The following is a 267,808-nucleotide window of genomic DNA, read 5'->3' as shown; positions in this document are numbered from 1 at the left end:
AGGATTTGATTATTTTAATTTTCTGTCTTGTTAGTGCGCCGTCCGTTCCGCCGCGTCCGCTTGGAGGCTGAGGGGAACGGTTTGCCGCGCTTGCGGCTCGGCGCGCGCGCGCGTGGCTCCCACGGGAGGGGATCTGCTCCGCTTGCGTCCCGGGCGGGAGGGACCGTCCGGGACAGACAGGGGGGACCGACCCCGGTCGGCGCGGTCGCAGTCGCGCGTTTTTCGCCGCTTCGGTCATGCCGGCTGACCCCTTCCCGCTCAGCGCGGGAGCGGCGGCCATCTTGGGGTCAGCTCGCGAACTTGTGCGCGAACCGGCAGGGAATCCCGGCATGCCTCCCGCGTTGTCTCCTCAGTGAAGGCCTTCGGGGGGGGTCCCCCGGGGGGGGGGCTGAGTCCTCGGATGAGGCTAGCGTGGATGGGAAGTCCTCGTTTCGGGGTCCTCGTGTTTTTCGGACGTTTTCGCGCTTCTACTGCGCACGGTACTCAAGTACGGGCCGCAGGCGCATAGAGACACATGGCCACCCTAAGGGGGATGGCCCACGGAAGAAGGAACCCGGGTCCTCGTTTTCGGCCGTTTTTCACGCTCCTATTGCGCGAGGTGCTCCAGTACAAAGGCCGCAGGCGCACAGAGAAGCATGGCCACCCTAAGGGGGATGGCCCACGGCAGAAGAAATCCCGGGAGGGCCCAGTTTTCTCCCCGGCTCCAGCCACGGGAAAGTGATCACCGTGAAGGGTCCCGCAGGATACGGAGTCTGAGTCCACCTCACAAGATGAGGTGAATCCGCCCGGAGAGCCCCTGGGGGGGGCCGATGCAGCGTCCGGGGACAGTTCTGCCCTGACTGGTCCGGGCGAACCATCACAAACCGGTGATGGGGAGGACCCTAAGGTGGTTCGGCTTTACGCAGAGATGAACTGTCCCCGCTTAGCCCGGCTATCCTCGACGACCTAGGGGTAGAAGCCCCACCGACAGTTTCGCGCCCTGGAGCGAACATGGACCCAGTCCTGCTGGGGCTCACTGGCCCAGCGGTGGCCTTCACATTCCATTTCTCAGCGGCAGACATATTGTTTCAGGAATGGGATACTCCGGAGCTGGGTCTGAAGGGGACCAAGGCACTGGACAAGATTATCCACTGCCAGAGGACGCACTGGAGCTTCTACGGCTTCCGGCTTCCGAAGGTAGATTCGGCGGTGTCAGCAGTACCAAAGAGGTCCATCTTCGAAGTTTTCAGCGTTGACGGGTCCGAGCTGCCATCTGTAGTATCTACGCCATGCGGGCTAGTTTGCGCTCGGCCCATGTTCTACAGGCGAATGCAGGTCGTTCGGGTCAAGAGGCCATGCAGGCGGATCGACTGGAGGCTGCCATCGATTATAGTGCGGATGCTCTCTATGATCTACTGCGTACTTCAGCTAGTTCCATGGTCACTGCTGTTTCGGCTCGCCAATTGCTTTGCCTTCACAACTGGGCAGCGGATGGATCCTACAAGGTTCACCTTGGGCACTGCTTTCAGGGGAAAGCTGTGATTGGTGAGAACTGGGATTTTCAAGCTCCCAGAAGACAGGTCCAGAACTCGGTCCTCCTAATCTGGCGAGAGATCTCGTCCCCAGAGGTCCTCTGGGCCTTCTTATCGCTCGACGTCTTCACTAGCTGCTTCGTGGCCGGAGTCCTTCCGGGGGAAGCATTACGGCAGTCAGGGGGGAACCCCGTCCGGCACAGAGCCCAAGCCCTCGCAAAGAGATTCTACTGGTCCATTCCTTAATGCAGCCGCAGCCCTTCGTTTCAAACGTAGGGGCGAGGTTGACTTTGTTTTTTTTTTTTTTCAAGGAATGGGCCACAATAACGTCTGACCATTGGGTCCTCAACGTATTAATGAGCTGTTTCCAATTAGATTTTGCACGAGCTCCACCGGACCAATTCCTGATGTCGCCCTGCAATTGTCCAAGGAAAACGGTGGCGGTGCACCGCACCCTCCAGCGCCTAGAGGCCTTAGGAGCAGTCCTCCTCGTACCTCCCAATTGGCGAGACACAGGCCGTTATTCCTTTTACTTCATCGTCCCGAAGAAGGAAGGCACGTCCCGGCCCATCTAGGTTCTCCAGGGGATAAACAAATGGCAACGACCCTCGGACTTGGCCCGAATCAGCCAATCGTCCAAGTAGGGGTAGTCCAAGTAGGGGTGTACCAGGAACCCTTCCAGGCGCAGTTGTGCCGCCACGACTACCATTACCTTCGTAGACGTGCAAGGAGCCGTGGCGAGTCCGAAGGCGTGAACCCGGAATTGGTAGGCCCTGCCTAAGATGCACAATCTGAGGATCCGATGGAATCTGAGGATCCGCTGGAGAAACGGTGGGATGCCGACATGGAGGTACGCCTCTGTGAGATCCAAGGAGGCCAGGAATTCACCTGGACGCACCGAGGCACTCCCTGACCGAATCGTTTCCATCTTAAAGGGTGGAAAGCGCAGGCAGCGTGCACGCAAGCTTCAGTCTACAGTGCGTCGAGTCCGCTTCCACTGGTGTGTGATTGTCTGACAGTTCTGGAGTCTATGGCGTCCACCCTGGCGTTGGTTGCTTGGGCCTTTATTCATCTACGACCAGAAGACTTTCACCTACCGCTTCCGCTCACGGCCCAGGCAAGGGCCAGTCTTCACTGGCGGCTCGAGGTGGACCATCTCGCTTGTGGTATAGCCCTGCTGGTTCCCGACCACTCAGTGGTGACGACGTATGCCAGTCTCTCTGGTTGGGCAGCGGTCTGCTTATGCAAGTCAGTGCAGGGCCGGTGGTTCCCCGTCCGCTCGCAGTAGTCCATCAACCGTCTGGATACTAGAGCAATACGCTGGGCTCTGCAGGCCTTTCTCCCTGTGGTCCGGGGGAAGGCGGTCCGCCTGTTGTCGGACAATGCAACCGCGGTATCGTACATCAATCGCCAACGGGGGACAAGGAGTCCATTAGGGGCGGAGGAGGCGCAATGGCTGATGAGCTGGATAGAGCACCATCTCGGTCCCATCGCAGCGTCCCATTGCCGGGGTCGACATTGATCAACCGGACTTCGTCAGCCGACACCATCTAGATCCCGGGGAATGGGAATTGGCAGACGATGCGCTTCCGCCTCGTTTACGAAAGGTGGGGGGCTGCCCCACATGGATCTGATGGCCACATGGAACAACGCGAAAGCTCCTCATTTCTACAGTCGACGTCGAGAACGGGGAGCAGAAGGCGTCGGCTCGCTAGTACTTCCTTGGCCGACGGATGTGCTCCTTTACGTGTTTTTCCCCCGTGGTCGACGATAGGCACAATTCTGTGGCGCATAGAATTGCACCCGTTCAGGTCTCATCCCGTTGTCGATGACATCTCCCATTCGTCTCCAGGGGTCCGCAGGGCTCCTACATCAGGGCCCGTCTGTCTGGAGGATGCGGATCATTTCTGTCTCGCGGCATGGTTTTGCGAGGAATCGCCTGCGGAGAAAACAGCTTACTCAGATGCAGTGATAGCCACGTTGCTAAGGTCTAGGAAGCGGTCTACGTCTCTGGCTTATGTCCGGGTCTGGCCGGTTTTTGAGGATTGGTGCGTGCAGCGGGGGTGGCTCCCTCGCAGATATTCTAACGTTGCTTCAATTCGGTCTGGCCAAGGGCTTGGCATGCAGTTCGCTGCGGGTCCAGGTGGCGGCGCTTGGCTGTTTGCGGGGTAAGGTCCGGGGACCCTCTCTGGCTCTTCCTCCGGATATCTTCCGCTTCTTCGGGGGGCTTAACGTCTCAGTCTTCCGTTGCATTCCCCTTGTCCGGCTTGGAACCTCAACTGCGGTTTGGCTCGGCTCCGTTTTGAGCCTTTAAAGTGGGCAACTACTATGGACCTTCTTTGCAGGCGGTGTTTTTTGCTTGGCGTATCTCGGAGTTGCGGGCGCTGACCTATGGGGAACCGTTCTTGCGGATTTCTGATTCCGGAGTCTTCTTGCGCACGGTCCCGTCTTCCTTCCCCGACTGGTGTCGTCTGTTCACGTGAATCGGTCAGTGGAGTTACCCGCGTTTCGGGTCGGGGAGTCCACTGATCCCCAGTTCAGGGAACTGCGGAAACTGGACGTGCGGAGGTCTTTTCTTCCTTATTTGGAGGTTACTAATCCGTTCCGGGTAGCCGACCATCTGTTTGTTTTTGTTCTCGGGGCCATAGAAAGGGGCGGTTGCGTCCCGCCCGACGGTCGCGCGTTGACTTAAGGGAGCCATTGGCTCCGCGTACTTGATAACGGGTAAGCCGCCTCCGGTGGGTCTTCGGGCTCATGCGACTCGTTCCCGGGCCGCATCCTGGGAGGAAGCTCAGGTATCGCCTCAAGAGATTGGCAGGGCGGCTACCTGGAAGTCGATGCATACCTTTATCCGGCATTACCGGTTGGATGCCCGGGCTCCCGATTCCGGGGGATTTGGAGAGGGGCTACTCCGAGCGGGCCTCCCTGCTTCCCACCCTCGGTAAGTTTTGCTCTGGTACATCCCAGGTGTCCTGGACTGATCCTGGTACGTACAGGGAAAGGAAAATTAGTTTCTTACCTGATAATTTTCGTTCCTGTAGTACCAAGGATCAGTCCAGGATCCCGCCCGCAGGGCTTCGCTACAGTAACGGAGAGCCCGCTCATCATTATTCTTAGTCCTGCTGATCGCTTGTTTGGCTCCCGGTTGGGGAGGCCGGTTAGGAGTTTGGTGCTAAGTTTTGGGTTGGAAGTGAATTCTCTAGCCAGTTTTGTTGCATTGCTACTTTGACATTACGTATGACTGAGGGGCTGTGACTGGCACAGGGGCATATATGGCTCCGCCCACACATTTTGCTCTGTCTCCACCTACTGGTGCGGAGTCACAACCCAGGTGTCCTGGACTGATCCTTGGTACTACAGGAACGAAAATTATCAGGTAAGAAACTAATTTTCCTTTTCAGATCCTAGTGCAGAAAGTGTTTCTTCTTTCACAGCTGTTCAAGCACTGAGATGAGAGAGGGGGATGGGGTAGAGAAAGCGCAAGCCTGCTCATACTGTCTCCAATTTCCTCCTGGTGCACATTTATTTTATTGACTTACATGCTTATGTCATGAAAAATAAACTTCAAAGTGGGGTACAAGTGTAAGATTTTATAACTTGAACTGTTTGGTCCTGTGTATAAGTTTCTAGCACTACAGTGATTCCCCACTCTTCCCTTGCCAACATCCGGTCATCACAGTGATCTATAGGAGGGACATGAGACTCATAACCTGCAGCTGTGAAAGTCCCACTGTTTCTTGCTGGGTTTGCTGAAGATCTATTCTCAGGGAGGAAACAAAGCAAAGCCTCTGCTCTCCTAAAAGTTGTTTTTACAGCTACAATGAGACTAGCAGCCTAGCGCAAGGAGGAATGTCACAAACTTAAGACCAATAAAGCCCAGCATTCTGATAGTGGTCAATCTGGTCACAAATGCGCAGCAGCTCTCACAGTGTATATCCTTTTCTTGTTGCTCATGGCCAGAGATAAGCAGTGGCTTTCCCAAAATTTACATAGTGAATAATGCTTTATGGACTTTCCAAACTCTTTTTAATTTAAATTCAGCTATGTTAGATGCTTTTGACCACATCCTCCAGCAACGCATGCCACAGCTTGATTGTGCATCGAGTGAAAAAATAGTTTCCTGTACGTACCCAGATCAGTCCAGACAAGTGGGTTTATGCATCCCTTCCAGCAGTTGGAGGCAGAGAACAAAACTTTGGAACATTGCTACATAACATCGAAGGTATGAAAGGCTTCCTGTGATTCAACAACTGCTATTGTAGTAGGGGGGGGAGCTCCCCCCCCCCCCCCCACACACACACACACAGAGGATCGTGTTCTGGGGGCTGACCCGAGCCGGGACACCAGCTCCTCCCATCCTCCTCTTTCTCCTGCGATGCAGGTTGCTGAGGCTGACCATGAGGGAGTGGATTCTGGGGATAGCCTTCTCTCGCGGGGATGATCCGGAGGATTTCTCCCCAGAACTTATCCTGCTTCTCCACAGGGCCTTCCTGGCTAGGAAGGGAGGAGTTAAGAGAGGCAGAGGCTGCACACTGTCTCGCCCAAAAGACTGAGGATGGCTTTGGTGGGTGGTTTGGGGGAAGTCTTGCAGCGCCCGAACTTGCCAGGGACATAGATGCGTCAGATGAGTTGCCGGATCTGGGGTCGCCGCAGGGCTCAGATCCGGATGAAGAGCCTGAGGAAGGTCAACTGCCGGATTCTGATTTGCATGAGGAAGATCTGGATCTCAATGAGGCCGTTCTGGAAGGAGAAGACCTTTGGGTGGTCTGACTGTTTAAGAAGAACTGTGGCCTCTCATTCCCCAGGTGTTGGAGGAATTGGGGTGAAACGGACCCAGGAGTCTGCCAAGGAAGGGGTCAATCCAGTTCTGGATGGAGTGCGGGGCCCACCTACGGCCTTTCCTTTGCCTAAGAAGATACAGAAGCTGATCAGCTGGGAATGATATTCCCCAGCAGCAGGCTTAAAGGTTGGTAGGGCCACGGCGAAGCTCTGTCCTTGGATGGAGGAGTATCTGGAGCGCTTAAAGACTCCCAAGGTAGATGCGGCAGTATTGGCGGTGACCAAGAAAACCACGATTCCAGTCGCAAGTTTGGGTGCACTTAAGGATGTGCAGGACCACAAGTTGGAAGTCCAGCTGAAGCGCATGCTTGAAGTGTCTGCCCGGAGTCTTCGGGCCGCAGTATGTGCCAGCATGATATAGCGAGCCTGTTTTTGCTGGATTCAGAAGTCTGGTGGGATGTCTAGCCCCATGCAGGTGGCTCAGCTGGAAACTGGTGTGGCTTAAGTATTGTACAATTTGGTGCATACCTATGCCAGAAGTATGGTCTCGGTGTCTGAGCACCGGCTTCTTTGGTTGCGCAATTGGTTGTTGGATCTGTCGTCCAAGGCCTAACTGTATAATCTTTCCTTTAAGGGGGAAGTTGCTGGATCAGCTGATGAAGTCTGATGGGAATGTAAGGGACACCGGTTGCCGGAGGATAAGAAGAGTTCTAAGAAGTATTACCACCCTGATCTCGGTTTCAGGATTTAAGGAGGTTTCGTCCTGGAAGGGGACTGCATCCTCAGGGTCGAAGCAGTCAAGTTGGCAGCAGCCCTTTTGGGGCACCAACAGATCCTCCAGAGGAGTCTCCGATCAGGTGTCCAAAGGTGGTAAGACCTCACAATAAGAACATAAGAAATTGCCATGCTGGGTCAGACCAAGGGTCCATCAAGCCCAGCATCCTGTTTCCAACAGAGGCCAAACCAGGCCACAAGACCCTGCAATTACCCAAACACTAAGAAGATCCCATGCTACTGATGCAATTAATAGCAGTGGCTATTCCCTAAGTAAACTTGATTAATAGCCGTTAATGGACTTCTCCTCCAAGAACCTATCCAAACCTTTTTTGAACCCAGCAACAAATTCCAGAGCTTTATTGTGCGTTGAGTGAAAGAATTTTCTCAGATTAGTCTTAAATGTGCTACTTACTAATTTCATGGAATGCCCCCTAGTCCGTCTATTATTCGAAAGTGTAAATAACCGAGTCACATCTACTCGTTCAAGGCTTCTCATGATCGTAAAGACCTCTATCATATCCCCCCTCAGCTGTCTCTTCTCCCAAGCTGAACATCCCTAACCTCTTCAGCCTTTTCTCATAGGGGAGCTGTTCCATCCGTTTATCAGTTTGGTTGCCCTTCTCTGTATCTTCTCCATCGCAACTATATCTTTTTTGAGATGCGGCGACCAGAATTGTACACAGTATTCAAAGTGCGGTCTCACCATGGAGCGACATAGAGGCATTATGACATTTTCCTTTTATTAACCATCCCCTTCCTAATTCCTAACATTGTTTGCTTTTTTGACTGCTGCAGCACACTGAGCCGACGATATTAAAGTATTATCCACTGTGATGCCTAGATTTTTTTCCTGGGAGGTAGCTCCTAATATGGAACCTAACAGTGTAACTACAGCTAGGGTTATTTTTCCCTATATGCAACACCTTGCACTTGTCTACATTAAATTTCATCTGCCATTTGGATGCCCAATCTTCCAGTCTTGCAAGGTCCTCCTGTAATGTATATCAATCCACCTGTGATTTAACTACTCTGAATAATTTTGTATCATCTGCAAATTTGATAACCTCACTTGTCATATTCCTTTCCAGATCATATATAAGCAAGCACTGGTCCAAGTACAGATCCCTGAGGCACTCCACTGTTTATCCTTTTCCACTGAGAAAATTTACCATTTAATCCTACTCTCTGTTTCCTATCTTTTAACCAATTTGTAATCCACGAAAGGACAACGCCTCTTATCCCATGACTTTTTTTAGTTTTCTTAGAAGCCTCTCATGTGGGACTTTGTCAAACGCCTTCTGAAAATCCAAGTACACTACATCTACCGGTTAACCTTTATCCACATGTTTATTAACCCCTTCAAAAAAAAATGAAGCAGATTTGTTAGGCAAGACTTCCTTTGGGAAATCCATGTTGACTGTATTCCATTAAACCATATCTTTCTATATGCTCTATGATTTTGATCTTGAGAATAGTTTCCACTGTTTTTCCCAGCAATGAATTCAGGCTCACTGGTCTATAGTTACCCGGATCACCCCTGGAGCCTTTTTTAAATATTGGGGTTACATTGGCCACCCTCAAGTCTTTAGGTACAATGGATGATTTTAATGATAGTTTACACATTTTAACTAATACATCAGAAATTTCATTTCCGAGTTCCTTCAGTACCCTAGGATGCATGCCATGTGGTCCAGGTGATTGACAAGCTAATCTGGCCTACTACATCTTCCAGGTTCACAGTGATTTTGTTCAGTTCGTCTGACTCATCGCCTCTGAAAACCATCTTTGGAACTGGTATCTCCCCAACATCCACATTAGTAAACACGGAAGCAAAGAATTAATTTAACCTTTCTGCAATGGCCTTATCTTCCCTAAGCCAGGCCCATCCACTCCTCGCTGCAAGCAATAGGGGGCAGGTTGTCCTGTTTTTTAAGAGATAAGGACCAGACTCACGATGGACTGGTGAATGCTGGAGGTCATAAAGCAGGGTTATGCCTTAGAATTTTCGCACCAGGTCAGAAAGACCTTTCTGGAGCCCCACAGTTTGTCTCGCAGCAAGAGAGCCGCCATGGAACAGACTCTGCGAAGGTTGCTCAGCCTAGAGGGCATCACTCCAGTTCCGCTGAGCGAGCAGGTATGGGGAAGGTACTCCCTTTACTTCGTGGTGCTGAAGAAGGAAGGCACTTCCTTCCCATTTTGGATTTACAAAAGGTAAATGTCATCTTGTGAGTACCACGTTTCCAAATGGAGACGTTTCGTTCGGTAATAGCAGCAGTCTGAAAAGAATAATTCCTTGCGTCCCTGGATCTGACAGAGGCCTATCTGCACATTCCCATTTGGGAAGACTGTCAGAAGTTTCTCCATTTTATGGTGCTGGAACGACACTTCCAGTTTTGGGCTCTGCCCTTCGGTTTGACTAAGGCTTCTTGAACCTTCACAAAGGTGATGGTAGTTATGGCGATGGCCCTGAGATGGGAAGGGGTTTTAGTACACCCATATCTGGACAATTGGCTTATTCGTGCACGGACAGACGAAGAGTGTGGCCGGTTAGTACAACACGTAATGCACACCCTCAGTTCTCTAGGGTGGGTGATCAATAGAGTGAAGTCACCTGATTCCGTCCCAGTCTTTGGAGTATCTAGGTGCTCATTTCGATACCCATCAAGGCAGGTTGTTCCTGATGAAGGACAGGTTGATAAAGTTGCAAGCGCATGTACAGTGGATCTTGAGTCTGTGCCAAAGGTTTGGGAGTACCTACAGGTGCTGGGCTCCATGGCCTCCACATTGGATTTGGCTCCTTGGGCCTTTGCTCACATGTGGCCGTTACACAGAGTACTGTTGTCCAGGTGGAGTCCCTTGTTGTCGGAGTATCACCTGCTGTTGCCTCTGCAAAGAGAATCCACATCTAGTCTTTCGTGGTGGCTATCGTGGAGCAATCTGGAGAAAGGAATGGACCTGAAGCCTCCAAAGTGGGTGGTGGTCACCACGGACGCCAGTCTCAAGGTCTGTGGAACAGTATGCCTGGGTCAGTCTGCCTAGGGGCTTTGGTCAATGGCAGAAGTGTCCTGGTCGATCAATCGTCTGGAAACTAGGGCAGTATGCAGAGCGCTGGAGGCATTCTTGCTGGTAGTCCAGGGACGGCTAGTGCGAGTGTTCTCCGACAATGCGACGATAGTGGCTTATATCGGTCGGCAAGGAGGAACAAAGAGTCGCACTGTTGCTCAGGAGACTCAACTTTTCTTTCAGTGGGTGGAGCGGCATCTCGCGGGAATTGCAGCCTCATGTGGCGGGAGTGGACAACGTGCGGGTGGATTTCCTCAGCAGACAACAACTGGATCCCGGGGAGTGGGAATTGTCCCCAGAAGCCTGGAATCACATTTGCACCAGGTGGGGGTGCCCTCTGTTTGCTCTCATGGCAAAATGAACCAATGTAAAGGCAAGATTCTTCGGTCATCGAAGGGAGCCTGGGTCGGTAGGTCTCAATGCCCTAGTATGCCTGTGGCCAACTGGGATTCTGCTGTATGTGTTCCCTCTGTGGCCGCTCATCAGTTGAGTGCTAAGGTCCATAGAGTTGCACCCGAGGACCGTGGTGCTAGTGGCACTGGAGTGGCCTTGTTATCCTTGGTTCACAGACCCTGGTGTATCTAACGATAGACGGGCCTCTGCGATTGGCTCATCTGCTGGCTCAACTGCCGGACCTGCTGCGCCAAGGACCCATATTTTTGAATTGGGAGGATCACTTTTGCCTCTGAGCTTGGCTTTTGAGAGGCGGCAGTTGTGCCTGAAGGGATATTTGGAATCTGTGATCTCCACTATGCTTCAGGCTAGGAGGCCCTCTAAGTCTTTTTGGTGTGTGGAAGATTTTTGAGTCCTGGTGTCTTCAACAGAATCTGGACCCATTGACTGTGGGAGTTCCCCACATTCTCTCCTTTCTTCAGCGAGGCTTGGATTGTCTTCGGGGCAAATTCCGGGGTCTGTCGCTGGTCACTCATCATGATGTTGTGCATTTTTTCTGAAGGGGGCTAAGCATTTGCAGCCTCCGGTTCAGAAGGTGTGTCTGAACTGGAATCTCAGTATGGTTTTGCGGGTTCTCTGCGGCGCACCCTTTAAGCCCTTAAAATGGTCCTCAGTGAAGGATTTGATGTTGACTGTTTTCATAGTGACTATTTGCTTGGCCTGGCGCATTTCCGAAATTCAGGCGCTTTCTTGTCAGGATCCATTTCTGGGTATTGTGGAGGAGAGGGTAATCTTGTGTATGGTGTCTTCCTTGCATGTGCATCAGTCAGTTGAGCTACCGGTTTTTCCAGATTGGTCGCGTGGATTGCCCCAGGATCTGGATATGTGCAGGAAAGGAAAATTGGTTCTTACCTGCTAATTTTTGTTTCTGTATTACAGCAGATCAGGCCAGCGACCCACCCATTGTTGCAGCCGACGGACTACATTTCCTGGTGAAGGTTAGCCAGGGTATATCAAGGCTCTTTTATTGCCACAAGATTTAAAAAAAACATTTTTTTTGATATTTCCTTTTTGGAGTAAGCAGTTTACAGGCATTTGCCTGGTTCTGCTTGGCTTTCAGTTCAGGGGCTTCCAACCCTAGGTTAGACTTTTTTCCCATTTGCCCTGGGGGGGGGGGGGGGGGGGGGGGAATGTGGGCCATTCTTGGCTTGAGTACGGGTGAAGACTGTGAGGAAGTAATGTTCCAAAGTTTTGTTCTTTGCCTCCATCTGCTGGTAGGGATACATAAATCCACGTGTCTGGATTGAGTTGTGGTATTACAGGAACAAAAACTAGTAAGTAAAAACCAATTTTCCTTTCTCCAATTTGTTTTAAATCTGCTGTTAATTTCATAGAGTACCCCCCCTATTTCTTAAGTCTTAATACTATTTGAAAGTTTAAATAACTGTTCTTCTCCACTTATGATTTTATAAACTCATGTTCCCTCTCTCACCTCTTCTCTGCCTGAAGAGGGCAAACTTGTTTAAACAGCTCCCTTTGTGTTACTGTCTTAGTTGTTTTTGGTTGCCCTTATTTTTTTTGGTTAGGTCCACTCTGTCTTAAGATGGAGGAACCAGAACTGCATGTAATGCTTGAGGTGAAATCGTACTATGGAATAATATATATACTGTTCCTCTGCAGTTAGGCAGGCTAAGCCACACCAGTGGGTCATGCACTCCTACCCGCAGCTGGAGAAATCTATCTCCCCTAAGGTCAGCCTGCCAGTATTCTCCAATCTCCTGAAGATGGTGGACAGGCATTGCCCTAATAGAGATTGCTCATGTTAAATAGAATTAAAAAAAAAAAAAAAAAAAAAAAGGAAGAGAATGAAGAGGTGTAAAGGGTGTGAAGAGACAGGGGCCTGCTCCCTCCTGCAGTTGAGCAGTTTAAAGGTTGAGGCCTGGCCAGGTTTAGGCTTAAGAAGAATGAGGGAGTGCTTGAAGGTGAAGATCTGTGCCCTCTTCCTGCTGAAGACAGTGCCCCAACAGTGCTCTGTCTGCAGAGGGGCTGAGTTCAGGTAAAAAAAAAAAAAAAAAGAAGAGGCAGGGTTGGGGGGGCCCCCCCCCCACCTTTTTTCCTTACCAGGTCATGTCTCCCTCTGTTTACTACCCTAACCCCCCCCATATATATCTCTGGGGGAGTTAGTAGAGAGTAGAGGCAGCCTTGTATCGCAGGATGCCAATCGGCTATGGTGAGTGTTTTTATTTCCCACATGTATGAGTGTGTACATAGTACAGTGGTGGCTTAAATAGAGGCATGCAAGCCAGCAGCCTAGGTTAAGGGGCATAATTATACAGGTACACATAAAGGGCTTGCCTGGAAAGTGTGTGATCTTTTTGAAGTAATGGTGCCAGGGACAAAAAAGGTCTAAGCACTTTGCTATTTCTGCAGCTTGCTATATAAGGGCAATTCAGACAGTCACTCTCACTTTGTGTGTGCTAGTGCTGTCTGAAGGTGCAAGATTTACCTCCTAAAAATGTTGCTGTGTTTGGGGCATCCCTTCCACTGATGGAGGAATTGGTGGGAGGATGTATAGGAGCTGATACAATGGATAGTTCCTCTCTGCCCTTGTCCCTGCTGGGAGGGAGAGCCCCTGAGGAGGGATCGGAGAGTACCATGTTCAGTTGTATGGATTCATCATCCTTCTGGGTGGAGTTTTTGCAGGGGTTACAGGCCTTTCTGAAAGGGGGTCCAGCAGAAGCAAAGCAACCCAGTACGCTGAGGGTGAAGGAGGTGGAACCAAGATGGCTGCCTGAAGAGTTAATTGACCTTGAGTGGAGCACCTCAGAAGTGAGCTTTAAAGGGAAGCATTCTTTGGTGAGGTTATGGGTTCAGTATCCTGTCCAGGGGCTCATCCCATATAAAAAACACACAATTACTGGGCTTATCTCCCTACACAAATGGCCACACACAATGACTGGGATTATACCTGGCGGCTTGAACCCAGGAGCTAATTCTCAACACAAAGAGCCATGCACAAACTTTGAGTACATCACGGTTCCAGGTCAGAAAGTATGTTTATTTGAGCAATAGGAGGATAGAACAAATAAAATCAGATCATATAGAAGTAATGGTAGATAACAACAATTGCTACAGCGATGTAAAACGCTTACATTTCCAAAGGATCAGCATACCATCATAGCCAGGGTGCTTTCTCCCCTCTCTTTCTCGCTGTCTCTCCTTCTATACTACAAATTCTTGTGAAAGCAGTGGTGTTCCCTCAGGGTTCTTATCAGATTTCAGACACAGCTGTGTGGCCTTCACTTTCTCTCTCAGGCTTTAGGATAAGTTAATTGCTAATTTTCACATCAGACTCGGTGGAATAACTAAATAAACAGTCTCTTGCCTGTTTGTAATCATTTCAGAGTGCACGATAATAAACAGTTCACTCAGAGGTTGGCCTGTGGCCTTCAAACTAATTTGTGTGTGGGTAAAAACGCTGAATCTATATCACCTATCCTCTATCTATATCCTCAGCAAAAGTAACAAAAACTGACTCCAACAGGTGGCTCTCTACCTCTTGTATTCAAAGGCAAGGCAGTTGAAATTCCTGAAGATTGATGCCATGGTGTGTGATGTTATTGAGCAAATCATCCCAGTCAAAGGGAGAAAAGCTCTAAAGCATACGCAGGATAAGGAGGATTGAGGCCATCCTCAAGTAGGCATTTGAAGCCATGCCAATAGCTTCTTGCGGCTGCTTGGTGGCTCAAGCAGGTTTCTGTCTCTCGGGCGACACAAGGAGTGGGAGCCAATAGTGAGCCACCACTGGAACCAAGAGAACATTTCTAACTTATGCAGGTTGCGACTTGGTGTGTACAGCCACTAGAGGTGTAGCTTCCATAATAGCAGCAAGATGCCTGTTGTGGCTGCAGAACTAGTTGACATACTATTTCTAAGTCAAATTTGACAAGGTTTTTCTTTAAGGGTTCTCTCTTGTTCAGGATTGAGTTGGAGAAGATAGTGAATAGATGGGGTGAATCCAAAATCCCGTGATTGCCAGATAAGAAAGCAGAGTCACGTTCTTTGTGGCAAAAGCCCGCTCCGGGGATTCCTGTCTTTCGTTCTTAGAGAGGGGCAGCAACTCAAAGGTTGCTTGCTTTTGGAAGATCAGTTCTTTCAGCCTAAGAAGCCCAATAAGGATGCAAGCTGTGGGCCCAGAGCATCTTGATCTTAGCAATAAAGGTATTGGGGCCCACGTACCAGATCTGGAGATAGTCTAATTTTTATCAAAGGTGGGCCCAGTATATGATGGACCAGTGGGTCCAGGAGAGTGATGAGACTGCTATGCTCTAGAATTTCTCCAAATTCCTCCAGATGCCTTTATGGTCTCTCCCTGCAATTTGCTAGTGAAGAGAGTGGCAGTGGAGGCTACGTTGAGAAGGCTGCTAGATCTTTAGACTGTAATTCCAGTTCTCAGATCACAAGAAAAAACTGAGTGCTATTCGACTTGTCAGTCCCAAGAAGGAAAAGGGTTCCTTCCAATTGATCCTGGATCTGAAGGGGAGTCGCTCAGCATTTGTGTGCGACTCACTTCAGGATTTAAAGTTTATTCTCCATAATTATGACAGTACAGAGGGGAATTTCTGTCTCGATTTGACAGAAGCCTATCTCCATCTCCCTATTTGACAGGAGCATCAATATTTCCTTTAATTTTGCCATTCTATAGCACCATTATCAGTTTCAAACCCTATCGTTTGGTCTGGCTAGGGTGCCCAGGACCTTTTCCAAGGTCATGCTGGTGGTAGCGGCATCTCTGCACAAGGAGGGCATTCTAGACTATCCATATCTGGACTGGTTGATTCGAGCCAAGAGTGTGAACTTGTAAAGTGATCTGTTTGCTTCAGGAGCTAGGCTAGGTGGTGAACTTGGCCAAGAGCAGTCTACAGCCGACACAGACCCTGGTCTGAGACTTGATACGGAGCGGGGCAGTGTTTCAGCCAGAGAAATGCATCCAGAAATTGGTGACTCAAGTCCAGTACTTGAGAAGAGCTATTCTTCCAATAGTGTGGTCTTACCTGCAAGTCCAGGGGTCTATAGCAGCAACGTTGGAGGTAGTATCCTGGGTGCGGGAACATATGCGGCCCCTTCAGCGTGCGTTGCTCTCGCAGTGGGATCTGCAGTTGTAGGAATACACAGTGAGGCTCCAATTGCCGATGGTAGTGAGTGAGCAGTTGCAGTGGTGGTTAGAAGTGGACCACCTCAGGAAGGAAGTGCCTCGGAGACACTGGACTGGTTGGTGCTCATGACTGATGTGAGTCTTCTGGGTTGGGGGTCTGTCAAGACTTGATTAAACAAGGTCAGAATGCCGAGAAACGAAAGTGGACCATCAATCATTTGGAAACACATGCAGTTCTCTTGGCATGCCTACTGTTCACCAAGTGGTTGACAGGTCAAGCGGTGAGAATGGCAAACAATGCCGCGATGGTTGCCTACATAAATCATCAAGGCAGAACCAGAAGCCATCAGGTATCTGTGGAGCTAGATGCTGTCATGGTGCGAGCAGAGCAACAACTTCAGGAAATATCCACTTTTCACATTGCAGGGAAGGAAAATGTGTGTGCCAACTTCCACAGCAGACAGGCCTTGGATCCAGGAGAGTGGGAGCTGACAGACTATGCCATTCAGCTCAGTGTCTCGCTGGGGTCAGCTGTATCTGGACTTAATGGTGAGCTCTATCAACATGAAGGTGCCACAGTTCTACAGTCGCAGAAGGGATCCAAGAGCACTGGGAAGTGGTGCTTTCATCCAGATGTGGCCATGCCACGGGGTGTTGTGTTTTCCTGCCCTGGCCAATGATTGGCAGGGAAATTTGGAAGATCGCAAGAAATACGGAGACTGTGCTTCTGGGGCTCCAGATTGGCCATAGAGACCGTGATATGCTGATCTTCAGTGACTCCTAGTGGACAGTCTTCTCAGGCTGCCAGTCAGGCAGAATCTTCCTCATAAGGGACCAAAAGTGCACAACAATCCGGGTCAGTTTTGTCTTACGCTTTGGCCCTTGAGAGGGCTCAGCTGCTGAAGCATGGTTATTCTTTAGCAGCGATTTCCGTATTGCTTCACACTAGAAAGTTTTCTACCTCTTTGGCTTGAAGAGTATTGGAGAGTTGGTGCAGGATGAGAAGTTCTCATCCTCTTAAAGTAGAAATTCCACTAATTTTGGAATTTTTACAGGAAAGTTTGGTTAAGAGCTTGGCCTTAAACACTCTGTATGTGCAGGTGGCAACTCTTGCATGTTATAGGGGGTGAATCAATGGTAGACCCTTGTCTTCCCATCCAGCTGAGTCCAAATTCTTGAAGGGAGTCCAGCATCAATTGTCCTCCCTTGCGTCTACAGGTGCCCCTTTGGGACCTTAATGTGGTAATGGGTTTCTTAGAGGGTCCTACATTTTGGCCACTAAGTGATCTTTCCATGTGAGTACTGAACTTGAAAATCTTTTTTCTGGTGGCAATCTATTCTGTGAGGCACATTTGCAAGCCACAGGCTCTTTCTTGCCATGAACCATTTCACAAATAATTCCGGGGATGGTACAGCTTCAGAGTGTACCTTCCTTTTTACCAAAAGTGGTAGCAGAGTTTCATCTGAACCAGTCTATTTTCCTACCCACACTGGACAGGGATAGAGATGAGCGGGATTAGAGATGCCTTGGATGTGATGGATCTGATGTGGTACTTGAAGGTTACACGCTCCTTGAGAAAGACTGATAAGACTGTTTGCTCTCTATGGTGGAGGTAAACAAGGAGAACCCGTGTCACGGGTTAGAGTAGCTGGTTGGCTTAAAGAGGTCATCATGGCTGCTTATGTGGATGCAGAAATCCCACTGCCTAGACAGGTCAGGGTGCATTCTACTAGAGCTCAGATGGTCTCATGGGAGGAGATTCAGTTGCCTTCTGTCAAGATTTGCCAGGCAGCAATATGGTCCTCCTTACATACATTCTCCAAGCATTACTTCTTGGACATTAAGGCTCAAGACGACGTGGCATTCGCGCATGTGATGTTGAGGGGCGCGCAAGCAGCCTCCCACCCATTTTGGGAGTAGTATTGGTACATACCACCGATGTGGCTGGGCCTACCTGAGTGCACAGAAAGGCAAAATTGCTTCTTACATAATGATTTCCTTTTCTCTAAGGAAGTCAGGCCAATCCACAACTCACCCTGGGCTGCCTACTTGGTTTTGGTTTGTTTGTCCTTTATTAGGGAACAATGCATAATGTTCCTGGAAAAGGGTCATTTGAAGGATTAGTAAGTGGAAAAACCAGCCCTAAGGTTGGTTGATAAATTATTAAGCTCGATGGTTCCCAGTTGGCTGGAAGTAAGTCATATTTCAAGTATGAGAACTTTGTCCACAGTTTGGCTTTTCTAGATAGTGGCAGGCTGATGTTGGGGCAGAGCTCTATGTCAGCAAGTCAGTTTTCTCTGTCTCTATCCACTGGTACGAGTGCATAACCACTGGCGTGGATTAGCCTGCCTTCCTTAGAGGAAAGGAAATTATCAGGTAAGAAGTAATTTCACCTTTTATGCTCCCCGCTTTTCAGATCATTCATAACATTCTATTTGCTTTTTGGCTGCTACCCCACTGAGCTGAGGATTTTAAATGTATTCACGCCAACACAAAGATCCTTTTCCGGGGTAGTGACTGAATATGGTTAAGATTTTTTTCCCCATTTGCATCATTTTACACTTTTCCATATTAAATTTCCTCTGTCATGCATATGCCCAGTTCCTGTTCATACCTTAGATCCAGGGCTAGAGAGAGCAGGAATTAGGCCCGTGCCAGCTACGAAAAGTAGGCCATGGAAGGTTCTGATGTGATACTTAATAAGAGAAATCGTTTTCTAAATTTCCCACATAAATTGTATTTATTTAAGAAGGTCTTATGAGCTTATTGTTAGCAAATTCTTCAATTACAATTTAAATTTTTATTTATACATGTTAGAAATAGATATTTAGTTTTGTTTTTTTTAAATTTTGCCCAACAAAAGTAGGCCCCAGCCAAATGGCCATGCTGGCAACCCTTCTCTCCTGGAGTGCTTAGATCAGTCCAGACACATGAGTTTTGCCTCCCTACCATCAGCTGGAGACGGAAGAAAAGCTTTACTGACACTGCTACTTAGCCTAGTATGGCACCTGCTGTCCCTCAGTATTTATGTCTCCAGCAGATGGTAGGAGGTGCAAAACCTGTAGGCTGGAGAAAGAAGAGTTGCAGACTCTTTACTCCCTGGGGCGTGAGGCTCGGCAAAGAGCCATCCCCCCAGGGCCCTTGCTTGATTCAGCCCAAAGAAAATGGAGATGGATACAGCCAGTGGTGTGGCTCTCTTTCTGGTCTGCCACATGGCCTGCGCGCCAAAGGGAAGGATTGGCTTGTGTGTCCTTTTGTTTTATTCTCCAAAACTGGAAAAAAATAAAAAAAACAGTAGTCTATAACAGCACAGGGGGACCAGAGGATTTACCCAGGGAGCGCAGCAAAGGTATGTTCAGCAGCCTGTGGAGAAGATGGGGGATCGGCTCCGTAGCACCGTGGGGGGAGGACCAGCATGTGAATGCAGGAAGAGTGGTATGGCACTTGCGGGGGGAGCATGGTGAGTGCTGCTGTGTCTGTGGTGAGAAAACCTCTCTGTGGCCCAGTGTGGCATGTGTCAGTCAGGTGGCTAGGGTGGATCACTGAGGGTAAGACATTTGATCAGAGCAGTGGCAGCTGGCAAGGTACCCCTTACCTGGAGGCTGCAGGGGAGGGCCTGTTTTTGTTTTACCCCATCCTCTGAGGAGACCCCCCTGCAGGTGGATTCCAGGTGCGAGGATGAGTTACCAGAAGGGGACTAAGCCTGAGGAGATGTTGCCTGTCGAGTGGTGCTTTTATTGCACAAGGTTGTGTTTTAGGAAGAGGGTGCTTCTGGTAAGCAGACCTGGTCTTACAGTCCTCTGAAGTGGGCTAACGCCAAGAGGTTGGATTTTCAGGAAAGGCCTGAGCAGCAGAGTTGGGCTACAGTCAGGGACTGTCTCTTTTAGGCTTGATGGACAACTACAATGGTTCTGAGGTGGACAGGAGTCCACTGTCAATAATCCAGGGTGGGGGGAAACAGGGTGTTGGCATTTCTGGAAGGAGGATCTCTTCCCTTAATCCTCCATTTTTTAAGGAGCTGGGGATTGAGCTGGCATCAGGAGTCTGAGCTGGTAGGGTTGCATCCCTTTCTTGGAAGGTTTCAGTGGCCCTGCTAAAGCATGCCTTTTCTACAGTCAAGAAGTCTGTTGCAGGATGGTTTACAGAGCCAGTTATGGAAGGGCCATGGGATCCTGTGAAGGTTTTTCCTTTTCATAGATTGTGCTTATCCAGGTCTTAGGGGACTGTGGTCACAGAGAGGCTCTAGTAGGAGAATCAGCATCTGAAGGAGCAGATATCTTATTAGAGGAAGTGCAAGGATCCTTTTATTTTCACAATGCAACTATGACATTGGTCACTGTGGAACAGGTTACTCTGACCACACACCAGAAATGGGGAGCGAGCTATGGTGGAGCTGGATTCCCTGCCTAAAGCGGTATCACAGCCTTTTTCAAAATGGTTGCACAGAGAGTCCTTGGTGTCCATGTCTGAAAACAGCATGGCTCTTGTGGATACCCAGTACAAAGTTTGAGGCCCTTCTCCAGAAGGTTTCTGGTGTTGCGGCCTGAGACTGCCTGGTGTTATGACATACACAGGAAGAGAGAGTAGATCTTCTAAAGATGCTTTGCGGCCTTAGGGCACAGGCACTTGTGGGCAGAATGCTTGGTATGGCTTTCTGGGTATTCGCTGCCCAGAAATGAGGTCCACTGTTTCAGCCACAGATTTCTCAAGAGTCCAAGTTGCAGTTTGGTTGTTTCCCTTCAAGAGAAAGCCTTTATTTGGTGAAGTCCTGGAACAGCTGGGTGTTCAGGCACCAGAAGCAGCAGGTAGTGGAGTGGGTGTGTGTGCAGTGAGCGGGTTTTTCAGATTCCGGCCCAGTTTAAGGGAGCTTGGGTACATCCCATCTTTCTGGCCTGCTCGGGGGTAGGAACAGGAAAGGAAAATTGGTTCGTACCTGCTAACCTTTGTTCCTGGAATACTACAGGTCAGTCCAGAATCACACCCTCTAGAAAGACTGCGCTGTAAGGCTGGGTCTAGATGGTAAAGACAGTGGGTTTTCAGTTGGGAAGCTTTCAATCTCTTGTAGACAGGCTCCAGTTTGGGGGTCTCTGCCTTTCCCCAGTGCTGTTTGGGGGGGGGGGGGGGGATGAAGCTGGTTTGCATTTCTCATCTTGGCTTGGGTACAGGTCAATCCTGAGGAACTGCAGTTAAGCAGCAGCATCAGTAAAGCTTTTTGTCTGTCTCCATTTGCTAGTAGGAAGGCAAAACCCATGTATCTTGACTGATCTGTGGTATTCCAGGCATGGAAATTAGCAGGTAAAGAACCAATTTTCCTTCCTCAGTTCTAGCAAGGTCTTCCTGCAGTTCCTCAGAAGCAGCTTTTGTTTTAATAGTTTTGAATAATGTAGCTTCTGCCTATTTGATTATGGCACTTGTTGCTCCCTTTCCATATCATTAACGAATGTTTAACATTCATTATTGGATCTGTTTAACACACCACTACCAGTACAGATCTTTGGGGTACTCTACTATTTACATTTCTCCAATGGGGAAAACGTACCCATTAAGTCTGTTTCCTCTTTTTACCAGTGACCACTCCACAATCGCATACTACCTTCTATCACAAGACTTTTTAATTTCCTGAGGAATTGTTTTGCGAGCAACTTTGTTCAATGGTTTCTGACAAGTCACACTATATCAAGCAGCTGACCAGTCATCCAAACTATCAAAAAATGCTAGTAGCTTGGTAAGGAAAGAGATTTCCCTATGCTAAATTGATGTTGCCTCTTTCTAAATAGGTTACGTCTTAAAAAAAAAAAAAATAGCATCTACCATTTAACCTGGCACAGATATCAGCTCACCAGATTATACTGGAGCCTTTTTTTTTTTTTTAATTGGTGTCACCGTTAAGGACTATGGCTGTTTTAAAAGATCGGTCACAGAGGATTAGTAACAGGTATGTAATTTAATATGAGTTTTCAGAATTCTGGGGTGAATATAAGTTATTCCTAGTGATTTGTTTCTCTTTATTTCGTCAATTTACTCTTTTAACTCTTCCAATTCAGTTCCTCTGAATCAAAGAATATTTCTAGTGTGGGTATCTTCCCAATAGAGGGAAGCCAACAGTTGAAATGACTGGGGTTGCTGAACTCAACCCAAATGACCCCTCCCTGGAGAGTATGAAGGAGTTTACTCAAGATTGGGCTGCTCAAGTACCCACAGAGCTGGCACTTACACCTCAACAGCTTGCTCACTAATGAATGAAGCAAAGGATTCATACAGGTTTTCTGCTAGGGCCTTGTCACCCCTGTGTGCCCCTTTATTGACCCCCAGACCAGTCCAGCTGATTGGGTTTCTCTCGCCTACCAGCAGCTGACAGAAGACAAGTTTTACTGGATTGTTGGTACATAACGCAGTGTAACCCCCCCCTGCAGTTGCTCAGTAGGTACTGGCTCCAGCAAATGGTGGAGTTGAAAAACCTGCAGACTGATTGGGAGATCAAATTGTTCAAGGGGTTATTAGGTTCTGTATTAGGACAACCCCCTACTAGAGTGGGGGGAGGGGGCAGTGACCCTCAGTTGGTAGCAGGTAGTCTGCCTCCCTCATCTCTCTTTGGCTCTCTGTGGCTTCCTTGCAAGACTACTGACAGGGAAGTATTCGCTGCTGGGGTCTTGTATTTTTTTTTGTTTTGGGACAGGATTTGGGGGACTGAAGGAGTCTGTCGAGGGTCTTGGATCCTGTGGAGGAGTCAGCTGTGAACAGGGGGGTCCTGTGCATGTAGCAGACTGCTGGTGGACGGGTGCCTTTCAGTGTAGCTGTGGTAAGAGGAAATCGGACTTGCTGAGGCATCTGGCAGCCAAGCTTGGTTTTGGCATGCTGCTGAGGAAATGGCTACTCCCACTGAGTGCAGGAAGTGGTGTCTTGCTTGCAGGGCAAAGGTTCTTGCCTCAGAGCTGGGTGGGGCCTGTATGAGCAGCAGGGAAGGTGGTTCAGTAACCTGTGGTACCACCCTGGAGGGGAGAAAGTCAGCTGCGAAGCAGCAGCAGCCACATGGTGCAGAAACCAGCAGTGCATGGGAGATCCACAGCACAGAACCCACAGCCCTTTTGGCCTCTTCTCTCTCCGTGCAGGAGATCATAGGGGAAGGAGCTGCCACTCATTTCTGATAATACCTGGGAAGGATCAGGACAGACAGTTTCTTGATGGGGATTCAGATTCTGATGAGTCTTTCTCTGGATTGCATTGATGCATAAAGCATTCTTAGGTAGGAAAGGTGTTTCTCAGAGACCAGTGCAAAGAGTCTTACCCTGAGAGACCCAAAAAGGAAGGCATGTACTGGCCCATTCTGTACCTTAAGGTGAAATGTGTCCTCACGGTGCCTCATTTTTAGATAGAAATGCCACAGTGATTGCTGTAGTCAGAAAAGGATAATTTCTGGCATCTTGAGATCTGATAGAGGTTTATCTTCACATCCACATTTGGAAGGTTCATCAAAGGATCCTCATGTTTGCAATTCTGGGGCTATTTTCAATTTCAGGTACTTCCATTTGGGCTGGCAATGGCACCTCACACATTTTCCCAAGGTAGTGGTGGTAGTGGCAGTAACCTTGCATAAAAGATTATCCTGGTACACCACTATTTGGATGGCTGACTTATTGAGCCAAAGCTGAGGGACATTTGCCAACAATCAGTTCACAGGGTGCTGCAGATGTTGTGGACCTTGGGTTGGGTATTATATTTTTCCAAAAGCAAGCTACTTTAAATTGCAGAGTTTAGAGGACTTGGCATGTTTCTAAGCAAGGTGTTTCTTACAGTGGACAGGATACTGAAATTGCAGAGTTACGCCTAAGGAATCCCAGGGTCTGGGATTATCTTCAGGACCTGGGTTCCATGGTGTCCATGTTCTCGAGTCCTCATTCCTTGGCCATTTGCTCACATGAGACTGTTACAGAGTTCCATCCTGTAGTGGTGAAGTCCACAGTTAGTGACAACCTAATCTCAAAATCTTCTATCTGAGAAACCAGATCGAGTCTTTCCTGGTGGCAATCGCAGGACAATTTACCCAAAGGAATGGAGGTGGAAAAATTCTGGATTGGGGCGAAGTAACTGAAAGGCTGCAGTCATTTGTCAAGGACAGAAAGAGCAGGGCATGTGATTAGTACGAATGATCTGGCAATCAGAGCAATCAGGAAAGCGGTGGTGGTCTTCCGTCCGGTAGTAGGAAGAAGGCAGTGAAAATCTTGTCACAAAATGCGATGGTGGTAGCCCAGCAGTTTCCTTGGAGGTTGGGATATTGTTCCATTGGGCAAAGAGGTATCTGAAGGTCTTGTTGGTGTCTCATGTGGCCAGGCTGGAAAATATGCAAGCAGATTTCATGAACAGGCACACACTGGACCCCAGAGAGTGCGACTTGCTGCACGATGTGCTATTGCTAATCAAGGACAAATCGGGGAGTTCCCCAGTTGGATCTGATGGCAACCAGACTGAATGCCAAGGCTCTATGGTTCTTCAGACGCAGAAGGGTCGCAGGGGGTCAGAATCTGAAGGCCTTAATGTACTGTCCCAGCTGTGGACTTCCAAGATCCTGTTTTTCCTCCTTGGCCTCTGATAGGCAGGATAATCACACACAAAAAAACATCGAGGCAGGGAGCTCTAGATGGCTCCAGAGTGACCCAGGCAACTGTGGTTTGTGAACTTGGTGAATCTCAAGGTAGAGGGTCCCCTAAAGCTCAGTCAGATTCCTGGACTGCTACATCATGGTCCAATTTTCTTGGAGCAGGTGAATCACTTTTGTCTGGTGGCCTGGCTTTTGAAAAGGTTGAGAGTTAAGGGTTATTCGGATAAAGCTGTCACAACCTTACTTCAAGCTAGGAAGCCCTCGACTTCCTTGCCATACGTGCGAGATTGGAAGGTGTTAAGAGTCCTGGTGTCAGGCGGCAGGAATTGCCCCGTTTCAAGCCTCGGGGCCCATGGATCCTTTCCTTTCCGCAGAAGTGTTTGCAGAATGGCCTAGCCCTTAGCTCTCAAGGTACGAGTGACGACACTGGCTGTTACAGAGGGGAAGAAGTGCATAAGGCTTTGCTGGTCTTACATCCACGGGTACTGAGATTTCTCAAGAGTGTGCAGAATTTACATCCTCCAAATTGGTGGATTGTTCTGCCGTGGAATCTTAATTTGGTTTTGATGGCATTGTGTAACCCCCTTTTGAACTGTCGAGAAGGGCATCGTTGAAGGATCTTAACTACCAAAAAGATCTTCAGGGTATTTGCTCAGCAAGGTGTATGCTGGAACTACAGGCCTTATCATGCCCTCCCTCAATTTTCAGAAGATGGAGTTTCCTTTAGAACAGTACCATCCTCCCCCCCATCCTCCCATCCCATCCCACCCCCACCCTCCATTTAAGCTATTTGGTGGAGTTCTTGCTTTTCAGAGGTTGGACTCTTCCTCATTTCATGCCAGGGAGCTTCATGTTTTGGATGTGCATAGGGCTCTCCTGAGATATTTGAAGGTCACAAATGGCTTTCGCAAGTTGTATCATCTATTTGTGTTATTCAGTGATTGCAATGAGGGAGAAGACATTGAAGGTATATGTTGCCAGATGGATTAAGGAGGCAGTCGCCTCTGACTATGTTTGCAAGAGGCAAAGGTTCTGGTGAGCCTTCAGACTCATTCTACTAGGACACAAGCTGCATCTTGGGCTGAAGGGGTCGATGTCTCTGCAGGAGATCTGCAGGGTGGCCACTTGGTATGCAAAGACCACTTTAACCAAGCATTATAAACTGGATGATAAGAGCTCCAGCCACAGCAGTGTTGATGAAAGTGTGCTGCAAGCAGGTCTTTCAGGTTAGTCTGAACTGGTCTGGGGACAATATGGAAGGAAAAAATTAGTTCTTATCTTCTAATTTTCTAAAGAGTCCCACAGCCCAATCCCAGCTACAATTTTTAAAGGCTGCTCTTATGTGTATATATGTTAGGAGATTGAACGCCAGAAGTAAAACAAATTCCTTTTGGTGGAGGGGGATTTCCAGTTCAAATTGAGGTTACCTTTGCACCTGCTCAAGGATAAGAGGGCTAATTTGTTGTTAGCTTGACTACAGATTACACTGAGCCAATGCAGGTGACACCCTTGCGTTATATACCAACAATACAGTAAAGCTTTTCTTCTTTGTCTCTATCTGCTGGTAGGGGAGAAAAAACACAATCATCTGGATTGGTCAGTAGAACTAAAGGAGGGGAGGGGGGGGGGGGGGGAGGTCAGCTAAAAAATGTTTTTGGGTTTTTTTCTTTCTGGTTAATCTAGTGGTTCAACTCCCTCACAGTCTTCTTGCTTCAAATGTACTAGAAAAAGTTATTTAGTTTTTACCACTATGGCAAGTTTCTTTTCAAATTCTCTCTTGGCTTGCCTTATTACTGTTCTACAGCCGACTCACCTGTATTGTTGCTCTTGCCTATTTTATTCTTTTTTTTTTCATTTCAGTCTGCTTTCCATTTTTTGGAAGATGCCATTTTGGTTTTAACTGCCTCTTCCAGCTCATCATTAAACACTACTGACAGTTGTTTGGTCTTCCTTTAATGCCCAGATCACATTTTAGCTGGGCTTCCAACACTGGTACTTTTAAACAAGTGTCTAGCCTCATGCAAACAACTTTTGTAATTACTACTTTTAGGGGGGGATTTCCTTCTTAAGTTCCTCATTTCATTATAGTCTTCCATTTAAAGTTGATTGCTTGATATACCAGTAGTTGTACCTCATCATATCCTTCCTCGAGTGATTACATTATGATCACTGTGGGCCCGTTGGCTCACCACCATTACCCCCTGCCTGAGGTTCTGTGTTTAGCTAACGTTTCTTCCACTTTAGTTCTTGCCAGGACCAGCTGCTCCATGGAACAGCCAAACTCCACCACCCTAGCATGCCCTGATGAGATGTTTATCCAATCATTAGTTGGGGGTATTTGAAATCTCCCATGATTAGTTTGGTGAAATACTAACATAAAATTAGCAACAATGTGTCGTGCTGGCCATACACCCATGCTTCTACTCTTTCCCCATCACAGATGGAATTTGTATTTTGTTTTCTACAGGATTTATCCTGCATGATCAGATGCTGTCTTTAGCATATAATCTTGATCCTTCACAAATTTGATCTACACTATCCTGTTGATATCATTTGTATTCTGCCATCACCGTGTCCCATTGTTTATCCTTCCACCAGGTTTCTGAGATGACCATTATGTCTATATTTTCATTAAGTACCATATGTTCCAACGCTCTAGTCATTTTTTTAGACTTAAGAACATAAGTTGCCATAATGGATCAGACCAAGATTCCATTAAGCAAAGCATCCTGTTTCCAACAGTGGCCAAAGTTACAAGTAGCTGACAGTACCCAAATCCTGCGTTCCACTAAAAATTAGATCTAAAATACCTCCCTCTCTCGAGTTCTTGAACCAATTGCTCCAACTTTTAAACATTCACAATTTACCCCAAATTGTAAAACCCAGTGATGCAAAGCTTTTCCACCAGCTTCTCCCTTTTCACCCCCTTCCATGGCTTATTTACACATCTCATGAATTGGATAGCCCTGGGCTTGCGCCATAATCTTTTTAGAGGCAGTTTCAGTGCTCAGCTCCCTCTGCAGTCCTACAGTCAAATAAAAACAAGTTTGCTTACTGTAAAAGGTGTTTTTCGTAGATAGGATGATTTAGCCATGCTGGCTGGGCGATGTCATCCGGGCTTCACGGGGCAGAGCTGTCTCTAAGCTTACAGAGCTTTGGATAGTACACTTGCACAACTCTTCCCCACATACTGCCCTGCGGTTTACTTCAGTTGATGATTAAGCTTCCTCATGTGGAACAAATAGATGGCTGACCAGGGAGGAGGACGACAGGTTCGCATGGCTAAATCATCCTAAGGAAAACACCATTTTCAGTAAGCAAACTTGCTTTTTTTTTTCTGGTCGATAAGCAGGCTTATTTAGCCATGCTGTCTAGGAGCCCCAAGTTGAGGGTTGCTTGAAAAACAAAACAAGTGATTTGATCCTAATGGGATTTTGTCCTGTATTTGATTTTTTTTTTTTTTTGCATCCAGTCCCTTACATGGACAGCCATTAGTTTTTATTGACACTATGTAACACTGCTGATCCCAATGTTCTGTCAGCCATGATTGTTGGTTGAGACAGTAGTGGGACATGAAAAGTATTAATCAATTACCTTGTCACTGCTTTACAATATCTTGAAATGGAATATTTATATAAGTGCGCTAATGAAGCAGCTGTTGCTCTAACTTGATGCACCCTGATGGGATTCTTTAGCTTGTCAGAGTGGTGTACATAGAATTGTATACTTTAAGTTTTTCAATTCTACAAAAGAAAATTATTATTTACCTGCTAATTTTCGTTCCTGTAGTACCATGGATCAGTCCAGACAGTGGGTTATGTCCCCAATCCAGCAGATGGAGTCAGCACAAGCTTTGAGGGGGCGTATCCATATATACTACTACCCCCTCTGCAGGAGTTCAGTATCGAGTATATCAAAGCCCGAGTAGAAACCCCCGAAGGATCAAGTTTGTGGAAACAGATAATGAAAACAATTGTAACCGCAACAAGTAACTGCAAACATCCTACCAACTTGTAGGGAGCTGTGAAAAACAGCGAAAAGAAACAACTGTGAAGACACAGAACACTGCGAGCAAGAAGCAGCGCAGAGCTGAGCAGGATCAAGAACCCAAACGCGGTGGGCGTCTGGACTGATCCATGGTACTACAGGAACGAAAATTAGCAGGTAAATAATAATTTTCTTTTCCCTGTACGTACCTGGATCAGTCCAGACAGTGGGATGTACCCAAGCTTCCCTAAATCGGGTGGGGTCCTGCGAGGCCTGCTCGGAGAACCTGCTCGCCAAAGTGTCCAGAGACCGAAGAGGCGAGGTGCAGACGATAGTGCCTCGAGAACGTGTGTAACGATTTCCAGGTGGCTGCCCTACAAATTTCCTGCGAGGATACCGAGCGAACCTCCGCCCAGGAAGCCGCCTGAGAACGTGTAGAATGCGCTACGATTCCGGGTGGGGGAGTCCGACCCGCCCCAATGTAAGAAGCAGCAATGCCGGCCTTCAGCCATCTGGCAATGGTAGTCTTCGAGGCCTGAGACCCCTTCTTAGGACCGGCCCAGATTACAAAGAGATGGTCAGAGGTTCGGAACTCATTTGTAGCCTCCAGATAGAGGCGCAGAGTGCGCTTGACATTCAAGAGACGGAGAGACTTCGGCTCTGAAGAAGAGAAGGACGGCAACTCCACCGTCTGGTTCACATGGAATGCAGAAACCACCTTCGGAAGGAAGGAGGGAACGGTGCGAAGCGAGACTCCAGAGTCGGAGAAACGGAGATAGGGCTCTCTACACGACAGAGCCTGCAGCTCCGAGATGCGCCGAGCGGAACAGATGGTCACAAGAAATACAGTCTTGAGAGTGAGATCCTTTATCGTTGCGCTGCGCAGCGGCTCGAACAGTGGTCCCGACAGGGAGCAAAGCACAAGGTTAAGACTCCAGGAGGGACAAGGGTCCCGCAACGGAGGACGCATATGCTTGACACCCTTGAGAAAACGAGCAATGTCAGGATACTGTAGAAGAGAGCCCCCATCGCTCCACAGCGAACCAAGGGCGGCCACCTGAACCCGTAGTGAATTATAGGCGAGCCCTTTTTCCACCCCCGCCTGTAGAAACTGAAGGATCTGAGGTACAGAAGCCTTAGCGGGTCTCGTGGCCTGGCTGGTACACCACAGCTCGAACACAGGTCGCCGACGTCGATGTCTTTCGTGCCCGCAATAGCGTGGATACTACCGCCTCCAGGTAGCCCCGACGCCGGAGGCGGCGCCTCTCAAAAGCCAGGCCGCAAGACAGAAGAGTTTTGTCTGCTCGAAAAATACCGGGCCCTGATGTAGGAGCTGGGGGAGGTGCCCCAGCCTGATTGGCCTGTCGATCACCAGCTGTAGCAGGTCCGCAAACCAGGGTCGCCTGGGCCATTCTGGGGTGACGAAAACCACGATCCCCTGATGGCTTTCTATTCTGCGGAGCATCCTGCCCACCAGGGGCCATGGTGGAAAAGAAAGATATGGCGGCCACGGGAGGACCAGGGCATCCACTCCCTCCGCGCTCTCTCCGGCGACTGAAGAAGCGTGGAGCCTTGGCGTTGAGAGCGGACGCCATCAGATCCAAGTGGGGGGCCCCCCACCGATGAACGAGAAGTTGCATTGCTTTGTCGGAGAGAGACCACTCTCCGGGTCCAGCAGTTGACGACTGAGGAAGTCCGCCTGGACGTTGTCCACACCGGCGACGTGCGAGGCCGCTAGCCGGACGAGATGACGCTCCACCCATTGCATCAGCAGCGCCGCCTCGAGCGCGACCTGCAGGCTGCGCGTGCCTCCTTGTCGGTTGATGTAGACCACGGTGGTAGCGTTGTCCGATAGGATTCTGACTTCTCGGTTCCGAAGAAGCGGGAGGAAATGTCGCAGAGCTAGCCGGACCGCTCTGGTTTCCAGACGGTTGATTGACCACTTCGCCTCCACCGTGGACCACGTCCCCTGCGTGGCGCTTCGATCGCAGACTGCACCCCAGCCTGCTAGACTGGCATAGGTGGTCACCACCACCCAATTTGGCAGATCGAGGGACATGCCACGGGCCAGGTTCGGCGGATCCAACCACCAGCCCAGACTGTCCCTGGCATTCTGTGGGGAGCGGGAGAATCATCTGATAGTCCTGCAATACTGGTTTCCAACGGGAGAAGAGCGCCCACTGTAAGGTCCTGAGGTGCGCGACAGCCCAAGGTACAAGGTCGATGGTGGACCCCATCACTCCCAGGAGTTGCAGGTAGTCCCAGGAGGTGGGCTCTGGTAACGCAGAGAACCGTCGTGTGTGATCCCGCAAGGATTGAGCTTTGTCCTGGCGCAGAAAAACTTTGCCCAGTAGGGTGTCGAAAGTTGCCCCCAAAAAAAAAACCCAAGCGTTGCGAGGGCATGAGGGAGCTCTTGGAGAAGTTCACTACCCATCCCAGGGAATGTAGAAACCGTCCTACTCGAGTCACCGCTGAGCGTCCATGATCGAATGACTTCGCCCGGAGGAGCCAATCGTCCAGATAAGGATGAACCAGGATGCCCTCCTTCCGGAGAGCTGCCACCACAACTACCATGATCTTGGTGAAGGTGTGCAGCGCCGGCGCCAATCCAAACGCGAGAGCCGTGAACTGAAAATGCTGGTCCAGAATTTTGAAACGAAGGAAACTGTGGTGGTCCGGGCGGATGGGAATGTGCAGGTAGGCCTCCGTTAAGTCCAGGGAGGCGAGGAACTCCCCCCGATGCACCGCCGCAATCACTGACCGGAGCGTTTCCATGCGGAACCGAACGACTCGAAGGGATTTGTTGACTTCCTTGAGGACTAGGATAGGCCGGAAGGAACCGTCCTTCTTTGGTACGACGAAATAGATGGAATAGTGGCCCGAGCCCACCTCTCCGAAGGGCACGGGCGCAGTAGCGCCTATCTCCCGGAGTCTGTCCAGAGTCAGCTGCACCGCTCCTCTCTTGAGGTCCGAGCCACAGGGGGAAAAGATGAACCTTCCCTGCGGGGGGCGGACAAATTCCAATGCGTAGCCGTGTTTTATGGTATCCAGGACCCACTGGTCCGAGGTGATCCGTGCCCACTCCGCTTAGAAATACGTTAGTCGGTCCCCAATCCTGGGGACAGGGGAGTGGGCGAGACTGGCATCATTGTGAAGACTTGGTATAGGGGTTCCCGGTTCCGGGAGTAGTGAGTGCGGGCCGATGCCCGCGGAAGGCGCGCAACCAGGGCTGAGACCTGGGGGCGGATGGCCGGGAGCCCGTCTGTCTGTAGCCCCTGTAGCGCCGTTGCGCTCTGGCTCTGGTCCGAGAAGAAGAAAACGCTCTGGATGGTCGAAACCTATCCTCCGGCAGCCGATGAACAGCGTTCTCCCCCAGGGACTTGATGATCTGGTCCAAATCCTCCCCGAAGAGGAACTTGCCCCTGAAGGGAAGAGAGCCCAGACTGGACTTAGAGGACGTATCAGACGCCCAATTGCGTAGCCACAGTAGTCGTCGTGCTGCCACTACCGAAACCATGGATCTTGTGAGGACCCGAAAAAGGTCGTACGAGGCGTCCGCCCCATACGCCACTGCGGCTTCTAGCCGATCTGCCTGGGCAGCCTCATCGGACGGCAGGTTCTGAGACGTGAGGAGTTGTTGCACCCAAAGGAGACTAGCCCGCTGGGCAAGCGAACTGCACATCACCGCCCGCATACCCAGAGCGGAGACCTCGAAAACCCGCTTAAGGAAAACTTCCAACTTACGATCCTGTGTGTCCCGCAACGCCGCACCTCCCGTCACTGGGATAGTCGTCCTCTTCGTGACCGCCGACACTGCGGAGTCCACCTTTGGGACCTTGATGAGGTCCAGAAAATCTTCGGGGAGCGGGTACAGCTTTTCCATAGCCCGGCTGCTCTTCAGGGAGGCCTCCGGGGTGTCCCATTCCCTGGTGAGAAGTTGTAAAAACGAGTCATGAATGGGAAAAGCCCGAGCCCTCGGCCGGAGTGCCGCCAGGACAGGATCTCCCTTCCTTGAAGAAGTGATGACAGCGGGAGCTACTGGGGCAGGCGGGTCTGGTGGCGGATCCAAATCTAATTCCTGGATGATCTGCGGGATGAGGTCGTCCAGCTCTTCCCTCTGGAAGAGGCGTAGGGTATGCGGATCATCCCCCTCCTGTGTGCCGTCCCCTTGTCCCCCGTCCGGGAGGTCAAGTCCATGTCCCGCTGGGTCTGGCACCGCCCCCACTGCCGCGGGCGTGGATCGGACCCGGGTAGGAAGGCGGGAGGCCCCCACTCCCGGAGGGTCGGGGGGGGCCCCACAGGTGCTTCCAGCCCCTGCAGATAAGCGGTATGCATGAGCAGGATAAACTCCGGAGAGAACCCCGGCCTGCTCGGGTGCGCTTCGGGGGCGGCGTGGTTCCTGCTCCCTGGCTCTGGGTGCTTGGTTCCTGCACCAAAATCGGGGGAACACCCCCGCTGGTAGAGTCCTCCAGGGATCCGTTCTCCCTCGTGGCCTCCAGGGATCCGTTCACCCTCGTGGCCTGCGCCTCAGGGCGCTCAGAATGTAAAATGGCCGCCGTTCCCGCCAAAAATGGCGGAAGTGGCCGGCCCGCACCGCCCGGGCAAAAAAGAGAAATCAGTCAGGGACTGTGAGGTACCTTCCCCCCCGGGAAGGCATCGTGCACAGATGCCCTCCCGGGAAATCCGGGACCCCGGGTCTCCGCAGGCCGCACAGCGGGACGGCCGCGGCATCGGGATCGCTGCAGGAGAAAAGAAAAAGCCACGGGGGGGGGGGGGGGGGCCACGCGCACAAAGGCGCCGCTGCGGGGGGGCCCGGTCGGCCCGCACTGCCCGCTGTCTGAAAATAGAGGAGGGTGCCGCGGGGGGGCCTTCCTGGCCACACGACCCGCCCCAGACATCTTTCCCTAAATGGCTCAGCAGCCCATGAGGAGCTGTAAAATGGCCGCGGGTGAGGGAGTAAAGAGCGAAGAGGCCGGCTCCACCGGCTTTCGCGGGCACCGGGGGCTGAGCTGTAAAGGAAAAAACTACAAAGGAAAAACAAACTTACCCCTGGCTGCAACGAGAAATAAACAGCAAGGCCGCAGAGAAGAGACAAGGAAGATAAGCCACTCCCCAGGAGTTGAAAGAACTCTGCCTTTTTTTTTTTTTTTTTTTTTTTTTTTTTTTAAACTTAATACAAACTTGATACAAACTTGATCCACAGAAAAAGACAACAACAAGCCATAATCAAGCAAGAAAGTGAAGGAAAAGGAGGGGAAGCCTGATTCCCCTACTCGCATCTGCTGGAGTCAGAAGATACAGAACTCCTGCAGAGGGGGTAGTAGTATATATGGATACGCCCCCTCAAAGCTTGTGCTGACTCCATCTGCTGGATTGGGGACATAACCCACTGTCTGGACTGATCCAGGTACGTACAGGGAATGGCCTTTTGGCTACTGCCTTTCCTGGCACATTTGGATCAAAAGACTTAATATTGAGAAGTCCGTCTAATTGACAGTTATTTTCTTGTAGTAGGCTAATGCTCTTGCAGTCCAAAGAGTGACATGCTGTCTCTTGTTCCCATGAGGTTTTGGAAAAAATATGGATAGAGAAATGGACTGATTTAAATGGAATGCGGAGACTACTTTTGGTAAGAAGGATGGACACATACGTAGTAAGACCTTATTGTGGAATTGCAAGTATAGGGAATCATCAACTAGTGCTTGAAGTTCACTTACTCGCCTCACAGAGGTCACAGCAATAAGGAAGACCACTTTCCACGTCATGTATTTTAAAGAAGCTGACGCCAGAGGCTCAAATGGAGGACACAGTCTCTAAGACTACATTTCTATCCCATGGAACAGAAGACTTTTGTACTGACAGGCAAAGACTTACCAGGCCCCTCCTGAAGCGAGATACCACCCCGTGAGTCTATATGGAAGGTCCCTCTAACGTGGAATGGTAAGCCGCTATTGTGCTTAAGTACATTCTATTGGATGTTATCACCAACCCTGATCAGAAGAATGCATGTAGATACTGTAATAAAAATTCTGGTGTGCAAGTAAAAAGGATCAATGTTTCTAGCATCGCATCACTTTGAATATCTTTTCCATTTAAAGGCATAGTTTTTTCTGGTTGAAGATTTTCTCACCAATACTAAAACTTCCTCAATGTGAGAAGGTAAATGGAAATATTCTAGGACCTTCCATTCAATCGCCACACCATAAGCTGAAGAAAGGAGTGCACTGGGTGGATGAAGGTCCCATCTTCCTGGATCAACAGCTGCGAACTGTCCCCCAGGAGTATAGGTGGCTGACTGGACAGCTGTACCAGGTAGGCATACCAGGGTTGTCTTGGCCACACTGGGGCAATGAGAATCATACGCGCTTGATCTGCGATGCACTTCTGTACCGTTCGGGATATTAGTGGAATGGGCGGGTATGCATATAGGAGGCCCATAGATCAAGAGATCAGGAATGCATCCTGGGAAACTTTTTTGTTCGGAAGAACAGAGCAAAGTGTTCAGCCTTGCATTGTGTTCTGATACAAACAAGTCTATCCATAGAAGACCCCAGCAGGTGAAAAGATAGTGCCCTACTGTTTAGCTCAGAGACCATTTGTGTGGGTGAAAAAGATTCTGCTGAGGCTGCCAGCCTCCATGTTTGCCAGACCCAGTAGATACGATGCCTGTAGGGTAAATGCATGGTTCTCTGCCCATTCCCAAATCTGCACTGCTTTCTTGCACAGGATTCTGGAACTAGACCCTCCTTCCATGTTTATGTAAAACATGGCTGTTTGGGATGATCATTACACATTTTCCTTGTAGTATCTAAGCAAGGTATGAATCGTATTTTTTTTTTTTTACTCTCTGTTCCAAGATCTGGAAATTGCTTTCTTCCAGGGTACACAGGCTCTGTCTTTTTAAGTTGAGTAGATGCACCCCTCAACTTTGTGTTGAGGCATCCATCATGAGAATTAGCTAATGCGTGAGCCTTCTGAAAGGGGCACCTAGCAACACTACTGAAGGAGACAACACCAATTTATGTCCCTCTTTATGGAAACAGTGATTCGAATCCTCTGCCATGGGTTGCTTGCGTTAATGCCATCATGACTTCAAGTCCTATTATAATAGTCTCATGTGTAAACGGGTGTGAAGGACTACATGTATCTCTGCGGCCATGACCCAGCAGCACCAGAACTCAGTGTACTGTCATCCAAGACTGCTGAGAAAATCATAGGCAAAAGGGAGCATAGCACCTACCCCCGGTCATCAGACAAGTATGCTTTGCAGAGGGGTGTATGGATCCTTGCTTCAATGAATTGAAGAATTTGGCAAGGGTAGAGTTGGTACTTCCCATCGTTTGAGAAATCCCAAGTTCTCTAGGCAGCAAATTGTTTTGATTAGATGCTGTCCTAGTTTCCCCAGACTCGGGGAGACAATGAGCCCATCGTCCAGGAAGGGGAATATTTGAATTCACTTTTTCCACAAATGAGCCACAGCAAGACATCTTGTGAAGACACTGGGCAGAAGAGAATACAAAAGAGAGAACCTTGTATTGATAGTGATATTGGCCTACCTAAAAGCAAAGGTAGCACCAATAGGAATCATGGATAGGAATGAGAGTATAAGCAACCTTCAAGTCCAGGGAACACATCGAATCGTTGGGTTGTAGGAATAAAAGAAATGATTTCAGGCAAATCCTTTTGAATTTCTGCCTCTTTATGCACTTGACAGTACACAGGTCCAAAATGGGGCAAAGTCCACCCGACATTTTCAGAATGAGAAAGTTGAGATGAGCATACGGCAGGATGTAAATAGCTTGTTGCCGGAGAAGGACCTGCACTTCCGGCTGCAACAAGGGAATTTGGGAGGAGTCCTTTGTGAGCACTACTAGGTGAGAAATCCTGAGATATGATGCTGAGAACCCACCGATCTGATATGAATGTGGACCAGGCTTTGGAGAAAAAGATTAGTCTGCCCCCAAACATGAGATGGGTGCTGTGGCTGTGCATCACTCAAAAACCTTGTGGTGGTTGTTGAGGTGGCAGTTGTTGTGGCCTTTATAACCTTGATCCCTTTGCTGAGGTGGTTGAGATTGAGGCCTCAGTGGTTGATATGTAAGAGCTCTGCACAGCCGGTACTAGCAGTAGGGTCTCCTCTGATAGAAAGATCTTTTATATGGAGAAAAGTATTTATTAGTAGACTATTGATCCCCTGAAGAGGTCAGATATTAAACTGCCACATTCTGCTCCATTATTTGTGAGAGTTTCAATTTCACGTCGAAAAAAAAAAGTTCTTGCCTTACAAAAGCGACTTGGCCAGTTTATCATTGACATCCTTACCAATTATACTAGAACGTAGCCATGCTATTCTTCTCGCTATAGTTGAAGCTGTAGAGGTTCTAGGGGACATAGCGAAGACTTCATAAACTGTTTGAGCAAATGCCTCAGACCCTCTTCTAGGCTAAGGGTTGGGGTGTGTGATCTCCACCTCCCGTTGACAGGAAGGGCCTCAAGGACTGGAGACACTCAGATACTGCGTGATATAAAATTGGTGTTGCTGGATTTGAGCATTTAGGATGGATCCCTGGAACACCCTGTATCCAAAATCATCTAGGATCTTGTCTCTTCCGGATCGCATATTCGAGTGGAATCTAGATTTTTGTTTACTTCTTCATAACAGATTTCACAACTGAGGCATGAGGGATCTGAACCATGCTGTAGACTTTCACATTTGAAATTTGAGATCAAATTTCCTGAAATCTATGGATCCAGAATAAGGGGACCTCCCATACTTTATCCATAAGAGTCTACAGCAGGGGAGATGGCAGGGCCATTGGTTGAACCTGCAGCTCTAAGATCTTCAAGATACCTAATGCCTCAGCTCTAGGATCAGAAATCTTGCAAGTTTCTACATTTAGAAGCATTCACATTGGATGTTTGTTTTTCATTTTAGAAAAAGCAACAGATTTACCATAGAAGCATTCACATTTTTCCTACAAAAACTTAAGAATAAATGAGGGATTCCAGTGGTGAAGAAAGCTCTGGGGACTCTTCAGGGATACCTGTTTCCTGGCAAAATTGGTGGTGACTCATATGGATAGTTACCTGGTTTGGGGAGGGGGGGAAAGGGAGCAATCATAGAATCATAGGCAACGGTTGCTCCCGTTTTTCATCTGGGGATGAGGGATGTTCACTGAATGGAATATGACCCCCTTCAGATGGGCTAGGTGAGTGATGAGGTCATGGCTGCCATTTAGTGGGAAGGTTTGCGCAAAAAAGCCTTCAATATGGACAATTTGATCTATTGTGTGAGCAGCAAAGGTGGTGTGAGACGAAGGTAGTTTCCTTTTAACTTGAGTCAACTCATCCCTGAAATGCTTCAAGAGAAGAGGGATCTTCCACAGAGACTGCTACATGAAGGCAGTGCTGCTCTCAGAATGGCTGAATCTGGGGCTCTAAGATTGGTGGATAATGGCTCCTTGACTGGAGGCCTGGCTTTTTATGCAGTGGCTCCTGTAAAACAGGAGAGCGGCAACATTGTGTGCATTGGAGGTGAGACCAGAATGAATTTCTTGCTCCCACTTCAAGGAGACAGAAGAGGTGGATAAGCCTATTTATACTAGTGATCCCTCTTCTTCATCCAGACAGGGAAATTGGTTCTTACCTGTTAATTTTCATTCCTATGGTACCACGGATCAGTCCAGACAGTGGGTTGAGCCTCCTGTCCAGCAGATGGAGACAGAAAAACTGAAAAGGTATCCTATATCAGGACAGTGCTCACCCTGCGTCCCTTCAGTATAAGTGTTATCAAAGCAGAAAAAGTGAACTAGTATGAGATCAAGCAAGTAACGAAAAACCTTATCAACTGGTAATTTGAAATACAAAACACTGTCAATGAACACTCTTACATATATATCTATCTAGTAGATACTTCTGGTGCCTTAAAGTTCGAATATGCAGGAAATATTTCCCAAAACACTGTAAATGAAGAAAGACTTCGAGCAGACTTATGAAAAACAAACACAGACAGGGTGGGAGTCTGGATTGATCCGTGGTACTACAGGAATGAAAATTAGCAGGTAAGAACCAATTTTCCTTTCCTTGTACGTACCCGGATCAGGGGTGGGCAGAACTGCTGCAGGAGAAGCAAGTTCGCCTGTGCGCGGAAAAGGGGGGGGGGGGGGGAAATCAACTAACCGCTCCTTCCCCCGAACCAGCAGTTTGAGCGCTGTAGGCTTCTGAATCCACTTTAGCCTTTTTTTTTTTTTTTTTTTTAACACAATAGCAGAGGCATTAAAACGTCGGACCCTAGGCATTTTACATCTCCAGGGTCAAACAAGGTGAGGGGGAGTGACTGGACCACCAGTTTCACCCCAAGCCAGGCAAGGTCACCAGGGATAGGAATCCTAGGCTGAATACTCAAGGGGCAAGCCCCTCTAGGACCCTGTAAGAGCAAGGAGACAGAATTGTCTCCCTTAAGAAAAGACAGGTTTTGAAATCTGGTAATTACCTTTTTTTTTTTAATAGATAAATACTTGCTTGATCCTGAAACAGTAGAGGAGTGAGGTAAAAAAAAACCCACAGAAGAAATAAATTTCTAAAGAGAGGGAACCAAGGTTCAACTGCCTGCATCTGCTGGAGACAGAAAAATACTGAAGGGACGCAGGGTGAGCACTGTCTTGATATAGGATACCTTTTCAGTTTTTCTCTGTCTCCATCTGCTGGACAGGAGGCTCAACCCACTGCCTGGACTGATCCGGGTACGTACAGGGAACAGACAGATGCTGTCAACTGGTGGTTAAGCTGACGAAAGTTGTTGCCTCTTTGGGAGTAGCATGTCTAACTTTGATGCATCATATGCTAATTGGGGAAAATGTTGGCTCTTTGTGCCCCGTGACTCCATGGTGTGTCAATTCCAAGGAGAAGCTTGTGCTGAGCCGTTGGTGTGTCTCACTGTGGTCTGGATCTGTCGATGGCTTCTGACGTATCGATGACTAGATGTTTTGTGCATTTGTCATCCCGATGCTTCACGCTGTGAACGCTTCGACTCCTTTGGCCTCGATCATTCCAACTCTTCCACTTGCAGCAATGCTTTATGGCACACCAATGCTTGAGAGTAAATTGAGGAATCCACTGTTTTAACTTGCACCAGGTGCTTCGGGAACCACTCCTGGGATGGCTGCGTCTCAACATATTCTTTGGCATTCTAGGCTTATAGGCCTTTGTCTGCAATGGGAGCACTGTGGGGATATTACCCATCTAGCTACCCTTCAAAGTGCCCGTGGGCCCCATGAAAGAGGACCTCCTTACCGGGGCTGGATGCCAAGTATTCAGTCCTGGAAATGAATGAGTTGAATGACTGAGGGCAAAGGAACATAGCTGCCTGTCGCTGACTAAGTTTCAAGATTTTTGCAGCCCTTTTGTCGTTGGGCCCAGGGGGACATTCCCTACAGTTGGCTTGATCATGTTCGGGACAGAGGCAAAGATAACAAGTTATAGCCAGTCACAGACATGATCTTGATACATTAGCAATAGTGTTTTCGGCATTCTTCAGCACTTAAAAGTGCTCTTTGGGGGTTCACGAAAGTGAGGAAGAATTTCTGAGGAAGAGAATAAAACGCACGGGACACGTGCCCACGTCATGAAGAACTTGGAAAAAAAAAAAAAAGCAAGTGAGGTAAACCACAGGAAGAGCCATGCAAGCATATTATTCCAAAGCTCTGCGAGCTTAGAGAGACAGCTCCACCCTGTGACGCCTGGATGGCATCATCCAGACAGCACAGCTTAATAAGCCTACTTATTGAAAGAAAAAAGCTTTTCCAATATAGTGAAAAATAGATACTATTAGATAAAGGAAATTCAAGTAAAAATAAATTGGTAATATTTTTTCAAGAAGTGCTCCAGTGCAGGTGCCCCTTTACTAGGATTACTTGCTTTACTGTCTTCAGTATACTGCACTTAAGATTCGGATAACATTTTGGTCAGACACACGAGTATGGAGTTTGCAGAACAGCTGAAAAATCCTGTTTATTCTAGACTCTGTGTGAGCGGGTGTACAAGATGGATGGAGTTTTCTTTATATGAGGCCACTACAGTACTTATATGCACAGAGTCATCCCCCTCCACCTATCACCTTCAGCGATCCTCACTTGGTAAGGTCCTTCATGTACTTCCAGCCCTCCTGGGAGTATTCACAGATCTTGGTAGGAGCTTCTCCCAGTGCTGATACAGTCTTCTTTACTCCTGCAAGAAAGGACAGGGGTTGGAGAGGAATCATCAATGCCATGCTGCAGTGGGGCAGAAAGACAGGAAATCAGGTCATGCTAACAGAGCACAACAAACAACAACTTACAAAGATATTCTACCTAGTAGCAGAAATGAGTATCACAACGACCCCTCATGTTAGGAACACCAGCAATACAATAACCCTACTGCTTCAGTTTGGAAACTTGCCTGTGGGTTCTAATAGCTCGGCAGGCATTCATTCACTTTTCCCAACTGCATTATTCTGCAGACCCAATTCTACAAAGAGAGAAGTTACTTACCCAAGTTCCAGGATTCACAGACAGAGAAGTCAATTGGTGGAATGGCTGGGAGCTGAAAAAGGCAAAGGAAAACAAATGTGAAGGGTTTATGGCTAATTGAATACACCCTATTTTGATTTTTATGAATCCAGAAATTTAAACAAGAAGAAAGGGAGAATGAGTCACACTCTGAGGTCTCTATAGGATCATTTGTAATATGGCAGGAGACTATCACAAAAGAGATTAGTAAAATGGGAACTTGAAAGTTTTTAAAAGCTAAAAATCTATGTACTTCAGTGTTACTTTTTTTTTTTAACCTAGCATATCTTGTTTATTGTAACTTTTTTGGCAGTTTTTTTAAGATCCTTTTAATGGTAGCTTGAAGGTAATGGGATAGCATAATGCCATGGCTGGCTATGTGTAGAGATTTAAAGCAGAAAATCTGTGCCCTCAGCGCCCATGGCTCGGCTTTCTTCCCTACCTGCCAACCAAGACTGTCCGCCCATTCCTGCACTACTGGTGGCAGAGCAGCCTTGGCTCTCTGGAGGGCATCTTCTGACTGGTTGCTGGTCCCTAGGAGCCCTTGGTCGTAAGCTACATACACCGCACCTCCAGCCAGACCCACTTTGCCGAAAAATCTAAAGAAGGGAAAAAAACGATTAAACAACTCTTAAAAAGTCATTTAGAACGTATTGTAAATAAATCTGCGCCATGCTTGAACATGGAACGAGGGCAATCACAACAGTTCCCTAACTTCATTTACTGACGGTGGGCTTGGGGGTCAGAAAATGTCACGATTCCTCCAAAACACCCCCAAAGTGCCGTGAAGGGACATAAAGGTCCATTGCGGATTCTAAACCTTACACTACGTAAGCTCTAAACCGTCGTACGCTGTTCGGAATTTACGAACAACAGCCCTTTCTTTAATATCGGGACCGTGGTACCAACACGGAGAGGCGGGGATGCCACGATAGCAGCTGACCAAGACCACGGAGAGCTTGGGAGCGGCATAACTCACTTCAGCAGTTGTAATGCCCCGAAACCCATGGCGGAGAAGGACGGTTCGTTTGCAGCGCCAGCTCTGCCTCTCTTGAAAGGACGCACATTCCACCTTCCGGTTTCGCCAGGCTCTCTGGGAGTTGTAGTGTTCGGCGCCTACCGCCACTTCCGGTCTCTCACCTGTCTCCCCTCCCCCCACTGTTCAGGACCCCCTCTGGCTCAAAATCTCCGGTCTCTACCGGGCCCGATAGTTGCACCGTTTAGTGCCTGTTGTTGCTTGCCTCTAGCAGCTCCAGACACCTTCACTAATTAGTTGAAATAGGTCTGTTCTCGCTTGGTCCTCTGGGAGCTGTAGTTCATTAGAACACAAAACATGCCATATTGGGTTAGTCATTATCCAAGCGTATAATTGTGAAATTCTTTGATACACTTTTGGAACTTAACTTTTAACTGGCTACTTCAGCCTTAAATATAGCCATATTGGGTTAGATCATAAGAGCACAAGATTTGCCATTCTGGGTCAGACCAAGGATCCATCAAGCTCAATATCCTGTCTCCAACAGTGGCCAATCCAAGTCACAAGTACCTGGCAAATACCCAAACATTAAATAGACCCTTTGCTACAAATGCTGGCAACAAGCATTGGCTATTCCCTAGTAATAATAGCAGTTTATGGATTTCTCTAGGAACTTATTGTACCCCACTACTTTTGGGTAGTGACTCTCCCTCTACAGTGGCTGAAGTGGTTATTAGGATATGGGGTTTCTGGTGTTACTCTGGGAGCCACTAAGACCACCGATTCTTGTGAGTTTACAAAAGAAACATTTAAGGCAGAAAGTACTATTTTACAATAGAAAATTGTACCAGATAAGAGTTCCCTATTACCAGGTACTGGTACCAGATAGGGAATAAGAAATCCTAAGTGGAAAGGTAAACAAAACCATTAAAGAAACTATTTTCTTTAAGTTTATATTTTCCTCTCATAGCCCCCTCTTTTGTGGTCTTAGTGGCTCCCAGAGTAACACCAGAAACCCCATATCCTAATAGCCACTTTAGCCACCGTAGCAGGAGAGTCACTACCCAAAAGTATATGTGTGTCTGTGTGCGTGTGTGACTCTTTCCAAAGATAGCTATAAAAGAAAATGATCCTTTCGAAACTTTCTTTCCTCAGGTGTTCAAGCTGATCCTCAGGTGTGACGCAACAAAGAAGGTAAATGTTTGTTACCAGCAGCAGCACAGTTTCCTTATTTTCACTCCTATGCAGTGTATATATGTAGCTTTCTCAAATTATTACTATATTGTGTTGGCCAACAATTTTATGGTGCACAATGTTTTCACTTAGCTGTCCTGTAATCCTTTCAGACCGATTCCTATTTTCCTCGCTGCAGCTCTCCCTTTGTCTTTTCTAGGTGCTGGTGTTATGGGAGTCTCTGTTTAGTGGACCCTTGGGCCGACCTGCTGGAGACTGGGAAAGGTGGTCAATGTCTCTAGTGAATAGCAGGCCGGGAGGCAGATGTTCAGGCGGGACGTAGATGCTCTTCACCCTGGAAGCTGGTGCTCCCCCGGGAGGAGCCCGTAGGAGCCCAACCGCTGGGACTTAGTGGCTTCACCCTTGGAAGCCGAAGCCCCCCCCGGGAGGAGCCTGTAGGGACCCGGCCGCTGGGACTTAGGCGGGTCGTGGATCAGGACAGGTAACTGGAACCAGACTAGGACAGTAGCAATACTGTAAGTGGGTTCGGGTTCTGGAACCAGGTAGGAACTGTAGCAGGAACGGAGCGATGAAGCAAAGCGAGTCACTCCGGGGCACACCGCAACAGGAAACCAGGAGGCTAACCCCTTGCAAGGCAAAGACTGGATGGCCGCGGCTGGCTTATCAAGGCCGCGGCGTCTGACGTCAAGAATTGGGCGGAGTCACCACTGGCGGGAAACGGCCTAGAAAAGCGCCCAAGTGGCGCGCGTGCGCACCTAGGAGCCGGGCGTCCATGGGAGGGCTCGCAGCGGCGCGGCCCCAGCGGGAACACCACCAACCAGGCTGCAAACCAGGCGGGAGCAGGTCCAGGAGCCCGGAGGTAATGGCCTGGCCGCGGTGCTCGCAGCCAGAACCGCAACAGCTGGAAGCAGATGGCTGAAGGTGGTCTGTCTCTTCTCCTCTTCTCTCTGTCTCCTGCTGCAGGTATTTGAAGTCCTATCTATCTTTAAATAAATCAAAGCACGTGTTCCCTGAATATACTATCCGCAACCCCCTCTTCCGAAGATGTATTTAATTAATGTTTCTAAATGTGGTGTCTTCAACGTCTTATTGAACTGGTCTAACTTGGTGTCTAAAATAAAGGAAAATCAGTGCCACCCTAAACTCACTGAAAGAAGGGAATGGTTTGGTTCAGGTTGGTTCAACAATCTTTTCACACACACACACACTGGCACACCCAGAGCTCTTAAGTGAAAAACAGCTTAAACTTACTTATAGTTCCTCTCCTCTGATATATTACTGTCCTCAGAGATTTTGAAGTAAAGCTGACCCAGAAATATCTAGTTCTGTTTCATATGAAACACTGAATAGTCATTTAAATTGCACAGTCACGTTCAGACCAGAATCTGAGATAAGTACTTGCGCTGTAGAAATTCAGCAGTCCATTGACTCTCAGGTTCTATCAATTTATGTAGCAAAAGCTCACAGTGAGGTCAGTCTGAAAAGTTTATTTACACTTTTCAGTTAACAAGTAAAAAGAATATTAACACAGCATTTTTATAGACATCAACTTCTCATAGAAACATAGAAATGACGGCAGAAGAAGACCAACCGGTCCATCCAGTCTGCCCAGCAAGCCTTACACTTATTTTTTCTCATACTTAACTGTTTCTCTTGGCTCTTAGTAACCTTATGTTCTAATTCCCTTTTCACCCCCACTATTAATGTAGAGAGCAGTGATGGAGCTGCTTCCAAGTGAAATATTAAGTTTGATTAGTTGGGTAAGCGGCAGCATAGCTCTCTGCCATGAAGCAGAGGGCAATGCTGGAAATGTGTGAAGTATCAGTTTTTCTTTTCCCCTGTCATTGAAGCAGGGAGTCATGCCGGACATGCACCGAAAGTGAAGCATGCCTTGAAAGTCACATTAACTATCATCAAATATTGAAAAGCCTAATAATTGGTAATACCTATAGCCCATGAACCCATCCCTGTTTTTTTCTTTTTTTCTTTTTTTTTTTTAATTGGGAGATGGATGCCCTTCGTCCTTCTACTCTGTGAAGGTGGACACCTACCACTGGCATCCCGCTCCGTTAATGCCTCTGTGGCTACTGCCGCTCCATGCAGTGTTTTACTACCTGCTCTTTATATGCGTCCTCTAGAACTGATGGATCCCATCCCTGTTTTTTTTTTTATTATTTATTTAATTGGGAGATGACAGCCCTCCATCCTTCCGCTCCGTGAAGGTGGACACCTATCACTGGCCACCGGCATCCCGCTCCGTGAATGCCTCTGTGGCTACTGCCGCTCTGTGCAGTATTTTACTACCTGCTCTTTATATGGACACCTACCACTGGCCACTGGCATCCCGCTCCGTGAATGCCTCTGTGGCTACTGCCGCTCCGTGCAGTATTTTACTACCTGCTCTTTATATGTGTCCTCTAGACCTGATGGATCCCATCCCTGTTTTGTTTTCTGTTTTTTTTTATTTAATTGGGAGATGACAGCCCTACATCCTTCCACTCCATGAAGGTGGACACCTACCACTGGCCACTGGCATCATATTCAGTAAACTTTCTCACTACAGAAACAGGAACACAAATGCTATTTTTTGAAGGGTGCCAGCAAGCCGAGAAACCAGGGTAAGACCACCTCTCGGGTGGTTGCCCGGACCTCTCAATCATCTACCCAGGAAAAATGAAGAATTGTTCCAAATAACAGAAAATATTTTTCTGTAATTTTAAATTGCAAGTACCATCACCCCGTGTAAATCAACCTAACATAAAAATAACTAAAAATAACATAAAAATAATTTTAATCTCTGAATCAACATTCTAAGTAAATCTGCTCAGATAAAGCAACACTGTTGGGCCGATACAGTAAAGTCCGCGGGACCGGCAGAGTCCGCGGACTTTACAGTAAGTTCGCGGGACCAGCGTAGCGCACTGTTAACCCGCAATTGGACGCGTGTTTTCGACACGCTAGCGTTACCCCTTATTCAGTAAGGGGTCGAAAACGCACATCCAATCCCCCTGAACCTAATAGCGCCCGCAACATGCAAATGCATGTTGATGGCCCTATTAGGTATTCCCGCGCGATTCAGAAAGGAAAATGTGCAGCCAAGCTGCACATTTTACTTTAAGAAATTAGCACCTACCCAAAGTTAGGTGATAATTTCTCCGGGCACCAGGAAAGTGCACAGAAAAGCAGTCTTTACTGCTTTTCTGTGTACCCTCCGACTTAATATCATGGCGATATTAAGTCGGAGGTCCCGAAAGTTACAAAAAGTAAAAAAAAAAAAAATTTGAAGTCGGCCCGTGGCTCACGTGTTGAAAACCGGACGCTCAATTTTGCCGGCGTCCGGTTTCCGAACCCATGGCTGTCAGCGGGTTTGAGAACCGACGCCGGCAAAATTGAGCGTCGGCTGTCAAACCCACTGACAGCCGCCGCTCCTGTCCAAAAAGACTGTTTTGTTGCTCTCCCCAGGGACTAAAAGCAACCAAAGTCTATCTGACTCATTATTTATGATCCTGTCCTCTAGAACAGTGAGAGTTACATACACTGGGTCTCAATGTATGAAAATCTATCTCATGCATATTCATTCTGGCAATCCTGAAAAACTGCCTTGGTAGGCGTGCCTCAGAGGGATGGTGGGGAAAAACTGCTCTAGGAACTTCATACTTGGCTGCTTCAGTCTTTGGCACTGGGACCCAGCAGGTTAGGGTTTGGGGGCATTTCTTGTTTTGGGGGCAGGGACTCACACCCTGCCAATGAACGTTGGCTAGCACAGCAAGTTCTGTGTGGTGCCTTAGTGCAGAGGCTTTCGGATGTACATCTGCTTCTCCCTCTCAGGGCCAGGGCAAGGGTATTAGGTGCCCTAGGTGAACCTTCTGCCTTGCCCCCCCCCCCTCCCCGGTCCAAGCTCCGGCTCTGGCCCCCGACCTCATTCACTCAGACAGGCCCCCTCTCTCTCACTCTCACACACATACACCACACACACACACACACTTACACAGGCTCCTTCCCTCTCTCTCACTAACACCATTGCTCTCTCGTACACACACAATCCCTCTCACTCTCACACACATACACCACACACACACACACACACTTACACAGGCTCCTTCCCTCTCTCTCACTAACACCATTGCTCTCTCGTACACACACAATCCCTCTCACTCTCACACACATACACCACACACACACACACACTTACACAGGCTCCTTCCCTCTCTCTCACTAACACCATTGCTCTCTCGTACACACACAATCCCTCTCACTCTCACACACACACCCTTACACAGGCTCCCCTCCCCTCTCTCTCTCACTGACACCATTTCTTTCTCGTACACAACCAAACCCTCTCTCACACACAGAGGTGCTCCGCTCATGGCCCGCCGAGTCTCTGCTACTCTCGACGGTGAGTGGGATGGGCTCCGCTCGCGGCCCCCACGTGGCTGCTCCTTGCCGCTTCCTACTGGCTGGCGCCCTAGGCGACCGCCTAGTTTGCCTATTGGGACTCACCAGCCCTGCCCCCTCTACATGAAACGAACTGTGCAAGGCCTAGGCAGAGCTGTGAGCCTCTAAACGACGGCATGCAGGACAAAACGTTTCCCTGAAAACTGAGAGCTAATAACCCCCCCCCCCCCCCCAAAAAAAAACCCCAATATCTTAAGGTAGGGAATCTAAGGCTGGTTGCGCCTTTCTGCTGCCCCCTCCAAAATATCCTGGGGGCGATCTCAGGGAAAATTCAGGCTTTGTGTTCCCAGAAGCTAGAAGCCCTCCAACAAGGGGAATTCAAGTAAACTCCCAGGCTGAGTGCTCCTCTCTGCCCCCCCCCCCCCCCCCAAAATCCTGCAGGTCGAGCATTCTTAGTGTGATCCCCTCCCCCTTGTGCATTTGGATGTCATCTTCTATGAAGTTTATGGTTTGTGGTTCTTAATCTTATAAAAAAAACCTCCCTCCACACGGCAGCTGATGCTTTGGAAAACTGTTTGATTGCAACATAGTGAAAAAGACTGGAAAGGTGGAAGCCATGGGGTAAACAACATTTCCAAAGGTGATCTTTATCCAGTACTTGCACTTGCCAGACACCTCTGCCTCTGCTCACCCTGCACCCCCTCCTCCCTAATAATGACCTCCGAGGAGTACATAACGAGTCCATTTCTTCCTTGGTGAGTGCACACCTCTCACCCCCAACCCCATGCATTCCTCTCTCACTCCCCTACCACTCCCCATCCTCCATCCCAGCCTGGTTCGGGTCTCTCTCCACACACTCGCCCCCTTATTCTCTGCTTCTCCACCCGCCCCCTCTCTCTCTTACTCTCTCCTTTCCCTGCCCGCTCAGTCTCCTTTACTCACGCTCTCCAAGCCCCAGTGGCAGCTCTGATGGCAACCGAAGACAAGAGGCTGTCTTAGGCCCCTGTGGTAGCATTGGGAAGCGGGGTAATCTGAACAGAGTCTGCCTTCCTCGGCAGCACTGGGAAGCCATTACTATCCAGGCGGTGATAAGTCTTCAGCCCCTGAGGTGGTTCGGAGGGGAGCATTTGTCTTCAGCTCGCATAGCATGGGGAGCCCCACTGCTCTGGTCTCTGTCTCCTCCAGTTCTGGTGGGGTCTGGGGAACCCTGCCAGTCCAACTCTTCCATTCCCTGGCTTCTGTATTTTGTGTTGCTTTTTCTACTTATGTGTGTATCTGTCACGTTAGATATGTAAATTTGTGTTTCATGTAGAATAAATTACGCATAAGATGTTCCTACAGTCCTTAGTATATCGCATGCCCCATACAGTTCTGCTGATAACAAGTGATTTCTAATGGCTCCCACCCCCATGGAGGCTGTTACTGAGGGACTTTGCTCTCTTATACTGCAGGATCTCAGAGGCCGATGGGCAGGGAGTGCCCGACCGTTGATGAGCTGGATTCTTGTCCTCTGTTAATGTGTTCATCTGAAGTGGCACCAATCTCTATGTCAGTTTTCCTGCTGCATTGCTGCTCACGTCCACATCTCATTCCCACTGAGGAAAATGAGGCGACTTACCCAAGCTCTCTGTCTCGCTGGCCTGATCGGAATCCTAGCCTTTTACTGGAGAGATCCTTTTGACTCAGGTACGTTGGAAGGCTTGATACCAAGTGGAGTATGAAAGGATTGGGAATGAACCAAGGAAAGGGTCTGAGAGCTGTAAGAGACTCTCAGAACACCTGAAGCGTGGCGGGGGTGAGGCGAGGAGCATCAGAGCATGGCAGAGGGGGCTCAGGTGGTACAGAATTAAGACAGGTTCAGGGATACCGCCTGCCAAACAAGAAGCAGTTGGCTGTTCTCTCTCTCTCTCTTCCTCCCACTCCCTGAGGTTCAGATTCAAGAAACTAACGGGCCGATACAGGAAAGTCCCCGGGAGAGCAGGCGAACAGGCCACTCTCCTGTGCGCGCGTTCAGTATTCAAATTAGGGCCCGCGGTAAAAAGAGGTGCTAGGGACATTAGCGCGTCCCTAGCGCCTCCTTTTGGACCAGAGCGGTGGCTGTCAGCGAGTTTGACAGCCGACGCTCCATTTTGCCGGCGTCGGTTCTCAAACCCGCTGACAGCCAAGGGTTCGGAAACCGGACACCGGCAAAATTGAGCGTCCGCTTTGCAAGCCGCAGACTGACTTCAAATTTTTTTTTTTTTTAACTTTTTGTAACTTTCGGGACCTCCGACTTAATATCGCCATGATATTAAGTCGGAGGGTGCACAGAAAAGCAGTTTTTACTGCTTTTCTGTGCACTTTCCCGGTGCCCGGAGAAATTAGCGCCGACCTTTCTGAAAGTAAAATGTGCGGCTTGGCTGCACATTTTCCTTTTTGAATCGCGCAGGAATACCTAATATGGCCTTCAACATGCATTTGCATGTTGCGGGCGCTATTAGGTTCGGGGGGGTGGGGGTTGGACGCGCGTTTTCGACCCCTTACTGAATAAGGGGTAACGCTAGTGCGTCGAAAATGGCGGAGCGCCCTGTACTGTATCGGCCTGATTGTTAGCACGACAATTCACATAAGTTTTCATGTATTTATTTATTTATATTCCAGCTTTTATAACTGGTCAACCCCTTCACAGAGATTATATTCAAGTCTCTCCCTCCCTCTCTTCCAGGGTTTTACCTAAAATCCTGGTTGCCCCTAGGTCCTCCCCCCAATGACCCCCTTCCTGGGTTCTTTCCTTTCTGCCTCTCTTCCCTCCCCCCCCCCCCCCCCCCCCCCCCCCCCCACTCACACATGTCTCCAACCCTCCCCTCACTGCTGATGGCTGGGCCAGGGCCCAGGATTGGCAGCAACAGAAGGAAAATTTAGCTTGGGACCAGGCCTGGATTTAGGCACAGGGAACATAGGCAATTGCCTAGGGTGCCAAAGTTTGAAGGTGCCAAATACCCAGACCAAAAAGTAGTGCAACTGTGCCAAGGAGGAGTCTGTTCCAATCATCTGCTTCAAAGAGGCACTGCTATTGCACTCTGGGGCTCTGGAGAAGGGGAGTGGTAGAGGAACTTTACTATCTGATTTCCAGGGTCTCCTACCGCCCACCCCTCCCATTCCCCTCACTATTCAGTTCTGCCTATGGAAGCCCAAATCCTAAATCTGGCCTTGCTTGGGACCTGTCGGGCGATCATGAGCTCACAGGCACTGCAGCGGCCTCCCCGTTCACATAGGTTCCCATGGGAGAAGGAGACAGGCCCTGTGCTTACGTTCTCTCCTGTTGCTGCGGCAGGTGATGAGTCGGGTCCCCTTCCTTCTTGGGCCTCTTGCATTGTCTGCTCGGGATGAGCCGGGTCCCCTTCCTTCTTGGGCCTCTTGCATTGTCTGCTCGGGAAGAAATTCACTGTTGTCAGCACGCGCACTGTATTCATTTCCTTTTCGAACCCTCTCTCTGTGTGGGTCTGGCACTGTTCTCGTCTCCGTTCTCTTTCTCTCCTCCCCTCTCCTGCAGGCCGTTTGGCTGGTGCTAGAGTGCTCCTGACAGGAGCCAGTGGCGGCATCGGGGAGGAGATGGCTTACCATTACTCCAGTTTGCATGCTGAGCTTGTTATCACAGCCAGGAAGGAGGCGGCATTACAGAAGGTAAGGAGAGGGTCAGGCAGGGCTTAGCCCTCTGCTTTTCTCTGTCAGACAGGCTCTAGTAGTGCCTTGAGGCCTGAGCAAGTTCCAAAGTATGGGAGTCCCGAATGAATGAAAATATAGTTTACAAATTCAAATCATTAACACTAATAAATACCAGAGTAACCGGGAACCTTTGTTATAGTGAATTTCCTGATACAGCCATCTCTTTTATAAGGCTGTTGTGAAACTGCTGGGTAGCACCACAGCCATATGTTCTGGAGACAGATAAAACTGAGGTTCTGGCGTCTTCTCACTGTTGATACAGGAACCCTCCTGATAAAAGTCGGTGCTTGCTATGAAGTGATCCATTGTCCAGTGCTAATGTGATTTATGTTAATACTAATCCACCACTACAGTTGATTTTTTATTTTAAAGTAATTGGCAGTTCTGTTGTTGATTTCTCTGTGGGGTCTTGGCTGCCTTTATCCCATGTGTCTTGACATCGCTTTGGTGAGAAAGGTAAGTTGGCGAGGGGGGGGGGGGGGCGGACTTTCCCTAAATCCTGTACATACCTGCGGCGCTGATCCTGTTTTTCGCTCCATCATGTCCTCATGCGACTGGTACCTTTGTCGACACAAAGGATTTCTTGCTCTTTCTGTCTTCCCCAGGTGATGGAGAAATGTTTGGAGCTAGGGGCCAGGAAAGTTTTATATATCCCTGCCGATATGTCTCTCCCCCAGGATCCGGAAAGGGTGATGCAGTTTGCTGTGCAGGAACTAGGTAACTAGAGAAGGCAGGATCAAACCTCTGGGGAAGGAGGAACAAGGATGCTCAGTAGGAGGAGGAGGAGAGACATGAACTTTGCTGACGAAGGTTTTTTTTTGACTTACATGAGATGAGCCCATAGCTCTCAAATGCTGTTCACTGTGGCCTCCTCCGTAAGAGAACTGGTCTTCAGATAGCCACAGTGCATAATGTATGAGATGTATTAGCCTACACTTAGGGACTAATTCATCAAGGTCTTTTCCCAGAGACATGGAACGTGGGAAAATGTCTGTGATTCAGTCACTTGGTCAAAGAAGCAAGTCCTGGCTCCCCTGAAAACCAGACCTGTTTGCAGTCTCTGAGAACAAAGTGTTGCAAGACACTGCAATGGTGCCACCAAAGAGTGACCACCAGCCTCCCCACCCTAGTCACAGCCCTCCTGCTCTCTCTTAGCTCAGAAAGGCAGATACTGCCCTGACACTCACTCTCTGGGCACTATGTGCATCCCTCAGAGCTAAGCAAAGAGGTTAGGAGGCAGCGAGCCTTACTTTGGAGGAGGTGCTGTGTTGAAGAGCTGGGGCTCTATAGTCCTGGGATTTTCAGCTACTGTCTATTAATTGTAAAGCACCTTAGAAGAAAAGGAATAGGCTCATCTCCCAAGAAACTAAAAAGTACAGTGACACCAAACTTCCATCACTTATGGAGCCCTTTTAGTAGAGGACAAGACTCTAAGTGTCATCTGCACTTAACCATAGAGTAGACATATTTGTTCCATTTTATTTGGTGCTGAGCTACACTGACGGCCTTGGCTCCAGTGTCATTGGCTGATGGCTGCCTGTGAGCTGATGTCATTGGCTGATGGCTGCCTGTGAGCAGATGCCATTGGCGGAGAGCTGCCTGTGAGCTGTCACCATTGGCTTATTTATTGCTTATATCCCTTAGGTGGCTTGGATTATGTTGTCCTGAATCACATTGGGGAGACCCCTTACAGAATGTGGGAGGGAGATGTGGACCATATGCGATGGCTGATGCAGGTTTGTGCTCCAACCATGGACACTTTAGACGTATACTTTTTTTTTCATTAAATTTTGTATTCAGTTCCAAAGCAGCAATGGTAAATATACAAACCATGTTAAACTGAAACATACAACACAATATATACCAATACCTTCAAGCAAACATTCTACAATTTTCCATGTTTTTCCCAACAAGACAATCAGAGGAGTTCCTACATAAAATAATAATAAATTGCTTATAACTTACCTTTTGCTTATTACTCTCTCTCAAACGGAGCCCATACAGATTGAAATATTGAAATCCTATTTCTACACAATACTGTTAAATATTCCATACAACAGACATTCCAAAAACATTTATATAGAGATTCATGCTTTTACAAGGAAATCAAACTATCTTTACAGTCTGGATGGTTGAAAGGACTATAGCAGGCACCCCATTGGAAGGTGATCAAACACAAATCTGAAACTCTGCTTTTTATGAGTGTTTTTGCTTTTTTTGAATACTGTGACATGCCCCGCCCTGTACTGTGGAAGTGTGGGTAATAAATCTGAGCAGATGAATTAATGAAAAAATACATAAATTAAACAAATGACACCTCAGTCCCTTAAGATGCAGGTCACCGAAACATTCATGGCAGCTCATGTTCCTGTTAAACATGCACCCTGTGGAACTGACCCAGTGACTTAGTGGCAGTGCAGGGTTTGATTCCTTCTCGTTGGGTGGATGAGATTGGGGGATGCTGTGGATATTGGGCCTTCAGAGGTCAGAGGGGGTTAGTCTCAGCCATTATTCAGCAACACCTTTTGGCTGAATCAGGAACACATCTGTACTGGATTCTGCAGGGGCTCAGAGTCCATAGCTCACACTGCCATGGGGAAAACCCTAAGTATCTGTGAATGATAGCTCTTGGCAGGGGCTGGTTGTGATTAAGATGCAAGCCCAAAAGGAGAAGGAGCTGGAGAAAGCTGACGGGCCAAAAGCAAAAAACCCAATGGAGCCTGTGCTTTTAGCTACAAATTTTGAGTTTTGCTGTTTGCCCGGCACTTTCTTCTTGTAGCCAGATCCTGTCTTTGATTGCAGGTGAATTTCCTGAGTTACGTTGCACTGGCATCGGCCACACTGCCGGCTCTGGCCAAGAGCAAGGGCTCACTCCTTGTGGTTTCCTCTCTCACAGGTCAGTGCTGTGGCTCTGCTATAACTCTCCCCCCAGTCTGCTCTTGCTTAGGTTACTCATTTCAGAGAGATCCTGCTGGCTTGTAGCCCTCTGGCTTGTCAGTCAAGTATCCTGCTGGCTTACAAAAGAACATTCAACCTATTGTGCAGTCCAGTGGGACGTGCTTTATTCTAGAGATTTCATAGTGTTGGGATATTACAGTGGGGTACTGCAGGGTGGGGTGACAGCCACTGTCCAGCACTTCACTCTCCACCTCTCCTTCCTAGGGAAAATCCCCACGCCATACACCACTTCCTACTCGGCCACCAAATTTGCACTGGAAGGATTCTTTGGATCCCTGCGCCACGAGCTGATTATGCGCGGGGTGGACGTCTCCATCACCCTGTGCATTCTGGGACTGGTGGACACCAAGTCTGCCATGGAGAAAATCAAGTGAGTTTGCCAAGTAGGGGGTCAGGCCAGCACCAGAGGCCTGGCACCGACTTGCAGCAGGAGCTTTACTTGCCCCATTTCTCTCTTTCTTGCCTGTTGGTTTTCATTCCCTGAGCAATCCTCCATGAAAGGTCAGTAGGAGGAACAGGTAGAAGGGGCAGGGACCAGGGACCAGTTCCACTGTTCAGGCTTCTCAGTCTGCTGCAGTTTGATCCATGACTGCTGTTCGGGTTGGATGGTGATGATGTAATGCAGATCTCTTGGTATGAACCCAGCTGCAAAACCTGCAGACTCTGCCTGCGATCCCACTACTGCCACCATCTCAGCATATGCTCTTCAGCATATGCAAGCTCTTTGGGGAAGGGACTCAGTAACTATGTTTCTATGTGTTCTGCATGTGGTCAGCCCTATCATAGTCATTTATATTCCTGACACAATGTAATAACTAATTTGGGGCCTGATTTACTAAGGCTTTTCTCCCATTCTGTGTCTATGGGAAACATGCTTAGTAAATGAGGCCCTTGATTAGATTTCAGACATAATCCGGCAAACATTTTACCGCTTCCCTTCTAGCAAAAAAAAAAAAAATCAGTCAAATAACCCTGAAATGTTGCTATGCAAATCACAGATGTTACACACATGTTACAATTATGAAGTTTAGTGCAGAAGGTTTTCTGGCCGCTGAAGAACATGAGATGCATTATTAGTAACGCTCACAGGTACCCAAACCTTCCTTGGCAGAATATGCAAGAGAGCATATTTTGCTACCAGAAGATGGAGACTGCCAGAAGCCACACATGCAGTCTTTGAAATCAGCTACTACGTATAGCCTCTTGTTTGTGAAGCCCTGAGTTAGAAAGTGAGATCAGAGAAGAGGAATGCAGTAAGTGGCATTGTGGTTCCCATTTACTCCATGATTTCATCTCTCTGCCCTGTCTCTCTCTCTCTCTCTCCCTACAGGGGGGTGGTCCTGTCTATGCCCGTCGCCTCTGCCAATGAAGCTGCTCTCACTATTATTAAAGGGGGTGTCTCCAGAGCCCGGGAAATTTATTATCCTTGGTGGGTGAAGCCGCTGTGCCATTTGAAGGACTGGTTCCCGGATCAGCAGGACTGGGTGCTACGCAGTTTTTACAACTACAGCAGAGCCTAGTGGGCCTCGCTCCCAGCCACAACAGGATAGGGGGCTGGGAAGAGGGAGTTTTGGAGTTTAGTGAGTATATATAAAATGTGTTTAATCTGGCATCTCGGGGCTAATCTCATCTCTGATTACACCTGCAGGGTAAAGGAACCAAATGAGTCCTTTGACTTGTTCTCACTCCCTTGTTCCTTTCCAGATCTGGAAGGGGGTTCTTACCCTGTTTACAGGTGTGTTATAGATAAGTAATGCTGGCAGGTTACAGGGATGTGAGCTGAGCTTGGATTTGGAAGTAAAGTACATATTTTTTTTTTTTAGACCTATTGCATAGGTGGACCAGATTACTAAGATGTAGGAAGCAGCAACATAAGGAAATCATGAGGTGAAAAAGTGAGTGGAAATACTCATGAAGAAATTATGTATTTTATCAACAGAAATATTAAACTGATCATGTTCAGAAGGACTATGATGGCTTTCTTTGGGAACCTAAGCCTTAGGGGACATAGGTGACATTGTAGAAGTACCTAACAGGCCGATGCAATAAGGCACATTCGGCAGAATACCCAATTTAACCCTTAGTTGTGTGCACATTTCTTGTGGGCAAACTTTACTACCAATGCAGCAAGACGTTTTGAGCACAGCAGTGTGCATGTAAGTTAGCGCCCTCGCATGGAAATTCCATGCTAATGAGGGCATTAACTATTACCTCCCAACGCAGAGAGGGGCGCTGGCTTACCTCATTCTTTTCCTAGTGCATGAAACTTAACTCTTAGTCTGAGGTGAAGTAAAGTTTCCATGGCCAATGTGAGGCTACAGGAAGAAGCTGGAGTTCTGGTGCCGGGATCTGTTTTCCATGCATAAAATCAGTTTTTAACTCACAATGAAGTAAGCTAATGCATCAGGAATTGAAAAATATGCACAAACCAGAAAATGCGTGCAAAGAAAAGGCTTACGCCTGAATTTTAAATCCCCCGCGCACGTTAAAAAACGGGGGTTACGTGCGTGGCCGGGCCTTGGTCGCACCGCACGCATCTTCAAAGGGGCCCAGCCACGCTCGTAACCCGCATTACGCGCCAAAGTGCCGGGCCCAGATAAAGGGGAGGGGCGGGGCTGGAGGCAGCCGGCAAGCGCAAATTTCTACTGCTCCAGAGGAGCAGCAACATCAAAAATAAAAAAAAAGGTAAGGTAGGGTAGATTTAGGGGGTGGGGAGGAGAGGGGAAGGGTGAGGGAGATTAGGCAGGGGGTTAGGGAGGTTCCCTCCCAGTCCGCTCCTTAATTGGAGCGGACTGGGAGGGAACTGGGTAAGTGCCGATTGTGTTGCCGCATGGGCTGGCAAAAGTACAACCCCCTTGGGCGCGCCGCACACACATGCATGCACTCAGCCACCCAATTTTATAACATGCGCGCACCAGCACACTCATGTTATAAAATTGGCGCGCCCATACCTTTAAAAATCTGCCCATATGTGCGCAGCAAAACATGAGTTATGTGCATAACTCGTATTTTATGTGCAGAAACCACATGTGCACACGTTTTCCACATATAAAGTATGGTTTATTCGCACAAAAAATGCTTTATAAGAACATAAGAACATGCCATACTGGGTCAGACCAAGGGTCCATCAAGCCCAGCATCCTCTTTCCAACAGTGGCCAATCCAGGCCATAAGAACCTGGCAAGTACCCAAAAACTAAGTCTATTCCATGTAACCATTGCTAATGGCAGTGGTTATTATCTAAGTCAACTTAATAGCAGGTAATGGACTTCTCCTCCAAGAACTTCTTCGGTGTCTGCCTGCTGACCTCTCCGGCGCCCCCGGTCCGGCTTGGGCGCTGCATCCCGCCATGTTGTTCAGCTGCCATAGGGCGCGCGCGCTGCGCGGCCCTGCTTCTTATTCCTTCTTTGGCACGAACCTCAGGGGCGTCCCCCTGTGATAACATCACGCATCCCGGATGCATAAGCCTACTCTTTTGCTAGCTAATCGAGTTAGCAAGGGACTCCTTATGCCCTGAACGCCTCCGTCTTCGCAGGCTTCCCTACGGAGCTCCCGCAGGGGCTCCGCGTCCTCGGCCCCTCCCCTAGGCGTGCACGCGGCCTGCGCCCCCTCTTTTAAAAGGCCCAGGGCAGAAACCTCGGGCCGGACGCCTCCCGATGACATCACCTAAGCATCATATTTAAGGCGAGGGCCTTCCCCCAGTTCCTCACCATGGCAAACAGGTCGTCACCTTGCGTGAAGCTATTTGCCATGCTGTGTTCTTGCGTCCCTGTGTTCCCGTGGTCCTTCCTGTGTTCTAGTGTCTGTTCCTGTTCCACATTCCTGTTGCAACCGTTGCTGCCCGACGGCTTCACTTCGCCTACCTTTCCTTTTCTGCGACTCCTCCTGCTCCTCATGGACGTCTGGCTGCCGCGGCGTCTGCCTGCCGTCCTCTCCGGCGTCCCCGGATCGGCTTGTGCGCTGCCTCCCGCCATTCTCCTCAGGTACCTTAGGGAGCGCGCGCCGCGCAGCCCTCATTCTTATTTCCTCATTGGCGCGTTCCTCTGGGGCGTCCCCCTGTGATGATGTCACTCTGCCCGGATATTTAAGCCTACTGTTTATTGCTAGCCATTGAGTTAGCAAGGGTGATCTTACGGATGGGATTCGCTCTCCGTACCCAGCTACTCTGCCTTTCAACTTACATTGGACTCTTTCTGCTAACGGGGTACCCACTCCTCGGGGGCCTCTTTGCTTCTTTCAGGTCGCTGTCAGGTAACCAGTACTCGCTCCTCAAGGGCCCATGTTCCCTGACCCGCTGCCTGCATCTATCTCCTTTTCTACTTGGAGGAATTCGCTACAGACACCATCAGTGAGTACTACTATCATCCACTCCTCAGAGCTGTCTCCCTGGAACCAGGTACTCGCTCCTCGAGGGCCTGCCCCCGTTCCAGTGCCAGTGCCATCTCTTACGTGGAACTGCTGTGTGAGTACCTTGCCAACGAGTCTCTCTACCTCCAGGGATCTGGTACTCGCTCCTCGAGGGCCAGCTCTCCCTATCTCGGGGCTTCTCCATACTTGGGACTCTGTGAATGTTCTATTGTACTCACTTTCTCAGTTCTCTCCACTACAGCACTGCTACCGGAGAAAACCGCTGTTCCAGCGCCTGGGGAATACTAGCCCAGCCGGGCTACATCTTCTACTCACTACTGCCACCCTGGTGGCTTCTCAAACTGTCTAAATAAAGAACTGTCAGGCCGATACAGTAAAAATCGCAGGCGAGCACCCGCTCTCCCGGCGCGCACACAGGCCACTCTCCTGTGCGCGCGATTCAGTAAATAAAATTATTCAAATTAGGGCCCACGGTAAAAAGAGGCGCTAGGGACACTAGTGCGTCCCTAGTGCCTCTTTTTGGACAGGAGTGCGGCTGTCAGTGGGTTTGACAGCCGACGCTCCATTTTGCTGGCGTCAGTTCTCAAACCAGCTGACAGCCACGGGTTCAGAAACCGGACGCTGGCAAAATTGAGCGTCCGGTTTTCAATTCGCGAGCAGCGGGCCGATTTTAAATTTTATTTTTTATTTTTTTTTTACTTATTTTTAACTTTTGGGACCTCAGGCTTAATATCGCCATGATATTAAGTTGGAGGGTGCACAGAAAAACAGTTTTTACTGCTTTTCTGTGCACTTTCCCGGTGCCGGCAGAAATTAACGCCTACCACTGGGTAGGCGCTAATTTCTGAAAGTAAAATGTGCGGCTTGGCTGCACATTTTACTTAGTGAATCTCGCGGGAATAACTAATGTTGCATGTTGCGGGCGCTATTAGATCGGGGGGGGGGGGGGTTTGGATGCGCGTTTTCGACGTGCTATTACCCCTTACTGAATAAGGGGTAAAGCTAGCGCGTCGAAAACATGCATCCAAACGTGGAATAACAGTACGCTCCGCCAGAGTGCACTGTACTGTATCAGCCTGTGTGTTTGTGTGTCCAGATCTGAGCCTGACCTGTGGCCACTCACGGGACTTCCCCCCGTGGGTGTGGTCAACTGCCAGTGTCCAAGGGTCCACCCAAAACCTCACTAACTATAACAGATTGCTAACTCCATGGATCCAGCACAGCTCAATGCCTTGCAGGCCATTCCTGGCCTGGCTCTGCGCATTGCTGAACAACAAGACGCATTGGAGAAACTCACTTCTGCGTTTCATCAGCTGCACACACAGAAGGATCAAAGCGCTGCTTCCAGTAATGAAGGTCAGTTACCTGAAGTAACTATAAAGACTATGGTACCTCTGGCTGCTCCGGTTCGTTTCTCTGGAGAGATTCAAAGAACTAGAGGTTTCCTAAACCAGTGCTGCATGTATTTTGCATTACAGCCTTCTCACTTCCCCACAGCCTACGCCAAGACTACTTATATTCTATCTTATGTTGATGGAAGGGCTTTGCCTTGGGCCTCAATGCTGTGGGAACGTAAGGATCCAATTCTGCAGGACATTGACGGCTTTCTGGATTTGTTTACATCCGTTTTTGATGATCCTGCTCAAGTGATTTGTATATTATACAAGAATGTCGGTATATAAAAATTAAAAATAAATAAATAAATAAGTGACTGTTGCTGGTTCTGCTCTGGTGGACCTGAAGCAAGGCAACTGACCACTGGCTGATTTTGCAATAGAGTTTAAGACTCTTGCTACAGAACTCTGCTGGGACCCCAAATGCCTGAAAACTCTCTTCTTCAGAGGCCTGGATACTCGCTTGAAAGACGAGCTGGCCGCTCGTGAAACACCTGACTCGCTGGATGAACTAGTGGCTTTGGCTACTAGGATCGACCACCGGCTTCGTGATAAGTTGAAAGAACTCCGGCCTAATAGAGGACCAGGTCAGAAGGAGGCTAGTACTAAACCTGCACCTCGGATGTTCCAGTAATTCCTGCTGCCTGTGGAGATGAACCGATGCAACTTGGTCGCAGTCATTTGACTTCCAAAGAGAGAAGACTTCGGAAGAGGCATGGTCAGTGTATGTACGGTGGACAAGCTGGTCATGATGTCCCAACATGCCCAATTCGTCCGGGAAACGGATGGGCCTAAGTCCTGCAAGAGGACTGTTCTTAGGCCTTACTACGCCCTCTCCTCCGCTCTCTCTCCCAGTCTCCTTGATCTGCGGACCGTCTGAGTTTCAAACTCTTGCCTTCATGGATTCAGGGGCAGGAGGCAACTTTATTCTTTGAAGCCTAGTTGAACATTTGAGGATCCCCCTCATCACTTTGAAGGTTCCACTTCTATCTTCCATCCATGGGGAGCCCTTACCGGGTGATGTGACTTGCCACACTGTACTGGTAACTTTTCGCACCGGAGCTCTCCATACCGAGTCAATTTCCTTCTTTGTGTTAGAGAAGGCCATGCACCCTGGGATTACCCTGGTTGCAGTCGCACCAACCCCAATTTAACTGGGCATCCTTGGAACTCTCCCGCTGGGGTACAGGTTGTCATGGAAAGTGCCTTAAGGAGATTGCTCCTGTCATCTGCATGCCTACAACTCCAGGGTTGCCGGGACTGCCGCCCCAATATGCATCTTTTAGTGATGTGTTTTCCAAAGAAGCTGCGACATTCTTCCTCCGCATAGGTCCTATGACTGTGCCATAAGACTGAAACCCAATACTGAACATCCTAAAGGACGTGTTTATCCACTCTCAGCGATTGAGAACAAGGCGATGTCCGAATACATTGAGGAGAATTTACAGAAGGGGTTTATTAGACCATTGAAGTCTCCAGCCGGCGCAGGCTTCTTCTTTGTGGGGAAGAAGGACGGTACCTTTCGTCCTTGTATTGATTACCGAGGCCTACTAACTCCATCTCCTTCTGGAGCTAGTATACAACAGATTGCTACTCTTACCGGTAGCTCTAACACAGAGCTTTCCTTACAAGATTGCTAACTCCTTCTCTTCATAGGAGTTTAACCATAACAGAGTGCTAGCTCCTCCCTCCAGAGGAGCCCGCACATAAGAGATTGCTACACTCTAGCAGATCCATTACAGATTGCTAACTCCTCCCCTCTGGAGGAGCAGAACAATAACAGATTGCTAACTCCTCCTTCCACAGGAGCCGTTTTATAATGGAATGTTAACTCCCATCTGATGTCTCCGCCCATCCGGCATCAGATCCATAACAGATTGCTAACTCGACTGGATCTGGCTTTTTTGGAGAAGCAGTACTCCTGGGAATCCAGCTTAAGGTATGAGATGTCAGTACCTTATGGACCCAGCACACCTCACCGCTTTGCAGGCTATACCGGGCCTGGCTCAACGCATCTCAGAACAGCAAGAAAACTTGGAGAAACTTACTGCAGCATTCCATCAGCTTCACACACAGAAGATACAAGGCACAGCTTCTACCCAAGAAGGTCAGTTATAGGAGGTAACTTTAAAGACTGCTGTTCCACTGGCTGCTCCTATTCACTTCTCTGGAGAACTCCAGCAGACTCGGGGCTTTTTGAACCAGTGCAGCTTGCATTTCACCTTACAGCCTTCATTGTTTCCCACGGGCCTCTCTAAGACCACTTACATCCTGTCATACTTGGATGAGAGAGCCTTGTCATGGGCATCTACCTTGTGGGAATGCAAGGACCCTACTTTGCAGGACATAGAAGGATTTATGGACTTGTTTAAATCCGTTTTTGATGACCCTGCTCGTATGTCTGTGGCCGGGTATGCTTTAGTGGACTTGAAGCAAGACAACAGATCATTGGCTGAATTTGCTATAGAATTCAAGACTCTTGCAGCAGAACTTCGCTGGGACCCCAGATGTCTCAAGACTCTCTTCTGCAGAGGCCTGGATACCCGCTTGAAAGACAAGCTAGCCACTCGCCAAACACCAGACTCGCTGGAAGAATTGATAGCCTTAGCTACTTGGATTGATTGCCAGCTCCGAGACAAGGTGAAGGAACTCCGGCCTAATGTGTTAACTGGGTTGAAACAGGCCAGTACCCCTGCACCTCGGATGGGTCCAGCAATTCCTGCTGTTGATACAGATGAACCGATGTAACTTGGTCATGGTCACTTGACCTCTAAGGAGAGAAGATTTCGGAAGAAACGTGGTCTGTGCATGTACTGTGGTCAGTCCGGCCATGATGTCTCTACATGCCCCGTTCGTCCGGGAAATGGACGGGCCTAAGTTCCCCGGGAGGACTGTTCTTGGGCTATACTGTATTATTTCCTCCGCTCTCTCGTTCAGTCTCTGTGACCTCTGAACCAGCAACGGTTCGGACCCCTGCCCTGGTGGACTCAGGGGCAGGAGGCAACCTTATTCTCAGATGTCTTGTGGAAGACCTGAGGAGTCCCTTCATCAAATTAGAAGATCCACTATTGCCTCACAACTTGAAGTGGGCTTTGGACGTTCCTTTACATCGCCACTTCTCTTGAGGATCTTGATGACGTCCACAGCATTTTTACTCCTGGCTGCTATTCATAGAGGTTGCTTTGTTTGCCATGGCTAGATGGCGCTCTACATCTTTACCGTCTTCACAGACTATAACTTAGAGATATCTGCTACGATTTTTCACTCGGAAGTCATGTCTGAAGCATTACAGCTCTTTAGATCTGAGGAAGATATCTCTAGCTACCAGCCTGTTTGATTTGCTGGTGCTGCCACCATCTCTCTTCCAGCTTCATCTACGGAAGAGTTATCCAGAAGTGGGTTTTGGACATACACCAACATTGCCACTTCTGTTGAAGTTTCTGTGACGTCCATAGCAGCTAGATTGCTGCTGAATTCAACATCTCATCCAGTTACATACTGAAGAAGTTACCCTTAGAAGTGGGGTTGGACGTACCCTAACATCGCCACTTCCACTGAAGGTTCAGTGATGTCATAGCAGCTAAGCTATTGTTGCTGAAGTCAACATCTCATCCAGTTAAGAAGTTACCTTTAGAAGTGGGGTTGGACGTACACTAACATCGCCACTTCCGTTGTAGTCTCAGTGGCGTCTATAGCAGTTAGCTATTGCTGCTAAATACTACCATCTCTCATTCAGCATCTTCTACTGGAGAGTCATCTTTAGAAGTGGATTTTGGACATTCTTCAACATCACCACTTCCACTGAATTCCTCAGTAACGTTCACAGCAGCGCTACTCATTGCTGCTGATAACACCAATAACACTCTGAAAGATTCTTCCAAATCTCAAGATCCATCTGTCACCTTTGCAGAAGACGAATTAGAAATCAAGATCAAAGAGATTCTGGATGTTCGCATCAGAGGCAAGATTTTGAATACCTTCTGATTTGGGAAGGCTTCGACCCTGATTTTATCACTTGGGAGCCTCAGACCAATATCTTGGACAAAGAGATGCTTCATCAGTTTCACCTCGCACATCCTTTGAAACCTAAGCCTGGTACCCGAAGAGGAGATCGCCCTTTGAAGAGGGGTACTGTTGCGTCCGTCGCTGCTCGTCACCCTCACTCCGCCCTCTTTATCTCTTTGGCAACTCCCTCTGGGTCTGATGGATGGTTAGCTGCCACGGCATCTTCTTCCCATCTCTCTCGGGCATCCCCGGACTGGCACGACGCTGCGGATCCGCCATGTTCCTGATGATGTAGGGCGCGCGCTCCGATTGATGTACCGGCAAGGGCGCGAACCTCGGGGGTGTCCCTCTGAGCTGACGTCATCCGCTTCCAATATAAAAGGTCTCAGTATTTGCTAACACTTCGAGTTAGCAAGGATTCGTCCAAGCTACTCTGCCTCCTCGGACTTACCAGGGGTATCCGCTCCTAGGGGGCCTTGCTCTCTTTTCTTTATTTCAGATTATAGATAGGACCCGGTACTCGCTCCTCGAGGGCTCATGTTCCTGAACACTCTGAAGATCCCTACTGCCTGGAAGCTATCGCAGATACAGACATTTGTGAGTAACCACCGCTCTCTCAGAGCTTTCCCTGGAACCAGGTACTCGCTCCTCAAGGGCCTAACCCTTTCCAGCTACTGAGCTCCCTAAAGACCTTATGTGAGTTTTGTCATCTAGTTCTGGCTATGAACACAGCATACCCTGTCTACTCACTATCTATAGTTTCTCTACAGCTCAGCAACCCTGGGATTGCTGTTCCAGTACCTGAGGGACTTCAGCCTACCGGGCATATCAGCTCACTACTGCCACCTCTGGTGGTTCTACTAACCTGTCTAATAAAAATTATCTGTGTCTGTCTTCGTACTCAAGCCTAGCCGGTGGTCCCTCTCAGGATATCCTCTGGGGGCGCAGTCATCTGCCATTGGCCCAAGGATCCACCTTTCTACATTCCTCTACAGCTGAGTGCCCTCTCTAAGCACTCCGCTGGTAATAGATTGCTACTCTTCTCCATCAGGAGCCTTCAGCAACAGATTCATAATACTTTGCTACTCCGCAATCTAAACCCTAACAGATTGTTTACTATTTATTTATTTATTTAAACGCTTTTATATACCGAAGTTCGTATGGACATCACTTCGGTTTACATAATAACAAAGGGTACATAGAGAAAGAGGAATGGAAATAAAAGTTACAATAAAACAGTTGGTTGGACCCTCTACAGGAGCTGAGCATATCAGATTGTTTACTCCTCCTTCCACAGGAGCAGATTCATTACAGATTGTTAACTCCTCCCTTCTTGAGGAGTAGTTCATAACAGTTTGCTAACTCCTCCTCCCACAGGAACCGAAGCATAACAAGATTGGTAACTCCTCCCTTCCTGAGGAGTGAAACCTAACACCTTAATGGGAATGCTTCTCTGAATTTGGTGACATGTAGCTGGACATTATGCGATTATACTGTGTCAGAGAGATGGATTTACAGAGATAATGCTTTCTGATAAAAACCCGAGGCTAGGTGCTGTGTTTGTGCACAGATATGGTATGAGTATGTGTTTGTGTGTAAGAAGAGATTGTTCCTTTTTTGGGAGCAAGAGGCTGCTTTTTGCAGATTGCCCCTGAAGAATCAGGATTTGTCAGGCTGGCCCACTCTCCAGGATGGGCTGTGACCTGTTCAGGGAGCTGTGCTGCTGAGGACAATACGGTAGCATCTGTTCAGGACTTGCGGGAAGAAAATCAAAACTTTCATAGAACAAACCAAGAAAAAAGGTAGCAGCAACCTTTCCCCACATTAGCACCCTGCAGGTTTAGAAACTTAAAGGGACTTTGTAAAAAAAAAAACCAAAAACCAAAAAAACAAGAGGCTTTTGTTGTAGAAGTTCAATCTCCAGATGAATGCTTTCTGAAGTGAGAATTAATCCGTCTGTGTCAGGAACAGGGGATCCAAAGACTGACAGGCCCAGGGATCACAAGAACAAAAGTAGTCTTTGGGAAGGCAATTTCAGCTAGCCTCTCCTTGCAGGCCCTGGACAACCTCTCTGGGATATAAAACGATCCCCACAGAACAGATTAGGGACATCCTTCAGCACATCCGAGGAGCTATGCTCAGTCTTGTCACCTTCCCAGAGAAGGAGAGAGATCTGGAAAGCATAAGTTCTACTGATGGGCTATCGCTGGATGTCCTGAGCTGCAGGACTTAAATTGGAAAGCAAAAGAAGTGGACACGATTTTGTTGCTGGTCATCAGGGTATGGGGGTTCTCCTTCAGTTTAATCACAGCTTAAGCAAAGTCCTTTCACAATTAACAAGAAGCAGTGACTCCTGCACATCGCTTTGGAATAACTTTGTTATCCTGAGTTATGTAGCCGCCCCTCCCTTTATCGCTGTCATACCGTTACAGTCTGAGGGTAGCGCGGCGGCACAGTGCTATCACCAGAGTTGCTGCTGCGCATATCTGTGTAGTCGTTATATGCACCAGCACCAACCCAGTCTGTGAATCACATCAAATGCTTTTGCATCTTTGTTATTATTTTAAAATGTCATATCCTGCCTAGTTGGGCAGACTCTAACTGCATTTAAATAATATCACATGTTCATTCATAAATAGCTTCAGAAATCAAAGACTCCCCTGAACTCTTCCTTCCTGCTCAGGGAGGGACACAGTGCTTTCTTTGTATATTGCATGTCATCATTGCTACACCAAGGGTTCTCAACCCAACCCTGGGGTGGGGGACGGACGGACACCTAGCCAGTCAGACTTTCTGGATATCCACAATGAATATGCATGAGGTAGATCTGCATGCACTGCCTCCATTGTACGCAAATCCCTCTTGTGCATATTCATCATGGAGGTCTTGAAAACTTGACTGGCTAGGTGTGTCCTGAAGATTGGGTTGAGAACCACTGCATTAGGGTATGTGAATGGGCTTTTTTTTTTCTCGCATGAAGCTATGACTGAGATGCTGAAGGGAGAAAAGCCCATTTATAGTGGCACAGATTCTGAGAATTCCAGGCCCTGACAAGTCTCTTCTTCCCAGTCATGTCACCATAGGGTAGGTGTTGCCAACTCTAGTCCTCATGAACCACAAACAGGCTTGCTTTTCAGGTTATCCATATGAATATGCATGAGATGGATTTGGATGCACTGCCTCCATTATATGCAGATCTATCTCGTGCGTATTCATTGTGCTTACCCTGAAAACCTGGCCTGTTTGTGGCGCTTGAGGACTGGAGTTGGCCGCCCCTGTCATAAGGTTAAAGGGCTGAAAGGGTCCACCCCAGCCTGTAGAACAGCCCCACAGGAGACTTTAGGCCAATCCTGTTTCCTTTTCGTCCCTCCTCCGGGTGCATTTTGACCCTGCCCTGTATAAGAGAACGGATTGATCTGAAGTGGAAAAAGGGGACCTACAAATCCCACAATGCAATGTGATCTATAGTCAAAACCCTCGGACTGGCCAAAGGTTTCCTTACAGAGCACGTGTCAGGTTCAGCTAACTTTATTCGCATGACAATTTTTACATGTGCTGCCAAAGTAATACATAAGGTAATAATTAACATAAACCTGGGGTCAAAAAAGGATCTACCCCTGCCTTAGTCCGTATAAAGCCACAGTCACAAGCCCAACCCATGTTGCGGGGCATCTGCGGAGAAAGGCACAAGAAGGGGCACTGTACCTTTAATGATTCCAACAGGGCACAGGCGTTCCGGTCAGTGTATTGGCTAAAAACAATATGAATGTGTAAATAGTTACGTTTATTGATGAAGCAGTTGATCGCTCTGGTTGGAGAATGCAGCATGCCCTGCAGACTGTGATTGGTGGCGAACGTGCAAATGGCAGCAGGCTATGATTGAATGGGTGGCGGGTGCAGCGAGGACGGACTGTAAGCGGTGAAAGGAGGAGCGAAGGCAGGCTAAGAATGGCGGTGGATGGAGGGAGGCTGCCCGCAATTGGTGGCAAGGGTAGCAGGACGGGCTTTGATTGGCAGTGAGCGGGGTTGTGATTTTGTCAAGCGGAATGGGAAGGGCTGTGAATGGCAGGGTAACTGACGGAGCTCTCTGGGGTTCCTGGCCGGCCGTTGCGTGAGTGTTTGGCTTCGCCGAGGATGGCGCATGGGAAGCGGAAAGGTGCAGTGGCTGCAGGCCTGATGGATGAGGGAAAGAAGCCGTCTCCTGCTGGTTATAGTGTTGGAGGGCCTGGGGCAAGGGCTCGGTGCGGTGTTTTTGCTACCGTTCAGCGCCTGCGGCCTGCCACCGGGTACCGAGAGCAAGGGGGGAGAACAAGGGGTTGAGTGATGCAGGAGAACCAGAGAGAGAAAACAGTTGATGGAGCTGGGAACAAGCAAAAAAAAGCACAACTACAAGTCACAACATGCAGTGGGGTTAAAGCCAGGACAGGGTCATCCTGTTACTGGCACAGCCCTTGGCATGAGCGTCTCCAGGTCAGAACTGTAGCATGGGGTGAAGGTCTCGGTGGGGCTTTGCAGGTGATTTGAGGTGAGGGGCTCCGTATTAGTCTTACGATAGGGAGCGAGGGTCTCTATGGGGCTGTGGTTTAGGGTTTCTCCTGGGGTGCCTAGGTGCTGTTGCTAATTCACAGATGCCTTTGATAACACCCAGTGCTTTGTGGGCTATGGTAGCCCTGCCTTGGTGCTAATCACTGCGTAATGTGGATTTGATGATTGTTGCTTTTCCCAGATCTTGAGCGTTATTGCTCATTGCGGAGTGAAATATCTTTTTTTTTTTAATTTCTGCACCATTTTTGTTTCTTCTAATTTAATCCATAAGCACTGGATCAGTAACTCCTGCCAAAGAAATCATGGTACACGCCTTCAGCACAGAGGAGCCTTTCTCCTGCCAGCTGTGGTATCTTCGTGGATGGCCAGTGACCGGCTGAGGCTACGCCACACTCTCTATCCCCCCCCCCTGAGCAGCCAGGGGACCCTCTCCCCTGCTCCCTAGGCATGAAAATAAATCCCACATAGTTAGAATTTGGGAGTGCTGGAGAAGTATTTTCTGTTCTCTGAATTCAGTCTTTTACTTTGCAAAGATGTGAAAATTTTGGCAGACCTTAGGAGTCCTTCATCCCACTGACTCTGCTGCCATGTGGGAGATCAGAATCCCTGACCTTTCCTCTGCTTTTGAGGATGGAGGGAGGAAATCCCAACCAATAGACAGCAGCGCCACCTGGAGGTGCGCCTCGGAGTACACAGAGAGTGGATTCCAAAGGGAGTTGCACGCTCTGGTTTCCATGCTAGGACTGCAGTGATTGAGTTAGAAGTTGTGTGTGTGTGTGTGTGTGGGGGGGGGGGGGGGGGGGGGGTATTTATTTTTTTAGATTTATATTCTGCTTTTCGGCACTTTAAATCCAGGCCACAAGAACCTGGCAAGTACCCAAAAACTAAGTCTATCCCATGCTACTAATGCTAGAAATAGCAGTGGCTATTCTCTAAGTCAACTTGATTAATAGCAGGTAATGGACTTCTCCTCCAAGACACTTCCCTGTCCCCAGAGGGCTTGAATGAAGTCTCCTGGTGTTGTTGCCCAATAAGGGCCTGTTCCAATTTAGCTGGAAAGGCTATAGGAGCAGGCAGAAATTGCTGGGCCAGAAAATAATAGTCTCATGGTAGATGTGACTCTGTCCCTGACTGCCCGGGATGGGCACCTGTTGGCATCAGTGACTTCAGAGTGTCAGCAGAGTACAGAGATGGGTGGGGATCCAGCTGGGTAAGTAAAGAATGCCTTAATCAAGCTGCTTAATTTCACCAGTAAAATAGATTAAGCCCTGATGAAAATGGATTGCCCTGAGGTTAGAGGTAGTAACAATAACATAGTAGTGACGGCAGAAAAGGACCAAATGGTCCAGCAAGCTTCTTCTAGTAGTTTCCACCGTGCCCATGCAGGTTACCCCATGATTCTCTTAGGGGTAGTAACTGCCTTACGCTAAAATTCATGCCTAAATTTGCTTTTCAGGCAACCTTTGTCCATCCGTGGCACCAAGAGCAAAGGCAGCAGTTTGGTGTCGGGTGGGCAGGAAGGAAGCGCGCCAGGCAGGTTTGGTGGTCGCTTTTATCAGGGCAGACACTGGACAAACGGCGCCGTGGTCAAGGGTTGCTTCTGTGCCCCTGTTCCTTTTAGGCTCGCATGCTAGCAGACTGACCCAAAAGGGTGGTGCGGTGCCTCCCTATCCCTGGCCTGACATACTAGCTGGTTGCCCTGTTTCCCATCTGTATGATTATATTGGGCGTCTGCCTCACAGGTTGGCATGTGACAGGCGAGGACATTAACGGAAGGAAAGTATTCTGCAATACCTGCAAGATCTTTAATCTGCCTGCTCTTTGGGATATTAATCCCACATGCAGCTGGTGAAGTGTTTCCCAGACAGGCGGAATTGGGTGTTGTAATCTGAAAACGGGGGGAAATAGTTTGACAGCTATTTACATGGAGAACTTGAGCTGTTTGTGAATCTGCAGTTGTGAGTTTTGTTGATTTAAATTTGTATTTTAAATATAAGGAAATATGCCCAGTAATAGGGTAGAAAAATCACTTTCCTTTGCCAGAATTTGATTATTACTGGTTGGTGCAATCACTGTTGGGTTTTTACTGGTTCTGCCCCCCTTAGATTTTGCAGTACTGATGCACTACACTTTTCTAGGCTACATGTAACCCTGAAGTGTGAGCCTGGCCTGTGGCTTTCAGGACTTCAGTTGTATTAGCCTTTTATCTCCGTGTTTTATTACTTTAAAAACACTAGAAATATAAACAAGAAACGGATGTAATGAAAGGCCTGGGCCTCCTGTCCTCCCCACAGAGCTTGCTACATGGACATAGGGAGAAGCTGGGCATGTTGTGTTCCTAAGGATTTTGGAAACTGAGCAGGTAGCCATGAACTGATTTAAAATCACGTTCTCCCCGCCCTTGCTGCAGCACGTTGCCAGCTCTGCCGGATCCAGCGTTGTAATGCGGGACTAGTGTCGGCCACATCCCACAAGCCACAGGCTCCTTGAGGAAGCACTGCCAGACGTAGATTACTGCATCGCTCTGCGAACCTTCTTGCTCTGCACCAAAAGGTCAGCCAAAGCCTGGCGGGGCTGATTTACCGCTCCGCTGTCTTTCGCATCAAAGAGCTTTTCTGACAGCACGACTGCTCTAGTACTAAGATACTGGATGCTGTCGGGCCCTTTGCGTCGGAGCCCTGCAAGTACAAGAGCAAGGTGGGAACTGGCCAGAAATGTGTGCATTGTGGACTCGGGGCTTTTAAGGATGAATTTCAGATATGTAAGGTGGAAGGCCCTTCACGGACAATCGGTATCTGTCTCTCCAAGTCACCAATGTACCTGTGATTCTTGGATCAAGTGTTACTGCCACCAGCGAGGTAACTAAACTTCGTCTAGCATCTTTCTGTGGGTTCGTGGCTATCTGTTGCCCTCTAGTGGTGATACGGAGAACATTTAATCCCATTGAGCTACTATTCCCTGGGGCTGTGACATCATGCAGTGGGTTATTATTACTCCTGGGGAAATTCTGCACAAAAAAATTGAAAATGCTGCACAAAAAAATTGAAAATTCTTCAGAATTCTGCATATTTTTATATTGGTCAAAATAACACAGTATACATGACAGTCTTTAAGTAATTAATTTAAAATGTAATACAGAAAAAAGTTATTACTTAAAGATGCAGAGTTTTAAATATTTTGAGCAGAATTTCCCTAGAAATTGTAAGAGTGTCCCTTCCACCCACTCTTTCAGATCCCTTTTACTTTGCCTTCTCAGGCCTCACAACTCTTCCACCCTCCACTAGCTCTCTTTCCCCGCTAGGCTCAACCCCTTCCACTCTTTCTCCACTGCCAGAGTTTGACCCCTCTCTCAGTACTGCCCCTCACACAGGCTCCCTCTGTCCCTCTCTCTCACACACACATGCACATGTTCCCTCTCTCTCGTGCACATACACATCCCCTCAGACAAGCTCTCTTTCTGCCTCTCACATACACATATTCCCTCATACAGGCTCCCTTTCTCTCACTGGCACACACATACACCTTCACACAGGCTCCCTCTCTCTTTTGCACACACACCCACACAGGCTCCCTTTCTCTCTCATGCATACACCTATCTCTCTCACACCTCTGAACATTGGCTCCCTCTCTCACACACACAGATACCTTCACACAGGCTCCCTCTCTCACAAACAAGCTTCCTCACATACCACAATCCCTTTTTCATGCACACCAGCTCACAATATCTCACACATATACACACTCCTTCACAGTCTCCCTCTCTCTGGCACCAACACACACCCTCACACATGTTCTCTCTCTCGTAAACACACACACACATCCCTACACACAGCTTCTCAGACAAACAACCTCTACACATAGACTCACTCTTACCAGGATCTACTGTATTTTTGCCGTTCACAGCCACTAAGACCTGCACACTCTTCGCTGCAATGCAGCACATCGGGACCTGCTCCTTCTTCACCCCGAGTGGAATGGGCTCACCGGGGCCTGCTCCAAATTCTATCGAGAAAATAGAAATTCTGCACAGGAGGGGAATTTTGCGCAAATTCTGCGCTCCGCAGTAACGCAGAATTCCCCAAGAAATGTATTATGCATGTCCTGAGGATTCTCCCCAGTGCTGTAACCTTGAGGAAATGGAGAGAAACTAAACAGGTCTGGCCTTCACATTAAAAGCAGCACCCCTTAGAGCAGTCCCAAATTATCTGGAATATTTTGTATTCCAACGACCGGCAGAAATAAGAAGTAAATTTGGGAATCAGGAGGGGAAAATATAGAGAGATAGCAGGTGTTCTGCTCCTCAAAGCGAGTGTGAACGGCACTGTAGCATGAAAAGAAGGCAACCCATTTTTATATGGGTCCTGTTGAGTTCATCGTGGGTATCGGAAGCAGCACAAGAACCCAGTAAGTTTATTGTGATTCTGCATTTATATGGTATTGACGAACACAAACAACCCGTTATCACCTGAAACCAACTTTCCTCATCCACCTGTCAGACAACATTGAGGGCAGATCCTTTTTCCTTTCAGCTGCACTGACTCCCTCACCTTGGTGGTGTCCCCGTGTTGCTGCAGGTGCCACCGTTCAAATGCTTGACCAAAGCCCTGTGTGTTGTGAGGAGATGAAAGATTCCAGGGCGCCTTTTGCAAGAGGGATACAAATTCTGGTATCTGGCCTGACCTTCCTCCCAGAGAAAGAACCCAGCTAGAATCAGTAAAAGCTCCCGTTTGCCTTCAGAAAAGCAGTATTTCCAGGCAATGTTTCCTCTGAGCTGTGCACATAGTGAGAGGAGAGCGCATTGCTTCAGACAGGCTGCTGGATGCTTTTCTAGGCTGTTAAATGCTCGATTTTAAGCATCCAAGCTCATTTACGTATGTTTGTTTGTGAGCCGCTTAGTGTCCTCAGCGTTAGTGGCGTAGAAATAAGGAACACCTGGTGTGGCGAAGTTGTGGGGTGTCTGCATGTGGTGGGGCCAGGTTCCTTGAGAGTTATCTGTTTTAGGACAGCCTGGCGGCTGATGTAGTTCCTGGGCCCCTGCTGCTTCCTGGGTTTTTGGTTTGGTTTTCCGCTGGGCTCAGCCCAGATTCACAGCTCCATCTCTAGTGCTGTTCCCTGTTGCCAGTGGAGCACCTCTCGCTTGAGAAATGTTCTGCCATGTTAGCACCTGGATCCTGCAGATAAGCACCTTTTTTTTTTAAAAAGTTACCACAACGAGGAAAGTTTAGAGGCTCCAATCACTGTGTCAATGCAATGAGGCACAGAAGCGTTAATGGGATAGTTAACGAAGTGCACCTCTGGCAAATTCCTGTGTTAACAGCCGTAATCGGTAGCAAGGGCTCAAACACTATATTGTTGGCCTCCTTCCAAAGGTTAGGAGGCTTTTGGGAACACCGTGTTCCTGTGTCCCCCACAATAATGTTTGAGTCCTCTGCAGATCTGCAGCACATGGCAGCGGGTGAAAGGGAGGCCTGATGGTGCTTTTTTTTTTTTTTTTTTGAGATCCCTGGATACAGGCGCATTTGTGTTCTGGAAAGTGGGTTCCATTAGTTATGCTTGGAACATATTTGGTTTTCTTTTTTGGGAGAGAGAGAAAGGGGTTGCAGCTCAATAAGAACCGGCCTTCTGTTGGGAACAGTACGACTAGTAAAATAAGGCATCATTTGCAGCTACTGAGGGATTTTTTTTTTTTTCTTATTTGCTATTCCCGCCTGGCTTACTTTGAGTTCATTCATTGCAGTGAGTTGTCAGCCAGTTGTCCTTCCAAAACTCTGCAGCCATTGGCCCTAAAGCCAGTCACTAGGTGTCGCTAGTGCACAATGACTGGGCATAGGCTACGAGTGTGTTGCCTCTGCAGCATCCCCAACCCAAAACCTAAATCAGGACACAAGCTTGGGTTCCTCCTCATGGCAGTGTGCAGCAGTGCGACAAGCCCAGCCCAATTTTAAAGAGTAAAAAATGGTTAACCCTCCCCACCACCAAAGTGGAGTTAGCTTTAACAATTCTTTATCATGGAACAGTGAAGCAGGAAATGGTCCCTGGAGGCACAGCTCTTCGGATTTTTGTGGCTGGAGTTCCCAGCCTTGTTTGGGGACCCACTTTTTTATGCTGGGCGGGAGGTAAGGGGACACTAAAGCCCCAGTTTTAAGGTTGATTTCTTGCTTCATTCCTAGCAGATCACAGTGATCTTAAGAGTTTCCAGGGACGCCCTGCACAGCGAGTTTACCGGGCCTCGATGGAAGACCTGCCGCTAGCCTTCAGCAATGGTTCCAGGAACGGGAGGGGGGGGGGCAGCCTGCACATCCTGGAGAGAGCCACTTACCGGCTGGGTGGAGCTTCAGGCCACCTACATCGGAACCACCATCATCATAATTCGCCAGGTGGGGCACTGCCTCACCTTCGCCATCCGTGCTTCTGAGGAGATGCTGAGCCCAGAGGAGAGCAGTGGCCTGCAGCTCTGCTTGCATGGCTGCCCCAAGAGCAAGCTCATCCGGGAGCCAAGGCTGAGCGTGGAGAGCTATGTCTCACTCCAGCCTAGTCTTCTCAGAGCCTACACTGCTGAAACAGGCACCGAGCAGTGCTGGCTCCTCCTGCAGGTGAAAGACGTTTACTTTCTGATGTGCTGGAGGTGGACCCTTGGACCGAGGTGGGGTTGATGCAACCCGTAGGTAGGGACCTACGGGTTCCCACCGTCGGCAGGCGGAGTGGGCTGGAGGACAGAGGCTGCTGGAGCTTCACCTATACCAGCCTTCGTTCACCATGGGTTGAGCCTTTGGGTGCCGGGGCCAGCAGGACTTAGGTGGGCCTCTGTGCGACATCGTTTATGAAGAGATCAGGAAGGTCAGCCCTAAGGCAGCAATGGTGGAAAGAAGAAGTACAGATGGACAGAGGGCGCCCACGCAGAAACAGGCCAAAGCTTGAGTGGGCCAAGTCCAGGACGTAGACTGTAGAGGCATAGTCAGGCAATGCAGAGGTCATGACTCGGAGAGGGTCAGCGGCGTAGTCAGGCAATGCAGAGGTCGTGGCTCAGAGAGGGTCAGCGGCGTAGTCAGGCAATGCAGAGGTCGTGGCTCGGAGAGGGTCAGCGGCGTAGTCAGGCAATGCAGAGGTCGTGGCTTGGAGAGGGACAGCGGCGTAGTCAGGTAATGCAGAGGTCGTGGCTCGGAGAGGGTCAGAGGCGTAGTCAGGCAATGCAGAGGTCGTGGTTCGGAGAGGGTCAGACGCAGACAAGGCAGGAAATCCAGAAACGGAAGCCCAAGGCAATGAGTGGCTAGGAGACCAGTTGCGAAGGCAACTAGTGAGGACTAGGCCCGGCCTTAAATACCAGGCCACGTGACGTCACTGCGAGTAGGGCCGGCAGCCTTAGCGTGCTGCGGGCCCTTTAAATGTTCCAGTGAGGCGCGCTCCTGGGAAGCCGGCCTGGCCAAGGAAGTGGTGGCGGCCTTTCTGCCACGCTGCGAAGGTGCCGACCGCTGACAAGGCCACCGTAAGGGGGGCAGCGCTGGAAGCGCTCTCCCCGTGCCAGAAAGGGACCAGAGCCTGTCTGCGGGAACGCCGGAGGTGAGGAAGGTAGGCCATGGGTACCGTGGCCGGCCGACGTAACACTTTCAGTCTTGCATCTTTGACTTGTTGACCACAGGAGACCCAGACTTCTCTCTGGCAGCCTATGGAACCCTGAAAGACCTGAAGGTACTGTATCCTAACTGGCTAAAGTTAAGAGTGTCTCTAAAACAGGCACTGTGCCAGACGCCACCCCAGTGGTGGTGCAAGCAGACACACCTTTGGTATACCGGGCTCTCACACTTCTGGCTGTGCTTCTTTGAAAACTCCTTAATACCATTTCTTCAAAGAAGCAGTAAGACACAATGAGGAGACAGGTTGCACTTATGCTGGTTAAATGCAGCTGGATTGTTGTGTTGGCAGCCTCGAAAGGCCTTGCATTCTGTTGAGAGCGGGTGATTTGTGTGCCCTTGAGCCTCAGCCCGACTCCAGACAGATCCAGGACCGAACCAAGGGCTGGCGACGTGTCCCAGGATGGCAGAGACACGGTCATACCCCCTGCCGGGCCTGCAAGCTCCCAGCGCCAACAACATGATGATGTTGGTAGGAGAACGGTCCTCCGACCGTTCCGAGCCCTTTCGGACCTGCCGCTTGGATCGGCATGGAGCAGCAGGCCGGCCTGAGGATGAGGGCAGACGGAGGCCTTGACACGAAGACATGACACCAAGGTTGATGCGACGGCATTACCGACGAGGGTTGATGTGAAGACATGACACCAGGGCTGTTGAAGACATGACACCAGGGCTGATGCAACGGCATCAGGGACGAGACAAGGAACTTGACAACGTCCAGACGAGACGAGAAGCTGGGCAGGTAGACATTGGTACTGTCTCTCAGGGCACCCTACTCAGCCCACCTTCACGGGTGGACCCAATGGGCTGGTCGCGGACCACCCTGTCCCACTACGCGCCCTACACAGCCCAAGGAGGCTGGTCACGGACCATGAGGAGAGCGGGTCGAGCGCAGGGAAGAATCCAGCTGAAGTTGGACTCCGACGACGAAGCCAGATGTCATCCGAAGCACCACGAAGGTGGGCAGGACAAGTCGGCTCAGGGGAACAGGACACCAGTCCACTGTCGGCATCTCCCATGATGAAGCTGCATCACCCGGAGATCCACGGCCGGCAGAACAGAAGACTCTGGAGCAAGAACGAACATCAAGGAGGGCTGGAACACCAGGAAGCGAAACACCAGGAGTTGAGACACCTGGACGGGGACCTCAGGCAATGAAGACATGACACGAAGACTTGGTACGAAGCAGTTGAGACGAGGAGCTCCACGAAGAAGATAGAAGACCCAACGGAGCTCTGGCAGGCAGGAGCCTCCAGACTGAAGTCACTCCGATGCAAGGCAACGAACAATGGCAAGACCAGCCCTTTTATAGGGCTGAGCAGGAAATAGTCACAAAGGTGGGGCCCAGGGCATATCCGGCCGTGGGCCCTTTAAATATTGAAGAGAGGTGCGGCTGCGCGCCTAGGAGGGAGGAAGCAGGGCTGTGCAGGACCGCGGACAGCAGTCCTGCACCGACGCCGACGACTCAGATGCAGGGCTGGGCCTGGACGCAAGCCCTGAAGACGGCAGCGGCTCCAGCCGCTGCAGGAGGCCCCGAGGGCAGATCCAGCCGCCAATTGAGCTCGGGGATGCGGTCTTCTGCCGCGAAGATGATGACGGCGGCGGCTTCCAGTTGCGTAGAGAAGGTCAGAAGTCCGCAGCTCCAGCCGTGGTGAAGAGCGACCCGATGGGCGGCCTCCAGAGGAAATAGAGTCTGCGGCTCCGGCCGTGCGGGAAGGCCCGACTTCGGCGGCGTCCATGCCGCGTTGGGTGAAGAAGGCAGCAGCACAGGGTAAGCAAGGCCTGCTCGCGGGGATTAGCTCCGCGGCAGGGTTCATAACATGGATTGTCTGTGAGACAAATCTGAGGTATGTCTCACTTGAAGGGGCTGACTCCTGGTAGTTCGAAAGATTTGGGAACCATGAAACTGCCTCCGGCTATAAACAGTACAAAGCTGTGGCATATTTCCCTGCTGTGCACGCTACCGGGCAACACTGCATTCTGACATGTTCCCTCTGTGCACACTACCGGGCAAGGCCATCCTTCTCGAGGCAGTGTCTCCAAATGGATTTGTTTTGCACATATGTTGACAGCAATAAATTTCATTCATAAGCCAGGGTTTGTTGGGAATGATCTCAGCCTCTCAAATGTACTGCTAATGTCCTTCTTAATATTTGCATTTTACCAAAACAGAGTCTATTGCTGGAATTCATAGGATGTAATCTGTAGAGGCAACATATCTTCTTAATCAGGCCAGTGGCATCCAATATAATTATTTCTGTATCTTTCTGCTGGATACTGTAGTGACACTGTGTGATTCCCCCCCCCCTCCCCCATGAGCAAACCCAGAATGCTTCATAGACTGATCATTTAAGCAGTTTGTATGTGCTGGATTCAGAAAGACTCATTTCTGTTCTCGCTGCCATCCTCGTGTGAGCAGAGAAATCCTGGAAGGGGTTAGCTGCCTTCTGAGCAGTAACATAAATGTTGTTGGCTTGTGATCTGGTGCTGTCTGTGAGAAGCAGCCGCAGCTACTGAACAGCGATCATGTGATCATAGTTGGAGCCGACCAGCTCCTGCCTCTTTCTCAGATTGTCTGTCTAAGAAGAGCCAAAGTGTCAGTGGTTGTGGAAGTGAAGAGTGAAGTTCTGTGCACAGCTCCGAGTGTGACTACAGGGGACTGGATTAGGTTACATGAAATCATGGGCGTAGCGTCCATAGTGCACAGGCACCACCAACTTTAAAATGGGGTGTGCCGTGCACCACCAGCTGTGAGAGGAAGAGACCCGCAAGGCCACCAGCGGACCCCATCTCACCAGCGGCCGAGAAGAGGAACAGGCCCAGGAGGCTGCCGGCAGACCCCATCTCGCCGGCGGTCAAGAAGAGAAAGAGGCCCGTTCTCCCGCTTGTCTGTGTGCCAGCCTTCAAACCACAAGTAGCCAGTATGTGTGCTATGCTGATCTTGTGCACTGCAAGATCAGCAAAGAGGAAGTGCTAGCCCCACGAGTTTTGAAAAGCACGGGGCAGGCACACTTGGAGCAGCGGGACTACGGGTTTCTTCTTCTTCTCGGCCTCAGGTGGGATTGGTCTGCCGGCAGTCTTGCAGACTTGATGGGAAAACTGCCTATGTTTTCTCTTTGGGGTAGATTTTAAGAGGCGCGCGAACAGCCTACTTTTGCTTGCGCATCAGACTCAAGCAAAAGTACGCTGGATTTTAGTAGATACGCGCGGAGCCGCGCGTATCCACTAAAATCCTGGATCGGCGCGCGCAAGGCTATCGATTTTGTATAGCCTGCGCGCGCCGAGCCGCGCTGCCTCCCCCCGATCCCTCCAAGGCCGCTCCGAAATCGGAGCGGCCTTGGAGGGAACTTTCCTTTGCCCTCCCCTCACCTTCCCCTCCCTTCCCCTACCTAACCCACCCGCCCGGCCCTGTCTACACCCCCCCCTTACCTTTGTCGGGGGATTTACGCCTCCCGGAGGGAGACGTAAATCCCCGCGCGCCAGCGGGCCTGCTGCGCGCCGGGCCGCGACCTGGGGGCGGGTACGGAGGGCGCGGCCACGCCCCCGGGCCGTAGCCACGCCCCGTACCCGCCCCCAAAACGCTGCCGACACGCCCCCGGAACGCCGCGACGACCGGGCCCGCCCCCGACACGCCCCCCCTCCGAGAACCCCGGGACTTACGCGAGTCCCGGGGCTCTGCGCGCGCCGGGAGGCCTATGTAAAATAGGCTTCCCGGCGCGCAGGGCCCTGCTCGCCTAAATCCGCCCGGTTTTGGGCGGATTTAGGCGAGCAGGGCTCTGAAAATCTACCCCTTTGTGTATGTGAGTGAATGATAGCCTGCCTGGGTGTGGGTGTGTCTGCAGTGTGAATGGTATCCTACCTGGTATGTGTGTGTATGAATGGGAGACTGCTTGGGGGGGGGATATGAATGGGAGCCTAAGTGTGTGTGTGTGTGTGTGTGTGTGTGTGAGAGAGAGAGAGCATGTGGGAGTGAGATCTTGTGTGTGGGTGGGAGTGAGTCTATGGGTGTGTGGGAGCGGGAGCCTGCATGTGAGAATGAGAGACTGTGTATGCGTACAAATGATGGGAATGGGAGCCTATCTGTGAGAGAGAGCATGTGAGTACGTGTGGCAATATGAAGCTGTGTGTTAGGGTTGAGAACCCAGCTTGGCTGGGGAATCCGCATGGTAACTGTCCAGGACTCCAGGGGCAGACTAGACTAGGGGATCTTCAGCCTATACCAGCCACCTTCCCCGCAGGTTGAGCCCTTGGGTTCTGGTGGGCCGGCAGGACTTGAACAAGAGAGGAGACCTAAGGCTAAAGATGGACTGGAATCCGGAGTGGAGAGGAACAAACTCAGGGGAAGCTGAACAGGCCTGGGGACTCAGGCTACAGGGCTGGAGACAGAAGTCAGGCAGGACTGAAATGGCAGGCTGCAGGGCTGGAGCCTGATGTAAGACAGGACTGGAGACAGAAGCCAGAGTAGACTTAGGATGCAGACTGCTTGGCTGGAGGCTGATGTCTGGTAGGTCTGCAGGTCCGGCAGGAAGCAAGGTCAGGGATGGTACACTGGAACAAAACAGAGGTTACTAATACTGGCAAGCTTGAGACAGGAGGCTTGAGAGCCAGGGAACAAGGCTTGAGACAGGAGACTTGGCAGCCACAAGGCAAGCTTGGAAACAGGAAGGCTTAAGCCACAAGGCAGAAGGCTACAGAGAGCCACAAGGGATACAGAAACAAGAAGGCTTTGGGAAGCCACAAGGCAGAAGGCTACAGAGAGACACAAGGTATACAAGAGATAAGGGGCCAAGCAAGGAACCGACCAGACTCAATGACAAGGTTTAGCGTGTAGACTGAAACAGAGTTAAATATGCAGAGAACTGCAGAGTCATGAGGTCACTGAGACTAAAGCTGAAAAGAGGGTAGGCGCAGCTCCTGGAGGACCTCTGGTGGTTGGAAGGCTGCATGACCATCAGAATCACAACAGCGAGAATGCGTGTCTGGAAGGGGAATGGGAGCTTGCATGTGAGAGACAGCATGTAAGAGTACGAGCTTGTGTGTGTGAGAAAGTGGCAGCCTGCATGTGAGAGAGAGAGCTTGAGTGTGTATATATGTATGGGAATGGGAGCATGTATGTGAGAGCCTGTGTGTCTGTGTGCGAGAGAGCATGTAAGAGTGAGAGCCTGTGTGTGACACAGCATAAGAGTGAGAGCCTGTGTGCAGCGGCGGATTCCCGATGAAGACCGGCCCGGGGATTCGCCGCCCAGGCCGGCCCAGGAGATACCACGTGGTCTGCCAAGCGCGGCTCTGTCACGGCCTCGCTCGGCAGACCACGTGACTAGCGCGACCGGCCCACCAGGGGATGCCCGATCCCCCGATAGGCCAATCCGCCCCTGCCTGTGTGTATATGTGTGTGTGTGGGGGGGGGGGGGGCATGAGAGCCTGTGTGTGAATGAGAACATGTAAGAGTGAGTGTTGCGATGCCGCCCACGGGACAAGCCCATGAGCAGCCACTCACCTCCAGCCTGACGCCGCCGCAGGCCTTGTCCTATCTTCATGGCTTGGAGGTGCCGCTGTCGCCCCTCCTATACGGTTGTGTACTGCTCTGCCATTGCCCCAGGCCTTCCCGTGAGGCAGGGAGCCACGGTTAAGACCTCCCTTGGTGGCTGGGAAGCCACCGCCAACAATCTTCTCTTTCCTGCCTGGGTGCCACCGACACCACTGCCAGCTTCACAGCATAGGGCCACCAATGTTGCTGTTCTTCACGGCAGGGAGTCGCTGCTGCTTTTTCTCTCTTTGCGGCAGGCACGTCGCCAACATTGCTGCTCCTGCACTACCACACTGACTACTCCTCTAGGCGCACATGCACGCGCCTCTGCACTTCATTTAAAAGGCCAGCGACGGAAAAAGCCCCGCGGCCCCAATGAATGATGCCATCACTCTGTTCCTTCACCAGCCCTATAAAAGGGCTCCACTTCCTCGGGGCCTTCGCATCGGATCTTCACAGTTGCCTGTGGTCCTGTTGCCTGTGGTCACTGTGCAAGGTCCTCCATGGTCTTCTTGTGTCTAGATGGTTCTACGTTGGATGTTCCTGATATTCATGTTCTTGGTCTTGTTCCTCATCGGAGCTCCTTTATTGCCTGTTTCATGTTCCTGATGTTCCATGTTCCTGATGTTCCAGTCCTTGTTTTGATGTTCCAGCCTCTGGCTCTTCGTCCTGCTTCCAGGTTTCCTTCTCTCCACCTTTCCTGGCATGCCTCTGTCATGGTCCGTGACCAACCCAGGGGGGGCTTCGTGACACAAGGCCTGCCTTACTGCCGGGGGAAAGTATCTTCTTTGCCAGTAGACTTGTCTCTTGGAGTCTCTCCTAAAAGATCTTTTGGAAGAGGAAGAGAGATCAGAAGGCAGTAAGGAGAGCTGGCGCAGAGTCTCTTGGTGGTCCTTGAGCTGCGCCACTGCTTCTTGAATCTTTTCTCCAAAAAGATTATCCCCCGCACAGGGCAAGTCAGCTAACCTGTCCTGTACCTCTGGTCTGAGGTCTGAAGACTTTAGCCAGGCCCATCTCCTCGCACTAATTCCTGCCGCCGATACACTGGAGGTGGTGTCGAAGATATCATATGCCGACCGTACTTCATGTTTGCCAGCATCTAGGCCTTTTTTGTGCTAGAGCATGAAGCTGGTCCTGGAATTGCAGAGGTAAGGCTTCAGCAAATTCCTGAATCTTCGTGAACAGAGCCAGGGTCATGTACAATTGGTAGGAAGCAATGTGAGAGATGAGCATTGAGGCATGGAATGGAAGAATGAGGTTTGGAGCGTCGTGCCTTCTTCTGGGCTGACTCCACAACCACTGAGTGATGATCTAATTGAGTTTTCTGGAAGCCAGGGGCTGACTGAAGTAGGTAGGTGGCATCTGCCTTACGGTTGACAGGTGCCACAGAGCCAGGGTGCTCCCAATTTCTCTTTAAAAGGTCCAAGAGGATTTCATGAATAGGGATAGACATTATTTCCTTAGGAAAATCGAGAAACTGGAGAAGCTCCAGCATCTGATGTCTAGAGGCCTCTTCAGTCTGAAGCTGGAATGAAACCGTTTCAGACATTTCCTTTACAAAGTTGATAAAGGACAAGTCCTCTGGAGGAGAGCGCTTCCTTTCATCAGGAGGAGAGGGCTGTGAAGGCAGATCATCAGTGTCCTGCGACGAATCATCGGACCGAGGATCGCAAGGCTCATCACCAGCTCCCAAATGTTCATCAGAAGGAGCAACGGTGTTATTCCGGAAGGCCTGGGCCTAGGCATCGATGGCCTCAGAGGTGGAATTGAAGGCATCGATGGAGGCATCAGAGGCATCGATGGAGGCACCGATGGAATCAACGACATCAATGGTTGTGATGGTGGCAACACTCTGGAGGGTGGAATGGAGATCGGTGTTTCTTCTTCTTCTTCCAATGACAAGGGTATCGGTGAGGAAGGAATCGGGGCCATCGGTTCCCTTGGATCCACCAGTGGAAGGGCACCAATTAATGCATCCATTTTTGCCAATAGCGGTGCAAGCACCATGGGTATCGGATCGGTGGCCGGATCAGGAACCGGCACCAGCATCGATGGAGGTTTGAACCCTTGGAGTGCTTTTCCGATGGCCTCTTGGATCATCCGATCCAATTCCTCACGGAAACCTGGGGCATGGATACCCAGTTCCGGAGTAGGAGGCAGCACTGGCGTAGCCGGAGGGTCCACCGGTGAAAGTGGAATTGCGGCTCCCAGCACCTGTCCAGGTGGGGAACACCTCGGTGACCCAGAGACAGAAGAGGATGGGGCCTTTTCTGTATGGGTCTTCTTTGTTGGTGGCTCAGACGACGTCGATGCCAAGGGCTTGCCTGTATCAGTGGCCTGAGCTTTACGATGGCGGTGTCGATGTTTTCTCGATGTCCTCCTCTGTCTTTTTCCTGAGGAGGAACAGAGGGGGTCGACACCCGCGGAGTCGTTGAAGCTGGTCGGGCAGCAGCGGTTTCCCGGTGTTGGCACGAAGTAGATAGCACTCGTTCAGACGATGTCGAAGCTATCGATGGAGTCGGGGTTTTTGACTGAAAGAGAAGTCCCATCTTCTCCAGCCGAGCCTTGCGACCTTTTGGTGTCATTTGGGCACATTTGGTGCAAGTAAGGACATCATGGTTGGACCCCAAACACATCACACAGACCGTGTGAGGGTCAGTGATGGACATTAGGGATGTGAATCCTTTTTCTGACGATTGAAAATATCGGAAGATATTTTCAAACTTGTCAGAATTCAGGGGGCCCCCGAACCCGATAGAAAAACCTTTCGTGGGGTTCTCTTATCGATTTGGGGGGGCTGGAAGAAAGGTCACTTAAAAATAACCCCCAAACCCACCCCGACCCTTTAAATTTAATTCTTTCTAATCCCCCACCCTCCCAAACCCCCCCCCCCCCCAATTTTTAAAGTACCTGGTGGTCCAGCGGGGGTCCCGGGAGCGATCTCCTGCTCTCGGGCCTTTGGCTGCCACTAATCAAAATGGCGCAGATGACCCTTTGCCATTACCATGTGACAGGGGCTATTGGTGCCATTGGCCGACCCCTGTCACATGGTAGGAGTAATGGACGGCCGGCGCCATCTTTAAAAATGGCGTGGACCATTCAGTGCTCCTACCATGTGATAGGGGCTGGCCAATGGCACGGATACCCTGTCACATGCTAAGGGCAAAGGGCCATTGGCACCATTTTGTTTACTGGCAGCCGACGGCCCGAGAGCGGGAGATCGCTCCCGGGACCCCCGCTGGACCACCAGGTACTTTAAAAAAGTTGGGGGGGGTCGGGAGGGTGGGGGATTAGAAAGAATTCAATTTAAAGGGTCGGGGTGTTTTGGTTTTTTTTTCGGCACGACACAGCCAATTAAAATGGGTAAAAACCGCAGGAACGAAGATTTCCTGTGGGTTTTACCTGAACCCAATACCGGAAACGAGTCCAGTACCGATTCACATCCCTAATGGACATTGTTCAAGTGCAGTCGGGGCACCAACGGAAACCCGACGCCATGGCTTCGACAAAATTTAGCCGCGGTGCGGTCGATGGCCGGTAAGCCATGAGGGAAAAACTCGACGGGAATCGACCACAAGCAGGTAAAGAACTTACCATTCGACCACGGAGCAAAGATATCGATAAGGGGACCCATGTGTGGTAGAAATTTTTTGATAAAGTTCCGTGAGGAAAAATACCTGTCAGGAATCTCTGAAGAGCTCCTTAACCCATGTGGAAAAAAGAAGACTGAAGGGGGACCCCTGCTGGATGCAGGGTTGGTACCATACTGAGCATGCCCAGTAGGTGCCAGTCAAAGTTCTAGAAACTTTGACAAAAGTGTTCCGTGATTGGGCTTCATCCTGTGATGTCACCCATATGTGAGGACTACCATTCTGCTTGTCCTGTGAGAACCAATTTCCCTTTTTTTTTAATTATTGGATGTTTTATTCATCAGATGTTTTGAAATATTTTATTGATGTTTGTGAAATATTAGAACATATTTATGCAAGTTTTTTCAAATTATTGGATGTTTGTGGCTGTGTTGACATTTATTATTTGCATGGTTTTAATATTAAGAATGATGTTTTATATCTCTTGTGTTGCGCGCCCCGTCCGCGTTCGGCCCGTGCACGGGCCTGCTCACCTTTCCAACTCCACTGCAGGTCCTGGGTCGGCCTCTCTGGCAGCAGCTGCAAGCTCAAGGCCTCTCTGCGTACCGCGGCGGCAGTCGCTGGGCCTTCCTCAGCGCACCAGGCCTCACGGCGGGGCTCGGCGTCCTCTGTGGCATCAACCTTGCCCCTAGGCACGCGTGCGCGGACCACCCGATCCCTTATAGGGCCAGGGGAGAGTCCAAGCTCCGCGGCGCGCCCTGATTGAACGTACTACTAAAGGAAGTGCCTGCCTGTAATTCCTTGCTTGGCAATTGGGTTGACACCGTGTGTGTACTAGTTTGCCTCCGAGTCTCATCACCTGTTCCAGTCTTGTTCCAGTCCTGTTCCAGTGTCCTCCTGTTCCAGCGTCTGTCTATTCCTACGTTACCCCAGGTAGTACCTCTTGGACTGACTCTCTGGTACTGAACTCTGCCTGCTTCTTGACCACGCTGATCGCTGCCCGGATCCTGACCTTTGCCTGTCTCCTTGACCACGTCTGACTTCTGGAACCTGACCCCTGCTTTGGCTGACTACTCTTGGACTGATCCTAGGAACTTGACCTCTGCTTTGGCTGACTATTCACGGACTGATCCTTGGAACTTGACCTCTGCTATTGTTGACCACGCCTCCTTGATTCTGGCCCTTGTCATCGCAGACACTGTACTGGCCTTCCTTGATCCCTCAGGCCTCTAGTCAAGACATCGACGGTGCACCCTTGATCCTGGTGGGCACACCTCTATGCTTCCTATCTGGAAGACCCTGCGAGGCCCACCTAAATCCAAGCGGCCCGGGTCCCCAAGGGCTCCACCCGGGGGGACCTTGGGCTTCCAGTGGTGAAGCTCCAGCTAGCCTCTGTCTCCTCTTGTGCTCCGCCACCTGGTGGAAGGTGCTTCCTGGGTCTGACCAGGGAGCCGCTCTACACTGCTCCAGGACAAGGGTCCATCTCCAAGCGCAACAATAACTACTTACCTGATAATGACACTTACCAGTATTCTCTGGAACACACAGCCACGTGGGAGGACCATAGCACAACCATTTGGCAGCCAAAGGCAGGAAGGTGGATTCACCTACCTGTACTAAAGAAAAGGACATTACCTGGTGAGTAGTAATTTCTCCTTTCTTAGCATTCAGATAGGTGAATCCAGAACCAGTGGGATGTATCAAAGCTACTCCTGAAAGGGGCACTGCCAATGCGAAAGTTGCATCCTCCCAGGCCTGCACATCCAGGCGATAATGCCTGGAAAAGATGTGTAAAAAGGATCACGTTGCAGCTCAGCAAATGTTGATGGGAGACAACAATCTAACCTCTGCCCATGACACTGCCTGAGCCCTAGTGGAATGAGCATTAACCTGTCTAGGCAACGGCTGCTCAGCATCCACATAAGCGACCATGACTACCTCCTTAATTCATCGGGCTATTGTAGCCTGCGATGCTGGCTCACCCTGTTTACTCTCAACATGGAGTATAAACAGCCGGTCTGTTTTCCTGAGAGACTCCGAAACCTCTAAATACCTCAAGATATGCATCTTGACATCCAAGGGCCATAACAGGCGATATTCCTTCGCATCTTTTTCCCTGTCCAGAGACGGCAGGGAAATAGACTGATTCAAGTGAAACTCCAAGACCTTCTTTTGGCAAAAAGAAAGAAAAAGTATGTAGCTCTGTCGCCTCTGAAGTCACTTGTAGATATGGCTCCCAGCAAGAAAAGGCCTCTAATTTGGATACTCAACGTGCGGAACAAATTGCCACCAGAAACACCGTTTTTAAGGTCAGTAACCTCAAGGAAAGGTTACGATTTGGCTGAAAAGTAGGGCCTGCTAAAAAATACAAAACTAGATTAAGATTCCACAAGGGCACAGGTAACCGCAAGGGACGACAAAGATGCTTCACTCCTTTCAAGAAACATCTGGATGAGCCGATAAGGGTCCACCATTCACTTGACCTCGGAAACAGGCAAGAACCACAACCTGTACTCAATCCATCCTGCAAAAATTCCAAAATGAGCAGGACCTTAACCAAACGAAGAAGAACCCCTTGATCTTCACACCAAGCCTCAAACACTTGCCAGACCCGCACATACACTAAGGAAGTGGAGAACTTTCTCGCTCGTAGCAAGCTGATAATCACGCTTCAGCAACTAAGCCCTCTCAAGAGCCATACCATAAGACAAAATCAAGTTGGATCTTCGTGAAGAACAGATCCCTGTTGTTGCAGAATCCTGTGCACTGGAAACTGGAGGGGAGAGTCCACCAGGAGCCTTTGCAAATCTGCATACTACGATCTTCTGGGCCAATCTGGTGCCACCAGAAGCACCATCCCCCTGTGACTCTCGATCTTCCAAATCATTCTGCCCAACATGGGCCAAGGGGGAAAAGCATACAGCAGCTTGTCCTCCAGCCACTCCAGCACAAGGGCATCGATGCCCAAAGACTTTGGATTTCTCCTGCAACTGAAAAAGAGAGGAACTTTTGCATTGCGAGCAGTAGGCTTTGGCTTACTCTGACATTTATCTGCAGCTCCAGGCGTGCGGGAATCCGTAGCCTGCAATCCTGACCTGTCAAGATCGGCCGAGGCCAAAGACTGTGCCCAAAGAAATGGCTGCAATCTTTGAAAAAATTCTACCCAAGAAAAGGCAGAGGGATCCATGCCAAAACCAGGGAGCATTGGACCTGCGCCCACTAGACTACCTTCCCCTGCTGACAAGGGGAGTCCCAAAATCAAGCAACACCTCTGACAGCTCTTTATACATTCCCGTACCAGGCTGGGGAGAACCAAGTTTAGTAAAATCAGATGAAGGCAACTCTCCCTGAGCCTCCAAATAGCACTGATATAAGTTAGAGGGAACCCCAGGCTGAAATGCCAGAATATGACAAGCAACATATAGGGCAAGGCGTTTAGGCTTCTTTGCTATGGGTGCCATCAGACTGTCAATATGCCCTAACAGGCATCTAACAATAGTGCGCTCAGCTGAGTTTGCACTGCAAAAACTTGGCATCCAAAATTTAGGTGCTCATCACTGTGCTTTAATAAGTGCACAAAACTGAGGTCCCACCAGGACGCTCAGATAGTGCACACAAATAAGTGTGTGTGTGTGTGTGTGTGCACACACAACTGAGCACCCTAGTAGGTGCCCAACTAGGCACACAATCTGGACGCACAACCAGATATACAGCCAGGTGCACAAGCACAAACCGACGGAACTGAAGAGGGCAGACTCTTGTGTGCAGAAAAAAATGTGCAAAAACGCTGCCTTGGCCTACCACGTGGCAAAGAAGACAATCCTTAAAGCAGGGCCTAGCCAAAAAAGGCCGCTCAACCCACCAAGCTTCACACACCCCATAAACTCCCCTGGAGGTGGGAATGACCGTTGGATTGGCACGCCGAGCTCGGAGAGAAGAGGATTCCCTACTAAGCTTCCCTTTTTCTCTCTCTCTTTTTTTTTTTTAAATTACCCTTTACCTGCGCCTGTCCCGGTTGAGTACAAGGTTGGTCTCTGACTGTGGGGGAGGGCAATGACCTTCCCCGCCATGCTCGGCTTCCTGCACTCGCTTGCCTTTCAGCTGTTTTTTTTTTTTAACAGCTAAGTCCACGCTGGCTAAAATACCAGCTACTGGACCAAGGCACTCATCGGAGGGAGGGATCCATAGAAATCACCTCAGGAATTTTCAACTGAGGGAGGGACCATAAGATATCACTACAGGAGAATGGGGAAAATTTTCCTTCTTCTTTTCTCCTTTAAAATTTTTTAGCAATCCCCAGTAGGGAGATGCATGTCCATATCTGCTGGAGACAGAGAATACTGGCAGGCTGTCACTGCTGGAGTATATATATATATATACACCATGATGTCAGCTTTGCTCCGTCTCCATCTGCAGATAGAGGTGCATAACCCACTGGTTCTGGATTCATCTGTCTGAATGCTAAGAAATAGAAGTTTGCTCTTTATTAATTTCATTTGCATGCAGAAAATAGTTTTAAATGTTCTTGCTGAAAATATTTTTTCATCCACATATTTTATTGTAACTGCTGTTGTAGATTAGGTGATTATTTTAAGGGATGGCTTTAACTAATTTTCCCTCTAAGGATTGGGTTGCTGTAAGCATAAAATTGCTAGGCTTTTTGCATCAAAGAAAGTAGTGCTCACAAGGTATTGCAAGAGGGTGGACTGTATTCTAGGGCACCTGCCAGCAGCAAATTTTCTGGTGCACCGCCAATTTCAGCAGTCACCCTACACCCCTGCATGAAATGGACATTTGGTGCTGATTGTATCTTGACCAGTGCTGAGCTGGCAGGGCAGACGGTGGATAGTGATGGAGAGATCCCAGGCTTGCAGGAATCACTGATGGATTAACTGAACAAAATACAGCAGACATGATGGCATATGTCCTGCTGAGCTCCTGATCCAGGGATTTGATAGGGGTTAAGTACTGCCACCTGCTGCTCACCTACCTGGCATTTACATGTGATGAGCGCTATTAGCTACACCTTTGTTTGGTCAGGCATTTTGGATGCAGTGATCCCTTTATTGCACTGGGGGGGGGCAACTGCTCATTAAGCTGTATATTAGGCTAGGCGCACTTTATTGCATCAACCCCCTTGTGTGTAAATTCGTATCAGTGTTCAAATTTTACTGTTGGTTTTGTTGTAATTTTGTGCATTTGTACAAATAAAACCACTCACATGTTTTGTTTTTTTTAACAAATGACTTGAAATGAAATAATTTGCTGAAGTAATGGGTTCTTTTGCAAGGTTGGAACAATCTTAGGCACCAAATGACCTGACACCCATGTCTAGGAGAGGAGCCTCGCCAATGAAGAGCTGCTGGCGTGGTGAGATACTAGGTTTTGGCTTGTTAAAAGCCCGCTGCCACTGGGTAGCTACAGAAGAGAAGGGGCTAGAGGGGACAGAAAGGAAAAGTGTGGAGAGAAAGTAAAAAAAAAAAAAATAAAGTTAAAAGAAACCCTAGATGAGTATATATAAAAAATGTTATAATGAACATTTTACTCTGGCTCCTAAAAACGGGTCTGGCATCTAAGATTTTCCTAAAAGTTTGTCACCCCTTTCTTTTGGATTAGTTTTAGATTAATCCTGAAAGCACCACCACAAATACAGATATAGGAAATTTAGTTTCTTACCTGATAATTTTCATTCCTGTAGTACCAAGGATCAGTCCAGACTGCTGGGTTATGCCTCCCCTCCAGCAGATGGAGTCAGAGAGAAAACTGAAAGCACCCCCTAGATATACTGGTGTGCCACCTGCGATCCCTCAGTATATGTGATATCAAAGCAGAAGTAATGAATTGACCACTTCCGCCACTGCCCCCAATAAATTTCCTTCTTTTTTTTTTTTAACTCAGTGACCAGATCAAGCAGTAACCTCCTTGATAACAGAAAAACAAGTATGACACCAAAGAGTGTACAGTAAAACACGAAACAACGACAAACTTACCATCGGAACTGTTCCAAACGTTGTGAATATAATCTGCAATTGAAGAGTATCGAACACGAGCGGACTCCCAGAAACCGTGGGCGGGCGTCTGGACTGATCCTTGGTACTACAGGAACGAAAATTATCAGGTAAGAAACTAATTTTCCTTTTCCTGTACGTACCAGGATCAGTCCAGACTGCTGGGATGTACCCGAGCCGCCGTAACTGGGGTGGGACCCTGAGAGTCCCGCTCGAATCACGCTGCTCCCAAAGGGCTCTGCAGACGGACCACGAACATCCAGGCGATAATGCCTGGAAAACGTATGCCAGGATTTCCAAGTGGCCGCCCTACATATCTCTTGGCAAGAGACCAATTGATTTTCTGCCCACGAAGTCGCTTGAGAACGCAATGAATGAGCCTTAAGTCCATCAGGAACAGGCTTACCGCAGCCAATATACGTGGACGCGATAGCGCCCTTCAACCAGCGTGTGATAGTAGCTTTGGATGCCTGAAGTCCCTTCTTGGGTCCATTCCATAACACAAAGAGGTGATCCGACCTTCGAAAGTCGTTGGTAACCTCCAAATACCGCAAAAGAACCCGACGGATGTCCAAACGCCTCAAGTCTCTACCTTGAGAAGACTGCAGCTCCTCCTCCGAAAAGGAAGGCAATTCCACCGTCTGGTTAACATGAAACGCCGAAACCACCTTAGGCAAGAAGGAGGTTACGGTTCGTAAAGAGACTCCTGACGCAGAAATATGCAAGAACGGTTCTCTGCACGAAAGAGCCTGCAGCTCCGAAACACGACGAGCCGAGGAAATGGCCACTAGGAATACCGTCTTGAGAGTCAAATCCTTCAACGATGCCGTCTTAATAGGCTCAAAAGGGGCCGCACACAGTCCACAGAGTACCAAGTTCAAGTTCCAGGAAGGACAGGGAACCCTCACAGGAGGACGCAAGTTCCTAACACCACGCAAAAACTGGGCAACATCTGGGTGACCCGCAAGGGAAAACCCCTCGACCTTACCTCTCAAGCAGCCCAGAGCCGCCACCTGAACTCTAAGCGAATTGTACGCCAAACCCTTCTTTAGGTCATCTTGCAAGAACGTAAGGATGTGTCCCACGGACGAACGTCTGGGCGAAATACTTAGCGCACCACACCAGTCGTGAAAAACCTTCCAAACCCTAGCATAAGCAAGCGTAGTGGAAGACCTGCGCGCCCGAAGGAGAGTAGAAACAACAGCGTCCGAATAACCTCTCTTCCTCAACTGCTTCCACTCATAAGCCAGGCCGCCAGACAAAAGTGATCTGCCAGATCGAAAAATACCGGGCCCTGACGGAAAAGATTGGGAAGATGACCCAGACGTAGTGGACCGTCCACCGCCAGATTGACGAGATCTGCAAACCACGGGTGACGCGGCCATTCCGGAGCCACGAGAATCACCAGACCTTGATGGGCCTCTATGCGCCATAACACTTTCCCCACCAGGGGCCACGGAGGAAACACATAAAGAAGGATGTGACGGGGCCACGGAAGCACCAACGCATCTACGCCTTCTGACCCGTGTTCCCGTCTTCGGCTGAAGAAACACGCCGCTTTCGCATTTAGCTGAGTCGCCATCAGGTCCAAGCGCGGGGCCCCCCAACGCCGGGTGATGAGATGCATCGCCTCTGCTGACAGCTCCCATTCTCCTGGATCTAGATGCTGCCGACTGAGGTAATCTGCCTGAACGTAGTCCACGCCCGCAATGTGGGTGGCCGCGATGCGCGACAAATGCCATTCCGCCCAGTTCATCAACAACGCCGCCTCTGTCGCCACCGCCCAACTTTTTGTGCCGCCTTGCCAATGTACGCCACTGTGGTCGCATTGTCCGACAGAATCCTTACCGCTCGGCCGCGCAAAATCGGGAGGAGGAGATGCAAGGCCAGACGTACCGCTCTGGTCTCCAAGCGATTGATGGACTAGGTGGACTGGAGCGCTGACCAGGTGCCCTGGACCGCTCGGGACTGACAGACCGCCCCCCAGCTGGAGAGGCTGGCATCCGTCGTCACCACTATCCAGGATGGAGGCTCCGGCTCCACTCCCTGCAGGAGATGGCCCGGAGTTAGCCACCAGGAGAGACTGGAATGGGCCGGCTCCACCAAAGGCAACTCTAGCCCGAAATCCTTGGATCTGGGATCCCAACGAGAAAGAAGCGCTCTTTGTAACGGCCGCATATGCGCAAAAGCCCACGGCACCATCTCCAGAGTAGACACCATATGACCAATGACCTGTAAATAATCCCAGGCCGTAGGAGTCAGAAGGTCCATCAGGCTCCGCACCTGTGTCATGAGATTGAGCATGCGTTGATGTGGAAGAAAGACCTTGCCCACCAATGTATCGAAACGGGCGCCCAAAAATTCCAACTGTTGGGTCGGTTGGAGTCGGCTCTTCGCGAAGTTGACTAGCCAACCCAACGACTGAAGTTGTCGCACCACCAAACAAACCGCCCGTTTGCAGGACGCTTGCGACTTCGCCTGGATGAGCCAATCTTCGAGATAGGGAAGTACTAGGATTCCTTGACGACGCAGGGAAGCCGCAACCACTACGAGAACCTTGGTGAATACTCGCGGAGCGGTCGCCAACCCGAATGGAAGGGCACAAAATTGGTAATGGTTCCCCAACACCATGAACCTCAGGTATCTCTGATGATGCTCTCGGATTCCAATGTGAAGATACGCCTCGGTCAGATCCAAAGAAGCCAAATACTCTCCCTTGTGGACGGCCGCAATAACAGACCTTAGCGTCTCCATACGAAAGCGAGGCACGCGTAACACCTTGTTCACGCCCTTTAGATCCAGAATTGGTCTGAACGTGCCCTCCTTTTTGGGAACCAGGAAGTATATGGAATACCGACCCGTCCTGTGCTGGTCCAGCGGGACCGGAACCACAGCTCCCAGAGCCTGCAAGTGGTTGTCGGTTTGAGCGATAGCCAGCTGTTTTTCCGGAGGACCGCACGGCGATATCATAAAAAGATCCCGGAGGGGACATGCAAAATCCAACTCGTAACTGTGCCGAATCACGTCGAGGACCCATTGATCCGAGTTATTTTGACCCACTCCTCCCAGAACCGGGACAGCCGACCCCCGATAAAGTGAATGGAGGACTGGGTCTGCGCGCCTTCATTGAGCGGGCTTGCTGGGAGCGAAACCTTGCGAGGACCCCACGCGCTGAGGCCGCCTGCCACGAAAGGAAGGAGACCAGGACTGGGACCTTGTCGACTGCTGCTTCTGGGGAAAGGAACCACCTCTTCCCATACGGAATTGCCGTTGACCCCGAAAACGAGCTCTGGCATTCCCAAAGGACCGAGACTGACGAGGCTTATCCTCAAGCAATTTGTAAACTTTGTTTTCTCCCAGGTCCTTAATGAGCTGATCTAACTCCTCGCCAAACAACAACTTACCCTTAAAGGGAAAAGAACCTAATCTTGCCTTGGAGGAGGCATCTGCCGACCAATGACGGAGCCACAACAACCTCCTTGCGGAAACTGCCGAGGACATAATGCGAGCTGAGGTCCGCAACAAATCATATAAGGCATCCACTGTATAAGCGACCACAGACTCAACACAATTGGCCTGCTCCGCCTCGCCCGGTGGAAGCTCCTGTGTAGTAAGAAGCTGTTGGACCCAGCGCAGGTTGGCCCTCTGTACGAGACTGCTGCACGCCGCTGCCCGGACACCTAAGGCTGCCACGTCAAAAATGCACTTCAACAAGATCTCCAGCTTGCGATCCTGGAGATCCTTCAAGGTTATTCCCCCCGTAACCAGGATAGTCATGTGCTTGACCATGGCCGTGACAGCCGAATCCACCGCGGGGGTCTTCAAAAGATCCACGGATTCCCCCGGTAAGGGATATAGTTTTTCCATAGCCCTGCTCACCCACAACGAAGCCTCTGGCAGTTCCCATTCCTTTGAGACAATCTGCAAAACTTTGGGATGGAAGGGGAAAGTCTGAGGGGGGGCCCGAAGGCCTGCCATAGCCACATCCCCGTAGAAGTGTCCGCATCCTGATGTGGAGCCGTCAGCTCTAGCTCCTTCAGGACATGGAGAATGAGAAAGCTTAACTCATCTTTTCCCAAATAATCGTAGTACCTGGGGGTCGTCCCCCTCTACGGATCCCTGTTCGTCCGCTGTCAACATATCCGGTGCCCCCGGAGGATCCGGAGCGGGCCCCGGGTCCACCGGACCCTCAGCCCCCCCCCCGCGGGCGGGTGCCATGAGCTCCTATGGTCCCCTGACCCAGTGAGTTCCCCTGATCCAAGGAAGTCTTGGGGACCTTCGGAGGAGAGGGACCTTCTGCCTCCCAGCCAGCCTCTGCCTGCAAAAAAGCTTTGTGCATTAATAGCACAAACTCTGAAGAAAATGGCACTGACCTTTTCAAATCTTTCTTCGTGGAGCCCAGAGGGGGGGGGGGGGGCTCGAGGGTCCTCCGAATCGGGCGGAGATCGCGGGCTCAGGTCGGGAGAAGGAGGAGGGGAGGTTCCCTCCGACGCTGACAGCTCTGCCTGCTGCGTGGCCAAGATGGCTGCCGCTCTCCTCCCCGAGGGAGGAGGGGCCGGGGAACGGCTGCCCGGAGCTCTGCGATGCCGCGCAGCAGAGGGGAGAGAGGAGCCGCTGCGGGCAGCGCTCGGCCCCCGAGAGGGTCCCTCGCCCCCGGGAAGGCATCGGGAGCAGAGACCCTCTTGGGAGAGTCGCGCCCCTGCCCCCCCACAGGCCGTGCAGGCCGAAGATCACGGCATCCCGGGCAGAAACGGAGCTGCAAAACAAAAGCGCACCAAATGAAGCAGGTGAGGAAATCTCACAAGCAACTTGCGCCGGGTGAACCAGCCACCCCCTCCGAAGTCCTCAGAGGCACTGGCAGGCCGGGGCTGTAAGGAAGGAGCTCACTGCGTGTCCCCAACAGGACTTAAGTGGCTCTGGAGCAATGAAAACTTTTTAATTTTTTTTTTTATTTTTTAAACTTGCTTTTTTTTTTTTTTAAACCCCCTTCAGGGACTTAACCCCTGGAAAGATGGGGGGAGGGTGACCGGCCCACCGGTAAGCTCTCCCCCAGCCTCTGGGACACGCTAGTCCGGGAAACTTAAGAGGGCAATGCCCTCTGTGCCTGCCCCACAACTAAGCTCCATGCTGCGCTGCGCAACCAGACAACAGACAGAAGAAAAGAAGTAACATAAGCGAGAGAAGGGAAGAGACTAATTGATCTTGTCCCCAATAGAGAATTTCCCAGTACCAACAAACTGACCAGGCCAGGACCGCAGGTTATGCCTCTCAATCTGCTGGAGTCAGAGAAAATACTGAGGGATCGCAGGTGGCACACCAGTATATCTAGGGGGTGCTTTCAGTTTTCTCTCTGACTCCATCTGCTGGAGGGGAGGCATAACCCAGCAGTCTGGACTGATCCTGGTACGTACAGGGAACAGCATTTATATTTCAGCAATGAAAACTGTAACTCACAGAAAAATGCTTTGAAATCCAGGACTGTCTGGCTGCACTCACTCAGGCTTGCTGCCAGGCAGGAGGGAGGTGCACTGGCAGAGCAGTGTGCAAGGGGTGCTGCATAGCAGAACTGAGGAACTGGTGCATAGATTGAAATCTGCAGGAACAGAAGGGTCACAATGGCAAACCCTGTCAGAGGGAGTGCTGGTAAAGTGATTCAAGCTTTGCATTTGATGAAAGCTGCTGCAGCTGGATTTGACAGGAACCTCTTAGCACTCCCTCTCAACCTCAGGCAGGAACCACTACCAGAGGACAGGATGAAGCTAGAGACTGCAATTAGCAAGTAGTACTTTTATTATGAAATACGTTTTGGGTTCTTTAGAACACATGGCAGTTTGTGACATTAATAGCACTTTCTCACTGCCTGTAGGCTTCACGCACTTCAATAATTGGAACAGAAGCCACATCTGTACTAGACGCGATTTTTCAACCCAGTTCGCTAAATTACTGGCTCAGCACGCCTTTGTGTTTTAAGTTACTTAAAGCAGCATGAGTAGCAAAACAATTCTTCACAATATACCAGTGTGCAAAGTAAACTATCATCAGAATTCCCATTTTTCCTGAGGGGAAATTCTCATGCAGCAACTCTCCTTCTGAATTGAAGTAAACCAGGGCACTGCTGTGCTGATCATCATCAGAAAGCCAATGAGGGCATCTCCCCAACGTGTGTGAAGTATAAATACAGCACTGCTAGCTGCAAACTCAGACGCACACATTTAATTCTTAGAAAGTAATTCCAAATGGAGCGGGCCAGAAAAAGGAGAAAGTGACTGTGCAAAAAAAACCCCAAAAAAACTAAGTGAGACGAGAGTTTGAAGAATCTTGCTAGTTCTGCTGCTCTAAGCAAAAAAAAAAAAAAATCTTCAATTCAAATTATTCATAGGCAAAAGGAAATGATACATTGATACAAACCACTTACAGAATAGATGTTTTAAGTATAAAAATGGTATTTATACATTAGTAAACATGGACTATTAAACAAAGTTCCTAACTTTGGCCCTCCCCTGGCTCAGTGAGGCACATGCCCGGACACGTTAACCACACGGGAAGCTGCTCCGGTGCTGCCACTGGGTGAAAGCAGGGCCTGCAGCTTCTTTTGAAGCCCTGCTTTGAAAGGTTAAAGGAACTCGCTTCTTGTCAGACCTGCGTTTCCTTCTCCTGATTAACTTGCTCTATCAGCAACATGGGCTCCGCTCCTAAATGTTTTTATTTTCCACCCTGGAGGCAAAGTTTTCTGTCCTTTGTTCAGTAAAAGGTGCTTCTGCATCCACGGTTTGGCACTGACCTCTGGGACATCACTTTAATGATGGCCTGTGGTGATGCTCTGGCTCAGATTTAGTATCTGGTTTGGCCATGTATAATCCTCATGTAGAGCGCCGGTGTGTCACTTACAAGAACACCCGCCAAACAAATAAACCCCAAACCCTCACTGCACAGCACAAAATGCCGAACGTGCCCTCTGTCGTTTTCTGTCTCGTTCCACGTTGAAATGGTTTCGTTTTTGATGTCTCCTGTTGAAGCATTACAAAACTACAGCAACTGCGGTGCTGCTATGCAAACTGTTGTGTACCCTCGGTTTTTTGAATAAAGGTAAAAATATACAGAATTTAATCTGGTTGGAGAAAATGGGGAGGATCAGAAAAGCTGGTCGAGGAAGTTAAGATGCGGAGAACCGCTGAGAGGGCCACACAGCTGCAGTGCTTGCGCTGGGGAGTAAGAGGGAGGCGTGGTCCCAGTAACTGGCTGTCCTCATCAACCAATATATTACCGCTACCCTTTGAGTGCCAGCTGCAGAAACACTTTTGCACAACTGCAAGTGACAGCAGCCTGGCGTAGAAATGTGTCCAAAGTCGCCCCTGAGGGTCCGGCACAAAATGTCCGCTTTCAGATTTGTCCAGAGCAGCTGTCAGTACTTTTTGTTTGTATTGAATCACTTTCCATGCCTCATCTGTTCCTGGGAATGTGCTGGAGTCTCCTTATGTTTCTAACACGGTAGCTGCAGAAAGGAAGTGTGTGACAGGCACTGGGAATGTGCTGCTCAGTGCATGTGGGCGGAAGCGCAGCCATTTCTTCTCTCCCACGAGTATGTAAGCATTAATGCGGTGCAGGAAGATATGTTGTTGAAAGTTCTCCGTTAATGAGCAATTTAAAAAAAGCCACAACATTTCAAGTTAGACATGTTGCTTAAAAGTTTGTGCTCACCCTGCAGGTCATGATTTGCTAGGGTCTAGCTTTGGCACTCCAGGGCCACTGCCTTCATTTTTCCCCGGACATACAGAGTAGAAATAGAATTCTTTTGCCAATTCACTTGCAGCTTCTCTGCTGGTGCCAGCACCTTAAGGAGGTCCACTGCTTCCTGGTGCCATTCACTGTGGCCCTGACAAGTGGTAGTTTAATCAGGAGAATCACATTAGGCTATTTCTCAGAAAAAAGTTTGAGCGAGCAGAGCTTTGGCTCTCGCTTCTGTGGGAGCCCCGCCTTCAAGAATTAAAAATTCTCCCTTGTTTACCAGCGCTGTTCCATCGCAAAAACAAGCATTGCCAATACTGGCATATACAGAGGCCACAGGCACTGCTGCCAGGAAGATGAAATGATACAAGGGTGGGGGAGGAGTGAATTGGAACAAGCTCCCAGAACACTAATCTTTTGATCTGTGCTAAAAGAGAGAACTAGACCCCCCTCCTACACCAGGAGGTTTCTATTCCTGTCACAGACTCCCACTTGAAGAGCAGAATCTGGTGCGCTTCCTTGCTGGGGTTCTACACAGAGGTACCAAGAAGCAGCTCCTAACAAGCCCCCAGCTAACTGCAGCTGTGGAATAGAACGCTATTTCTCCTCATCCAGCCAGACCAGTCCAGATGGCTGGGTTATACTCCCCCCAACCAGCAGATGGAGACAGAGAACAACAGGCTTGATGTCATCATCGGTTTCAGCAGAGGTGACCAACTCCAGTCCTTAAGAGCCAGAAATAGGTCTGATTTTCAGGATATCCACAATGAATATGCATGAGATATTTTCATGCCAATTACATTATATATGAATCTATCTCATGCATATTCATTGTGGACATCCTGAAAATCAGGCCTGTTTGTGGCTCTCAAAGACCGGAGTTGGCAACCCCTGCCTTATAGGGTCCCATGCTGTGCTCAGCCCATCAGTATTCTCTGTCTCCGGCAGATGGTAGGTAGGCATTGCATGCTGTTCTGAATCTTGGTCTAGGTCAGGTGAAGGAGTCATTAATTTGGTTGCTCCTGGGGCGATAGTCCCTTTGTTCCCTCCACCAGTTCAGCTGTGCTTGAGGAGATAGTGTAGGTTCCCTCCTCCTACTGAGCAGGAGGGTGATAGACTTGTCTCCCTCCCCCAGTGGGACATTGCCTCATGGCTAGAGGACTTCCGAGTAACTGGTTTGTGGTATTTCTCCTTAGTCTCCTTTTTGCCCTCCTTCCTCCGCTGTTTCCCCTCTCCCCCTCCCACCCCCCAGTTGAAACTATAAACCAGTTCTGTCTGGTCACTATAGTAAAAGAAGACAAAGAAAAACAGCACTAGGAGGTTTTTCATAATTTCGTTGTGCAGCCTAACTTTTCGACCTGACAGCAGGGGTGAGTTTTGCCTGGGAGTTTAATCTTCTGGTTTGTGAGGGACAAAAAGGCAGCTGTGATGGCTTAGAGGGACGTGGAACAATTTTTGAGGGGCTGTGCTGTAAGAATTGTACGGACCTTATGGAGAGAGAGAGAGCGAGCAGAGGAGGAAGCGCTGCTGGCAGGTGAGTCTGCTTCAGTGGGGCCATCACAAGAAGCCCATTCCCGCTGGCAGGATTCTTACCACTGCGATTTCAGTGGCTGTTTTTAAACTGCAGGAGGGAAATCCTTGTGGAATCCGGGCCTCCACTGTTGTTTCCCATGGATTTAGTTTCGGTGGCAGCTCCCTCCGGGGTTACGGGACTGGAAGCCTCTGGAATTGTCCCTCCTGCACAGGAACAGGTCTCAGCTCACTCCGGGTCAGCAACAGCTGCAGAATTTTAAAAAAATGTCTTCACCAAGCTTTCTGCATGGACCAGAACTTAGCTCCTGGGGGTTCGTCCTCTGTGACCTCTACTCAAGGAGGAGGATGGCCAGTTTCCGCTTAAAAATAATTTTAAAAAAGGCCAAAAAGAGAGAGGCAGATGCTGCGGAGGGTGAGGACTCCTCAATTCAGATGATTCTCTTCTGGATTATAAAGAGGTTTGTTGAAAGTTCCCTCTGTAAAGCAGGCGAGACTGGTGGACATGAGGGAGCAAGCACTCTCTGTTATGGCACTGATGTTATGGAACACTTTGCCCCAGGAACTTCGTCTGATGGACTGTCATAAACTGAGGAAAATGACTAAAACTTTATTTTTCAAACTGGCCTTCTCCTTATAGCGTGCTCTCCTATTACCAAAGGATAGCTGCAGTTGCTCAGGTTTTATTACTGATTTGTATTTAATGTCTTTTCTGTCTCTGATATATTGTTTGGATTATGAATGTTGATTTGTATGCCGCTTAGGGCCTTGGTTTAAGCAGCTTAGAAAGAAAGAAAGCTCCTAAAGTTGGTGATAGATAGCAGGAATACTCTCCCACAGAGGACGGGGAATTCCACATTGGCAAGCTTTTTCATACGGAGATGCTCCCCTCTTTGATTTTGCAATTCTTGAAAATTTTACATATTGCAGAAGAAAAAGGCTCAGAGGAGGTAAATTCAGAGGAGGATCCTATTATAATATGTTGAAATCCTCTGCTCACTGTATGGCGGCAATCAGCGCAAAGGATTCCTAGAATTCTATTAGGAAAGGCATGGAGAATAAAACAGAAAATATTATAATGCCTCTGTATTGCTCCATGGTATGACTTTACCTTGAGTACTGTATGTAGTTCTGGTCACCCTATCTCAAAAAAGATATAGCGTTATGTTTGCCGTAGCAAGCTACCACGCCAGCTGCACTCACTCTGACATCACCGCTGGCCCAGAAACATTGCAGCAGGAAGCTGCCATTGCCGCACGCTCCAGACAGCGTTGATGAGCCCAGGCTGCCGTCTTCCCTTAGGCGCGCACATGACAGACCAACCGGGCTATTTAAGCATTACCTCGCCTCAGAAATGGGTCTCCTGCAGCAGCAGTGCCTGTTGCTCCACAATGTCTTGGTTCCTGATTCCTGTCTGTGTTCTTGGTTCCAGGTTCCAGCCTTCCTTGTCCAGTGTCTTCTGTGTGTCTCCATCCACCCTTGGCCTGACTTCCTGATCTTGACGTCTTGCCTGGACCTGACCACATCTGTCCACAGCCTGCCTCTGAACTTGCCTGCCTTCGATTCCTCAAGTCTGCTGCCTGCTCTGCTCCCAGCATGCCCTCGGACTCTTTGTTTACCTAACTGCCCTAGGGATCCACATAAGCTCTGTTGGCAACCAGAATCCAAGTGCTCAAACTGCGGGGAAGGCAGCTGGCATAGGTGAAGCTCCGGCCTGTCCCACTTGAGAGTGCGTTTGCTAGTTGTTGGTATAGGCATCGTAGGTTTGCCTATGAGGCTGCATCAACTATGCTACAGTAACAAGGGCTCACACCCATGCCACCTACCACAGTTTGCTGAGGCCATGAGCTCAGCGGACTCACCTCATGCCTCCGCTAGTGCTGGGCTATCGCACCAGCTTCAGCAGAAGTAGGACCAGCTGAATAACATGGCCGGGAATCTCCAGAGTATAACTGCCCAGTTCACTCCGGCTTCCACTCCAGCTTCTAAGACACTGCCTACTACTCCCATGCTTCACTTGCCTCTGCCCCCCACGGTACGATGGAGATCCAGTGAAATGTAGAGGTTCCCTAAATCAATGTCAAATGCAATTCGAATTGCAGGCACCTTTGTTCCCAAATGGATCCAGTCAAAGTGCCTTACACTCTTTCCTTGTTGGTGAGCTGGGTCTCATCCCTTTGGGAAAGAGATGATCCATTCCTGGGAAACTTGAATCTCTTCTTGCAAGAATTCCAGCAGATCTTTGATGAGTCTTGTCGTCTGAACTCCTGTAGCTCGGACAAGACTCTCGGTCTGTGGGGGGAGTATACAGTGCACTTCCACACCTTGGCCTTTGAATTTCAGTGAGGCAGTGACAGTCTGATTGTAATCTTTAGGCAAGGGCTCTGAGTGCATTAAAGATGAGGTGGCTGCCAGAGATCTGCCTGATACATTGGATGGCCTAATCAGCCTATCCATTGGTCTGGACCTGAGGTTCCAAGAAAGGGGCTCGGCTCTTGCCCTCATTTCCAGTGACCGGTGGTCTCCCACTCACCTGAGCTGGGAGTGGCACCATTAGAGGCCATGCAAGTTGACCGCCTCAAGCTGTCTGCAGAGGAGAAGCAGAGGTGCCATAATCTTGACCTATGCCTATATTGTGCCACATCTGGGCAATTTGCAAGGCACTGCCTGATTAAGCCAGGAAACTCCAGGTCCTAGGTCTGGTGGGAGAGGCCACCCTAGGTCGTCCCTGCATCTCTCCACAACTTCTAGTACTAGTACATCTCTCTCTTGGGGACATTCTTCTTGACACTCCCACCTTCCTGGATACCAGTACAGGTAACAGCTTTATCCATGAGGCTCTGGTCCATCACTATTTGATACCAACAGTCCCTTTGGATACTCTGCTTTCAATTTCATCTGTATATGGAGAATCTTTGCCTAGACATGTTACAAGAGCCATTGTACTACTCACCATGCAAACAGATATTCTGCATGGAGAGCAAATCAGTCTTTATGTTTCCTAAAGCTGTCAATGCAGTCAACTTGGGCCTAACATGGTTCATGCCACATCAGCCCCATATTGATTTGGCCATGTTACAGACTGCAAATGGAGCTCTCACTGTCATGAGCAATGTCTTGCCAAAATTCCACCCTTGGTGCCCCTGGGTCTGCCACCACAATACACAGTTTGCAGATGGGTTTAACAGACAGAGGTCCTGCTGCTTCATCGCTCCTACAACTGGGCCATTCAGTTTGGTCCCAGCAAGGCACCACCCAGAGGTAGGGTATACCCACTCTCTGCCCTTCAAACAGAGACTATGACCAAATATATTAAAGAGAATTTGGACAGAAGCTTCATTTGCTCCTCTTTGGCACCTGCTAAGGCTGGATTCTTTTTTGTAGTGAAGGAGGATGGGTCACTTCGCCCCTGTATTGACTATCGTGGTCTTAACTCCATTACCAAGAAGAACTGCTATCCTCGTCCCATGATCTCTGAGCTCTTTGAGTGCCTTCCGGGCATGCAGTGCTTATACCAGAAAGTTTTTCAGTGGGCCCATGACTCCTGGTTGGCAAGTCACCCAGGTATCGCCCGAACCTTGGAGTTATTCTTCTGTCACTATTGGTGGCCCCAGAAGAAGATTGATGTGAAACACTACGTAGAGTCCTGTCGCATATGTGCCACGAATAAGAGTGTCCAAGTTCGACCTTGGGGGTTATTACAGCTGCTGCCAGACCGCAATTTCACTTGAAATTGCTTGGCCACTGACTGTCACTGACCTTCCCCTCTCTAGTGGCAACATCACTACATGGGTGGTGGTGGATCGATTGATTTATCAAGGTTCATTTCACGCCCCTCCCAGGCCTCCCTTTGGTGCCTGAACTGGCAAACCTCTTCGTTCAACATATCTTCCATCTGCATGGGCTGCCCCTTCACATTCTCTCTGACTGGGGAGTACAGTTCATGGCCCGAATCTGGAAAAACCTGTGCAGAAAGTTTAGAATTATCTTGGATTTCACTTTGGCTTGCCACCCTCAGAGCAATAGGCAAACTGAGAGAGTAAATCAGGATCGCAAGGCCTTTCTGCGAGCCTATGTGAACCAGTGCCAGGATAACTAGGCAATCCTCTTACCAAGGCCCATATTCTGCCAAAATAACCACATGAGCAGTTCCACCGGGTCCTTGCCCTTCTATATAGTAACTGGGTATCATCTTCATACACCTAAGTCTGTCCCAGTGTTGCAGGAGCGCTAGGGAGCGGTCCCAATTCCAAAGAGATTTAGTGTGCCCGTGGACCACAGCGCGACTGCAGAGGAACTCCGTGGAAGCGCCGAGGCAGGCAAGATGTGTCCAAGCATGGGTGGACAGGCTGAAAACCAGGAGCCCTGACCCCTGGTGACCCCGAATGCACCAGAAGAGACCCAGCAATGCAATGCTGGTCTCTGGGGTAGCCCTCCGGCCACTCGATAGCCCTTTTGGACCTGCTGCTTGGAACAGCAGATGCGACGGGACGGACAGAGGTTGAGGACATGCGATGGTACTAGAACACGAACAAGACAAGGATACTTGGAGACTAGGACGAGATGAGGACTAGAACTAGAACCAGGATTCAGGATAATCAAATGTGGATTGAGATACAGGATGCTCAGACGCGGATTGAGATACAGGATGCTTGGAGGTCTCCGGCAAGGATTCAGGATACTTGGAGGTTTCAGGCAAGGGTTCAGGATTCAGGAAAAAGTACTGGGCGAGTGCTGTATCACAGCGCACCCTACACAGCCGTCCATGGCTGGTTGTGGACCACGCCGGAGGCGAAGCAGACTCCAGATGAAGCAGTGGAACTTGAAGCCAGGACATGACGAAGATTCAGAAGAGGCCTGCACCGGTGGCTGGTCGCGGACCAAGCTGAAGCGGAGCAGGCTTTCTAACAGAATCTTGGGCATGGACAGAAGCAGGCACAGGGAACTCCGAAGACCGGGAACAGGATACAAGACTCAGGATTCAAGACTCGGAACTTGGGACTTGGATGCAGGAACATTAAAAGCAAGGTCTATCAGAGGATTGCGCTGCAAACGTGAAGGTAGGCCTTGTGCCACGAAGCGCCCTATACAGCTCCCCCCATGGGCTGGTCACGGACCACAACAGAGGCACACCAGGAAGGATGGACAAAAGGAACCTGGAAACTGGACGAAGAGCTGGTGAAGAGGACATCAGGATCAGGACAGGAAGGTAAGACATCTGGTACATCAGGACATCGGGACAACTGGACGTCAGGGACCTCTGGAGACAAGGACATTTGGGACGTCTGCAACATAGAGCATGGAATATCAGGTACCTCTGGAGTGGGAACATCGGAACTAGGAACATCTGGAGAGTGGAGCATCTGAAGACAGGAACATCTTGAAGATGGGCCAGTGAGGACGCAGGATCCGACGAGAGACCAGGACATGCAAACGAAGATGAAGACAAAGGATCAGGAACCACAGATGAGGACAAGGGAATTCCCACGAAGAACAGAGTGCCTTGAAGAAGTGAGGAAGGATCACGAAGCTCTCCTGGATCGAAGAGTTGGAACGGAGAATCCAGGAGCTGACTAACTCCTTGTAAAGGCCAAGCCAGACTGAAGAGAGGCCCTTCTTATAGGGCTGAAGAGGAGACGCTTCAGTGACGTCATCAGGAGGAGCCACAGGGCCCTGCCCACCACGGGCCCTTTAAATGAAGGGAAGAGGCACGGCCGCCTGCCTAGGAAGACGTAGGACCATGGAGAGCGGCGGCAACGGCCATGCTGCGAAGGAAGCTTCCCTGCCGCGAAGACAGATGATGGCAGCATCCCACCGCGGGAAGAGGAGCTCAAGGGCGGCCTCTGGGCCACAGAAGAGGATCCAGTTAGTGGCAGCCTCCGGGACGCATGAGGGAGGCAAGTCGGCGGCAGCCTAGCCACAAAGAAGGCAGGCGTCGGTGGCCTCCAGGCCACATAGAGACCCGGACAGCAGTGGTGATGGCGGCAGCCTCCAGACTGTGAGGGAACAGTGGCGGCCACCAGACCACATAGAAGGAGCACTGGCGGCGGCCTCCGGGCCCTGCTGCGAGGTAAGAGGCTGCTTGTGGGCCTAGCCCACAAGCAGCATCGCAACACCCAGTCATTGTCACTTGCCCTGCAGCCAGCTTAATGGGAAATGAACTTCAGATCTCTGGTAGAAGATGCACCACCTCCTGAAGCAAGCGGTGGTATGGTTCAAAAAACAGGTGGACAGGGAATGTCACTCAGCACCCCAGCTACAACCAGGTGACTTGGTATGCTTCGGCATAAAGAACCTATGCTTAAGGATGCCTTCACTCAAGTTTGTGCTCAGGTTCATAGGGTTATGTTTGGCGGTCTGCGGCCCTGCCATGCAGACCACTAATTCACCTCCCCTCCGGCCCGGGCCTTCTTCTTCTTGCCGCAACTGCCTACCGCAACTACCTACCGTGCCGCAACTGCCTACCGTGCTCTCTATGCCTCTGGCACCGGGCCCGACCTCCCAGCAAGGAGCGTGGCTGGCTGTGCTCCTGCCCAGGCTGCACCACCCGACAATGGTGCTTTCCCTCCTTGGCAGCACCAGGAAGCCACACTCCTGCCAATGCTGCTCATCCTGGGCCTCCCTAGGGTGCACGTACACTGACCGTTAGACTCTTAAAAGGGCCAGTGGTGGGAAACTCCCACAGGCACCCGCTGATGACATCACGGCCTGGATCAGATATAAGGCCCCAGCCGACTATCCAGTGCCTTGGCAATAGGTCATCTCGTCTAGAGAAGTGTATTGCCTGGGTTCCTGTTCCTGATCCTGGTTCCTGGCTTTCTGGTTGGTTCTTTTCTTTGTCACTCTTCAATGTCTTGTCTTCATCTCCACTCTCTGCTCCTTACTTTGTGGATTAGACTCCTGGTTCCTTGACATCGGACCAGCTCCTGGCTTCTTCTCAGATCTCCCTTCTGGTTTCTGACTTTTGGCTTGGACCTAGACGCTGCTAGTTCTCTGCCTGCCCCTGGCCTTGGTCTGCTCTCGCTCCTAACTGAACTCCACCTGCCCTGAACTTAGCTGGAACCTTGACGCCGCCTGTTCACTGCCTGCAAAGACCTCAGCTTAAATTTTACTCCGCTGGCTTTGCCTGTGCTGGCCCATCACATCCTCATCTCAATGGATCTCCACCTACCCAGAGGCCCACGCCTAAGTCTAGCCAGCCCCAGCACCTAAGGGCTCAACCTAAGGGGAACGAGGGCTGGTATTGGTGAAGCTCCAGTTGGGCCTCTGCTCCGGCTAGCTCCGCCTGCCGACAGTGGGGACCTGCAGGGCTCCTCCCTGCAGGTTGCGCCAATTCCCCCTCGGTCCAAGGGTCCACTTCCCCAACACATGGGCCTATTCTCTATCCTGCAGCAGCTGGGATCAGTGGCTTACAAACTAAAGTTACCCTCGTCCCTATGGATCCATGAAGTCTTTTATGTGTCCCTACTGAAACTCGCAAATATCTCATGGCTAGGCAGACCGCCCCTCCAGCCCACTGAAGTCTCTGCAGAAGAAGATACCCAATATGAAGTCCAGATTTTGGCTTCCCAGAGGGCTGGAACCGGCTTCAATATCTAATCTCCTGGAAAAACTATGGAGCCAAGAAAAATCTGTGGGAGCTAACCTCTAAGTCCCCCAGCTAGTACATAAGTTCAACAAGAGATTCCCCAGGAAACCCAAGCCCAGAAGACTGGGGGGGGGGGGGGGGCCTTTGGAAGGCGGGGTACTGTTACGTTTGCTTCCATGACCAGCTACACTCACCCCGACATCGCCACAGGCTCAGAAACATCACTGCAGGATGCCACCATCGTCACACGCTCCAGACACTGCTGATGCTCCCAGGCCATTGCATTCCCTTAGGCGAATGTGCACATATGCGCACACTATATAGGCCACACGGTGGGAAATGCTGAGCAGCAATGTCAGACCGACCAGTCTATTTAAGCAAGGGTCTTGCAGCATTACCTCACCTCAGCAACAGATCTCCTGCATCAGCAGTGCATGTTACTCCTGCGTCTTGGTTCCTGATTCCAGGTTCCAGCCTTGTCTCGTCCAACCTCTTTGCCCTGTCTGTCTTGTCCAAAGTCTTCTGTGTTTCTCCCTCCACCCTTGGCCTGACTTCCTGATCTTGACCTCTTAACTGGATCACTTGCCTACCGCCTGACCTCTTGTTTTCACTTAACCATGTCTGTCCACAGCCTGCCCCTGACCTTGGATTGCCTTCAACTCCTCAAGTCTGCTGCCTGCCCTGATCCTGGTGTGCCCTCATACTCTTGTTTACCTAACTGCCCTAGGGACCCACCTAAGCCTTTCTGGCTGCCAGAACCCAAGGGCTCAACCTGCAGGGGAGGTGGCTGGTATAGGTGAAGCTCTAGCCAGTCCCGTTTCAGGGCACGTTCGCCAGCTGTTGGCGTAGGTCTCATAGGTTCACCTACGAGGCTGTGTCAACTATGCCACAACAAAAAGACTTACACCCACACCACCTATCACAGAGTGGAATGGGTAAACGTGAATTGGTTGTTTACTCTTTCAAAAAGTACAAAGACTAGGGGAAACACAATGCAGTTACTAAATGAATAGGAGAAAATATTTTTTTTACTCATCACAAACTCTGGAATTCATTGCCAGATGATGTGGTAAAAGCTGTTAGTGTAGCTTCCCCAAGACCATAAACCATTATTAAGGTGGACTTGGGGGAATTCACTGCTTATCCCTGGGATATGCAGCATGGAATCTATTTATCCCTTGGGATCCAGCCATGTACTTGTGACATGGCTTGGAAACTGCTGGAAACAGGATTCTGGGCTTGATGGATCTTTGCTCTGACCCGGTATGCCAAATCTTTTGTTCTTATGATGGGTTGAAAGAAATTGTCCAAAGCATTTCTGCTCCATTATTCAATCAGAGAATTGATTTCAGTAGAATGGTATTTTCTACAGGCCAATTACAAGGGGAGTAAGGCCTTAGCTAATCTTTACCCTCTAAGCGCATAGAAAAGGGAGAAGCTTAGAGCTCCTAACATGTTTGTGCTATTACAAAGAGAACTACTAAACCATTGGAAGGAGGTGCTTCTCTTAAAGATGCACAGGACAGAAAAATTGAATCTGTACTTATGCAGGTATTTGAGGTGGCTGGCATGGCATTGTAAAATGTAATTTGCAGTGGCATTATGGCAAGGGCTGGTCTGCATTTGTCTCAGCATATCCAGGAGAGCTGCTTAAGAAATGACTCAGATGGAACCCAGGTCAGCTTTTTTAGTGGATGCATCTTATTTGGTTTGTACTATGGCCAGGCTCTGGCATCTATTGTAGCAGCGCGGCGTTTGTTGTGGCTGCGTAATAGGTCAGTTAGGTACCCCTTCAAAGAACTTTTGTTTGGAGAGGATTTGGAAAATCTGTGAAGTCTCCAGGTGAGTCTAAGGCTCCCCTATTGCCAGAAGATAAGCCCAAGGGTTCTGCCAATCCACTCCCGCTAGAAATAGATATTGTGATTAGAGGTGTAGCTAAATAGTTAGGTGTTCAGGAGGCCAGTGGTCTAGGCCTTATGGTAGGTTTCAGTCCTTTCATTCAAACAAAAGAGGAGATCACAAGGTGCTGCCAATCCTGCAGCTTCCCAAAATTCACAATGATGGTGCTTGGGCACAGTCTTCAGTCCTCATAAGAGGTCATCTGGCTGTTTTTTTCTGGCTCTAAGTCCAAATTATATTAGCTCAGTGGGTTCCGGAGGTAGTCGAAGATGGCTTTGCTCTGGAGCTTTACCACTCTATTTCAGATGCTTTTAAAGTATTCCCTTGTCAAGCTGCTCGAAAAGCAGACACGGTCCATATCACCCTCAACCATCTTCCCAGTTTGGGTGCAGTAGTACCAGTGCCACTTCTCAAAAAGGTCAGGGAAGATATTTTGTGGTTCTGAAGAAGGAAGGAACTTTTTGACTATTTTAGATTTAAAACATTTAAACAAAGATACAAAAAAATAAATAAAAACAACATTGAAATCAGTGATGGTAGCAGTGCAGCAGGAGGAATTCCTGACATCGTTTGATCTGATAGAAGTGTACCTTCACATTCCAGTAAGAAAGGATCATAAGAAATATCTTCAATTTGCAGTTTTAGGAGGTCATTTTTAAATTTTGAGCCATGCCCTTTGGCTTGGCCACTGCTCCAAGGACCTTCTTCAAAGTAATGGCTGTAGTAGCGGTAGCCCTTCGCTGAAAGGAATTTTGGTCCACTCTTATTTCAACGATTGGTTGATCAGGGCGAAATCAATCCAAGAGTGTGAAGTAGCTACAGCCAGAGAAGTACAGTTCTTGCAAAGCCTGGGCTGGATTGTCAACTTCAGCAAAAACAAGTTGGCACCATCTCAAGCCTGAAATATCTGGGAGGCACATTGTTCGACACAACTTAAGGCTCTGCTGACAAAGGAAAGGATTTGGAGGTTGCAAAACCCGGTATGATGGCTAATGAGGTCTCCAAAGCCCACAGCATGGAGTTATCTTCAGGTTTTGGGGTCCATGGTGGTAACTTTGGATTTAGTTCCCTGGGCGAGAGCTCACATGAAGCCATTGTTCTCCAGGTGGTCTCCTCGGTCTCAGGATTATTTAATCAGATTTCTGTTATTAGGTCATGTCAAGAAGACTTTAGAATGGTGTTAGTATCAAAGAACTTGGAATTAGGAGTGAATCTCAATTCTCCAGCATGGATCACAGCAACAACAAATGCCAGTCCCCTCAGGTGGGGAGCACACATTCCAAATCAAGTTGTTGAGGGCACTTGGTCTCTAGAGGTAGCCAAGTGCTCTATCAACCAGTTGGAGACAAGAGTGATACGAAAAACTCTGTTGCAGTTCACTCCTTTAGTTCGAGGACAGGCTAGGAGGATTCTCTTGCACAACACGATGGCAATAGCATACAGTACATGAATCATCAGGGCAGAACAAGAAGTCAGCAAATGGTGCAGGAAGTGGAGCAGTTGATGTTTTGGGCAGAAAAACTTGTAAGGATGCTTTCTGCAGGACACATCGCGGGCATAGAAAATGTGCAGGCAGATTTTCTCAGTTGGAACTTCTTGGATTTAGGGGAGTGGTCCCTGTCAGATGAGGCCTTTGCCATGGTCAGCAGCAGGTGGGGGAGGCCAGTTTTGGATCTGATGGCTACCCATGTCACAAAAAGCCACACCTTGGCATTTCAGTTGAAGGAGCAAGGTTCATCAGGTTTAATGCTCTAATTCAGAAATGGCCAGTGAGGAGTCTTCTTTATATGTTTCTGCCTACGCCCTTAATAGAATCTTACAACTGATATCCAGCTATCATGGGCTTGTGATTCTGGTGGAGTCTGATTATCCGAGAAAACCCTGGTATGTGACCTGGTGAGGTTATTGGATGATAAACTAGTGGCGTTACCACAGTCCTAGGGATTGTTACATCGGGGTCCAAAGGTACACAAAAATCCATTTTAGTTCTGTCTTTAGTTGAGGGGTTATTCCCAGGGTGTTATGAATACTCTTTTGTGGGCCAGGAAAAATTCTATTCCTGTGACATATACTAGAGTCTGGAAGGTCTTTGAAGTCTGATGTGCAGATAAATGTTTGTCAGCCAAGAGGGTCTTGTTGCCTTCGATTTTGGAGTTCCTACAGGAAGGCTTGGATAAAGGACTGGCCTTAAAACTAGCTGAAGGTGCAGGTGACAGCAATTGCCTTTTTACAGAGGCTATTTGTCTGAGAAGATGGTGGCTTATTATCCTGATATTTCTAGGTTTCCTAAGAGATCTGGGCCCTGCGTGGAATCTGATTCTTGCGTTGAAATTTCTAACTGAGCTACTATTTGAGCCCATTCGAAAGGCTTCGAATAAGAATATAACTCTGAAGGTGGCATTTTTGGTTGCAATTTCTTCAGCTAGACAGGTTTCGGAGATCCAAGCTCTCTCTTACAGGGAACCTTTTCTCTCTTGTACATTTACATGGTATCTTCTTTTCTCCCAAAGGTGGTTTCAGCATCTCATCTGAATAATGTGGTTTTTATGCCCTCATTTAAGAGGGCGGCATGTGGTGACGAGTATACCGTTATACATCTTCTGAAAGTGAAGAGGATTTTGCTATGCTATCTCAAGGTGACTAATGATTTTAGGAAGTCGAAACATCTGCTTCTCCTTTTTAGTGGACCTAGGAAGGGTGAGGCAGCCTCCAAAGCCATTTAAGTCCATTGGATTAAAGTGACCATTGGTGCAGCCTAAGTGGGCAAGGGTTTGCCTTTTCCTAAGAGTTGAGGGCTCACTCTATTGAGGCTCAGGTGGCACTATGGGCAAAGCTGAGGTTGGTTTTGCTGGGTGATATTTGCAAGGTGGCAACACGGTTGGTTGCCTTTGCATTCCTTTTCCAAACATTGATTATTAGCTTGAATCCAGACCAGGGAAGAAGCAGCCTTTGCTGCTTTGCCTTCGGCATACTGCTTTGCTGCTTTGCCTTCGGCATACTGAACCAAGGTTGGCAGTCTCACCCATATGAGGGATAGCTTAGGTCTGGACTAGTCTGACTGGATAATGAGGAAGGAGAAATTTACCCTTACCTGATAATTTCCTTTCCATGAGTCCAGCCAGACCAGTCCAGAAACCCTCCTTGATTGCCAATGGTTAAGCTGCTATCTATAAATATTTTTTCAGTGATTTGGGCTGATGAACTATTTCTCAGGATTTATTCTGATGGAACTACGGTTCCTTGTTTCTTGTTCAGGAATGACTGACTCTTTTTTTCTTTTCATGCAGTTTGTATCTTATTCTTGTTAGTTCCCTATGTGGGGGCAGGAATACTAGTTTTATTTCTTTTAGTTTGTTAAATAGAACATTGGCAAGCTGAGCACAGCACGGGACCCTATAGAGGGTGATGTCATCAAGCTTGTTCTCTTGTTTCTATTTGTTGGTTGGGGAGCATAACCCAGGCATCTGGACTGATCTGGCTGCATAAGGAGAGGAATAGTCAGCAGAAAAAGAGAGGTGATATTGTCCCTGTATACGTTCCTGGTGCGACTTCATTTGGAATACTGTGTACAATTTGGAATACTGTGTACAATTCCAGAGAATGCACCTTCACAAGGATATAAACAGGATGGAGTTGGTCCAGAGGGCGGCTACTAAAATGGTCAATGGTCTTCCTTCTAAGGCATATGGGGACAGATTTAAAGATCTAAACAAGTACACCCTAGAGAAAAGGCAAGAGAGGAGAGATATGATAGAGACATTTAAATAGTTCAAAGGTTTCCATGCACAGGAGGTTGGCCTCTTTGAAAAGAAAGGAAGTTCTAGAACAAAGAGTCATGGGATGAGGATGAAAAGGGGTAGGAAATATTTCTTTACAGAGAGGATAGTGGATGCATGGAATGGCCTCCCACTGGAGTCAAAAATGGTATCTAAATTCAAGAAAGCATGGGATAAATGAGGGAGTGATGGGAATAGTAAGGGTGAGAGAATTCAGATGGATGGGCAGACTAGATGCATCATAAGTTTTCTTTTTCTGCCATCAGGTAAGGGTAAATGTCTCCATATGATTCTTGTCCTCCAGGTCGCCAGCAATACTCCCTAGAGTTCCTGCTCGCCTCCAGCATAGCCGGTCTTTTTCTTAGATGTTTCTGTGCTGACTGTACATTTTGTAATCCTTCACACAGTCCCACCATTCCTACCCAGCATGGCACCAACAGTTCCCAGGACATGGAATGGACTAAAAGAATGAATCCAAACAAGCTCCAGTCCCATTCCTTAACTAGTACCCCACTATCCAAAACAAACCCACATCTTGTATTCTGTAAGGAATCTCTTTCTAGATCTGGGCTTCCAAAATTTAAGTCTGCATCACATGATTGTGCTTCAGCTAAACGGTGAACCAGAGTGAGGGGACAACTGGATCTTGGAGAGCAGCTTGTAACTCCAAGCCCCAGAGCCAGTCGGCCAATGCTGACATTCATCTCTAATCCCTAGCATTATTTCTGTCATAGATATCTCCAGGACATCAAATCCCAATCTGTTTACAGTTCAGAGTTCAAATTCAGGATCGGGTCACACTGGTCCTGGGATAACAAATTGCTTTGAGTGAGACCTTTTCACTGTGGGATGAGGTCTTTCCCTAGTACAGAATGCTGTCAAATATCAAATAAAATAAAAAGTGATGGATAGGGAAGGGAGGAGACAGGAAGGTGTCCCCTCTTTCCAAGACCAGAAGGAAAGGATCCAGGTACAAGTCCCTTTCCTCATTCCAGAGTGTGGAGCTCAAGTTAATCCATTGCCCAAAGTTCCAGCTGCTCTGTTCTCTGGAGTGAGGCTCACTTCTGCTAGGCTCACCACTTATTATCCTAAACTTACTCTATCTCATGTGTGCTGGGTGAGAATCTGGCACAGAAGGTGGGGTTCAGGCTAGATTCACTTATTTTTTGTGCCTTTTGAAAACATGCTCTGTTCTGATCCTGGGTCTAAAGGTATACTGTGTGCAGTGTTCTCCAGTCACCTGCCCTACCCCCCAAAAGCTGAGAATGCCAGAAGTCCACAAGTCGCCGTCATCCCACACCCGCAAATCTCTTCTTGCTTGGTAGAGCGAAAGCATCAAGAAATGTCTTAACAGAGAATTTGGTCCTCTGAAAATGTGACATGAAGAAAAATAAAATGGGCAAGTCGAGAAAGGAACAGGATGCAAAAAAAGTCTGTCTGTCGCCACAGTACAGTGTAAACACAAGGGTAATGTTTCTGGCCCAGGTTTTACTACCTGCCATCTCTCTGCAGCAAAGACTCCCCAGGCAGCATCAACCTGCTCCAGTCACAGGTTCTGGAGTCCAGGCCACCTGGGCAGATCTGGTCTCATAACGCGGAGGTTTCTCCCCGTCCACAGCTCCTGCTGGTGTGTGTATGTCACAGGTGCTTGGCTTGTGACTGGCACCTCCTTCCAAAGGCTTGCATCTCCTTGGAACTAGAAACCACCTCGAGGATTCTCCCCTTACCTGAATTAAAAATCAAGAGCACAAATACCATTACAGGGCCAGTAGGGAAGAGCTCCAGTTTTACTCTCAAGTAACCTAACAGTTCTTTGAGTTTCTACTTCGTCAAGTCTCTTACAGGAAACCGAACCAAGGATGAAGCAACTGAGAGCACCCTGGGGACCCTTAGGAGGAAATATTTCCATACTGGGACCAGGAAAGGTATTAAAAGGGAGGCAGAATTCTAAGTTGTCTAGGTAAATGAAAGGAAAATTGGTTCTTACCTGATAATTTTCGTTCCTGTAGTACCACGGATCAGTCCAGACTCCTGGGTTTTGCCCCCCCTCTAGCAGATAGAGACAGAGAAGTTCTAAAGGACTCTGACATATATAGCAGGGCGCCACCTACAGTTCATCAGTATTGCTCAGTCACAAAGCAGAATGGATGAAAAAACCCAAACTAACTATATACACTAATCTATAACCTTTAACTGGATCACTAACCCCAATTGGGAACAGAACCCGATGAATACGGAAAACAAGACTGATCTGCAGACGAAAAGTATACAACTGCTGAAAAAGCGGACTCTCCATTACCAGGACTCTGGACTGATCCGTGGTACTACAGGAACGAAAATTATCAGGTAAGAACCAAGTTTGCTTTCCCTGTACGTATCCGGATCAGTCCAGATTCCTGGGATGTACCAGAGCTTTTCTTACCTGGCATGGGATCCGGAGAGGTCCGCTCTCAGCACACCTTCTCCAAATCCACCGGCATCCGGAGCCTGGACATCCAGATGGTAATGTCTAGTAAAGGAATGTAAAGATTTCCATGTAGCCGCTCTGCAAATCTCCTGCGGCGAAATTTGCTGACATTCTGCCCAGGAGGCCTCCTGAGAATGTGTAGAATGCGCCCTAAGACCCATCAGTAAGCGCTTGCCACTCATCAAATATGCAGAATTTATGGTCTCCTTCAACCATCGGGCGATCGTCGTCTTAGACGCCATATTACCCCTTTTGGGGCCACTCCAAAGTAAAAAGAGATGATCTGAGACACGAAAACTATTAGTGACCTCCAGATTCATTTATTTATTTTTTATATACCGACATTCGATTTGGCATATCACATCAGTTTACAGACAACGTGAATGGTGCTGGAAACTTAAATGTTTTCCTATTGATAATGCATCAGATAATGCATCAAGACCCTGCGAACATCCAACTTCTTTAGGTCTTTAGCAAAAGGATACGACTGGTTCAAATCTGAAAAGGACGGAAGCTCTATTGATTGATTAAGATGAAAGGAGGAAACAACCTTTGGCAGAAACGAAGGAACTGTTCGCAAGGAAATTCCGGAGTCAGAAATCCTTAAGAAGGGTTCCCTGCAGGATAAAGCCTGAAGCTCAAATAATCTACGAGCCGAGGAAATTGCCACAAGAAACACAACTTTCAAAGTAAGATCCTTTAAGGTTGCGCGTTTCAAAGGGTGCAGCACACAAAGCCGTGAGGACTAAATTTAAATTCCAGGATGGACAAGGATGTCTGAATGGAGGGTGTAAATGCTTTGCTCCCCAAAGGTAGCGAGAGACATCTGGATGTGCCGCCAACGCTTGACCCTGATTGGTACCACATAAACAACCAAGAACAGCTATTTGCATCCTCAAGGAGCCACAGGATAAGCCCTTAGCTAAACCATTTTGAAGAAAACACAAAATATCCGGCACGGATGCCCATGTAGGAACAATATTGCGGTCCAAGCACCAAGACTCAAAAATCTTTCATACTCGAACATAAGACAAGGAAGTGGAAGTTTTACGCGACTGCAAAAACGTAGTGACCACAGCGACCGAATAACCTTTACCCTTTAGACGCTTCTCTCAAAAGCCATGCTGCTAGACAAAAGCAATCAACCTGGTCGAAACAAACAGGCCCTTGATGAAGCAGGTTCGGAAGATCTGGAAACCTCAGAGGAGCCTCTACCGTCAGATTGACCAGATCTGCAAACCATGGACGATGCAGCCACTCAGGAGCCACTAGAATGACGTCTGCCAGATGTAGTTCTATCCGTCTGAGCACTTTGCCGATTAGGGGCCAAGGAGGAAAGACATAAAGTAGAACATTCGTCGGCCAAGGAAGCACCAGAGCATCTACTCCTTCCACTGCCGTGTCTCTGCAGCGAGCAAAGAAGCGTGGAGCTTTGGAATTCTTGAATGTTGCCATGAGATCCATTCAAGGAGTGCCCCACCAATCACAAATTAGCTGAAAGGCTTTGTCTGCAAGTTCCCACTCTCCTGGATCGAGGCGATATCGACTGAGAAAATCCTTGTGAATGTTGTCGACCTGGGCAATGTGGGACGCTGCTATGCTGACCAAGTGCTGCTCTGCCCAATTGATCAACTGGCGAGCTTCCAACGCAACAGACTGGCTCTTGGTTCCTCCTTGGTGATTTATGTAAGCCACCATGGTCGCATTGTCGGACAGTACGCAGACCGACTTCCCCTTGAGGAGCAGAAGAAACATCTGTAAGGCCAGTCGAACAGCCCTGGTTTCCAACCGATTGATGGACCATTGAAACTCCTCTTGGGACCGTTGTCCTTGTACTGACTTCCTCAGACACATTGCCCCCCAATCGGAAAGGCTGGCATCCGTAGTCACCACCGTCCAGTCCGGAACTACCAAGGGAACTCCACGGATCAAGCTGTCCGAAATCAGCCACCAATCCAAATTGGATCGAGCAGTCTCCGTCAATGGAAGGAGAAGGTGAAATTGTTTGGACACTGGGTTCCATCAGGAAAGCAACGCCAATTGCAAAGGACGCATGTGAGCGAAAGCCCAGGGAACCAGTTCCAATGTCGAGGTCGTCGAACCCAGGACCTGTAAGTAATCCCAAACTTTTGGAGAATGCTTGGACAACAATACTCGCACCTGACCTTGTAATTTTAGAATGCGTTCTGACATCAGGAAAACTCTGCCTTGTCGTGTATCGAACAGGGCTCCCAGAAATTCTAATGAATGGGAGGGAATTAGACGACTCTTGGCAGATTGACAACCCATCCAAGCATCTATAGCAATTGAAGCATCTGGTGGATCGCTTCCTGGCAAAGGACTTCCGACTTCGCTCGAATCAGCCAATCGTCCAAATACGGATGAACCAACAGTCCTTCTCGACGAAGCTGCGCTGCCACCACAACCATTATTTTGGTGAATGTCCTGGGTGCAGTTGCTAAACCGAAAGGCAGGGCTTGAAACTGGTAATGACATCCCAGGATTGAAAATCGCAGGAACCTCTGGTGATCGGATTGGATCCTGATGTGGAGATACGCCTCTGTCAGATCCAGAGATGCCAGAAACTCCCCTTGATGGACCGCAGCGATGACTGACCTCAACGTCTTCATATGGAAGCGGGGGATCCGAAGACATCTGTTGACCCACTTTAAATCGAGAATGGGCCAGAAGGTTCCTTCATTTTTTGGAACCACAAAGTAAATGGAGTAACAGCCCCTTCGTTGTTGAGATGAAGGAACAGGAATGATTGCGCCGAGGTTCAACAAGCACTGTAAAGTGTCCTCTACCACCTGACGCTTGGTTGCGTACCCGCATGGGGAAACCAGGAACTTGGGACTGGGTTGGCATGCAAAATCTAAAGCGTAGCCATCTCTTATCACAGAGAGAACCCACTGGTCCGATGTTATTTTGGTCCACTCCTCGTAAAACAGAGACAATCTGCCTCCGACTACTGGAATGGAGGAATGGACCGGCATCACATCATTGTGAAGGCTTTCCGCCCTGTGTGGACTGGGAGATACCGGGTCTACCGAAACGTCACCCACGAAAGGACTGAGACCACGACTGTTGCCTATTGGAATTTTGTCGAAAGGAGGGAGTGGGCGCCCTAGACTTTCGACCCCCACGAAACCGAGATTTAAAGGAAAAAGAACCTCTCTGTTTTGGCCGATCTTCCAGCAAACGATGAACTTTATTCTCTCCCAGAGACTGAATTAGATCCTCTAGCTCAGTGCTTCTCAACCGGTGTGTCGCCAAGCACCGGCTGGTGTGTCGTGTGCTCCCGGTCTCTCCCGCTGCTCTTTCTTTCCTGCTGCCGTTGCTGCCGGGCTATCAGCACGTTCAAGCCCAGTGGGAACGGCAGAAGTGCTAAAAGAAGCTGTGGCACCCGTGGCTGGCCTTTTCTTCTTCCCGCGCCTGCCCCCCCCCCCCCCGTGACCCAGAACAGGAAGTGATACGCGGTGCGCGGGAAGGAGAAAGAGCCGTGCTGCGTGATAAAGTAGCAGCGGCGGCTGCAGCATCGGCCCCCGAGCAATTGAAGCAGCCAGTAATTGAGAAAAGAGACAGCAGCATGAGCCTCCCGCAGCCGATGGGATTCTACTTTCTTGGCTTGCGGGGGCTGGAGGAGGAGGCTGCTGCAGCTACCATTTGTGTTCTGGGAGGGGCGGGGGGAGAGGAAGTGAGTGAGAGAAAGAGAGAGAAGCAGCCAGCCAGCCAGCCAGCCAGCGTGTAAGTGAGAGAATGTATTTGATTGAGATCATGTGTGTGATTGAGAGAAACTGGTCAGAGAGCTGATGTATGTGTATATGTGAGAGACAATGAAAGTGACTGCTCAAGGAGATGACTGATGTGTATGTGAGAGTGTGAGACAGTCAGGGATGTGACTGATGTGTGTGTGTGTGTGTGTGAAAGAGAGAAAAAGCATGGAAGTGAGAAATCTGGGTATGTGAGAAAGCATGGGAGTAAGAAGCCTGGTGTTGTGGGGGTGTGTGTGAAAGAAAGCATGGGAGTGAGAAGCCTGTGTGTGTGTGTGCATGCATGAGAGAGAGACTGGTTGGTAAGGTGACTGTGTGTGTGAGAGAAAGAGACTGGTGTGTGTGAATGTGAGAGAAAGAATGTGATTCAGGGAATGAGAAGCCTGGGCAGTGGAGAGCGAGCATGGAAATGAGAGAGAGATTGTTGTGTGTGTGTGTGTATGTGTGTGTAACAGAGAGAAAGTGATTATGGGAATGAGAAGCCTGTGCATGTGAAGAGAGTGAGCATGGGAGTGAGAAACCTGGGTGTGTGTGAGACACAGCATGGGAGGGAGAAGCCTGTATATGAAAGACAGAACATGGAAGTGGGAAGCCTGTGTGTGTGTGTATGCATGAGAGAGATCAGGTGACTGGTGTGTGTATATGTGTATATGTGTGTGTGTGTGTGAGAGAGAGAAAGAAAGTGATTATGGGAATGAGAAGCTTATGCATGTGAAGAGTGAGCATGGGAGTGAGAAACCTGGGTGTGTGCGAGACACAGCATGGGAGTGAGAAGCCTGTATATCTGAAAGAGAACATGGGAGTGGGAAGCCTGTGTGTGTGTGTGTATGCATGAGAGAGATCAGGTGACTGGTGTGTGTTTGTATGTGTGTGTGTGAGACAGAGAAAATGATTATGAGAGTGAGAAGCCCATATATGTAAGTAGAACACGGGAGTGGGAAGCCTGTGTGTGTGTATGGCATGAGAGAAACTGTTCAGGAAGGTGACTGGTGTGTGTGTCAAAGACTGGGAGATAATTGGTGTATGAGAGACAGAAACTGGTCATGGGGGCATGACTGGTATGGTGTGTGTGTGAGAGACATGGGCACTAAGGAAGAGGACCATGAGTATAGAGCTTAGCCTCTACTGCTGCTTCTGCTGTGTGCTACAGCCTGCATGGAAGAGGAGTAGGAGAGCTGCTGGAGGGGCTAACTAAAGGTGGCTTTTTAAGTTTATTTTTCTTGATTGACTGCCATTTTAATTATTTAATATTATGTGATGTGTCTGTTTTTTTTGAAATATTTTATTGGTGTTTGGAGAATTTTTAATAGTTTTCATGAGTTTTTAATTGTTGGATGTTATTCTGTTCATAGCTGTTTTGAAACATTTATTCTGCGTATTAGTATAGTTTTACAATTATTTCTGTGTGGGGATCTATAGCTGCTTGCTAGTTCTGTTTTCCTAATAAGAGGTATATTGTTTTTTAGGGCCTGATTTAATATTTGTAGTGTTGCCTTTTCATAGATAGGGTTGCTCCTGTTTGAGTGTTTTCCATAATACAGGTGTAACTGTGTGCGGATTAGTTTATGTGCATTACTACAGATCCTGGGAGTATGTTAGGTCGGTTCTGTGTCTGTTACCGAGATGAGATATTTTACTAGCATGTAAGTGTTTTATCAGTCTTATTTGTTGTGTTTTCTCAAGAGGACATGCATTGGTGGTAAACTGCTGTCTTTTCATAAGTAGGGCTATTGAGCCTGGAAGTAGAAGGAGTTTGAGTTGCTGTTACTGAGATGACACCAGAACCAGAATATCTTTTTTGTAGGGTGAGTTGTATGGGGAATGTCATAATTCTGCTTTACATCCATTACTGTGGGTCAGGGGGGTTCCCGTGGATGCAAACTGTACTTTTACATCTAGCCCTGTGACGATCATGGGTCAGTGTGTCATGCATGTGAGAACCATCTGTCAGGTGTGTCCCGACAGAAAAAAGGTTGAGAACCACTGCTCTAGCTCCTTGCCAAACAGCAGTTTGCCCTTGAAAGGAAGAGATCCCAGCCGGGACTTGGAAGAAACATCAGCCGACCAGTTTTATAACTACAAGAGACGATGGGTGGAGACAGCCGATACCATAGTTCTAGCAGATGTGCGGAGTAAATCATAAAAGGCATCCGCACTATAAGCAATGACCGCTTCAAGCCGGCCCGCTCGGAGGCCTTCCACCTCTGACAGCGAATCATTGGCCTGAAGCTGTTGTAGCCAACGAAGACCCGCTCTCAAAGAAAAATTGCTACACATAGCAGCTCGGACTCCAAGTACCGAGACTTCAAAAATCTTTTTTAATTGAAGCTTCAGCTTTCTATCCTGCAAATCCTTGAGAGCAGTTGCACCTATAACTGGGATGGTGGACTTTTTTGTAACGGCCAACACCGCTGCATCCACTTTGGGAGTACAAAGCAGCTCTAAAGCTTCCTCTGATAAAGGGTATAGCTTATCCATAGCCTTTGCAACTTTCAGACCCAAGTCTGGGGTATCCCATTCCCTGAAAATCAAATCCGTGGCTGAAAAATGAAAAGGAAAAGAGGAGGGTGGTCCACGGAGTCCCAACAATACTGGGTCTGAAGATCCCAGCTGAGATTCTCAATACCCAACTCCCTTAAAATAGCGGGAATGAGAGGTCCTAACTCTTCCTTCCTAAAGAGTCTGACAACCTTCGGGTCATCCCCTTCCACAACATGGGACCCCCGGGGAACCCCCTGAGACTGGTCCGGGGCCCATCAGCCCCCCGCGGAGGCTGTGAAGGCTCATCCACTCCATCCAGGCTGTCAGAATCCATGGAAGTAGTGGAATCAGGCTGAGAAGTCACTAACCTCAAAGGACGCTTAGACTTAGAGGGTTCGAGCCCATCATGAGACTTGGCCTGTTTCTTAGGCGTGGCCGGACAATCCGATAGTAAAGATTTATCCAGCGCTCTGTTTTTCCCTGCTCTCCGTGCCTTAAAAGCCCTGTGGAGGAGCAGTACAAAATCGGATGAAAAAGAGTCAGAAGAAGCATCTGTATCCCCCTCGGGGATATCTGTGCTGACTTTTGCACCCAGCCCTCCTGAGATGTCTCCCTCAGAGACCATTGTTTGAGGGGATAAAGGAGGCGGGAGAATCCCCATCCCCATCGCTGACAGGGCCGCTGAGTTTGCTGACTCGAGCAAATTCAAAATGGCGCCTGTTCCCGCGCTCAGCAGGAACGGGATGACAGAAGGAGACTGTAAGTTTTGAAAAACGCCGGAGACCGACTGGACCCGTAAAACAACCCCCTTAGGGGTTGTGGAGGCTCCCTCTCCCCCAGACACACAGAACGGAGGCCGCCCCTTGACAGGCGCATGCAGCTCCACAAGCCCGGCAAGTTAACCTCCGCGGCATTTTCACCTCAGAAAAAAGCAAAGTTTCCACCGCTAAAAATAGCCGAAAACGACGGCGAAAAAAGAAACGGAGGGACCTGACTCGACTGCGAGGGGAGAGTCCAGATAAAGCAAAAAGTAAATTTACAAAAAAAGAAAAAAAAAAGTTTTTATTTATTTATTTTATACTTGCCCGATAGCCTCCGGGTCCTGGTCCAACTGGGGGGAGTGAGCCGGGCTCCCTGGTATCACCCCCAGTGTTGCACTAGGCTGTTAGAAGGGCCCTCGACCCACAGCCGCAGCTGCCTCTAAAACCTAGGGGGATGGTCCTCTCAGAACCTGACAACCCGTGGGAGGCTGAAACCTGTCTCACTTCTGTCCTCTTTGAAGAAATATTTCATAAAGAAAAACGAATTAACCTAATGCTTATTATTTTCCTTTTTTTTTTCTTAAAAGCTAACTATCTGACTATCACAGACTGTAGGTTTTGCACCTGCTCCATCTGCTAGAGCCAGAGAAATACTGACGGACTGTAGGTGGTGCCCCGCTATATACACGTCAGAGTCCTTTAGAACTTCTGTCTCTATCTGCTAGGGGGGGGGGGGGCAAAACCCAGGAGTCTGGACTGATCCGGGTACGTACAGGGAAAGAGTACCCTGGGAGAGAATGCACGGCTGTCTCTGCAGGCTTTGTTCTCCTTGTGCTTTCATAGGTGACCAGCGATGCTGCCACTAGGCAGCAAAGAAGGGGATGGGGTCTGAGGCACTGCTGCTTTCCTCTTGCCGCTGATCAGCATGGGAAGAGATCACAGGGAGAGGGGTGTGTGGGCAGTGGGAGAAGAACCTAGGTGGCTTGGGGCCCCCCCTTCAACCAAAAAAGCATTCTGCTGGTCCTATGTACTTTTGTGCTCTCTGAGGGCCTCTGTATCTATCTGCGCCGTCCTGAAAAATTCCCCCAGTTTCTGCTGCTGCCACCTCTCGAAGATCCTCTCACCTGCTTGGCGGCTGCACGGGGTCCTTGCTGCAAGAATTGTCAGTAGGGGTGACCGGCGTCCTTGGGCCGCTTTAACTGAACCTTCAGTCGCTTCATCCCAATCTGGAAGCCGTTCATGGCCTGGATTGCAGTCTGGGCGCTGGATGAGTTATCGAAGCTCACAAAGCCTGCAGGACACAGACAGGTCCTTCTTCACTGCCATCAGAGTGTAACATTTAAAGGAAAAGCAGGGCCAGCTGTGTCCTAATGTTCCCAACAATAATCCTTGGGAAGAACTCAGAAGGGCAACTAGCTTTTTGCCTCCTTATCTGCTCATTCACATCTCTGGGTTGAGGACTATGGACTCATCAGCTGCAATCACACTGAGTCTGAGGAGAGCAGCAGATTTTAACACACTCAGAATGAACCATAAGTTCTGAGCCAATGTAATCATCCATGGGAATTTCAGCTTCCTATAAAATGCCCATTGTTGATAAAATCCACTCTGCAAAAATGAGCTCTGTGTGCCTGTGCATGCGTGTCCCAGCTCTGCGATGCCCTTCAGCTTATGCCTGTGGGTGTCCCTGCTCTTGGGGTGAAGCCTGTGTATTTATGTGTCCCGACTCAATTCGGGTGATGCGAATGTGCGCCCCCTGTTCTGCGACTCCCTTTGGCTGATGCCTGTGCATGTGTGTGGCCCTGCTTGGAGCCCCTGAACCATTTTGACAATTGTGGAACCAACTGCAAGCACAGACCCCCTCTCCCCTCCCCCAAATCTCTAACATGTATTTTTCATGCACACTTTCATAGGTGATCATCAGATCTGCAGCTTGTTGGACACGAAGGGAGTCATCATGCTCTCTGCTTCATGACTCGGCACTCACCAAAGCATTTGCTCTGGTTGGTGGCTCTGTCCATGAACACCTTGGAGGAGATAATATTCCCAAAAGGCAGGAACATCTGCATCAGTTCATTGTCCCCAAACTCCTGTGGCAGATGATAGATGAACAGGTTGCAGCCTGCAGGACCTACGCATCAGGGACCAGAAGAGAAAGAGCGTTTTACCGAAGAAACCTGAACTCCAAGTCAGCAGAGAAAGCAAATGTTGCTTACCTGATGTAACAGGTGTTCTCACAGGACAGCAGGATGTTAGTCCTCACAAATGGGTGACATCGAGGATGGAGCCCACCACGGAAAACTTCTGTCAAAGTTTAAACAGAACTTTGACTGGCCCCTACTGGGCATGCCCAGCAAGGCACTGACCCTGCAGCCAGCAGGGGTCTTCCTTCAGTCTGATTTTCAAAGCTACAGGCAGTGCCTAGAAAGTAAAAATAAAACGAACCCAACACCGCGGGGAGGCGGGCGGGTTTCGTGAGGACTAACATCCTGCTGTCCTGTGAGAACACCTGTTACATCAGGTAAGCAACATTTGCTTTCTCACAGGACAAGCAGGATGGTTGTCCTCACAAATGGGTGAGTACCGAGCTGAGGATGTCCCGACTTGCACCAAATGTACCCAACGGTGTGCAGCAGGCACAATAAGTGAGGAGAAATTTGGGAAAGGGCATCCGCACCCAACCGGGTAGGTGGAAGGGTGTTGGTACATCAGATTGGAAAAAGGTTACGCAAGACAGACTGGCCGAAGATGGAGTCCTGTCTTCCAGCCTTGTCCAAACAATAATGGGCTGCAAAGGTATGGAGAGAACTCCAGGTTGCAGCTTTGCAGATGTCAGGAAGCGGCACCGATCGAAGGTGTGCCACTGACGTCGCCATGGCCCTCACAGAGTGTGCTTTAACACGGTCTTGAAAAGGAATGCCAGCTTGCTCATAGCAAAAAGAAATGCAGTCCGCCAACCAGGAGGAAAGAGCCTGCTTACCCACAGGTTGTCCTAACTTGTTAGGATGGAAAGAGACGAATAATTGAGTGCTCTTCCTATGGGAAACTGTACGGTCTAGGTAAAAAGCTAGAGCCCGTTTACAGTCTAGGGTATGCAGGGTCTGCTCTCCAGAGTTGGAGTGGGGCCTGGGAAAAAAGATAGGTAGTATGATGGATTGATTGATATGAAACTCAGAAACTACCTTAGGTAAAATTTTAGGGTGAGTGCGGAGTACCGCCCGGTCCTGCAGGAGCTTAGTGTAAGGCGGATAGGTAACTAGGGCCTGTAATTCACTAACCCTGCGAGCTGAAGTAATAGCCAAAAGGAATAACACTTTCCAAGTGAGATATTTAAAGTCACAAGAGTGCAGAGGTTCGAAAGGAGGTTTCATAAGACGACCAAGAACCAGGTTAAGGTCCCAGGATGGGGCTGGAGGACGCAAGGGCGGCTTTAGATGGAGCAAGCCCTTAAGAAAGCGTGTTACTAGGGGTTGTACTGAAATAGGATTACCCCCAATTCCCTTATGGAAGGCGGCTACCGCACTGACATGCATTCTGATAGAAGAGGTTTTAAGACCTGATTCAGAGAGATGCCATAAATAGTCCAAGAATTTGGAGATTGGACAGGAAAGGAGATCAAGGGACTGAGAAGTGCACCATGATGTGTACCTTTTCCATTTGTATGAGTAAGACTTTCTTGTGGAAGGCTTTCGTGAAGCTATCAGGACCCGAGAAACGGAATCTGAAAGGTTGAAAGGCTGAAGGACTAACCTTTCAACATCCATGCCGTCAGGGACAAGGCTTGGAGGTTGGGATGGAGGAGGCATCCGTCGTTTTGAGTGAGCAGATGCGGGTCCTTTCCCAGAGGAATGTGCCTGCGGATGGAGAGATCCTGGAGTATTGGAAACCATACTTGGCGTGGCCAGTAAGGTGCTATCAGGATCATGGTTCCCCCGTCCTGGCGTAGCTTCACGAGAGTCTTTGACACAAGAGGAAGTGGAGGGAATGCATAGAGCAGACCGGTTGTCCACTTGAGGAAGAATGCATCCCTCGGCCGAGAGTGCCGGCTCCGAATGAGAGAGCAGCAATCGTCCACTTTGTGGTTCTGAGGGGACGCAAAGAGGTCTATGCGGGGAGAACCCCACTTGTGAAACAGAGAGGTCGCTACCAGAGGATCGAGTGACCACTCGTGCGGTTGGAAGACACGGCTCAGCTGGTCTGCCAATACATTGTCTACTCCCGGCAGGTAAGTGGCCCTGAGGTACATGGAGTGGGAGAGGGCTTCCGCCCAGATCTGCGCAGCTTCCTGACACAGAAGGAAGGAGCCTGTGCCTCCCTGCTTGTTTATGTACCACATGGCCACTTGGTTGTCCGTCTGGATTAAGATTATCTGATGAAAGAGATGATCTTTGAAAGTGCGGAGCGCATAGCGGATTGCTCGAAGTTCCAGGAAATTGATCTGGTGTTCGGCTTCCTCTTTGGACCATAACCCTTGGGTTTGAAAGTCGTCCACATGGGCTCCCCAACCGATGTGAGAAGCGTCGGTGGTTAGGATTACTTGCGGATCCGGTGGAAGAAAGGGTAAGCCCTGAAGGAGGTTGACCTGAGTCGTCCACCAGGTTAAGGATAGGCGCAGCGCTTTTGTGACTGTGACTATGGAGGACAGAGGCTGAAAAGCTTGAATCCATTGGTGTCGTAGAGTCCATTGTGTTACTCTCATGGCTAGTCGGGTCATGGGAGTGACTTGAACCGAGGATGCCATGTGTCCTAGGAGAATGAGGAACTGGCGAGCCGTGGCAGTGTTCTGAGACTGGAGCTGGCGAGCCAGGGACATTAGCGTGTGGACCCTCTGAAGAGGAAGGTAAGCCTTTGCCTGTAAGGTGTCCAAGTCTGCCCCAATGAAGGATAAGGTTTGAGACGGGACTAAGCAAGATTTCTCGTAATTGACGAGAAACCCTAAGGAAAGAAGTGTTTGAATTGTCAATTTTAGGGAGGATTGAGCTATCTGTTGGGTGGAGGCCCTGATTAGCCAATCGTCCAGGTATGGGTAGACGTGGACACCTTCCTTCCTGAGGAATGCTGCTACCACTACGAGACATTTGGTAAAGACTCGTGGGGCAGAAGCTAGACCGAAAGGGAGGACACGGTATTGATAATGGTCGTGGCCAACTAGAAACCGCAGATATTTGCGATGGGATTGTGTGATCGCAATGTGGGTATAAGCGTCCTTGAGGTCGAGAGAGCACAGCCAATCCCCTCTTTGTAGCAGAGGGAGCAGCGCGCCTAGGGTTACCATTTTGAACTTCTCTTTTTGAAGGTATTTGTTGAGGGCTCGAAGGTCCAAAATGGGACGTAGTCCCCCCGATTTCTTTGGTATTAGGAAGTATCTGGAATAGAATCCCTTGCCTCGTTGAGAGGGAGGAACAGGTTCTATAGCATTTGATTGCAGAAGAAGGGATACTTCCTGTTGTAATTGAGCCAAATGGGTGGATAGACTCCACGCTTGAAGAGGCGGGGAGTCTGCCGGAAGAGTTATGAAGTTGAGGTGGTAACCCTGTGCGATAATTGTTAGCACCCACTGATCTGAGGTGATCTGCAACCAAGGTTGTAGAAAATGGTACAGTCGACCTCCTACAGGGATGTCCGGAAGAGGGGTTTGGCATGTGTTCCCTACAGGGGAGTCAAAGGCCAGCCGCAGGCCCAGGAGGAGGGGCTACAGTAGGCCTTTGTTTCCTAGGCTGACGCGGCTGAGGCCTAGTAGAGGATCGAGCTGGACGAGGCCTGGCCGATGGAGGGTAATAACGGCGTGGTCGAAAGAATGACTTCTTAGAGTCTTTCTTTTGCGGTTGCTTGGAGGTCAGCTCAGGTGGGAGAGATGAGAGTTGTTTCAACGTCTCATGGTGGTCTTTCAACTCCGCCACAATCTGCTGAATTTGCTCTCCAAACAAATTATCGCCTAAGCAGGGTAAATCAGCAAGACGATCCTGAACCTCTGGGCGAAGGTTGGATGATTTTAACCAAGCCCAACGTCTGGCTGAGATGGCTGTGGCTGAAACTTTTGTGGAAGCATCGAATATGTCGTAGGCAGTCCTAATCTCGTGCTTCCCTGCCTCAAATCCCTTGTGAAGAAGGGCTTGAAGCTGCGGTTGGTATTGGTCTGGTAACGTGTCAGCATAGTCTTGCATCTGCTTAAGGATGGCTCTGTTGTACTGAGTCATATAAAGTTGATATGAAGCTATGCGTGAAATCAACATAGCTCCATGATAGACTTTCCGTCCAACACTATCTAGGAACTTGTTGTCCCTGGTAGGTGGGGTAGAAGAGTGTGGCTTAAGACGCTTGGCCTTCTTCTGCGCGGACTCAACCACAACAGAGCGATGATCCAGTTGAGGTTTTTGGAAACCTGGTGCTGACTGGACAAGGTAGGTGGAGTCAGCTTTTTTGTTAACTGGGGACACTGATGAAGGAGATTCCCAGTTTTTCTTGAGCAGATCCAAAAACACCTGGTGTATAGGGATGGAAGCGATGATTTTTGGAGCATCCAGAAATTGAAGGAGTTCCATCATCTGGTGTCTGTCATCAGCTTCAGATTGTAGTTGAAAAGGTACAACTTCTGACATCTCTTTCACAAAGTTAATGAAAGATAGATCCTCAGGAGGAGATCTTTTTCTACTCTCTGTAGGAGATGGAGGCGAAGGCAAATCCGTGTCAGAAGATGTATCATCATCATCACCCCAGGTATCGTAGAGATCAAGTGGGGTTTGTAACCCTGATGGACCTGGCTGAGGCTCTAAAGGCATCGATGGAAACCGAGGTGGAATCGGTGCCGTAGGTGGAACCAGAAATGGCATCGATGGCTTCGGTGCTGTCGATGGAATCGGTGCCTGGCGTGGAATGGATGGAACCGAAGGATATATCGGTGGAGATATACCAGAAGGCACCGATGGAACCACCCCGGAAGGGGGAATCCGGAACGGTGTTTCTCCTGCCGATGAAAATCCAGTCGGAGACGGTGGTGTTGTCGATGGCACTGGAATCACCGATGGAAGGGCCGTCATGAGCGCCTCCATGCGGCTCAGTAGCGGTGCTAGCGCTTGTATCAACGGCTCGGTGGTCGGTTCCCTCCTCGGTGGCGAAGCCGGTGCCGGTGTCGGTGCCGGGGGCGGCACTGGAACCGGTGCCGGAGACGGTGCCGATGGAGGTTGCAATTTCTTCATCGCTTTCTCGATGGCCTCCTGGACCAGCCGGTCCAGTTCTGCCCGGAGACCAGGGGTAACCATACCCGGCTCGACGGGAGAGGGAGGCTGAGGCAGGGCCGGAGGGACCACCGTAACCGGTGGGATCACGGCCCCCGCACCCCGGGAGGGTGAGGGTTTCCTCGATGCCTGCGAACGAGACGTGGAGGGTGTCCGGTCTGTTCGCGGCTTCTTTGTCGGTGGCTCGGCTTGAGCAGAGGTCGATGGCTGTGGATCCTCGACAGGCCGAGATTTGTGCCGTCGATAGCGGTGCTTTTCCTTCCGATCCCCTCGCCCATCCGGGGAAGGGACGGGAGTCGGCGGCCGAGAAGCGATCGATGGCGGACGGTCACCGGAGGGTTGACGATGATGGTACAACTTCGACGGTGCCGGTTCCGATGACGTCGATGCTATCGATGGCGTTGGGGTGGGTGCATGGAAGAGGAGCCCCATCTTCTCCATCCTGGCTTTGCGACCCTTGGGTGTCATTAAGGCACATTTGGTGCAAGTCAGGACATCATGCTCACTACCCAAACACATCACACAAACCCTGTGGGGGTCTGTGATGGACATAGTCCGGGTACAATCCGGACAACGGCGGAACCCCGTTGCCATGGCCTGAAGCCAAAATTTAGGCTGGGGATCGGTAAGTGCCAACAGGCCTCAAGGGCCAAATTCGACGGTAGTCGATGGAAAAAGGCAAAAAACTTACCGGGTTCCGTAAGATGACTAAAAATTTGTCGAAGGGAGACCCCTGAGGGGCAAATTTTCTTAGGAAATTAACTTCCAAATTCCTGTCAGGAACGTGGTTAGAGAGCTCCTTTCACCGTGTGGCAACTGCTGCGCGGAAAAAAGAAGACTGAAGGGAGACCCCTGCTGGCTGCAGGGTCAGTGCCTTGCTGGGCATGCCCAGTAGGGGCCAGTCAAAGTTCTGTTTAAACTTTGACAGAAGTTTTCCGTGGTGGGCTCCATCCTCGATGTCACCCATTTGTGAGGACAACCATCCTGCTTGTCCTGTGAGAAATACACGATATCAGAATAACTGCACAGCCCACCTCGCGTTCAATAGCTCTGGGTTACCCTGCACAAATAAGCAGTGCTGTCTGCACTGATCCCCAGCTCTGGCCCCAGGTCATCCACACCAATTTAATACTGGCTACATATGCTGATCTCTTCCCTGTCTCTGGGTCACCTGCATGATTAATGGCACTGCTCTTTGCTCTTTCTATCCTTGGGTTACCCACACAGATTACTCTACACTGATCCCTCCCCACCGGGTTACCCGCACATATTAATGTTTCTCTATACACTGATCCCTATCCCTGCCCCTACCCCCGGGGTTGGGTTATCCACACAGATTATACACTGTCTTATACACTGATTCCTCTCCCCAGGGTTACCTGTAGTCTCTCACCTTCTCTCTGCTGTTGCTGCAGGATTGGAGGGGTTTGGGTGACCGTCTGTGCAACTGGAGTGAGGGCTGGAGTTGGATAAATTGCTGTTTTAAAAAAAATAACCAAAAACCTTAACTAAGTCACAAATGAATACAGCTTTCCCCCCCCCCCCCCCCCCATCTCAGCCTGGCCCTTGTAACCTTCAACTTTAATGTTTTCAAAAGGAAACTATGGCAAAATCAATTCCACATTCATCTGAAATTTGCATAAACAAAAGAATTTGGAGCAGAAGTAAAAACAGGGGGAAAACTGCCACGTGGCAGGGAGGGAGGAGGGCTACAGAGTGGGTAGGGCATACCTGCATACTGCTGGAGGCCCGTAAATGCCGGGTGAATGGTCTCTGCTGAGAGCGAGGGGCTCGGTGCTACAGGAAAGGAAGAGGAACGTTCTCTTAAGTGATGGATTCCCAAACCGCACAGCGCCCCAGCCTTCAAACGCTTCATGCTCCCCCCCCCTGCTGCAGTCTTGCGCCATTCATACACACCCCACAGGAGAGAGGGCACGGCCGAGTCTCTGCTCCACATGTTTACAAATCATGGAGGGTGGCGGGTTCTTGATTCGTAACAAGGATGTGACACTTTTGTTCGGGGGGGAGAGGAGAGTAATGCTCGTTTTGGCCGGGCAGGGTTTTTTTTTTTGCGCTTCTCATTCGTACTTCCTGCTCGGTCAGCACCAGGGCTGGGATCTGGCACCAGGAGCCTTCGTTCACAGCTATCTGGTGTTTTCGTCCCTTGCCTTCCGTCCTCTCCCAACTCTTAGCCCCAGTCACTGCAGTGACTATCCTCAGGGCTATGCAACAGAGCTCTTGGCGCCCTAAACCAGCCCCTAGATATCACTGTTGAGCAATGACTTGGCTTCCCCCAGCCATGAGCGATTAGGAAAGTGAAAGACCTGTCTCGGGAATCAAACCCAGGTCCCTCCGCCAACCCCCTCCCGTGAGGATGTCACGTCGCCTTCTGGGTGCACGCAAGAATATTTGCGAGCTGCCAAGCGTTGCACTGTGCTGTCACAGCAGATGCACTGACTTTATCCTAAACACCAAAGGTCTGTACCTGGATATGGCACAAAGCCGTTGGCATAAACCGTCTCCAGTGCAGGATGGCTACTGGGAAACGGCAGAACCCCACTGAAGCCATTTGTTAATGGAGTGACCAGACCTGGCAGTGCCGCAGTGCCAATGACTGGCGGTGCATGTAGCCCTGTGAACCACAGACAAAAAGAGAAATAACGTAAACGCAAAACACACAAAGGAGAACCGTCCCTCACCCAAAAGGGCACTGCCATGAGGAAGCTCACACTGCTATCAAGGGGCTGAAACACACTGGGGGCAGTTTGTCACTAACCTGACGTGGGTGTGATGGGCGAGGTAGGTGTGGCTGGTAGTCCATTCAGGCTGACAGCTCCAATCTGCTGAATGTGGCAGGGTGGAAATGCCACACCTGGACTCAGATAGCCACCATGAGAGCTGGAGAGAACGGTGGTTTGTTGCTGCATGAGCTGAGAAGAAAGCAAAGCAAAGCCTGATCAACCCCCACTGAATACCGAGCCAGCCAGCATGCATCCCTTCTTTGCACCCACCTGCAGGCCACTAGAGGGCAGCAGCACCTCAACACGTAAAAGGACCCCATAGCACAGGGCAGCAGCCAAGCTTATGGGGGAGGCCCAGGCAAAGGTGAGTGAGTTTAAAGGTCAATTCTTACTTTCGAAGAAATAATATATCGGGGCAAATCCATCTCTGCTCCTTATTCTCCAAAGCAAGCCTATAAAGTTTAAATCGGGAAGTTCCTAATCTGCCACTTGTTATCAATCAAGTCAGTGGTTGCTAATCAGGAATATGTACTCCGCATGAGTCCTGTGACTCTTGGCCCCCGGGTCTATAGGCCCTGTGACACTCACCGCCTGGGCATATGCACTGTATGGGCTAAAGTTCAATGTGAGTGACGGAGTGAAAATCCCCAGCTGTCCAACCATTTGCTGCATCCTACGCAGGGTCCTCTCCTTATCTGTGTCAGCAAACTTCACCACTAGACTTGATGAAGCACCCTGTGAAGAAAGAGAGTGGAGGAAGGGGGGGCGTCTCAGACCTCAGCAAGCTGCACAGCGTCACACTGACACCCTCAAACCTCACTATACTGGGAGACATTCACAACAAAGACTGACAGCCAGCTCACAGACCTTCAAAATATGACAAAATAACCCTCCTCCCCCTCCCCCCCAAGTCACATCATCCTTAAAACACACTTGAGAACACAGGTTATATTGATAAAGGTGCAGAAATCCCCAGCTTCTGCCAGGCCACATGCCACCCAGAGCTGGGGACAGGGATGATTGGACATTTTTGGGAGACTGGGACTCACCGGCATGGTCTGGCTGCCGTGTAGGGCCTGTATTGCAGCCTGAGCCTCAGCGTGGGAGGAGAACTTCACAAAGGCACAGCCTGAAAGAGGACAAGGGGTAGAGGGTGAGACCCACCACCAGAGACACGTACCCAGGCACCGCTCATCCAGCCACAGATGGACAGAAACGCCTCACCGCTACAGAGACAGCAAAAATGTACCACACAAGATCTAAGTAGTCCAGACAGACAGACAGCGAGCAAGCAATCAGGCAGGGACTGGCCAATGGATCAATGTTGTACATCACAACATGTGGATGAATAATGCTCCTCCGACACCACACTACAACTTCTGACTGGATACAAAAATTCCCAGAGACATAGAACAACTGAGCCCACGGGGACCGCTTGGCGTTCCTCTGAGGCCCCATGGAGAGAAGGAGAGTGGCGAGGAGAAGGGTTTGGGAAGGGGACCAAGGGAAGTGAAATCTTCAACAAGCTATGGCTGGAAACTGGTCCAAGCATCAACAGCAGATTCCCAACCAGAGAGCTGAAGTGAAAGAGGAGAGAGAGAGAGAGAGAGAGAGAGACTCACACCTTTACTGTTTCCATCGGGTCCGCGCAGTACAGTGCACTCATCAATGACACCAAAAGACTCAAAGAGGCGCAGAAGGTCATCCTCGGACTGCTGCTTATTTAACATCCCCACAAACAACTTCCTGTCTCCTACAGTTAAACACAGAACCATCAATCGACCTTCAATCCGCACCCAGGCGCAGGATTCCAGCACGACTTCACACAGGACACCCTACCACACCGCTGACAAACAAGTACAGTCGTCAGACCACCCTGACGCAGAGCTGGGAAATGCAGAAAGAGTCGTCAGAACTCCCTGACACAGGTGCACGGTCCACCCTGACATACCATTATACGAGCTCCCTGATGCACTGCTGAGAAATGCAAGGGTGCCTTCCAAATTCTGCTGGCCCTTTTCAGTAACTTCTGTTGAAGACTCAGATGGGAGTCATATAGTTGCAGTTTACACTGACAATCAGTGCCTGCCCAGGGTGACGGACAGGACATATCCTTACGAACCCCCTTGGCTCTGCCATTTGTTATTTAGATTACTTAAAAGCTGTGGATTCTGATTCGGTCTTTGGTTGTTATGGAGATTTCAGGAGAATGTATGCATAGCATAATCTGTCTGCTTGACAGCGTGGCAGGTCCGGGCCCCTGCACCACATTAGTGCCAGTCTGACTGGTAGCATGATGGTTCTCGGAGTCTAACGCAGTTCTTCAGAACCACTGACCTCGAGGGAAGTTTTTTTGGCCTCTCATTCCAGTTCAGTGCCTCAAGCTTACATGGGCGCTGAAAGGGTTAACAAGCCCTCCAAGCACTTGGGGCCTAGCCACCTATGAGATGCCTATGAGGCCTGAATGCATGGGAAGCAGTAACCAAGGATGTCTTATCCTACTGACAGGATCAGAGAGGGACACATCAAATGAATCCAATTGAATGTGACATGTGTCAGGGAGAATCGCAGGGATGCGATCTGTTCCAGAGTGCAGTGACCTGAATAAAGAACAAGTCTGAGAGCTACAGCACTGCACAGGGCTGAGAAATGCAACCCCTGCATAGTACAGTCTGGAAGCAGGTCTCCAGGCAGCTCCGGAATCAGCCTTACAGACGGCACACAGAGACTTCAAGGAACACAGAAGCTGACACAGAGTACGTATACACTCTGAGGGATAGATACTGACACATGGCACATACTGCAAGGAACACAGATGCTAACACAAACTCCAGGATACAAACATGCTGACACGTGATGCACACAAACTGCGAGAGTCAAACACTGTCACATGGCACACAGACAGTCTAAGGTATACAGACTCCAGGATACAGAAGCTGATACATAGCACATATATGCTCTGAGGGACACAGACACTGGCACAGACTCCAGGATATGCAGACGCTGACACACAGCACCTATACTCACTGAACGACACAGACACTGACACATGCTGCACACAAACTGCAAGGAACAGAGATGCTGACACATAGCACATATATGCTCTGAGGGACACAAACCCTAACAGACAGATTCCAGGACACAGAGACGCTGACACATAGCACACATACACTCCAAGAGGCACAGATGCCAACCCATGGCTCACAGAAGCTGATGCAATGCATATATTCTGAGGCATACAGACGCTAACACACAGACTCTAGGATACAGAGACGCTGACAGATGATGCACACAAACTGCGAGAGACAGACACTGGTATATGGTACATGGACAGTCCGAGTTAAAAGGATGCTAACGCATGGCACACATGCACTCAAACATATAGAAGCTGGCATACAGATATTCATACACATGCTCATATATAGTACTGGATATATACAGGTCTGTGTGGTACTCCTAATCTGGAAAAAGAATAGACATAGAACAGGATCATAGACTCCCATGTCAGTGTGTTGGTATCAAAAGTGAATCCATTTTTGGGATTGTGCTATATTTAAAAAAAAAAAAAAAAGACTGCCATTTCACACCTTACTGGAAAGATTCAAGGAGATTTTTAATTCTTGTTATAGGGGCTGATCATTAGGGTATGTGACACCCAGCATACACGCAGGCAGATACCCACTCCCGACACCCAGCATACATATGGGCAGATATCTTGCTCTCCCCCCCACATACTGAAGGCACATACAGAAAGATACCCCGCTCCTCACAATGTTAGAGGCAGATACCCCGCCTCCCAACACCCAGTGCACACAGAGGCAGTTCCCTGTACGTACCCGGATCAGTCCAGACTCCTGGGTTTTGCCTCCTCTCCAGCAGATGGAGACAGAGAAGTTTGAATGGACTCTGTCTTATACCCTGAGGTGCCACCTAGAGCCTGTCAGTATTTCTCTCTCTCCAGTAGATGGTGGAGGTGCAATCCCTTTAGTCTGGATTAGCTAGGAATATTTAAAAATATAGACCTTAGATTAAAAAAAAAAAAAAGGAAGAAAAAGGAAAAAGAAGAAAACTTAGCATAAGGAGGACTAAGAAACTTTAAGCCTCCCAGGGTGTTGTCAGGTCCTGGAGGGACCAACCCCCCTGGAATTTAAGGCTGAGAAACAGAGGGTTAAGAGCCCTGTAACTGGCCCTCTGGTCAGTTTTCTGAGGGTGATACTGGGGAGCCCGGTTCACTCACCCTCAGAGGGGGACAGGTCCTGTTTGTTGTTTAAAAAAAAAAAAAAAAATAGACCGTGAACGATGGTAGTGAGGTAATTTTTGTTTTCCTTTCTGTCCGACAGCCTCTCCGGACCTCTCCATTCTCCCCCATCGCTGATTGCCTGCCAAATTGTTGCGTCGGTTCCCCACTGCGATTACATTACTTTTTTGGTGCCGTTCATCATACCCCGTGGGACGGCCTGCAGCACCTGTGGTAGTGTGCGCACGCGGCTCCCTCAAGCCGGGATTTGCTCAGAGTGCCTCCCCGGGGGGGGGGGGGGGGGAAGGGCACAGGGATGACTCATTCTTCCTCCTTGTTCTCCGACGAATTCGTTTTACTTCTCCACAAGGCCTTTAAGGCCCGTAAGGCAACTAGGAAACATGGTGGCAAGACTGCTTGTTCAGCCCCAGCGCCCTCAGAGGGGGGCAAAGGAGTTAATTTGACCCATAAGCGTACCAAGCCCCTGGGGGGGGGGGTTCAGCGAAACCTAAACAGCCGCTCAGATCAGTATCTTGTCCCATGGACACTTCATCTCCGGGGACTTCTGATGGGGAGGAGGCCCCTCCCATAGATCCTCAGGGTCCAGACGTGGATCTGGACAGTCAGCCTCAGCCTTCCAAACAGGTGGGCACGCCGATGGTCGAGGGAGATGACCCGAAGGTGGTCCTTTGTTCCATAAGGATGAATTGGGTCCACTTATTCCCGCTATTCTGGAGGAATTAGGCATAGAGGTTCCTCAGGAGGACGTGTGGCTGGGAGTCATGGATCTGGTGATGATTGGTCTCAGGGGCCCGACTCGTTCTTTCCCTTTTCATTTGTCGGTTACTGACCTGTTTTGGGAGTGGGACACTCCAGACTTAGGTTTGAATGTCAGCCGAGCTATGGACAAATTATATCCCCTATCGGAAGTCGCTTTGGACCTCCTCAAGGTGCCTAAGTTGGATCCAGCGATCTCTGCAGTGACAAAGAAGACCACTAATCCGGTGATGAGAGCCATGGCCCTTAAGGATTTAGAGGATCGCAAATTGGAATTACAACTAAAGAAGATTTTTGAAGTGTCAGCTCTGGGGGACCGTGCCGCCATGTGCAGAAGTTTTGCCCTGACAGCCAGCCTCCGTTGGGTGCAGCACTTGTAATCGATAGCAGATGCAGTTCAGGCCAGTCGGCTGGAGGCTGCGGTCGCTTATAGTGCGGATGCGCTTTATGATCTACTTCGTACTTCAGGCAGGACTATGGTTTTGGTGGTCTCTGCCCGCAGGCTCCTTTGGCTCAGGAACTGGTCTGCGGATGTTTCTTCAAAAGCCCAGCTGGGATCCTTGCCCTTTAAGGGGAAGTTGCTATTCGGCCAAGAGCTAAAGGAATGATTAAGTCTCTGGGAGAAAACAAGGTCCATAAGTTACCGGAGGATAAACCCAGGATGAGGGGATCCTTTCCCCAGCGATCGAGATTCTGGGGGAATCGACATTTTCGATCCTCCAGATCTTCGTCCTGACAGGGTCCTAGCCGGCAACATTCCTGGAATCAGTCCTTTTGAGGCCAATGTCCTGGTAGAGACGGAGCCCCACAGTCCACCCAATGAAGCGATGCCGGTTCACTCCTCCGTACCAAAGATAGGGAGCAGGTTATCCCTTTTCCTAGAGGAGTGGATCACTTTGACTTTGGACCAGTGGGTCCTCAATATAATAGAACAAGGCTACGCTTTAGATTTTGCTCGGCCACTCCGGGAGCGATTTCTGGTTTCCCCGTGCTCTTACGAGCAAAAACGACTGCAGGATTTGGGCGCCATAGTTCCAGTCCCCACGGGAGAGCTAAGGCAGGGTCACTACTCCATTTATGTTGTGGTATCCAAAAAGGAAGGCACTTTTCATCCCATCCTAGACTTAAAAAGAGTCAATCGGATGCTAAGGGTACCTCGATTTCTCATGGAAACTCTTCGGTCTGTGATAGCGTCCGTTCACAGAGGAGAGTTCTTAGCATCCCTAGACCTGACAGATGCATATCTGCACATAGCCATCCACCCAGATCATCAAAAGTATCTGCAGTTCGCAATCCTCAGGCATCACTTCCAATTTTGTGCTCTACCCTTCGGGCTTCAATGGCAGGGGGAATGAAGAAAAGTGGATCTATATACAGACAACAACCAACAAGGACTGAATTACATAGTCTGGGTAAACAAATAAGCATGGGTGTAGCTTGCTTATTGCGGCGGTTACTACCCCTAACTAATTAAGCTAGATATTTCACTCAGATGCAGTTCCAACACTGCTCTCTACATTAATGGTGGGGGTGGAAGGGAAATAGAACCAAAAGGTTACTAAGAGCCAAGAGAAACAGATAAGTATGAGAAAAAATAAAAGTGCGAAGCATGCTGGGCAGACTGGATGGGCCGTTTGGTCTTCTTCTGCAGTCATTTCTATGTTTCTAACAGCACCCAGGGTATTCACCAAAGTAATGGTGGTAGTGGCAGCGGCTCTCCAGAGAGAGGGTATCCTGGTACATCCTTATTTGGACGATTGGCTGATTTGAGTGAAATCGGAGGACCTTTGCCGAAAGGTGGTACAGTGGGTCCTACAGCTATTGAGCTCGCTGGGCTGGGTGGTCAATCCGGACAAGAGTCATCTGATTCCCTCCCAGGTCCGTGGAGTTTTTGGGTGCTTGGTTCGATACCAACTTGGGCAAGGTTTTCCTTACCGAGGAGCGAATTACCAAGGTGCAGACTCAGGTGGAGGCCTTGCGATCCATGCCTCGTCCTAGAGTCTGGCATTATTTACAGGTTCTTGGTTTGATGGCTTCCACTCTCAACCTAGTCCCATTGGCCTTTGCACATATGAGGCCTCTACAGTCCGCATTACTCTCCCGGTGGAATCCGCTTTCAGAACAGTTTCACCTTCTTCTACCCCTTACGGACTCGGCGCGTTCCAGTCTTGTGTGGTGGTTCCTCCTGGACAATCTGCATCGGGGAGTGGACTTGGAGATACCTTCTTGGGCAGTGGTGACCACAGATGCGAGTCTCTCCGGTTGGGGAGCGGTTTGTCGGGGAACAGCAGTGCAAGGCCAGTGGTCAAGAACGGAGTCCTCTTGGTCAATCAATCGGTTAGAGACCAGAATGGTTCAGTTAGCTCTGCAGGCCCTCTTTCCCTTTGTAAAGGGGACTTCAGTAAGAGTGCTCTCCGACATTGCGACAGTGGTGGCCTACATCAGTCGTCAAGGCAGAACCAAGAATCGACCAGTGGCAATGGAGGCCCAGCTGCTGATCAGCTGGGCGGAACAGCACCTGCATAAGATAGCAGCGTTTCACATAGCCGGAATGGGCAATGTGCAAGCCGATTACCTCAGCCGCCACCAGCTGGACCCAAGGGAGTGGGAGCTCTCCGAAGAAGCCTTCCATCTCCTATGCAACCATTGGACCATGCCCTCCTTGGACCTGATGGCGACATTTTGCAATGCCAAGGCCCCCCGATTCTTCAGTCGACGCCGAGAGCCAGGAGCGGAGGGCGTAGATGCCCTGGTCCTTCCCTGGCCAATGGACATTCTGCTGTATGTGTTTTCGCCTTGGCCATTGGTCGGCAAGGTGCTCTGTCGCATTGAAGCTCATCCGGGCAAAGTAGTGCTAGTGACACCAGACTGGCCGCGTCGCCCATGGTTTGCGGACCTCGTGAATTTAGCAGTAGATGGACCTCTAAGATTTCATCTGTCTCCAAACCTTCTGCACCAAGGCCCCGTTTATTTACAAGAGGCTGATCGCTTCTGTCTAGCGGCATGGCTTTTGAAAGGTGGAGATTAAGGAGTAAGGGTTACTCAGATGCAGTGATTGCCATGCTCTTACAATCTTGCAAATCTTCTACCTCCATGGCGTACATCAGTGTTTGGGGTGCTTTTGAGACCTGGTGGAGCCGTCCAGGGCTTTGGTTGCAGATGTTTTGGCCTTTTTACAGGCAGGGCTGGCTAAGGGGTTGACCTTTAATTCCCTAAGAGTCCAGGTGGCGTCCCTTGGTTGTTTTCAGGGTAAGGTGCACGTCATTGCCCTAGCATCCCATCCAGATGTAGATCGTTTTTTGCGTGGGGCCAAGCATCTGCGTCCTCCGGTTCAGAACTCCTGTCCCTTGTGGAAGCTGAATCTGATCCTCCGCACCCTTTGTAATGTGCTCCTTTCGAGCCGTTGAAGCGAGCGACTCTGAAGGATCTGACCTTGAAAGTGGACTTCTTAGTTCTCAGCAAGGCGTGTGTTAGAGCTTCAGGCCTTATCTTGCAGGGAGCCCTTCCTACGGTTTGCAGAGGTAGGGGTCTCCTTGCAGACGGTTCCCTCCTTTCTCCCGAAAGTGGTGTTCTCTTTTCATTTGAATCAGTCGGTGGAGTTCCCTGCCTTTGCAGACCTGGATTCTTCTACTCCTGAGTCTAAGGATCTGCAGAAGTTGGATGTGAAACGAGCACTATTGCGTTACTTGGAGGTTACGAATAGTTTCTGTCTCTCAGACCATCTTTTCATCCTGTGGAGTGGCCCCAAGAAGGGTCAAAAAGCTTCAAGGGCCACTACTGCGCGTTGGAGAAAGGAAGCTATTGTCTCGGCATATCTAGTTCAGGGCCATCCAATCCCGATTGGTCTTCGGGCTCATTCTACTCAGTCGCAAGCGGCCTCATGGGCAAAATGTCAATAGGTGTTGCCGCAGGAGATTTGTAGAGCGGCTACTTGGAAATCTACACACACTTTTGCCAGGCATTATCGCCTGGATGTCCGAGCCCCAGAGCCCAGTTCTTTCGGGGCTAGTGTGCTCTGAGCGGGACTCTCAGTCCCACCCCAGGTAGGGAAGCTTTGGTAAATCCCAGGAATCTGGACTGATCCGGGTATGTACAGAGAAAGGAAAATTGGTTCTTACCTGCTAATTTTCATTCCTGTAGTACCACAGATCAGTCCAGAGTCCCACCCATTTCAGAGTTCGGGGAAACGGAGAGTCCGCTCGGTCAGATTTATCAATTGTTCTTATAGTGTATGCCCCCCTTGCAGGGTGTGAGTATGGGCATGGTTTGTTAGTAACATTACAGGTTTCATTCCCTCTGCCCTACAGGGGAAGTTTGTTATAGTGGAAGTTATGGTTTAACCTTTCTGCTTGGGTACAGTGTAATACTGACAGGCTCTAGGTGGCACCTCAGGGATTAAGGCAGAGTCCGTTCAAACTTCTTTGTCTCCATCTGCTGGAGGGGAGGCAAAACCCTGGAGTCTGTACTGATCCGTGGTACTACAGGAATGAAAATTAGCAGGTAAGAACCAATTTTCCTATATTCCTGTCCCCCCAACACCCAGCGCACAGAGGCAGATACCTCTCAACCTCCAGGGCACAAACAAGAAAATACTTCCCCAATATCCAGGATATATACGGATATTCCTCCCCTCTTCCCTAACACCCAGTGCACATACAGTAATAGAAAAAACATGCAGGGACCATTTAATAAACCCACCCCTGATACATGGTATGCAGACATGCAAACTGTCAGTTACCACACTGATATACACACATGTGCGTGTACCGCTTACTGCAAAACCTTTAGGGTTTAAACTTCCATAAATGCACGTCATAAGCTGGGAAACACGTGATGGGCACCCAGGTACTCTGCCTCATTGCTCATAAACTCATGTCAAATAGCCACAGGAACCTCTGCTATAGGACAACAAGGGGGGCAGGGCGACCCATGTAACCTACTCACAGCTAAATAAAGGTACCCGAGAGTCCACGTGCATGGATATAAACTCGGATATGCCTAGAGAGGCCTCCGCTGCCGGCATTCTGTCTGTCCCCTCTTTCTCCCAGGCAGACCTACTGCTATCTCCCCAACTCTGGCTGATTGGGAACTTCCCAAATTTTTCAGTAACTTATACCTGGATGTTCAGATGCATGGCCATGGAAATTCATTCTGTAGGCAAGCTGTCGGTCATGGGCAGGGAGGGGATCTAAGAACAGCTATTCTGTTGGAGCCACGCCAGTGCACGGCAGAGGGTCTGTAGAAAGTAGGGCAGCCGTGATGGAGAGGCTCCATGGCACCCTGTGTTGCATGAGAGACATCTGTCCCTTGGATGTTATGTACAACGCCGTGGGATGAAACGAAATCAGCTCCCAGGAAGAGAAGAGCCAGGGGTGGAAGAGCAGCCAGATGCTCATCCTCAGGTGAGTGGAGACAGGATGTGAGCCTCTCATTCTGATTTTCTGGTTTTGTGGCCTGGGAGCGGTTCTGCATCTCTCTGCTGTCTAACCTTCCATGACCCTGCTGGGATCAGGTCTGTTCTCACTGAAGGCTCTGCAGTCCCACATGATACATGGTTACAGGCTCTAATGAGGTCCTCTCATCATGAGAAGAGGCAAAATGAAGGGTTCTCCTTCAGCTGCTCCTCTGCCTTTCAGTCTTGATGTTGGCCGCGGCATCTCTTACATGCATAAGGGGCACAGAATCGACTATTAATCTGAAGAGAATTCAAGGTTCCAGGAATCCCTAAATGTTTCTCGAAGGTGCAAGTTTAATGGTTGTGGGGTTGATTTTTCAAAATAATTTATGCACATAAACCCAATGATGTGCATGCAAATGGCTTTTTTGGAAATAAACTGGGGTCCTGCGTGTGCTTCTACTGCAGCAGGGAGAGGCTTCATGGGAGATGGGATGTGCACATGTACTTTCCATTTTCAAAAGCATGCAGGAATATACATGCGCAAAGCTAGACTTGCTCAGGAGGAGGTGTAACATCATGCATGTACATCCATGAGAACAGCGGGGCAAAACCTGCACATTTTCAAAGCTGATTTATGCTCCTAAATCCCCTTCCAAAATTTGGCTAAAGTCTGCAGGCACAAAGTACTTTAGTCTTATGCAGGTCATTCAAAAATTATCCTCCCCGTGTATATAACAAACCTCTATAAACACAGTTGATTCTTCTCATCAGAACACAGGTTCCAATCTCCACCTGTTCCCAACTGCTGCAAGCTAATCCTAGGACCCAGCCCCAGGCAGTTGGGTGCAGCTGTTCTTACCCCTCTGACAACAGCACCTGAGTGATATGCAGTAGCTGAGGTCATAGTATGATCTCTGTTCTCTTTCTCCATCCATCTGTCGGCACTAGGCCATGGCCCAGAAAAAGACATTCATTTATTCAAATTATTACTTAGTGTGTGTTGGGGGGGAAAGGGAAGAGGTGGGGGCCTGGCCCCTCCTACATACTTCCCATTTTCTCTAGGCATTGCTGGCTGTAGGGAATTGGCAGGCACTTTTTATTTCCAGTGCATGCAGAAGGCACCCTCATTCACACAGTGTAACAAAAACTTATACTCAGAGGGGCCGATGCAATCCAGTGTGCTCAGCTGAGCACACTGTATAACCCATGTTGGATGCGGGTTGTATAGGCGCTAACTAATCCCCTTATGCAAACTGCTTTTCTGTACAGCCTCCTACTTAATATCGTTGCAATATTAAGTAGGAGGAACAAATCTTTCAAAAAAATAATTTAAAAACATTTTTTTAAAAAAGCGCTGGCAGTTGGGTGCAGGAAACTGACGCTCAGTTGACAAGCGTCCGTTTCCTGAACCCCTGGCTGTGCGCCGTTTAGGAAAACCAACACCGATAAATTCAGCATCCGTTTCCCTAACCAGCAGGCGGACGGACAATGCTCACAGGCTCCCATTATCAAGGAGGCGCTAGGGGCGCGCAAGCGACCCTAGTGCCTCCTTAATCATGCCACCCCTAATTTAAATACTGCATGGTGCCCCCAGGAGGGGCGTCTGTGGGCGCGTTAGGAAAGCGGGCGCTGACTGTTCAGCGCCGACTTTCAGTGCACAAATATTGCATGGGCCACAGTGAAAGCCAAGGATGTGGTGTAGTAAGAGGTCATTCCCATCCCCCTTCCTTCGTCCACCACTAAGCACCCTGCGATCAGAATGAGGCAATGATGAACATGGACCCCCCTCTTCCTTTGGTGAGGGGCGGGACTGCTCTCCACTGTGGAGATACCTCCTGAGGGAAAGGTTGGAGGATCAAGCCCTGCTTGGCACAGGCCTCCTCTACAAAACCATTCAGGGCACCTGGCAAATAAATATCAGCCATCATGAGCTTACCAAAGACCCACACATTCACCAAATCCTTGCACATGTCAGAGCCGCTCTCCCATCCCACCATGTAGGTGGTCCCTCCTCTGCAGAGCAGACGCTTGGGGGGAAGCCTGCACCGCTCCATGAGAACATGGGAAATCAGAGGGTGAAACCAATTACAGACTGACCTCCTGGGCTCTCAGAAGCAAAAAAACAATTAATTGTCGCCTCTTTTTCTCCCCCTAAGTTCTTAATAATTGCCCTAGAAAGTGAAGTAATGCCCAAGGCCTGCTTACAGTAATTATTTCTCATCCCCACCCTCCTTGGCAATGTATGACACACACACACACACACACACACACACACTATGTTAAAGACTGTCCAACACACACACACACACACACACACACTTAGGGGCGGATTTTAAAACGAGCGCGAATAGCCTACTTTTGTTTGCGCTCCAGGCGCAAACAAAAGTACGCTGGATTTTAGTAGATACGCGCGGAGCCGCGCGTATCCGCTAAAATCCTGGATCGGCGCGCGCAAGGCTATCGATTTCGTATAGCCGGCGCGCGCCGAGCCGCGCAGCCTACCCCCGTTCCCTCCAAGGCCGCTCCGAAATCGGAGCGGCCTCGGAGGGAACTTTCCTTTGCCCTCCCCTCACCTTCCCCTACCTAAACCCCCCCCTTACCTTTGTCGGGGGATTTACGCCTCCCAGAGGGAGGCGTAAATCCCCGTGCGTCAGCGGGCCTCCTGCGCGCCGGGACGCGACCTGGGGGCGGGTCCGGAGGGCGCGGCCACGCCCCCGGGCCGCCCCGGGCCGTAGCCACGCCCCCGGAACGCTCCCGACACGCCCCGAAAACGCCGCGCGGTTCGGGCCCGCCCCCTGACCCGCCCCCTCCGAAAACCCCGGGACTTACGCGAGTCCCGGGGCTCTGCGCGCGCCGGTAGGCCTATGTAAAATAGGCTTCCCGGCGCGCAGGGCCCTGCTCGCGTAAATCCGCCCGGTTTTGGGCGGATTTACGCGAGCAGGGCTCTGAAAATCCGCCCCTTACTATGTTAAAGACTGTCCGACACACACACACACACACACACTTACTATGTTAAAGACTGTCCAACACACACACACACACACACACACACACACACTTACTATGTTAAAGACTGTCCGAATATAGATCCCTGAGGTACTACTCACTCTCCACTGATGAAACTAACCATTTAGTCCTACTCTCTGTTTCTAATCGTTTAATCAGTTACCAATCCAAAATAAAGCATTGCCTCCTATCCAGGTATACTACACTGACTGGTTCACCTCCATCCACCTACTTATTTACACCTCTAAAGCAGTTTTCCCCAACCTTTTCAAGCCCAAGGCCCAAATACAGTAACAACAATGTGTGGATCAGGCAGTTCAGACATGCAGAGGGCCCCTATGTCCAAAAGAAGAGCTAGGGAAGCAGTGGAAACCCCACCAGTCTCTCTTCCAGATTTTAAAACAAAGGGTGAGAGGGGGCAGGGACACACAGATACTTATCACAGTAGACCAGCTCCCTCTATGTACAAGTGCAGGAGAAGAGAGAAGTTGTAGGACTGGTAACTGGTTTGGTTATTTGCCTTGGCTGCTGCATATGGCTGCCACACTTCTCCCAATGCTGTCTTAACAATCAGAGCGAGTCACATCCAGTGCTCGGTGCATGCTGTCACCTTCTCACTCAGCTTGGGGATAAGACAGGCTGGAAGGACTCAAAGGAGGAGTCTCAGGAGGGGGAAAGATATGGAGCTGCTGTCTGAAATGCATGAGTCACACAAAGCAGGGCCAAGCTGTCCATCCGGGTTATGCCGCCCATTAGCTAGCACACACTGCAGGACTCATGTTATAGCTAGGAAGAAGAGGCAAGAAGCTCCTTCATTTTTAAGAACTACCTTTGGTGTCTCTTGTTGCTGCAAGGTGCTGAAAGCAGAGCTCAGGTGCTGACGTGGATCAGGGAAGCAGTGACTTTTCTGTGGCACACCTGAGCAGATGTGAAGGCACAGCTGTGTGCCATGTCACAGTGGTCGGGAAATACTGCTCTAAAGAATTCTAACAGATTAGTAAGGCATGACTTCCCCTGTGCTAAATCCATAATGGCTCTTCCCCATCTGTATACCCAATCATTCTTTCCAACATCGTGCCTGGCACCGATTTCAGACTCACTGATGTATAGTTTCCTGGATCACTCCTGGAGCTCTCCTTAAAAACTGGCATTCCATTGGCTACCCTCCAGTCCTCAGGTACAGTGGCAGATTTTAACAGCAGCAAATCACCAGCAGCAGATCTGCAGTTTCATACTGGAGTTCTTTCATAACTCCGGGGTGAATGCCATCAGGGTTCTGGTGATTTGCTACTGTTTAGCTTGTAAATTTGCACTAGCACATCTTCTAGTTTCACAATGGATTTGTTTCAGTTCCTCTGAATCCTCATCTTCAAAGAGCGGTTCCAAAGTGGGTAATCTCCCCAATATCTTTAGTAAATACTGAAGCAAAACATTCATTTCGTTTTTCTGCTATGGCCTTGTGCTCCCTGCGCATCCCTTTTAACCTTTGGTCACCTAATGGTTCAACTGACGCCTTCACAGTCTTCTTGCTCCTGATGCACTTGAAAAAGGTTTTATTATTTGTTTTTGCGTCTATGGGAAATTTCTCCTCATATTCTGTCTTGGCCTGCCTTATTAATGTTAACAATACCTTTGGCTCAGTGTGTGGCGGTGGTCAAAAAGGCAAATAGAACGTTAGGAATTATTTGTAAAGGAACAGAGAACAAAACTGAGAATTTCATAATGCCTTTGTATAGATCCATGGTGCGACCGCACCTCAAAGTACTGAGTGCAGTTCTGGTTGCTGCATCTCAAAAAAGAAATAGTGGACAAAAAAAAGGCACAGAGAAGGGCGGCAAAAATGACAAAGGGGATGAAAAAGTTCCTTATGGAGAAAGGCTAAACAGACTAGGGCTCTTTAGGTTTGAAAAGGGATACCTGAGATTTATAAAATCATGAGCTGGGCGGAATGGGTAAATAGGGAATGGTTTCTGACTCCCAAAAAGTTCAGTCACTTACCCCATAAAAGTTCACTGGCCAATGTCGGGGATTTTGAATCAGGATATACATGACTGCTTTTAATCTGAGGTTTATTTCTCACTGTTTCCATCCACCTAAGGATTAAGCTACTCGTGTGTGTTTGCACATATGCCTACTGTGATACTTTTTAATTGCATTTATTGAAAACCTACATATAAAAATATTAGATTAACTTTTATAGGATAAATGATTGAACCTTGTGCTTATTATTAGCAATTCACATATTTTTAAATCGTTCATATTTGACTGCTCTTTATTTAAACTCACCTGAGCTAGCTCAGCCTTTACTCAGGCAGGAGAGTCTAACGATGCTGTTTTAAGAGTATCCTTTGAAAATGCCGCACTCTGATCCATGCACTTCTGAGTGACAGTTTACTTTTTCCCATGATCTACGGTACTTTAAAAGCTGCTCTCTCTCTTTTTTACTTGTTAGCACCAACAATCAGGTTCAACACAGGCAGCAGCATACACACACACACTTCTACCACAGGACAGGTACAGCACAGGCAGTAGAAGTGTAAACTTCCCTCACACACAAAGGAAAATTAGGTCTTACCTTCGATAATTTTCGTTCCTGTAGTACCAAGGATCAGTCCAGACTGCTGGGTTATGCCTCCCCTCCAGCAGATGGAGTCAGAGATAAAACTGAAAAGCACCACCCATATAACCCGGGGTGCCACCTGCGATCCCTCAGTATTATTGATAACAAAGCAGAATGAAAAACCATTATCCTCCAAAAAAAGGCTTGAGAAAGATAAAAACTTAGATACACTCTGAAACCAGTGACTAGATCAAGTTAAAACTAAACCTGCTCCAGAAATGAAGCAACTTTTCCGCAACACGTTAACCATATAGACTCTTCAAGATCAGCATCGACCTGCAAAAAATAATGAACATACTGATTGGACTCTCCGGTACACGGGCAGGCGTCTGGACTGATCCTTGGTACGACAGGAACGAAAATTATCAAAGGTAAGACCTAATTTTCCTTTCCGTGTACATACCAGGATCAGTCCAGACTGCTGGAATGTACCCAAGCTGCCCTAAATGGGGTGGGACCTGGAGAGTTCCGCGCGAAGCACCCTATCGCCAAAGGAATGCACCCTTGGATCCTTCACATCCAACCGGTAATGCTTAGCAAATGTGTGTAAGGACTTCCACGTGGCCGCCCGACAAATCTCTTGCGGCGTTTCCGCCCATGAAGCTGCCTGAGACCGAAGAGAATGCGCCTTAAGACTCTCCGGTACCGGGCGCCCACAGCATATGTAAGCAGAAGCAATAGCATCCTTCAACCACCGGGTGATAGTAGTCTTAGAAGCCTGCGCCCCTTTCTTCGGACCACTCCACAGAACAAAGAGATGATCAGACACTTGAAACGGATTAGTAACCTCCAAATATCACAAAAGAACCCGACGGACGTCCAACCTCCGGAGGTCCTTGTCTTCCTCCGAGAAAGCTGGCAATTCGACGGATTGATTCACATGAAAGGCCGAAACCATCTTGGACAAAAAAGAAGGTACTGTGCGAAGAGAGATACCAGAATCCGAAATACGCAGAAAAGGCTCGTGGCAGGATAGAGCTTGAAGCTTGGAGACGCGCCTAGCCGAGCAAATGGCCACAAGAAACACCGCTTTAAGCGTCAAGTCTTTAAGAGTCGCTTGCTTTAACAGTTCGAAAGGTGTGCCACACAGAGAGCGGAGAACCAAGTTTAAACTCCAAGACGGACAAACCGCCCGAACCGGCGGTTTCAAGTGCTTAGCCCCCTTCAAGAACCGCATCACATCCGGATGAGCTGCTATGGAACGAACATCAATTTTACCACGGAGACTGCCCAGGGCCGAAACCTGAACCTGGAGCGAGCTGTAAGACAGGCCCTTCTGCAACCCGTCCTGCAGAAAAGACAGGATGTCAACAATAGTGGCCCGGCGAGGAGACAAACTGAACTCCCGACACTAGGAATCAAAGACTTTCCAGACTCTGACGTAAGTAAGAGATGTAGAAGTTTTTCGAGCTCGGAGAAGCGTAGAAATCACAGCCTCCGAGTATCCCTTTTTCCTGAAGCGCCTCCTTTCATAAGCCAAGCCGCTAGACAGAATCGATGTGCCTGCTCTAAAAATACTGGGCCTTGATGCAGCAGGCCGGGTAGGTGACCGAACCGTAGTGGACCGTCCACCGCTAGGTTGATCAGATCGGCAAACCATGGCCTCCGGGCCCACTCGGGAGCGACTAGAATTACCAGCCCCTGGTGTGACTCTATGCGACGCAATACCTTTCCTATGAGGAGCCATGGAGGAAACACATACAGAAGGACGTGTGTTGGCCAGGGGAGAACCAGGACATCCACCCCTTCAGACCCGTGGTCTCGTCTGCGACTGAAGAAGCGAGCCGCCTTTGCGTTTCGACGAGTCTCCATGAGGTCCAGGTGCGGGATCCCCCATTGCCGTATTTATCATTCTCATTGCTTCCTCCGACAGCTCCCACTCTCCGGGATCCAACTGTTGTCAGCTGAGGAAGTCCGCCTGAACATTGTCGACGCCAGCTATGTGAGAAGCCGCAATCCGATCGAGGTGCCGCTCCGCCCACTTCATCAACAAATTGGCCTCGTCGGACACGGGTGGACTTCTGGTGCCTCCCTGCCTGTTGATGTAAGACACCGCGGTCGCATTGTCGGAGAGGATCAACACCGCCTTGTTGCGTAGCAGTGGTAAGAAATGCTGTAGAGCCAGCCGGACCGCTCTGGTCTCCAACCTGTTGATGGACCATCGCGCCTGCCAGAGGGTCCAATGGCCCTGAGCCGACTGCGACTGGCACACTGCTCCCCAACCGGAGAGGCTGGCATCTGTCGTTACCACTATCCATTGGGGGCTCTCGAGGTAGACCCCCTTCAGCAGTTGATCCGGATTGAGCCACCAGGACAGACTGGACCGGGCCGGTTCGACCAGAGGCAGGGGGACCTGATACTCCTCCGACTTGGGATCCCAACACGAGAGCAGCGCTCTCTGCAATGGTCTTAAATGAGCAAAGGCCCAAGGGACTAACTCCAGGGTAGATGCCATATAGCCAAGAACCTGCAAATAGTCCCATACCATCGGAGAGGCGAGAGAGAGAAGACGCTGAACCTAGAACATCAACCGGTCCATGCGATCGAGGGGTAGGGAGACTCTGCCCGCCGATGTATCGAATCGAGCTCCCAGAAACTCTATCACCTGAGAGGGTATCAGCTGACTTTTGGCATAGTTGACAACCCAACCCAAAGACTGCAGGCGACTCACCACCGAACGGATCGCCGCGAGACAGATCTTCTCCGATTTCGCCCGAATGAGCCAATCGTCCAGGTACGGATGCACCAGAATTCCTTCCCGACGCAAGCTTGCCGCTACAACCACCAACACCTTGGTGAAAAGTGAGGAGCAGTTGCCAGACCAAAGGGCAGAGCACGAAACTGATAGTGCTGCCCCAGGACCATGAACCTGAGAAATCGTTGGTGGTGCTCTTGAATCCCTATGTGAAGATATGCCTCCATCAGATCCAAAGAAGCCAAAAATTCTCCTTTGTGCACTGCTGCAATCACCGACCGCAATGTTTCCATGCGAAAACGAGGCACTCGCAAGGCTTTGTTGACCTGCTTTAGGTCCAGAATCGGGCGGAAGGACCCATCCTTCTTTGGTACCACAAAATAGATGGAATAACGACCGGTCCGGTGCTCCGACGGAGGAACGGGCGTAATGGCTCCAAGAGCCCTCAAGCGTTCCAACGTCTGAAGCACCACCTGCTGCTTGTGTGGTGGCCAGCAAGGCGATATCAGGAAAAGATCCCGGAGGGGACGAGCAAAATCTAAAGCGTAGCCGCGTCTTATAATATCTAGTACCCACTGATCGGAAGTAATCCGGACCCATTCCTTGTAAAAGTGGGACAGTCGACCTCCGATGTTCGGAATGGAGGAATGGGCTGGCGTCCCTTCATTGCGTGGGTTTGCTGCTGTTGGCAAAGGCATGAGCTCCCGGTCGCTGAGGCCGCCTGCCTCGAAAGGAAGATGGCCAAGACTGCGCTCTCGAAGCAGACTAGTGAGGGGCGTAGCCCGAAGCCCCCCTATTGGACTTAAAACGCCGCTGCCCCCGGAAACAGCCCCGGTAGCTACCAGTAGAGCGGGTTGTCCTAGGCTTGTCTTCGGGCAACCTATACACCTTGTTGTCCCCCAATGCCTTAATAAGTTGCTCCAGCTCATCCCCAAACAAAAACTTACCTCTGAAAGGATAAGATCCGAGCTGGATTTGGAAGAGGCATCTGCCGACCAGTTCCGGAACCACAGCAAGCGACGCGCAGAGACAGCCGACGACATAGTGCGCGCCGAGGTCCGGAGGAGATCATAGAGGGCATCAGCCGTATAGGCAACAGCTGATTCCATGCGGGCCGCTTGTTCCGCTTCTCCAAGAGGAAGATCTTGGCTGCCAACATTTGCTGCACCCAACGAAGTAAGGCCCGCTGCATAAGGCTACTGCAAGCTGCCGCCCGGACTCCCAAGGCGGCCACTTCAAAGATGCGCTTAAGCAAAACCTCCAACTTCCGATCCTGAAGGTCCTTCAGCGCTGTGCCTCCAGTCACCGGGATAGTGGTGTGCTTGGTAATAGCCGTGACTGCAGAATCCACCTTGGGAACCTTAAGGAGGTCGAGCGTCTCCACCGGGAGTGGATACAACTTTTCCATAGCTCTGGTGACCCGCAAGGAAGCCTCCGGAGCCTCCCACTCCCGGGACACAATCTGCGAAAGCTTTGGGTGAAAGGGGAACGTCTGCGGCAAATCTCGAAGCCCCGCTAAAGCAGCATCACCCGTAGAGACCTCTGACGTATCCTGTGACAGCGGAAACTCTAGTTCCTGGAGCACATGCAAGATTAAGTGGTCCAGTTTCTCCTTACGGAACAGCCTTAGGACCTGTGGATCATCCCCCTCCACCGGAGAGACCACATCCCCTTTATCATCCAGAGAAGGAGGGTCCAGCAAAAATGGATCCACCGGGTCCGGTAGAACCGGTATCTTAGCCGGGAACCTATCCCCCGAGCCCCTCTGGGCCTTGACTGGGATGGGAGACTGAAATTCCCAGTCAGATTCTGCTTCCAGGAAGGCTTTGTGCATTAATAAAATAAACCTGGAAGAAAAAGGCTGCCGCCGCTTTAAGGCCCCCCTGAAGCCTTTTCTGAAGGAGGAGCCAGCACTGCCGGCAAGCCACGCGGTCTGTGAGGCGGGGATAATGTAGGAGGGAGATCCCCTCCCTCCTCCGAGTCAGCCGCATCGTCGGAGGCAGACAAAATGGCCGCCGCTCCCGCACTAATCGGGAGCGAGCTCGGCCTCTGCCTCGTGGTCCTCCCGCGGCCTTCTGCGCCGCGAAACTTACGCCCCCCCGCAGCAGATCGATGCACTGCGAAGGCCCCTGGCCCCCGGGGAGGCACCGGGAGCAGAGGCCTTCGCGGGAGAGCCGGAGCCCCGGCTCTCCGCAGGAGCTGCACGCCATCCCCCTAGGCATTGACTGCAGCCGGGTGGAGAGCTCCACCCCCTCTGGAGGCCCGGGAGTGAAGGCAGGCGCGGCTGAGAAAGGAAGAGCAGCTCCAGCTAAGTATGTCTACGACCAAATTACTAATATCTATTTACTTGTTTATCTCTTTCTTTTTTTTTTTATGTCTCAGCCCACGGGGACCGGCAGGGGGGGAACCCAGAGGAATGTAGCATCTCTGAGAGAGGGGGAGAGTGACCGGCCCACTGGTAAATCCTCCCCCTCTGCTCACCGGGCCAGAAGAAACTCCAGGAAAAAACAAGCAGGACACAGCCCTGTCGAGCCTGCCTACAGATGGCTGCTTGGAAGATATAAAGGAAAAAAAAAGTCACAACTTTAACTCCCTCTTTTTTTTTTTTTAATGACCCAGTCACAAGTGCAAAAGCTGCAGTAAGCTTTTCAAATTTATTAAGATATATCTTCTTTTTTTTTTTTCAAACCTGGTGGGGCAAGGCCCCAAGTGTACCAAGATCAGGACCGCAGGTTATGTCTCTCATCTGCTGGAGTCAGAGAAAATACTGAGGGATTGCAGGTGGCCCCCTGGGTTATATGGGAGGTGCTTTTCAGTTTTATCTCCGACTCCATCTGCTGGAAGGAAGGCATAATCCAGCAGTCTGGACTGATCCTGGTACGTACAGGGAAACAGTGTTTAAATCCCATCTAAAGACCCACCTTTTTTAAACCACTTTTAAATCTTATGCCTGATTGTCTGCTTTTAGTCTTGTTAAACTAACTTTCTTTTCTTTTTAAACATTATCTTGCTTTATACCCCAAGTCTCTTGTCCTGTATGTTTGTCTTATTAGATTGTAAGCTCTACTGAGCAGGGACTATCTTTTTGTATGTTTGTACGGCACTGTGTATGTAGTGTACCTGTATAGAAATGTTAAGTAGTAGGAGAGGTAGTACAGCACAGGCAGCAGCAGCGCAAGCTTCCCTCACTCACTCACTCACACACACACATACACTCCCACCACGGGACAGGTACAGCACTGGAAGCAGCAGTGCAAGCTTCCCTCCCATACACACACTCCCACCACGGGACAGGTTCAGCACTGACGGCAGCAATGCAAGCTTCCCTCACCCTGTTTTTGATGGACCTTCTCTGAGAGTTAGAGCACAATTTACTCTCCCATGTCCATTCAGTCCTCTACGCAGAGGCCCTCAACAGTACACGTTTTAGCACCTGTTGTTACGGTGTTCTTTGAAGTGATGGAAATTAGACAGGTGACTACTAGTTAGGGACACAGAAGCTATTCAACGGAGTTATGTTTGAACAGGTAACCTAGAGCTGTGAGGCTCTGGATCTCTGGCCCAGGAGTTATGTTTAAGGGTCAGCCTGCCGGCAGCAAGCAGTTCTTTTTCCCCCCAAGATTCCTTCAGCATTTCATTGCCGAGGCTATACTGGCTTCTGTTCCCTGGATAATAAACACTTTGGTTTGAATCCTGACAGAGGAACAATGAAGCTAATTAGCCCCTGATGTCTGAGCAATAGCACTGGTGTCCCCATGAGCTCTGACAGATGGCATGTTCTGGAACGAGCCTGCTTCCTGTTTCTCCGCGTTGTATTTGCACCATCATTCCCAGGGCTGGATTTATGCCTCATCCATCCCTAGGTGCAGGATCTTCAGTGCCTTCTCCCACCACCAAACCTCACTGGAGGGGGAAAGGAGGAATCATGCTGATATGATGCTGAAGTGTGGGATCCCGCAACCCATGTAGCACCCTTCTATATACGCCTACTGGCCGTGGTCACTCCTCAGTATCAAGGAAAGGATATAATGGAGGCCAAGGGCCAACACTAAACCTCTTCCAGGAGCACTGAATGGGAAAGACTTTCTGCAGTGCTTGGCAAAGGATAACCCAAATCGGCCTAGGAAAGGCATTCATTCTGTCAGGAGGCAGAGGAGGGCAGCACTTCTATACTATTATCCCCATAAGGTGGCAGTGCAGCTTAGTTGCGAGCGAACAGAGCTGAGAAACCTGCAGATCCAGGTTCCAATTCCACTACTGCCAGCAACACTCACGTGCCCCTTCAGTAAGTCTTCCAAATTTTAGTACTCACACTGAAGGCCCAGTTCTTCAAAAGTTTATCCCATAAGCATAGAAAAGAAGAGAATCTCTTCCATTAGGCTCTTTGATTACAAATTCTTTGATACATTCAGTTTAATGGTAGAGGACTTCTTGATTTTTTGAAGATTTGTACCTACTCATTGCTGAGGGAGGCAGGTAGATGCCATTATTATTCAGAATGAGCCCATTAAAGGATAGGATGGTCCACTGCCCTGCATTGAGAAGGCCAGAGCCTCATGTAATTTTTTGATTTGCCTTGTGGTGAAAGCCTGATCTAGTTGAATGCATTTCAATGGAACTTTAAGATGCTTTTCTCTCTTAACACCCATGTCCATTCTAATAGCACCTGAAAGTTGGTGCTCTATTAACAGACACCGGTGCTCTCTTGAGTCCCTGGGCTGCATTTCTCTATCAGACACAGAATAATTTAACCATGATGAGAATTCAGACACTGGCTTGATGTGCAGAATAAAAATTTCAGTTCCCTCCCTCTGCTTTTGCTGAAGCCTGGGTATTCTGCACCACCTGTCCTTAGGACAGAGAACGGCACAGAGGAATATCCTCATAGGAAGGGGCAGGGAGAGAGAGTGCAATCTGTCACCTGCTTTAGCCTGTGAGGACTCTGTCATTAGGGTTGAACCTTTCAAAACAGCATTGTTCCAACACAGGGAGAGCTTAGCCTTGACAGCAGCACCATAAGCTGTATCCAACTGCTTGGTATGAAGAAGACTCCAGAGCAAGAATCACCATGTGGCCCTGCCCGGGGAAGACCAAGAGCAAGGAAACAGCAAGAAAAAGCAAAGACAAAAGAGCACTGAGGGTGTACAGTAGTAGAAATCAGTGTTGGTGTGCTGAATTAGGGAATAGTGCAGGAAACTTGGGGCTTAGGTTTTCATCAAGCACAAACACAGAGCATGCAATCTGCCCGGAATGCTGCACACTAAAGGAAAAAAGAAAAGAAGTTGCCAATCTTGCTGTTTTCACAGCCTAATCTAAAACACTTCTTACAACTGGGCTTAAAAACCAGTTTTAATTTTGCCAGAAACACAGATCAAAAAAAAAAAAAAAGGGAAATGTTTCTCTCCTGGCCACACTCACCTGTGTCTTACAGAGGCAGCATATGTTGATATCATTCCTTGGAAACACACGCATGCACCAATACACGGTCAAAAGGCGCAACAACGAAAAATCTTCCTTAAAGTGATCAAAACTTTGACCGCTCCCAATGCCATAAAACCAGTCTGACAAAACACAATGCTCTCAGTACTATCTCAGTGTCACGGGATAATGTCCACCTACTCAGAGCACACATACCTCCCGGATAATTCGAGGATGTAAGCTCTTGTTTTATACATAAATGTGCATTTTCCATTCACAGTCACACAATCTGCAAGATACCAAAAACTGCCCTAATTGGGATGTTTTGCTGAATGAATTCCTGCTTATCTTAAACCTTTTATTCCATCTTCTGTATTTCTGGCACACAGACTGTTTTGCTGGTCTAGTTTAAGAAGTGTTTAGCCTGGGCTGTGAAAACAACGCAATCCGCAGTTTCTTTCACGTTTGGCTTCTGCTTCATTGAGGTCAAACAACTTTAGCACCCCCCTGGTAACAAGGGGCCTTGCATGTGATTTACCCAGAAACTACATTGGAAAGCTCGTGCTGGAGCTCAGCAGCCAAAGGCGCTGCAGCAAGATGCTAAGACTAGAAGAAAGAAGGCAAAGACGGATGACAACTACCTCCACGGCTCTCGCTGTCTGCTGGCTTCACCTGGATCGGACGCGCCATCTAAAACAAAAAACAGAGAGATGAATGCTCTGTGACTAAAGACACAATAGAGGTAATACAGCACATGGCAAAGATGGAAACTCAAAGACATGCCAGGGAGAGGACCAGCCTGCAAAGATGTGCCAGCCCCCTCCACACCAGAGAGGGGCAGCTCACAGACACATGCAATCCATTTCTTAAGTCCATGGGGAGACCCTGCGTCACCTCAGTGCCTGCAAGATGACTGCAATCGCAGCACATGTCCTACACATCTTAATTCTAAACGCACTGGACAATGCCCGAGGAGCAGGTCTTAAAAGCTGCAGCAACAGGCTTCTCCATGCCAGGGAGAGGGGCAGCTCATGGACACATCAGGGAGAGGTGCAGCCCTCAAACATATGTCACATCCCTCCAAACCAGTGAGACGGGCGGCCCAGCCACACACCACCCATTTCTGCAATGCATGGGGAGACCCTATGTCCCTGAATGGTGACCATCTATCAGCACATATCCCACACATCTTAATTCTAAATGCCTGAGGGGAAGATCCTAAAAGCTGTAGCTCCAGCTGTAGCACTGTCAAAATACAGACAGGAACACAAACATTAAAATTTGAAAAAGGGTTTCATGGACTATGCCAATTGGGGTGATTTCAGCAGCCTTGTTGTCACAGGATAGTTTGGGTATATTGCCTGGAGTCACTGCCAGCCCTGAGGACACATCAGTCATAAAGAAAGTATGGTCCTCAGAGTGCTGGTATCTGAGTCTGTTGCAGAGTGACTATTATTCAGAAGAGCTGACGACTGTGGGCACTCACTTGGACCTTGACATTTCATGAGAAAAAGATTCCGTGGCAAATAAAACATTTGGGTGGAGCCAGCGAGGGGGGGGTCAGAGAGCTGCTGTTTGATGGGGAGCCATCAGGAACCTGGAAGGCAAGGAAGAATGTACGCCCACACCCTGGCTCAGCTGTTCCTGCCACGCTGCACACCCAAAGGAATGCCAAAACCATCAAGTTTTTATCCAGTCCTGGTTTTCTGTTGCTCGCCACAGCTCACTCCATCTTTATACAGCAGTCACACTGGTGACCCGCAGACGCTGTCCAGTAGGAAAGCCCATCCTTCTCAAGAGCTGCCCTTCTATCGGCCTTGTCAAGCCGCACACAGTGGAGCAGTGGACAGTGTGGAAGACCGAATGGTTGGAGAGGTAAGGAATGTCTTAAAGGACTGGTAGTGTTCTGGATGAAGGTTTTTAGTATTTTTCTTATGTCAGTTTTAATCCTTCTGCACACCACGTTGGGCACTCCAGTTGTTGGTAGAGGGAGGCAGTATGGAGAAATGTTTACGCAAGTTAAAATGTCTTCGGTGCAAGACGTCCCTCATGACCCACTCTGTCCCTTCCACGATCCCTTGTACCTCTCATCTGCTTATGATCTCAGTGTCACGTATGACTCAGAAGAGCCTTTTGTGTCTCGGTTCTTCTTCAAGATCTGCACGTTTTGCCTTGCCTTCAAGTAATGTTGCCCGCACTTCGTGACTCTGTTTCAGCTCCTCCCTTCGTACTTTTTTGTCCCTTCACTTCTGGTCTTTGTCAGTACTCCTGCTAAGAAAAACAGCACTGGCACCCTTCTCAGCTGTCTCAGCAGACCAACCAAGGAAACTACCCCCCACCCCCGCCCCAAAAGGCAGTATGGGAGGAAAGGAAAATAGAGACGAGAGAGACGGGGGTGGGGGGATGGGGATTAGATAAAGAAAGCAGGTAGTGGAGAGAATGAGATGATAATAAGGGAATACGGGAGACGGTTACACGGGGAACCGTGATGATGAGGAGGAAGAAGGCACGCTAAATACTGTTCCACTGGAGAGAAATGCCCAGACGTTTGCTGGCAGGAGCCCAATGTCCCCAGGCCTGGATAACACGCAGGTGTCCACGAACCTTCTCCTTTCTCCTCACCAAGAAACGCTACACACCTGGATTAAAAGAACCCGAAGGATGAGGGATTTTGAATCACCTAAATCTCAAGAGGAGTTTCGGCACCTGAGAAGCATCCCCATGCCCCCCCCCCCTCTTTCTGCACCCCTCCCCCCCCAATAACTCCAGCTCACAGCATCTCGTGTAAAGCAGGAGTTGCCATGGAAACGCTTATTCACCACATGGAACCTGACATTTGTCGTTGCCGTGGTAACTAGCTCTTGGGGGCACTCCCTTCTCCTGAAGCAGAGAGATGCCAAAATAGAATTGGCGACGTGCAGAAGCAGGTGGGAGGGGGCGCGTACCCATCTCAGAGCGTGCTCTGCTGACCTGACGCCCTCATGTGCACTCCCATGGCACTGACCTCCTCCACGCTCCACAGCGCATAGGTCCTCCTAATGCCCAGGTCCTCGTTTTAGCCCGAGAGTCCAGCATACATGCGTGGCCCCTCACCCAGCACAACTTCGACACTCTCCATATCTGACCAGCACTGACAAACCATGGAGCAGCAGGAGAAAATAACGCCAAGCTGACAAGAGCATGGCACGCGTCAGACCCAAATGGCAAATAAGTAATGTCCAGCACCAATCAGAGGACTCGAACCTTCCAACTTGCCGAGTCTCCAGTCATCGGGATTTTGTGGTTTGTAGGCAGAAAGTGCAATGCCACAGTTATGCTAGAAACATTCTAGTAATGAGAACTATGCCGCTCCAGCTGAGGAAGGAATCTGATAGAGGGGAAGCAATGAGGATGTCCAAATCAAGTGATATGGGTGCTGCTAAAATGTTCAGGACCTTGGATTCGCAAAGGAGTCTCTCTCATTCTTCCCCATCCCCGACCTCAGACACCACAGGGGGAAAATGGGATGCCTCTCTCTTTCTTTCCCATCTCTAACCTCAGGCACGGGGGGGAGGCAGGGTGTGTGCCGTCCTCATTCCTCCCCATCACCGACCTCATTAATTCCCTACATTGCTGCAAATGGAACCTCACTCATTGAAACTATCTGATCTATGTAGGTATCATCATGTCTTCTTTCATAGAGGTGATTCTCTTGCTTTTTGCTCCACCTCAATGTCTCAGTCCTGACCTGCTTTATTCCTGTTCTTCTGCCGCAGGGTCTCCCTTTAGAACAGACTTCTAACAAAGCTAGCCTGGCATGTGGATCTAGGCCTTGGTAAGACAAACCCATTTTTCTTGGGGCCCGATTCATAAGTTCCACCCATGTTTCCAAAAGATCAGTGAATAAGCTACTGTGTCTCCAGACCCCCAACACAAGGCTTTGCTTACACTGAAATCTTTTTAGAACTTTTAACTGAGGCAAAACTACACCGATTGTTAGAGAATTAACTGAAGGTAAAGTAGTAACTCCTACTTCACTCTTCACTACTTCAAACAACCAGACATGAAAGCCAAGACATGTCCAGTAGAATCAGAGAACCAGGAGTAGTTCAACTTGGCTCTGCTGGACAAGACATCTGGTAAAAGGATTACTAACCTGTCTCTTATCCCCACTACCATGGCCTAGTGTTGGAAATGGCAGGGCAAGCAGGGTGAAGAGAAGCTCACTCCTTAAATCCTTTTCTACCACAGGAGGAATCCTTAGCCCCTTTGTGAAAGATTCAGGAGGCTGTGTTGCATTCAGCTGATAGACTGAGGCTGATTTTTTTTTTCTCATTAAATTATTTAGATGAACATTAAAAATTTATCTATTTCTTCATTTCTGAAATGTTAACGACATTAACATTTCACACACACACACACACACACACACACACACACACTGCAAGCCTGAACTCTCCACATTCCTCTACATTCTGTTAACTGGAAGGTGTTCAGATATGTAGACAGATGGGATGGAGACACATGGCCCAATTACATCAGCTCCAGTGGTGGAGTGGAAGGAAAGAGGAGAGAAGTAGAGAGGAAGAGGGATGGGAAGATGCAGGGTGATCCACTGACCCAATTTTATCTACCTAACTCCATGTTAGTGCACTCTTGGTTTGTTTACTCCCAGCCCAGGGCATTCTGCTCCCTATAGTCTGGGTTTCCATGGAACATGCAGGGAATAAGGCCCAAAACAACAGCATAGAGCGCATGATGACCTTAGATTACACTGATAACACTGTCATCCCCTTCTGCTCTGAGACACAAGCATGTCCAATTCTGTGCTGTTCAGTTGTGACTGCTGTTGAATGAAGGAAAGAAAGGGGTCAGAGTCTTTACTAATTGAACAGAGAGAAATTGTGTAGCATCCTTATTATGAGGTATCATAATGGTATTAAGTATGTCAACTCCTCAGAACACACTGATAAAGCCTGACACAGTGACCACCCCCTTCCCCAGGACCCCTCCTACTCAGGCAGAGTGATTTATGCACAAGAATCCTGGGTAATACCCATTTACATTCACACTACAGACTGTCACCCTTTAAGGGCCGATCCTATGCATCTCAGATTCCTTCCCCCAAAAAGAGGATCACAAAAGGACTCTGATAACATAACTGGCAGATAGAAATACTAAGAAGTTTTAGATGTCTTTGGGTAATCACATTTGAAGGCACAGCCCCATGTACCACACTGATCAGGTGAAGGCAAAAAAAACCAAAACAAAGCAGCCTTTAGCAGTTGCATTGATTCAGAGGGGTTCACCAGACACACAGGCTGAATCCATTCAAAATCTGCTACACTGCCTGCAGTTACTGGTAGAAAACTAGGAGTATCAGTCTACATGTGCACTGGAAAGGGAGTTTAAAAATCAGGATTTGGTTCAACTCTGCCCTGATGACAAAAAGTTATCTTATCTAGAACCCACTAACAAACATCAGGAAGACGAGAGCTGCCGACAAACCCTAAGTCATATTCAGAATAGACGGGCTGAGTCCTTTTGAATCCATGTACTATTTCAGCCCAGAAAAAATGAATCGGGGAGGAAGGCAAATTAGCCGCCCCCCCCCCAAACAATGAGCACCAACTGATGCGACCCTGCATCCCGCAGGGTACGCAAAGGAGGACTGAAGCAAAGTCTTTTGAATCCATGTACATGGAGCTTGTCTCAGAACTACAAATCCCCAAATGCAATGGGGTAAACCCAGGACCGACCCAGCCTAGCCCTTGCAACATGGAGCTTGCTGGCGCCCCCTAAAGCTGTAGCACTAGGAGGGAAATCCTCAATGGCAGCTGAGCTTGCCGAGCCGCAGCACCTGTTAATGCACTCCCCCGCCTTCTCGCTTTAATTACAGTTATTTTGTGGAGATGGGGTTTGCTAATTCAACCTTCTTTTGTTGTGCGGGAACAGGAGGCCGGCGCTTCAGCTGCAGGAGTGCGATAGAGACCCCTCCACCCGGGCCTACGTGTGCAGGCCTTAATTAACTCTCAGTTACCATGGCGACCATGAGCTGTGCCGCCAACTTCCTGATAGCGAGCCCAAGCTGCACGCTGCGCTCAGGACGGCCCATCTTCCTCCTCGTCATTTTCTGAAACAGTATTTAAGGATTTTCTTTAATGTTCTCCTGTTGAATTTTTAATGGTAAGCCCCCCCCCCCAACAACACACACATGATCGGGACTTTGTAAGGCATTCATTTTCAGCTCTGATATTTCTGAAACTAAACATGCAAAACATACAGACGCATGGGGATTGAATTTTTTACTTTAATAAATCTTTCTTCTATCTCATCTTGTCATCGCCCATACTCCATTCTCTGTCTCTCTCTTTTTGTTGCCTAACATACTCCAAACCTTGAAAGCTTGTAAACTGAAGGCAGCCACTAGCTTATCAGATGGATCGGTTAGCCAGTAGGGGGTAAACTCTTATTAAATGCTACAGAGTATCGCCCATGCTAACCACAGAATATTTTCATTTATTCAGTATTTAAATGGAAGCAAATAAAGTGGCATGTATTAAGAATGCCTTGCTAGCATCTCTTTTCTTATAGAGCATTCACACTTTCATTCTATCAGAGAACAAAGCAAATATTTGAAATTATATATATATATATATATATTGAACTATATATATATTAAACTAGTTATTTGACTGAAGGGCATGTATATATAGCATGCAATGCTCGTCAGTCAAATAGCTAGTTTAATTTAACACTCCTTGCCCTATAACTTACGGGATAGGGATAATGCAAATAGAAAAGCAATATTATCCCTGTACTGAGACCCCACCCTCTACATCACACAGCTCTTGCCACTGCACCTCAATCTTGCCTTGTAGAACTCCCAGCTATTCCGGTACTGAGACAGCACCCCCACCCCCACAGCTTTTTCCAATGCACCTCACTCCTGTCCCAGAGCACTCCCTATTCAGCTTACCACACACTGATGGTTAGACTGATTTAAATCAGAAGTGGGGGTGGAGGGAGATGTTAGAATACAGAATAGGGTCCACTAGGACAGAGATGTGTCACTTTCCCCCCCAAAAATGATCTGAACAGGACAGTGAGGTGGACATCTCATGCCCCTTGTAACACCCAATCAGTATTACTGGCAAAAAATCCAAGCTCTGTTTGGCCTTATCCTGGGCATGATCAGATCATAATTTCCTGTTATATAGCAAACTGAAGCTTTAGCAATTGCAACAGAAGAGAGCTAAAGGCAGAAAGCTGTCCCTGTATGTTCCACTGTTGTTTCTATGGCAACCATGTTGGTGGCTAATGCCCCTGCAGCAGCCAATAAGAATGTCTACGTCACCCGTTAACATCCAGCCAGGATATAACCAATATAATAAACACATTCAGCTATGCTGGGATGTCACTCTAACGGGTAATCTGGTTACAAGCAATTCTCGCACCACAGTCTGAGATCTTACACGAGATACAGATCTACATCCTAGAACACCCAACCCTAACTGCTTCCTTCACAGGCACAGGGCCAGACATGATTTCACAGTGTAAGAGTCACATCCTTCAAGTTCAGACAAGCAACCACTGGGCAGTGGAGGAGTAATCCAGTAGAGCAGCGGGCTGCAAACAAAGTAAGCCAGGATTCAAATCCTGCTGTCACTCCTTGTTACCTTGGGCAAGTCACTTCATCCTCTATTGCCTCAGGTACAAACAGAATGTAAGTCCTCTGGGGACAGACAAATGCCTACCGTAGCTGAATGTAATCCACTTTGAAGTTCCTGAAAAAATGGAATATAAATGAAAGAAAAAAAAAAAAGCCACGCCCAAGCACACATGTGGGCTGAGTCCACCTTGAAGCTCCACTCACAAGGATACACCAGAATGCATGTACACCAGCAAACTTGTTTCTTTAGAATTTAATTGAACTCACCCCTGGCAAAGTCTTCTGTTCGTGCAGTGCAGTCTGGGCTTTGATAGCAGAATCTCTGGCACAATAAGTCAGGAATGCACAGCCTGCAGGAGATAGAGACCTCGCACACGTAAGGAGCCACATCAAGGCTGGGGTATGAATTTACAATAAGGCTGCCAATGTCCCTTTCCCCCTCCCTCCAAGGCATTTCTGATGACATTAGACCAGGGCTTCCCAAACTAAACCCAGACAAGAAAAAAAAAATATTGCCCCTGTCATCAGCCTGCCCTCTCTTCCCATCAGTGGTCATTCACCTTTCACAGGGCCCAAAGAAAAATATTGCTGCTGACTTTGGCAAAGACATATTGGGAGAAGTGTCTATTTGAAGGGAGGGATCAGATGCAGGAGGGGTTGGAGGGTTGGATCAGCTGGAGAGAGGGGAATGACAGAAGATGGATTGAGGGATTAAAGAGAGGAGCTGGGGGGTGAGATCAGCTGTGGGATGTGAGAGGATAGGAGGAGAAGAGGGGAGACTGGGAGATGAGAGAGAGGATATGGGGATGATAACAAGGGAATGGGGGATGGCATAACAGAGGATCAGTTGGGGTTATGAGGCCAAGAAAATCAATAGGGGGGGATGCAGAAAGGGCTGGAAAGAGACAGGGGATTGGTTGGGGAGATGTAAGAGGAGACAGCTGGAAGGGAGATCAAAAGAGGAAGTCTGCTTGAGATTGAGAGAAAGAATCAACTGGAAAGAGTGGATGTTGAGAGAGGAGATAAGCTACAGTGCTGGGAGAAGGACTATGCCCCTGCTAATTTGTTTTTGTCATTCTCTGGGGTCATGTGAATTTTCAAGTGCTAAAACGGGGTCACATTGGCTAAAAGTTTGGGAAGCCCTGCACATTAGACACCATGAGACTGAGAGCAAACTGCCTCATCCAGTCTATCCCCTTCCCCCAGTGGAACTCGTTCCCAAACTTAAGAATCCCCGTTTTTAGATGTTACAAGGGGAAAACTGAAGAATCTGACATAAGTTTGAGTCTTTCTATAACCATCTATCTGTATGCACCTGTCTGAGTATGTACATCTTTTGGTGTATGTTTGTATATACGTTTGTGTACATATCTGTATGTGTGTGTCCGTATGTACATCTTCACTCTCTCACACTAGCCAAAGTCACTGCCGTTACTAATCTAATGCACCTTGGTACCTTCTGTTCTGACATTCTGCCTCAGTGAAATGGACTCACAGAAATACCAGACCCAGAAAACATCTGGCAAGAGAAACCTTACCTGTCGTCCCCCCCCTTTCCCACAGATTCATTATACATGCTTGAGCACATGTGAATTTTGCATACGTTTGTGTCTGTGTGCCAGTCTCTCAAACATACACTTACGTATGCTGTGTTTGGCTGTCTCATGCATTTTGCTAGACTTTGTATAATAAATCTCTGACACTGAGTGGCTTCCCTTCATGGGGGGTGGGGGTGGGGGTGCACAACAGGGGCAGGCCCTCCCTGTCACATTCTTCTGCGCTTTGCTTTAGAGTGAAAATTACTTTTCTTGAAACAGTAAAATACAGAAAAGAAAGCTGCTTACCTATACCGAGTGAAGACAGGGCAAATCGCCAGTCACACTGATGGTGCCAACTCGGAAAATGTTTGCAGAGCTTTCCAAGAAAAACCCACACAGGTCCCTCTGGACGTGCTCAGCAATTCAGTTATCAAGCAAGGAAGTCTAATTCCAGAAAAGAAGGAAGGAATGTGTGTGTGACTGGCAGTTCCCCTGTCTTCAAGGAACACCGAGGCAAGCAACTACCATTACTCTGAAAACAAGGGGAATCACCAAGTCACACTGATTGGACCCTCTAGCTAAGGAATGTTTTTAACAAAATGGGAGAGGGGGGACAGAACAATTATCCCACCAACAGGATGGATTTCTTTTGGAAAGACAGCCCAAAATCTAATAAAGGGCCTTGGAAGGGCTGGAATTGAGCTGTAATCCTGGATAATCAGTTGCTCAGACCTGCTGTGGCACCAGGAGTCTGCATCTAAACAGATTTGATATGAATGTGTGAAGAGAAGTCCACATGGCAGTTTTGCCTACGTTCTCAGTAGAAGTTGTCCTCAGATGCACCACCAATGCAGCCATGGCCCTGAGTGACATAAAGGGCCTTGCCTTTCCTCTTAAGGTCCGACCTGCTTAGGCACAAGTCTGCTGTCCAACTGCAGTGCTTGCTTCGAAACAGCGATTCCAAGCTCACTGGGGCAAAAGCCTGGAAACCCTGCAAGGCATGGCCATTTGGATCTGCCTTTCCTGGACTGCCTTGAAAATCAACTAATCACCCACATAGACTATCCAGGACCACCTTCACTCTCACCAGTCTTCCTTCCCACCTGATTACAATTAAAATTCACTAGCTCGGAAACTACCCAAATTATCATATTCATTTCCTCTCCCCTGCCCCCTCTGTATCAAAATGTGTCTCACCAATTTGTAATTTGTACCCTAGACAGAGAACAAGTTTGATATGGCAGTATATAAAAACAAGAATATGAGAACAATATGAACCACCATATTGGATCAGACCAAGGGTCCATCAAGCCCAGTATTCTGTTCCAAAAGTAACCAATCCAGGTCACAAATATCTGGCAGGAACCCAAATAGACAGATTCCTTGCTGCTTATTCCTAGGGACAAGCAGTGGCTTTCCCCAAGATGACCTGGTTAATAACAGTTTATGGACTTTTCCTCCAGGAACTTGTCCAAAACTTTCTTAAGCCCAGCTACACTAATAATCACATCCTCGCAATGAATTCCAGAGCTTAATTGTGCATTGAGTGAAAAAATATTTTCTCTGATTTGTTTTAAATGTGCTACTTAGCAACTTCATGAATGTCCTCTAGTCTTTTAATTTTTTTTTAAAGAGTAAACAACCAACTTGCATTTACTCGTTCCACTTCTCTCATGATTTTATAGACTATCATATCTCCTCCTCTCCAAGCTGAAGAGTTACAACCTCTTTAGCCTTTCCTAACTGGGGAGCCATTTCATACTTTTTGTTCATCCTTCTCTGAACCTTTTCTAGTTCCATTTTTTCTTTTTTTTTAGATACGGCAACCAGAATTGCACATAGTACTCTTGGTACAATCACACCAAGCAGCAATAGTCTCTGTTTTAGTTTCCATTCCATTTCAAATAATTCCTAACATTGTTTACTTTTTAACTGCTGTCACACATTGAGACAAGGATTTCAATGTATTTTCATAATATATATAGTAATATAGTAATGATGGCAAATAAAGACCAAATTTATTTTATTTATTTATTTATTTAACATTTTTATATACTGAAATTCATGTAGCAAAGTTACATATCATTTCGGTTTACATTATAACAGTTAACAGGCATATAAGAATGCGGTTACATCGAACAGGTAGGATAACTTGGATCAATGAACTGGGGAGTAAATTACAAAGATTACGATGAGGTAATAATATTCTATAATATTCTATAATATAATATTCTATATGGTCTATCCAGTCTGTCCTGCATTTTGCTTATGGTAGTAACTGCTGCTCCATGCAAATTACCCCCATGCGTTCTGTTAAGGGTAGTAACTGCTGCTCCATACAGGTTACCCCCCACTTATTCTGTTAAGGGTAGTAACTGCTGCTTCATACATGTTACCCCCACGTATTCTGTGAAGGGTAGTAACTGGTGTTCCATACAAGTTACCCCCATGTATTCTGTGAAGGGTAGTAACTGGTGCTCCATACAGGTTACCCCCATGCATTCTGTGAAGGGTAGTAACTGCTGCTTCATACAGGTTACTCTCACGCATTCTGTGAAGGGTAGTAACTGCTGCTCCATACAGGCTACCCCCATGCATTCTGTTAAAGGTAGTAACTGCTGCTCCATACAGGCTACCCTCACGTATTCAGTGAAGGGTTGTAACTGCTGCTCCATACAGGTTACCCCCACGCATTCTGTTAAAGGTAGTAAAAGCAAGTTTGCTTACCATAAACGATGTTTCCATAGATAGCAGGATGAATTAGCCATGCTGTCTTGGGATCTGTCAATCAGGCCCGGGAGGCGGAACTTGTCAAAGCAGAGAACAGAGCTTTGCTCTCTGCGGCTGCGCGTGTGTTCCCGCGCAGGAAAGTAACGGTATCTCCTCAGTCTGTAATAAAGCTGTAGTGTAGTCGAAGACTTGGTGACTGCCAGGGAGGAGGGTGGGTCAGCATGGCTAATTCATCCTGCTATCTATGGAAACATCGTTTACGGTAAGCAAACTTGCTTTTTCCCGTCGATAGCAGGGCTGAATTAGCCATGCTGTCATGGGAGTCCAAAGCTCCCGATCACGTCATTTATGACATGTATGGTTGGACGTGATTTTTGACAATGTGGCAGTCACCGAGGACAGGAGGATAGAGATTGCAGTATTGCTTGCCCTATCTTTGCATCCGTGGCTGCTTGTTGGTCAAGGCAGTAATGAGATGTGAAGGTATGTAGTGATGACCATGTAGTTGCCTTGCAAATGTCTATGGGTTGCACATTCGTCAGGTGTGCTAAGGATGTTGCTACTGCTCTGACTTGGTGAGCTTTAGGAGTAGACTGTAAATGTAAATTCTGTTTGTCGTAGCAGAATTTGATGCACTGTGCTATCCAACTGGAGATGGTGCGTTTAGCCACTGGCAGTCCAGGTGCCTTCAGGTCGTAGGAAACAAAGAGTTGAGAAACACGGGAGTCCGAGTTCGTCCTTTCTTTGTAGTGTGTTAAAGCTCTCTTACAATCCAGTGTGTGCAGTAGCTTTTCCCTATCGTTTGCATGAGGTTTAGGGAAAAATATTGGTAATTCCATTGTCTGATTGAGATGGAATGGGGTAACTACTTTCGGTAGGAAGGATGGATGAGTTCGTAGAACTACCTTCTGTTCATGAAATTGCAAGTATGGAGGATAATGGACCAAAGCTTGTAAGTCACTAACTCTTCGTGCTGATGTTACCGCAACCAGGAATACCACCTTCCAAGTGAGGTATTTAATGTGTGCTGAGTCCATAGGTTCAAATGGAGAAAGCATGAGCTGTTCCAGAACTATGTTGAGGTTCCATGGAACTGGAGGTTTGGATACCGGAGGACGAATGTGTGTTAAAACCTTTATGAAACGAGTCAGAAATGGGTGATTGGATATAGGAATGTCATTGATTGGTCTATGATAGGCGCCTATGGCGCTGAGGTGAACTCTGATGGATGATGTTGCTAGACCAGTTACATATAGTGTATGAAGATAATCAATGAGCAATTCCGGGGAACAGTCCAATGGTGGTACCCCTTTGGAAGTGCACCAGGCAGAGTAGCATTTCCATTTATAGCTATAATTTTTCCTGGTTGAGAGTTTCCTTGATTGTAACAAAATGAATTGTGCTGAAGTGGAAACTCCTTGTTCTGTTAGAAGGAGCCTTTCAATCTCCAAGCTGTCAAGTGTAGAGATGAATGTAGCGGGTGTAGTAGTGTTCCTTGATCTTGGCTGAGAAGATCTTGACGATTCGGTAATAGAATTGGATCCTTGATGGATAGTCGAAGTAGGAAACTGTACCATGGTTGCCTGGGCCATGCCGGGGCTATGAGTATCAGTTGAGCTTTGTCCGCTATGCACTTCTGAATTGTTCTTGTTATGAGAGGTATGGGAGGAAAGGCATAGAGAAGGCCTGTCGTCCACGGAATGAGGAAGGCATCTTGAGCAATCCTGAATTGGCTTGGTCTTATCGAGCAGAATTTGGGAACTTGAGAATTGATCTCTGTTGCAAAGAGATCTATGGAAGGTGTCCCCCACTGCAGAAATATGTCCCGGACTACTTCTGTATTGAGTGACCATTCGTGGGGATGAAAGATGCGGCTTAGTCTGTCCGCTCTTGTGTTTGCAAGTCCTGGTAGGTAAGTTGCTTGTAGATGTATGCAATTTTTGTGAGCATGTTCGAAGATTGTCAGGGTCTCTTTGCAGAGGGACCATGAACCGGACCCTCCTTGTTTGTTGATGTAAAACATTGCTACCTGGTTGTCTGTGTAGATCATGATCCTGCGTCCTTTCAGGTGGTCTTGGAAGACTCGCAATGCGTTGCGAATCGCTCTGAGTTCCAGTAGATTTATTTGTAGATTTTGTTCCGAGAGTATCCATAACCCTTGGGTTTCGTAAATCTCGAGGTGAGCACCCCATCCCTTGTGAGATGCATCTGTGGTTAGGACTGCATTGTGAGGAGGGGGGCTGAATAATGCTCCCTTGGATAAGGTGGAGTCTAGGAGCCACCATGCTATATCTTTTTTCATTTTTGCGGTCAGCGATACTTTTTGCGTCAATGGTTGTGAATGCTGTTTCCATTGTCGTTTTAGACCCCATTGTAGGTGTCTCATGTGTAGCCTGGTGTTGGGAACCATCAAATTCACCGCTGCCATGTGGCCCAGAATTACCAGGACTTGTCTTGCTGACGGCCTCTGAGTATGTTTCAAGGTGTGCAGAAGTTGACGGAAATGTGATATTCTGTCGTCTGGAAGGTATGCCCTGTTGCACGTAGTGTCCAGGCATGCGCCTATGAACTGTAACTGCTGTGTTGGTTGTAGATGTGATTTCTGAAAATTTATCACCAACCCTAATTCTTGTAAGCAATGTATCACCCGATTGAGGTGATCCTGTAAGATGTTCGGAGTTGAGGCTATTATGAGCCAGTCGTCCAGATATGGAAAGATGGTTATACCTTGTTTCCTGAGATGAGCCACCACCACTATCATGCATTTGGTGAAAACTCTGGGTGCAGCCGATAGTCCAAAGGGGAGAACTTTGTATTGGTAGTGTTGATGTCTGTAGCGAAAGCACAGGTAACGCCACGAGGATGGATGGATCGGAATGTGCGTGTAAGCATCCTTCAGATCGATGGAGCACATCCAATCGTTGGTTTGAATGAGAGGAAGAATTGACTTCAACGATACCATTTTGAATTTCTCCTTGGTGAGAAATTTGTTCAACTCCCTTAGGTCTAGTATGGGGCAAAGGCCTCCAGACTTCTTGGGTATGAGGAAGTACGGGGAATAAAATGCTGCTAAATTGGGGTGTGGGTGGATTTGTTGAATTGCTTGTTGCTTGCGAAGTAAAGCAATTTCCTCCCCCAGTTGTGGATGGGAATTGTAGATCTTGAGTGTGGAAAGATGAGGCAAGATGGGTTTTGTTACAAATTGGAGTTGGTAGCCTTGACGTACTATCTCCAGAACCCATTGATCTGATGTTATTCTTTCCCAGACATTCAGGCAAGCACGAATTCTGCCTGGAGGAGCTTGATGTTGTGGTGGCGGCTGAGTAACTAAAAGATGACGTTGGTTTTACTGCAGTCGTCGGCTGTTGTGCCTGTTGCCTCTGGTTACGTGGTTTACCTCTTCGTTGATTTGAGGTATTGTTTTGTGGAGCAGGACGTTGGTAGGCAGGGTATGGCTGCGTACGAAAAGATTGATAAGATTTATAGGGTCTTCTGGCATAGGATTGTCTACGGGTAGACCTCACATAGCGACGTGTAGTCGAATAAATAGGATGTGATGCTAGTGATTGTACTGCTAGAGCTTCGTCCTTTAATTTACTTACTGCTTCCTGGAATTTCTCTCCGAACAGGTTATCTCCTGTACATGGGAGGTTTGTTAGTTTTTCGTGCAAGTCTTCACGTATCGAACTTGAACGTAACCATGCTAGTCTGCGGGCTGCGATGGCTGTTGCAGATGCCCTGGATGATGTTTCATGTGCTTCGTAGATTGATCTCAAGAGGTGTCGAGAACATTCCTCCATGTCATGAAGAGGCTGAGGTATCTGTTCCGCCATTGAGGAATGAGTACCTTTCATAGCTTGCATGCATTCATAGAGGTACTGCACCATGTAGAACTGATGTTGCATAATTCTTGCAGTTAACATCGAATTATGGAATATTTTCCTGCCAAACTCATCTAAATATTTGTTGTCTTTTACCGGTGGAAAATTGGTATGCAACTTTGTCTTCTTGAATTTTTGCATCGCCGACTCTACTACAAGTGATGCATGAGGCAGTTGTGGTAGAGTGTATAGTGACGCTTTCTTCATACGAAATTTTATATCTGTTTTCCTGGAAACGGCTGCTATTGTACACGGGGCCTCCCAGGATTTTTGTAAGACTGAATGCAGGATATCTTGTGGTGGTAGAGATGTTGGTTCCACTTGAGTATCAAAAATCTTTAGAAGACCAAGGGTTTCTGCCCTAGGGTCTGTCTCTTTTTGGACCTCTAGATGTAGAATAGAACCCATTTTTTCTAAAAATTTTGGGTATGTTAGGTCTTCAGGAGGGGAATACGGTTCTTGTATGTGGTCCTGCAGGTCTGAGAGACATCCCACCGATGATGATGGGGATGTTTGTATTGAAGGAGAATCTAAAGATGTCTCCTGGTTATGAGTTGGTGAGGTTGGTTGGTCTAACATGGGAGATGTCAGTGGGTTTGTCAACTGCTGTTCAGTAGTTTGTGCTCTATGTTGTGTAGCATTTTCATCAGCAGTATTAGTCATTTGAAATGATGATTGAAGCGTCTCGTAAAAGCCTGCTAAAGATTGAGATAGTTGGTAAAAAGCTTCTCTTGTATGAGAAGGCATTATCATACGACTGTCTGGTTGTTGAGTGATAACTGGTTGAGGTGAAGTTGTAGGAACTTCTCTATCTCCTTGTAGTTTATTGATTGAATTATTCCTTGAATATTCTGAATCTGAAGAAGTGCTCGAGGAAGAAATTTGTACTATTTTTCTCTTTGAGCAGGTATGAGCTTTACGAGGTGATATAGAAGTAGAAGGACTTATCTCCCATGTACCACTCCTCTTTGGTAATTTAGTACGGTGGGAGTGACTTGAATACTCGTGATATTCATCAGATGATGTATCAGTATCCGTGGCTCCAGTCTCTGGAGAAGAGCTGTGTGAAGGGTACCGTTTCCGCTTCAAGCTCTTTCTATGCGCAGATTTTGATCTATGCGTTGATTTAGATTTATGCGCAGTTTTATGCTTACGCGCAGATGTGGAATTATGCGCAGATATGTGCGTATGCACGACTGTAGACTTATGCGCACTTGTATATCTGTGCGAGGAAGTAGATTCATGCGCAGTAGTAGATGTGTGCGCATATCTTTTTGATGCAGCGCTCACATTGGTCATCGGCGCCGAAGTGTTTGGCGCCATGCGCATAAGTTTCATTGTAGTTGGCGCCATACGCGCAAGTTTCTTTGGCGCCGAACGCGCAGTGTTTTCCAGTGCCGTACGCGCAGGGTTCTCTGGCGCAATACGCGCAGGGTTCTCTGGCGCCGTACGCGCAGGGTTCTCTGGCGCCGTACGCGCAGGGTTCTCCGGCGCCGTGTGTTTCTTCTGCGCCATGCGCGCCGGAAGCTGTAAGCTGCGCGCAGACTTCTTTCTCGGCGCCGGTATGTCGTTCTGCGCAGACAGCGTCATAGGCGCAGAAGTCTTCGGCGCTGAGGATTCCACCTCTGATGAGGTATGTTGCGTCTCTGTAGGCACTGGGGATTTTTGAGAACCCACTGGCCTTTCCCTTTTTTCCTTTCCCTTACCTCCTATAGTGGAGGACTTAGGATCCAACTTTAAAGTTTTCCTTTTCGGTGGAGCCGATGAAGTGATCGGGCCAGGCAATGAATGAGCCTCCGACGGATCTCGTGAGGCAAAAAGTTCCTGCAGCCTGTAGGCCCTTTGTTTTAATGCTCTGGGTGACATCTTAGAGCAATACTCACAGTTGTCTCGATTATGACTTGGTCCGAGACATTTATAACAGCGGTCGTGTCCGTCCGTGACCGACATTCTTTTTCCACAGTTACAGGGTTTGAACCCCGGTTTTGACATTTTTTTTTTTTTTTTAAATTATTATTTCTGTTTTTAAAACTGAGGAGAGATCAGCTCCGCGTGCGATCCCGCTTGTGGGAAAAACAGACTGAGGAGATACCGTTACTTTCCTGCGCGGGAACACACGCGCAGCCGCAGAGAGCAAAGCTCTGTTCTCTGCTTTGATAAGCTCCGCCTCCCGGGCCTGATTGACAGATCCCATGACAGCATGGCTAATTCAGCCCTGCTATCGACGGGAAACTGCTGCTCCATATAGGTTACCCCCACTTATTCTGTGAAGGCTAATAACTGCTGCTCCATACAGGTTACCCCCACGTATTCTGTGAAGGGTAGTAACTGCTGCTCCATACAGGTTACCCCCACGCATTCTGTGAAGGGTAGTAACTGCTGCTCCATACAGGTTACCCCCACGCATTTTGTTAAGGGTAGTAACTGCTGCTCCATACAGGCTACCCCCATGTATTCTGAGAAGGGTAGTCACTGCTGCTCCATACAGGTTATTCCCACATGTTGTGTGAAGGGTAGTATCTGCTGCTCCACACAGGTTACCCCCACGCTGGGCCGGCGCCATTTTGCAATACGGCAATACGGCCGGCGCCATTTTGCAATACGGCAATACGGCAGGAGGTTGCTCCCGGACCCCCGCTGGACTTTTGGCAAGTTTTGTGGGGGTCAGGAGGCCCCCCCAAGCTGGCCAAAAGTCCCTGGGGGTCCAGCGGGGGTCCGGGAGCGATCTCCTGCACTCGTGTCGTCGGGGGACAGGAACCAAAATGGTGCCGGCGCTACCTTTGCCCTGACAGGGCAAAGGTAGCGCCGGCGCCATTTCTATTAACGCAGCCGTGGCCCGAGAGTGGAAGATCACATCGGGACCCCCCCACTGGACCCCAGGTAATTTAAAACATTTTGGGGGGGTTCGGGAGGGTGGGGGATTTATTTTAAAGGGTCGGGGTGGGTTTTAGGGTTCTTTTAGTGAGCAGGTTTTCCCGCCCTCCCCCGATTTACGATTTACACGATTTAAAAAAAAACAAAACCGCGACGATCCGATTCCCTCCCCCCCCAGCCAAAATCGATCGTTAAGACGATCGATCACACGATTCACATCTCTAGTAACTGCTGCTCCATACAGGTTACCCCCATGCGTTATGTTAAGGGTAGTAACCGCTGCTCCATACAGGTTATCCCCATGTGTTCTGTTAAGGGTAGTAACTGCTGCTCCATGCAAATTACCCCCATGTAGTCTGTGAAGGGTAGTAACTGGTGCTCCATACAGGTTACCCCTACGCATTCTGTGAAGGGTAGTAACTGCTGCTCTATACAGGCTACCCCCACGCATTCTGTGAAGAGTAGTAACTGCTGCTCCATACAGGTTACCTCCCACGTATTCTGTGAAGGGTAGTAACTGCTGATCCATACAGGTTACCCCCACGCATTCTGTTAAGGGTAGTAACTGCTGCTTCATACAGGTTACCCCCACGTATTCTGTGAAGGGTAGTAACTGCTGCTCCATACAGGCTACCCCCACGCATTCTGTTAAAGGTAGTAACTGCTGCTCCATACAGGCTACCCCCACGTATTCTGTGAAGGGTAATAACTGCTGCTCCATACAGGTTACCCCCACGCATTCTGTAAAGGGTAGTAACTGCTGCTCCATACAGGCTGCCCCCACGTATTCTGTGAAGGGTAATAACTGCTGCTCCATACAGGTTACCCCCACGCATTCTGTAAAGGGTAGTAACTGCTGCTCCATACAGGCTACTCCCATGTATTCTGTGAAGGGTAATAACTGCTGCTCCATACAGGTTACACCCACGCATTCTGTAAAAGGTAGTAACTGCTGCTCCATACAGGCTACTCCCATGTATTCTGTGAAGGGTAGTAACTGCTGCTCCATACAGGTTACCCCCAAGCAATCTGTTAACGGTAGTATCTGCTGCTCCATACAGGTTACGCCCATGCGTGAAGGGTAGTAACTGCTGCTCCATACAGGTTACGCCCACGTATTCTTTGAAGGGTAGTAACTGCTGCTCCATACAGGTTTCCCCCACGCATTCTGTTAAGGGTAGTAACTGCTGCTCCATACAGGTTACCCCCACGCATTCTGTTAACGGTAGTATCTGCTGCTCCATACAGGTTACGCCCATGTATTCTGTTAAGGGTAGTAACTGCTGCTCCATACAGGTTACCCCCACGTAGTCTGTGAAGGGTAGTAACTGGTGCTCCATACAGGTTACCCCCACGTATTCTGTGAAGGGTAGTAACTGCTGCTCCATACAGGTTACCCCCACGCATTCTGTAAAGGGTAGTATCTGCTGCTCCATACAGGTTACGCCTATGTATTCAGTGAAGGGTAGTAACTGCTGCTCCATACAGGCTACCCCCACGTATTCTATGAAGGGTAGCAACTGCTGCTCCATACAGGTTACCCCCACGTATTCTGTGAAGGGTAGTATCTGCTGCTCCATACAGGTTAGCCCCACGTATTCTGTGAAGGGTAGTAACTGCTGCTCCATACAGGTTACGCCCATGTATTCTGTGAAGGGTAGTATCTGCTGCTCCATACAGGTTACGCCCACGTATTCTGTGAAGGGTAGTAACTGCTGCTCCATACAGGTTACCCCCATGCATTCTGTGAAGGGTAGTCACTGCTGCTCCTTACAGGTTATTCCCACATGTTGTGTGAAGTGTAGTAACTGCTGCTCCATACAGGTTACCCCCACATGTTGTGTGAAGGGTAGTATCTGCTGCTCCATACAGGTTACGCCCATGTATTCTGTGAAGGGTAGTAACTGCTACTCCATACAGGTTACCCCCATGCATTCTGTTAACGGTAGTATCTGCTGCTCCATACAGGTTACGCCCATGCGTGAAGGGTAGTAACTGCTGCTCCATACAGGTTACGCCCACGTATTCTGTGAAGGGTAGTAACTGCTGCTCCATACAGGTTACCCCCACGCAATCTGTTAACGGTAGTATCTGCTGCTCCATACAGGTTACGCCCATGCGTGAAGGGTAGTAACTGCTGTTCCATACAGGTTACGCCCACGTATTCTGTGAAGGGTAGTAACTGCTGCTCCATACAGGCTAATCCCATGTATTCTGTGAAGGGTAGTAACTGCTGCTCCATACAGGTTTCCCCCACGCATTCTGTTAAGGGTAGTAACTGCTGCTCCATACGGGCTACCCCCATATATTCTGTGAAGGGTAGCAACTGCTGTTCCATACAGGTTACTCCCACGTATTCTGTGAAGAGTAGTATCTGCTGCTCCATACAGGTTACCCCCATGCATTCTGTTAACGATAGTATCTGCTGCTCCATACAGGTTACGCCCATGTATTCTGTTAAGGGTAGTAACTGCTGCTCCATACAGGTTACCCCCATGTAGTCTGTGAAGGGTAGTAACTGGTGCTCCATACAGGTTACCCCCACGTATTCTGTGAAGGGTAGTAACTGCTGCTCCATACAGGTTACCCCCACGCATTCTGTAAAGGGTAGTATCTGCTGCTCCATACAGGTTACGCCTTTGTATTCAGTGAAGGGTAGTAACTGCTGCTCCATACAGGCTACCCCCACGTATTCTATGAAGGGTAGCAACTGCTGCTCCATACAGGTTACCCCCACGTATTCTGTGAAGGGTAGTATCTGCTGCTCCATACAGGTTAGCCCCACGTATTCTGTGAAGGGTAGTAACTGCTGCTCCATATAGGTTACGCCCATGTATTCTGTGAAGGGTAGTATCTGCTGCTCCATGCAGGTTACGCCCACGTATTCTGTGAAGGGTAGTAACTGCTGCTCCATACAGGTTACCCCCATGCATTCTGTGAAGGGTAGTCACTGCTGCTCCTTACAGGTTATTCCCACATGTTGTGTGATGTGTAGTAACTGCTGCTCCATACAGGTTACCCCCACATGTTGTGTGAAGGGTAGTATCTGCTGCTCCATACAGGTTACGCCCATGTATTCTGTAAAGGGTAGTAACTGCTACTCCATACAGGTTACCCCCATGCATTCTGTTAAGGGTAGTAACTGCTGCTCCTTATAGGCTACCCCCATGTATTCTGTGAAGGGTAGTAACTGCTGCTCCATACAGGTTACCCCCACGCATTCTGTTAAGGGTAGTAACTTCTGCTCCATACAGGTTACCCCCACGCATTCTGTTAAGGGTAGTAACTGCTGCTTCATACATGCTACCCCCACGTATTCTGTGAAGGGTAGTAACTGCTGCTCCATACAGGTTACCCCCATGCGTTATGTTAAGGGTAGTAACCGCTGCTCCATACAGGTTATCCCCATGTGTTCTGTTAAGGGTAGTAACTGCTGCTCCATGCAAATTACCCCCATGTAGTCTGTGAAGGGTAGTAACTGGTGCTCCATACAGGTTACCCCCACGTATTCTGTGAAGGGTAGTAACTGCTGCTCCATACAGGTTACCCCCTCGATTTCTGTGAAGGGTAGTAACTGCTGCTTCATACAGACTACTCCCATGTATTCTGTGAAGGGTAGTAACTGCTGCTCCATACAGGTTACCCCCATGCATTCTGTTAAGGGTAGTAACTGCTGCTCCATACAGGTTAACCCCACGTATTCTGTGAAGGGTAGCAACTGCTGCTCCATACAGGTTTCCCCCACGCATTCTGTTAAAGGTACTAACTTCTGCTCTATACAGGTTACCCCCACGCATTCTGTTAAGGGTAGTAACTGCTGCTCCATACAGGCTACTCCCATGTATTCTGTGAAGAGTAGTAAATGCTGCTCCATACAGGTTACCCCCACGCATTATGTTTAAGGTACTAACTTCTGCTCTATACAGGTTACCCCCACGCATTCTGTTAAGGGTACTAACTGCTGCTCTATACAGGTTACCCCCACGCATTCTGTAAAGGGTAGTAACTGCTGCTCCATACAGGCTACCCCCACGTATTCTGTGAAGGGTAATAACTGCTGCTCCATACAGGTTACCCCCACGCATTCTGTAAAGGGTAGTAACTGCTGCTCCATACAGGCTACTCCCATGTATTCTGTGAAGGGTAATAACTGCTGCTCCATACAGGTTACCCCCTTGCATTCTGTAAAGGGTAGTAACTGCTGCTCCATACAGGTTACTCCCATGTATTCTGTGAAGGGTAGTAACTGCTGCTCCATACAGGTTACCCCCACGCAATCTGTTAACGGTAGTATCTGCTGCTCCATACAGGTTACGCCCATGCGTGAAGGGTAGTAACTGCTGCTCCATAAAGGTTACGCCCACGTATTCTTTGAAGGGTAGTAACTGCTGCTCCATACAGGCTACTCCCATGTATTCTGTGAAGGGTAGCAACTGCTGCTCCATACATGTTTCCCCCACGCATTCTGTTAAGGGTAGTAACTGCTACTCCATACAGGTTACCCCCATGCATTCTGTTAAGGGTAGTAACTGCTGCTCCTTATAGGCTACCCCCATGTATTCTGTGAAGGGTAGTAACTGCTGCTCCATACAGGTTACCCCCACGCATTCTGTAAAGGGTAGTATCTGCTGCTCCATACAGGTTACGCCTATGTATTCAGTGAAGGGTAGTAACTGCTGCGCCATACAGGCTACCCCCACGTATTCTATGAAGGGTAGCAACTGCTGCTCCATACAGGTTACCCCCACGTATTCTGTGAAGGGTAGTATCTGCTGCTCCATACAGGTTAGCCCCACGTATGCTGTGAAGGGTAGTAACTGCTGCTCCATACAGGTTACGCCCATGTATTCTGCGAAGGGTAGTATCTGCTGCTCCATACAGGTTACGCCCACGTATTCTGTGAAGGGTAGTCACTGCTGCTCCTTACAGGTTATTCCAACATGTTTTGTGAAGTGTAGTAACTGCTGCTCCATACAGGTTACCCCCACTTGTTGTGTGAAGGGTAGTATCTGCTGCTCCATAAAGGTTACGCCCATGTATTCTGTGAAGGGTAGTAACTGCTACTCCATACAGTTTACCCCCATGCATTCTGTTAAGGGTAGTAACTGCTGCTCCTTATAGGCTACCCCATGTATTCTGTGAAGGGTAGTAACTGCTGCTCCATACAGGTTACCCCCATGCATTCTGTTAAGGGTAGTAACTGCTGCTCCATACAGGTTACCCCCACGCATTCTGTGAAGGGTAGTAACTGCTGCTCTATACAGGCTACCCCCACGCATTCTGTGAAGAGTAGTAACTGCTGCTCCATACAGGTTACCCCCCACGTATTCTGTGAAGGGTAGTAACTGCTGATCCATACAGGTTACCCCCACGCATTCTGTTAAGGGTAGTAACTGCTGCTTCATACAGGTTACCCCCACGTATTCTGTGAAGGGTAGTAACTGGTGCTCCACACAGGTTACTCCCATGCATTCTGTGAAGGGTAGTAACTGCTGCTTCATACAGGTTACCCCCACGTATTCTGTGAAGGGTAGTAACTGCTGCTCCATACAGGCTACCCCCACGCATTCTGTTAAAGGTAGTAACTGCTGCTCCATACAGGCTACCCCCACGTATTCTGTGAAGGGTAATAACTGCTGCTCCATACAGGTTACCCCACGCATTCTGTAAAGGGTAGTAACTGCTGCTCCATACAGGCTACCCCCACGTATTCTGTGAAGGGTAATAACTGCTGCTCCATACAGGTTACCCCAACACATTCTGTAAAGGATAGTAACTGCTGCTCCATACAGGATACCCCCACGTATTCTGTGAATGGTAATAACTGCTGCTCCATACAGGTTACCCCCACGCATTCTGTAAAGGGTAGTAACTGCTGCTCCATACAGGCTACTCCCATGTATTCTGTGAAGGGTAGTAACTGCTGCTCCATACAGGTTACCCCCACTCAATCTGTTAACGGTAGTATCTGCTGCTCCATACAGGTTACGCCCATGCGTGAAGGGTAGTAACTGCTGCTCCATACAGGTTACGCCCACGTATTTTGTGAAGGGTAGTAACTGCTGCTCCATACAGGCTAATCCCATGTATTCTGTGAAGGGTAGTAACTGCTGCTCCATACAGGTTTCCCCCCCACGCATTCTGTTAAGGGTAGTAACTGCTGCTCCATACAGGGTACCCCCACGTATTCTGTGAAGGGTAGCAACTGCTGCTCCATACAGGTTACCCCCACGTATTCTGTGAAGAGTAGTATCTGCTGCTCCATACAGGTTACCTCCATGCATTCTGTGAAGGGTAGTAACTGCTGCTCCATACAGGTTACCCCCATGCATTCTGTGAAGGGTAGTCACTGCTGCTCCTTACAGGTTATTCCCACATGTTGTGTGATGTGTAGTAACTGCTGCTCCATACAGGTTACCCCCACATGTTGTGTGAAGGGTAGTATCTGCTGCTCCATACAGGTTACGCCCATGTATTCTGTGAAGGGTAGTAACTGCTACTCCATACAGGTTACCCCCATGCATTCTGTTAAGGGTAGTAACTGCTGCTCCTTATAGGCTACCCCCATGTATTCTGTGAAGGGTAGTAACTGCTGCTCCATACAGGTTACCCCCACGCATTCTGTTAAGGGTAGTAACTTCTGCTCCATACAGGTTACCCCCACGCATTCTGTTAAGGGTAGTAACTGCTGCTTCATACATGCTACCCCCACATATTCTGTGAAGGGTAGTAACTGCTGCTCCATACAGGTTACCCCCATGCGTTATGTTAAGGGTAGTAACCGCTGCTCCATACAGGTTATCCCCATGTGTTCTGTTAAGGGTAGTAACTGCTGCTCCATGCAAATTACCCCCATGTAGTCTGTGAAGGGTAGTAACTGGTGCTCCATACAGGTTACCCCCACGTATTCTGTGAAGGGTAGTAACTGCTGCTCCATACAGGTTACCCCCTCGATTTCTGTGAAGGGTAGTAACTGCTGCTTCATACAGACTACTCCCATGTATTCTGTGAAGGGTAGTAACTGCTGCTCCATACAGGCTACTCCCATGTATTCTGTGAAGGGTAGTCACTGCTGCTCCTTACAGGTTATTCCAACATGTTTTGTGAAGTGTAGTAACTGCTGCTCCATACAGGTTACCCCCACTTGTTGTGTGAAGGGTAATAACTGCTGCTCCATACAGGTTACCCCCATGCATTCTGTAAAGGGTAGTAACTGCTGCTCCATACAGGTTACTCCCATGTATTCTGTGAAGGGTAGTAACTGCTGCTCCATACAGGTTACCCCCACGCAATCTGTTAACGGTAGTATCTGCTGCTCCATACAGGTTATGCCCATGCGTGAAGGGTAACTGCTGCTCCATAAAGGTTACACCCACGTATTCTTTGAAGGGTAGTAACTGCTGCTCCATACAGGCTACTCCCATGTATTCTGTGAAGGGTAGCAACTGCTGCTCCATACAGGTTACCCCCACGTATTCTGTGAAGAGTAGTATCTGCTGCTCCATACAGGTTACCTCCATGCATTCTGTTAACGGTAGTATCTGCTGCTCCATACAGGTTACGCCCATGTATTCTGTTAAGGGTAGTAACTGCTGCTCCATACAGGCTACTCCCATGTATTCTGTGAAGGGTAGTAACTGCTGCTCCATACAGGTTACCCCCACGCATTATGTTTAAGGTACTAACTTCTGCTCTATACAGGTTACCCCCACGCATTCTGTGAAGGGTAGTAACTGCTGCTCTGTACAGGTTTCCCACACGCATTCTGTTAAGGGTAGTAACTGCTGCTCCATACAGGCTATCCCCACACATTCTGTTAAAGGTAGTAACTGCTGCTCCATACAGGCTACCCCCATGCATTCTGTTAAGGGTAGTAACTACTGCTCCATACAGGTTTCCCCCACGCATTCTGTTAAGGGTAGTAACTGCTGCTCCATACAGGCTACCCCCATGTATTCTGTGAAGGATAGTAACTGCTGCTCCATACAGGCTACCCCCTCGTATTCTGTGAAGGGTAGTATCTGCTGCTCCATACAGGTTACCCCCACGTATTCTGCGAAGGGTAGTAACTGCTACTCCATACAGGTTACGCCCATGTATTCTGTGAAGGGTAGTAACTACTGCTCCATACAGGTTACCCCCACGCATTCTGTTAAGGGTAGTATCTGCTGCTCCATACAGGTTACCCCCACGCATTTTGTTAAGGGTAGTAACTGCTGCTCCATACAGGCTACCCCCATGTATTCTGTGAAGGGTAGTCACTGCTGCTTCATACAGGTTACCCCCACATGTTGGATGAAGGGTAGTAACTGCTGCTCCATTCGGCTACCCCCATGTATTCTGTGAAGGGTAGTCACTGCTGCTCCATACAGGTTACCCCCACATGGTGAATGAAGGGTAGTAACTGCTGCTCCATACAGGTTACCCCCATGCATTCTGTTAAGAGTAGTAATTGCCAGCTCATGCAGCTTACCCCCATGCATTCTCTGAAGGGTAGTAACTACCAGTCCATGCAGATTACCCTCATGTATAAAATGTTACACCAATCCTTTCTTCATTTCCAGCCTCAAGCCTTTAGGGATCCGCAGTGTTTGTCCCATGCCCTTTTGAATTCATTTACTGTTCTCTTCTTCACCATCTCTTCTGGGACATAATTCCAGGCATCCACCTCCCTCGATGTGAAGAAATATTTCCTAATATTGGTTCTGAGTCGTCTTGGGGTTTCATATCGTGATCCCTAGTTCTACCGTTTTGCTTTCCAATGAAAAAGGTTAGAAGTTTGTGCATCATTAATACTTGTCAGGTATCTGAAGGTCTGTATCATATCTCCCCTGCACCTCCTTTCTTCCAAGATTTACATATTTAGATCCTTCAGCCACTCCTCATAAGTTTTACGATACAGACTCCACACCATTCTGGTTGCCTTTCACTGGAGCACCTCTAGCCTGCCTCTATCCTTTTAGGATATGGGCTCCAGCACTGAACACAGTACTCCAGGTGAGGCCTCGCCAATGATCTGAACAAGGGCATTAACACCTCCCTTTTCCTGCTGGCTATTCCTTTCTCGCTATGCAGCCCAGTGTCTTTCTGGCTTTAGCTACTGCCTTGTCACATTATGTCTGGTTATCTGAAGATAGTGAAATAATCACCCAAGGTCCCCTTCCTGGTCTGCACACAATAGTCTTTCGCCCCCTATCACATACAACTCTTTTGGATCACTGCACCCCAGGTGCATGACGCTGTTCTTCTTGGCATTTAATCACAACTGCTAAATCTTTGACCAAGTCTTCAAGTTTTCTTAAATGACTTTTCATTCTCTCTAATCCTTCAGGCATGTCCACTCTGTCACATATCTTGCTATCATCTGCAAAAAGGCAAACCTTTCCTTCTAACCTCTCCTCAGTGTCGCTAACAAAGATATTGAACAAAATCGATCCTTGAGGCACTCCACTTAAAACCTTTCTCTCATCAGAACAGGTTAAATTTACCATTACATGTTGTATCCTGTCAACCAGTTTGCAATCCACTCCAGCACCTTATTTATTTATTTATTTAAATTCTTTTAATATACCGATGCTCAAGACCAGGTCTTATCGTACCGGTTTACAGTGAACTAGGGGGAAAAAACCATCAAACCTTGGTGCCCACACCCAAGCTTCTCATATTATTTACAAACCTGCTATGCAGGACTGTATCAAAACCTTTGCTGAAATGCAAGTAGATCACATTCGGGCCGATACAGTACAGTGCGCTCAGTTTAGCCGGCGTCCGTTTTCCGAACCCGTGGCTGTCAGCGGGATCGAGAACCGACGCCGGAAAAATTAAGCGTCGGCTGTCAAACCCGCTGACAGCTGCCGCTCCTGTCCTAGCGCCTCTTTTTACCGCGGGCCCTAATTTGCATCTTCTTCCCCCTTGAATCGCGCGCACAGGAGAGAGGCCTGTGCGTGCGCTGGGAGAGCGGGCGCTTGCCTGCTCTCCCGCGACTTTTACTGAATTGGCCCGATTGAGAGTTCTTCCTTGATCTAATTCTTCAGTCACCCAATCAAAAAAAAAAATCAATCTGATTTGTACTACAGAACCTCTCCTGGTTAATCCATGCTGCTTCAGGTCCAACAACACACATGATATTACCACTCTTAGATTATTGAAACTCTGTCTATTTGGGTCTATTATCATATGCCATAAAGTCACTTCAAACCCTCCAGAATGCCACAGCAAGAGTTGTCTCAGGGAAGAAGATGAGACATCATATCACACCCATCCTGTTGCCCTTGCATTAGTTGCCTGTATCGTGGTGTATAAAATATAAGATAGCTTTGACTGTCCACACATTTTTGCAAGCTGACTCTTTTCTTTAGGCAAATGGAATGTTGCATATTTACAATCCTTCACACTCATTGCATTCATCACAGTGTAGCCTGTTGGACGTTCCATCTGTCTAACAGGCCCATCTTGTTAAAACAAGAGAATGCACATTTTTGGTCACAGCACCAGAAATATGGAACTCCCTACTTGTCAACCTATGGCTTACAACTTGTACAAAAACTTTTAAGACCCAACTGAAAACTTAGTTTTGTCAGCAAGCCCTTGACTATTAATGTTGATCCTTTTTCTGTTATGCTATTTTTATTTTATTAATTATTTAAGAGGTCTAATTGTATTAAATATCTGTTTTTGTTTTTACCTATCTTGTTTTGCGAGTTTTAATTGCAATTTTATGAGTGTCAAATCATGTACATCACCAAGGGCCCTGGTATATGGCAACTAATAAACAAATATAATTCATTATCCTCTCCTTCGGCAGTCTCCATTTTTGTTTCCTCCACTGAGGTGAGGCTAACCGGACTGTAGATTCCTGCCTCCTCTCTGCTACTACCCTTGTGAAGTGGGACCACAACTGCTCTTCTCCAATCTAGAAGCATCACTACCGATTCTAGGGATATATAGAACAGAGCTTTCAGCAGACCCGTCAGCAAGTCACTGAGCTCCCTTAGTATCCTGGGACAGTGCTTCTCAACTGGTCTGTTGCGTCACACCAGTGTGTCGCCAAACACCGGCAGGTGTGTCACGTCTCCCGGTATCCCACTGCCCCATTGTACTTTCCTTCTCCCTTTTTCCAGCCCCCACGGACCAATTGGAAGCCTCCTTTCTTCCTACCCCCACTGCCCAATGGGAAGCCTCCTTCATTCTGCCTACCCCCGCGCAGGCCAATCGGAAGCATTCTCCCTTCTATCTGCCAGTGGGAGTAGGAAGAAGGGAGGAAGCCTTTGATTGGCCGGTGAGGCAGGCATCACATAGCCCGGGGGGTGGGGTGGGAGGAATGGCAGTGTCGAACCAAGGCTGCAACGGGAGCCCATCCCCATGGCTGTGAAGAGGAAAACCCAACTCCGACCAAACAAGGCCACCAAAGGAGTCCATCCCTATGGCGGCGAAGAGGAAAACCCGACCCCGATGAAGCAAGGCCACTACGGGAGCCCATCCTCGTGGCGGGGAAGAGGACACCAGACTCCGACCGAGGCCACCATGGGAGCCCATCCCCATGGCGGTGAAGAGGAAAACCCAACCCTGACGAAGCAAGACCTCCAAGGGAGCCTATCCCCATGGCGGCAAAGAGGAAGCCCGACCCCCAACCGAGGCCACTATGGGAGCCCATCCCCTTGGTGGCGGAAAAAGAAGGCCCGCCGGAGTAAAGCCATGGCGGAACTGGAGTCCATCCCTGCAGTGAAGGAAGAAGAAGTTTTTGGTGAGAGTTTGTGTGTGTGGGTGTGAATGAGTGCCTGGGTGAGAGCTTGTGTGTCTGTGTGTGAATGAGTGCCTGGGTGAGAGCTTGTGTCTGAGGGTTTGAATGGGTGCCAGGGTGAGAGCTTGTGTCTGAGGGTGTGAATGGGTACCTGGGTGAGAGCTTGTGTGTGTGGGTGCCTGGGTGAGAGCTTGTGTGTGCGTGGGTGTGAATGGGTGCCAGGGTGAGAGCTGGTGTGAATGGAAGCCTGGGTGAGAGCTTGTCTGTGTGGGTGACTGGGTGAGAGCTTGTGGGTGTGAATCGGTGCCTGGGTGAGAGCTGGTGTGTTTGGGTGTGAATGGGTGTCTGGGTGAGAGCTTGTGTTTGTGGGTGTGAATGGGTGCCTAAGTGAGAGTTTGTGTCTATGGGTGTGAATGGATGCATGGGTGAGAGCTTGTGTCTGTGGGTGTGAATGGGTGCCAGTAGGAGAGTTGGTGTGAATGAGTGCTTGGGTGAGAGCTTGTGTGTGTGGGTGTGAATGAGTACCTGGGTGAGAGCTTGTGTCTGTGGGTGTGAATGGGTGCCAGGGTGAGAGTTGGTGTGAATGAGTGCTTGGGTGAGAGCTTGTGTGTGTGGGTGTGAATGAGTACCTGGGTGAGAGCTTGTGTCTGAGGGTGTGAATGGGTGCCTGGGTGAGAGATGGTGAGTGTGGGTGTGAATGAGTGTCTGGGTGAGAGATGGTATGTGTGGGTGTGAATGAGTGCCTGGGTGAGAGATGGTGTGTCTGTGTGTGAATGAGTGCCTGGGGGAGAGCTTGTGTCTGAGGGTGTGAATGGGTGCCTGGGTGAGAGCTTGTGTTTGTGGGTGTGAATGGGTGCCTGGGTGAGAGCTTGTGTCTGAGGGTGTGAATGAGTGAGAGCTTGTGTGTGTGGGTGCCTGGGTGAGAGCTTGTGTGTGTGGGTGTGAATGGGTGCCAGGGTGAGAGCTGGTGTGAATGGGTGCTTGGGTGAGAGCTTGTGTGTGTGGGTGTGAATGGAAGCCTGGGTGAGAGCTTGTCTGTGTGGGTGACTTGGTGAGAGCTTGTGGGTGTGAATCGGTGCCTGGGTGAGAGCTGGTGTGCATGGGTGCAAGAGCATATGTGTGTGATTGAGAGCTTGTATATAAGAGAGCATGAGTGTGATTGAGAGCGAGACTGGTCAGGAAGGTGATGTGTTTCTGTGTGAGAGAGACTGGTCAGGAAGATGAGAGAGACTGAGACTGGTTGTGGGGTCTAATTGGGTGTGGGTGTGTGTGTGTGTGTGAGTGACTGGTTGTGGGTGCTAAGGAAGAGGACTCTGAAGACAGAGCTTCAGCTGGTGAGTGCTATTGGCCTGGAAGGGAAAGGAGTAGGAGAGTTGCTAGAGAGGGTAAGTAAAGGTGGCTTTTTAAATTTATTTTTCTTGATTGACTGCCATTCTTGATTGACTGCCATTCTTGATTGACTGCCTCCCCCAAAACCTTTTACCTTCTACCTAGATGTTGTTTGGTTTCCCCCTGTTCCATTGTAAACCGGTACGGTAAGACCTGGTCTTGAGTATCGGTATAGTAAAAGAAGTTAAATAAATAATAAATACATTTTAATTATTGGGTATTATGCGATGTCTGCTGTTTTGAAATATTTTATTGATATTTGGACATGTTTTAATAATTTTTATGAGTTTTTAATTGTTGGATATTATTCTGTTCAGCAGCTGTTTTCTAACACTTTTAGTATAGCTTTATAAGTATTTCTGTGTGGGGCTCTATAGCAGCTTGGCTTATTCTGTTTTCCCAATAGGAAATGTATTAGTGTTTAGGGCCTGGTTTAATAGTTGTATTTCTTAGATAGGGTTGTTACTGTTTGAGTGTGTTCTATAATACTTTGTGCGGATTAGTTTGTGTGCATTATTGCAAATCCTGAGAGTCTGTTAGGTGCTGTATTTCTCTTTCCATTTCTCCAGGTTCGCACTGCATGCAGAGTGGCTTTTTTGGTTTTTCATTCCAGTTTCTGTCCCATATTTATAATTTGTGGTTTTTCTGTACTTGGTGAAGGTCAGTTCTGGGTGTGTGCTTGAGGTGAGGTATTTTACTAGCATGTAGGCATTTGTATCAATCTTATTTGTTGTGTTTTCTCAATAGGATATGCATTAGTGGTAAATTACGGTCTTTTCATAAGGAAGGCTAATGTGCCTGGTAGTAAAGGGAGTTTGTTTTGCTTTTTTTGAGATGTCATCAGAACTAGGGATGTGAATCGGGCTTCGGATGACTGAAAATATCGTACGATATTTTCAAAATCGTCAGAAATGGGGGCTCCCCCAAAACGATAGGAAAACCCCACGATATTGTTCGTGGGTGTTCTCTTATCGTTTTGGGGGAGGGCGGGAAAAACGGCAAACAAAAATAACCCCTAAACCCACCCCGACCCTTTAAAACTAATCCCTTAGCTTCAACCACCCTCCCGACCCCCCGAAAAACATTTTACAGGTACCTGGTGGTCCAGTGGGGGTCCCGGGAGTGATCTCCCTCTCCCGGGCCGTCGGCTGCCACTAATCAAAATGGTGCCGATGGCCCTTTGCCCTTACCATGTGACAGGGTATCCGTGCCGTTGGCCAGCCCCTGTCACATGGTAGGAGCACTGGATGGCCCACACCATTTTTTTTTTTTTTGTGTAAATATTTTTATTAACAGCAAATCCATAACAATAGCATGTGCATCAACATAAACATTGACATAATGAAAACAAAGGAGTATACATTAGTAATATGTTCAGTTTTTTGAGTCCTGATTTCAAGGCCTGTATAATGTACTATTATTGTTGTGCACGTTTCGGTAAAAATAACAGGTAACATGCCAGCTTAACCCCCTTCCCCTCGGGAGATCGAGATTCAATAAGTATCAAGTAGTAAACTAAGCAATTTGAGCCATAAAGCAAGTGAAAACTGCCATAATGACCAAGATGCCCGTGGATTTAACTACAACTACCAGCCTGTTATTTATGCCTACTACATAAAAGGTCTTAAAACAGGAATATGGTATTTTCCGTATATAATAATATGGATTGCTATTAGCAGAATTTTTATGTTTATTCACCTCTACTAAACTAATACTCCACCCATCCCCCCCCCCCCCACTTACCCCTCCCACTAGAGGCATATTAACATCATTGATAAGGACCCTAGCCAACCACTCCTCACCCTCCCCCCCCCCCCAATCCTTCATAAGGAATCACAAAACAGTAAATATCACGAAATGAAGCACATTGCATAGCAAATGGTACGGTAAATGGTATGTCAAGAGGTCTAACCACATCAGGTATCAATTTCCAACATCCAGCAGGATAAATAGTATATCTCCAGATATCATGCTCTGTTCTTCACTCAGCTCAAGTCCCCTGATTTACAGAATCCATTTCTCCATGTAACCAATCCAGGCATGTACTTGTCACGCAGACGTCAAAGACGGTAGGAGTGAAATAGCTTCCTTTGGTAGAGAGCTCACATAAGCCTGCCAAATAGCAAGTGTTCTAGTCCGATGTTTAGCTGTTTTCTGTTGAGCTGTTAAATATTCGTAATGTAAAGTTTGTTGTATTTTCTGTTTCCAAATCGGCTTGTATTGAGGTGACGAACTCATCCATTGGTTCAGTAAGGTATCCACTGCCATTAGACTGATTTTATGTAGAAACTGAATGTGATGTGTACCCAACTGGCTTACCGTAGGCGGTTCAAGCCCGAACAACCAAATCCTAGGGTCGAGTGGAACTGAAATTCCCCAAATCTTCCTTAACAATTGATGTAGATGTTGCCACAATTCTTGTACCATGACACATGACCAGAAGCTATGATAGTAATCTGGATTGTCCGCTCCACACTTTGAGCATGAGCTATCTGGTGTTAGACCCATGCGAAAGGCCGCCAGTTGAGGATAGAATGCCTGATGGTAAAATTTGAATTGTTTATCTCGAAGTGTGACATTCTCACATGTTAAAGATATACATTGGAAGCATGCTTTAATATCATCTGATAAAATGGGTTCTGGTAACACTTTATTCCATTTATGGGTTACATTAGTGAAAACTGGGGAGAACAGTAATGTCATGAGAGCTGAATAATACTGCGAGCATGTTGATCGCTTTCCCGTCGGTCCCTTGAGAAATGTGATGAGGCAAGTGGAACGTAAAAAGGACCGATTGTTATGCAACAAGCCATGAATGAAGTGCCTCAATTGTAAATAACCATAAAAGTCTGCATGTGGTAACTGATATTGAGATTGTAGCTCCTGAAAACTATAAACATATGACGGGTCCGCTTCGCAGTGTAGCAGTTGTGTAATAGTTTTTAATCCAAGATTGGCCCACTGGGTAAAAAGGTGTTGCTCCATTCCTGGTGGAAAAACAGGATTGCCCGTTATTGGTTGTAAAACTGTACTCTCTGGAGACACTTGATGGAGTTTACAGGTAAGGTGCCACATCTTGCGTAGCGGGCGGATAATAACACTGGTCTTGTGAAAAGATGAGATGGATATGGAAGGACCTTGCAGCACAGCACCTGGTGATAGTGGAGTTAACCATTGGTGAACATGCCTCATGGGCGAACAAACTTCAGAGTCGAAGGTCCAGTCTCTGATATGCCGTAATAAGCTTGCATAATTGTATATCCTCAAATTCGGGCAGTTCAGACCTCCCGCAGTTTTTGGCCGCATCAGGACCTTCAGCGGGATTCGTGCTCGTTTTCCAGACCATAAGTATCGGTTAAACGCTCTATTGATGTCCATAACATCTTGTGTTTTTAGCCAAATGGGTAACATACTAAACAGGTACAGCCATTTCGATATTTCCATCATCTTTAATAATAATATTTTCCCTGATAAAGAAAGTGGTAACGACTGCCAGATTTGTAATTTTTGTAAAAGCTTCTTTTTTAGAGGTAAAACATTTTGAGCGTAAATATCCGTAGGGTTCGCTGGTATATATATTCCCAAGTATTTAAGAGAGCCGGAAACCCATTTTAAGGGGAATTGGCCAGACCAGGAGGATTGTAAAGTTCCTAAGACATCTAAAGCTTCGGACTTTTCAACATTTATCTTTAACCCAGCAAATCTCCCAAAGGCACGTTGGATTTTAAGTACAAATGGCAAAGCCTCAAATGGATTAGTTAAATACACTAACATGTCATCTGCAAAAGCAGCTACAACAAAAGTAGCATCCCCCACCTTCTGCCCCTGCAGCTCCTGTGCTTGGGCTAACTTGCGTAGCAGCGGATCCAAGGAGAGTATATATAAAATAGGAGACAAGGGGCAGCCTTGTCGAACTCCTCTCTGAATCTGAACTTCCTGAGAAGTAGAATCATTCGCCACTATATAGGATCTGGGATTGCTGTAGAGGATCGAGATAGCTTTAATCACCAAGTCCGGAAAGCCATAACGCTTCATCACGGAAAACATATAGTCCCATGACACTCGGTCAAAAGCCTTCTCCGAGTCGAAGCCCACTGCCATCGCTGGATGTTGCAGCCGATGAGAGGCTTCTAATGCCGTAATTAAACGGAAGACATGCGCCCCAGCACTCCTGCCACTCACAAACCCCGCTTGAGAAGGCGAGATCAATGCGGGTAAGACAGCCCCCATTCGTATTGCTAATATTCTCGCATATATCTTTAAGTCCGAGTTTAATAGTGATATTGGTCTATAGGACGCTGCTTGCTGAGGGTCCTTCCCCGGTTTAGGAAGGACCGTGATGTAGGCATCATTGAAAGTAGACGGGAATCCAGTCCCTTGCCACGCATGGTTAAAAAATAAGGCAAGTTTGTCAATGATTCCGGTGCTCAGCATCTTATAGTACTCCAACGGGAATCCATCAGGTCCGGGTGACTTATTACACTTGCCGGTTTTTAACACCCCGGATATTTCCCCCGATGAAATAGGCCTTATCAGTAACTCTTTTTGAAATGCAGTAATAGAGGGTAACTGTATATCTGTAAAGAAGGTCTCCTCCTCACTTTGACCACCCTCTCTATCTTCCCGATAAAGGGATTCATAAAATTTACGGAGAGTTTCTAATATATCCTCAGTCTTGTTTTTAACCCATTAATGTAAGGTTTTCTCCTTTTGGTGGCCACCAATCTGGCTAGTAACTTGCTCGATTTATTTCCGAAGCGATAGAAGTAGTGATCAGACGCCTGGAGAGACCTCTGTGCTCGCAAATGTAAATGCGCGTTCAGTGAATGGACACAGGCCCAATATGCTGTCGTATTTGCAGCAGAGGGGAGCTCAGCTAATTGTCGTTTTGCCCATTGTAATTTGGATTCCAACGTTATTATGGTATTATTAAGTTGTTTACTTTTCTTAACAGTGTATGCTATTATCTCTCCCCTCATTACAACTTTTCCAGTTTCCCAGAATAATGCTGGATCATTAAGATGTTGTTGGTTGTTGTCTTGGAATTCCTACCATTTGTTGCTTAAATATTGTTGAAATTCCACATCCTTCACAAGATAACCAGGAAGGCGCCAGGGTCTTTTTTTCCCAGTCTGCACTGAAGAAGCCCAATAGTCCACCCAGATAGGTGCATGGTCAGCCACCACTATGGCCCCAATGTCTGCTGTTTCCACTCTGGAGAATAGGTGCTCAGCCAGCAGTATATAGTCTATTCGAGAGAGAGTATTGTGTGCTCGGGATACATGGGTGTATTCTCTTGCAGTTGGATTCAGTATGCGCCAGGGGTCAACAAGGCCCAAATGTTTGCTGAGCTGCGCCACCCCAGAAAGTTTACTGGCACAAAAGCCTTTTGGGAGTTGAGATTTATCCAGAAGTACATCAGATACACTGTTCATATCTCCTACCACCAAGAGGTCTCCCAGAGCATTAGCAAGTAGTAAGGAGATAATCTTGGCAAAATATTTAGCGTCGGGCACATTCGGGGCATATATGTTACATAAAGTCAGTTGTTTACCCGCTAAAGTGCCTTGGATAATAATGAAACGCCCGTCTGGGTCATGTATTTCATTCGTAACCATGAAGGGTGTGTTTTTATTTACCAAGATCGCGACCCCTCCCTTTCTGCCTACCGCAGGAGAGTAGTAACAATCTGAGACCCATTCCCTGCGTAATTTTTCGCTTTCCTTGTCGGTGAGATGCGTTTCCTGTAAGCATGCGATGTTAGCTTTTAACCTCTGCAGATGTTGAAGGATTTTTTTCCGTTTAATGGGGGTACCTAAACCATCAACATTCCATGAAATGATTCGATATTTACCCATGTTGGTCCCAGTTTAGTACCACACCAAAATTTTTACCAGTAAGCTGGCAGCAATGGAGCGCAGGCTCCCAGCCTGGCCTGCCTCCCTGATCACGAGACTTCATCCTCCATGCCATTTGGTCCAACCTCTTGACATAGGCCATGTGCAGTTGAATTCCTCCCTTCATGATTCCCTTATACCCCACCCCTAACCCTATCCCAAGTCCCATTAAGAAACCTATTCCCTAAGTGCTGCACCCAAACGGAGATCCCTCCGTCCGGAGAGCGCGAGGTCACGTACTGGAGCGTTCCCACCCCACAGCCAACGTCAAACACTTGGATGTAAATTGACGTGAAACATTATGATTTACTGCTTTATGCATTTAGTGATGTAGTGACTTGCCATATCCCATATAAAACAGAGCCAGGTGCTAATTCCTCATATATCTGGAAAGCAAGTTCCCCTAAGGCTTTGCACATATGGTAGATACATATTTGTGAGCGTCTTCTGGATTCTCGAAAGATCTACTGCTCCCCTCATACCATATTTTTAATATAGCCGGGAACAAGACTGCAAATTTGAGTTGGTGTTCTGCCAATTTTGCACATACAGGGGAAAAGGCCCGTCGCTGTTGTGATATCTGAGCCGAGAAATCTTGCGTGATCCAAACCATAGAGTCCTGGTATAGGATTTCTTTTGTCTTGCGAGAAGCAGCCCATAATTTCTGGCGGTGTGCAAAGTTTAAAATTTTCACTGTGGCTAACATAGAAACATAGAAATGACGGCAGAAGAAGACCAAACGGCCCATCCAGTCTGCCCAGCAAGCTTCACACATTTTTTTCTCTCATACTTATCATTTTCTCTTAACTCTTGGTTCTATTTCCCTTCCACCCCCACCATTAATGTAGAGAGCAGTGATGGAGCTGCATCCAAGTGAAATACCTAGCTTGATTAGTTAGGGGTAGTAGGGGTAGTAACTGCTGCAATAAGCAAGCTACACCCCTGTTTATTCCCTTTACCCAGACTATGTCATACAGCCCCTATTGGTTGTTTTTCTTCTCTCCTGCCGTTGAAGCGGAGAGCCATGCTGGTTATGCATTGAAAGTGAAGTATCAGGCCCTTTTGGTTTAGGGTAGTAACCGCTGTAACAAGCCAGCTACTCCCTGCTTTGTGAGTGCGAATCCTTTTTTTTTTTTTTTTTTCTTCTCCCCTGCAGTTGAAGCTATTCTGGATATGCGTGAAGCCTCAGCTTTTCTTATTCCCCTGCTGTTGAAGCAGAGAGCTATGCTGGAAATGCTTGATGTATCAGCCTCTCCCATGCCATGAAGCAGAGAGCCATGCTGGATATGCATCGAAAGCGAAGTATCAGGCACATTTGGTTTGGGGTAGTAACCGCCGTAATAAGCCAGCTACTCCCCGCTTTGTGAGTGCGAACCCTCTTTTCTTCTCCCCTGCCGTTGAAGCAGAGAACTATGCTGTATATGCTTGGAAAGTGAAGTATTAGGCTTATTTGGTTTGGGGTAGTAACCGCCGTAACAAGCCAGCTACTCCCCTCTTTGTGATAGCAAATCCTTTTTTCCACATTTCCTCTTGCCGTTGAAGCTTAGAGCGATGTTGGAGTCACAGTAAGCATCTGTATGTTTATTTAATAAGGGTATTGTCTCCGGGCAGTAGCCATCTTTCTGGTGAGCCACCCACTCTACATTGGCGGTCTCATGACTTTATGGATCCACAGTGTTTATCCCACGCCCCTTTGAAGTCCCTCACAGTTCTGGTCTTCACCACTTCCTCCGGAAGGGCATTCCAGGCATCCACCACCCTCTCCGTGAAGAAATACTTCCTGACATTGGTTCTGAATCTTCCTCCCTGGAGCTTCAAATCGTGACCCCTGGTTCTGCTGATTTTCTTCCTACGGAAAAGGTTTGTTGTTGTCTTTGGATCATTAAAACCTTTCAAGTATCTGAAAGTCTGTATCATATCACCTCTGCTCCTCCTCTCCTCCAGGGTGTACATATTTAGATTCTTCAATCTCTCCTCGTACGTCATCTGATGAAGATCCTCCACCTTCCTGGTCGCCCTTCTCTGTACCGCTTCCATCTTGTCTTTGTCTTTTTGAAGATACGGTCTCCAGAACTGAACACAGTACTCCAGGTGAGGCCTCACCAAGGACCTGTACAGGGGAATAATCACTTCCCTTTTCTTACTCGATATTCCTCTCTCTATGCAGCCCAGCATTCTTCTGGCTTTTGCTATCGCCTTGTCGCATTGTTTCGCAGACTTCATATCATTAGATACTATCACCCCAAGGTCCCTCTCCTGCTCCGTGCACATCAGCCTTCCCCCCCCCCATCGAATACATTTCATTCGGATTTCCACTCCCCATATGCATGACTTTGCATTTCTTTGCATTGAATCTCAGCTGCCATGTCTTCGACCACTCTTCCAGTTTCCTTAGATCCCGTCTCATTCTCTCCACTCCTTCCGGCGTGTCCACTCTGTTGCAGATCTTAGTGTCATCCGCAAAAAGACAAACCTTACCTTCAATCCTGTCCGCAATGTCGCTCACAAAGATATTGAACAGGACCGGTCCCAACACCGATCCTTGCGGTACACCACTTATAACCGCTCTCTCCTCAGAGAAGGTTCCATTTACCATCACACATTGTCTTCTGTCCGTCAACCAATTTGCAATCCAGGTCACCACATCGGCACTCACTCCCAAGCTTCTCGTTTTATTCACCAGTCTCCTGTGCGGAACCGTATCAAAAGCTTTGCTGAAATCCAAGTATATGATATCGAGTGCTCTTCCTTGATCCAATTCCTTGGTTACCCAGTCAAAAAAGTCAATCAGATTTGTCTGACAGGATCTTCCCCTGGTGAATCCATGTTGCCTCTGGTCCATCGATTCTCCGGACTGTAGATTGTTCACTATTCTCTCTTTCAGCAGTGACTCCATTACTTTTCCCACCACCGAAGTGAGGCTAACTGGTCTGTAGTTTCCAGCCTCCTCCCTGTTGCCACTCTTGTGAAGCGGGACCACCACCGCTCTTCTCCAATCACTCGGCACCACTCCCGTTTCTAGGGATCTATTGAACAGGTCACACAGTGGAGCCGCCAGAACATCTCTGAGCTCCCTCAATATCCTTGGATGAATACCATCAGGCCTCGGATCTGTCTCTTTCCGGGACCCTACTCTATGGGCCCTCTCTATTATAAGCCGATCTTTCAACTCTGGCACCCCCACTGCTTCAGGCAGCCATGTTTCCAAGAAAGTTTCCAAGCCGGACTGGTCTACAGCTTCGGGTAAGCCCAGAAAACGCAAATTGGATCTCCTTGCCCTGTTTTCTAAGTCTTCAAGTTTGTTTTGTACATCTTTCATAGTCTTTTCCTGCGTTTCCAGTTTCCCTGCATATGCCGTCACGTCATCTTCTAGTATGGAAATTCGGCCCTCCGCATGCTCGATTCGGGGACTCAGTTCGGTAAGCGCTTCTCTCACCTCATTTAGCTTGTCCGAGATACCAGCTAATTTTTCATCCAGCGCTGCTGTTATAATTTCCTTAAACGCCGCTGCCGAAACTGTACCCAAAGGAAGATTATCGCCTTCGCCCGCCACTGCCGCCATTTTGTTCTCCGCCGCGGTCTTCGCCTTTTCTTTATCTTTGCGAGTGCTTTTTGCAGCCATAATCCCCGGCGAGCGATTCATGAACTTAACTATCGACATGTGCTAGGAGGATCTGAGTCTCGCATACCTTTACAATCGTCCTATGGTTAATTTCGCCGTTAGTTGTTGGCTATGGGGTCGGGAGCCGAAGCCAAACACGTCTGCCTCAGCTCATCCCCCCACGTGACCCCACCCACACCATTTTTAAAGATGGCGCCGGCCATCTAGTGTTCCCTCCATGTGACAGGGGCCGGCCAATGGCACGGATATCCTGTCACATGGTAAGGGCAAAGGGCCATTGGCGCCATTTTGATTAGTGGCAGCCGACCGCCCGGGAGCGGGAGATCGCTCCCGGGACCCCCACTGGACCACCAGGTACCTGTAAAATGTTTTTTTGGGGGGGGTCGGGAGGGTGGGGGAAGCTAAGGGATTAGTTTTAAAGGGTCGGGGTGGGTTTTTTGTTTATCAGCTCGGGCTCAGCCGATAAACAAAACCGCGATCGGGCCGGACGAAAAAAAAACTACGATGTGAATCCGAACCAGAATCCGAACCGATTCCGATTCACATCTCTAATCAGAACCAGAATATCTTTTTTGTATGGCGAGTTGTACAGGGTAATGCCCTAGATCTGCTCTGCACTCATTGCTGGGGGTTGAGGGGATTCCTGTGGATGCAGAGTGCATGTTTACATTTAGCCCCGTGATGGTCACATGTTCAGTGTGTCACGCATGTGAGAACCATCTGTCAGGTGTATCCCGGCCAAAAAAAGGTTGAGAGCCACTGTCCTGGGATATACCTCATCTGGCCCCATGGCCTTGCCTACTTTCAGTTTTCCTAACTCTTCTTATACATTCTCTTCTGTAAATAGGGTTGCATCTACCCCACTCCCATCCATTCTCTTATCAACCAGCAATGGTCATTCTCCAGGGTCTGCTTTAGTGAAGACTGAACTGAAGTATTTGTTTAACATTTCTGCTATTTCATCATCTTTCTCCACATATTGCTCCTTGTCTCCTTTCAATTTTACTATACCACCTTGAGTCTTCTTCCTTTCTCTGATATATCTGAAAAATGTTTCATCACCTCGCTTTACCTCTTTAACAATACTTTCTTCTGCTTGACCTTTTTCTTTCTTTATCTCCCTCAGCTTCACCAGATATTCTTCCCTATGTTCTTCTTTTTGGGATCCTTTGAACTTCTTGAATGCCATTCTTTTTGTCTTTATTTTATTTATCAACTGCTTTGAGAACTAGATCGGTTTCTTTTTCCTCTTACTTTTGTTTACTTTTCTTACATACAGGCCAATACAGAACAGTGCGCTCAGCCGAGCACACCGTTAGCCCCCGTTTGGCCGCGCGTTTTTGACGCGTATTTATTACCGTTTATACAGTAAGGGGTAATAGCGCGTGGAAAACGCGCGGCCAACCCCCCCCCCCAAAACTAATAGCGCTCATCACATGCAAATTGTTGATGAGCCTATTAGGTAGTCACCCGCAATACAGAAAGCAAAATGTGCGGCCAAGCTGCACATTTTATTCTCAGAAATTAACTCCTGCCAGAGTCGGGTGACATTACAGGGAGGAATGGCAGCCTGAACAGGGAGCTCCTGAGCACCCCGAGCAAATATCCGAGCACATCTGCCTCCACAAACTCCTTTTGGTGGAACTAACGAGCAGAGCGATTATCCTGGACAAACATCCATATGACTTCTAAGAAAAAAGGCACGGATCTCAGCCGATACTCCTATCTTAAAGGCGGAGAAGACACGGGAGGCCTATCAGGGGGAGAGGATACGGCCATGGCGGGCCTAACAGATGCAGAGGAGGTGATCCCAACAGAAGATATAGGTTCGCAATCCTCCTCAATTCTGACTAGAAGTGAATTCCGCAAATGGTTTTCAGATTTGAGAGCTGATATGAAAGCTAACAAGCATGAAATGCTGGAGAAATTCACAGAAATGAGGGAAGAAATGGTGGAGATCGGCCACCGAGTCGACAAATGCGACATACGACTGGAAGCTCAGGCAGAAAAGATAGCGAAGATACAGTCCCAGTGCGAAAAGATATCAAACTCAGAGTCTGAACTGCTAATTAAACTCGAGGACTTGGAAAACAGGAATCATAGGTGCAACCTGCGATTCCGCGGAATTCCCAAAACAGAGGCCTATACAGACTGCCACAAGGTGGTCAAATCTACAAGCCACTTCTTTCTCTCTCAGTTGGGTGAGGGGATCAACCAGCCTCTGCCCCGGAGATTGAACTCGAGAGGGCATATCGAACCCTGGGGCCAAGGCAAGGGAACCTACCGAGGGATATAATCGCAGGCTTCCTGTGGTTTCCAGTAAAAGAAAAAATTTTACAAGCGGCCAGGAAGCAGAAATCATGGGCATGGGAGTCTCACTCAATCTCAGTGTTCACTGACCTCTCTCCAGGAACCCTCATGCGTCGACAAGAATACAGACATATCACCTCATTGCTTAGACAAGAAGACTTTCGCTACCGCTGGCTTTTCCCAACGGGGATTTCAATAACGATCAAGGGAATTACTTCTAAAGCTGCCTCCCCGTCAGAAGCGGCCTCCATCTTGCAGTCTGCAGGCTTTTCTATAAAGCAAACAGCAACAGCAGAGCCATGAGAAAGGCGAGAGTATCCACGCTGGCAACGGGTGGAGAAGGGCAGCCGTCGCCTTCGTAGACACACTGAGTTGCCCCCATCGCAATCGTTGGAGGACCAGGGCTGAAGAGTTGAAAATGGGAGGGAGTCATGACAGCCTGAGACCTCAGGCGGAGTTCTGGTAACACTATCATCGTCACGGCTGCCGGGTCACACGCTCGGCAAGGACAATGGTTCAAATAGAGTATAAGTTTTCTGTTACCCTTTTATTAGTTAGCATCACACCAGGAGTTCAAGAAGGGAGTTTGGAGGGCGATCAACCAACTGCCCGGGGGTTTGCCTAGGGGTTGACATTCGCTTCCAGTCACTTACTGACTAATCCTGCTATGCAGGAATGCCATAGACACATGGCATTTGAAATAGGGAGGGGGGAGAGGGAGGGGGGTTGGGAAGAAGATGAGAGAGTAAGGCATGAGGATTGGGGAAGGGGCGCCGCCGCTTCCGCCAATAAGGAGGCACTAGGGACGCGCTAGTGTCCCTAGCACCTCCTTATTAGTGCGGGCCCTAATTTAAATACTGAATCACACGCCCAGGAGAGGTGCCTGGGCACGCGTTGGGAGAGCAGATGCTCGCCTTGGAGCACCGGCTCTCCCACGGATTTTACTGTATGGGCCTGATAAGAGATTTGTAGCCTTTGAAATAGCTCCTTTTAATATGGTCCATTGATGTTCCACTCACTTCCACGATGATGCCTAGATCCCTTTCCTTATACAATCTGGATTGTTTATCTCTATGTGCATCACTTTGCACTTATCTAAATTAAATTTCATCTTCCATTTGGATGGCCAGTTTTCCAGTCTCTTAAAAGTCCTCCTGCAATTTCTCTCAATCTGCTTGTGCTTTAACAACTTGGAATAATTTTGTGTTGCCTGCAAATCTGATCACTTCACTTAGGGCCAGATCTTAAAAAATACGCGCGGGTGTAGATTTGTTCGCACAACCCGGCGCGAACAAATCTACGCCCGATTTTATAACATGCGCGTGCAGCCGCGCACATGTTATAAAATCCGGGGTCGACGCGCACAAGGGGGTGCACACTTGTGCACCTTGCGCGTGCCAAACCCAAGGGGAGCCCTGATGGCTTTTCCCGTTCCCTCCAAGGCAGCTCCGAAATCGGAGCATCCTTGGAGGGAACTTTTTTTGCGATCCCCCCCACCTTCCCCTATCTAGCCCACCTAGAACTAAATCCCCCCCTACCGTTTGTTTCCGAAGTTACGCCTGCCCGAGACCGCCCCTGGAACGCCCCTGAACCGAAACCACACCCCCTGCCCCGTCCCGAACCATCGCCATGCCCCCAGCCCACCCATTTTTGAAAGCCCCAGGACATACACGCGTCCCGGGGCTTGTGCGTGCCACCGAGCCTATGCAAAATAGGCTCGGCATGCACAGGGGTAGGTTTTCGGGAGTTATGTGCGTATCTTACGCACGTAACCCTTTGAAAATCTACCCCTTATTGTTTCCTTTTCCAGATCATTTATAAATATGTAAATAGCACCAGTCCCAGTACAGATCCTTCAGGCAGGGCACTATTTATTTTCTTCCACTGAGAAAAGTGACTATTCAGTTTCCTATTTTTTAACCAGTTCGCAATCCACAAGTGGGCTTTGCCGCCTATCCCATAACCTTTTAATTTTCTGCAGAGTCTCTCATGAGGGACTTTGTCAAATGCTTTGTGAAAATCCAGATACACTATATCCATCAGCTCACCATTATCCACATATTTATTAACCCTTTCAAAAAAATGTAGCAGATTAGTGAGGCAAGGCTCCATGTTGGCTGAGTCCCATGAAACCAAGTCTATCTTTATGCTCTGTAATTTTATTCTTTAGAATAGTTTTTGTTTTTTCCCCAGCACTGATGTTAGGCTCACATGTCTATAGTTTCCTGGATCATCCCTGGAGCTCTTTCCAAAGATTGCCATTACATTGGCCAAGCCACATACAGCCAAGCCACACATTTTACTTTAAGAAATTAGCCGGCTCCGGGAAAGTGCACAGAAAAGCAGTTTTTAAAATAGTAAAAAAAAAAATAATTAAAATTGGCCTGCTCAATTTTGTTACTGCATCGTGTGGGAATGACTAATAGGGCCATCAGCATGCATTTGCATGTTGCAGGTGCTATTAGTCTGGGGGGGGGGGGGGGAGTTCTGGACACACGTTTTTGACACGCTATTACCCCTTACTGAATAAGGGGTAAAGCTAGTGCGTCGAAAATGTACATCCAAATGCTGGTTAACTGGAGCACACTGTACCCTCCTGTAAGTTTGTACCTGAGGCAATGGAGAGTAAAGTAACTTGCCCAAGGACAAACACCAGGACTCAAACCCTGGTCTCCTGGTTCATAGCCCATTGCTCTAACCACTAGGCTATTTACCCAAAGTAGATCTAATCACTAGGCATTTACCCAAAGTAGATCAAATTCCCCACATGGACCCCCAACCCTCAATCCCAAAGAATCCACTTTAAAATTGCAGCTGCCACTCCATGCCATCCAGGAAGCACAATGCAGCCGTATCACTGCCCAGGACTGCAACCATTGAACAGTGAAAACTGCACAGCTCCCTCATTATCATTCTCTTGCCACCAGGGATGCTCTGAGTTTATCCCATGACTTCTTGAAATCTTCCACTATCCTTGTCATCACTACCTCCCTCTGGTAGGGAATTCCAGGCATCCACCACCCTCTCCTTGAAAAAATACCTAACATTGTTCCTAAATCTACCCCCTTGAAGTTTCATATTGTGACCCCTAGTTCTCCAGCTTCCTTTTCACTGAAAAAGCATGGCTTCCTATGCATTAATACCTTTCAGGTATTTAAATGTTTACATCATATCCTCCTTGTTTTTCCTCTCTTTTAGGGTATATATAAAAAGTTCCTTCAGTCACATCTCATAGGGTTTCCCGAATAAAGCCTGAACCATTTTGGTTGCTCTTCTCTGGATCATCTCCAGCCTTTCTATATCCTTTCTGAGATACAGCCTCCAGAACTGAACACAGTACTCCAAGTTAGGCCTCACCGACGACTTGTAAAGAGGCATAATTACCCTCTTTTCTTCCACAGGTCATGGGTCTTCTTATACATCCAAGCATCCTCCCAGCTCTGGCCACCATTGTATCACACCGTTTTGCTATGTTAGATCATCCAACACTGTCACACCAAGGTTCCTCTCCTGGTTGGTGCATACAGTTGCAAATTACTAGTAATATGTCTGCAATTCATTTTTTAGTAGGGTGTAAACCATCTAGTCCAGGTGATTTGTTATTCTTTAGCTTATCAATTTATCCTTTTATATTTTCCAGGTTCACCGTGATTTCTTTCAGTTCCTTTGAATCATCACCATTAAATATCATTTCCAGCATGGGTACCTCCCCAACATCTTCCTCAGTAAACACCAAAGAATCCATTTAGTCTTTCCTCTATGGTCTTGTCTTCCCTACATACCCTTTTTAGCCCTTAATCATCTAATGGTCCAACTGACTCCTTCACAGGCTTCCTGCTTCAGATATATTTGAAAATGTTTTTATTATGACATTTTGCTTCTACAACATCCTTCTTTTCAAATTCTCCTTTTGCCAGTGCTTATGCTTTATCAGATTTTCTTCATTTGGATCTTCTTTCCATTTTTTGAAATAAGTTATTTTGGTTATAATAGACTCTTTCATCTCATCATTTAACCATGCTAGCAGTTATTTGGCCTTCCTTCTGCCTTTTTTGTGGTGTGGAATACATCTGGTCTGGGTTTCTAAAATAGTATTTTTTAATAATGTCCATACCTTATATAAACTCAATCTTTGTAGCTGCACCTTCAGTTTTTTTCTATTTTCCTCATTTTATCATAGCCTCCCTTTTGAAAGTTAAATGCTAGTGTGGTAGTTTTCCTTAATGCCCTCCATCCAGTTATTAAGTCAAATTTGGTTGTGTTATGACCACTATTGCAGATTACCCCATTATCATTATCTTCTGCATTAAATCCTGCATTCCACTAAGAATTAGGTCTAAAATAGCTCCCCTTTCATTGGCTCCTGGACCTGCTGCTCCATGAAGCAGTCTATTTCATCTAAAAACTATGGGGCAGATTTTAACATCTACGCATGGGCGTAGACTTGTGCACGCAACCTGGCATGCACAAATCTACGCCTGATTTTATAACATGCACGCGCAGCCGCACACGTTATAAAATCCGGGGTTGGCGCTCGCAAGGGGGTGCACACTTGTGCAGCTTGCGCGCACCAAGCCCTAGGGGAGCCCCGATGGCTTTCCCTGTTCCCTCCGAGGCCGCTCCAAAATTGGAGCGGCCTCAGAGGGAACTTTCCTTCCACCCCCCCCCTTTCCCTCCCTAACCCGCCCCCCAGCCCTACCTAAAACCCCCTCCATACCATTGTTTTGCAAGTTGTGCCTGCCTCTGGGCAGGCGTAGGTTGCGTGCGCCGGCCAAGTACCGGCGCATGATCCCCGGCCTAGAGGCCCTACGGAGACCTCTGGCCCCGCCCCACCCCTTTTTTCAAGCCCCGGGACACACGCGCATCCCAGGGCTTGTGCGCGTCGCCGGGCCTGTGCAAAATAGGCTCACCACATGTAGGGCTTTTAAAATCTGCCCCTATACCTCTCTAGGATGTCCTGATATTACATTTACCTAATCAATACTGGGGTTAATTAGAATCCCCCAAATGTATTAATGTGTTGCCAAATGTATTAGCTTCCTTAATTTCTGTTAGCATTTCACTATCTGTTCATTTTGGCTAGCAGACAGTAAGTATACCCCCATCATTATACTCTTCCCCATCATTGAATTTCTATCCATAAAGCTTTCACAGTGCATTTGGTCTCCTACAGAAACTTTAGCCTGTTTGACTCTATGCTATTCTTAACATACAGCACCATCCCACCACCAATTTGATCTATTCTATCATTGCAATATAATTTGTACCCTGGTATTTTACTGTCTCATTGATTATCCTTTCACTAGGTTTCTGTGATTGACATGGACTTGTGGGGTAGACCCCAAGAATTCTTACAGGCCAAGGCTTTGTACTGAATCATGAGGCAGAGGCGTGGTCGGACAGGCAAGGTTGAGACAGGCCGAGTTCGTGCAAAGGCAGTGGGCAGGCAAGAGTCAGGCCAAGCAGCAAACAGAAGCAGAGTTCAAGGTCAGGCAAGAGTCAGGGCAGGTGGCAAGCAGAAGCACAGTCGAGGTTGGCAGGGGAAGAGAACATGTTGCTCAGGCGCTGGCTCAGAGGACGGAGCTTCCTTTTATATAGAAGCAGTGAGGATATCATCAACCTATGTCACCGGGAGGCAGGGCTGCTGGGTCTATAAAACTGGTAGGTTGTTATGGGTTCTACTCAGAACAACTGGCTATTGTGGAGGAGCATAATGCTGGGGGATGTCAGCAGATCGCAGAACAAAGTCCCAGGCCCAGAACCAACCACGGAGCAGTAGTCCATGGACAGCAGCATAATACAGTACACTCCCCCTTAAGCCTTTGCCCCAGGACGCTTCTGAGACCCATTTTTCTTAGGCTTATGGGAAAACAGCCGATGGAATTCTCAATCAGCAATGGCATATTAAGGTTCTCCACTTGTTCCTAGGACCTCTCCTCAAGTCCATAAAGGCCATAACCCTTCCAATTGATCAGGTAATAAAGTCTGTTTCTCACTACCTTGATCTCAAATTCTGGGTCCGGGATAAACAAGATTGGAGCGGGAGTCAGGGTTTTCCTGAAATATCTGTTGTGAACCAGCAGTTTAAGTAGAGATACATGGTAGGAGATAGGGATACAGAAGGAGGGGGGATTCTGAATCTGCAGGTCATGGGATTGTTATCTTATAATTTGATAAGGTCCAATAAATCTTGAAGCAAATTTGACAGAGGATAGGTTTTAGAGCTCAGCCAAACTTTTATCTCCTAGGGAAAATTGAGGCATGGGTTTATGCTTCCGATCTGCATATTTCATCTACCATCAACTGCCTTCCTAAAGAGACCGAGTATTCTACCAAATTTCTTGCAAACTGGACGAGAGCAATTCTGTTGCTGGAGTTTTGGTAGTCAGCTGGAGGGGCATCAGTATCTTACATTTGTCTGCCACATACAATCTAAAATGGAGAGGACCTAGAAGACTTACTAACTCAATTGTTATAATAAGACTCGGCCCATGGGAACAGTTGTACCCAGTCACCCTGCCTAGCTGGCACATAGGCTCTTAAGAAGTTCTCTAAGATTTGATTAACCCTCTCCGATTGCCCATTAGCTTGGAAATGATAGGCCAATGAGAAATCTAAGGTCACCTCCAACTTCATACATAGGGACCGCCAAACCTTGATGTGAATTTGGATCTGCAGTCATCAAAGGTGTGTTCAGGAAGACCATGTAAACAAAATAAGCGCTGGAAGATATGGTTGGAGAGGCTTAGGGCTGTGGGTAGAGGGGCTATAGGAATGAAGTAGGCCATTTTAGAGAATCAGTCCACGAATACCTAGACAACAGTTTTCTCGAAGGAGGGTGGGAAGTCCATAATAAAGTCCATGGATATGAGTCCAGGATGTGGAAGTAGACCCAGCAGTTGCAGATGAGAGGTCTTATTTTGCGCACAATTAATACAGGTGGATACATAGTCTCACACTTCCTAGGCTAGGTTAGGCCACCAGTTTTTGCAGAATTTAAGATCTAAAGTCTTGTTGATACCTTTGTAACTGGCCAGTTTAGAATCGTGGGCCCATTTCAGGACTTTCCATTGGTTCCTAGTCACCAATATCTTTCCTGGAGGGATTCTTGCTAGTACCGCAAGGGTGATTAAAATAAATTTAGGTGGGTCAATGAGGTACTGGGGACAATTGGAGATGTCTGCGGGATCAAAAGACCTAGATAGAGTGTCTGCTTTAATGTTTTTGTCTGCTGGTTGGTAGGTCAGGCAAAAGTCAAACATAGCAAAAAACAAAAGGACCATCTCACTTGTCGTGGGTTGAGTCTTCTGGCATATTGGAGGTATAAGAGGTTCGTATGGTTGGTGAAAATGGTAAAAGGGTGCAATGTACCCTCCAATAGGTGTCGTCACTCCTTCAAAGTGCGTTTGACAGCAAGCAGCTCTGGATTGCTGATGCCGTAGTTTCTTTCAGCTAGGGAGAATTTTTTTTAATAGAAGGCACAGGGTAACATCTTACCAGTATGAGCAGACTGCAAGAGGATGGACCCTGTACCCACAGAGGAAGAATCAACTTTCAGGAAAAGGGATCACGTGCTGTTGGACCTTTGCAAAACTGGAGTGGAGAGTAAGGAGGATTTCAAGAGGGCAAAGGCTTGGGTGGCTTCATGTGGCTAATCCTTGGAATTAACCTCCCTTTTTATAATGGCGGTGATGGGAGCAATAACTGTAGAGTAATGGTGGATGAATTGTCTGTAATAATTAGTGAATCCTAGAATGTGCTGGATTGCCTTGAGGCCCACCAACTGGGGCCAATGCATGAGCCCTGATAACTTGGAGGGATCCATCCATAGACCTTGTGCCAATTTCATATACCCCAGAAATGGAAGCTCAGACTTCTCCAACTTGGCATCTAGGGAGTGACTCCTTAGCTGCTGGAGTACAGTTTTGATGTGAGAACAGTGTGACTGGAGGTCAGATGAGAAAATCATAATGTTTTCAAGACACATGTACAGCAAGTCACTGAATATGTTGTTGACATAGTTCTGAAAGACTGTTGGAACATTGCATTAGCCAAACAACATCACAAGATACTCATAGGGTATTAAATGTGGTTTTTCATTTGTTGCCTTCTTAGATGCATATGAGATTATATGCCCCCTGAAGCTCCAACTTGGTGAATATGGAAGTTCCTTGCAGCTGATCAAACAGTTCTGATATCAAAGGCAGGGGTATTTGTTTTTTATGGTGATAACATTCAAACCCTGGTAATCGATACACGGGCACAGGGATTCATTTTCTCGGCAACAAAGAAGAAACCAGCCTCTGCAGGGGAGTGGAAGGCCTAATCAAGCCTCTCTCGATGTTCTCCCAGGCGTATTTGGACAACCCTTCCATCTTGGGGATGGATAGAGGAGGGTGCACTCTACCTCAAGGTGGTGTTTTACCTGGCATTAAATCTATGGTGAAATCGTATGGATGATGAGATGGGAGGATCTTGGCCTGTTTCTTGCTGAAGATGTCAATAAAGGATGTGTAGGGCATGGGGAGGCCTGGAAGAGCTGGGAGATCTAATGAGCAGATTTGCATGGAGAGATACGCTGGATACAGACAGTTCTGGAAAAGGGGTTACTCCAGGAGATAATATCTCCATTTCGCCAGTCCACGGCTGCACAGTGTCAATGCAACCAAAGTAGCCCAAGCAGTACAGGGTTAACAACCTTCCGAAGCATGAAAAAATGAAATGTGTTTTTCATGCAGGAGTCACACTCTTAGCGTCATAGGGTCAGTGGTGTAATGAATGGTCCCTGGCAATGGTTTTCCGTAAAATGAAGAAATGCAGGCAGGGTATTTTAGTGGCACCAGAGGTATAAGCAGCTTCTCCACCAGGGTTGCATCAAAGTTACCAGCAGCACTGGAGTCACAATATGCTTCACAGAAGAAATACCCACTTCCAAAGTCCAATTGGACCAGCAAAATAATTTGTAGTGGGGGAGGAAGATGAGTAGTACTAGGGTTCTCTCTCTTATTAACCCTAGGTGTGGGAATTTTCCCACTTTCTCAGGACATGAGGAAGCATAATGACCTTTGCCTACACAATATTAAGCAGAAGTTGTGCAACCTTCGCTGGTGCTTCTCCTTCTCCAATAACTTGGCTTGCCCTAGCTGAATGGACTCTTCTATGGCTATGGGCGAAGGCAAAGGTTGGGCAGGAAACATCACATGTCTTTGAAAGCTGGGTGCCAGGTGGGTCCCACATCTGGAGACCTCCCATTCTGAGGAGCTCTCTTGAAAGCGGATATCTATTTTCACCCATAGAGATATGTGGTCTTCCAATTTGGCAGAGGTGTCACATCCTCTTCCAGTTCATCCTTGAGCCTGTCTGAAAGACCCTGCCAGAATACACCTATCTGCGCTTCTTCATTCTAGGAAAGTTCTGATACCAGGGTGCAGAATGTTAGGGTTTTGTGTGTTAGCTAGGTGTGGTGAACACCACCTCCAGAAGTGGCACAGGACAGAAGAACTGGAGCAAGTGCAGCTGGTGAGGGTGGGTAGAGTTCTGGAGAAAGGTGCAGGCTGAGCTGAGTCTCTGTAGCAAGGTGCAAGCTGAGCTGAGTCTCCAGAGCAAAGTGCAGGCAGGGCTGAGTCTCTGGAGCAAAGTGCATGGAGGTAAAGGTGAACTTCAGGAACACTGGAACACAGTGTGGGTATGTGTGTAAGTGGGTGTGGGTAAGTATGGAGCTATAGCACTGGAACTGGGTGCAGGTATGGATGAAACCAGAATACAGGAACAGAATGCAGGTAAGCACAGTACTGGATGCAAGTAAACGTGGAACTGGAAGAAGGAAACCGGAACAAGGAAGACAGACTAAACCAGGACCAGGACTACACTGAACACAAAAGACAGAATGCCCGAAGGCAGCAAGGCAAGAGAAGCCCCAAAGGAAAGCAGGGCAAGCAAACAGAACAAGAGGACTAGCCTCACGGGGAAGACCAGGAAGAATCAGGATGGGCAAGGGGACGAGGCTAGGATAGGCAACTAGGCAAAGAGGGAACCAGAAGGGTCAGAGGCCACAGAGCAAGGCAACCAGGGAACCAGAAGGCCCGTAGGCACACAAGGCAAGGCAAGAAATGGAATTCATTGCCAGAGGATGTGGTTACAGCAATTAGTGTAATTGGGTTTAAGAAAGGCTTGGATAAGTTCCTAGAGGATAAATCCATAAACTGCTATGATGGTAAATAATAAGCAATAGTAGCTTGTGATGTATCTAATGTTTGGGTACTTGCCAGGTAATTGTGATTTGGATTGGCCACTGGTCATTGGCCATTTGGATTGGCCACTTGTGATTTGGATTGGAAACAGGATATTGGGCTTGATGAACCCTTGGTCTGACCCCACCACCACTATAGTCTTCTGCATGGGTCAGAAGAAGATCATCCAGGGTTTTTAAAAAGGAAACTTGACCAGAGTTGGGGAAGTAAACCGTTAAAAGAGTGAAAATATCCCTGCCCACCCTTATCTTAAGCAGCAAGAACCCTCCTAGTGAATCTACAAGTTGAAAAGCAGCTGGTGAACCAAAGAATAGGAAATCAAGTCTCCTACCCCAGCATACTTAGGCCCCTTAGAGCTAGCTGCAAGAAATTTAAGGGGGAAAGAAGAAAGGGAGCGCAAATGCTCATGGCATTTTCGCAAATGTGTTTCCTGTAGAAAGGCTATAACTGCTTTTTGAAAATCAAGCACCTTATTCAGAACATATCACTTTTGTGAGGTGTTAAGGCCCTTTACATTCAGAGACACAATTTGAATAGCCATAGAGGAGAAAGAGAAAAATGACGATACATATGCTAAAGTAGCGCGGGCAGAGTTAGGAGTAGTAAAGACATCAATATGCTGTTGCAACTGTGCAAAAAAGAAAACAAAGATATTAGTAAAATGCATCTTGCTGTGGACCTCAAAACCCCCATCTTGAACCACCCTCACCAAATGGCGGATCCTACTCCTATCGGGGGACCCAGCTATCTACCAGAAAAGACCTCCTGAGGAGAAACTCTCCCCACCCTCGGAGCAAAATGATAAAAGAAAAAGACCATCACTCCCAGCGTAACTAGGTACTTTCATGACAAAGTACAGCATTTTCCCCACTCTTAAGAGCCAAAGCTAAATATCAGAGTTCAAGAAATGAAGAGAGTTCTCAGTAAAATATGCAGCGAAACATCGCAACCGATAAAGTAAAAATAGACCACCGAATTCCATCAACCCTGGTCTGGGAGAGCAGAGCGGGAGTCCTCAGAATGGCATCTCAACCGCTTGCCTCCTTTGCCGGTTCTGTGCCATCGCGGTAGGGTGTCCATCTTCGGCGCATCTGGCTCTATCTTGGGAACTTGAAAATTAACATTCAAGTTAGCTTTCTAGAATGCGTCTGCAGCCTTGATGAGCGATTTTACTCGGTAAGTAACTCTTTTGATTTGAAATTGGAGACTGAAAGGAAAAGTCCAGCAGTAACGGATTGCAAGGCCACCGTAACTTCCTGAAGTTCAAAGCCTCTCCATAGCGTTGAAGGTGCTAAATCATGATAGAAGGATAATTTGTGACTTTCCCATAACCAGTTATGTTTTTTTCACGCAGATTCATAGACAAGCACCTTTTGCGCCTAGCTGTGGAAACAAACAATGTCTCGAGGATGCTTGTCCTGGCATAGGGCCCAAGGCCCGATGAGCTCGCTCTAACCTGATTGTTGGCAAGGTGATGTTCAGGTCAGCAGACATTGGTTCTCCATAGATATGTATGAACGCACATATCTGCAGGGCAATGGTGCTGGCGTCAGCATACTCTGCTGTCTCGGGTACCCTGCGAATCCGAAGATTGCAGCGCCACGTCCGATTTTCTAGGTCTTCAAGTTTATCAGTAAGGAGCAAGAACTTGAGGCACATTTGTTTTTGCTGCATAATACGCCCATTAATAGCATCTCCATGACCTTCAACCCTAATGTCAATCTCGTCCATGCATGCTCCAAGGGCCGCAAGATCCTGGTGAATCTCCAACATGGAAGCTAGTAAATCTGCCTTATGTTGCCGCATGTCTGAGTGCTGGTTGAGAAACCATCCCTGGTTTCTCAACCTGGTTTCTCCATCCCTGGTTGAGAAACCATCCCTGGTTTCTCAACCTGGTTTCTCCATCCCTGGTTGAGAAACCATCCCTGGTTTCTCAACCAGGGATGGAATTGGCATCGGAGTTTAACGAGCAATTTTCTCCATCTTTGCTGCTGGCTGCTTCCGTGGCCTTCTTGGCCTGCTCACCGTCCTTGGAAAGAGCTTCAGAAGCCACCTTGCCATAAGAAAACTGCTTCAAATCAGTTGTTTTTCTCTTGGTCGCCATCAGGAATGTTAAGTGAATGGCTGAATGGGAAAATTGCTCAAATATCGTTTAGTCTGCTGAAGTTAGTGATGGATATAGCATTTAGGGGTGAAGAGCTCAGCACTCAAAAGTCCATCTTAGCAGACAGGAATAGTGCCCTCCCCAGTGATATCTATCTAATTCTCCTATCTTATTTTTTAGACTGCTGGCACTGAACACAGTTTTGTATGGAAATTTGCAACAAGATTTTAAATAAATAAATTTATATACAGACATTTCAAAAAGTTTGTATTTACAACTTTCCTAGATGTTGACAGGGATAATTTGGAATCTTTTAACTCAATCTGCTCTTTACTTAAAGATACCATGGCTACCTTTGCCTTTACTGAAATCTCTCTATTGGGATGCTCCTACTCATAGATGCTCAAACTGGTCCTACGAGCCTCCCAGCCAGTTGGGTTTTCAGATATCCCAAATGAATATGCATGAGAAATATTTGCATGCATAGGAGGTAGTGCATGCAAATGTTATGAATATCCATTTGGGATATCCTGAAAACCCGACTGGCTGGCTGGGGGGGGGGCAGCCCCATAGGACTGGTTTGAGCACCCCTGCTCTATCTTTTCCATTTTGTTAGTATCCATCGAAGATACCTCCCTCTGAACTATGCACTACTGAGCAACTGTTAGCTTCCCTATTTTCTAGTTTAAAAAATGCTTTATCTCCTTTTTATACTTTAGCACCAGCAGCCAGATCCACCCTGCTTAAGATGGAGCACATTCTTTTGGAATAGGCTTCCCCCTACTCCAAAATGTTAACCATTTCCTAACAAAATTAAAGCCCTCTTCCCTGCACCATTGTCTTTTCCATGCATTGATACTTCAGAGCTCTGCCTACCTCTGGGGTTCTGTGTGTGGAATGGGGAGCATGTCAAAAAATGGATTTCATCATTCTACACACCTTCATAGCTAGCTGGCTACTGGTATGATGCTAATGGTGGCAGTAGCTGGTTTGATGCTAGTAGCAGTGTGGTACCCCTATCCTGGCACCCTAAGAGGGCACCCATCTTACCCACCCCTTGCAACAATCCTGCCAGTTGGTAACACTATATAGAGAAGCAGGGCTGGCTTTTAGGTAGGGTGAGAGCAGGGCAATTGCCTGGGGCACCATGTCACACAGGAAGCCACCAGCCAACACTGTTCCCTATGAATATGCATGTGTGGCCATGCACAGTTCCGAAAGCAGTTGTGCACGTCGCAACTCAAGCTGTGCAGACCCAGACCCAACCCCAGTGGGAAAGCAGGAGCAGTGGGATCCCATTACTGCCAGCTCCGTGAGCATTTTCAAAACTCAAGGACTGGCATTTCTTGTATGGAGCAGATGGTGAAAGAAGAAGGTAGGGGGTAGATGTTGGGGAGGGGGGTAAGACGTAGAGGTGAGGATAGAAAGGGAAAGGGGTAAGAGGCAGGATGCAGATGCTGGGAGAGAATGGAACCCACCCCCTCTGCTCACTTGTAGAGAAAGCTTGCGCACACCTTCGACTCTGTTAATCCATGCCAAGAATCAATTTGGGGGAGGGGGAAGTTGCTATCAAAGGTTTTCACCCAGGCCAACATTTTCCCTAGAGCTAGCCCTATAGAGGAGTTCTCAGTGAGATCTGATTTTCAGGATGTCCAAAATGAATATTCATCACACCTGTTTGCATAAGTTGATCTAAGAAGGCTAATTTGTATAGCTTGGATTACTTTGAAAATCAGGCCTGTGTGCAAGCCTTGAGAAGCTCTGATGAAATGAATATCCCCCCTCCCCGTTGGTTCCTGAACCAGCTGCTCCATGAAGCAGTCATTTATTTCATGGAGAAGCTTCACTTCCCTGGCATGTCCTGATGTGACATTTACCCAGTCAATATTGGGGTAATTGAAATCTCCCATTACCGTGCTGTCAAATTGGTTAGCATCCCCGATTTGTCATCCTGCTGTTCATTCTGGTATAGAGCCGCAGCCATGCTCTTCTCCATCACACGTGGAATTTCTAACCATAAAGATTCCACAGTGCAGTCGCTCTCCTACAGGATCCTTATCCTGTTTGACTCTAAACCTCTCTTAACATGTAATGCAACCCCCACCGATTTGATCCGCACGTGTATTGTCCCTTTGAAAACTGCCGCAGGTGAAGTACCCACGGACTGCTGCATTGTTTTGTACGGGTACAATTTTATAGAAAAAAAAATATGCATGGAGATTTGAAAATAACATTTCCAGGAGTTATTTTCTGATCCCACCCAGAACATGCATCCTGGAACAGCTACCCCAAGTGCGGTTAAGAGTATGGATACTATGGGACCCCCATACACTTTTAGCTGGATTTAGGGAGGGGGGATTTTCAGGCAGCCAGCTTACCCAGGTAAATTGCTATTATCTGAAGAATGAGCAGAATATTTTTCTCCAAGGCCTTTAGCATGCTCTGGAGAGAAGGCAGCAGCTCGTTTAGAATCCTAGGAACAAAGTTTGAAGTATGACTGACCAATTGAACTGGAAGTCCGTCACAACTTAACCCACCCTATGATAATCACCTTGACCACATCCTCTAGCAACAAATTCTACACTGTGTGTAGAATGAAAAAAGCACTTTCTACAATTTGTTTTCAATCTTCTGGTTGTTAGTTTCATGGAATCCCCTTGTTTTAGTACCATTTGAAAGGATAAATAATCTTTATTTATTTACTCAATACACCCTTCATGATTTTATAAACTTCCATCATGTCACCACTCAGATGTCTCTTTTCTGGGCTGAGGAGCCTCTCTTCATAGTGAGATGAGGGATCATTGCATCCCCTTTATCATTTTTCTTGGCCTCCTCTGCACCTCTTCTAGTTCCACTATGTCCTTTTTGAGATGGGGATGACCAGAACTGTACACAATACTCAAGGCGTGGTCATACCATGGCTCAATACAGAGGCAATATGATTATATTTTTGGTTTTATTCTCCATTCCTTTTCAGAAATTTCCTAACATTCTATTTATTTTATTGATTGCTGCCATTCACTGAGCTGAGGATTTCAATATATTGTCCATAAGGAATCCAAGATCTTTTCCCTGGACAGTGACTCCTAATATGGAAAGGAAAATTAGTTCTTACCTGATAATTTTTGTTCCTGTAGTACCATGGATCAGTCCAGACTCCTAAGAACATAAGAACATAAGAAATTGCCATGCTGGGTCAGACCAAGGGTCCATCAAGCCCAGCATCCTGTTTCCAACAGAGGCCAAAACCAGGCCACAAGAACCTGGCAATTACCCAAACACTAAGAAGATCCCATGCTACTGATGCAATTAATAGCAGTGGCTATTCCCTAAGTAAAACTGATTAATAGCCATTAATGGACTTCTCATCCAAGAACTTATCCAAACCTTTTTTGAACCCAGCTACACTAACTGCACTAACCACATCCTCTGGCAACAAATTCCAGAGCTTTATTGTGCGTTGAGTGAAAAAGAATTTTCTCCGATTAGTCTTAAATGTGCTACTTGCTAACTTCATGGAATGCCCTCTAGTCCTTCTATTATTTGAAAGTGAAAATAACCGAGTCACATCTACTCGTTCAAGACCTCTCATGATCTTAAAGACCTCTATCATATCCCCCCTCAGCCGTCTCTTCTCTAAGCTGAACAGCCCTAACCTCTTCAGCCTTTCCTCATAGGGAAGCTGTTCCATCCCCTTTATCATTTTGGTTGCCCTTCTCTGTACCTTCTCCATCGCAACTATATCTTTTTTGAGATGCCTCCCCTCCAGCAGATGGAGGCAGAGAAGTTTTTAAACAAAACTCTGCCTTATACACCAGCATACCACCTACAGTCCGGCAGTATTACTCACTGTCAAAGCAGAATAGCTCAAAACCAAACTAACTATATACAGGAACACCTCAACAAACTGGCTCCTCAACCCACAATGGGATCAGAACCTGAAGAAGACCACTGAATTCTGTGAACCAAAAATAATACTAAACGAACGGACTCTCCATTATCTCAAAGACTCAAAGGGCGGGCCTTTGGACCGATCCATGGTACTACAGGAATGAAAATTATCCTTTCCCTGTACATACCCAGATCAGTCCAGACTCCTGGGATGTACCAGAGCTTTCTTATCCAGGATGGGATCCGGAGAGGCCCACTCGAAGCACACATTCTCCAAATCCGCCGGAACCTGGTGCCTGGACATCCAGCCTGTAATGCCTCGCAAACGTATGTAAAGACTTCCAAGTAGCCACCCTGCAAATCTCTTGCGGTGAGACTTGTTGGCATTCTGCCCAAGACGCTGCTTGAGAATGGGTAGAATGGGCACGCACTCCAAACGGTAGAGGTCTACCATGTAGCAAATATGCTGAAGTTATAGCTTCTTTCAGCCATCGTGCAATAGTAGTCTTAGACGTCATATTACCTTTCCTTGGACCACTGCACAGCACAAACAGATGGTCGGACAGACGAAAAGCATTCATAACCTCCAGGTAACGTTTCAAAAATGGAATGGGGATATCCCCTCTCAGTTATACATGTCGCATATAAAAGAGCTCTATATTCACCCAGACATTCTTTATTGGAATACCAAACCAGATGTTCGTCACCGCAGAATGTCTATGTTTTGCAACACACAAATTGTCCTCGGCAATTGTCTGTAGCATTCACCAGCATTGGCATGTTTTACAACTTCACCAAGTTTTTTCTGAACAACCTTTAATATCGTTCCAGAGAGGATCGAACATTAGAAATCACGTTGTCTGTGCAACATTGTCCACCATGGTTCATTCATTAACTAATATTGGCCACAAGGCTTGTGGTCAATATGATGTGCTCAATTACTTTGGAAGGAGATAGCTGGCAACACCCTATTACCAGCACAACATATAAGAAGAAATTTTACTCTGACTGCAATTCCACTACCATAGTATATGTGATACAATGTGCCTGCCCTCAACTCTATGTGGGTCATACTTCTCAACTGATTAAAACATGACTGAGGAAACATTGGAGCCGGCTTCATACAAAAAATACAGAAGCTCCCATCGTTAAACACTGTTTATTAGCACAACACAATTTTACACAATTGCGATGGACCATTTTGGACATTGTTCAAACATCTGCTAGAGGAGGAGATAGCAAATGTTGCTTACCTGATGTAACAGGTGTTCTCACAGGACAGCAGGATGTTAGTCCTCACAAATGGGTGACATCGAGGATGGAGCCCACCACGGAAAACTTCTGTCAAAGTTTAACAGAACTTTGACTGGCCCCTACTGGGCATGCCCAGCAAGGCACTGACCCTGCAGCCAGCAGGGGTCTCCCTTCAGTCTGATTTTCAAAGCTACAGGCAGTGCCTAAAAAAGTAAAAACTAAAACGAACCCAACACCGCGGGGTGGCAGGCGGGTTTCGTGAGGACTAACATCCTGCTGTCCTGTGAGAACACCTGTTACATCAGGTAAGCAACATTTGCTTTCTCACAGGACAAGCAGGATGGTTGTCCTCACAAATGGGTGAGTACCGAGCTGAGGATGTCCTGACTTGCACCAAATGCCCCCAACGACGTGCAACAGGCACAACAACTGGGGTGGAATTTGGCAAAGGGCATCCGCACCCTACCGGGAAGGTGGAAGGGTGTTGGTACATCAGGTTGGAAAAAGGTTACGCAAGACAGATTGGCCGAAGATGGAGTCCTGTCTTCCAGCTTTGTCCAAACAATAGTGGGCTGCAAAGGTATGGAGAGAACTCCAGGTTGCAGCGTTACAGATGTCAGGAAGCGGCACCGATCGAAGGTGTGCTACCGAAGTCGCCATGGCCCTCACAGAGTGTGCTTTTACACGGTCTTGAAAAGGAATGCCAGCTTGCTGATAGCAAAAAGAAATGCAGTCCGCCAACCAGGAGGAAAGAGCCTGCTTACCCACAGGTTGTCCTAACTTGTTAGGATGGAAAGAGACAAATAATTGAGTGCTCTTCCTGTGGGCAACTGTACGGTCTAGATAAAAAGCTAGAGCTCGTTTGCAGTCTAGGGTATGCAGAGTCTGTTCCCCGGAGTTGGAGTGGGGCCTGGGAAAAAAGATAGGTAGTATAATGGATTGATTTATATGAAACTCCGAAACTACCTTAGGTAAGAATTTAGGGTGAGTGCGGAGTACTGCCCGGTCCTGCAGGAGTTTAGTGTAAGGCGGATAGGTAACTAGGGCCTGTAATTCACTAACCCTGCGAGCTGAAGTGATAGCCAAAAGGAATAACACTTTCCATGTGAGATATTTTAGGTCACAGGAGTGCAGAGGTTCGAAAGGTGGTTTCATAAGGCGACCAAGAACCAGATTAAGGTCCCAAGATGGGGCCGGAGGACGTAAAGGTGGCTTCAGATGGAGCAAGCCTTTAAGAAAGCGTGTTACCAGGGGTTGTACTGAAATAGGAACACCCTCTATACCTTTATGGAAAGCGGCTATCGCACTGACATGCATCCTAATGGAAGAGGTTTTAAGACCGGATTCTGATAGATGCCATAAATAGTCCAAGAACTTAGAGATTGGACAGGAAAGGGGATCAAGGGACTGAGAAGTGCACCATGATGTGTACCTTTTCCATTTATATGAATAGGATCTTCTGGTGGAGGGCTTTCGTGAAGCTATCAGGACACGAGAAACAGAATCCGAAAGGTTAAAAGGCTGAAGGACTAACCTTTCAACATCCATGCCGTCAGGGACAAGGCCTGGAGGTTGGGATGGAGGAGGCATCCGTCGTTTTGAGTGAGCAGATGCGGATCCATTCCCAGAGGGATGTACCTGCGGATGGAGAGATCCTGGAGTATGGGAAACCACACCTGGCGTGGCCAGTGGGGTGCTATCAGGATCATGGTTCCTCCGTCCTGGCGAAGCTTCACGAGAGTCCTTGACAGAAGAGGAAGTGGAGGGAATGCATAGAGCAGACCTGACATCCACTTGAGGGAGAAGGCATCCCTCGGCCGAGAGTACTGGCTCCGAATGAGAGAGCAGTAATCGTCCAGTTTGTGGTTCTGAGGGGACGCAAAGAGGTCTATGCGGGGAGAACCCCACTTGCGAAACAGAGAGGTCGCTACCAGAGGGTCTAGTGACCACTCGTGCGGCTGGAAGACACGGCTCAGCTGGTCTGCCAATATATTGTCGACTCCCGGTAGGTAAGTGGCCCTGAGGTACATGGAGTGGGAGAGGGCTTCTGCCCAAATCTGCGCAGCTTCCTGACACAGAAGGAAGGAGCCTGTGCCTCCCTGCTTGTTTATGTACCACATGGCCACTTGGTTGTCTGTCTGGATTAAGATTATCTGATTCAAGAGATGATCTTTGAAAGTTCTGAGCGCGTAGCGGATTGCTCGAAGTTCCAAGAAATTTATCTGGTGTTCGGCTTCGTCTGGTGACCATAACCCTTGGGTTTGGTAATCGTCCACATGGGCTCCCCAACCGATGTGGGAAGCGTCGGTGGTTAGGATTACTTGTGGATCTGGTAGGAGAAAAGGTAAGCCCTGAAGGAGGTTGACCTGAGTCGTCCACCAAGTTAAAGACTGACGTAGCGCTTGTGTAACTGTGACTATGGAGGACAGAGGCTGAAAAGCTTGAATCCATTGGTGTCGCAGAGTCCATTGTGTTACTCTCATGGCTAGTCGGGTCATGGGAGTGACTTGAACCGAGGATGCCATATGTCCTAGGAGAATGAGGAATTGGCGAGCCGTGGCAGTGTTTTGAGACTGGAGCTGGCGGGCTAGGGACATGAGAGTTTGGACCCGTTGAAGCGGAAGGTAGGCCTTTGCCTGTAAGGTGTCCAAGTCTGCTCCAATGAAGGATAAGGTTTGAGATGGGACTAAGCAAGATTTCTCGTAATTGACAAGAAACCCTAAGGAAAGGAGTGTGTGAATTGTCAATTTTAGGGAGGATTGAGCAATCTGAGGGGTGGAGGCCCTGATTAGCCAATCGTCCAGGTAGGGGTAGACGTGGACACCTTCCTTCCTGAGGAATGTTGCTACCACTACGAGACATTTGGTAAAGACTCGTGGAGCAGATGCCAGACCGAAAGGTAGTACCCGGTATTGATAATGGTCGCGGCCTACCAGAAACCGCAGATACTTGCGATGGGATTGTGTAATCGCAATGTGGGTATAAGCGTCCTTGAGGTCGAGAGAGCACAGCCAATCCCCCTTTTGCAGCAGAGGGAGCAGCGCGCCCAGGGTTACCATCTTGAACTTTTCTTTTTGAAGGTATTTGTTGAGGGCCCGAAGGTCCAAAATGGGACGTAGCCCCCCTGATTTCTTTGGTATGAGGAAGTACCTGGAATAGAATCCCCTCCCTCGTTGAGAGGAAGGGACGGGTTCTACAGCATTTGATTGCAGAAGAAGGGATACTTCCTGTTGTAATTGAGTCAAATGGCTGGTTAGACTCCATGCTTGAAGAGGCGGGGAGTCTGCCGGAAGAGTTATGAAGTTGAGGTGGTAACCCTGTGCGATAATTGCTAGCACCCACTGGTCTGAGGTGATCTGTATCCAGCGTTGTAAAAAGTGGTACAGTCGACCCCCCACAGGGATGTCTGGGAGTGGGATGTGGCATGTGCTCCGTACAAGGAAGTCAAAGGCCCGCCGCAGGCCCAGGAGGTGGGGCTACAGTAGGTCTTTGTTTCCTAGGCTGACGAGGCTGAGGTCTGTTGGAGGATCGAGCAGGACGAGGCCTGGCCGATGGAGGATAGTAACGACGTGGCCGAAAGAACGACTTTTTAGAGTCCTTCTTAGGTGGTTGTTTGGAGGACACCTCAGATGGAACAGATGAAAGTTGTTTCAACGTCTCGTGGTGATCTTTTAATTCTGCCACAATCTGCTGAATTTGTTCTCCAAACAAATTGTCCCCTAAACAGGGTAAATCAGCTAGACGATCCTGGACCTCTGGGCGAAGGTTGGATGACTTTAACCAAGCCCAACGTCTGGCTGAGATGGCAGTAGCTGAAACTTTTGTGGAAGCGTCAAAGATGTCATAGGCCGTTCTGATCTCGTGCTTCCCTGCCTCAAACCCTTTGTTAAGAAGGGCTTGAAGCTGTGGCTGGTATTGGTCCGGCAATGTGTCAGCGTAGTCTTTCATCTGTTTAAGGATGGCTCTGTTATATTGAGTCATGTAAAGTTGGTATGAAGCTATGCGTGAAATCAACATAGCCCCATGATACACTTTCCGTCCCACACTATCCAGGAATTTATTGTCCTTGACCGGTGGAGTGGAAGAGTGTGGCTTTAGACGCTTGGCCTTCTTTTGCGCGGACTCAACCACAACAGAGCGATGATCCAGTTGAGGCTTCTGAAACCCTGGTGCTGACTGGACGAGGTATGTGGAGTCAGCCTTCTTGTTAACAGGAGACACAGATGAAGGAGATTCCCAGTTTTTCTTTAAAAGGTCAAGAAACACCTGGTGAATGGGGATGGAAGCTATGATTTTTGGAGCATCCAGAAATTGGAGCAGTTCCATCATCTCGTATCTGTCATCGGTCTCAGATTGCAGCTGAAAAGGTACAATTTCTGACATCTCCTTTACAAAATTAATAAAGGAGAGATCCTCAGGAGGAGATCGTTTTCTACTCTCTGTAGGAGATGGTGGTGAAGGTAAATCTGTGTCAGAAGATGTATCATCACCCCAGGTATCATAAGGATCATGTGGGGCTTGAAGCCCTGAAGGACCTGGTTGAGGATCCGAAGGCATCGAATGAAACCTTGATGGAATCGGTGCTGCAGGCGGGAATGGCATCGAGGGCTTCGGGGCTGCCGATGGAATCGGTGCTGGTCTTGGAATCGATGGAGCCGAAGGATAGATCGGTGGAGAGATATGCGAAGGCACCGATGGGACCACCCCGGACGGGGGAATCAGAAACGGTGTTTCTCCTGCCGATGAGAATCCTGTCGGAGACGATGGTGTTGTCGGTGCTACTGGAATCACCGATGGAAGGGCCGTTATAAGCGCCTCCATGCGGCGCAGTAGCGGTGCTAGAGCTTCCACCAAAGGCTCGGTGGTCGGTTCCCTTCTCGGTGGCGGAGTCGGTGCCGGGGTCGGTGCCGGAATCGATGCCGGAGACGGCGCCGGTGGAGGTTGGAACCTTTGCATCACCTTCTCGATGGCCTCCTGGACCAGCCGGTCCAGTTCTGCCCGGAGACCAGGGGTAACGATACCTGGCTCGACGGGAGAGGGAGGCTGAGGCAGAGCCGGAGGGACCACCGTAACCGGTGGGATCACGGCTCCCACACCCCGAGGGGGTGAGGGTTTCCTCGGTGCCTGCGAACGAGACGTGGACGGTGCCAGGTCTGACCGAGGCTTTTTAGTCGGTGGCTCGGCTTGTTCAGAGGTCGATGGTTGTAGATCCTCGACGGGCCGAGACTTGTGCCGTCGATGGCGATGCTTGTCCTTCCGATCTCCTCGCCCATCCGGGGAGGGGATAGGAGTCGACGGCCGGGAAGTCATCGATGGTGGACGGTAACCGGAGGGTTGACGGTGGTGGTACAACTTCGACGGTGCCGGTTCTGATGACGTCGATGCTATCGATGGCGTTGGGGTGGGTGCATGGAAGAGGAGCCCCATCTTCTCCATCCTGGCTTTGCGACCCTTAGGTGTCATTAAGGCACATTTGGTGCAAATCAGGACATCATGCTCACTACCCAAACACAAAACACAAACCCTATGGGGGTCTGTGATTGACATAGTCCGGGTACAATCCGGACATCGACGGAACCCCGTCGCCATGGCCTAGGGCCAAATTTAGCCGCGGGATCGGTAAGTGCCAACAGGCCTCGAGGGCCAAAAATCGACAGCAGTCGATAAAAAACGGCAAAAAACTTACCGGATTCCGCGAAGGTGACAAAAATTTGTCGAAGGGAGACCCCTGAGGGGCAAATTTTCTTCGGAAAGAAAAAACCGAATTCCTGTCAGGAACGTGGTAAGAAGAGCTCCTTTCACCGCGTGGCAACTGCTGCGCGGAAAAAAGAAGACTGAAGGGAGACCCCTGCTGGCTGCAGGGTCAGTGCCTTGCTGGGCATGCCCAGTAGGGGCCAGTCAAAGTTCTGTTAAACTTTGACAGAAGTTTTCCGTGGTGGGCTCCATCCTCGATGTCACCCATTTGTGAGGACAACCATCCTGCTTGTCCTGTGAGAAAGACTATCGCATGGATGACGTTGGTTTAAAGAGCACAGTTAGGGATTCCCATTGGTTTATGTAGCTCAATTTTTGATTGGTCAGTATTCGAGTTGTGAGTACGTTTAAAAGCATAAATTCTTAAAATGGCGGATCTGTTTGGAAACGCCTTGGCCACAATATTTTAGAAGGAGACATTTCTTGTTTGCAAAGACATGTTTGTATTTTTGTTTAATCTAAAAAATGTTTTAGATGTTGTATATCAATTGAGACTTTAATGTTATTTGTTTTATTTTTAGAAAAGATTTTCCAAGCCCCTGATGATGAAGGTCACGAAACACACGGTGTGTCAGGGAATGCAGAGCATATAAGTTAGTGCTGCTGCGATTTTGAAATAAGTGTCTTTTGCTCAATATCTAAGATTGGGTTTCATTAGCAAACATTTTGTAATGGTGGCATCTTAAAGGCAATAAGTGAAGAACCCAGTGATAATACAGTTTGGAGCGGGCATTTTGTTACACTTTGGCAACAAATAAGTTGATATAAGTGAACATATGAGAAACACACATGCGTTATGCCCTTGGCTCATCTATGAGGGTTTTTTTTACTTGCCATATGATTCTTTACATGTGGTTCCACTTTTTGATATATATATTTACCGCATTATCACCAGTTCCAGTTCTTTATTTTTATTTTACCCTGGTATATAAGGCAGAGTTTTGTTTAAAAACTTCTCGGTCTCCATCTGCTGGAGGGTAGGCAAAACCCAGGGGTCTGGACTGATCCAGGTACATACAGGGAATCCAACATTGTGTACCTATATTTGAGAATATTTCATTTGCCATTCAGATGCCCAATCTCCTAGTCTTGCAAGGTCCTTCTGTAGTTCCTCACAATCCAATGCTGTTTTTACAACTTTGAATAATTTTGTGCTATCTGCAAAACTGATCACTCGTCATTCCCTTTTCCAGATCATTTATGAATGTTAAACAGGACAGGCCTCACTACAAATCCCTGTGGTACTCCATCTTTCTCCATTTGGAGAACAGACCATTTAGTCCTACCCTCCATTGCCTGACGTTTAACAAATTAACAATTGGCAACTGAACACTGCTGCTTATCTCATGACTTTTTAATTTATTAAAGAGTCTCCCAAGAAGATGTTGCCAAATGCCTTCTAAAAATCCAAATATACACTATCAACCAGGTTTATTTATACTTTCCAAACCCTGTAATAGATTTGTAAGTCAAGTCCTCCCTTTGCAAGAGCCATGCTGACTCTTCTCTATTAAGCTATGTCTGTCTATATGGCCAGTAATATTGTGTTTCATACTCAGCTGCTGTGCAGATCTGCTAGTTATAGCTGAATAAACTTATCCAGCTAACTAGTGCTGTATATTCAACGGCAATGCTGGGCCATTGAATATACCCAGCTCTCTTAAAGTTAGCTGGTTAACTTATCCAGTTAATTCAACTCCTCCCCATTATGCCCATTCCTCACCCCTGACTTATCTGCTCTAAATATTTAGCTGGATACGCGAGTTATCTGGCTAGATGGCACCCGCTGATCCTAACCAGATATTCAATGGCACCACTTAGTCACATAAGCAGTACTCATCCAGCTAATTGTCATTTTGAATATCAATCTCTGTATTTAAGAATACCATCTGTCATTTTACTGGTTTATGGTTTCCCAGATCACCCCTGGAGCTCCTTCTAAAAATTGGTGTTACATTGGCCAGTGAGGTTGTTTTAAATAGATTACAAATTACTAGCATCATGTTTGGAATTTCATATTGGAATTCTTTCAGGACTCTGGGATAGATACCATCTGGTTCTGGTGATTTGTTATTTAGTTTGTCAGTTTGACCTATTACATCTTTCATTAGCAGAGAGATTTGCTTTAGTTGCTCAACATCATCACCATCAAAGAATGCTTCCACTCTGGGTATGGACATCCTCCTTGGTAAAGACAGAAGCAAAGAATTCACTCCATTTTTCTGCTCTTTCCTTGTCCTCTCTGAGCAACCATTTGGTCATTGAGTAGCCCAATTGACTCCCTCATAGGCTTTTTGCTTCTAATATACTTGAAACATTTTTATTAGTAATTTTTGACTCTATAGCAAGCTTGATCTCAAATTCTTTCTTGGCCTATTTTACTACAGCTTTACATCTAACTTACCACTACTTATGCTTTTGCTTATTTTCTTCATTTGAGTTTGCTTTCCATTTTTTGACTGCCATGCTGGCAGTCATTTTGGTCTTTCTTTGACTTTTTGAATTCTACAACTTTCCAATTTCTGGACTGTTTTGCAGTCCTTGGTGTTGCTGGGTATGGACTACTGTAACTCCATTTATATTAGCTTACCATTAAGCACTATCAGGGTGCTCCACATTAGTCACCACAGAAGTGTGACAAGCATTCTGGCTCAGGGATCATATAACCCTGAAGTTGCAATCTCTTCCTTGGCTTCCTGTTTGGCAAATAAAATTCAAGATTGCAACTATTGTATGTAAAAGCTCTGACCAATAAAGCCCGATTGTGTTAGTATTGTTTTAAGGTTTTGACCCAGTAGCTAAGGTCTCCTTGAAATTGTATGCCCTAGACTGGTGCATTCTCAGTTACAGGCCCAATTCTATAGAACTCTCTTCCAGCATTTCTCCATGCTACTGCATGCCCCAAACTATTTAAGAACAAACTTAAAGCTGGCAAAATAAGTTGGTAGCCTGGGTGCCGTTTAATGTTAACACTTTTAAAATGCATTGACAGGTTGTTGGACCTGTAACACAAGAGCTGACTAGTTTGTTCTTAGTTTCCTATTTATATCAGATGCGACACTGTAAGCCTTTATCTTGATAAATAAAGTGAAAACAATGTTATTAAACTGAATTTTTTATTATGAATTTTTTTAGTATAATACACTGTTAACATAGGAGCTAGTGGGAACTAAGTTTTTAATAGAAACGATGGCAGAAAACACCCATATGGCCCATCTAGTCTGCCCATCCGCCCAATTAATTTAGTTTTATAATTGCCATCACTCCCTTACAGATCCGCTGCATTTATCCCATGCTTTCTTTGTTTGAATACTGTTTTGGTCTCCCTCACTTCCACTAGAAGGCCATTCTATGCATCCACCACCCTTTCTGTAAAGAAATATGTCCTAAGTTTACCCCCTTTCAGCCTCATCCCATGACCCCCTCGATTTATAGCCTCTGAAAGAGGCTCCCCTCCTGTGCATGGAAATCTTTGAGATATTTTAATGCCTCTCTCATAGCTCCCCTATCCCACCTTTCCTCTAGGGTATACATATTTAGAGCTTTACGTCTGTTCCCATATGCTTTAGAATGAATGCCAGTGACCATTTTAGTAACCACCTTTGGACAGCTTCCAATCCATTTACATCCTTTTGATGATGTGGTCTCCAAATGAGGTCTCACTTTCCAGGGACCTAAACAGGTGCAATTTCTCCTCTTTTTCTGACTATTCCTCTCCCTATGTAGCCAAGCATCTTTCTGGCTTTTGCCATCACTTTATCAACCTGCTTGACCACCTTAAGATCATCATACAATCCGCTCCCCATCCTGCTCTTCTTTCAAACTTAGAGGAATTTCACCTCAAATACTGTACCTCTCCCTTGGAATTTTGTAACCTAAACGCATTCTTCTGCATTTTTTAGCATTAAATCTTAGCTGCCAGACCCTAGTCCATTCCTAGAGCTTCATTAGATCCCTCCTCATGTTTTCCACACCTTCCTGTCCACCTTGTTGCAGTTTGGTATCACTGGCAAAAAGACAAACCTTTCCTGACAATCCTTCTGGTGGGCTGCTCCCGCAAATGTTGAAAAGAATTGGTCCAAGGACCAATCTCTAAGGCACACCGCTAGTAATACCTCACTTCTCAGAGAAAACTCCATTTACCACTACCCTTTGTTGCCTCCCACTTAGCCAGTTTCTAACCCAGTCAGTCACTCTAGGATCCATACCAAGGACGCTCAATTTATGTATAAGTCTTCTATGCAGAGCCATATGAAGGAATTTACTGAAATCCAAGTGTACTAGATCTAGCACTCTTCGGTCATCCAATCAAAGAAAGTGATCAGAATAGCCTGAGGAGATTTACCTCTGCTAAAACCATGCTGCCTCAGATCTTGCAATCCATTGGATTCCAAAAACTGCACTGTCCGCTGGTGTAACATCAATTCTATTAATTTGCTCATCACAGAGGTCAGACTATCCATCACCTAGACCTTTTAAGTGTTAGGCGATTCACAAATGTTAATAAATGTAAATCTGTAGTTCCCAGCCTCCTCCTTGCTGCCACGTTTCTGAACAGGAACCACATCCACCCATTTCCATTCCCCTGGAACTTCTCCCACCTCTGGGAAAAAAAAAAGCATGAAAAGTCATCCAATGGAGCTACCAGGACATTTCTAAGTTCCCTTAGCACCCTCAGATTTCCCCATCTGGCCCCATCACTTTTTCTACTTTAAGTTTAGTTAGCTCCTCAGGAACACACTGTTCTGAACATCGATTGAGGTTTGCCTCACTTCCAGTCTCATTTGGGTTTGTTTTATGTGCTCCTGCTCCAGGCCCTTCCACAGTGAGTATTGAACAGAAAGATTTGTTAAGTAATTTTGCTCTTACCTCATTGGCCTCTACATTTTCCTCCCCTTCACTTCTGAGTCTCACATTGCCAACTTTTGCGTTTTCTTCTACCACTATCATATCTAAATAGGCCTTGTCCCCACCTTCGTTTTACCATATTTGCTGATTTTTCTTCTGTTTGAAGTTTTGCATTCCTGACTACTTTCCCGTCTCTTAATTTTCCAGATATTATTGCCCATCTTCCTCTTTCTGCAATCTCTTGTAGTTTATGAACACTCATTTTTTCTCCCTTACCTTTTTTAGCTATTTCTTTAGAAAACCATAATAGCCTTTTCTTCCTCTATTTATTCTTTTAACAAAAAAGCTAGTTTCCCTTATATCTCATTTTAGTTTTGCCCATTGTCTTCTACTTCCCCTAGATTTTCCCATCTAGCTCACGGCTTCCAAGTCTGCATTTTTAAACATTGTCCGTGCCTCATCCAACCTTTTAACCTTTGCAACTGCTTCTTTTCTAACTAATTTCCTCATTCTGTCAGTCTCCCTTTTTAAGTTATATGCTACTGTAGTAGTTTCACTTAATATCCTCCCTCCAGTGATTACATCAAATTTGATTGCATTATGATTGCTATTGGTCTCTGGGGACATCAAAGCAAAAATGAAAGGTCTAGAGAGCCATCCTTCCGAAAGGCTATTCAACTATAGCTAAATGCTGGCACAAACCTAGATGTTTAATGCTCAACGATGGCCCAAAAGCACTCAGCTGCACAAAAGGAGGCAGCAGGTAGATGACTTAATGCTCCAAGAGGATTTGGAACAAGTTGACGCATGCTACCCAGCACTTCTCATGTAGTGAGCGACCTCCTCCTCCATCTGCTACCTAAGTTTCTCCTCAAAAATCGTCAATCTGAAAAGTCAATGGGGCGCAGGACTGACCTGCTTTAGGGTGACCTGAAAACTCAACACTGGACCTCCAGAAACTGATGCAGTGGATACACTGAATAGGAGACAGAGCTTTCCTCCATGTGTAACTGCTTTGGGAGTAAGCATGTGCATTCCAGTAGCCCTCTGTTTTCAGAGCTGGGCGAAGAATATCGGTGCCAAAAGACTGTCTCCTTCAGTAAGGTCTCAGTAATGGGTTCCAGCTCCAGGCTTGAGTGCTGAGTCCAATGCGCAGCAGGAGATGGGAGAACAAAATTTCTCTCATGCCCTGGGGCACTAGATGCAATGCCTTCTTCAGTAATTCTGAACCTCCAGTGGTCAATGCAGTGTTCCTCCTACTTCTGGCACCAACAAGCAGCAGACCCAGACTTTTTCTTTGTTTTTTTGGCTCTGTTGACATTCTAGAGCTTATGCTGCAGTGGAACATATGATCTGTGCCCAGGCACTTGTAGAAAGTCTTATGATAGTCTATTATGGACATCTTTTGTACACAGTCTAGGCACGTCTTTAAGTCACTGACCTGCTTCTCTGCCACATCAGAAAACTAGACACAAAATCAAGAAAAGAAATTTTGAAGGTAGATGACCAAGTAGAAAAAAAAAAGGGGGTGGGGGTTGGTTCTCTGGCTGGGAAGGCCTGTCAGACCACAGCAAAAAATGGCAACTGCTGCCAGAAATATCAAACAACTGAAGCTTGAAAATGCTGAAAAACCTAAAAACCTGAAAGAAAGAGAAAGGAAAACACTAAGGCACACTTATGCCCCCAAAAAGGATCACTCTGACAAACTAAATGTTAACAGCTAGCTGCAGCAGTCAGCGAGAAATGCATCTACTGCTCTCAGTCTAAAAACAACAAACTAAGGCCTGCCACATGGTCACAGAGACGTGGAACTGCCACGGATAATTAATCAGCCCTTCCTTTTTTTCCTGGAAGGCTCTGGAAACACATTTGATGTTGGCACCTGGTGATGTCACTTATCGGTACGACTGGGTGATTTATCTTGTCTTCAAAGAAATACACATTGCTAGTGCTGAAGGTGTGTGTGTATTATCAGTCCGTAGACATGTGTGCAAGAATGCATAGCCCCCTTCCCTCCCCCTCAACACAAAGGCTCAAAGGCAAATATTTCTGTTAATATGCAAATTCCTCAGGACCACAGAACCCTGCATTCTGCACTGGGTCAGGCTCTGGGATCCTGCAAGCTAATGCAAAACGATGAATGCATTTCCTCTGATAGCAGTATATCAGCTTCTTCCTTATAAAAAGTAAAGCGCATTAACAGTCGGAGAAAAGGTAACGCTTAAACCTCAATGGACTTTTAGAGCTTGTACTGAATTTCCAAATCCTCAGTCCCTGCAGTACAGAGTAGAAGAGGAGGCAGCAGCAGCAGCAGGCGGCCTTGAAACAAAGAATTATACCTAAAATAAAAGGCTGTTAAATCAATGCTAGAAATAAGTGTTCAAAACAGTGAGCACAAGTGCATCTTGAGTGATGTTTCCCAAGCACGAAGATTGACAGGAGGAAAACCATTCTGCTACTTCTAGATTTATATACCGAATATTTGGTAAAGATTTTTCTGGAGGGAAGCGCATTTCTGCCGTTATAGCCCACTCTCCTCCTGCACCCATCACCAGAACCTTCAACCTTCCCAGATCAAGCACAGAAAAGAATTAACAGATTTTAAATTATTTAAAAAAAAAACCAAACAAAAAAAACCATGCAAACTGTGAATACCAATATCTATATAATCACGGTAATAATTTGCAATGTGTCACTGAAAACGGGGCTGCCTTGCTTTTGTCCCCCCACTACTCATGGATTTCCAGAACCTGAGAACTAGGTGAGGAGAGCTTTTGGGCAAGGATGTGTTTGCATTTTTGCTTCTGTTTTGGTTTGAACAAAGCTAAATGTTTTCTTTCGACCACATAGAGGTGATACATTCTGCTGCCTTAAAGCAGTAGTGCTAGATAACACATCTTGAAACAATTTGGTTCAGCACTTAGTACACCAATAATATCAACATATCCTTATTTTTTGTCAGGCTGCCAGCCTCTCCTTTCCAAGAAAAAAAAAAAGAAAGCTTGTGGTTTGTCAGGGCTCCTAGAAACACAGACTAAAACATCAGCTAAAAACTGCAAGGCCCAACTACAGCCTGCACCTTTGGCTGACACTGATTCAGATTTTTTGGTGAGTCAGGGTGTTGCTCTACTGTTCATCATCAAAGCCCTGCATGAGCACAAACACCCATGACATTCAACATATGAACAGTGAACAAAAAGTTGAAGCGTGATCTCAAAACTGTGAAAAGAAAAGAAGCTACAGACCTCACTGTGGTGCAACCTTAGTGACGAGGGCCCATTTTGTGTGTATGAGAAAAATAATTAGTACAGAGGCTCCTGTTATCCCATTTTGCTGGCATTTGAATGAATGAAGCTATATTTTAATGCGGAAAGCAGTATATAAAGCAGAAGTTTGACTCTCACTCTGTATGTGTTAAAATCATATTCTATATCTTTATCTATATATATGATTTTAACACACACATATCTATGGCAAATCACTAGGCCTTGTGCTTTAACACACACCACCCTAATCCAGTCATTAGTAGGAGTGCTCCAACACCTCATTGCTAGGCCAAGCTTAAACTCCAGGTACCTGCCCTTTGGTAGATCGACTGAAACCTACAGAGTCCACATTTATCAACATGCTGACAGATAATGAGAAATAACCTGGAATCCTTCAATTCTTGCTACGATCTGATATTGACGTAGCTCTTGAGGTGCACTCTGCCACGCAGAACTACACTCAGCTCCAACACTTCCACAGGATGCCTGTAGCTATAGCAACATTTTCTTTCACACAGACTTCGACGCACCTGGAGAGAGTTGTTGCAATTCAAAAAAAAAAATTATTTTTTTTTTTTTAAGCAATTAGAACCTCCTATGGGTGACTGTGTGAAACTAAGCCCTGGTCATTCTAAGGTCAGCAGGAACCGTGTGGACAACTGAAGGCTTCACATTTGTGTATTTTGGAAGGAGAAGGTTTTCTGCTAGTTACTGTTTGAGAACTGAGAGTCCTTTCAGGTTCAATAGCCTGAAGACTAGTGAGCCAGCATTTCACAGGGCTGGAGCAGGGCCACATTACATCTGAAAGGGCCTACAGAAAAAAAAAAGCCTGGGCATACAGAGGATGCAATGAGATCTTCCAACCCTGGGGGACTTAAGGATCCCCCAAGCCCTGGCAAAACTTCCGCGCTGGAATAGCCCATGGTTTACATATGAATCAGTTTCAGGAATAAATCAGGAGTATACATTTAGGACACATTTGGACTGGAAATGTTAATTATGGGAGCTGTCAAAGACTGTCCTTAGAGCACCTCCTTCCACTGACAGCAATCAGTAGCCTTTAGGAACAGCCCTCCCCACCCCCCAACCCAAAAAAAAAACCCAACAAAATTCCAATAATGATTCTGGGAAGGAAGGGGGAGGGGGCAGTTGCTGTGTTTTGCTTGAAAGGATATCTAACAGTGCTCTGGGGGTTTTCAGAGCAGCACAGTACTGAAGCAAGAGCATTAAACAGGGTTTTTGTTTTTTTAATAAGGACCAGACAGAGACTGGAAATGTCAGCTTACTGGGGGGGGGGGCAGCAGGGGAATGGCATAGGGGATATCTTCATTCTTTGTACATGGGCCATTGCATTTATCAAGGCCCATCCTCATTTGCAAAGTATATGTATAGACACACAGAGAGTTATATATACTATATAACACTGTTAGACCTTACTTTACAAATATTGTTTCTATTTGCATTTCAAGGCCAGTCTCTTTAATTATCTGCCTGTTTTAGCCAGGCAATGGAGTAGTGCTGAAAAGATGTCACACCCTAAATTGAAAAATCCAGGGGAACAGTCCAACATTCTCACCGTAACTTCCCTTCTGATCTACCCCACAAAAGCAAGCAGATTGAGATAAGTGAAAGAAGAGGGCCAACCAGGAAAACCAAAAGAGACCACCCTTGCTGGTGTGTGAACAGCTCTTACTGTCCCATATGTGTCAGTCCTCTCCCTGGTTGCCTACTACTAGATCCTAAGAAAGCAGGCCACCTACCCTGGTCATGGCTTAGGGTCTCAGCTGCTTCTTATATGCTCATTACAGACAAGCAGACTCCTTTGTGAGCAGACCTAGTGTAATTCTGGTAGGATTACAACTTGCAGAGATGCCCCTGTTGGGGGAAGGAGTATGTGTGTGGGAGGCTGGAAGGCGGGGAATGGCTTTATAGTAATGAAATGAAAGAACTGAAATCTGTCATTACCCCCAAAAAAGGGGGAAGAGATGGAAGAGTGGGGAGGAGGAGAGAGATGGAGATGATAGAAAGGGGGTGTGGTGGGAGAGATGGATGGATGGGGAAAAGGATGGATGCAGGAAGAAGGAGCTGGAGACGAGGAATAGAAGGAAGGAGAAAGGGGGGAGGTAGAGAAAGGATTTTCCGGCTGCCAGCGAGGTCACTCACCTTTGTGCATCCCTGTGTATCTGTCTTTCAGCACGGTCAGTTCATAAATTTTGCCAAACTGCTCGAAAAGGGGCTTCAGGTCCTTCTCCTCCAGGTTCCGGGGGATCTGCCCCACAAAGAGCTTGATGGCATCCAGGTCCTTCATGCTGTCTGGCTGTGGGGGAGGCTCGGAGCCGCTCATAGGGAAGGGTCTAGGCTGCAAGAAATGCTGCTGCTGCCTTCTTGTCTCACTCTCTGTCAGTCTGGCCATCTCCAGCCCCTCGGCAGGCTGGATTAGTGCGAATGAACGAAAGCGGTGGGGGGGGGAGAGAGAGAGCTCTCAGCTAGAAAGGGGCTCTGATTCCAGCAGCATCAGGACCACAAAGAAGAGCTCGGTGCAGCCTCCTGGTGGGCACAGACATGTATTGCATCAGCCTGCAGAGATGAAATAAGCAGCTTCCAGCCCCAGGAAACAGCAACAGCAAGACAATCCCTCCTCAGCCAAGTCCAAGATTAGAAACCTGCAGCTCTGCCTCAGACAGTGCCACAACCAGAACAGCACAGGGAGCTAGGAAAATAAAAGTGAAGAGCAGAAGGTTAGGGTAAGGAGCCATGTGCTGCAGGAAAGGAAAATCCCCACCACTCAAAATCTAGGAGCTAGGGGAAGAGGCCAAGAATAGGAAGCAGAGCCAATTTGGTCCAGGACCATATTGATTAAGGGCAGCTAAACAAAATGATCACTGATAAGATGTAAATGGGGAAACCTTACAGATTCAAACAGATGTGATCCACAATCATGCAACACAGGAGTAAGCAGAGTTGCTTATCTGTAACAGGTATTCTCCGAGGACAGCAGGATGTTAGTCCTCACACATGGGTGACATCATCAGATGGAGCCCTAACATGGAAAACTTATGTCAAGTTTCTAGAACTTTGGCTTGGCACACTGAGCATGCCCTATACCACGCGTCCATGTGGGGTCCCTCTCCAGTCTTATATCATAGAATTCTTTATAAATGAAAAAATAGGAGAAATCCAACTCCAGAGAGTGGCAGGCCGGTTTCATGAGGACTAACATCCTGCTGTCCTCAGAGAATACGTTACAGGTAAGCAACTCTGCTTTGTCAGAGGGCAAGCAGGATGGTAGTCCTCACACATGGTGAATCCCTAGCTACAGGTTTCTCCTCAACACAAAAGGGGACCAACAGACACCTAATCAGGTGCCAATGGGCCCAAAAACAACAGTGATGTTGGTAACGTGGGGGGGGGGGGGGGGGGGGAAACGACACAGCCTGAACCAAACAACAGGCCCTAGACGGGGAGAGTTTGGTCTAACATCTCAAACAAGTTCTGAAGAACAGACTGGCCGAACCTACTGTCACATCGGCCATCCTTATCTAGACAATAATGAGATGTGAATGTATGGAGAGAACTCCACATCACAGCTTTGCAGATCTCCTGCAGGGGAACTGCTCGCAAGTGGGCCACCGACCTTACCCTGGCAGATGCAGTCCTGCCTGGGCATAACATCAGGAGATGCAATCTGCTAGCCAATTGGATGGTGTCTGTCTGGCAATGGCAACACCCAACTTATTCCTATCAAAAGAAATAAAAAGTTGGGTGGACTATGGGCTTCTGTCTGCTCCAGACAGAAAGCTAAGGCTCTCTTGCAATCCAAATTGTGCAGTGCTTGTTTGCCTTGGTGCAAATGGGGCCTAGGAAAGAATGTTGGCAGGACAATGGACTGGTTAAAATGGAAGTCCGTCACCACCTTAGTCAGGAACTTAGGGTGGTCTTGCACACGCATCCTTTCATGATAAAACTTGGTATAAGGTGGATAAGTCACTAAGACCTGGAGCTCGCTGACCCTGCGCGCTGAGGTAACAGCCACCAAAAATATGACCTCCCACGTCAGGTACTTCAGGTCACAGGTGTGCAGTGGCTCAAAAGGAGCTTTCATCAGCTGAGCTAACATCACATTGAGGTCCCAAAACACAGCAGGAGGTCTTAGGGGCGGTTTTCAATTGAAGCAGGACCCCGCACGAAGCAAACACCTAGAGGTTGTATAGAGATGGGTGTACCTTCTGCACCATGGTGGTATGTGCCGATTGCACTGAAATGAACTCTAACAAAGTTGGTCTTTAAGCCAGCTTCCAATAGGTGTAGAAGATAATCAAGCAGTTTTTGTGTAGGGCAGGAGAATGGATCTAGGGCTTTCTGCTCACACCACACGGAAAACCTCCTTCACTTCAGTCCATAGGGCTTTCTAGTGAAAGGCTTTCTAGAAGCAGCAGTCTCGAAACCCATCCTCTGAGAGATCGAGTGGTTGCAGAATTATTCTCTCAACATCCATGCCATAAGCGACAGGGCCTGGAGGTTGGGATGCTGCAACCTGCCTTGATCCTGCATAATGAGATCTGGGGAAGTTCCCAGAATGATCGGTCTCCAGATGGACAACTCCCGTAGGAATGGAAACCAGACCTGTCTTGGCCAATAAGGAGTTGAGGATCACAGTCCCCTTGTCCTCACGAAGCTTCAAACGAGTCTTCGCTACTAAGGGAATCGGAGAATATGTGTACAGAAAACCCTTGCCCTAAAGACAGAGAACGCTTGGCCCTCTTGAGAGCAGATTCAAACTGCACCATTTAGGGAGGAAGCTGACACTTATCGAATCCAGCAGCCTTCTGGATGAGGTAAATCCCGTCAGCCTTCTTATTAATAGGAGGCATTGTGACGGGTGTTCCCATATCCTCAGTAGCAGCTCCTTAAGGATTTTGTGTACCAGGACCTTCATGATCTCCTTAGGAGGCTTCATGAACTGGAGGATCTCAAGCATTTTGTGCCTGGCATCCTCCTCCGTCAGCAACTGATATAGGGTGGCTTCTGCCATCACCCTCACAAACCCTGCAAAGGTTAAGTCTTCAGGTGGAGACTTCCTTTGCTCCTCTGAAGAAGGGCCTGAGAGGAGACCCCTTGGAGGAGGACTCCGAGTTATCATCCCCCAGGGGTCATAGGGACCCTCATCCTCACTATAAGCCACAAGGAATGGGGCCCTAAGTGCTCGGCTTTCATCCAGAGGTGCAGGCACAGGCAAAGCTGGATGGGGGCTACAGGTCTCTGCGTCTCTGCCAGCCTAGGTGGAGCTTCCTCTGAGGAACTGGCATCAACTATCGTATCGGTAGGGGGAGGCAGCTGTGCCCTGCTGGGGACAGATGCTATCCTGGGAACCGAAGCCAGCTCAGTCAGTAAAGCACTAATGAGCACTGAGCTTTTCCAGCAGTGGTTCCAGGATGGACAGTACTGGCTCCAGTGCCACAGAACAGATGTACTGCAGTGCCCGTTCTACTGCCAGCTGGACTCACCATTTCAGCTCTTCCTCAAATGCGGTCGATGCCAATACCAACTTGGAGGAAGAAGGGGGTAGCCAGATCTTCGGACCTGTGAGGCGGATAGGTGACTGTCATCAGGACCGGTGGAGACCATCGGGGACCCAGACATCGATGGAGGACTGGCACTCCTTGCCATGGGATTGCTTCAGGGCATCTTGGCATAAACCAGTGCATCCCCATGCATCGACTGGGACCGGTGCGGATGCTTCTTTGACTTCCCTCATTGCTTGGCCCGGTCCTTCCATGGTGCCGAGGCCGATGAGGAACCCCAAGTCCTCAGCCTGGAGGAGATAGATGGTGGTCAGTCTCCAGCACTCCTATCTATTGACAGCACCAACAAAACCAATATTCCCACTGATGTCGATGGCGTGGTGCTCATCGGTGCGACTCCAAGGTCCATCGAAGCCAGTGCCGCCGATGCTGATGGCTCGGTCTTCTTTGCCTCAAAGAGCTGATCCATCTTGTTGCGCCGAAGACTATGTCCCTTCGGGGTCATTTGTGCACATAAGCGGCAACCCTGGGCGTCATGCGATGCCCCCAGGAGAGGACACATATCTCATGGGGGTCCATAATGGACATGATCCTCGGGCACCAGACACATCGATGAAAACTAGACGTTGCCATGACGGGATGAAATAAAAGGGCTGCAAAATCAAAACTGATGGCAGCAGGCGCCAATGGCCGGCAGGCACCGAAGCACCGCCACCTCAAAAGGAATTGAGTGCGAAAGGAAACTTACCAGAAATACCGCAAACCCTAACTCAGAACTCTATGGGGAAGCACCAAGAGGGACCCGGAGTTGGATACCACAAAGAAAAACCCACGGAAAGCGAGAAATATAACGAAAAAGAAAAAGCAAGTTTGCTTACCGTAAACGGTGTTTCTGTAGTTAGCAGGATGAATTAGCTATGCTGTCATGGGAACTGTCAATCAGGCCCAGGAGGCGGAGCTTCAAAGTGATATTAGAGCTTTGCTCTGAGGCCGTGCGTGAGTTCCCGCGCTGGAATTGACTCTCCTCAGTCTGTGATTAAGATGTAGTTTGGAAAGACGGTGACTGCCAGGAAGAAGGGTGGGTCAGCATGGCTAATTCATCCTATCTACGGAAACACCGTTTACAGTAAGCAAACTTGCTTTTTCCCGTCGATAGCAGGGCTGAATTAGCCATGCTGTCATGGGAGTCATAAGCTCCACATCACGCTGAATCAAGCATATTAGTCTCTTGTATCAATGAAGCATGATGAAGGTAAGTGACAGTCAACTTTGTTAATCTGTGGATAATGATTGTGTCCTTCCCAATCTGGAATCTTCCGTTGTTTGCTGATCTAGGCAGTAATGGGAAGTGAAATTATGAAGAGATGCCCACGTGGCAACTTTGCAGATATCCAGTGGTGCAACATGTCTGAGATGAGCCAGTGAGGTTGCCACTGCATGCGTTTGATGTGCCATGGGTTGAGAAGACAGTTTGCACTGGTGTTTCTTGTAGCAGAATTGAATACACTGAGTTACCCATCTAGAAATGGTACATTTGGCTACTGGAATACCCGGAGCATTGGGGTTGAAGGAGACAAAGAGCTGCGACGGTCTGGTCTGCGACTGGGTTAGTTGTTTATAGTAAGCTAATGCTCTTTTGCAGTCTAAGGTATGCAGTAGTTTTTCCCATTCGTTGCAATGTGGTTTTGGACAAAACATTGGGAGTTCAATGGACTGATTGAGGTGGAATTGGGAGATTACTTTCGGTAGAAAGGTTGGATGAGTGCGTAGGAGAACTTTATGGTGGTAAAATTGGAGGTACGGGCTATAATGTACTAATACTTGTAATTCTCTCACTCGTCGAGCCAAAGTAATCGCAGTTAGGAATACAACTTTCCAGGTAAGGAATTTGATATGTGCCGAGTCCATTGGTTCGAACGGTGGTAACATTAGTTGTTCCGGAACCAGGTTGAGATTCCAGGGTACTGGAGGTTTGGAGACTGGAGGTCAAAGATGGGCTAGTCCCCGAATAATTCAAGAAACCGATGGGTGAAGTGAAATCGATTGACCTTCATGAAGTCTATGGAAAGCAGCAATGGCACAGAGGTGAACTCTGACCGAAGCTGTAGCAAACCCTGTGATATACAAGGTGTGTACATAGTCTAACAACTTGTCCGGTGCACAGGTGAGGGGGTCTATACCCTTGGATCCGCACCATGTTGCATACCTCTTCCATTTGAATTGATAACTGCGTCTCATGGATGGTTTCTGGGATTCTAACATTATGTCCTGGACTGTGATGGAAAACCCTTGCTCAGATAAAATGATCCGTTCAACCTCCAAGCTGTTAAATGTAGGGAGGAGTGGAGCGGGTGAAGGAGTGTTCCTTGCTCTTGAGACAGGAGATCTTCCCGATCTGGTAGCCGTATTGGTGCATCTGTGGACAACTGCAGGTGGTGAGTGTACCATGGTTGTCGAGGCCAGGCGGGTGCCACTAGAATCAGTTGTGCCCCGTCCTGCATGCACTTTTGTAGAGTACGTGTGATGAGCGGAATCGGTGGAAACGCATACATTAGTGGTTCTGTCCAGGGTATGAGAATTGTATCCTGGGCATCCCTGTGTGGACTTGGCCACACGGAGCAGAAGCGAGTCACTTTCCGGTTGTGGCGAAGAGGTCTATCGATGGTGTTCCCATTTGTGGAAAATGGTCTCCGCTACTTTGTGATGGAGAGACCATTCGTGCGGGTGAAAAACCAGACTCAACCTGTCTGCCCGAGTGTTGGCGATGCCTGGTAAGTATGTCACCTGCAACTGAATTGAATGACTGTTGGCCCATAGTAAGATGGTGAGGGCTTCCCTGCAAGGAGCCATGAGCCCAATCCCCCTTGTCTGTTGATATAGAATATGGCCACTTGATTGTCCATGTATACCATGACTCGGTGGCCTTGGAGGTGGGAAACGAAGGTTCGTAGGGCATAATGTATCGACCGTAGTTCCAGGAAGTTGATTTGAATTGACTGCTCCTGTCTGGTCCAGAGACCTTGCATCTGGAGTTGGTTGAGATGCACTCCCCAGCCCTTGCGGGAGGCATCCGTGGTGAGGACTGCATTGTGAGGCAATAGGGTGAACGGCACTCATTTAGTGAATGTTGTAACCACCAATCCAGCTCTCTGTTAAGAGTATTCTCCATGTCAATGGCTGTGAATGTTGTTTCCATTGTCTTTTGAGATCCCACTGAATATGTCGCAAGTGGAGTCGTGTGTTGGACACTGCATGGATCGATGCCGCCATATATCCCAAGACGGTTAACACCTGGTGGGCGGATGGCGATTTGGTGATTTTCAGATGTCTGAATAGGTGATGCATGGTGGATCTCCTGTCGTGGCGCAGGAAGACTCTGTGTTTGATAGTGTCTAGATAGGCTCCTATGAATTAGAGCTGTTGGGTAGGCTTGTAGGTGGTATTTCTGGTAAATGACTACTAGTCCCAATTGATTGAGGCAAGTTATTGTGTCATGAAGATGTTAGCGGAGCGTGGTTGGGGTTGAAGCCACAATCAGCCAATCGTCGAGGTAGGGAAAAATGATTATTCCCTGTTGTTGGAGGAATGCCACCACCACTGCCATGCACTTGGTGAACACCCGCGGTGCTGTCGATAGACCAAAGGGAAATAACTTGTATTGGAAGTGCTGGCTGTTGACTTGGAAAGACAGGTATTGCCAGGAGGAAGGATGCATTGGAATATGAGTGTATGCATCCTTGAGGTCTATGGAGCACAACCAAGCGTTGGGTTGGATCAGAGGTAAGATGGATTTTAGAGATATCATCTTGATCTTTTACTTGGCTATGAATTTGTTGAGGTCTCGGAGGTCCAATATAGGATGGAGGTCCCCCGACTTCTTGGGTATGAGGAAGTAAGGGAAGTAGAACCCCGTATTCTGTTGGGAGGTAGGGAGGCGTTTAATTGCTTTTTGTTGCAGTAAGGCAGTCACCTCCTTCCCCAAGGTGGGGTTGGACCTGGTCCCTCTGGATGTTAAATGCAGGAGAGGTGGTAGGGAGGGGAGGGGAATCCGGTAACCGAGATGAACAATATCCAGCACCCACTGATCCGTTGTGATGTTTTCCCATTGCTGGATGTGAGCTTGTATGCCCCCCACTGATACTTGTTGCGATGCCGGCATGGCTGTTATTAAATAGACAGAGTAGGTTTATTAGAAGTGGCCGGTTGTTGAGCTTGGGGACGTTGTGATCGTGGGCGTCCCCTTCGATTCTGATTGGACTGGTTTTGTGGGCGAGGATGAGGTTGATATGGCAGAGGGTGATACGCTGCATAAGGCCGATATGCTCATCTTTAGAAAGGTTGTCTCCGGGGAGGGACATAATACCTGCGTGACAAAGAGTAAGATTGGGGCGTGGTGAGAGACTGAACAGCGACCAATTGCTCCTAGAGTTGAACTACGGTTTCTTGGAATCTGGTACCAAACAAATTATCTCCCTTACAGGGTAAGTTAGCCAGTTTATCATGTACATAGTCTCTGATCGAACTTGCTCGAAGAAAGGCTACGCGCCGTGCTGCAATTGTGGCCGCAGATGCACATGAGGAGGTCTCGAAGCCTTCATAGACTGTTCGTAACAGATGACGGATGGCTTCCTCCATGTCTCTGATCGGGTCAGTGTCAGTGGGAGTGTGTTCCAGGGGTTGGGAAACGTCCTTAACCTGTTGAATTAAATCATAGATATGCTGGACAATGTAAAATTGATGGTGGTTGATCCTTGCTGCCAGCATGGACGCCTGGAAGACTAACCTCGCAAAGTCATCTAAGGAGCGAAGGTCTCTACCTGGGGGTGTTGCTGAGTGTAGTTTGGATTTTTTCGCTTTAGCCATTGCTGACTCCACGACGATGGAAGCGTGAGGTAATTGAGGTGGCGTGTAATAAGGCAAGGGTTGCATTTTATATTTGAGGTCCGTTTTCCGGGAGACCGCAGGGAAAGTGAAGGGGGTCTCTCAGGATTTTTCCAGAACAGTGTTAGGCACTGCATGCACCGGTAGGGAGGTCGGCTCCACTGGCAGATCGAAGATTTTCAGTAAGCCAAGGCTGTCGGCTCTCTGGTCTGGCACCTTCTGAATATGGATATTGAGTACCTTGCCCATCTTATCCAAAAATTTAGGATATGTTTTCTGACGGGGAATAAGGTTCCACAGGTTCCTCACCCGGGTCGGAAGGGTATCCGGTGGCGGAGTCCGGAGACATAAGTGGGACCATTGGAGAGACCGGCTGTGGTATGGGGTCCGGAGATAGAGGTACACATGGGGGCGGTAGAGATGGCGATCTTGACCATGTGGGTGAGAGCCGGACAGATGGTTGCAGAGACTGCCCACCACTGCTCAGTGAGAAGGCTGGCATTTGGAATGAAGTCTGCATGACCTCGAAAAAGCCTGATAAAGCCAGTGAGAGGTTAAGGAAAGCTTCCTTTGTTTGAGGAGGCATCGTAGGGTGAGATGGTGCAGTGGGACGGCTCGTCGGCACAGCCGCCAGTAGGATGTCTGAGTCTGGCGGCGGTGTGCGGTGATGAGGTGTGCGTGACACCTTGGACAACTTTAGTTTCTTAGACAGCGGTTCCTGAAGAACATCTCCTGTGGAACGGTGTTGAAAAGCAGAGGATAGGTCTGAGAACGCCTGCAGTGATGGCGAGGAGGACCCGGAGGAAAGAGAAGTGACCCGTGGGTTTCCGTCTCCTGCAGATTGTGGAGAAGAGCCTGGTGATCCCTGATGCAGCAACAACAGCCCAGGGTGTCGGGATGTATGTTTCTGAGGCTCCTTCGTCGTCTTTGTTGGCCTGGCCGAAGATTGCTTCGACAGTTTGGCTGGGGCAACTTGGGGCATCAGTATCTGCGCCGACTGCACCATGGCCTGGTGTATGGAAGGTGCCGCATGCTGTCGCGTGTGGTCCAGCGTTGACGTCCGGCTTGTATGCGTCGATGACCGCTTTCCATGCGCCGTCGGCGCATGCCCATGACAAGGGCCCAGGCTCTTCGGTCGATGCACGGGTTTCATGCTTCCAGTCAGACTGCTTCGATCCTTGCTTCTGCGTCTTAGTTGCGCCGAGAGTTGTCTGACTGGTTGTGCTGTGCATCGGCATCGACTGTGCTGCGTCGATCGACGCATGCGTGTGCGCACCGTGCATCGGGAATCCCGGAGCCTCGGGTTCAGGCTCATGCTTCTGCACTGGACGGATCTCCGACCCAGTCGATGCATCTCGGCTGTGGCGTTCGGCGCCGAGAAGCGATAGTCTTGGATTTTTTCCGGCGCTCATCTCCAGTCCTGGAGCTGCCGGTCCTACCGACGCCGCCAGATGCATCGGTGGGGGTGTCAGGGTGGACAGTCCCGGGGAAGAGCGGGCCTCAGAAGGTGGGGCATAGGAGCCCTGTCTCACCCCTTTCAGAGTGAGAATCTTGTCCGTTCGCTGCTGGCGTGCTCTAGGGGACATCTTGCCACACTGCGGGCAGGCCTGCATCGGGTGGTCTGGGCCCAGACACCGATAGTGGTCATGGCCATCCGTGATGGACATGACTTTCCCGCAGGGGCATGGCTTGAATCCAGAAGGATGTCCCCCTTCCTTCTTACCGTGTTCTTTCATCTTTTTTGTCGTTTGAAAGGATTTTTTCTCTCAGGGAGAAGGTGATGCTGAGGACGTCTGAAGCTAACAGACTGAGGAGAGTCGATTCCAGCGCGGGAATTCACGCGCAACCTCAGAGCAAAGCTCTGACATCACTTTGAAGCTCCGCCTCCCAGGCCTGATTAACAGTTCCCATGACAGCAGGGCTAATTCAGCCCTGCTGTCATGGGAACTGTTTTCCAAAAAAGGCTAAAAAGCCACAGTGAACTCACTCACATCGTGATGCTGCCAGCTCTGCAGAAAAAGAGTGATTGGACAGGGACCTCATGTGGATGGCATGGTATAGGGCATGCTGGGCATTTTCAGGATGCCAAGTCAAAGTTCCAGAAACTGACATACGTTTTCCATGCCAGGGCTCCATCTGATGATGTCACCCATGTGTGAGGACTACCATCCTGCTTGTCCTCAGAGAAAAACATCTGTAACTATACAACACAAGAGCAAAGTAGCCATCGAGAATCACATAAGAGCAAATCAGACAGCCGAATTCAGAGCCTAGAACTTGATAACATCAAACAGATAATTAGAACCTTGCAAACTTAGAACAGGGAATTTCTACTCTAGAACTGCAGCCTTGGGAGCAGGAATGCTACAGGTCACATAGCTTGGTTATGAAAAAACATTTACACCTTTTGGGGGGAAATTTTCAAACAACCTGTGTAGAAGAGTGAGCGCACATACTTTATTTATTTATTTATTTAAAGGCTTTTATATACCGACGTTCATGTATTGGTACATATCACGTCGGTTTACATAGAACTAAGTTGGAAATTATATCGAACAGGAAGGAACAATTAATAGGGCTAACTTCAAAGAACTTGTAGATAAGATAAGAAAAACTTAAAAATTGAAATTAAATTAAATTATTACATATAACTTGTAACTTATAACAGAACTTATAGATAAGCTAAGAAACAAAAAAGAAACAACTTTAAAGAAACATGGGTAATTTCTCTCTGAAAATTAATGTTTTAACAGGCATGTGTTAAAAGCAGCTGTGTACTTTGCACTTATTCTTTTGTGCAGGCATGTGTGTTATTGTCCTCTCCCTCGCCCCCTCAGGAATGTGGCCTCAAAGCCCAGCTATGCCCCCAATGCTATGAGGACAAGTGATTTATCTGGATAAAAGGCTTTAAAACTGCCCTCTTAAGGACTTCATCATTTAAACGTTTGAAAACAATAAATTAGATGAAATTAGTCCTTACCCAAAAATTTCCTTTCCTATAGTCCAGACAAATGGATTATGCCCATCAACCAGCAGACAGATAGCAAATGTTGCTTACCTGATGTAACAGGTGTTCTCACAGGACAGCAGGATGTTAGTCCTCACAAATGGGTGACATCGAGGATGGAGCCCACCACGGAAAACTTCTGTCAAAGTTTAAACAGAACTTTGACTGGCCCCTACTGGGCATGCCCAGCAAGGCACTGACCCTGCAGCCAGCAGGGGTCTCCCTTCAGTCTGAATTTCAAAGCTACAGGCAGTGCCTAAAAAGTAAAAACAAAACAAACCAACACCGCGGGGTGGCGGGCGGGTTTCGTGAGGACTAACATCCTGCTGTCCTGTGAGAACACCTGTTACATCAGGTAAGCAACATTTGCTTTCTCACAGGACAAGCAGGATGGTTGTCCTCACAAATGGGTGAGTACCGAGCTGAGGATGTCCTGACTTGCACCAAATGCACCCAATGACGTGCAACAGGCACAACAACTGGGGTGGTATTTGGTAAAGGGCATCCGCACTCTACCGGGAAGGTGGAAGGGTGTTGGTACATCACGTTGGAAAAAGGTTACGCAAGACAGATTGGCCGAAGATGGAGTCCTGTCTTCCAGCTTTGTCCAAACAATAGTGGGCTGCAAAGGTATGGAGAGAACTCCAGGTTGCAGCTTTGCAGATGTCAGGAAGCGGCACCGATCGAAGGTGTGCCACTGACGTCGCCATGGCCCTCACAGAGTGTGCTTTCACACGGTCTTGAAAAGGAATGCCAGCTTGCTGATAGCAAAAAGAAATGCAGTCCGCCAACCAGGAGGAAAGAGCCTGCTTACCCACAGGATGTCCTAACTTGTTAGGATGGAAAGAGACAAATAATTGAGTGCTCTTCCTGTGAGCAACTGTACGGTCTAGATAAAAAGCTAGAGCTCGTTTGCAGTCTAGGGTATGCAGAGTCTGTTCCCCGGAGTTGGAGTGGGGCCTGGGAAAAAAGATAAGTAGTATGATGGATTGATTAATATGAAACTCAGAAACTACCTTAGGTAAAAATTTAGGGTGAGTGCGGAGTACCGCCCGGTCCTGCAGGAGCTTAGTGTAAGGCGGATAGGTAACTAGGGCCTGCAATTCACTAACCCTGCGAGCTGAAGTGATAGCCAAAAGGAATAACACTTTCCATGTGAGATACTTTAATTCACAGGAGTGCAGAGGTTCGAAAGGAGGTTTCATTAGACGACCAAGAACCAGGTTAAGGTCCCAAGATGGGGCCGGAGGACGTAAGGGTGGCTTCAGATGGAGCAAGCCTTTAAGAAAACGTGTTACCAGGGGTTGTACTGAAATAGGGACACCCTGTACACCTTTATGGAAGGCGGCTTCCGCACTGACATGCATCCTAATGGAAGAGGTCTTTAGACCGGATTCTGATAGGTGCCATAAATAGTCCAAGAACTTAGAGATTGGACAGGAAAGGGGATCAAGGGACTGAGAAGTGCACCATGATGTGTACCTTTTCCATTTATATGAATAGGATCTTCTGGTAGAGGGCTTTCGTGAAGCTATCAGGACACGAGAAACCGAATCCGAAAGGTTAAAAGGCTGAAGGACTAACCTTTCAACATCCATGCCGTCAGGGACAAGGCCTGGAGGTTGGGATGGAGGAGGCATCCGTCGTTTTGAGTGAGCAGATGCGGATCCGTTCCCAGAGGGATGTGCCTGCGGATGAAGAGATCCTGGAGTATGGGAAACCACACTTGGCGTGGCCAGTGGGGTGCTATCAGGATCATGGTTCCTCCGTCTTGGCGTAGCTTCACGAGAGTCCTTGACAGAAGAGGAAGTGGAGGGAATGCATAAAGCAGACCTGTCGTCCACTTGAGGGAGAAGGCATCTCTCGGCTGAAAGTGTTGGCTCCGAATGAGAGAGCAGTAATCGTCCATTTTGTGGTTCTGAGGGGACGCAAAGAGGTCTATGCGGGGAAAACCCCACTTGTGAAACAGAGAGGTCACTACCAGACTCTACGTGTGGCTTGAAGACACCACTCGTGTGGCTTGAAGACACGGCTCAGCTGGTCTGCCAATACATTGTCTACTCCCGGCAGGTAAGTGGCCCTGAGGTACATAGAGTGGGAGAGGGCTTCCGCCCAGATCTGCGCAGCTTCCTGACACAGAAGGAAGGAGCCTGTGCCTCCCTGCTTGTTTATGTACCACATGGCCACTTGGTTGTCCGTCTGGATTAAGATTATCTGATGGAATAGATGATCTTTGAAAGTTCGGAGTGCATAGCGGATTGCGCGAAGTTCCAGGAAATTTATCTGGTGTTCGGCTTCCTCTTTGGACCATAACCCTTGGGTTTGTAAGTCGTCCACATGGGCTCCCCAACCGATGTGAGAAGCGTCGGTGGTTAGGATTACTTGCGGATCCGGTGGAAGAAAAGGTAAGCCCTGAAGGAGGTTGACCTGAGTTGTCCACCAGGTTAAGGATAGGCGCAGGGCCTGTGTGACTGTGACTATGGAGGACAGAGGCTGAAAAGCTTGAATCCATTGGTGTCGTAGAGTCCATTGTGTTACTCTCATGGCTAGTCGGGTCATGGGAGTGACTTGAACCGAGGATGCCATGTGTCCTAGGAGAATGAGGAACTGGCGAGCCGTGGCAGTGTTTTGAGACTGGAGCTGGCGAGCCAGGGATATTAGGGTGTGGACCCTCTGAAGAGGAAGGTAAGCCTTTGCCTGCAAGGTGTCCAAGTCTGCTCCAATGAAGGATAAGGTTTGAGACGGGACTAAGCAAGATTTCTCGTAATTGACAAGAAACCCTAAGGAAAGGAGTGTTTGAATTGTCAATCTTAGGGAGGATTGAGCTATGTGTTGGGAGGAGGCCCTGATTAGCCAATCGTCCAGGTAGGGGTAGACGTGGACACCTTCCTTCCTTAGGAATGCTGCTACCACTACGAGACATTTGGTAAAGACTCGTGGGGCAGAAGCCAGACCGAAAGGTAGGACACGGTATTGATAATGGTCGTGGCCTACAAGAAACTGCAGATATTTGCGATGGGATTGTGTGATCGCAATGTGGGTATAAGCGTCCTTGAGGTCGAGAGAGCACAGCCAATCCCCCTTTTGCAACAGAGGGAGCAAGGCGCCCAGGGTTACCATCTTGAACTTTTCTTTTTGCAGATACTTGTTGAGGGCCCGAAGGTCCAGAATTGGACGTAGCCCCCCTGATTTCTTTGGTATTAGGAAGTATCTGGAATAGAATCCTTTCCCTTGTTGACAAGGAGGGACGGGTTCTATAGCATTTGATTGTAGAAGAAGGGATACTTCTTGATGTAATTGAGTGAAATGGCTGGTTAGACTCCATGCCTGAAGGGGCGGGGAGTCTGGCGGAAGTGTTATGAAGTTGAGGTGGTAACCCTGTGCGATAATTGCTAGCACCCACTGATCTGAGGTGATCTGTTTCCAACGGTGTAAGTAGTGGGACAGTCGACCCCCCACAGGGATGTGTGGAAGAGGGAGATGGCATGTGCTCAATACAGGGAAGTCAAAGGCCCGCCGTAGGCCCAGGAGGTGGGGCTACAGTAGGTCTTTGCTTTCTCGGCTGACGAGGCTGAGGCCTGTTAGAGGACCGTGCAGGACGAGCCCTAGTTGACGGAGGGTAGTAGCGACGTGGTCGAAAGAATGACTTCTTAGAGTCCTTCTTTTGCGGTTGCTTGGAGGTCACCTCAGGTAGGACAGATGAGAGTTGTTTCAACGTCTCATGGTGGTCTTTTAACTCCGCCACAATCTGTTGAATTTGCTCTCCAAACAAATTGTCGCCTAAGCAGGGCAAATCAGCAAGACGATCTTGGACTTCTGGGCGAAGGTTGGATGACTTTAACCAAGCCCAACGTCTGGCTGAGATGGCTGTGGCTGAGACCTTCGTGGAAGCATCGAATATGTCATAGGCAGTCCTAATCTCGTGCTTCCCTGCCTCAAATCCCTTGTGAAGAAGAGCTTGAAGCTGTGGTTGGTATTGGTCCGGCAACATGTCAGCATAGTCTTGCATCTGCTTAAAGATGGCTCTGTTGTATTGAGTCATGTAAAGTTGATATGAAGCTATGCGTGAAATCAACGTAGCTCCATGATACACTTTCCGTCCTACACTATCCAGGAACTTGTTGTCCCTGGTAGGTGAGGTAGAAGAGTGCGGCTTAAGACGCTTGGCCTTCTTCTGCGCGGACTCAACCACAACAGAGCGATGATCCAGTTGAGGCTTTTGGAAACCTGGTGCTGACTGGACAAGGTATGTGGAGTCAGCTTTCTTGTTAACTGGTGACACCGATGAAGGAGATTCCCAGTTTTTCTTGAGCAGATCCAAAAACACCTGGTGTATAGGGATGGAAGCGATGATTTTTGGAGCATCCAGAAATTGAAGTAGTTCCATCATCTGGTGTCTATCATCAGCTTCAGATTGTAGTTGAAAAGGTACAACTTCTGACATTTCTTTCACAAAATTAATGAAAGATAGATCCTCAGGAGGAGATCTTTTTCTACTCTCTGTAGGAGATGGTGGCGAAGGCAGATCTGTGTCAGAAGAGGTATCATCATCATCACCCCAGGTATCGTAGGGATCATGTGTGGCTTGTAGCCCTGATGGACCTGGCTGAGGCTCTGAAGGCATCGATGGAAACCGAGGTGGAATCGGTGCAGTAGGTGGAACCAGAAATGGCATCGATGGCTTCGGTGCTGCCGATGGAATCGGTGCCTGGCGCGGAATCGATGGAGCTGAAGGATAAATCGGTGGAGATATACCAGAAGGTACCGATGGAACTACCCCGGAAGGGGGAATTCGAAACGGTGTTTCTCCTGCCGATGAGAAACCAGTCGGAGACGGTGGTGTTGTCGATGGCACTGGAATCACCGATGGAAGGGCCGTCACGAGTGCCTCCATGCGGCTCAGTAGCGGTGCTAGCGCTTGTATCAACGGCTCGGTGGTCGGTTCTCTCCTCGGTGGCGAAGCCGGTGCCGGTGTCAGTGCCGGGGGCGGCACTGGAACCGGTGCCGGAGACGGTGCCGATGGAGGTTGTAATTTCTTCATCGCTTTCTCGATGGCCTCCTGGACCAGCCGGTCCAGTTCTGCCCGGAGACCAGGGGTAACCATACCCGGCTCGACGGGAGAGGGAGGCTGAGGCAGGGCCGGAGGGACCACCGTAACCGGTGGGATCACGGCCCCCACACCCCGAGAGGGTGAGGGTTTCCTCGATGCCGGCGAACGAGACGTGGAGGGCATCCGGTCTGTTCGCGGCTTCTTTGTCGGTGGCTCGGCTTGAGCAGAGGTCGATGGCTGTGGATCCTCGACAGGCCGAGACTTATGCCGTCGATGGCGGTGCTTTTCTTTCCGATCCCCTCGCCCATCCGGGGAAGGGACGGGAGTCGACGGCCGAGAAGCGATCGATGGCGGACGGTCACCGGAGGGTTGACGATGATGGTACAACTTCGACGGTGCCGGTTCCGATGACGTCGATGCTATCGATGGCGTTGGGGTTGGTGCATGGAAGAGGAGCCCCATCTTCTCCATCCTGGCTTTGCGACCCTTGGGTGTCATTAAGGCACATTTGGTGCAAGTCAGGACATCATGCCCACTACCCAAACACATTACACAAACCCTGTGGGGGTCTGTGATGGACATAGTCCGGGTACAATCCGGACAACGACGGAACCCCGTTGCCATAGCTGAAAGCCAAAATTTAGGCTGGGGATCGGTAAGTGCCCACAGGCCTCGAGGGCCAAAATCGACGGCAGTCGATGGAAGAAGGCAAAAAACTTACCGGGTTCCGTAAGATGACTAAAAAATTTGTCGAAGGGAGACCCCTGAGGGGCAAATTTTCTTAGGAAATTAATTTCCAAATTCCTGTCAGGAACATGGTTAGAGAGCTCCTTTCACCGCGTGGCAACTGCTGCGCGGAAAAAAGAAGACTGAAGGGAGACCCCTGCTGGCTGCAGGGTCAGTGCCTTGCTGGGCATGCCCAGTAGGGGCCAGTCAAAGTTCTGTTTAAACTTTGACAGAAGTTTTCCGTGGTGGGCTCCATCCTCGATGTCACCCATTTGTGAGGACAACCATCCTGCTTGTCCTGTGAGAACAACAGGCTCACTATCGTCACTTACTGGCATCCGTACTGACACCAGCCTGCTAATATTATCTGTAACAAGCGAACTGTGGACAAATTCAAAATTAAATGATATATCAAATGGCATAACTTTGTACATCTCCAACTTTTTTTTCTCCCCACCAATAGCCTTCCAGAAGAACACGGAAGCTAAAGGCAGAGAAATAAACAACTAAACTAGAGAACACACACCTGCACAGAAGCAGCACAAGTTATATGGCTCTTCAGCATCCATGAAGAATGCAGAGAAATAACAGAAATGTGAAGTTTGGCAGAACAGAGAGGCTTCCTAGACTGGTCTAACTGCAAAGGAAATAAAATCATCAGATAAGGACTAATTTCACCTTCTTCTATATCCAGTCAGACCAGTCAAATGGGATGTATCCAAGCTACTCATTAGGTCAGGACACTGCCTAGCCTGCTCTCCACATCTCAGAGGCAAAGGATGCCTCCTCCCTGACAGTCATATCCAGGGGGTAATGCTTGGAAAAGGAATGCAAAGAATACCAGGTCACAATCTTAAATGTCGGACAGAGATACCGCCCACATTTCAGCACAAGATGTAGCCTGAGCGCTCACGGAATGAGTCCTCACCTGCTAGGGAAAGAAAAACCAGAATATGTGTAAACTGCATGATAGCCAACTTTAGATTCACTTCCACCCAAGCAATGAGAACATCTATCTTCAATGACACCCAATGATTCTTGGTTCTTCCTTGATGGTTTACAGACACAACCGCCGTGGTGCTTTCGGACATTATTGTTGGGTACGAGTGAGATCCAGCAGAGCCAGAAGAATCGTTCTGACATCCAACTGGTTGATGGACCATGACACCTGGATACAAATGTGCTCAATAAAACAAAGTGCTCCATAGTCTTTTAGGCTGGCATACATTGTTACTGTCACCCTTCTGGAATCTCCATATCCATGCTGACTTCCAGGTTTGAGACTCAGCCACCATTGCAGATTGAATTCCACAGACTCCAGTACTGGGAGTCTTATGAAACAACACTGTGACTGTGGAGAGTAGCATCCTTTGAAACGGCCTCATGTGCGCTCTTGTCCATAGCATCATGGAACTCAGAAGTTGGAGATAAGACCACTCCGTCAGACTCTTCACAGCCAAAGGTGCTTGCACTTGGTGCCCTATTTTCTGCACCCTTTGCTCTGTTAGGTGAACACATTCTAACTTCATATCGAAGTGGGCTCCCAGGTAATCAAGAAACTGGGCCGGATGCAGATTTTTCCTGGAAACATTTATAATTCAGCCTAACTCCTGCAGAAACTGAATCATACTCTGGGTGGCCAGGAGACTTTGTGAACATGACTTTGTTCTTATGAACCAATTGTCCAAATAAAGATGGACCAAGATTCCTATCTTGTAGCAAGGCTGCCGCAACCATTACCTTTGAAAAAGTCCTGGGCACCATTGCCAAAGCAAATGGCAGGATGTGAAACTGGAAATATTGATTTAGAACTGCAAACTGAAGAAAGTACTGATAATCCAATCTTATTTTAATATGAAGATAAGCCTCTGTCAGGTTAGAATTCTCCCCTTATCGCTAGAATCACTGATTTTAGTGTTTCCATCCTAAAATGATTTTCAGGAACTCATTGACCTGCTTCAAATCCAGTACAGAATGAGAAGAACTGTCCTTCTGGGAATCACAAGATAAATGGGAGTACTGACCCAGATGCTCCAGTCCCTTTGGAACAGGAATCACCATCTTCAAGCCAAGAAGCCTTTCCAGGATTGCTTTTACTGCATCCCTCTTTTTACCGGAATGGCAAGAGGAAATCATAAAAGAGTCTAATAGGCCAGGAGAATTCCCTGGCGTAACAGTCACAGATGTCCATCCACGGATGTGTAGTAATTTGGGCCCATCTCCGAAAAACTGAGATAGACAGCCACCTATATCCAGTAGCGGAGACTGAGCTCCCAAAGTGCTCATTGGAAAGTCTGAGAGGATCCTGCACTCAAGGATCCTCCTTTACCTCCTTTTCTTGTTCAAAAGGACTGGTATCTGGTATAAGTTCCCAACCTTGGATGGGATGCACCTTTGCTCCTGTAATGCTGTGAGTCTCCAAATCTGCTACAAGACAAAGAACAGAGATGACGTTTTGGCTATGCGTTCCAGGAGATATGGTACCTTGGAGTTCTCCCGGACCCCGCCCCCCCAAGCCTTTGTAATTTTCTCCAGATCTTTCCCAAACAACAGACTCCCTTTAAAGAGAAACTTAGTTAAATTGATCTTCGAGATTGGTCCTTGGACTCTATTTCTCAACCAGAGGAGTCTTCTTACAGCCACAGTGGATGACACCCTTCTAGCCAACAAGTGCACCAAATTAAGACTAGGCATCGGCTTCTCCAGGCTCCAATTGAGAGTTATCCTCTAAGGAGCCATCCTGTATCTATGTAAAGTTTGGCCAGCCACGGGATAGCCCCGCGACCAACCGCACTCACCACAGGAAGCCTCAGACACCAAGGATGCCACCACCATGCTTCTCCCACTAGATCCCTTAAGCGTGGGCACCAGAACTTAAAGGTCCCTTGGCGGGAAAACACATGAGGCACCAGATGACATCAGAGCCAGCTGGAGATTTAAACTTCAGCTGTGCTCCTAGCTGTCACCTTAATAACAGTTCCTCCTACTTCCATAGCAGTGTGCATTGCTTCTCCTGATCCTCTCTCACGCCAGCTTGTCTGTTCCTGCCTTGCCTATCCCAGTCCTTTGTTTGCCTGCCCAGTACTGACCCCTGCTATGGACCTTGACTGTGCCTTGCTCGTTGCCTGTCTTGACCCTCAGCCTGACCACTATCTGCCCTGACCTTGGCCCAGCCCTGGACTCTCGAATGATAACCATTCTGTGGGACTATCGTCAAATTCCTGCCAGCCCATGGAACCCAAAAGCTCAACCCATGGGTAACAGGGCCAGTAAAAGTGAAGGTCCAGTCTTGTCCCAGCCCCGGGCATGTTTGCCTGCTGTCAGCATAGGCCTAGTAGGTTCGGCTATTAGGCTGCGTCAACCACGCCTTAGCGCAAGGGGTCACTACCATTACAGCCTGCTGCAATCAAGATCTGACCACAATGCAACTGCATGCTGCAATCTGCAAATCCATGCTGTCAACGTCAAAAGTCTGTTTAAGGACAGATGCTATCTTCCTGTCCTGAGAATCCTTAAGAGCACTTCTTTCTACAGGAATAGTGGTCCACTTAGTCATGGAACAAACCAAACACAACTACGCTGGGGAAACAAAGTTTCTCACTTTTCACAGGATCCAATGGATGTAACTTGGCTGGTGTGCAACCTCCCTTAACATTTGCTTCTGGAGGCATCCACTCCAAATTAATGAGATCCTGAACCACTTTATGAAGTGGAAAGAATCTGGATGACTTCCTGACCATAATTGGATCCTCAGAGTCAATGGATGTCTCCTTTTTGTCTTCTGCAATACCTAAAGCATACAAGGAATGGGAAAATAAGGGACACTAACTCCTCTTTGTGAAAGAGAGGACATCGAGGTATCATCTACAGCCTCTGGAGGACATTTTCCTTCCTCTAGGTTATCCTCACTATTCACAAGAGGCAGCCCATGAAGGTCTGCAAGGGAATCTTCCAAAGGACAGAAGTCCTTTGCCTTGGCCCTGATAGGAGCAGCAGGCAATGGGATTTCAGGTGCAGGTCCCCATCCTGTTCCCTGCCCCATACAGAAGGCCTGTAGCCCCTTAAAAAAAATTCTCAAGAAACAGCAGCCCAAGTAAATGAAAAAGCATCAAAATTGGAAGCGGTGGAGGGGACAAGATGGCAGCATGACCCGCCATGAACGCGCAGCTGGGTTTTTACCTCTAGTGTTTTCCCCTTTTTGATTGTAAAATGCTTCTGAAATGCAAAGGTAAAGTTCGGGCTTACCCTTCGGAGCCATCCTTTCCTTCCGGGCAGCATTTGATGACTGACTTTGCAGCGGCTGCACCCCCTAAGGAGGGCGAGTTCCCCATTTCTGGGCTGGTCGGAGGAGAGTGTCTCGGCTGGGGAGGAGGCTTCTCTCAGCCCTCTCGACATTCGACTGCCACCAGCTCAGCGTCCTCAGTACCCCGGATGTCGTGGAGGCATCGGGTGAAACTGCCGAGTTGCTTTCTGCACCAGAGGGAGAATCCGGGATCCTTCAAACTAACACTGAAGTCGGGTCTTCTTCGCTGGAGATTCTTAAATCGGTCTCTTGTGTCTTCGCTGGAGGTTGGGGCTCCTCTTAGTGAGTCTGGACTGATTTCCAATGCTTCTCCAGTGTTTGTAGCCCCTACTAAACTGGCTGTAGTCACCATGGAGGCCTTATGGGACTTGATAGTGTCCATTGGTCAGGCCTGTGCCGTGTGTTCCTCTAAGGCTGAATCAGTTTCCTTGTGTTTAGAATCTCACATTTCTGCCTGGGATATGTCTCTCAATCTCAGTTTTTACTAAGATTTTCCTCTCTTGAACAAAAGGTTTCAAATCTTGAAACACTTCAATCATCTTTTATGCAAGAGAGGAATAGTCTTCAACATAGGATTGAATTTCTTGAAAACAAATCTCGTCAGCTTAATTTAAGACTTACAAATTTTCCCAAGATTGTGAGAGAGATTCCCAGGATGACTCTACGGCATTATTTTCTTCAACTTTGAAAATACTGGAGGAGAATATCCCTGCTTTAAACAAAGTTTACTTTATCTCGTCTGGGAGTTCCCAATCACAGGCTTCGGATTTAGACTTAACTGCCTTCCTAGAGACTTCAAGCCTTGAGGTTGTGGGAAGATTTACCTTGGTAGTCACCTTCTTCTCTGGTCTGATTTGAATTTTATAATGAAAAATTACTTCAAGAATATTGCAGTTCTTTCATGGATTTGGCTTTTCTCGAGCTACTCAGATTTGGAGGAAAGCTTTCTTAGCTCTATGTAAAGATGTATTAGCACTTGGAGCTACGTTTAGGTTAAGGTTTCCCTGCAAATGTTTCGTTAAGTTAGCTATAGAAAGCTTTATTTTTGTTTCAGATCAGCTTCAGGTTTTTGTTAACTCTAGGAAGGCTTTAACTTCTAGTCCCACCTGTAGAACATCTTTTTTGAAGTAATAATGCAATCTGTAATCACGTAATGCCTTTTCCTTATTTTGTCTATTTTTCGCTCTAATCTCCTTGTTTTTCCCATCCCCCTTGTATTTCCTTGATGGTGGACAAATTAATGTATAAATTTCTTTTGTATTTATATAAATTTTATCTCTCTTTTTTTCCCCCAATGTTTTTTCCAATGTTTTCTCTACAAAGTGCATTCAAAGAATTAAAAGAATTATATGGAAGCAATGTGCAGTGCAAGAACCTGTGGTGCAGCAGATTGAGAAAGTACCATAGTCTCACATTCTCAACCAGTTTTAGAGAAGGGAGGGTCCAAAATTTTCTTTGCTGCTGCTCGACCATAAAATGGCCACCAGTGCGCCATCTAGCCCCTGGGCTTCAGTGGCAAGATTACGATGCAGTATTAGCCTTGGACTCCCCCCTCCCCCGCGTGGCTGCGAGTTCAGTACTCCAGAGGTCGCTCCCTCCCTCTGCATCTTCTGACTTACAGCAGTGTTTTTCCATCACCTCCCTGCTTGCACCTAAGGCTGCAAGCACCACATAACACGGCGCATTTCCCATGCTCAGCTATTATTATAAATGAGGGGGGGGGGGGGGGGAGAGGTTAATCTTCCCCAATTCACCCAGACTCAACCTCCAAAATTAGACAGAGAAGCTCCCTTCCTTGATCTCCTTTTTTGGTTTTATTTTTATTGCCAGTTACAATCCTGACTTAAAGAAGCAGCACCCGGGAAAGCCTGGGAGCCAGCCAGAGGAGAGGGGTGGAGGGAACAGTGAAAGGCAAAGGAAAGGTAGGCCACCAGCCCCCCTCGAATTGTGGTCCTGCCTCTCTTTTCAGGCCCAACCACTTTTTTTTTTTTTTTTAATTACCAAGGACCCCATTTAGCTAAGTGAAGGAGAAATCTTTCACCTCAGGAGCCATAAATTTCCTTTTCAGCCTCTAGATCACAGTCTCAGCACGGATTGCCTATAAGGAGTGACATCAGTGATCTCTGTCTTTGTCTGTTGGTTATTGGGCATAACCCATTCATGTGGATGAAGACAGAAGATGGTTTGTGGGTATCCCACACATGTTTCAATAGGATGGTATGGGAAGGTTTGCTGAGAGATGCCAGGAACTAGAAAGCTGTAAGCTTAGCCTGGAATAGGCCATTACTACTGAAGGCTGGAGGACAGGATCAGCACCGGTAGATGGACAGAGAGAAGCCACCACAGTGTACTTATTCACTGCTGCATTATTACTGGACAGCTGGCTAATATAATGGCAGGCGGTACACCAACTAAAAGTGATCAAGCCACCACCTGCATTAGAAACAAGAGTACAAGTATGGAATTAAACAAACAAAAAATACCTAAGAACAGTATGTACTTTTCCTTCCTTTTTTTTTAATTTTTTTAAATCATGGCAGCACCCATTTATTTGGGCCCAATTGAACGTTGGCAAGTTAAATGTAAGACATTGATAAGACAGGCTAAGAGAGAATTTGAAAAGAAGTTGGCTGTAGAGGCAAAAACTCACAGTAAAATCTTTTTAAAATATATCCAAAGCAGAAAGCCTGTGAGGGAGTCAGTTGGACCGTTAGATGATTGAGGGGTTAAAGGAGCACTTAGAGAAGATAAGGCCATCGCGGAAAGATTAAATGATTTCTTTGCTTCGGTGTTTACTGAAGAGGATATTCGGGAGGTACCCGTAATGGAGAAGGGTTTCATGGGTAATGATTCAGATGGACTGAATCATATCACGGTGAACCTAGAAGATGTGGTAGGCCTGATTGACAAACTGAAGAGTAGTAAATCACCTCGACCGGATGGTATACACCCCAGAGATCTGAAGGAACTAAAAAATGAAATTTCAGACCTATTAGTAAAAATTTGTAACCTATCATTAAAATCATCCATTGTACCTGAAGACTGGAGGATAGCAAATGTAACCCCAATATTTAAAAAGGGCTCCAGGGGCGATCCGGGAAACTACAGACCGGTTAGCCTGACTTCAGTGCCAGGAAAAATCGTGGAAAGTGTTCTAAACATCAAAATCACAGAACATATAGAAAGACATGGTTTAATGGAACAAAGTCAGCATGGCTTTACCCAGGGCAAGTCTTGCCTCACAAATCTGCTTCACTTTTTTGAAGGAGTTAATAAACATGTGGATAAAGGTGAACCGGTAGATGCAGTATACTTGGATTTTCAGAAGGCGTTTGACAAAGTTCCTCATGAGAGGCTTCTAGGAAAAGTAAAAAGTCATGGGATAGGTGGCGATGTCCTTTCGTGGATTGCAAACTGGCTAAAAGACAGGAAACAGAGAGTAGGATTAAATGGACAATTTTCTCAGTGGAAGGGAGTGGACAGTGGAGTGCCTCAGGGATCTGTATTGGGACCCTTACTTTTCAATATATTTATAAATGATCTGGAAAGAAATACGACGAGTGAGATAATCAAATTTGCAGATGACACAAAATTGTTCAGAGTAGTTAAATCACAAGCAGATTGTGATAAATTGCAGGAAGACCTTGTGAGACTGGAAAATTGGGCATCCAAATGGCAGATGAAATTTAATGTGGATAAGTGCAAGGTGATGCATATAGGGAAAAATAACCCATGCTATAATTACACAATGTTGGGTTCCATATTAGGTGCTACAACCCAAGAAAGAGATCTAGGTGTCATAGTGGATAACACATTGAAATCGTCGGTTCAGTGTGCTGCAGCAGTCAAAAAAGCAAACACAATGTTGGGAATTATTAGAAAGGGAATGGTGAATAAAATGGAAAATGTCATAAGGCCTCTGTATCGCTCCATGGTAAGACCGCACCTTGAATACTGTGTACAATTCTGGTCGCCGCATCTCAAAAAAGATATAATTGTGATGGAGAAGGTACAGAGAAGGGCTACCAAAATGATAAGGGGAATGGAACAACTCCCCTATGAAGAAAGACTAAAGAGGTTAGGACTTTTCAGCTTGGAGAAGAGACGGCTGAGGGGGGATATGATAGAGATGTTTAAAATTGTGAGAGGTCTAGAACGGGTAGATGTGAATCGGTTATTTACTCTTTCGGATAATAGAAAGACTAGGGGGCACTCCATGAAGTTAGCATGGGGCACATTTAAAACTAATCGGAGAAAGTTCTTTTTTACTCAACGCACAATTAAACTCTGGAATTTGTTGCCAGAGGATGTGGTTAGTGCAGTTAGTATAGCTGTGTTTAAAAAAGGATTGGATAAGTTCTTGGAAGAGAAGTCCATTACCTGCTATTAAGTTCACTTAGGGGCAGATTTTAAAAGCCCTGCTCGCGTAAATCCGGGCGGATTTACGCGAGCAAGGCCTTGCGCGCCGGGGCGCCTATTTTCCATAGGCCTGCCGGCGCGTGCAGAGCCCCGGGACTCGCGTAAGTCCCGGGGATTTTTGTCGGGGGCGTGTCGGGGGGCGGGGCCGATTGACGCGGCATTTTGGGGGCAGGCCCGGGGCATGGTTTCGGCCCGGGGCGGTCCGGGGGCGTGGCCGCGCCCTCCGGAACCGCCCCCAGGTCGCGTCTCAGCGCGCTAGCGGCCCGCTGGCGCGCGGGGATTTACTTCTCCCTCCGAGAGGCGTAAATCCCCGGACAAAGGTAGGGGGGGTTTAGATAGGGCCGGGGGGTCGGTTAGATAGAGGAAGGGAGGGGAAGGTGAGGGGAGGGCGAAAGCGAGTTCCCTCCGAGGCCGCTCCGATTTCGGAGCGGCCTCGGAGGGAATGGAGGCAGGCTGTGCGGCTCGGCGCGCGCCGGCTGCACAAAATCGGCAGCCTTGCGCGCGCCGATCCTGGATTTTAGCAGATACGCTAAATCTACCCCTAAGGGGTAGATTTACAAAAACTGCGCGTTCGCGTACTTTTGTTGGCGCACCAGTCGCATACAAAAGTATGCTGGATTTTAGTAGATACGCGCGTAGCCGCGCGTATCTGCTAAAATCCAGGATCGGCGTGTGCAAGGCTGCCGATTTTGTGCAGCCGGTGCGCGCCGAGCCGCGCAGCCTGCCTCCGTTCCCTCCAAGGCCGCTCCGAAATCGGAGGGAACTCGCTTTCGCCCTCCCCTCACTTCCTCTATCTAACCCACCCCCCCGGCCCTATCTAAACCCCCCCCCTACCTTTGTCCGGGGATTTACGCCTCCCGGAGGGAGAAGTAAATCCCCGCGCGCCAGCGGGCCGCTAGCGCGCCGAGACGAGACCCGGGGGCGGTTCCGGAGGGCGCGGCCACGCCCCCGGACCCGCCCCCAAAACGCCACATCCCGCCCCCAAAAGTCGCTTCGATCGGCCCCGCCCCCCGACACGCCACCGACAAAAAACCCCGGGACTTACGCGAGTCCCGGGGCTCTGCGCGCGCCGGCAGGCCTATGGAAAATAGGCGCGCCGGCGCGCAAGGCCCTGCTCGCGTAAATCCAGGCGGATTTACGCGAGCTGGGCTCTTAAAATCCGCCCCTTAGAGAATAGCCACTGCCATTAGCAATGGTAACATGGAATAGACTTAGTTTTTGGGTACTTGCCAGGCTCTTATGGCCTGGATTGGCCACTGTTGGAAACAGGATGCTGGGCTTGATGGACCCTTGGTCTGACCCAGTATGGCATTTTCTTTTGTTCTTATTCCTACACATACACTGGGACTAGCAGCTGGGTCTGACTGGCAGGCTGCATATACTGTAGTAACAAAGGCCTTTACAGAAACACAGGCACTTACATAGCTAGTTTGGTCCGGCTGGCGATGCAGGGGACCTAGAAGACTTACTAGTAGTGAAGTTATTCAGATCAGGCTGTGATGACAATCAAACTAGCAACTGCATCTATCAGGGAGGCTGCAACTACTGTAATAACTAGAAAACCTAGCAGAAGCACAGCTACTCCAGCAACTGGGATCTATTTGGCAGGGTATGCATGGGCCAAGGAGGCCACATATTTGGGCAACTAGCACCCTAGTGGACAATACATTGAAATCGTGGCTCAGTGTGATGTGGTGATCAAAAAAGCAAACAGAATTTTAGGAACTTTTAGGAAGAGAATGGCAAATAAAACAATGGATGTCATAATGCCTCCGATTCACTCCATTGTGAGACTGCATCTTGAATACTGTGTGCAATTCTGGTCGCCACATCTCAAAAAAAGATATAGTTGCATTGGAAAAAATACAGAGAAGGGCAACCAAGATGATAAAGGGTATGGAATGGCTGCCCGATGAGGCTGTTCAGCTTGGAGAAGAGACAACTGAGGGGAATATGATAGAAGTCTACAAAATCATGAAAGGACTTGGTTATTTACTCTCTCAGATAATAGAAGGACAAGGGGGCACTCCATGAAGTTAGCAAGTAGCCCCTTTAAAAAAAATCAAAGACAATTCTTTTTCAGTCAATACAACGTTAAGCTCTGGAATTTATTGCCAGAGGATGTGGTTACAGCAGTTAGTGTAACCTGGTTTAAAAAAGGTTTGGATAACTTTCCAGAGAATAAATCCATAAACTGCTATGATGGTAATTAATAAGCAATAGTAGCCTGTGATCTATCTAATGTTTGGTAATTTGCCAGGTAATTGTGACTTGGATTGGCCATTGTTAGAAACAGAATACTGGGCTTGATGGACCCTTGGTCTGACCCAGTATGGCATATCTTATGATAGAAATAGTTTTGTTGATGTTTGGTGTAATAAAATTCAGGAGAGCTGAGGACCTATTGGGCAAAGGGCAGGAGCTGAAAATGTCATTGTGTCTGAGTTAGGAGGAAATGAGGATGGTAGGAAAGATTTGGATTCAGTTACGACTGAACTAAATGAAGAGATAGAAAAAAATTCCTATTTGAAAGTATGAGCATTCTTGAGTTGCAGAATGTACTGCGCACTTGCAAAGTTACTACTTGCGAGTTAGATCCATGCCCGTTTTTGATTAAATCTATACCAGAAGATCTGTTGCCTAGACTACAGTTGATAGTTAATATATCCTTAGAGGAGGGTCTTTTCCCAGGAGTGCTGAAACAGTCCATGGTTACCCCGATATTAAAAACAGGTCTCCTTGGATATTTCGAATTGTGCTAGTTATCGTCCTATTTGTAACTGCCCCCTTTTGGGCAAAAGTTTTGGAAAAGGTTGTTTGCTCTCAGTTGTCCACTTACTTGGAAGAAGTGGAAGGTTTAGATATATATGTCAGTCAGGGTTTAGGAAGGGTTATAGAACCAAAACAGTAATGGCGTCCATACAAGATTTTTTATTGAAATATAAAGATAAGGGAACATCTGTGGTGATGATTTTGTTAGATTTGTCCAGTGCCTTTGATCTGGTTGATCATAATTTGCTTTTGGCGCAGCGTAGACAGTTAGGGTTTGGGGGTAAAGTTTGGGATTGGTTATCTTCTTTCTTAGCAGGATATTCCTCTGTAGTTCGTGTGCGGGGGGTTTCTTCTAAACCTTACAGATTAGATTATGGGGTTCCACAAGGATTTCCTTTGTCCCCATTGTTGTTTAATATTTTTATGCAGCCATTGGGATCACTTATCCGGAAAACCGGGTTTGAAGGTTACATCTATGCGGATAATGTGCAATTATTGTTTCCAGTTCAAGATGATTTACCGACATCTATGAATAAAATCTCGGGTGGGTTAAAGATTATATTGGATTGGTTTGCCTCGCAAAAGCTTCTAGTGAATGTAGGTAAAACAGAATGGTTGTGTGTGAGGAATGAGGTAATACTGAAGGAACTTAACAGTTTGAGGATTAGGGAGGCTGTTATTGAAAGAAGTCAGAAAATAAGGAACTTAGGTGTTCTAATTGATGAAACTGACTATGGAGCACAATATTTGTTCAATGGTTCAAAAAGCGTGGCTTCGACTTAAGACAATTAAGATGACTTCATACTTTTTTTTTTTTTAAAGGTTTTGGTTTTCAGATTGGTGGTCCAGGCGATCATCTGTTTGGTTTTAGATTATTGTAATGTGGTATTGGTGGGCCTTCCTAAAAAGAGTTTACAATGTTTATAGGTGGTCCAGAATATTGCAGCTTGTTTGATTTTTGACCTTCCATGTAGGATGAGTGTTACACCTCTATTAAGTCATCTTCATTGGTTACCAAATGAAAAAACGATTACATTTTAAACTCATAACTTTGATGTATAAGACACTGAACGAAGAGGGTACAGATTATTGTATGATAAGATTAAGGGCTATGTCCCCACTCGCAATCTCTGCTCAAAATCAGCAGCATTGGTATTAGCCCCTCCAAGACAGGATATACATAAAGTCTCCATTGGGAAATAGATGTTCTCAGTTAGTGGCCCAGAGTTATGGAACTCGCCCCCATTGGAGGTGAGATTGGAACAGAATTTTCTTAAACTTTAGAAAAAAGTTAAGATGTGGCTTAGCCTATGGTTGGATACATTCTGTGAACAGCATAAATATTTGGGGTTAAAATGTCTTGTTTTATTTTGAGTATTATGTATTTTAATCATTTTACTTTTTTTAATTGGTATTGACTGCATTGTTGAAAACCACTCTGGCCAAACCTGGTATCTGTTGAGCAGTATATAAGAAATGAGAAATATGTTATGCTGGCTATTTGTTGTAAGACATGAGAAAGGTGGTGGTAGGAGGAAATCTTGATGGTACAGTACCAAGGAGAAAGACAGGAGGGGGGAGGGGGAAGACTACCCTTCATAAGAATAGGAAAATTGGTTTTTATCTGCTAATTTTTATTCCTGGTATAGCACAGATCAGTCCAGGCAAGTGGGTTTTGCAACCCTATCAGCAGATAGAGGCAGAGAAAAAAAACTTTTCAGACAATGCTACATAACGGAATTCCACCTGCAGACCCTCAGTATTGACCTATACCCAAGCCGAGATGAATTCATCAAAAACTAACCTAATGCCCTCTCAAGGATGAGCAGGGAAAAGGTCGGAGCCCCTGAACTGGAGCCTCCACGTCAAATAATGGAAATTGAAAACTTCCAACAGTAGTTTCTGCACTATGTACACCCAGAAGAGAGACTTTTTTCCTAAACAAAAAAGGACAGAGTTCTAGACTGATCAGGTGAGAACCAATTTTCTTTTCCTGATCATACACCAGGTCAGTCCAGACAAGTGGGATGCACGAAAGCTCCCCTAAACCAGGTAGGAACCTGAAAGACCAGCTTGCAACACACTCTCTCCAAACCACACCTCCTCCAGCATCCAAACACCCAGTTGGTAATGTCTGGTAAAAGTATGAAGCGGGGAATCACGTGATACAGTGTGGCGAAAGGATGTGATTCTCTCTCTCGGAGCCAGCCCTTTGCATCCGATCCCATCCATGCTGAAAAAGTTAAGTTAAATTAGCTATAACTGCTTGTCTGCACTGCCAGCGTACAGGAGACCTCATTTTTCTGGGCGATGACATCCCGATTGGGCAGGAAAGATAAAGATAAAGAGAGCGAGCGCCAGAAGAGCACCGACTAGCCAGCGATGGCAGGATCCAATAAGTCAGGTTCTTCCATGGCAGTAGATATCAAGCTGGCCATTGCTGAAACTTTGAGGCCAGATCTGAAAATGATTTTGGAGCAAATATCTGAGATCGCTGCCATTTTAACCTCTTACGAGTCCAGGTTCGCAAACCTAGAACAACGCGTGTCAGACGCACAAGATGGCCTCCAGGTCGCTCAGGCGGACATCACAGCACTGCAAGCCACGGTTGAGAGGCAGGCAGCTAAACTCAAGGACCTGGAAAATTGATCGCACAGGTCGAACCTGCGTTTCATCGGGCTCCCAGAGTCATTTGAGGAACAGAGTGTGCGAAGGTTAATGCAAATTATCCCAGAAGAAAATTATTATAAGTTTATAGAGAAAAATAAATGATAAAACATCCTACATGGGCAAAAGCTGAGATGGAATTAACAGAGAGGCAAGTTAGAAAGCACTTGGTCACACCATGATATTTTAAATTTGCACAGTTTTCCCCAACTGTAACATGCTTCTGAACAAATATTCTCTCTCCAGGAAAAAGAGGCAGAGAATTTTTTTTTAAATTTATATCAGACCTTCTATCCTGCTACAGTTTTGTCTTCTAGTCAGACTCTGAAAAATAAGAAAATAAATGAACTGGAGCAGAAAATGGTTCTATGGTAACATAAGAGCATGCCATACTGGGTCAGACCAAGGGTCCATCAAGCCCGCATCCTGTTTCCAACAGTGGCCAGGCCAGGCTACAAGCATATGCGCATGTTATAAAATCGGGCGTAGATTTGTTCGTGCCGGGTTGCGCGAACAAATCTGCGCCCGCGCGCAGGTTTTAAAATCTGCCCCTTAATGTCTCGGCTTTGCTCCACGAGACCTTAGATAAGCTTATTGCTTGGAAAGGCTTACCCCTTACATTGGAAGGTCGGGTAAATTTATTTAAAATGATAATTCTTCCAAAGTGGTTGTACCTCTTCCAAAATTTGCCTTTACAACTGCAATGTAAGGATTTGGAGGCAATAGATAAAGCCCTACGAGCATTTATTTGGAAAGGGGGGAATCTAGGATACCTCTGTCCTGGTTGAGGCAGCAATGGGGGTCGGGTGGACTGGGCATTCCAGATCTAGCTCTGTATAACTTAGCCAGCAATCTTCATGTGGTCAGGGATTGGTTGACAGATACCTCTTCATATATCAATGTGTCGGTTGATAAATCTTTGGTGGCCCCATTAGCTCCACGATGTTTTACAAGCACCCGCAAATAAGTTACCGTCGTTCCTGGTTCAAAATAAAATAACTAAACCCATCCGTCGGTCCTGGTTTCTATTAACCAAATCTCTTCAGATTGGGCGAGTATGTTCTAATTTCCTGCCAATCCAAGGGAACGCGGAATTTACCCCAGGTTCCCAATCGAGGGCGTTTGACATATGGGCATATAGGGGCATTACATGTTTAGGGAATCTTATAATAGCCACTGGTCAACCCTATCCTTTTCAGAAATGCGGAATTTGTATGGTCTAGGATTAACACGTTTTCCCATACCTCCAAATCCAGCATTATATTAGTTCACTGCCTCGGGACTCCCTTCAATCTTCAACTTACTATGCCTTGAATACTATTTTCCAATTTGAGAAGTCTGCACCGCCATCCCTCTCTGTGTATTATAAAAGTCTGCAGAAGTTGTCCAAGATTGACACTTGTTCTGTCCTAGTAAATCGTTGGAATAGTGATGGGGTGTTTACCATTACGGTAGCAATACTTCAAACCTGTTTCAAGTCAGTGTCCAAGATATCGACCAACATGTACTATCGAGAGATGCAATACAAGTTCCTTCGAAGGGCGTATGTGTCCGTGCAAGAAGCCTATAGACTGCAAACTTCTACTTCGGCAATATGTACCAGATGTCAGAAGTCAGTAGGTACTCTTGCACATGCCTTCTGGGCATGTCCTCAGATTAAACGTTTTTGGTCCCGCTTAGTAGGATACCTAATTGATCTTTTGGAAGTTAATATTCCTCTTGCCCCAATGTTGTCATTATTTGGTTGCATATCTCCCCTGAAGGTTAGAGATTCTGGATCTCGCTTATTGATATGTAAGGTGTGTTTGGTAGGAAAGAAGATAATTCTGCTGGATTGGAGAGAGATATATCCCCCATCTTTCCACACATAGCGGAATCAACTATACCGCATGATGCATATAGAAGTGTTAATGGCTCACCATTCTCCGAGAGAGTAGAATCTATTTCCGAAGGTTTGGGACCCATACATACGAACTTTATCCCACCAACCTAGAAGCTTAATTTTAAATGACTGAAGCTACTTACTTTTTTCAGCAGTTGAGCTCTCAGATGCAGTTAAATCCACATTGGACACAGTGTGAGGGGGTTTATTTGGGGGGGGGGGGGGGGGGGGGGGGGGGCTGGAAGGAAAAGGGGGGAGGTGAAGTGGGTGGACAAGTAGGGGGGAAGCTTATGGATTTATGTGCTTGGTTAAGGGATACTATGGTTATTATAAGGAGGGGGGAGTTAGGG

At 48.2% G+C, this 267,808-nt stretch overlaps 3 protein-coding genes and 1 pseudogene across 4 annotated transcripts; 2 read left to right on the top strand and 2 right to left on the bottom strand.

Moving 5' to 3' along the window:
- Positions 1 to 40,240: 40,240 nt before the first annotated feature.
- On the bottom strand, positions 40,241 to 41,944 carry MICOS13 (mitochondrial contact site and cristae organizing system subunit 13). The gene is made up of 4 exons (XM_029613669.1): positions 41,787 to 41,944; positions 41,250 to 41,406; positions 40,790 to 40,841; positions 40,241 to 40,487 (listed from the first exon to the last, which is right to left on the bottom strand). The coding sequence occupies exons 1-4, from the start codon at positions 41,813 to 41,815 to the stop codon at positions 40,390 to 40,392; spliced, it is 336 nt and encodes a 111-aa protein (XP_029469529.1). The 5' UTR covers positions 41,816 to 41,944; the 3' UTR covers positions 40,241 to 40,389.
- A 1,717-nt stretch (positions 41,945 to 43,661) lies between these two features.
- On the top strand, positions 43,662 to 55,966 carry HSD11B1L (hydroxysteroid 11-beta dehydrogenase 1 like). Its single transcript, XM_029614443.1, has 8 exons — positions 43,662 to 43,940; positions 48,824 to 49,058; positions 50,905 to 51,035; positions 51,683 to 51,794; positions 52,722 to 52,813; positions 53,880 to 53,973; positions 54,240 to 54,405; positions 55,366 to 55,966. The coding sequence occupies exons 2-8, from the start codon at positions 48,977 to 48,979 to the stop codon at positions 55,553 to 55,555; spliced, it is 867 nt and encodes a 288-aa protein (XP_029470303.1). The 5' UTR covers positions 43,662 to 43,940; positions 48,824 to 48,976; the 3' UTR covers positions 55,556 to 55,966.
- Positions 55,967 to 69,453: 13,487 nt separating this feature from the next.
- Positions 69,454 to 76,213, top strand: LOC115097610 (annotated as a pseudogene).
- Positions 76,214 to 115,089: 38,876 nt separating this feature from the next.
- Positions 115,090 to 234,642, bottom strand: CELF5 (CUGBP Elav-like family member 5). Of its 2 annotated transcripts, XM_029613898.1 has the most exons (13): positions 234,393 to 234,642; positions 165,146 to 165,228; positions 157,869 to 157,917; positions 134,701 to 134,829; positions 134,126 to 134,205; positions 133,665 to 133,811; positions 133,112 to 133,265; positions 132,821 to 132,967; positions 132,067 to 132,132; positions 131,729 to 131,812; positions 125,088 to 125,231; positions 124,225 to 124,391; positions 115,090 to 115,345 (listed from the first exon to the last, which is right to left on the bottom strand). In XM_029613898.1, exons 1-12 carry the CDS (start codon positions 234,640 to 234,642, stop codon positions 124,264 to 124,266), a joined length of 1,461 nt encoding a protein of 486 aa, XP_029469758.1. In that variant the 3' UTR covers positions 115,090 to 115,345; positions 124,225 to 124,263. The 2 variants fall into 2 exon arrangements, with proteins under 2 accessions (XP_029469758.1, XP_029469759.1); XM_029613899.1 differs by lacking the exons at positions 115,090 to 115,345; positions 124,225 to 124,391 and having other exon boundaries at positions 125,174 to 125,190; positions 132,821 to 132,894; positions 133,117 to 133,265; positions 157,866 to 157,917.
- Between the last annotated feature and the right edge of the window lie 33,166 nt (positions 234,643 to 267,808).

Source organism: Rhinatrema bivittatum, chromosome 8 (assembly GCF_901001135.1).
Source record: "Rhinatrema bivittatum chromosome 8, aRhiBiv1.1, whole genome shotgun sequence".
Lineage (NCBI taxonomy): Eukaryota > Metazoa > Chordata > Amphibia > Gymnophiona > Rhinatrematidae > Rhinatrema > Rhinatrema bivittatum.
Note: the sequence above shows the minus strand (reverse complement) of the source record. Positions and strands in the feature narration are given on the sequence as shown.

Excerpts from the sequence above, each read along its gene's own strand:
- MICOS13 (XM_029613669.1), bottom strand. The coding sequence starts at position 41,815 with ATGGGTTTCGGGGCATTACAACTGCTGAA. Across the intron at positions 41,407-41,786 it reads GGGGCATTACAACTGCTGAA|ATTTTTCGGCAAAGTGGGTC; the intron begins GTGAGTTATGCC and ends TCCCTTCTTTAG. Across the intron at positions 40,488-40,789 it reads CTGTGAATCCTGGAACTTGG|GAGTAAAGAAGACTGTATCA; the intron begins GTAAGTAACTTC and ends CCTTTCTTGCAG.
- HSD11B1L (XM_029614443.1), top strand. The coding sequence starts at position 48,977 with ATGAGGCGACTTACCCAAGCTCTCTGTCTCGCTGGCCTGATCGGAATC. Across the intron at positions 51,795-52,721 it reads GTTTGCTGTGCAGGAACTAG|GTGGCTTGGATTATGTTGTC; the intron begins GTAACTAGAGAA and ends TATATCCCTTAG. Across the intron at positions 53,974-54,239 it reads TGTGGTTTCCTCTCTCACAG|GGAAAATCCCCACGCCATAC; the intron begins GTCAGTGCTGTG and ends TCTCCTTCCTAG.
- CELF5 (XM_029613898.1), bottom strand. The coding sequence starts at position 234,642 with ATGGCCAGACTGACAGAGAGTGAGACAAGAAGGCAGCAGCAGCATTTC. Across the intron at positions 157,918-165,145 it reads AACAGAAGACTTTGCCAGGG|ATGGCGCGTCCGATCCAGGT; the intron begins GTGAGTTCAATT and ends TTTTTGTTTTAG. Across the intron at positions 133,812-134,125 it reads ACGGCAGCCAGACCATGCCG|GGTGCTTCATCAAGTCTAGT; the intron begins GTGAGTCCCAGT and ends CTTTCTTCACAG.